The sequence below is a fragment of the Prionailurus bengalensis genome, chromosome E1, assembly GCF_016509475.1.
Source record: "Prionailurus bengalensis isolate Pbe53 chromosome E1, Fcat_Pben_1.1_paternal_pri, whole genome shotgun sequence".
Lineage (NCBI taxonomy): Eukaryota > Metazoa > Chordata > Mammalia > Carnivora > Felidae > Prionailurus > Prionailurus bengalensis.
Window position 1 is genome coordinate 2477888 of NC_057347.1, and position 273625 is coordinate 2751512.

The following is a 273625-nucleotide window of genomic DNA, read 5'->3' on the forward strand; positions in this document are numbered from 1 at the left end:
CCTCCCGCGTGGATGGAGCCGACAGCCCCATCGCTGGCTATCAGCCTCAGGGACTTGGCAACCGTCACCATGGCAACCCAGAGCCCAGCAACAGGGCCCAGTGTGAAAGGGAGGGGTCCCAGACCGGGGCAGGGCTGTGTGTGTGAGGGGGGCAAGGGAGCCGAGGGAGGGCCCCCCCCCCGCACCACACACACATACACACGCGCGCACGCACACACACACACACACACACACACACATCTAGAGACACAGGTGGAGGAAAGAGAAGTGGGGATAAATACTCTGACGAACACCTCGCCCAAGCAGCCAAGACATCATAACGTGCTGAGAGACAGGAAGACACCTGGGGACAGATGCACAGCTGGGGAGAGGAGCAGCACGTTCAGCACCACCCCCTGAAGTACACCCCCTCGCCACTCTGGCATCCGCGGACTCCCCCCTGCACGCACGCCCGTTAACAACACGAGACCTGCCGCCTGCCCCACGCGTGGCGGCTTGTGCGTCTTCCGAGCGATTTGAAAGCACTGGTGACTTCCACACGGAACGACACATGCCGTCCTGTCCTCTTTCCGGGTACAAGTACGCAAACATGCTCCCCGGGCGATAACCACAATAAAGCCAGGAGAGGGGAGGGAAGACGTTCGTTTTCTGTTTTTTGGTTTTTTGTTTTTTTGTTTTTTTCATTCACTTATCCACTCAGCATCACGTAAAGTGTCTATTTGGTCCCAGGCACGGTCTCGGGCACTGAGACTATAGACTAAATAAAGTCCCTGCTTTCACAAAGTCCGCATCCTGGTGGGGAACAACATAGTAACATCTCCGGGCAGTGACAAGCGGTGTAAACAAAACGGAGTAACAGCATGAAGAGGATAGAGATTCGCAGGGAAGATGCTTTAGGAGGTCAGGAAGGTCCCTCTGAAGAGGTGACCTTTGAGTCAGACCTTGAGTGAGGTGGGGGAAGGGCACGCCCCGGCGGAGGGAACAGCAAATGCAAAGGGTAGAGGTGAACTTGGGACATGTTTGGGAACATCCACAGCCTTGTGGATGTTCCAGATGTGTCCTGTCCTTCCCCAGCCTCAGCCTGGCGGGGAGCAAGTCACGTAGGGTCTAGAATCCACATGCAGGAAGCTGGTCTAATTCGGTATGCCCCCCCTTTTGTTTCTTGGGCGTGCGGTGTGTTTTCCTCCAGTAGAGTTTAAGCACTGGGTGGGCAAGGATGATGCTCTGAGCTTTTGCGGGGGGTTGGGGGACCGCTGCTCGTAAAGGGTCCAGAGCAGGCAGGCAGGGAGGAACTAAAGGGACTGAGAGGCTGGAGACCATGGATTGTGAAGCTGTCCCCACCCCTGTCCCAAACAGCAGAGGCTGTCCTGGCTGGGGGCTCACACTCTGCAGTATGTAAATTAGGTTGAGGTGTGTGTGTGTGTGGTTTATGGTGGGGGTTTTCAGGAAAGAGCTGTGGTGGGAATTTCTGATGGGGAATGGTTGACATCGTAAGTGGGATATCAGTTAGAAAGAAAAATGGAGTTTCCTAAGGGGCTATATGGGGAATCAGGAACATAGGGCGCACCCCCCCCCCCCCCCCCCCCCCCCCCCGCCTCCCGGGAAAGTTTCAAGATCGGGCTGGGAGAAATGTGGCGGGCTGGGATACGCTCAGAGAGTGGGGCGGGGGGGGGGGGGAGTCTGAAGAGGAGCGAAAACCGGGCAGGAGGAGAGAGGTCAGAAAGGCGGCAGGGAAGGTGGGGTCCTGAAACGAGTTCTGAGGGCACCGGGTCTGAGGAACCCCCCGACTCCCGCGGTGGATTGAAGCATCTGGGGTCCTGGTTCCCCCTCTTCCCCCGGTTGCCCTCAGAAGCCCAGGCATCAGCTCCCTGCAGCCCCAGTGCTGGCGGTGAGACTGAGCAGCCTTGGGGGGCGGCAGCTGGTGAGTGGGGAGGAATCTGTGTGCTCAGCAAACAGCAACCTCCTTGGTGCCCTGGTGGCTGCCTCCTCCCTCATCAATCAGCCCCAGCCAAATGTCCTAGTATTCCCACCACCCCAAGGGGACTGGGGCTGGGCCAGGGTCCCCAGGGGAGTGAGATGGGGATGGGTGGGGGGACGTGGGGGTGGCGCCTGGCTCCCCATCTCTTGGCCTCTGTTCTCTCCTCTTCTGGAAGCTCTCAGCCCTTCGTGTCCCGGAACGACTCTCTCCTGGCCCCTACCATTGTGAGGGCATCAGCTACAAATCACCTGTGGGGGTCTGCTGGGGGACAAGGGGGGAAGAGGGACGAGTCAGGGCTGGAGAGAAATCTACTCTGGTTCTCACGGGACCGGCCCAGGGCACAGTCAGCAGGAGGCTGCTGGCACAGAGGCCCGGTCCCCCCACGCTGGCCTCTCCATCCCTGACGGATGCTCCGGACAACAGGCCGGGACCCTGACTCCCCGAATGTCCTTGCTTCCCACCTTCTCCCAGCCCCCATTTCCTACTTCCCGCCAAGATCCAGAGGTCCGGCCCCCAGCTCACCCCAAATCTGCTGCTCCCCACTGGGGACTGAGGCCTCTAGACCTTAGCCTGTGGCTCTCTCCCCCTCCTCAGCCCTTGCTCCCCTCGGGGACCCAGGCGTCCTGCCCGCTCTTTTCACCATAACAACCATTCTTTTGGAGTTGCTTAAGACTTTAATATCATTTCATTAAGTCAGCTAGAGAAGGTTGGGGGCACAAAGAGACCGGGGTGGCCAAAGGACGGCCAAGGTAGGGGGGAAGCAAGGGAAGAGTCCCCCTCTCTCCGTGGAGATGGCTCTGAGACATCAAATATTGACAGTGAGAGAACAGAACTTATTAAATCTGGGACAGGGGTGTGTGTAGCTGTGGGAATGGCCGGATGCCTGGGTTCTGAGGGTAATGAAGGTCTGGGCGGGGGAGGGGAAGGCCTGGCTGAGGCTGGGGGGTGCGGCAAGAGTAAGGGGCTTGTGGGCACAACCCTCCAGTCCCTCTCCTTTGGGAGGTATTGAGTCTCGGTACCCTGGCCGTGTGTCTCAGCTGGCCCCTTCATTCCCCCAGGGACAAGACCCCCCCTCACAGCTGTGGTTGGCTCCCCTTCATCCCTCCCCCCTACCTCCACCTCTGTTGATGAGCTTTCGGCAGCGTTTAATCGGATTGAGCAGTAATTAGCAAAGCGAGATGTTTGATTACCTATTTAGCATAATGGAGGGGGCTGGGATCCCTAGGTACAGCCAAGGTTGGGGGGGGGGGCAGGCAGAAAAGAAACGGGGTCTACACTGCATTCTTTTCCCCAGGGAGCCAGGAGCCCTGCCTAGAAGACTCCCCACCCAATGCCTCCCCTCAAATCTTCACTCCTTGGGGACTTTTCCCTGGGGGATCTGGCCAATCATGCCACCTCTCTCTGCCACCCGCTGCCTCTTTGGTTAGGGGATCTATCACCCACTTAGCCCTACCCGCTGCGCCGCTGGCTAGGGGTGTGGCAGGACCCCTCACTACTTCAATCCTGGCTTTCAGCCGGGACTCCGGCCCAGGCAGGGGGCCAGCAGAGCCCAGGAACCTACCTCCAGGATAGCAGGGGTGGGGAGTGCCCAGGCCAGGGGCTACCAATGCTGGAGATTAGGATAGGTGGGGTGCAGACATTAGGATAGGTGTGGATTAACCCAAGGGCCCTTCAGGAGTCCCCGAGACGGCCCTGTAGCGGTGGACGGGCAGAACGAGATCTGTCAGGTGTGAACGGCAACCAGAAAAAGGGGGAACTGAGGTCCCAGCTTCTCCCCCCTCCGCATCCGGCAAAGAAAATGTCATCAATTTAGCTCCTCATGGAAATGTAATCAGTGGGCTCGCTGCTGGCTTTGTCTTAATTAGGCACTATTGATGGAAGCAGGGAGGGTGCCTACCCATTCCCCTGACTCAGCCTCCCCCCCTAGATCTCCGAGGACTCCTTCCAGCTTCTGGCGCCGCAGGTACGGCCCGGGCTTCCAGGCGCCCCCTCCGCGGCCCCGGCCCGCAGCGCCCCCTAGCACCGGCTGAGGTCTGCCCCCCCCCCCCCCCCCCATGGCACACCCCTCTCCTCTGGCTTCCCCAGGACTCAGCCTTTGTTCTCACGGAAAGCCGAGCCCCTCCCCGGCCCGGTCACCTTCCCCAGGGAGTCCCCGCCTCCCGTTCCCCCCAAAACGGGCGACGCTTCCCAGAGCCGATCCTCAGGTTCCAAAGACTCCAGTTCCGTTCTTCCCTCCCCTCCCCCGCCCCGCGCCGCCAGGCGCTCCGAGACCCCAGTCCGAGCTCAGACGAGGGAAACCAGCGGGAGGGCAGGGGTGCTCCAGCCCCGGTTTTTCCCCCGGACCCAGCTGCAGCCGCGGCTGCCTCGAAATCCTGGAGCGCCTTCTAGAGCGTCCACGAGCCCCGCAGGCGGGACGCCGGGCGCCACCTGCTGGACGCGCTCGGGAGCGCGCCCGCAGACCGGGGCGCGGGGTCGGTGCGGGGGCTCCGCCGGCGCTCTCGCCGTCCCGCGGGAGGGTGGCTCGTGGCCTCAGCCTCGGCCCTTCCAGACTGTCCTCGGGCCGAACCCCGCCTCCTCCGGCCTGCCGGCCACGGTGGCTCTCGCCGGCTCGCCGGGCCCTCTGGCCCCCGCTCCCCGCGGGGCGCACGCGGGCCGGGGCGGGCTGCCGAGCGGCGGAGCGGAGCTGCCCTGCGCCTGCGCCGAGGACGCCGGGCTCGCGGGCACGCGCCCGGGCCGCTCACCCGTCCCTGCCCGTGGTTGCCTTGGCGACGCGTGCAGGCGCGGGCGGGAGCGGGCCTCTCGGGGCAACTTCCCAGACGGAGCGGCCGGTCCGTCGGCCTAGGGAGGACGGGGTCGGCGTAGTGAGGTGTGTGTCGCGGGCGAAGAGGAGGAGGGGAGACGGGGGAAGCTTCGGGGAGAAGGGGCAGCTGTGGGGGAGGGGAGGGCGGCCGTGTCCGGGGAGAAGGGGGCAGGGGGGGTGGAGAAAGGGCAGTTGTGGGGGAGGGGAGAAGAAGGGGCGGTTGGGGTTGAGACGGAGCAGCGGGGGGGGGGGGGGGGGAGGCAGTTGTGACCGTGGGGTGAGGAAGCCCCTGCAAGGGCAGGTTTGTCGACGACAGGCAGCCACTTTGAGGACATGGCCGCTGGTCCCCTGAGTCCTTCCTGAGTGACGGCGAGAGCCCTCAGGCTGCTGGAGCGGCCCCTCCTGGGGTCCGCCCTGGCGGATCTGGGGGTGAGCCCCTGGGGAGGGTGCTCCCGGCCTCGCCCGAGGACGCCCCCACCTTCCCCCCGGGAGGCTCCAGCCGCAGGCCGCTTCTCTGGAGGCCCCTGGCTGGGCTGCGGTTGGTTTTATCGATGCGTTGGCCTAACAGAACGCTTCTCCTTGGAGCAAAGCACGCATCCTTCAAGTCTGGAACTCATAACCTGTGATCAATGCCTGTGGCAGCCACAGGTGGCTGTCGGGCTGGAGCCGGAAGGCCCGGCCAATCACACAGTGCCCCTGGGCCGCTGCAAGCCCGCCGCGAACGCCCCTGCTTCCGCCCGAGAGGCCTTCCTCCTGCCCCATTTTCTCCCCCCCCCCCCCCCCAATTGGAAATTCCGTGTCGGGTGACTTTTCTCCTTCCTTCTGCCAGTCTGTTCTCGGCCTTAGGAGTCAAATGAGGTTGGGCTTCACTGTGGCCTAGTTCAGGGTTCCTCAGTCAACTATGCGAAGAGATCTTTTCAGCACCCACAAAACGGAGTTCCTACACCCCCCCCCCCCCAGCAATGAAAACCTAAAGAGATGTGTTGCAAATACTGTTTCTCTTTTTCTTTATATGTTTTGAGAGACAGCACGTGAGCAAGGGAGGGGCAGAGAGAGCGAGGGAGACCGAGAATCTCAAGCAGGCTCCTTGCTGTCAGCACGTTCCCCCCCCCCCCCCCCTCCTTGCTGGGGGTATCTCAGGAGGAAAGGAGGGTTGGAGGAGAATCATCTTGGTTTGCTTCGGTGACTTGATATCATGACAAGGGATGGGGGGACGGCCTTCCCCTCCCGGGGCCTTCTCTCCACCCATGGCCCGGAGGGGTAAAGTGGCTGAAGGTGTGTGTGACCACGCCTGGGTGGTTGATGGAGCAGGGTGAGGTATCCCCAGATATGAATATGATATGGGGAGGGGGTCTCAGTTTGTGAATTCAAAAGGGACCGCGTGTACGGAGGGGGGGATGGGCTGGGAGGCGTGGATCCGGTTGCGGACCCCCAGCTGCCCGTGTGTCCGCAGGTGTTGCCCACGCCATGTCCGGCAAAGAAGAGAAGCAGAGACTGAGTGGCCAGGGAAGCGCCAGCCGTGGTGCCCGCCAAAGAGCCTCCGAGGCCACCGTGGCCTCGAAGCCTGGGGACGCCGCCCTGCCTCCCCAGCCGGAGTCCGATTCCTTCAAGGAGGAGCTTGGTGGGTATACGCTGGGGAGGAGCTCGGAGGCAGAATGTGTGTCTTCAAAGAGGGTCTGAGGGTTGTGGGGGGGTTGAGTGGAGTGTCAGGCCTGATGCTGGGCTCCTGTCTCTGTGTTTTCCTCCTGGCCAGCCTTGTCCTGTTCTTTCCCTCCTCACAGTAACCCCCCCCCCCCGCCAACCCTCAACCACCCAGTGACCCCGGAGCTCACTAGCCGGTCCTTTCTTTCTCCTAGCCTCTTCTTCCTCCTCACTTCCAGTGTTCCAGGTTGCTCCGACCACACCGCCGAGGGTTTGGTCTCTTCCTTTTTCCCCGTCTTCACCCTGGGTGGCAAAACAAATAATGTTTTTCTTCCATTAAGCCCATCACCATGGAGACTCAGCCTGCTTCGCCGCCCTTTGAATCCTCAGTCTGAGCGCTGCTTTCTCCCATCTGTTCAAGGCTCTTGCGTCTCTGCCTTCATTTTGGCGGAGCCTTGGTAGACTCAGGAGGGTCAGGTTCAGGGCCACACACACAAAAAGAAGCCCCATGTCTAGATTGAGGGAGCAGAGAGTTTAAAGAGGCTGCCTCCTGCGGCTTTGATCTCAGGGATGCCTCTCCTGTGGGTTGGAAGGTTTTTTTTGGTAGCAGTTGCTGTCGCTGGGCCGTGCCTTGGAGCTCTGGCCGGTGTAGATAGGACTGTGAACTAAGTATAGCCCCCACATTTTCCCACTGCAAGCAGCCTCTCAAGAAGGACAGAAATAGAATCCTCTTTTCATATGAACAGTGGTTAAGCATGGGTGTGGGAGAGAGGTCCAGGGTCCACAGGATACCTAGGATCCAGAGGTTAGAGACCAGCAAAATGTTTTGTTCTGAGTTCTCCCAGAAGCATTAAAAATGGACCCAGCTCCTGGAGGCTGGGCGCCTGGACCAGGGATGCGGCGGGAGCAGGAGGCGCAGCGAGGTTCAACCTGGAGACTCCTCCAGTGTGAGAAGGGAAGGAGATTCTCAGTGAAAGCCTTGACCATCCAATACAAAGAATCTATGACTCCCTTAGCTCTAAGGCTTTTTGTCGTTTGGTGGGGAGCTTTCCAGCTGACCCAGCAGAGGTTCAGAGGAGATGGGGACCTCCACAGCATCCCTGACACCCACAGTGATCCCTGTACTCTTGGGAGCTGGGGAGGGGATTGAGGTCTGTCCCTGCTGGAGACAGAGGGGCCGGCCATGGTCTGAATGTTTTGTCCCCCTCCCTCCCCCAATTCATACGTTGAAATCTTAACGCCTGATGTGATGTGATTAGCGGGTAGGGGCTTTGGGAGGTGCTCTGATCAGATCAGGAGGGTGGGACCATCATGGAGGGTGGGACCATCATGGATGGGATAAGTGCCTTGGGAAGGTGGTTCCAGAGAGATCTCTTCCCTCAGTCCTCCATATGAGGACACGGTGAGAAGTCTGTGACCCAGAGGAAGGGTCTCGGTGACCATGCTGCATCCTGGTTTAGGACTTGCAGCCTTCAGAAATGGGAGAGAGAAGTTGCTGCTGTTTAGAAGCCACCCAGTCTGTGCTGTTTTTTTTTTTTTTTTAATGTTTATTTTTGACACAGAGACAGAGCATGAACGGGGGAGGGTCAGAGAGAGAGGGAGACACAGAATCTGAAACAGGCTCCAGGCTCTGAGCTGTCAGCACAGAGCTGGACGTGGGGCTCGAACTCACGGACCGCGAAATCATCACCTGAGCTGAAGTCGGATGCCTAACCGACTGAGCCACCCAAGCGCCCCCCGTGCTGTTTTGTTATGGCAGATTGCAGGGGTAAAGGGCCTAAAACACACATTGGTAAAAGTGGGTAAGTGGGCAAACACCTTTTGGAGGTCTCTGTTGACAACCTTTGCTTCCTTAGGCGTTCCTCAATTCCCATTAAGAGGACAGGTTTATAATCCCATATTTATAGTTTTATTTGTTTGTTCATTTGTTTATTTTGAGAGAGCAGTTGTGCGTGTGTGTGCAACCAAGGAAGGGGCAGAGAGGGAGAGAGAGAATCCCAAGCAGGCTCCGAGCCGAGCAAGTACTCGATTGGGACTCCTCCGGACGCGGGACTCCATCCCGCATCTGAGATCGAGATCCGAGCCGAAATCAAGAGTTGGGTGCTTAACCGACTGAGCCACCCAGCTGCCCCCATATTGTAATTTTAATTATGTATGTATGTGTGTGTTTAATTTTTTTACGTTAAGAAATTTTTTTAATGTTTCTTTTTATTTTTGAGAGAGACAGAGCATGAGCGGGGGAGTAGCGGAGAGATAGGGAGACACAGAATCCGACACAGAATCCGAAGCAGGCTCCAGGCTCTGAGCTGTCAGTACAGAGCCCGACAAGGGGCTCAAACCTGGGAACAGTGAGATCATGACCTGGGCTGAAATTGGACGCTTAACCGACTGAGCGACCCGAGCTCCCCCATATTTGTAATTAAAAAAAAAAAAAAAAAAAAAAAGAAAAAGAAAAACTTTAAGGGCTAACCAGTTTTTTTCCCACAGAGTTTGGCATCCAAACTTATTTGGTGGTAATATATAAACCAGACTGGAACAAGAGTACTTACAGTCAATGTAAGCACTTAGTGTGTATTTTCGAATGTTTTCCTGCGGTGCTACTGACTTTAAGAGTTAGATTGTGGCGTGTTGGTCGAGAGTCTGCCGGAGGCGGTGGGGGGGGGGGGGGGATCGTGTGTCATACTCCGTTGACAATTGTACATTCTGAAGTCTACGCGACCCCAAGGTTTTGGATAAGAGACTATAGACCTGTATTTCAGGCAAGTCAGGAAAAGTATAGGGAATAACAGAATGGACCCCCATGTACCCATCACCCAATGACGACCACATTGTGGCAGTGAGTCCTTCCATTTGCCACATCTCCCCCAGCCCCTCTCTCTTTCTCCAGATGCCACCATTATCCTGAGTTGGTGTTTATCATCCTCAAGCTTGCTTTTTTTTTTTTTTAACGTTTATTTATTTTTGAGACAGAGAGAGACAGAGCATGAACAGGGGAGGGGCAGAGAGAGAGGGAGACCCAGAATCGGAAGCAGGCTCCAGGCTCCGAGCTGTCAGCACAGAGCCCGACGCGGGGCTCGAGCTCCCGGTCCGCCAGATCATGACCTGAACGGAAGTCAGCCACTTAACTGACCGAGCCACCCAGGCGCCCCCTCAAGCTTGCTAGTTACATTTTTACTGCACGTAGCCATGAACATCATATACCGGTATCATATCTCATGACTTGGATTTTATATATATAAATTGTGTTGTAGGAGACAAAACCGATATACTCTTTAAGCAATGTTTTTTTTTTTTTTCTTTTTTGAGTTTATTCCTCCACTTGGAGAGTGCATGCGTGCAATCATGAGCGGGTGAGAGGCAGAGAGAGAATCCCAAGCAGGCTCCTTGCTGTCAGCACAGAGCTCTATGCGGGGCTCCATCCTACAAACCCGTGAGATCACGACCTGAGCCGAAATCAAGAGCCGGATGCTTAACTGACTGAGCCACCAGGAGCCCCCCCACCCCCCACTTACCCTTGAGGTTGCCTCAGTCTTCCTCCCCTTGGCCTTGGTTCCATCTGGCATCTTGAATGCCTTCAGTTTTCTCAAAGGGCATTAGATTTCTTGGTTACCCGTCTCACCACCGCCAAGCTCCTGGAACCGTCTGTCCCATCTTTTTCATGATTTTCTTTCTTGGCTTCTGTGCCTCAGTCTCCCCTCTTGGGATTCCTTTCTGAAGTTGGAGTGTCCTGTTCCCCAAAGTCTTTTGGCTCCGTCTCATTTGCTGCTTCTTCCTTTCGGCCCACGGCAGGTGGGAAACTCACCGGCTTTACCCGTCTCTTGTGTGAGCAGCAGATCAGGAGGTAGAAACACACCCTCCTGGGTATTCTCGGCGTCCAGAGTGGGTGCGGCAGAAACGAATGCGCCGACTGAGCGGGGCCGGTTTCCGTGGGCCCCAGCTTCTGCATGTGGGAAGAGCAATGGAAGGCCAGAAGCTGAAGGCCTAGAACAATCTTAGTACTGCTTGGCCTTCATTCCCCTGCCTCCCTCCACTCGTCTACTCCTGCCCTTGTCAGCTTTTTCTTTCTTTATTAATTAAAAAAGATTTTTTTTAACATTTATTATTGAGAGACAGAGACACAGAGCATGAGCAAGGAGGGAAGGGGCAGAGAGAGAGGGAGACACAGAATTCAAAGCAGGCTCCAGGCTCTGAGCTGTCAGCACAAAGCCCGACACAGGACTCAAACCCACGAGCTATGAGATTATGCCTGAGCCAAAGTCGGATGCTTAAGCGACTGAGCCACCCAGGTGCTCCTAATTTTTTTTAATGTCTTGTTATTTACTTTTGAGAGAGAGACAGAGCACGAGTGGGGGAGAGCAGAGAGAGACAGAGACGGAATCCGAAGCAATTTACAGGCTCTGAGGTGTCAGCACAGAGCCCAGCGTGGGGCTTGAACGCATAAGCCATGAGATCATGACCCGAGCCGAAGTTAGACCCTTAACCTACTGAGCCACCCAGGTGCCCCAAAGTTCATCCCTTTGAGGCGCAATTCAGTGATTTTGGGTATATTCACAAAACTGTTCCAGCCATCACCACTATCTAATTTTAGAGCATTTGCATCCTGTTCCCCTCCCCGCTGCCCCGAGAAAGCTACTTGAAGCACCTTGAAAGATTGGCATCAGCTCACCCTATATCTTTACTTCTAATTGCATCAGATCCTGGTTTTTTATTTTTAATTAAAAATTTTTTTTGAAGTGTATTTATTTTGAGAGACAGAGTGAGCGGGGAGGGGCAGGGAGAGAGGGAGAGAGAGAATCCCAAGCAGGCTCCGCAGTGTCAGTGTGGAACCCGGTGCGGGGCTTGAACTCACAGACTGTGAGACCTGAGCCGAAACCAAGAGTCGGACACTTAACTACCCGTGCTACCCAGGCGCCCCCAGACCCCAGTCTTTTGGCAGCCGCTCCCCCTTCCCCTTGCCCCACAGATCCTGATAACCGCTAATCCACTTTCTGTCTGTATGGATTTGCCTGCTGTCCACATTTCACGTAAATGGATCCATACAGTAGATGGTCTTTTGTGACCGGCGTCTTACACCCAACATCGTGTTTCTGAGCTTTGTCCCTGATGTAGCGTGGTACCTGACCTCCGTTCCCTTTTTTTTTTTAATGTTTGTTTATTTTTGAGAGAGCGCGTGCGTGCACTCATGTGCTCATGTGAGTGGGGGAAGGCAGAGAGGGAGAGAGAGAGAATCCCAAGCAGGCTCCATACTGTAAGTGCAGAGCCTGATGGGGGGCTCGATCTCATGAACCATGAGATCATGACCTGAGCCAAGAGCAAGAGTTGGACAGACGCTCAACAGACCGAGCTGCCCCGGCACCCCACCTCTGATTTTTAATGTTTGTTTATTTTTGAGAGAGAGAGAGACAGAGCGTGCATAGGGGAGGGATAGGGGAGGGACAGAGAGAGAGGGAGACACAGAATCCGAAGCAGGTTCCGGGCTCTGAGCTGTCAGCACAGAGCCTGACGTGGGGCTCAAACCCACGACCTGTGAGATCATGAGCTGAGCCGAAGTTGGACGCTTAACCGACCGAGCCGCCCAGGCGCCCCACCTCCCTGATCCTTTTTTATGGCCGAACAATATTCCACCGCAATTTTGTTTATCTGGCCACTCGTTGATGGGCACTTGAGTTGTTTCCACCTTTTGGCTGTCGTGAGTAGTGTTGCCGTGACCGTGGGTGTGCGGGCATCTGTTCGAGTCCCCGCTTCGTTCTCTTGGGGATATTCCCGGGGATGGAAGTGCTGGGCGGCGTGGTGACTGTGTTTAAGGAACGCCCTCATTTTTGAAAAATTTTTTTTTTAACGTTTATTTTTGAGACAGAGAGAGACAGAGCACGAACGGGAGAGGGTCAGAGAGAGGGAGACACAGAATCCGAAACAGGCTCCAGGCTCTGAGCGGTCAGCCCAGAGCCCGACGCGGGGCTCGAACTCACGGATGTGAGATCATGACCTGAGCTGCAGTCGGCCGCTTAACCGACTGAGCCACCCAGGCGCCCCATGGAACGCCCTCATTTTTGAATTTTTGTTCTTCCCAGAGCCAACATCGGAGGAGCCCGAGGCACAGAAAGAATTGCCAGAGCCTGAGGCGGACGTGGTAAGTTAGGGATTTCCCTGAGCCAACTCTTCCTCCCCGGGAGCCAGTCAGTCCGAGGGTTAGCTGTAAAATGGAGGACGAGGAGTTCTCTCCAGTCTGTCGCTGGCGTCTACTCCCTCTCCACTGGGAGCCTGCTTGCCAGAGATCCAGCTCGCTGAGTCACGAGAAAGTTCTCCGTGCCCCGCACCCCTCCAGAGGGACAGGGCTTTGCGCGAGGGACAGGGCTCTTCACTTTCCCTTCCTTGTGTCCCCGCCTTTTTTTGTTTGTTGATTTTTCAAATGTCTTTAATTTTTATTTTTCAGTGTTTGTTTATCAGAGAGAGAGGGACAGAGGGTGGGAGAGAGCGAGGGAGACACAGGTTCCGAAGCAGGCTTCAGGCTCCGAGCTGTCAGCACAGAGCCCGACGCGGGGCTTGAACTCGTGAACTATGAGATCGTGACCTGAGCTGACGTCAGATGCTCAACCGACTGAGCCACCCAGGCGCCCCGCCCCTTGTCTCCCCCGCCTTGAATCAAACCGGGACAGGCTCACCGTGTAAGGCCCAGCTGTGCTCGCTGTGGCTTCATGCCAAGAACGAGAACTCTCCGGGCCCGGGTGTTAGCAGCCGAGCACTGTGTGCTATATCCGTGCTATTTTTATTTGTACTTCTTTGATTTCAAGTGACACTGAACGGTTTTTTCATATTTTCAGTTTCTCTTTTTGCGACACGACACGTCCATTTGCGTCCGTTTATTTCCTGGGGTGGTTGCGTTTTCCTCGTTGGTCCACCCTTGGCTCTACGTGGGAGACATTTTAGAGCATGAAGTTTTCTCGACTTGGAAACTTCAGGTGAAGGAGATTCCTTCTCATCTTCCAGGAGCACTGGGAGAAGGACAGGGTGACTCCTCGCGTTTGTGCTCATGTCTTCCGGTTCCTTTAATTATTTAGAGGAGCCCTCCAGACTTTTTTTTTTTTTGTCTAGTCACCACTTACAATTTTTTTGCCGTCTAACTCGTGCGTTCTTTGGTGTTTCCCAGTCTTGTCTCTTCCCCTTCGTTCTCCCTCTCTGCTAATGCTAGTTTGCTTTTTTTTTTTTTAAGTTTATTTACTTTGAAAGAGAGAGAGAGAGAGAGACAGAGAATGCACCCACAGGAGGGGCAGAGAACAAGGGAGAGACAGAGACAGGGTGGAGCCTGACTTGGGGCTCGAACCCACAAACCATAAGACGATGAACTGAGCCGAAATCAAGAGTCAGACACTTAACCGACCGAGCTGCCCAGGCGCCCCTGCCCGTTGGCTTTACCTTGACGTCTCCCGTTCAGTGTCCCGGGCAGGCTGCACCCTTCTCCTTTTCCCAGCTCATCATCTTGGAGCCTGATGGCCTGCTTTAGGCTCATATCCTACAGGGTCCCTTGATTGAGTTTTACTCCGAGGTCGAGGATTGCTGGGCGAGGTGTCTTTGCAACCACAGGCATAAAGGAGATACCTTGGGAAGATCGTGTCCCCCATTTTCCTCTGTGGTCCGTTGTGCTTCACTCGTTGAAGCAAGGGAATCTCACTGTCTGCTTTCTTCAGAAGCTTGAAACCCGTCATTCAGCTTATCTGCAGCCTTCCCTTCACCATCCTGGACCCGTCAGGCTTCTCGCCTCATGTCCTATGTCCCCACGTGCGCTTGTGAATGGGGAAAGGACGCCTCCTGACGGCTGTACCTGCTTCGGCCCTCCGCTCCCCTCCCGTAGAAGCCCCTTTTCCTGTCCCGAGCCGTGCTGACAGGACTGGCGGGTGCGGAATGGACAGCGGAGCACGATGCCGGCCTGGAACACTTTGCCCGGGACCCTTCGGAACCCATCCTCACCATCTTCATCGACCCCTGTGTGGGGCTGACGCTGGAGCTGGGCATGCCTGTACAGGTGGGTGCTCGGCTCTCCCGGACCCCGAGGTGGTCGGCCGTGGAGCTGAGGGTTGGCGTCCCTCCATCATCTGAGTCTTACCTCCTGTGCCCAAGGTGTGTTGAGCCTCGTGGTGGGTCCGCTTGACGGTGGAATACAGAGGCATGAGGCAGGGTTTTGCTTTCGGTGATCTCGTGGTCTGGTGGGGGAGACAGACGTATAGAAACGATTCACAATGTGTTGGGATGCACGGGCAGAGCTTAATAGGAACTTTATGGGGACAGTACAGCCAGTGGGATGCTGGCAAGGCCTGGTGACAGAGGTGACATTCGAGCTGGAAAAGAAAGGTAAGTCAGATTTCATCGCGTCTGGGTGAGAGCTGTGTCGGCAGAGAACGCTTTATGGGCAAAGAAAAGAGCTGTGGGAGGCGATCCTGAAAAGGCGGGCTGGGGTCACTTCGCGGAGGGGCCTCGTGTTTATGCTGGAGAATTTGGCCTCCCTCCTGGAGGGAACTAGCACAGCCTTTCGTGGATTAGAGAGAGAACACTTCCAACCGTGTGGAAGACCCACGGGCGAGGGGTAAGCCACGGGTAGGGAGACGGTTAAAAGACGGGTAGAGAGAACGTTAGTGGTGGCATCTGGTCGTTGTTGTAAACCTCTTGTAACTTTTCTATATGTTCGAAGCCTTTGAAATAAAGTGTTGGAAAAGAGAAAGGCCTTTGCTTTGCTTTTATTGGCAGCACGTACACAAAACGATAACGATAATGGAGGTGAACATGGCCGTGCGCAGTGACACAATTTGGGAAATGTTCCAGATCAAACAAGAGCGAAAATAGCTTGCGGCTTTTTCCTGTACGTTGGCGTCAGGCAGCTACAAAACATCATGGAAAAAAAAAAAAAAAAAAAAAAAAGATCTCATTCGTAAAAGGAAGAAGACTTTGCCAAAAATGTGTAGGATTTATATGAAAGAAAGCAAGTCTGTTGCAGGCCATGAAACCTTGAGAGAAGATTTGACTGAATAGCCATATCCTGTTTCTGGGTGGGAATCTTAATATTATAAAGATCCTTTATCTAAAAAGAAATGTACCATTTTAATGCAACTCCCATCACAGTGCCAAAGTCCCTAAATCCCTTACGTGAAGATCTAAAAATACATCCAGTCGGGACGCCTGGGTGGCTCAGTCGGTTGGGCATCCGACTTCAGCTCAGGTCATGCTCTCCTGGATCACGAGCTCGAGCCCCGCGTTGGGCTCTGTGCTGGCAGCTCGGAGCCTGGAGCCTGCTTCGGATTCTGTGTCTCCCTCTCTCTGCCCCTTCCCCCGCTCACGTTCTGTCTGTCTCTCAAAAATAAACATTAAAAAATATATATCCAGAAATATGCATGAAGAAGGAAAGTAATGTAGGGGAGTTGTGAATACGAAAATCTCTTCTAATTAAACTGAAGTAATTACAACAGAGCTGTACTGGGACAGGAATATACATTGATATGCAACATTAAAGACACCAAGTACAGACGCATATAGGTAAGCATTTTCTCTAAAAGGTGCATTTAAAATCTGTGGGGAAGAACAGACCCTTCGGTGAATAGAATTGGGAAATATAGAAAAATTTTCCATTAAAAATCTAACCAGCTGGGGAGAGCAGGGGGAAACAGGCAGATGTTGGTCAGGGGGCCCAAGGAGATCAAAAGCAGAGGCCACAAAGCAAAAAGACACACACGGGACTACATCACATCCAAAAGCTTCTGCACAGCAAAGCTTCTTCCATCAACAAAATGAAAAGGCAAACCTAAGGATTGGGAGAAAATACGTGTAAATCGTCTATCTGATAAAAGGTTAATATCCAAAGTATATAAAGAACGCCTACAATCCGATAGCAAAAAGAACAGCCTGATCAAAAAATGAGCAGAGGGATTGAAGAGACATTTTTCCAAAGAGGACCCACAAATGGCCAACGCGTGTTTGAAAAGGTGCCTCCATATCATCAATGGGAGAAATGCAAGTGAAAAGCGCAGCGAGGTATCAGATACCACCTGACACTCGTCAGAATGGCCATCGTCAAGTAGACTCCCAAGAGGCAACAAACGTTGGTGAAGACGTGCAGGAGAGGGAACCCTCGTGCACTGTTAGTGGGAATGTAGGTTGGTGCAGTCGCTCTGGAGAATGGGATGGACGTTCCTCAGAAAATTAAAAACAGAACTACCCGATGAAATCTGGCAATCCAGTTGTGGGTATCCATCCAAAGGAAACGAAGTCGCTGTCTCAAAAAGATACCTGTACCCCACGTTCGTTGCAGCATGATTTACAATAGCCAAGCTTTGGGAGCAGCCTAAGTGTCCACCGATGGATGAATGGATAAAGAAAGTTCCACGTACACACGATGGAACAGTATTCAGCAGTGAGAAAGAAAAGAAGCCCGGAGCGCCTGGGTGGCTCAGTTGGTCAAGCAGCGGGCTCTTGATTTAGGCTCAGGTCATGATCTTGTGGTTCACGGCACTGAGCCCCGCATCAGGCTCCACACCGACAGTGCGTGGAGATGGTCTCTGATTCTCAGTTTTTTTCTCCTAAAAAAGTGAAAAACAGAAAGAAAGAAAAGAGAATCTTGCTACTTGCAATATCCTGGATGGAACTTGAGGGCATTATGCTGAAATAAGTCAGAGGAACATAAATACTGTATGATCTCACTCATGTGTGGAATCTAGGGGGGAAAAACCCCAAACTCACAGAAACAGGACAGATTGGCGGTTGCTAGAGTGAGGGGGTGGGCAGGTAGGGGACATGGTTGAAGGTGGTCAAAAGATACAAACCTCCAGTTTTAAGAGAAATCAGTTCTGGTGATATAATGTACAACACGGTGACTATAGTTAGCAATAGCATGTATTTGAAAGTTGCTAAGGGAGTAGATCTTAAAAAGTTCTCAAGATGAGACGGAAAAAATTGTAAGTGCGTGAGGTGATGGATGTTAACTAAACTTACCGTGATCATCACTTTACATATATCAAATCATGTTGTACACATTAAACTAACAGTGTTATCGGTCAGTTATATCTCAGTACAACTGGAGGGAAAGGGTACAGTTTCATTTATGCAAGGTGAATGGTTCTGGAGATCTATTAGCATGGTAACCACAGTTACCATGTGTGTGCACCTGCAGTTTGCTAAGAGGGTACGTCTTCAGTGTTCTCACTGCACACACACATGCACACGAGAAGAAAAAGAAAAAAATGGTACCTAATGAGATAGTGGATGTATTCATTCGGTTGATTATGGTGATGATTTCACAGTGTATACATGTATCAAAGCATCAGGTTGTATACCCTAAGTCTATACATTTTTATTTGTCAATTATGCCTCAAGAAAGAGAAAATTTATTTGGTATGCTGAAATACATTCTAAACGAGATTACAGCCTTACTTGTATGCTTCTGGGTCAACATGGCCAATTGAACTTCCTTAAAGAATTATTACTCTTGGGGTGCCTGGGTGGCTCAGTTGCTGAAGCGTCCGACTTTGACTCAGGTCATGATCTCACAAGTTTGTGAGTTCAAGCCCTGTGTCGGGCTCTGTGCTGACAGCTCAGAGCCTGGAGCCTGGTTCGGATTCTGTGTCTCCCCCCTCTCATGCTCTGTCTCTCTCTTTCAAAAATAAATAAACATTAAAAAATTTTTTTAAAGAATTATTACTCTTGATAAAAGGAGCAAAAGATAAAACCAGAAAAAAAAAATAAACAACACCCAAGAGTAAAGAAGGAAAGAAGCATAATCTAATCTAAGAAACTTGATGAAGTGGGGACCAATGAAAGGTCTGTGCTCTGAGTGACAGAAATGTTCTTCCCAGGGGAATGGTGGACCCCCAGCAAGATGGGACCCTCAGGGCATGTAACAAAACCTGAAAAGGAAGAAAGCGCCCAGGTATTTCCTCAGAGATTTTACGTTCTTTTGAAATTAGCCTGGACCACCCGCCCATCCCCTCATGTTATCCTCTTAGGCTGGCGAAGAGGGAATAAAACATAAAATACGCCATCCTTTCACTTGGAGGGGGAAAAGAAACACGGCTCTCCCAGCAGGACATCAAGGAGTCACCCACAGTCTGTTAGAGCAGAAAAGACGGGGTCACAGAAACTGCTCACGCATGTGGAAGGTGGAGAGGAATTGCGTGGCAACCGCAGGCATGTCACATCCAGGGGACACAAATGGAACAAAGCAGACACAGGAGGAAAAGAGCCAAGCAGAAGGAAATTCCTCACAACAGAATTTGTGCTAGGAACAAACCTAACAAGAGCGTGAATTCAATTTTTAAAAAGCTGGGAGGTGAAATGATGCAACATGGGAAATACATAAAACGGAGATTGCAAATTTTAGGAAATGAACACAGCAGCATGTGACAAAACCCAGTGGGTTAGAAACAGCGAGGGACTGACGAGCGATCGCTGCAGACCCGAGTTGCCAGGGAAGAGAGGCTCGAGATCATCATAGTACACGAGGAAGAGAAAGCCAATGACGACACGATTAAAGGAAAGTTAATAAGACAGGTGATCTAATATAGAGTGCCAACGAATGAGACAATAGCAATTTAAAGATAAAGCACAAAAGAATTTCCTTGACCTGCAGAAGGAACTGAATCTGGGAATTGGCAGAGCATACTTTTCTTCCACAAAATGTGTTACACGATGTTTAATGTCAACACACATCTTAGGTAAGCTACTGAACTCCAAGGGAATTAATTCTTTGGGAACATCGCCTATGAAGTATTCCTGCCAAGAAGATTTAACCTGCATCTAATACTGAGGAAACAATCAGATAAATCCAAATTAAGGGACATTTTGGAAAACAACTGGCCTGGACTGTTAGAAAGATCAATGCCATGGAAGAAAGAAAAAGACAGGGGTGGGGGGGGGCGGCTGGGTGGCTCAGGTCGGCTCAGATCATGGTCTCACGGTTCGTGAGTTTGAGCCCCACGTTGGGCTCTGCGCTGGTGGCACGGAGCCTGCTTGGTATTCTCTCCCTCCCTCCCTCTCTCTCTCTCTCTGCCCCTTCCCCATCTGCACTCTCTCTCAAAATAAGTAAATAAACTAAAAAGAAAAAGAAAAAAAAGGAAAAGACCGGAGAACCGTGTGGAATGCAAGGAAACTGAGGAGACACGGCCGTGTGTGATCCTGGATTGGATCCTGGGTGGCAAAGAACAGCCGTATGTGACGTTATTTGGACCACTGGGGAAAATTGAATATGGATTGTGTATTATATCAAGTATTGTATGAAGTTCAGTCTTCTGAGTGTGTGATAATTATGGTGTTGGATGTGTTGGAGAATATCCTTTTTCAGAGCTATATGCCAAAGTATTTAAGGGCGCCCTATCACGATGTCTACTGCTAACTCTCAAATGGCTCAGCTGGGAGAGGGAGCGAGCAAGAGGGTTCCCTCAAGCACAGATGTTGACAATAATGAATCTAGATGGAGGGTGTGCTGTTCATTGGATTTTTCTTGCAATTTCTCTATGAGCTGGAATTATTTAAAACACAAAAATTTGGGAAAAAATGACTTAGCCCTCGCCAAAAAACAAATAGTCTGCCACGAGGAAACATTAGGCTGGTTGCCCACTTCTCTGATCACCAGGAAGAACACACTCAGAGTTCTCTCGGAAGGACAGTGTGCTCCAAGTGTATTATACCCAGCCGAGATGGTCAAATACCATGGCAACAAAGAGGTGGTCATTTTCAATCTTGAAAGAACCCTACTTAAAAAATATATATATTTATCATCAGTGGAAATCTATTCCATTAAGAAATGAACCAAATAGGGGCTCCTGGCTGGCTCACTCAGTGGAGCATGAGACTCTTGATCTGGGGTCATGAGTTTGAGCCCCACGTTGGGTGTAGAGATTACTCAAAAATAAAATCCTAAAAAAAAAAAAAAAAGAAAAGAAAGAAATGAACCAAATAAAGAACTCAGGAATAAAGAATCTAGGAACGTTCAATTCATTTAAATAAAAATTAATACTAGGGGTGCCTGGGTGGCTTAGTTGGTTAAGGATCCAACTCTTGACATTCAACTGACAGCCACCCAGGTGCCAACATATTTTATGTCTTTATTTATTTAATTTTTATCTATTTATTTTGAGGGGGGCGAGGGAGGGGCAGAGAGAGAGAGAGGGAGAGAGAGAGACTCCCAAGCACGTTCAGCACTGTCAATGCAGAGCCCAATGCAGGGCTCGATCCCATGAACCTTGAGATCATCACCTGAACCAAAATCAAGAGCCAGACGCTTAACTGACCAAGCCACCCAGGTGCCTCAAAGATATTTTATTTTATTTTATTTTATTTTATTTTATTTTATTTTATTTTATTTTATTTTATTTTATTAAAAAAAAATTTAATGTTTATTTGTGAGAGAGACAGAGTGTGAGCAGGGGAGGGGCAGAGAGAGAGAGACACATAATTGGAAACAGGCTTCAGGCTCCCAGCTGTCAGCACAGAGCCCGACGTGGGGCTCGAACTCACAAACTGCGAGATCATGACCCGAGCAGAAGTCGGACGCTCAACTGACTGAGCCACCCAGGCACCCCAAAGATATTTTTAAGTGATCTCTATGCCCCAGATGGAGCTCAAACTCACAACCCCAGGTCCAAGAGTCACATGCTCTATTGACTGAGCCAGCCAGGGGCTCCTCCCCCGCCTTTTAAAAAGTTTTTATTTTAATCGCCCTGTGCTCAGCATGGCAAGTGCTCTCCTTAATTCCTGTCACCTCTTACACCCATCTTCCTGCCCACCTCCCCTCTGGAAAGTATCAGTTTCTTCCTATAGTTTCTTCCCTATAGTTTAAAGTCTGTTTCTTTTCTCTCTCTCTTTTTTAAGTTTATTTATTTATTCTAGTACTCTCTACATCCAACGTGGGGCTCGAACTCACAACCCCAAGATCAAGAGTTGCATGCACTCTCACTCACGCATACCACACTTACACCACACACACAGGCAAACCACACATATCCTAGAATCACGCCAACGCGCACCGCACACGTACTGCACGATATACCACACACACTCACTAATCTTAACACGTACACACCAGTAATACAGCACACAAAAGCCAGCTGAGCCAGCCAGGCACCCCAAGAGTCTGGTTCTTGGTTTGCTCCTCTTTCTCCTTTCCCCCTTTGCTCGTTTTATTTCTGGAATACTACACAGGAGGGAAATCATATGGTATTACATATATATATCATTTTAAGAAAAATAATAGTGTTAAGCTTTAAAAAAAAAAAAAAAAGACCCCAAAATGCCAAAATTTAATTCTGGGCAGTGGGAAGATGGATGGTTATTAATTTCTTCTTTGTGCTTCATTTTCAGTTTTTGGAATGAACTAAATTGTAAAGAGTAGTCAAATGCACACCCACACAAAAGGCAGATCCGATCTTCGGGAGGAATGGCCTTTCTGAGCATGTAGGGAAGTCAGGAACTTGAAAATTGTAAAGCTTTAACTGCACGAAAGCAGTACATTTCTGGATGTGGGCAACGACAACAGCCACACAAACTCACCATTAACCAGGTTGAGGGGGTAAATGGAAAATTGGGGGAGAAGTTTATGCAACTGAAATGGAAACACCCAAGTCAATTGCCTGTTAATTCCATTCCTCTCCTTCCCGCTTTCCCTAACCCTACAAGTGCTTCCCCCATTCTATCCCTTTCATTCTATCCATCTGTCCAACATTTATGGAGCATCTAATGTGTCCCAGTCAACCGTACTAGGTTCCGGGGCCAAGTTGGGCAGAATACACCGTCCCTCCCTCCCTTCGAGACATGCTCTCTGCATTTCCTCCCTGTGGTTCTGGGTGTGGACTCTGTTATGTCCCCTGAAAGACACAGGAAGCACACCGTGACACGTTTGGAGATGAGTCAGGATGCCCTAAGGGAACGTGGCCGAGACCTCAGCCAGGCCTTCGTGATCGGCGCCTCAGATCCTGTTGGGTACCATGCTGGGGTCTGGACGCTGATCTCTGGCCTCCTGTCTTCCATGCAGACGCAGAACCAGATTGTCTACTTCATACGCCAAGCGCCGGTTCCCATCACTCCAGAGAACTTCGAGGCCACGGTGCAGTTTGGGACGGTGCGAGGTGCCTACATCCCGGCCCTGCTTCGGCTGCTCAGTGGCGTCTTTGCCCCTCAGATCTTTGCAAACGCAACCTGGCCTGAGAGTATTCGAAATCATTTTGCTTCTCATTTGCACAGATTCTTGGCCTGCCTGACAGGTGAGCAGAAAACCCCCCCGTGCCTGGTTCCTGTCTGGTGCCCCACCGACGGGAGGGGCGAGCGAGGCGGGTGGGAGATTCCTCCCGAGTACCTGTGCGGCCCGGCGCGGAGTCGGTGCCTGTGTGTGTTTGCTGAACGCGTGGGTCGGGGTGCAGAATTTGCCTCCCGGTACAGGTGCGGTTTTCTGCCGTCGACGCTTGACCAGATCCGCTCAAACGTAGAGTTGGGTATTTCATGAGTACACGTGGGGTCAGGGGAAACGCGGGCGGTATGGGGCTCCTGGGGGGAGCGCACGCATCGTAGAAGAGAATGTTGAAGACGCGGTCCAGATCTTTGACCTTATTTTATGATAATCTCTTACTTTACCTCAACGAGGTTTCCCTCTTGCCTTCTGTCATTTTCCCTCTTGAGGTCAAAAAATTAGGAGTCGTAGTTTCTTTTGCCCGTTCTCCTGAAATCCCCCATACTTCCTGGGCCCCGGAATACCAACCACTGTTGGAACTGGGGTAGCATAAACTCAGCCCCGTCTGTGAACTTCCACGGTCCTTTCCTTTCCTTAGACACTCGCTACAAACTGGAGGGGCACACGGTTCTCTACATTCCCGCAGAGGCCATGAACATGGAGCCCGAGGTGGTAGTTAAGGACAAGGAGCTGGTGCAGCGGCTGGAGAGTGAGTGGCTGGCATTGCCAGTGTGCCGCGGGGCCGAGGGGACAGCGGAGGGGCAGCCCGGAGGCCGAGGAAGGAGCTGGGTTGGGAGGGCCGCGCGGGCGGCGGCGGGAAGGACACACGGGGGAGCAGTTTAAAGATGCGCGAGAGGTTTTGTGCTCTCCCCGGCAGCCTCCATGATCCACTGGACCCGGCAGATAAAGGAGGTGCTCAGTGCCCAGGAGTCTGTGGAGATAGGGGAAAATTTAGGTCCTTTGGAGGAGGTTGAGTTCTGGCGCAACCGGTGCATGGACCTGTCTGGCATCAGTAAACAGCTGGTGAAGGAGGGAGTGAAGCACATCGAGTCCATCCTGCACCTTGCCAAGTCGTCCTACTTGGCACCCTTCATGAAACTGGCCCAGCAGATCCAGGTTGGTGAGCGGGCCAGAGGATGGAGGCTTAAGGGGCGCCCGGGTGGGGGCTCAGTCGGCGAAGTGTCCGGCTTCGGCTTGGGCCATGATCTCGCCATTCGTGAGTTCAAGCCCCGCATCGGGCTCTGTGCTGACGGCTCGGAGCCCGGAGCCAGCTTCGGGTTCTGCGTCTCCCTCTCTCTCCGCCCCGCCCCTGCTCACATTCTCGATCTCTCTCTCTCACTCTCTCAAAAAAAAAAAAAAAAAAAAAAGATAGAGGCTTAGCAGAAAGTGGACAGTGGTTGGGACAATATCCGGTGCTAAGGAGAAGGAGCCAGAGTAAGCACCAACAGCAAAGATAGATCCACCCAGTGTTTGGACTTGCACTTGTGTGTGGGGGGAGTACACAAGGAGGAAAACACAAGGTCCCAAGGAGCTTATGGTTTAGTTAGGGAGACTGCAGTCAGTCAACAAATAAACAATGAGTACCTTCTATGAGCCCCACCCCTATAATCTGTCTCCATGAACCCCACCCCTACAGTCCAGCTCAGAAAATAAGGCTTCCACAAAACAGAATCACTAGATGGCATGGGGTCAAAGAGGAACCCATAGGATTCAGCCAAGAGAATTGCAAGATAAACACTTAAAAAATAAATTTAAGGGGTGCCTGGGTGGCTCAGTTGGTTAGGCGTCCGACTTCAGCTCAGGTCACGATCTCGCAGTCCGTGAGTTCGAGCCCCGTGTCGGGCTCTGAGCTGATGGCTCAGAGCCTGGAGCCTGCTTCCGATTCTGTGTCTCCCTCTCTCTCTGCCCCTTCCCCGTTCATGCTCTGTCTGTCTCTGTCTCAAAAATAAATAAACGTTAAAAAAAAAATTAAAAAAAATTCAATAAACTATGACGAGATGATTCTGTTAGCTTTGGGGACACGCAGAAGGGCAGAGTGATCTGTGGAATACAGGCAGAGAAGGCGGAGGCCTTCTCTTCCCGGGCAGGATTTTGAGCTAGGTCTTAAGGGAACTGAGCCACAGCTACGTGGAAAAGTTTAGAACCCTGCTCGAGACCAGGGCGGTGAGGGATACTGGGCGAAACCGTGAGGGTGTTCGGTCAGTTGATCAACAGTTATTGAGTGGTGTGGGGTTCTGAATTCAGCCGGAGACGCTGGGGGAGTGGACACAAACCCTGAGCGTAGGGAATCCCAGTCTGGCGGGAGAGATGGGACTCCCCACGGGAAAAGACACCAAGGCCCCGCGGTGGGAAATACGAACGAAAGCGGACAGGTATGAACTCCGCTCTCGAGGGCCCACGGAGACCTGAGATGCCTGGCTAGGCTCTGAGAGAGGCAGGCCAGGGCGGGGTCCCAGGTGGGCAAACGGTGCTGGCTCCCTGCCGCTTCTTTCCAACGGACGGTACTCACTCCTGGTTGGTCTTCCCTGCCAGGATGGCTTCCAACAAGCCCAGTCAAACCTGACGTTTCTGTCGATCCTGAAGGAGCCCTACCAGGAGCTGGCCTACATGCAGCCTAAGGACATCCCCAGTAAGCTCCCCAAGTTGATCAGCCTCATCCGCATCATCTGGGTCAACTCTCCCCACTACAACACCCGGGAGAGACTGACCTCCCTCTTCCGAAAGGTGCGTGTTCCGCAGGGGTGGGGCGGAGGGCTTTAGGAGAGGGGCCCGATTCGCTGAGGAAGGGGCATCCACAGTTCCAGGCAGTGGGGAGCGGCCCGGGGGTGGGGGTGGGGGGTTCGGACAGAGACCCGTGGCTTCTTCAGCTCCAGCGGGCTCCGGGTGGGGGTGGGGGCCTGGGCTGGACAGCCTGCTTCCGCGGTGGGGGAGGCAGGCAGCACAGACCCCCAGGCTGATGTTTTCTCATCTCCAAAGCCGGGCACGGCAGTGGGCGAGAGGCAGGTTTGGGAAGGGACGCCGGCTTTTGAGGAGCGGGACCCACATTCCATCTGGGCTGACCGAGACAGGGCGCTGAGCCGGGAAGTGAGCTGGGCTGCAGCAGGGAGCAGCGGGGAAGGGGCGGGTGCCACTCGGGCCACCCATCCGCCCGTCCGCCCGTCCGCAGATGAGCAACGAGATCATCCGCCTGTGCTGTCACGCCATCTCCCTGGACCACATCTTCGAGGGCTACGTCACTTCCAGCAAGGAGGACCTCCAGGGCTGCATCTCGTGCTGCCAGGCCTGGAAAGACCACTACCTACAGGCTGTGCAGATGCATACCCAGTACGCCGTGCGTCCCCCACGGTCCCGTCCGTCACCCCTGCCACTCCCGCTGAGCGCAGATGTTTAAAGCCTACGGATTCCGGTTCCGAGACCCGGTCCCAGTTCTCTCCGGATGCAGATACTCTAGTGCCTACCCCCGGCTCCTCCTCTCCCTCGTCCCGGGAATACTTCCTGGCTCACTCCTCCTTTCTTGGCTCTCTTGGCCCGAAAGTCTGAAGTTCTAACACTTCTAGAACGGAGATGCTTTGCCTCCTGTCTGCTTCTCCCTATCTTGCGTCTCCTCCCTTCAGGGCTCAGGAAAACTGCCTCTTGGGGTCCCCTTTTCTAAGGCCCCCAAACCCAGGACTCCCAGTTGGAGCTTCGCGCAGGCCGTTTCCTACGTTTTCATCCGGTCCACCTTTCTCTGGATGTAGGTTCTCCAACCGGGGCTGGGTCCTGGACCAGACCAGCATATTCGCTCAGGTGGATGCCTTTGTGCAGCGCTGCAAGGACCTCATTGAGGTGGGCACACTGTCAGGGAGGGAGGGGCGGGCGCAGTGGACCCCAGAGCCCGGCCGGGGGCCGAGGAGACAGGGCACAGGCTGAGCCGGGAGCTTACTGCTTGGACTCTGCGTAACTGTGTGCCCCACCTCTGTCCCGTCCTTTTAGACTCTTGCCTGTTATCACTGCCCGGGTGTCTTCCAGTTCATTCTGCAGCCCCAATTCATCCCAGTAGCTCCTTGTGTCTGGTGGGTCCTCCCTGGTGTTTAGACATCTTGAGCCAAACCGGAGAGCTCAGGGCCTACGAGGTCAGAAACAAGAGCAGGGAGGCCTGACGCTCGCTGACTTCGTTGTAGGTCTGTGACTGCCAGTACCATTTTGCCCGCTGGGAAGACGGCAAGCAGGGTCCCCTTCCCTGCTTCTTTGGGGCCCAGGGGCCCCAGATTACACGGAACTTGCTGGAGATCGAGGACATCTTTCACAAAAACCTCCATATGCTGCGGGCTGTCCGCGGGGGCATCCTGGACGTCAAGAACACGTCCTGGCACGAAGACTATAACAGGTGAGAGTGCCCCCCCCCCCCCCCCCCCCGCCCCACATCCCGCCCCTGCCCCGGGCTGGGGAGGAGGGGGGTGGGGCGGGGCATAGGGGGCGGGGCTGGAGGAGGGGCCGCAGTAGGTGATGCTGGGCACACCCCGTTAACCAGTGAGAGCCTGTTTCCTCCACTAAAACAGAGGGCCTAGTGGTAGAACCCAACCTCACTGTATCGCTTTGCGGAACGGACCGAGTGGGGCACGTGACACCCTTCGCGCCTGGCACCGGGGAGGCCCTCGGTATCAGCCCGGGGTGGGGGGAGTCTCCCTCGGGGCGTGGCCTTGAGGCAGGTGAGGGCGCCTGCCAGTCACGGGTCATCACGCTCATCACGCTTCTCTAACGGCGCAGGTTTCGTTCTGGAGTCAAGGACCTGGAGGTGATGACTCAGAACTTGATCACCTCCGCCTTCGAGTTAGTCCGAGATGTGGAGCAGGGAGTGTTACTGCTGGACACCTTCCACCGGCTCGCGTCGCGGGAGGTGCCGCCCCCCACCCACCCCCCGCCCCGCCCCACCTGGCCTCTCCTCTGCCTCCTTCAGTTCTTCCTGATCCTTCCCGACTCTGTGCCACCTCCAGTCGTGCCCTCCCACGTCCCCCCTGTCCTCCACCGCCAGAGCCTCTTCTTCCGTCTGCTCCCCGAGTTTCCAGATGGCCCCGGGAGAAGGTGTCCTCCAGCTTGAGTCCCGGGGGGGGGGGGACCCTGGATCCGCCGGGGCGCGGGTTCAGGCTCTCTCCCTTCTTCCTTAGGCCATCAAGCGCACCTACGACAAGAAGGCGGTGGACCTGTACATGCTGTTCAATAGCGAGCTGGCCCTCGTGAACCGGGAGCTGAACAAGAAATGGCCGTACCTGGAGCCCTACGTGGCCCAGTTCTCTGGACAGGCGCACTGGATGCGGATCCTGCGGCGGCGCATCGACAGAGTCATGAACGTGAGCGCCTGGCCTCTCCCCAGACTCGTTCTCGTGAGGCGGTGGAGGTTGGGGGCTGTGCCCCGTGCTGGCCGGGGACCCGCCCCGGGAGTTTCCCCAGAGCGTCTCCACGGTGGGAGACTGGCAGGTGCGGGGCCTGGACAGGACGAGGCCGGAGCTTGGGATTCACAGCGACGGCGGGCGTGGTGGGTGGAACGTGAGTCCCGCCGGGATTTTCCTGTCAAGCTGGAGAGGAGGAGCCGGCCCAGCATCTGGGAAGCTGGGCCGTCAGAGGAGGAATACGACCTTGGGCAGCTGTGGCCCTTGAAGGGCCGGGTCTAGAACAGCAGGCATGAAGAACCAGAAAAAACCCAACAACCTCTAAAGGGCAGTTTTGGGCGCGTAGGTCTAACGCTCTTGAGGTATCTGCCATCATGTGATTGGTTCTGGTGAGAACCAGGCGGCCTGCGGACAGCAGAGGCCGCTTCACGGTCGCTGAGCTGGGACTTGGGGAGGAAGGGCCCGTACTGGTTTTCAACGTCGTACCTCTTCCGTCCTCACCTCCCGTGATTTACTTTTTTTGCCAACTTCTCCTGACCTGAGTTTCCGTGCTTCCCCTGCGCGCTGCTGACTCCCTGGCCGCCTCCTGTCACCTGTGCGTGTGGCCCACCTCCCTCCTCCCCCCCTGGGTGGTCGGGGCCGGCCTCCGCCGCAGGCCGCACCCCGTGTGGGCCCGCGGGCGGGGAGACGGTGCCTCGGAGGACGGTGGCCAGCGGGCTCCAGCCACCCGTTGTCCCCACCCCCCCTTAGTGTCTCTCCAGTGCCCACTTCCTGCCCCACATCGGGACCGGAGAGGAGAGTGTGCACGCCTACCAGCAGATGGTCCAGGCCATCGATGAATTGGTTCGAAAGACTTTCCAAGACTGGACGTCAACGCTGGACAAGGACTGTATTCGGCGGCTGGACACACCGCTGTTACGGGTCAGCCAGGAGAAGGCGGGCATGCTGGATGTCAACTTTGACAAGTACGGGACCCAGTCCCACCCCTTTCCCCGTGCTCGGCCGTCTCCCGCGCCGCTCCCTGCGCCCCGCTCTCCCGAGGCCTTAAGGCCCTGCCCTAGGTTCCTCGCGCCATTCCCGCTTCGAAGTCTCTCTTATGCTGTGGTATGCGTGCTGTCACTTCCTAACTTCAGTTCTGCGCTTTATCTCCAAAGCGCAGCCCCCAGTAACCCCCTGGGCCGGCGATGTAGGCGTTCGGCCACTAGATGGCCACGACGGCTCAGCTAAGTCATCCGACCGCGAGCCGAGGTGCGGGCTTTCCTGGGAATCCGTCAGGCCCTCCCCTACGGCTTTTACAATGATGACGTTTTTGGGTTCCGGTGATTTAAAATGTAGTTAATTCATGTAATCGCCACTCAGAAAGATACACCCAGGGCCCTCTGTGTGCTGGGAACCGAGTTAGGCACTGGAACCGTGTCCGATGGCGAAGCCCGTGCCCTCTGCCACTCTGGAAGGGAACTGGGGCCGTACTGCCTTCCGTTCCGTAGAAGATGCAGACGGGAAAAATAAAGAAGGAGCTATGCAAGACATCTGTCTGCAGAGATTGCAAGCCTTCTGGTGACAGTTTTTTCTTATTTGGAAGGAAATAACTTTCCACTTGATTGGTTTGGCTCCCTCTTGTCATCAGCCAGGCCCTGTGATTAAGAGCTGCTTCCTGGGCTTCTAAGGCTGTTGCCACGGGCACTGGCTTTACCTCCCAGAATGTCCTTATTTGTTGGGCACGCGTGGCAGGGGCTCTGCTAGAGAAGGCCTACGTGGAGATGGAGTCCGGGTGGGGGGGTGCGGACGGAACTAACCAGGGGGAGAGGTCACGTCGTGGTCGAGGAAGGAAGGGGAGACCCAGGCAGTCGTTGAGAAGGGCAGAGACGCTCGAGGCCGGACCTGAGTGTTGGGCTGGGGAGGGGCGTCAGACAACGGCTTTGCTCAGGCTCGTGAGGTTTGGAGGTGTAACCAAGCAGGATCCTAGAAAAATGGCTTCATACAGCAACACCCCGCTTTGGACGAGACAGAGGGCGAGGCCGGGCTTACCCCGGCCGTGACATTTGCAGGCGCGTAACGGGGCTGGATCTGCAGGGCGCATTGTCCCGTCAGGCTGGGTGCTCCCGAAGGCGCCGTGTTGCGAGAGGCGCCCAGACGCACCTGGCCTTGCAATGACACGAATACTTAACCCGCACGGCCCGATGGTTGTCCTTTCCCCCGGAGTTCAAGGCCTGCCTTCACGTGACGGAATTTTATAAAGTCCCAACGATCCGTATGTACGTTTTGAGCGTGAGAGAGGCCGTAGGTAAGCATGGGCTGGTGGCTCTGCCTCCGCCCCATCCTCAGGGCCAGACACAGCAGGGTCTCACCGCGGGAGGCCACCGGTCTGCCGCGTGACCTCAGGCAGGCCGCCAACCTCCTCTGGGCCTGCGGTTCCTTATCTACCCGAAAAATCCACTTGCGAGACTGTCATGAGGAGAGCTGGCTTGTGTAGCAGCCCTCCCAAAGAACAAGCAATAAACGTTGTTTTCCTTTCAGGAGAATTGCCCGTAAAACTCAGTGAACACAGTGTATTCGAAGCAAATTTAGCAAGGTGGTAGAATACGTAATTTTATTATTTTTTTAATAATAGTTTTGATTTTTAAAACAGTCAAGCCTTTTACAAGGGGTGATGTGAGGTACACGTTACAAAATTGACAAGTTGCACTAGGGTAGAGAATGGAGAATCTCGCTCCACGGCTGCCCCCCTCCCCCGGCTTGACTCAGTTTCTCTTTAAAGAGTCAGTGTTACCAGTTTCTTGTGTAACATTCCAGAGATAAGAGTCTATATGGACATAAATAGCTTTTTTAATGTAAATAGTAGCATGCTATCTACGCTGTTTTGTATATCCAAAGTGTTTTCAAAATGATTTTTTTTTCCCATTATAAAATCAATAATTGTAGAAAGTTTGCAAAATGCAGGGAAGTAGAAGAGAGGAAAAACATTTCCCCAAAGACAACCCCTCTTAACAGTTCGGTATGTTTTTTTCCACTTTTTTTTTTTTTTTAAAGATTCATTTATTTTTTGAGAGACAGAGACAGAGTGTGAGCAGGGGAGGGGCAGAGAGAGAGAGAGAGACACAGAATCCGAAGCAGGCTCCGGGCTCTGAGCTGTCAGCACAGAGCCCAACGCAGGGCTCGAACCCACGAACTGAGAGATGGTGACCTGAGCCAAAGTCAGTCGCTCAACAGACTGGGCCACCCACTCACCTTTTTCCACTCTTTTTTTTTAACCCCCTACTTAATGTATTTGTGTGTGTGTGTGTGTGTGTGTGTGTGTGTGTGTGTGTGTGTTTTATTTTTAAAATCTTTAGTGGGTATTTTAAAATTATAAAAATAGTGCATGCTCACTGTAAAAAAAAAAAAAAAAAACTTGACGTAGAGGTATATACAGGAAACTGAAAAATCCAGCCCCCAGCTCCCTAGAAGTAATCCTGATTACCATGTAATTAAAAATAAACACCGCACACAAAATAGGATCACCCTGTAAACAGGACTTTTGTAACCTGCTGCTTTTTAAGGGTTAACAAGGTGCACGGGGGGTTTTCATTCTGTATGCGGAGAAGTATGTTTTCCATGGTTTATAGCATCCCATAGTTTGGCTTATAAGTTGTTGCACAGCTTCTGTAAGGTTTGTGAATAGTTTGCCACCCCTCCACAGCGTGTGTTTGCCTGATGTCCGCGACCCTGTCCGTTGGGGAGAAAACTTTCCTCTGTGCTGTGATCACCTCCCGTCAAGGAGCATGTTCGATACTCATCTAAACTGCCATTTGCATAATCTTTATAGCAGAGCTTTACAAGGCAGCTTCGGGCCAAATATTTATGGCCTAGGTTTAACCGAAACCCAAATAATGGCCAGACGCTTCTTCCAGAGAAAAGTGATTCCTCTGGAGTTGTTTTCCAGAGGGATCTGTTAGAAGCTGCTTTACATTTTTGTGGTTTTAAGATAAAACTGCCTCAGTAAATAACGTATGGGGCAAAAACAAAAACAAAAACAAAAAGAACAACAACAACAACAACAAAAAACCCAAAAAACCAAACCCGTGATCGTAGAGAAGGACTTTGAAGAGTCTGGGCTCATCAAGCCAGCAGAGAAATCCAAGGTGGTTTCAGCTCTTCTGAAGCATTAGTGCTCCCCGGACGGAGGTGCAGATGACTGCGTATCAGGCTCACTCTGCTGTGCTCACGGTCTAGATAAGATCTCGAAATAAGCATGCTTCTCAGATGGCCTGACTGTTGCGCAGAATTTCCTGCCTCTGCCTTAGTTCTGGGAGCCTTCCAGTCCCTAATGGCACCTGTTTTATTTCACCGGGGGCTTTGTTACCCCGCCTTATATCCCAAATATTTGAACTCCGGAGTCCGAATTGGCTTTGGCCGACGTTTTATGGCCGGACCAGCCTTGCAGACTGCACTTAACTCAAACATATCCCAGATGCCGCCTGTCCCCTGGCTGAAGACAGCTGTGTTATCACAGTATACACAGCAGACGCCTCTGTGCAGCTCGGTGTCCCCAGAGCGGGACAGGGGCCACGGACGTCTGTCAGTGTTCCGGGTGTAGGGCTTTGACTTCCTCCTTTCCTCCCAGCCACGCGGGGCCTTCTCTCCGGGGTCAGTTCATTCTGGGCTGTCAGCACTAGCCTCGGCTGGCCTCGCTTTCCTGCCTCTACTGCCTGACCGCTGCTCTGAGGATGAATTATGAAATATTATACAGAAATAATTTCCCAGACTAGTTTTTTTTTTTTTTTTAAGAAATTTTCTTTGTCAGGGACTCCTGGGTGGTTCAGTTGGTTAAGCGTCTGACTCTTGATTTCAGTTCAGATTATGATCTCGTGGTGAGTGGGTTTGAGCCCCGAGTCGGCCTCTGTGCTGACAGCTCGGAGCCTGGAGCCTGTTTCAGATTCTGTGTTTCCCTCTCTCTCTGCCCACCCCCCTTTCTCTCTCTCAAAAATAAATACAGGTTAAAATTTTTTGAAAAAAATCTTGTCAAGATGAGGAAATGAAACATTTTGATGCGCTGGTGGGTGGTACGTGCTCAAGCGGGCTGGCTGTGATGTTTAGGGAGACAAATTCAGGGCCTCCAGCTTGAAAAACAGAGGAAGATATGCTTATGCAGCTCGAAATGTTCCCACATGTTTGTAGCCCTCTATCCTAACCTCTAACCCATCTACAATTTTTTTAATGTTTATTCATTTTTGGGAGAGAGAGAGAAAGACAGAGACAGAGACAGAGCGTGAGCAGGGGAGGGGCAGAGAGAGAGGGGGACACAGAGTCCGAAGCAGGCTCCAGGCTCCGAGCCGCCAGCACAGAGCCCGACGCGGGGCTCGAGCCCACAAACCGCGAGATCATGATCTGAGCCGAAGTCGAATGCTCAACTGACTGAGCCCACCCCCCACCCCAGGCGCCCCCTCTCCTACAATTTTTGACTAAGTCAGTATCTAGTGTTTATCTTAACATGACTCTGTTCGTATCGTTGACCACCACCGAGCCGAGGAATTTTCTGTTACAGTTCTTTCCTCGCTTGCCTGATGTGTCACTCTTCTTGGAGTTAATAATTACCTTGCTATTTTTGTTAGCACACCGTCCACTACCGTGACTTCTCCGGGACCAGCCATATTTTTCCTTCCTCCCTGACTATAAGGTGGGTTGTGGGCAGCATGTTTTTCTTGGGAGTTTCTCTTGCTGGACCTCCCTTTCCTCCTGCTGTAGGACGACTCTTTGGTTTCGAAGGCCTGCTATGCAGGGGTCAGCCTGGAGCTTCCCCTCTGCCCCCCCCCCCCCCCCCCGCCCCCGGCCTCTTTTGTTGGATTTCCTATTTCCTTGTCTTCCTCTCTCTTGGTTTGTACCCTTGTTTTGCTGGAGCACACTCTTTAGTAGCTTTCTGAGAAATGGTGCATGGGAAGCAAATGTTTTGAGTTCTTACGTGAGTGACCACGGTGGTTTCCTGCCCTCTACCTGTCGGGCGTTCGGCTGGACTTGGAGTGCCGGATTAAAAGTAATTTTCCTTTTGTTTTCACCTCCTTTACTTTGGAGGCTGTCCTTAGCTGCCTGGTAAGCCACTGTTCATTCACATTTGAGACACTCTCCTTCGCTTGAAAATAATTTCCCTCGCCAGAAGTTTGCTCTCCCGTAGAGGTGAAAATATAATCCTTTGCAAAACTTCAAATGTGATATTATTTTCTTATACTGTCATTTCAGTGCTTGCCTGTAGAACAGACACAAAACATTCTGGAATTTTCACCTCAATATTCTTCCAAGCAACATTTCAGTAATATTCAGAACGTAGAGTTTTGTGAGAGCATCTTCAGATTGTGGGGCTTTTTGTTGTCTGTGATTAAAAAGTGCAATTTAAAGGAAGGAAGGAAGGAAGGAGAAAGGAAGAAAGAAAGAAAAAGAAACCACGCGGATTTTAAAAATCAGGTCATTTTTATTCAAGGTTTTTTATTTTGAAAATAGTCTGTGTTTCCTTCTGGTATTTTATCCTTTACACTTAGATGTTTGATCCATTTGAAATTTATTTTGATGGAGGGAGACAAGTTCAGGGGCAACTTGGGTGGTTGTTTTTTGTTCAGTCCCCAGGTGGCTGGCCAGGTGACCTGATCTCATTTACATCATAAAACAAATTCCCGAATAGAATTGTGTGTCTATTTTGGGATTCACCATTCTGTTCTGGTCTCTCTGTCTGTCTGTCTGTCTGTCCATAGGAAGGAACCAAACTGCTTACTTACTGACCTCATTGCTCTCCCTTTTCAGAATTTTCCGGGTTATTTTTAGTATTTATTTCCCGTAAGAACTTGAGAATCAATCTGTGTAATTCCACAAATAGTTCTGTGCCTATTTTTACAGGAACAAGGATTGGGTTGAATTTATAGGTTAATTTAAGAAGAATGAACATCTTTAAGATTTGAGTCTTTCTACCCAAGAATAGCATTTTTTCTTTCAATGTATTTGAATCCATATAAAATGTCTATAAATCGTTTTTTTCCCAAATAACCAGTTAACAAGAAATGTCATAATATATATAAAAATTTGTTTCCATACAAATGTTATATATAAATATTTCTTGTTAATTCGTTAATTATTTTATTTATCTTATTTTATTTTTTTAACGTTTATTTAAAAAAAATTTTTTTTCAACGTTTATTTTTTTGGGGACAGAGAGAGACAGAGCATGAACGGGGGAGGGGCAGAGAGAGAGGGAGACACAGAATCGGAAAAAGGCTCCAGGCTCTGAGCCATCAGCCCAGAGCCCGACGCGGGGCTCGAACTCACGGACCGCGAGATCGTGACCTGGCTGAAGTCGGACGCTTAACTGACTGTGCCACCCAGGCTCCCCTTAACGTTTATTTTTGAGAGAGAGAGAGAGACACACACACAGAGCGAGTGGGGGAGGGGCAGAGAGAGAGAGAGACAGAGAATCCGAACCAGCCTCCAGGCTCTGAACTGTCAGCACAGAACCCTACGCAGGAGCTGGAACCCACAAGTGATGAGACCATGACCTGAGCCAAAGTCGGACGCTCAACCGACTGAGTCACCTGGGCGCCCTGTACTTTATTTTTCTTGCTTTAATTGTCCTGGGTCTCTTTTCCTCCACGATAATGTCCAACTGGTTACAGTTTTTCTATTGGAAGACTGCGATTTTAATAAGCTAATTTTGTACCCAGCCACTTTTACAAATAATCTCATGGTTTAAAATAGTTTTCCCCTCCAAATAGCATTTCTTGTTGTGAGGTGTATCATGCACACAGACAAGTACTTAAAACTTATGCTACCACTTTAACAAACGGGCACGAAATAAATGCCCTGGCAGCGATGGCCCAGCTCACGGAGAGCACGTTGCCGGCAGTTCAGAAGCCTCCCATCTGTAATTATTTCTCAGTTGAATTAGTCGTCAGCGCTTAAAATGCAGGCGATCTGATATAAAAACTGGCTTTCTGGCCTCTCTTGAAGAGTCAGACCCTGCACTCAGGCTGGGCTGGGCCCCTCCTTCCCACCTGGCGGCCCGTGCCTGGAGCTTTGACCTTTTAGATGACCTTGCGCTGTTGAATGCAACTTTAGGCCGATGTCAGCTGCCACGGAGCGTCGCGCTTGGGGGGACATGTGCCTTGGGGACAGCGGAAGTTCCGAACTTTGCTTTGACCGTAAAACCCGACCAAGTTGGTGGTTGGTTGGATGCTGGAAAGTGAGGCTCTGGTTCAGGCAGCAGGACGGCGCTGTTCCCCGAGACAGGGGCTCCCCCTCCCGACCCCAAGTGCAGAGCGCATGATGAGCTTGTTTCTGGACGTGTGCAAGGCACTTGGGGCAAGGTGGGGAGACATCGAGGAGGCCGTTGGGCGTACGAGCCTAGAGCTCACGTTAGCTCTATAGATTTGGGGGCCAGCAGCTTCTAGAAGGCAGCTGAAGCCTTGGGCATGGACAGGATCATCCCAGGGAGAGCGCTGGATGTGCAGGACTTCCAGGAGCCTTCGCTCCTGAAGACAGTGTGGAGTGTCCAGTGTCTAGCTGAGTGGTATTTCCAGGGGACACTAGAAAGAGAAGGACACTTCTACAGACAGGCGGGGCAGCCACAAGGACAGCTGTGGCCCAGGAGCAAGACATGAGCATGTCCAAGGACGGCAAGGCAGGGAGGAGTCCAGCATGAGGTTCAGGCCTGCAGAGAGAGGAGGTAGGGCCAGGCCTGAGGAGGCCGGCAGGGTTTGGTGACAAGATGTCTGGGGGAGACTCGATGCGGGCAGGTGTGGAGGTGAGGGGACCGAGGAGTTTGCGAGGACAGTTCTGTGTGGAAGGTGTGTGGTAAAGGGGCGGTAATGGGGTGCAGGGCGCGGTACCCGCGGGAGGAGGTGGAGTCCGGGCCAGGTGGGGAGAGGAGGGTGGGTGTGCATGTGTTGGTTTTGTTTCAGTTTTTCCAAGATTGTAGGAACTTGGCCTTCCCTGACTGTTGATGGACAGAGCTGGCAGGTCGAGGAAGCAGGAGGACCCCGGGTTAGGATGCGGAGCCCAGGAGGAGGGTCAGCCTTGGGTGGGAGGCGGGCTTCTTCTGTCAGAAACGGGAGGAACCCTGTGTGTGATGCGAGTACTCAGGCGCGTAGGTTTCGTAGCAGGAGGGACACCAAGTGCTCGCCTCCTGGCTCCTGGATCTCTGTGCTGCAGGAGGTGAGGCTTTCCACAGAGACGGGGGCAGGGGGGTAGATCTGAGAGAGTGGGGAGGCTCTGGTGTGACAGCAGGAGGGAGGGCAGACCGGGGAGACCTCCAGGATGCAGGGTAGAGGGCCCTCGGTGCGCCCATCTGTGTGGTCCCGCCTCGCTCGGCCGCCGTCCGGGTGCGCAGCGGGGATGACAACAGATTTAGCCAGGGTGGGGGTTCCGCCAGGTGGCTTACACTGATGAGCCAGCCAAGCCAGTGAGGATGGCAGGAGGGCGGTGGAAGTGACAGATGGCAGGGTCTGTGGTGGAGGAGGCAGTGATGGGAGGGGACACATAGCTGGGAAGAGAGCCCAGAGTCAGTGGTCTGAAGGTGTCTGTGAGGTCAAAGAGCAGGTCCTTTGGGAGGGCTTGAGGGCTAGTCCCTGGACAGGGCTGTTGGGGGTGGGGGGCAGCTGGGCTCCGGCAGAGCCAAGTCTGAGTGGCTGGTCCCTGAGGTGGAGGACACAGGACCTGGGAATGATGGCTGGCTGGAAGGGAAGGGGTTGAGGCTCACTGGGTAGGAGGGCCACAAATGCAGTTAAAATTTCTCTGGCATTTGGGGTGCCTGGGTGGCTTAGTCAGTTGAGCGTCCAACTTCAGCTCAGGTCATGATTTCACGGTTTGTGGGATGAAGCCCCGCATCGGGCTCTGTGCTGACAGTTCGGAGCCTGGAGTCTGCTTCGGACTCTGTGTCTCCTCCTCTCTCTGCCCCTCCCATGCTCATGCTCTGTCTCTCTCTGTCTCTCAGTAACAAAGAAACGTTAAAAAAAAATTGCTTTTTAGATTTCTCTGGCATTGCGTTTAACAAAGGAACAAGAAACAATTGAAATCAAAGTTTTAAAAAGTTTACTTGTTTATTTTGAGAGAGATAGAGCACAAGTTGGGGAGGGGCAGAGAGAGAGAGAGGGGAGAAAATCCTAACCTGGCTCCGCTCTGTTAGTGCAGAGCCTTTTGTGGGGCTCGAACTCACAAAACTGTGAGATCATGACCTGAGCCAAAACCAAGAGTTGGACACTTAACAAGCTGAGCCCCCCAGGTGCCCCTGAAGTCAATTTTAATACTCAGGCCAATATTCCCCAAGTATTATCATTCCAGCGTGTAATATAAAACTTACTAATGGTGAGTTTTCTATGCTTTTTTTTCCCCCTTGCAAAGTCCTCTCTGTCTTCCATCTCTGTGTCTTTTTCTTTGCTTTCCAAGAAATTTCTGTCAATTTTATTGTTAATGGGCTTGTTTTCGGCTATCATCTTTAACTTCCAAGAACCATTTAGGTGTTCCCTTCTAAAGCATCTTGGTTTTGTTTCACAGATATTCTTTTGTGTCTTTTATCTCTCTCAGGGTGTTAGTGACAGTTGCGTTTAGTTTTCTTACTTGGTGTGGACAGTCTTCTTTCTGTGGCCTCTGTCCCCTCTTGTTTCCTTCTCGTTGCCTTTTGTTTTTTCCTTCCTCTGTTTGTTTGTTTTGGTCCCTGCCTCTTTTTTTTTTTTATTTTTTTTTTTAAATTTTTTTTTTCAACGTTTATTTATTTTTGGGACAGAGAGAGACAGAGCATGAACAGGGGAGGGGCAGAGAGAGAGAGGGAGACACAGAATCGGAAACAGGCTCCAGGCTCTGAGCCATCAGCCCAGAGCCCGACGCGGGGCTCGAACCCACGGACCACGAGATCGTGACCTGGCTGAAGTCGGACGCTCAACCGACTGCGCCACCCAGGCGCCCCTGTTTTGGTCCCTGCCTCTTGTGCCAGGAAGGACAGAGACTAATGTTTTGTGATCCTTGGTTGTCCATATTTAAGGACAGGGAGCTGGAAAGCAGATTGGATGCTCGGCTGAGCAGGTGAGCAGGTAGTGGGGCTAATCAACAGTGAGCCTCAGGTTTATCTGGTGAGCTGTTTTCAGGGGACTCCTGAGATCACTGTCCTTGGGACTTGCCCTCTCAGGCTGGCCAGAGGTCACAGAAAACAGTCTGAGTGGCTCAGTCGGTTGAGTGTCTGACTTTGGCTCAGGTCATGATCTCACTGTTTTGTGTGTGTGAGCCCCGCATCAGGCTCTGCATCGACAGCGTGGAGCCTGCTTGGTTCTCTCTCTGCCCCTCCCCCGCACATGTGCGAGTACGTGTTCTCTCTCTCTCTCTCTCAAAATAAATACATAAACATTAAAAAAAAAACAGGAAAAAAAAGAAAGAAAATAGTCTTTCAAACTTGGTTCTGGAGGGTGCTGATCCAGTGGCCTGAGAGCCGGTTGCTGGGTGGGGAAAAGAAAGCAGGGGGGGTCTTAACATTCGTTGTGCATATGGGCCCTTAATGTCCCCTTCTGTCAGTATGTTACCCTCTCTTTCAGCTGGGCCTGGGGTCCCCAGTCTAGGTCAGGCACTGGAGCTGCTTTGCTTTACTTCCCCCCACCCTTGCCCCCAGATCCCTGCTGATTCTCTTTGTGGAGATCGACTACTGGGAAAGGCTGCTCTTTGAGACCCCCCATTACGTGGTGAGTGTCGCTGAGCGAGCAGAGGACCTGCGCATTCTTCGGGAAAACCTGCTCCTGGTGGCTCGAGACTACAATCGGTAAGGCGGCCTCCCGCATGCACTCTGTGCCCCCTCTGTGTCTTATCTGCCCCATGATGTCATCTAGCTCCTACACTATCTGTCCTTTACCTTTTACTGGCTCAAAAAAAAAAACAAACAAAACAAAAAGCGTTCTCCTATTCTCTGGTATGGCCCCGTGATTGCTCCTGGCCCTTGCTTTTATCTTCTAGCTTCAGAGCAGAGGGCAAAAACAACTGGGTCCCCTGCAACCCCACAGGGCACTTGGACCACGCATATCGCGGGCCTAGGTCACTTTTCCAGGAATGAAACTGGGGGCATTAGGATTATGAGCACAGTGTCATATCAGATGTGTTGAACCAAGGCCACGCTGGCACCCCTTTTCTTGATACCCTTGGTACTTGTCTCTGGAGTGAGGCTTTGTCCTGGGCCGGGGACCTTCCTGGGCCCGGTTAAAGCCCAAGTGGGTGGAACCACAGTTCAAGTGTCTGTCTAGAACCGCGCCGTCCAGTATAGTGGCCACCGGTCGCACGTGGCTCTATTTTTTTTAAACAAAAAAATTTTTTTAATGTTTATTTATTTTTGGGAGAGAGAAAAAGACAGAGTGCAAGCAGGGGAGGGGCAGACACAGAATCGGAAGCAGGCTCCAGGCTCCGAGCCGTCGGCACAGAGCCCGACGCGGGGCTCGAGCCCGCAAACCGTGAGATCATGACCTGAGCTGATGTTGGACGCTTAACCGACCGAGCCACCCAGGCTCCCCTCTTTCTATTTTAATTAATTAGTTGGAATTGAGTAAGAATTTTAAATGAGCTATTCACTCGCACAGGCCACATGTCAAGTGCCCCACCGCCACATGTCGTTAGTGGTGACCCTGCTGGACAGCACAAACTGTAGAAGGGTTTCCATTATCGCCAAGAGTTTTATTGGAAAACACAGCCCAGCTCGCGAACTTTCAGATTTCTCCACCGAGTGTCCCGGTGTGGGGGAGGGGTCTGCAGCGTGTGTCCGGCCGGCTGCCAGCCTTCCCTCGCACACAGGATCATCGCCGTGCTGTCCCCAGATGAGCAGGCCCTCTTCAAAGAACGTATCCGATTTCTGGATAAGAAGATCCGCCCTGGACTCAAGAAACTGCATTGGGCCTTGAAGGGGGCCAGCGCCTTCTTCATCACGGAGTGCCGTATCCACGCCAGCAAGGTGGGTCATGGTCCTGAGACTCGGAGGGTCTGCGAGGCTGACCCAGAGGCCGCTGCGTGAATCATCAGGGCCCGAGTCTCGGGTGGTGGCGGAGAGACAGAGAGAGGTGTGTGTGCTTAGAGGCAAAGCGTGCTTAGGGAAGGACCTGTCCTTTGTTCTTGTTTTTGTCTTTCACATCAGCCACTCTAGCCAGAGGACAGGCGGGGGGGCTCGGGCTAAGCGGGGAGGGGTCTCTCCCCACGCTGAAGCCGTGGGTCTCTCCCCCACGGGTGTGGCCTGCCCACAGGTGCAGACCATCGTGAATGACTTCAAGGCCTCCACTCTGACCATCGGCTGGCGAGCCCAAGAAATATCTGAGACGCTGCTGGTGCGCATCAGCGGCAAACGGGTGTACAGGGACCTGGAGTTCGAGGAGGACCAGAGGGAGCACCGGGTGGCCGTGCAGCAGAAACTGATGGGCCTGTACCAGGACGTGGTGGCCATCATGACCAACTCCTACGAAGTCTTCAAGAACGACGGCCCTGAGGTGGGGGTCCTCTGGCCAGGGCTTTGCGGCTCAGCGAGCCCCCCCCCCCCGCCCCGGGGCCACCGGACCTGTCTCGTGGTTTCTGCCTCCTACCCTTAGTGGGTGCTTCTCAGATGTCCCGTTCCAGTCTTGGTTCCGCCCAACCTTCCACCTTTCCAACCTTCTTCCTTCGGGACTCCACAGCCTACGGGCTCGTTTCCTTCCCCGCTGGCCGGTTCTCTCTCCCGGGACCTGCCCCGTGTGTCCTGAGGGTTTCCCTGTCCCCCCCGCCCCCACCCCACGCTCCCCGCCAGATCCAGCAGCAATGGATACGGTACACGATTCGCTTGGACCGCATGATGGAGGATGCCCTGCGCCTCAATGTGAAGTGGTCGCTGTTGGAACTGTCCAAGGCCATCAACGGGGATGGAAAGGCCATGCCGAACCCGCTCTTCCGAGTGCTGGTCATCCTCCAGAACGACCTACAGGGAGGTGTGGCGCAGGTGGGGGCCGCTACCCCTACCGCTCCACAACTCCAAACTTTATTTTCCGTTTCCCTCAATCCTGAAACTTGGCCCTCGGCCTCGACTTTATCCTGAGCGCCTCGGGGGCCGTGCTGAGGTGTTTTTCCATCTTGCCAGTCCTGGGGCTGGTCTCCTCCACGGCCTGTGCTGAGGCCGCCTCCGCTGTGCTCTCCCCCCTGGCCCCGCAGGTGGAATTCTCACCCTCTCTGCAGACCCTGGCGGGCGTGGTCAACGACATTGGCAGCCACCTCTTCTCCACCATCTCGGTCTTCCGCCACCTCCCTGAAATTCTCATCAGCCGCAAGTTTCAGCGCGACCCCATCCACGTCATCGTGGGTGAGTGGGCGGTGGGGAGGGCGCCGGGCGCAGGGGCGTCGGGGGCTCGGAGGGCAGGGTTGGGCGGGGCCGGCAGGAGAGGCCAGGGCCGCTTCCGGACACGTGGGGCCGGGAAACCCCGGGTGGGGGTCACACTGGGGAAGGTGGCGAGGGCGGAGGGCGGGCCACGGCCCGCGGAAGTTGGGGGACTAACGCCCGGGGGCTCCGGGACCGGGGCGGAGGTGAGTGCGGCGCGCCTTGCTGGCTCTTGAAGAGCGAGACGAGGACATCAGGAAGATCCAGGCCCAGATAAGCGGCGGCATGGCCAGCAACGCGAGCCTGCTGCAGACCTACCTCAAGACCTGGGACTTGTACCGGGAGATCTGGGAGATCAACAAGGACTCTTTCATCCGCCGCTACCAGCGCCTCAACCCCCCCGTGTCTTCCTTTGATGCCGACATCGCCCGGTGAGGAGCCGAGGTGTCCGGGAGGCGCAGAGCCCCGGGCACGGGGCTGGGCTGGGGAGTGCCGCCCAAGCGCGTGCCCTCCACTCCGGGTGAAGACCGCCAACCGGCAGGCGGCCCGTGCCCCCTGGGCCCCCAGGGTCCTGGGAAGCAGGTGTGACCCTTTCCTACCTGCCAAGGTTGCGAGGTCATCGAGAATACGAGAAAGCGCCTCGCGGGCCCCGAAGCCCCGTGCGGAGGTGCTCGTTACCCAGGCTTCAGGGGGTGAAGGCCGTGGCTCAGGCATACGGGGCGCCGGGGCGGTGGGGTGGAAGGAGAGGGAGTCCAGCCGGACGTCAGGAGAGGCTTCGCGAAGGGGGTGACGGGAGGCTGGGCTCGCCCGAGTGGGCAGGGTTTCCACAGGCAGACGTGGGCAGCGGGGAGGGCATTCCGGGCGGAGACAACAGCGCCCAAAAGGCATAAAGACGGGAACACGTGAGTGCGTTCAGCAGGGAGCGAGCCGTCTCGGACACAGGTACGGGAGCGGAGGTGTGCAGGGGGCTTTATACCGAGCAGACAGTGTCACCCTCCCAAGAGCAGTAGGGGTTCTGTTCACATCGCCGTGTGATCGGCGGGAAATCGGGGCTCAGGACAGTGTAAATAACCTGCCTGAGGTCACCGAGCCCGGGAGCAGCGGTGGGCGCTCAACTCCGATTCGTGCGACTTTAAAGCCTCGAATGCCAGACTGAGGAGTCTGACTGGCGGCCCCCGGGGCAGCGGTTGGGAAAATGACGTGATCCCAGCCGTAAGGCTGGGCTGCACTGGCGTGGGAGCAGGGGGATGCCTCAGAGCTGCCACACGGGTCTGGGGGTGGGGGGTGGGGGGTAAGAGACCGGAACCGGAACTGGCCGCGGGGGCCGTGGGCTCGTCCGCCGCTGGCCCGGCCCGAACGAGCGGGAACGTGGGTCCTCGCAGCTACGCCGAGGTGGCTAACAACGTGCAGAAGGAGGAGACGGTCCTCAGCATCCAGTTTGTGCTGCTGGACTGCTCACACCTCAAGTTCTCGCTGGTGCAACACTGCAACGAGTGGCAGGGCAAGTTCACGGCCCTGCTCAAGGAGATGGCGGCCCGGCGCCTCCTGGAGCTTCACACCTACCTGAGGGAGAACACAGAGAAGTAGGCGCCCAGGCCCCGGGGCGGCAGGGGTGGGGGGAGGGCGGGCTCGGCCCCTTCCACTCGCAGGCTCTCTCCCCGCCTGCCTCCAGAATCAGCCACCCTCCCCAGACGCTGGAGGAACTGGGGGTCAGTCTGCAACTCCTGGAGACCCTGCAGCACGACCTGCCCGGCATGGAGGCCCAGATCCCCCCCATCCACGAGCAGTTTGCCATCCTCGAGAAGTACGAGGTGCCCGTCCAGGACAGCGTGAGTTCCTGTGTGCGGTCCAGCCGGGGCGGGCCCGCACCAGCGGTGGGCGTGCAGGACGTGGGCCCCCAGGGGCTGGGCCCCGTGCGGTCCCGGGGGACCGCCGAAGAGCCAGCCGGGCAGCAGGTGCGAGGTTCCAGGGCCCCTGAGAGCCAAAGCCAGCTCCGTGATACTCTGGGTCAGCTTCTGGATTTCTCTGAGGCCCGGCAGCTCGTGGCTTCGTTTCTTTGGGCCTCGCAGCAAGTGGAACTTGGCCACAGACTCTGGTCCGGAGGATCAGAACGGAGGCCTTGAAAGCATTGGTGAGAAGGGCAAGACCCCCTGCTCGTGGGCCATGGTCCCCTCGTCGACGTCCCCAGGTCCTGGAGATGCTGGACAGCCTCAACGGGGAGTGGGTCATCTTCCAACAAACGCTGCTCGACAGTGAGCAGATGCTAAAGAGACACAAGGAGAAGTTCAAAACGGGCCTCATCCACTCGGCTGATGATTTCAAGAAGAAAGCCCACAATCTTCTGGAAGACTTTGAATCCAAAGGTACACCTTTCTCGACCCTTCTCCCCTCACCTCTGTTGTGACCCAGCCTTTCTAAGCCCAGGTCCCCAGGGAGGCAGGAACAAGGATGAGCCGAGGGAGGACGGTGCTGCGGAGGGGAAGGAGCCCTGGCACCTGCCTTTGGTGCCGCACCTGCCGTGGGGGCCGCGCCTGCCATCACCGACTGTTGGTTGGAGCGCACCCGAATTTCTGGTTTTCTCACGCCTTCCCGCGGCCTGCTCGTTTCTGCTTCTCAAGCCACGTCTGAGAGTTTTTGCTAAGATTGACCGTCTTGCTTTCCCTCTTGTTTTCCTTCCCCTCCTCGTGTGAGGAGAGGGAGATGTGCCCACAGAGAGGTAGGAGAGCCATGACGGGCCTTCCAGGGGACGACGGCCTCGAGCAGGGGATCTGAGCCTCACCCTGGTCTCCCACAGGCCCCTTCACCAGTAATGTGGGACACCAGTCCGCCCTAGAGCAGATTGCCCAAATGCGGGCCATGCTGAATGCCATGCGGGACGAAGAACAGAGTCTGCGCTCCAACCTGGGCATCTTCAAGATCGAACAGCCAGTCTCCAAGGACCTGCAGAACCTGGAGAAGGTGGTGTGCCGGGCCGGGCCCTTGTGGTGACCAAAGGATGGGGCAGGGGAAGGAGCTTGCGGCCTAAGGGCCGGACCAGTGCCCACCGGCAACGTAGTACGAGGCTTCCGTTTCTCCGCGGCCTCGCGGACACATCGTCACCCCACGCCCTTTCTTGGGGCCAGCCGTCCCGCCGGGCCTGGACATTGAGGATCTTTTCCTGGGCTTGTCACTTGGCGAGCCCCTAAGGCAAGGCGGCGGAGAAAGGGACGTGACCCGATGAGGCAGCCCTATGACGCGGAGTGAACGAGGGGGGCAGAGGACCCGCGTGTCTGTCAGGGAGGACGAGGGGGGGAGTCCTGCCACCTGACGCATCTTCTGCCCTTGGCCGTGAAGGAACTAGATGCCCTGCAGCAAGTCTGGGAGATCACGCGGGACTGGGAGGAGAACTGGAACCAGTGGAAGATGGGCCGGTTCCTGACCCTGAAGACAGAGGCCATGGAGACCACGGCCCACGGGCTGTTCCGCCGCCTCACCAGACTAGCCAAAGAGTACAAGGCGCGTGGGGGACGGAGTGAGGGCCGGGGGACGGGCCCGTGCGGGGAAGGCGGTCAGGGCTTCTGACGTCTTCCGTTGTTTTGCCCAGGACCGCAACTGGGAAGTGATCGAAACCACTCGCTGGAAAATAGAGCAGTTCAAGAGGACCATGCCTCTCATCTCGGACCTGCGAAACCCGGCCCTTAGAGAGAGGTGAGGCCGCTCCTGGCCTGTGCCGTCACCTGGTCCTCTCAGTGTCCCCTCCCCGTGTGCGTGGCTCTCCCCGCCCCCGCACACAAGCACCCTTCTTGAAGCCTTCGCGAGAGCCTGCCGCGTCCTCTGTCTCTCCGCTATCGCTGTCCCTGCTCCTCTGGCCTTCCAGCTCCTTCTCTTTCCTTCCTGCTGTGTCTGCCCTCATTTCATGTTCTGTCACAGCTCAGTGACAGACACCTTGCTTGACACCTTCTGTCATGCAAACGGTTGTATTCTTTTTTTTTAATTTTTAAAAAACGTTTATTTATTTTTGAGAGAGAGAGAGAGAGAGAGAGAGAGAGAGAGACAGAGCACAAGCAGGGGAGGGGCAGAGAGAGAGAGGGAGACAGACTCTGAAGCAGGCTCCAGGCTCTGAGCTGTCAGCACAGAGCCTGATGTGACCCTCAAACCCACGAACCGCGAGATCGTGACCTGAGCTGAAGTCGGACGCTTAACTGACTGAGCCACCCAGGTGCCCCATTCTTTTTTTTTTTTTTTAAAGTTTATTTATTTATTTTGAGAGAGGGAGAGCGGGCGGGCATGTGCAAGTGTGCACGCGAGCGGGGTAGGGCCAGAGAGAATCCCCAGCAGGCTCCACGCTGTCAGGGAGGCTGGAACTCACAAACTTCTAGATCACGACCTGAGCCGAAATCTACAGTCTGACGCTTAACCGACTGAGCCACCCAGGCGCCCCCGAAAGGTTTTATTCTGATGTAGTCAAAGGTATCACTTTCTTCCTTCATAGTTTTTGGTTTTGGACCTTGTTTAAGAAGACCTCCCTTTGGGGTGCTTGGGTGGCTCAGCTGGTTAAGTGTCAGACTCTTGATTTCGGCTCAGGTCATGATCTCACAGTTTGTGAGTTTGAGCCCCGCGTTGGGCTCTGTGCTGACAGCATGAAGCCTGCTTGAGATTCTCCCTCTCTCTCCGCCCCTCTCCAACTCGTACTCTCTGTGCCTCTCTCAAAATAAATAAATAAACTTAAAAAAAAAAAAAACAACACACCTCCCCTGCCTAGAGTGACACGTGCATTTTCTCCATACTTTATTCTAATACTTTATAATTTTATTTTGCGAGTTTTTACTCTTTGTATGCATCCAGAACCCATTGCATGATAGAAGAAGGCTTTGCAGCCGTTGAGGATGGAATAAACGGTTTTTTTTTTTTTCAACGTTTATTTATTTTTGGGACAGAGAGAGACAGAGCATGAACGGGGGAGGGGCAGAGAGAGAGGGAGACACAGAATCGGAAACAGGCTCCAGGCTCCGAGCCATCAGCCCAGAGCCCGACGCGGGGCTCGAACTCACGGACCGCGAGATCGTGACCTGGCTGAAGTCGGGCGCTTAACCGACTGCGCCACCCAGGCGCCCCTGGAATAAACGGTTTTATAAGAGGCATTTTCACAATCATCTACTCCTCTAGAAGGAAGTAATCGTATTTCTTTTGCATTGTGTCCATTGTAGTGTTTCTGGGCCATGCTTCACTGTCCAGTATTCTGTGGTTAAGCACAACTTGACCGCTTCACTTGCTTAACGCCCCCTGGCCTCAGTTTCCTCACGTACAGATGGAAGAGCTAAAAGTCCGCGTGTATATGGGTCGAGAGCATTAAATGAGCTGTTTCACGCAAAATGCCTAGCCCTGCCTGTTGTCGACGGCAAACCCGCCATTGTCAGTCTCAACTGTCTCTCCAGAGAGTCACCAGCTCCGCCTCTGTATTTCCCCACCGTGCCTAAGATTGCGTTTAGGGCCCGTTTAGTAAATATCTGTTGAATCGCGAATCAATTCATGTACAGAATCGTACTGTCCCAGTGGGAGCAAGGAAGCCTGTGGGCTGATGCTGACGCTTTTCAGTAGGCCCTCGCGGCCGGCCTCGTGGTCTGACCTCCTGTCCCCGGCTGCAGGCACTGGGACCAGGTCAGGGAAGAGGTCCAGAGGGAGTTCGATCAGGAATCTGAGAGCTTCACCCTGGAGCAGATTGTGGAGCTCGGGATGGACCAGCACGTGGAGAAAATTGGGGAGATCTCCGCCTCAGCGACCAAAGAGCTGGCTATAGAGTCGGTATGACAGAGCCCGCTTCCATACCACCCCCCACCCCCCACCCCCGCTCCCAGGACACCCCCCACCGTGCCAAGCTTTCCACGATCTGATGGCCCCTCCGCGTTCCTGTTCCCTTTGGGGACTAACTACCAGATCACTCTGTCCCCCAATTTCTTTCCGCAGGCCTTAGAGAACATCACCAAGACCTGGGATGGGATTCAGCTAGACATAGCGCCCTACAAGGACAAGGGTCATCACCGGCTCAGGTAGACAGGGCCTCGGCGCACCGGGTGAGGGCAGGGCCGTGTGTGTGGCCTGGGCTGCAGACCGGGCCCGAGGGCTGGCAGGTGGGAGCGGACTACGATTTGGATGCCTCCCCGCTGCCCCCTCCGACCCACAGAGGCACGGAGGAGGTGTTCCAGGCACTGGAGGACAACCAGGTGGCCCTGTCCAGCATGAAGGCTTCCCGTTTCGTCAAGGCCTTTGAGAGGGAAGTGGACCACTGGGAGCGCTGCCTCTCCCTCATTTTGGAGGCCGTCGAGATGGTGCTCATGGTGCAGCGGCAGTGGATGTACCTGGAGGTCAGGACTCACTGCCCGAGCGGCCCCCGCAAACCCTTTCCTCCTCTCTCTCTCTCTCTCTCTCTCTCTCTCTCTCTCTCTCTCTCTGCAGGTCTGACGCATTTGCCCTGTTACCAGCCTCATTTCCTCACTCTGAAGTCATTCCTTTTTTTTTCTTCTTAATTTATTTCGAGAGAGAGAGAGAAACAGCACACATAAGCAGGAGAGGGGCAGAGACAGAGACAGAGACAGAGAGAGAGAGAGAGGGAGAGAGAGAGAGAGGGAGAGAGAGAGAGAGGGAGAGAGAGAGAGAGAGAGAGAGAGAGAGAGAGAGAGAGAAAGAATTCCAAGAAGACTCTGTACTGTCAGCTCGATCCCACAAACCCACGAGATCATGACTTGAGCCGAAATCAAGAGCTTGACACAGGGTGCCTGGGTGGCTCAGTCGGTTAAGTGTCCGACGTCAGCTCAGGTCGTGATCTCGCGGTTGGTGAGTGTGAGCCCCGCGTCGGGCTCTGTGCTGACGGCTCAGAGCCTGGAGCCTGCTTCCGATTCTGTGTCTCTCTCTCTCTCTCTCTGCCCCTCCCCTGCTTGTGCTCTGTCTCTCTGTTTCAAAAATAAAGACAAAACTATTAAAAAATTTTTTTAAAAAAAGAGTTGGACACTTACCCGACTTAGACACCCAGGTGCCATATCTTTTTTTAAAGGTTTATTTATTTATTCTAAAGTCATTCTTCCGTCTCGGCCCTGAGCATCTGACTCTCGGTGATTGCCTTTTGCCTTCAGTTCCCTCCTTGAAAAGCCTTTGCTGTCTTTTGGTTTTTCTTCTTGGACCAAGCATCTGGCCTCCCAACCCCAACTTGCCTTCCACAACTTAGGGCGTCTTGCCCTTTGGCTCCTTCTCTTCCTCCCACTGTCACTCCTGGTCTGGGAGCAGGGAGTGTGGGAGACACAGCCTTTCACCGCAGTCCTTGGCCCCTCAGAATATCTTCCTCGGAGAGGACATCCGTAAGCAGCTGCCCAGTGAATCAGCCCTGTTTGACCAGATCAACAGCACCTGGAAATCCATCATGGACCGCATGAACAAGGACAGCAATGCTCTCCGGGCCACCCACCACCCAGGTCTGTCGAGCTCCACGGCCTCTGGTCTCGACCGAGCCCGTGCGGGGGCCCGCTGTGCGTGGAAGCCGGGGCCACATGCTTCAGCGGTCAGAGGACTGACAGTCGTACCTGGCCTCCGTCCCGTGATCATTGCCTCTTCCAAGCTTTAGAATAACAGTTCAGCAAAACAGACGAACTCATCTCATATTTGGGTGGAGTGTACTATATGCTTATAGAGAGCGGGATACAGAGTCAGAGTTGAGTTCAAAATCGGCCTCCTGCCTTCCAGCCAGTGTGGTTTTGGGGGGCTTCCTCCACACCACGGTCTCCTCCCTGCAGCAGGGGCGGGGGCTCGCGGCAGCTCTTAGCCTTCCTGCGAGGCTCGTGGAGGCGTATGTAATACTCAATACGGGGTCTGGCGTGTGCTCAGTTGCTAGCACTGTGCCTCAGGAACCTTCGCTGAGCTGGTTCACTCAACGGGACGATACAGGTAAATGAGGTAACGCAAATTGAGCGCTTACCACATCAGGGGCGCAGGGTAAGCCCTTGGTGACTATTAGCTGTTGTCATCGTTACCTTGACTTTCATTGGTTTATCAGGTTAACTGGTCTTGACTGTAGATCCTTTGGTAAGCGTGGGGATGGGGTGAGGGCGTGGGGGAGAGACGCACACACAGAAGGGCCTGGTTGATTGTGGTAGGCTGGGGTAAAGAATCAGCGAGTGAGGTTTGGCGATGGGCACCGAGAACGGGTATCCTGGGAAGAGTTGTGTCAGGGGCTGTGGAGAACTTCTTTATTTTGCTTGGGGCCAATTTCACAAAATTTTTAAAAAGTGTTTATTCATTTTTGGGATTCAGAGAGACAGAGCATGAGTGGGGCAGGGGCACAGAGAGAGAGGGAGACAGAGTCCGAAGCAGGCTCCAGGCTCTGAGCCATCAGCACAGAGCCCGACGTGGGGCTCGAACCCACGAGCTCTGAAATCGTGAGCCAAAGTTGGATGCTTAACTCACTGAGCCACTCAGGTGCCCCAACAATTTTTCATTTTCCCAAGAACCTTGAGTGTACGTATTGAAAAAACCATAGTTTTAATTATTCTGGTAAAACACAAGTATTAGGCTGTGCAAAGTTGAACAACAACATGCATTTGTTAGAGATAGTATTCGAGGTCATTGGCAAAATTACATTTTGGAACAATTTGTAAACAAAGCCATAGAAACAAGTATCCCTGGGCTGAAGACGAAAACCACACTCCTCTCGGCCATGGCCACGGAGTCTCCTGTGGTCTCTGCGGGCCACTTGGACGCCCAGCAGCCCACAGACTCTCTTCTTGGAGGTGTGAGGATCCCCTCAGGGTTCAGATTCCAGGGCACTCATACTTTCTTCAGAAAGCTAGAAATTGGGCAAACAAGGAGACCTAAGGTTAGGAGGAAGCTAGGATTGCTGAGAACCTGCCAACGTGAATCCTTTTTTTTAAAGTTTATTTATTTTGGGGGGGCGGAGAGAGAGAGAGAGATTGAGAATCCCAATAGGCTCCACGCTGTCCGCGCAGAGCCCGACGTGGGGCTCGGACTCATGAACCGTAAGATAATGACCCGAGCCGAAATCAAGAGTCTGACTCTCAACCCACCGAGCCACCCGGGTGCCCCCTTGAATCCATTTTGTTTAGTGCCTTGAATTGTCCTTTGAGGTGGGTGTTGTGATTGTTTTATGGACAAAGAGGTAAAAGCTCAGTGAGGTGAACCGACAGGCTAATTAGTGGAAGAGCAGCCGTTTGAATGGCCGCCGTCTGTCCCTCGGTCTAGCGCCCCTGTCCCTACGCCTCTAGGGACACTGGCATCCCGGTGGTCGCAGACCTCTGTCACTGCGTGCGCCTGATCTACCTTTACCTCTCACGATTTAACCTGCTGGACTGTGTGCATGCAGAACAGTCTCTTAATTTTCAGAAGCTTTTGGGGTGACCTCAGAGCCCCGAATTCCTTGCAGGAACCGGACCGTTGTTCTAAGACCGTAGGGAGATGGGATGTCGTGATGTTCACAGAATCACATACACCGCGTAACTAATGCTTGGCGTACGAACGCATCATAGCGTGTGATAAACACTGGTAACGAATTAACGAAGAGCATGGGATAAGTGTGATAGAGTGATTCGGAGACACTTCTCGGCTTCCGGAAACCCTTATGGCAATATGTCCCCCAACATTCGAGCGCTGGCAAAGTGCATATGGGGGGACGCCCCAACTCTACTCTGGGCGATGGTGAAGGGCCAGCAAATGTCACTCACTGCTCTTCCCCCAGGCCTCCTGGACACGCTGATCAAAATGAACACGATTCTGGAAGACATTCAGAAGTCTCTGGATATGTATCTGGAGACCAAGCGCCATATTTTCCCCCGCTTCTACTTCCTGTCCAACGATGACCTCCTGGAGATTCTGGGCCAGTCCCGCAACCCGGAGGCCGTGCAGCCACACCTCAAAAATGCTTTGACAACATCAAATTGCTGAGAATGCAGAAGGTCGGGGGAGCTGGCCGGGATGGGGTGGAGGGCAGGGGACAGATGCCGATGTCACCGTAGTCAAGGCCTTGGAGGGGACCGTGCCCTCCACACAGGAGGGGGATAGTCATGATTCTGGATCATCTGGGATGACCCAGTACTTGTCAGAACTGGTAATTTTGGGGGGTGGGGAGAGGAGCAGAGACCACCCCCACAGGGCCCACGTACCTTCCAGGGGATGTCAGGAGTGGGCAGGCCAGGCCGTTAGCGCTTCCTGTTTTCGCAGGTTGGGGGCCCCAGCAGCAGATGGGAGGCTGTGGGGATGTTCTCGGGTGACGGCGAGTATGTGGACTTCCTGCACTCGGTACTCTTAGAAGGGCCCGTGGAGGTGAGTTGTGGTGAGGGTCAAAGCGTCAGGCCGATTCCTTTTCCCCTCGGAGAGTTCGCTCGGCTCCATGAGGTGGGAACGTCCCTGGGAAGGGACATCAGTCATTCTCCGCCTCCTGAAAACTCTAACCTCTGCCCTGAACCTGAAAACCACACAGGCCGCCCCCCTCGCCTCTGCTTCCCTCAGGGGCCCGGCCAGCGGCTGCCTGATCCTGCTTGTCCCCCCGGGCCCAGAGTTCCAGAGTCCTGTTTCCTGAGCCCCTGCCCTCTGGGGACGCTTGTCCCCAGCCCCGAGGCCCAGCCACTCTGCCCTCTCGCCTCCCCCAGTCCTGGCTTGGCGACGTGGAGCGGACCATGAGGGTGACCCTGCGGGACCTTCTCCGGAACTGCCGTGTGGCCCTCAAGAAGTTTCTCAACAAGAGGGACAAGTGGGTGAAGGAGTGGGCTGGCCAGGTGAGCTGGGGGGGCCAGGGCAGGTGGGGGGACGAGAAAGACGGAGCCGCACGGGAGCAGCAGATAGAAAAAGGCAGAACCTTGTGTCTTGTTCCCCCCACCCCCTTGTGGGCTCGGGCCTGGCTTCCCTGCGCGCCGGCCCCTTAGCTCCTGCCCTTGGACGCGTGCCCGTGCCTCGGGGCAGATATTGAGACAGGAGTAGCGCCGGGTCCTGGAAGGGGCCGGGGGCGGGGGGCAGAGGTGTGGACACCGCCTCTGTGCACCCCAGATGGTGATCACTGCCAGTCAGATCCAGTGGACGGCTGATGTCTCCAAGTGCTTGCTGACGGCCAAGGAGCGGGGAGACAAGAAGATCCTCAAGGTCATGAAGAAGAAGCAGGTGGGGGGCCTACAAGTATGGGGTGGGCCTGCTGGGGGTTGGAGGGGTTAACGCCGGAGTCAGAGGTCAAGGTCAGAACGAGGGTGCTTGGTGGCGGAAGTCCAGCCAAGAAGGTCCGGCGGACGCTGGGGATCAGGCGTTTCGGGAGCTGAAAGTCGTGTGAGGCTGGGATGAGGCGTGTGGGGGTTTGGTTGAGTTGCCCCCCCCCCACTCTGCCCCCTAACCCCCCGACAGGTGTCAGTGCTGAATAAGTATTCAGAGGCCATCCGGGGGAACTTGACCAAAATCACGCGGCTTAAGATCGTGGCCCTGGTGACGATAGAAATTCATGCCCGGGATGTGCTGGAGAAGCTTTATAAGAGCGGCCTCACGGACATCAGCTCCTTCGACTGGCTCAGCCAGCTGCGCTTCTACTGGGAGAAGGTGCGGGGGGCCCCGTGCTTCCGCTCAGTCCACGGTCCCCGCCGCGCCGGCACCCCAACGCTCCGTCCCGCCTCAGTTCCCTCAGCCGGCTCAACTCTGTTGCCTCCCGAATCAGGACTGACCGACGCTACAGTCGGTGCTCACTGGGGCCCTCGCTTGACCGGGATCCTGAGAGGCTGCGGCCGGCCGTTGCCGTGGGTCGGGGCGTTCGTGCGGCGTGAAGCCCCCACCCCTGTTTTCCACCTGGGCCGTAAACCCTTCCCTCCAAACTCTGAACCGAACCCCTCATCTCCTAACCGCCGCCTCCCCACCTCCTCGGTCGTTGTCTCTGTCCGGCTGCAAGCCCACCTCTCTCTTCCTCTGCCCCGTTTCCCCAGGATCTCGACGACTGTGTGATCCGCCAGACCAACACGCAATTCCAGTATGGCTACGAGTACTTGGGGAACTCCGGCCGGCTTGTCATCACCCCCCTGACAGACAGGTCGGCTGGGCGCGGCGGCCACCAGGGGGCTGGGGCGGGGGCAGCACCTGCTGAGGGCGGGCTCCCGGGAGTCAGATAGGCCCTGTCCTCCATCCTCAGGTGTTACATGACGCTGACCACGGCCCTGCACCTGCATCGGGGGGGCTCCCCCAAAGGTCCGGCGGGCACGGGGAAGACCGAGACTGTCAAGGATCTGGGCAAGGCCCTCGGCACATACGTCATCGTGGTCAACTGCTCCGAGGGCCTGGACTATAAGTCCATGGGGAGGATGTACTCGGGCCTGGCCCAGGTCAGTGCCCTGCCGCCCTGCCCCAGAGGCCCCGGGGTTCTCGTTTAGCCCCAGAGAGTGAACTGAAAGCCGGTCTGGTTCACTACTTTGTGGCTGACGACACCGTATCGCCTCTCGCCTCGGGTGGCTCTTCCAGTCGGGGATGTCCCTGCACCTCCCTCAGCTTCCCTCGGGGCTGAGTCTTGCTTATTTGAAAAATGGAAAGATCCTGTGTTAAGTGAGGTGATGTACGTCAACTGGGGCGTGGCTAGGCACTCGGTGCTCACAAGATCCCCTGCCCCAGTCCCTTTGCAACCCACACCTTTTGTGGCCCTCCCCGACACTGTCCCCGTCTGCTGGAATGTTCTGGAATGTGGCCAGAAACCACAACAGGGCTACGCTGCCCCCAGCTCACCCCAATAGCACACACGTTTTGGAGGCCGCCCCACCTATCAGAGCGTTCCGGGCAGGGCGTGCTAGTTTCTAGCGTCTCCCCGTGTGCGGAGGGGGGGTACGTCTCTCGCTCCCAGCGACTCTGCCCCCACCCCGCCCACAGACCGGCGCCTGGGGCTGCTTTGATGAGTTTAACCGAATCAACGTGGAGGTGCTGTCGGTGGTGGCCCAGCAGATCCTGTCCATCCTGTCGGCCCTGGCCGCCAGCCTCCTCCGCTTCTACTTTGAAGGCTTTGAAATAAACCTGGTGTGGTCCTGTGGGATCTTCATCACCATGAATCCCGGTATGGGGTGTGGGCCACGGAGCCGCTGAGGCTCTGGGCGGGGGGAGCACTGGGTGTCTGCCCCCACCCCCTTCCAGGCCGGTGTGTTTAGCCAAGGGAGAGGTGGCTAAAGACAACACAGTGTGAGACAAGGGTAAACACACGACTTTCTGGGAGAAAGGGAGGCAATGTTACGTCCTCCCTAAATGGGTTGACGGCCGCTTGCGTGTGTATGTATGTCCCTGGTCCTCTGAGATGCTTCTCTGTCTTCTCCCAGTGGGCGAGCTCCCCGAGTTCTGGCCTTCCTGCCATCCCTTTCCCAGAAGTAGGGAATCTCTCCCAACATGCAGACCCTCGTTCCCTGGGAACAGCTCCGGGGGAAGGGTCCGCGGGGAAAACAGGGAAGGGTTTAGGTACCGAAAGAGTCTGAGAAACAGAGGTGATTTTCCATCAGGACTGTCGTGAGTCACACACGGAGCTTGGACAGATGGGAAATTGTCAGCTCGTGATTGGAGTTTGAAACAGGGCCACGCGGAAAGGAGGGAAGGGGCCAGAGTTAGGAGAGCAGGGCCAGGGCCGAGGTGGGGGGCGGGGAGGGCATGTGCTCGGAGTCGGGGAGACTGTGGGGCGTGCCAGGGTTGGGGAGGGTGGGGCCGAGTGGGGAGTAGTTTGGGCTCTTAAGAAATGGCGCTGTGTTCCAGGCTACGCCGGGCGCACAGAACTGCCTGATAACCTTAAATCCATGTTCCGCCCGATCGCCATGGTGGTGCCGGACTCTACTCTCATCGCGGAGATCATTCTCTTCGGGGAGGGCTTCGGCAACTGCAAGGTAGGCCCGTGACGTCCTTTCAGAATTCTCTTCCTTCCCTTCTCGGGCTGTTCCCTGGACGGAGGAGCGCCCCAGCCTCCCAGTCAGCTTATCCTACGAGGAACGGAGGCTGTCGTCGGTAGGATGTGGGGGCGGGAGCGCTCGGAGGAGGGAGGTCTCCCCTCCGTGAAGCCCCTAACCCACGTCGGGACCGGTCCCGAGATCTTCCCTCTAGAATTGTCCACAGAGCGCATCCCGGCCGCCTCAGGTCCCAGGGCCGGGCTTCCTGTATCTGTAACCGTCCCGCGTGAAGGAGAAGGGTTTCTGGGGTGCTCGATGCTCCCCCCCCCCCGTTTCGGCTCCCCAGATCCTGGCCAAGAAGGTATACACGCTGTACTCGCTGGCCGTGCAGCAGCTGTCCAGACAGGACCATTACGACTTCGGCCTGCGCGCGCTCACCTCCCTCCTGCGCTATGCCGGCAAGAAGCGCCGTCTGCAGCCCGACCTGTCTGATGAAGAGGTGGGTCAGGGACATGGCCCCTGGGACGCAACCTCCGCCGTCACGGGGCCCGTGCGCCCTCACCGAAGCTTTCCAGGTCCTGTCCCCGGTTGGGATCCCCGCCCCCCGCCCCCCCCCACCGACTTCTGTCCCCCGCGTGACCTGTCATGCTGCTGAACGTGCGTCGTTCCTGCCCCTGAGCTTCGCCCCGGCGCCTCGCCCCCTGCGCCTCGCCCCTTTGGAGAGGAAGGGCCCGGTGAGAACCCAGGCCCTGGCCGCTCAGGCCCGAGGCTCCGTCTTTTCCCGCCCAGGTTTTGCTGCTCTCCATGCGAGACATGAACATTGCCAAGCTGACCTCGGCCGACGCGCCGCTCTTCAACGCCATTGTGCAAGATCTGTTCCCCAGCACGGAGCTGCCCGTCATCGACTACGGCAAGGTATCTGTCCCCCGGTCCTCCCCCACCCTCCCGTGTGAAGCGAATGTCTTTGTTCTGCCCTCCGCTGGCCGTGACCTCCTGTGGGACGGTTGACCTCTCCGGGCTTCCTCATCTCCGGGACCTCTCAGACACTCTGCTCTCTTGCTTCAGCCCCGCCCCCCCCCCCCCCCCCCCCCCCCCGACTCACTTCACAGAGCCCTCTGAGCCCTTCTATTCGCTCTGTGCCCAGCAGCGCCCCCTGCCTCGACTTCTCTCCTCACAGGGAGGTGGGGGGGCAGGGTGCTGAGAGGCGGCCAGGAGCTGCTGATGCGTGGAGCCATAGAATGGGAGGGGTGGGCCGGAGGGTTCTAGAAAGTACAGAGATCTCCTTCTCCTGCAACGATAGTTTAGATCCCCTGAGTGCTCCCTTCTACTGCAACCACGACCATGCTGGATAGAAATACGTCTTTGTCGATGCATCGCTAAGCTGGCAAGAAAGACCATTTCCGGGACGAGGAGGGGGAGTCAATGTAGGGAGATAGTGCAACAACCTTACAAGGAAAGCGTCCTCGTTATTCCCGTTTAACGGGTGAGGAAACTGAGGCTCAGAGGGGCAACTTTCTCGGGCTCACGTAGCTGAAGCTGCGGCCCCAGGCAGGCTGGCCCGGAGCCCGGTCCCTCCACTCCACACTGGGTCCGTCCACGGCCAGAGTGCAGGGGGCCCCGGTGCCATATCTGGGGTCTGAACGTGAGCCTCCAGGCACTGGGGACCCTGTGAGAGTCCCTTACAGGCCTCATCCTTTCTCCCTGCGTTTTTGGCTTCTCTCAGCTGCGGGAGACCATCGAGCAGGAGACCCGCGACATGGGCCTGCAGGCCACGCCGTTCACGCTCACCAAGGTGATCCAGCTGTACGAGACCAAGAACTCCCGCCACTCGGCCATGATCGTGGGCGGCACGGGCAGCGGCAAGACGGCCTCGTGGCGGATCCTACAGTCCTCCCTGTCCTCCCTGTGCCGCGCCGGGGACCCCAACTTCAATATCGTTCGGGTGCGGAGTTGGGACAGCAAAGCCCCCGGTGGACGGCCAGGGAGGGCGGGGGCAGGAATGCACAGGGTCGGTGGGGGGCGGGGGGGGGCGGTGCGGACCAGGAGGGCAGGGCTGGGGGAGATGAGAGAGAGCAGGGTGGGCACAGAGCCCTGGATATAAAGGGGGCGGGTGGAAATAAGACGACGTCTCGGGGTGGCGCCTGCCGGCACCTCGACACCTCCTGCTGTGTCGCTTCCAGGAGTTCCCCCTGAACCCTAAGGCCTTGTCCTTGGGGGAGCTGTATGGGGAGTACGACCTCAACACTAATGAGTGGACAGACGGCATCTTGTCCAGTGTCATGCGGGCGGCGTGTGCAGGTGCCCAGAGGGTCACGGGGTGGGGACGGCCGGTGCCGGAGTCGCCCGAGGGGTTGGGCGGGGGGTGGGGGCTGGAAGGCGCACGTTTGGGAGACGACCGCGCGGGGCATGCTGAGTACAAGGTGGCTCGCGCCTGCCTCTCCGGGGACGCGAGTGGGGAGGGAGGTCTGGGGAGAAAGTCCTGGCTTCCTGACCGTCCTCCTCCTACCAAGACGAGAAGCCCGATGAGAAGTGGATCCTTTTCGACGGCCCCGTGGACACGCTGTGGATCGAGAGCATGAACTCTGTCATGGACGATAACAAAGTCCTGACCCTCATCAACGGGGAGCGTATCGCGATGCCTGAACAGGTGCCGGCCCTGCGGAGCTGGGGACCCGGGGCAGGAGGCAGGGCTCGGTGGGGGGGAAGGGGCAGCTCTGAGGGACCAGGAAGGGGGAGGCTGCCTGGGTTCAGGGAGACCCGTCTCCCACGGACGGTGGGAACAGCTGATAGGAAAGAAGTCCGTGCCGCCTTCGCCGACTGCCCGGGGTTACGTGTTCACCGGCTGTAAAGCCCACCCTTCTCCACCCGCCCACCCACACAATGCAAGCGAGCCAGCGAGAGAGAGAGAGACAGAGACAGAGACAGAGAGGTTTTCCATAAGCTTAACCTTGAACGAGCTCTAAATTCTTTTAAAACGCAAGTCATTTGTAAGCTATAGGCCATCAGTCACCCTGCCCCGCTCGGCGCTCGGACAGAGACACTTGGGGGCATCGAGTCCTGAGTGATTTCTCCTGATGGGAGTGAGGTGGCCGAAGGATGAAGCTCTGACCCAGCGTGTCCTCAGGTGTCGCTGCTGTTCGAGGTGGAGAACTTGGCCGTGGCCTCTCCCGCCACCGTGTCTCGCTGCGGGATGGTCTACACTGACTACGCTGACCTGGGCTGGAAGCCGTATGTTCAGTCCTGGCTGGAGAGGAGACCGAAGGTGTGCAGGGTGGGTGAGGAGAGGGCGGGTGACCGGTGGGGCCTGCGGGACGTAGAGCGAGAGCCCTCTCTCGCGGACTCCAGGCTGAGGCCGAGCCCCTTCAGCGCATGTTCGAGAAGTTCATCGACAAGATGCTGACCTTCAAGAGGGATTATTGCAACGAGCTGGTGCCCCTCCCGGAATACAGTGGGATCATCTCCCTCTGCAAGCTGTACTCGGCCCTGGCCACGCCAGAGAATGGGGTGAGTGGGGGCGGCGGAGCGGGGCCCGGGCCGGGGGGCTCGTGACCTTGCGGGGCGCACTCCGGGGAACGGGGTGTCTGAGACACGGTTCGTACGCAGACCTGAGTGGAGCGGGGACCCCAGGGGGAGGCCTCACTGACCTCGCGCACATGCGTGGCCGTGTGTGCCTGTGCACACGTGGTCGAATGCCAGACTCAGGCCTCTGACGGCTGATGGTACACAGTGAAGTGTCACTAGAATTTCCTACCCGTATTGGGGAGCCGAGGAGAGTTTGTTTTGTTCCTCATTTCTCTGTCCTTTCAAAAAATAGATACTAAGTTTTGGTCTACGGGAGGCCCTGGGCTGCTGTTCCTGCGGGAAGGAGCTCCCAGCCTAATCTGATGAGGGGGCTTTGGAAATTTTCACGTTAATTGACATTTAAGAGCAATGTCGTCCAGTTCAGAATTCTGGAGTAAGGACCAAAGTGGGATATCTGTCTGTTGAGCTTAAATCACTGCCTAGAAGTGGTTTGTATCGTTTTTGAAGACATCACCACACAACCAAACCCTTGACGTGAGGTCGTAGCACAGTGAGGACCTCTGGCAGGGTATGTCATTCCTGGCACAGTTGATGCAAACTGAACCTGTGTGGAGGGACCGGCAAGGTGATGGATGGACGAAGGACGATTATACGGTGTCAGCCGCGCGGGCGCCGAGGAGGGCCGGCCAGGTGGCGGGACCCGGCGTCGCGTGCAGAGGCCTGGAGGGCGGGATGGTGGGACGCGTCGTGAGCTAGGATGAGCTGGACGGATAGGCCAAGGAGTCTGGACCGACTGTGATGGACGGCAGAGCTTCGGCATGGCTCCCCACCCACCTCTTGGCACTGAGGAGTGTTGGGTATTGCGGACGGGGTAGCATCTTCTGTGTCCCCTTATCTGTCATTCTCGGAGTCTTCATTCAGAACCATCCTCAAGAGCTTTTCACGCACGGCCTGAGGCTGTTTCCACGGAGCCCGTTAGAGACCGGGCGAACCGTGCCGAGTTAGCCCCGTGTGCGCCCCACGCCCGGCTCCAGAAACAGTACCTGCCACGAGCCCCCAGGGGTCCAAATGTGCTGTCTCTCGGGGCGCCTGGCTGACTCAGCCGGTGGAGCATGTGACCCTTGATCTTGGAGTCATGAACTCGGGGCCCACACTGGGCCTAGAACTTCCTTAAACAAAGCAAAACAAAACAAAGCAAAGCAAAACAAAACAAAACAAAACATAAGGGGCGCCTGGGTGGCTCAGTCGGTTAAGCGTCCGACTTTGGCTCAGGCCATGATCTCGTGTTTCTTGGGTTCAAGCCGCACGTCGGGCTCTGTGCTGACAGCTCGGAGCCTGGAGCCTGCAGCCTGCTTTGGATTCTGTGTTTCCCTCTCTCTCTGCCCCTCCCCTGCTCATGCTCGCTCTCTCTCTCTCTCTCTCTCTCTCTCACTCTCTCTCAAAAATAAACATTAAAAAAACCTTTTTTTAAAAACACAAAAAAATAAACATGCTGTTTCTGCTATGAACTTGGTACATTTTAAATTTTGATTTAAAAAAAAAAATTTTTTTTTAATTTATTTTTTTTCAACGTTTATTTATTTTTGGGACAGAGAGAGACAGAGCATGAACGGGGGAGGGGCAGAGAGAGAGGGAGACACAGAATCGGAAACAGGCTCCAGGCTCTGAGCCATCAGCCCAGAGCCCGACGCGGGGCTCGAACTCACGGACTGTGAGATCGTGACCTGAGCCGAAGTCGGACGCTCAACCGACTGAGCCACCCAGGCGCCCCTAAATTTTGATTTTTAATTACACAAGGAATAGTTAACTCTGGTTTACTTTCTAAAAATTAAAAATGTTCATATAGGGACGCCTGGGTGGCTCAGTCGGTTAAGCATCCGACCCTTGGTCTCGGCTCAAGTCATGATCTCGCGGTTTGTGGTTTCGAACCCCACGCCAAGCTCTGCTATGGGTAGCTCAGAGTCTGCCTGGGATTCTCTCTCTCTCCCTCTCCCTCTCTGCCCCTCCCCTACTCATGTGTGCTCTCTCTCAAGATAAAGAAACTTTTTTTAATGTTTATTTATTCTTGAGAGATAGAGACAGAGCATGAGCAGGGAGAGAGAGAGACACAGAACCTGAAGCAGGCTCCAGGCTCTGAACTGTCAGCACAGAGCCCAATGCAGGGCTCGAACACACGAACGGTGAGATCATGACCTAAGCCAAAGTCGGACACTTAACCGACTAAGCCACCCAGGCGCCGCAAGATAAATAAACTTAAAAAAAAATTTTTTTTTAATGTTTTATTTATTTTTGAGACAGAGAGAGACAGAGCACGAGCAGGGGAGGGGCAGAGAGAGAGGGAGACACAGAATCCGAAGCAGGCCCCAGGCTCTGAGCCGTCAGCACAGAGCCCGACACGGGGCTTGAGCTCACAAGCCGTGGGATCATGACCTGAGCCGAAGTCGGACGCTTAACCGACTGAGCCACCCAGGCGCCCCTTAAAAATAAAAAATAAAAATTGGGACGCCTGGGTGGCTCAGTTGGTTGAGCGTCCGACTTCAGCTCAGGTTGTGATCTCACAGCTCGTGAGTTTGAGCCCCGCATCAGGCTCTGAGCCGAGCCTGTTTCCGATTCTGTGTCTCCCTCTCCCTCTGCCCCTCCCCCGGCTCATACTCTATCTCTCTCAAAAATAAATAAGCATTAAAAAATTTTTTTAAATAAAAATAAAAATCTTCATATTAAGCTAGAGACCTTTTTGATCATCTCTGTCCTCGCAGTCCTGGTCTGCAACCCCCTCTAGGTGAGTAACTACTGTGGAATGTGTGCACATATCATTTCAGACCTTTCCGATACATATTGACATACAGGCCCGTAGGCAGTCGTAGAAAATGTGATATTTAAAAAACACATCAGGGGCACCTGGGTGGCTCAGTCGGTTAAGCATCTGACTTCGGCTCAGGTCATGATCTCACGGTTCGTGGGTTCGAGCCCCGCGTCGGGCTCTGGGCTGACAGCTCGGAGCCTGGAGCCCGCGCTTCAGATTCTGTGTCTCCCTCTCTCTCTCTGCCCCTCCCCCAGTTGTGCTCTGTCCCTCAAAAATAAATGAATGTAAAAAAAAAAATTTTTTTAATAAAAAATAAAAAACATATCATGTTATACACCTCATGTACACATACAGCAATATGGGTTTGAGTTCTGTATCAGCATCCGTAGATTGATTTTATTGCTTTTAAGCCTTGCCCGCTGTTCCACCGTAGAGCATGGCATTTTCTTTTTTCATCCCTCTACCGGTGGACATTTAGGTCATCTCGTTTTTTGCAACTTACAGACAAGTTGCCACGACGCCCCGGGCCCCGGGTCCTAGGGCACCTGTGGGCACTTCTTCAGGGCAGACGTGGTGTGGCCACGCCACTGCTGTGCCTTTTTGACACAGCAGCAAAGAGCGTCAGGGCAGCTGCCGACTTGCCAGAACTTTCAGGTCCATCTGAACGCTTTAGGTTTAGGTATACCTACAACCACACGGTGTCTCCAAATAAAACCAGGGAGGGAGGAAGACTCTAAGCTTTTGCCGCGATTTGCCACAATAGACCCCCCCCCCTTTTCTTACGGACGGAGACCGAGTCCCTTCTCCTGTTCCATCCAGGTGAACCCAGCCGACGGCGAAAACTACGTGACCATGGTAGAGCTGACCTTCGTGTTCAGCATGATCTGGTCCGTGTGCGCCTCCGTGGACGAGGAGGGACGCGAGAAGATCGACAGCTACCTCCGAGAGATTGAGGGCTCCTTTCCCAATAAGGCGAGGACGCTCAGACCCAGCCGTCCGACGTTTCCTGTTTTTCTAGCACCCACGAGGTTCCCTACGCCAGGCTCTGCTTGCGTTTCAGCCGTGCCAACCCGGCCCTCTTTCTCTCACCCAGCGGGCCGTGCAAACTCCCGGCCGGCCGGGGACAGCTGGAGAAGGCTCTGGTGGCCTCACACGTGTTCCCTCCTTAGGACACGGTGTACGAGTACTTTGTGGACCCCAAGATGCGAAGCTGGACGTCGTTTGAGGAAAAGCTCCCAAAGACTTGGCGTTACCCCCCAAAGTGAGAGCGGGGCCTGTGGGGGGTCGGGCTTGGGGCTGTGGTTGGTGGGAGATGTGGGCAGAGAGCCGGGGCTTCGAGGCAGATGTGCGCTGCAGAGGAGGGGGGCTGGCTCCCAGAGGAGGCGGCTCTGGAAGGCCGGAAGCAGGACGCCCGGCCTCCGGGCCCCTCAGGAGGCAGGGTCGGTGACGTCTGAGGGAGATAAACGTCAGGGGGCGGGAGGAAGCGGCCGTTTGAAAGGAGGTGGCCAGGCCCCTTGGACAGGGTTCGCTTTCCTCCCTAGTTCCCCCTTCTACAAGATCATGGTGCCCACGGTCGACACTGTTCGCTACAACTACCTGGTGAGCGCCTTGGTGGCCAACCAGAATCCCACCCTGCTGGTGGGTCCCGTGGGGACCGGAAAGACGTCCATCGCCCAGAGCGTCCTGCAGTCCTTGCCTTCCAGCCAGTGGTCTGTGCTCACCGTCAACATGTCCGCACAGGTGCGTCGTGGGGCCCAGGCCCTCCCTGCCCTCCGCGCCCTCCCTCGGGATCCAAGTGCCTGACCACACTCCTCCCGAACCCCGAGTTTCTCCCGGGAGACCCAAGCATTCACCCCGTACCCCTTCCACCAGACCACGTCCAACAACGTGCAGAGCATCATCGAGAGCAGGGTGGAGAAGCGAACCAAGGGGGTCTACGTGCCGCTTGGGGGCAAAAGCATGGTCACCTTTATGGATGACCTGAACATGCCGGCGAAGGACGTGTTTGGGTCCCAGCCCCCCCTGGAGCTGATCCGTCTCTGGCTTGACTACGGCTTCTGGTACGATCGCACGAAGCAGACCATCAAGTACATCCGAGTAAGCATCCGGGAGATGGGGAGACTCCTGTGATCCTATATTCCTCTCCACACGGGTGGGGCCGGCCGCCTCCGGTCCGAGACTCCCGGCTCCTCACTTATCAGTCCCTGTTGCGAACTCTCCTCGGTGACTCTGCCCTGTGCTTTGTGGCCAAAGCGTCCCGTCCTCCACCTCCACGCCTTCCCCACGCTCACGTGACTCCCCTGCTGCCATCCAGGGTGTCCCTGACTCGGGTCCCACCTCCCCACGTCCCCCTACGGGGCACCCCCAGGCAGTCTGCACCCACAGGATTCTGAGCATCTTGTTTCTTTTTTCCAAATCCTCGGGCAGCAGCCCTTCCATCCCTCCCACCGGGGCGGGGGGGGAGGGTCCGTCTGTCTGGCACTCAGGGTCAGAAGCTCTCCTGACGGCTAGTGTATTCTTGTGTTTCTGGGAAAGAACACGCATGCACACACACATACGCGCTGAAAAAAGAAGGGGGGGGGAAACAAAGTCTAGAAAACATAGTCAAACTTTTTAAAAAATCTTTTTTAATGTTTATTTTTGAGACAGAGAGAGACAGAACGTGAGCAGGGGAGGGGCAGAGAGAGAGGGAGACCCAGAATCCGAACCAGGCTCCAGGCTCTGAGCTGTCCGCACAGAGCCTGACGTGGGGCTCGAACCCACGAACCGTGAGATGGCGACCTGGGCCAAAGTCAGATGCTTAACTGACTAAGCCACTCAGGTGCCCCGTATTCAAACATTTTTTAAGTTACTTCCATTTTCTGTTTTTGGTACATGGATTATAATGAAATTAAAACAAATATGTCACTTTAATAATTCCAAACAAACTGTCCCTAATCCCTTCCTTCCCTTCACCTTCCCTGTTCCCTTTCTGCTGTCCTGGCCCCTCTCCTCTCCCCTTACTGCCCTCATCCGGCTCCTCTGAATCCTCCATATTCCTGTGCCCTGTGTCGCCCCTTTCCTGCCGGTCTCTGCTCTCCAGGACATGTTCCTGATGGCTGCCATGGGCCCTCCCGGGGGCGGACGGACCATCATCTCCCCCAGACTGCAAAGCCGCTTCAACGTCATCAACATGACCTTCCCCACAGTGAGGGCGCGATGGGGGCCCGGGGAGGGGGGGCCGTAAGAGGCAAGCCATCCGTGTCCCAGAGAACCAGGAGGCAGATCCAGGAGGGGTGGGGGGACCTCCGAGCAGAGGCGTGCACAGGGAGCAGTAACACGGTGGGGGGCTGCTGTTTGTGGGAGCCCTTGCTTCTCCTGAGCCAGAAGAGTGTGGCTGGCCATCTCTGGCCTGTGCAGCCTTGTGGTCCTGGGGGAGGCGGACTCAGGGGCCCCAAAGACGCTAAGGAACGCCAGGGTTCGGGGAGGTGAGTGAGGCCTCCGGGGCACCCCAGAAGCCTCAGTCATCAAGATACATAACATTCGAATGCAACATTAAAATAGTCAAAGCCAAAAATTCGTGGTGAACAAACACCACACCACAATGTTAAATAAATCCGAGACCGGTGGTTGCTGAGGGATCTCAGAGCCTGAGGCAAAAGGAAACTGCAGCAATCCTGACCCCATCTTTATTTAAAACGTGCGTATTTGTTCACCATGGATATTTTGCATTAATTTCAGTTTTTCTTTCTTAATTTTTAAATGTTTGTTTACTTTTGAGAGAGAGGGGGAGAGGGGGAGAAGAGAGAGGGAGAGGGAGACTCCCAAGCAGGCTGTGTGCTGACAGCACGGAGCCCGACGCCGGCCTCGATCCCACAAACCAGGAGATCGTGACCTGAGGCGAAACCAAGAGTCAGATGCTTAACCGACTGAGCCACCCGGGTGCCCCTGAATTTGACTTTTTTTTTTTTTAATTTTTTTTTTAACGTTTATTTATTTTTGAGACGGAGAAAGACAGAGCATGAACGGGGGAAGGTCAGAGAGAGGGAGACACAGAATCGGAAACAGGCTCCAGGCTCTGAGCCGTCAGCACAGAGCCTGACGGGGGCTTGAACTCACGGACCGCGAGATCGTGACCTGGCTGAAGTCAGCCGCTTAACCGACTGAGCCACCCAGGCGCCCCTGAATTTGATTTTTAAGTACTGCATTAAGATGTTATTTCTCTTGATTTTGTGGGTTTTGCGCCCCTTTATGTTCGGCCCCCCGGGATGAGTACTTAACTCCCCTCGCCGGGGTCCGGGCCCTGGCGGCCAGGCCGGCACCCTGCAGGAGTGAGCGTGAGGGCCTGTTCCCAGGAGTCCCAGATCATCCGGATATTCGGCACCATGATCAATCAGAAGCTTCAGGACTTCGAGGAAGAGGTGAAGCCCATCGGCAACGTGGTGACCGAGGCCACGCTGGACATGTACAACACGGTGGTACAGCGCTTCCTGCCCACGCCCGCCAAGATCCACTACCTCTTCAACCTGCGGGACATCTCCAAGGTGAAGCTCCCCCGCCGGGAACGGCTTTCTCGGATTTCCTCTCAACGCTTGGGACGGGGTCTCTTCCCTCCCGCCATCCCACCGCCCCGCCTCTTCCCCAGGTGTTCCAGGGCATGCTTCGGGCCAACAAGGACTTTCACGACACCAAGTCCAGCATCACACGGCTCTGGATCCATGAGTGTTTCAGGTGCGACGTCCGTGCCACCACCGGCCCAGGGGGCCCCTCCTCCTCCGTATGCCCCGCCCAGGGGGCCCCCCCTCCTCCGTATGCCCCGCCCCCACCCCACCCGCCCAGGCCCAGGGGGCCCCCTCCTCCGTGTGCCCCAGCCTCACCCCACTGCCTCCCGACAGAGTCTTCTCTGACCGGCTGGTGGATGCTGCAGACCTGGAGGCCTTCGTGGGCATCATCAGCGACAAACTTGGCTCCTTCTTTGACCTCACGTTGCATAATCTTTGTCCCAACAAACGTCCTCCCGTCTTTGGTGAGCTGGTGACCCCCCCCCCCCGCGGGCTGCGGGTGTTGGGAGGCCCCCCGGGGGGAGGGCTGGGGCATGGGGTCCCTGGGGGAGCCTGGCCACGACCGGGCCGTGGAGATCTGAGCCCGCTTCCCACGGCCCAGGGGACTTCATGCGGGAGCCCAAGGTGTACGAGGACCTGACAGACCTGGCTGCGCTGAAGGCGGCCATGGAGACGGCCCTCAGGGAGTACAACCTGTCCCCCGCCGTCGTCCCCATGCAGCTGGTACTCTTCCGGGAGGCTATCGAACACAGTGAGCACTTCCTCCGCCCGGCCCGGCCCACGCCCCAGCTCCCGGCGTGGGCTCTTCCCGAGCGAGTCCCGGAAGCTGCTTTCCTTTCTGGCCCCAGGTGGCCAGTGGCTACGGTGGGGCTCTTCCTCGACGACGAGGATGTGGTGTCGGGCAGACAGGGCTGTGCTCGCGGTGGACTCGCTGCCTCGGCCTCAGGCACCGACCGCTCCCCCCGCTTCGCGGTCCCTGTACTTCAGTTTCGGGCACCCCGGTCTCTAGGTCTCTAGCGTAGGGCCCGGTGGTCCCCCGGGGCGTCCCAGAGGCCTCACCGCCCTCGTCTCCCGCCCCCCAGTCACACGGATCGTGCGGGTCATCGGACAGCCTCGGGGCAACATGCTGTTGGTGGGCATTGGGGGCAGCGGGCGCCAGAGCCTGGCCCGCTTGGCCTCTTGCATCTGTGAGTACGCCACCTTCCAGATCGAGGTCAGCAAACATTACCGAAGGCAGGAGTTCCGAGAAGGTAGGCGTGAAAGATCCCCTGGTGACCGGGGAGCGGAGAGGTGGAAGCCGGTAGCCAGCCGTGCCAGGCGCGCGGGGGGGGGGGGGCGTGCTGGGCTCGGGTCGCAGGCTGGGGGCGGATTCCCACCTCTCAAAGGGGGCACAAGGGACGGGATGGTGAGTCTGAAGTCCGTCTGTCCCCCCTCCCTCCTGCCCTCTTCTGGCCCAGATATCAAACGTCTATACCGCCAGGCGGGGGTAGAGCTCAAGCCCACATCCTTCCTCTTCGTGGACACCCAGATTGCGGATGAGTCGTTCCTGGAGGACATCAACAACATCCTGAGCTCGGGCGAGGTCCCCAATCTCTACAAGACTGATGAATTTGAAGAGGTTCGAACGCTTCCCTACCCTCCACCAGCTTGAAGAAGCGCAGATCCCAGAATGTGCTCCCTCGGGGCCCTCTGTCCGTCCCTCCCCCGCGTCGGGGGCGAGAGCGGCTCCTCCTCCGTCACCCCCAAGTGGCTTTAAAAGCCGCACCCCGTCCCGTCCGCCCAGCCTCGGCCCCCACCCCTCCGACTCTGCCTCGGGAACCGTGGCTCCCCCAAGCGCAGTGGCTTCCATGCAGATCCAGACGCTCATCTCGGAGCAGGCCAAGGCCGAGCAGGTGCCCCAGTCCTCCGACAGCCTCTTCGCCTACCTCATTGAGCGCGTGCGCGACAACCTGCACATCGTTCTCTGCCTCAGCCCCGTGGGCAACTCCTTCAGGTGAGTCCGGGGACAGCCTCTCCCTGCCTGTGTGTCCTGCCCCCACCCCCCCCACCCCCGCCTTCCCCCGCACCCTCTGGGGTCCTGAATAGCCCGCTCTCCCACCCTACCCGCCCTAGACCTCGGCTCCTTTCAGGTTATTCCTGCTGCTACATGGGAGTTGTCTGCTCCCTTGTGCTGTGACTGCATTGTTTCGTTGTCACTTTGTTTTGTTTTGTTTTAACATTAAAGAAAAAAAATTTTTAATGTTTGTTTATTTTTGAGAGAGACAAAGACAGGGCCAGAGCGGGGGAGGGACAGAGAGCGAGGGAGACACAGAATCCAAAGCAGGCTCCAGGCTCTGAGCCGTCAGCACAGAGCCAGACGCGGGGCTTGAACCCACCAACCATTGAGATCATAACCTGAGCCAAAGTTGGACGCTCAACCGACTGAACCACCCAGGTGCCCCTGTTTTAAAATTTTTAATCATGATTTTAAAATGCAAAATTACATACAATTTGCCATCATCACTGGTTTTCGGGTGTAGGGCACAGTGTCATTAAGCATATTCACATCAGTGTGTGACAGATTTCTAGAACTTTCTCATCTTGCAAAATTGAAATTCTACACATGTTGAATAATCCCCCATTTCTCCACACACCACCCCTGCCCACTCCCCGCCCTGGCCTCTGACAACCACTGACCCCTTTCTGTTTCTGTGAGTGACTACTCTAGATACCTCCCGTAAGTGGAGTCATACAGTTTTTGTCTTTGTCTGTCTCGCTTGTTTCACTCAGCTCAGAGTTCTCAAGCTTCATCCATTCCTTCACCCAAGGAAGTCAGAACTTCCTTACTGTTTAAGGCTGAGTAATAGTCCGTTATGTGTATATGCCATGGTTTGCTTACCCATTACCCATTCTTGGCGTGACCGGGTTTTAAGGGCATCAGAGAGGAGGAGGGAGACAGAATTGTACGGAGAGGCCATTTGGGCCACCCTTTTGTTTGGTTTTATATTAATGGCATTACTGTGCCAGGCACTGCGCTAAGCATTTTACACGTGTCGCCTCCCTGAGTCAGCTAACAGCCCTGGTTGGTATTCCTGTTGTTCCCATTTTATTTATTTAAAAAAAAATTTTTAACGTTTATTTATTTCTGAGACGGGGAGAGACAGAGCATGAACAGGGGAGGGGCAGAGAGAGGGAGGCACAGAATCTGAAACAGGCTCCAGGCTCTGAGCTGTCAGCACAGAGCCCGACGCGGGGCTTGAACTCACGGACCGCGAGATCATGACCTGAGCCAAAGTCGGCCGCCCAACCGACCGAGCCACCCAGGCGCCCCGTTGTTCCCATTTTAGAGATGAGCAAAGTGATGTTCCCTTGCTCAAGATCCACAGCTGGGTGTGAACCAGGCCGTCTGTCCCTAAATGCTACACTGAGCCAGCTCTGAGGGGAGCCGGACCTGGACGGGTGGGGGTGGGGGGGGGGACACAGGAGCATGAGGAGGGGACACGTGGGTTTCTGGAAAGCGGCCCGACCCGTGAGGGAGCCAGGAGCTGGAGGCTGCCTCTCTGGAGGGGACTGACCTCTTCTCGAAACCCGTCACCAGGAACTGGATCCGCCAGTACCCGGCCCTGGTGAACTGCACCACCATCAACTGGTTCTCCGAGTGGCCCCACGAGGCCCTGCTGGAGGTGGCCGAGAAGTACCTCCAAGGAGTGGACCTGGGCACAGAGGAGAATGTGAGGCCCTCCCCACACGCCCAGCCCCGCCCTCCCTCCCATGTCCCTTCTCTATGTGCCTTCACTGTCCGTCTTGCATCCTTTTCCGTGGGCCTCAGATCCACAGGAAGGTGGCCAAGATCTTTGTCACCATGCACTGGTCCGTGGGGCAGTACTCCCAGAAGATGTTGCTGGAGCTGCGGAGATACAACTATGTCACACCCACCAACTACCTGGAGCTCGTGTCGGGATATAAGAAGTATGGAGAAGAGTGGGGGAGGGCGGGGAGGGCCAGGGAGCTTGGTAGCTTTTGAGGGCGATGGGCCGAATGATGTAATGGGAAAGATCCAGGAGCCAGCCCCCCCCCCCCCCCACCCCGGGGCTGGCTCCACGACCCAGGTGCTGACCCTGGAAGGCAGGGATGTGGGGTGGGGGTCTCCTCCTGTGCAGGGAGTTAACAAAAGAGAGACGGGGTTCCCTGGGTGCAGGGCCATTTCCAGAGCCCTCTGGCCTCGGCTCTTCCCTACACCCTCTCTGTCCTTATTTCTGGAACGATGTGTCTTTTTCCAACCTCAGTACAATGGGGACATCGCCGTATATACCAACGATATGTGTGTCAGCCCTGAATGTTTTCTAGACTTTCTACCCCCTCAAGAATTATATATTCATTTATTAAGTCATATTGAGTATCTTTTTATGTACCCAACGCAGTAATAGTTTGCCTTGAAAGATGTAAAAGAAATGTAAAAAAAAAGCCTCCCCTTATTTATTAGATTCAGTGTTTTGATCAAGGTGAAGGACAAGCCATTTGTGAAAAGAACGGTCATCCTCATTCATTCATTCATTCTTTCGTTCATTCCTTCCACACATATTTTTGAGCATCTGCCACGTGACACTCACTGTTCTAGGCACTTGCAGCGGTTGGCAAAGTCAAGTCCTGGCCTTCCCTTGGCGCCCAGGCTTCCAGCCTGTTTACTGTTTGCCCAGACATTATGCTAAGCCTTTGATGCACATTTCCTCGCTCAGTCCAGAAAATAATCCTGCACAGATGCTATTTTTTTTTTTTTTTGGTCTGTATAACGTTCAAAACTTTTTGAGTAAGCTGCTAACATTTAAAATGGGAGGCTTAGAAAAATCCGGATTTCCAGGTTTTCTTTAAAAATGAGACATTTCGGGGCACCTGGGTGGTTCCGTTGGTTGAGGGTGTGACTCTTGATTTCGGCTCAAGTCACGATCTCATGGTTCAAGAGATCGAGCCCTGAGTCGGGCTCTGTGCTGACAGCATGGAGCCTGCTTGGGATTCTCTCTCTCTCTCTCTCTCTCTCTCTCTCTCTCTCTCTCCCCCCCCCCCCCCCGTCCCCTGCTGGTACACGCGTGCTGTCTGTCTCTCTCAAAATAAATAAAAAAAAAAAATCACACACTGTGGCAATACGGAGCCCACATTCCTTCCCACGTGGGGAAACCAGGGTGGAGATGGGTGAGAGGTGGTCACCCCCTTGGGACAGGCTTGTGTCGTCTGGTTCACCGCAGCCCCCTGCTTGCTGCGCACGGGGTTGGGGGGGGCAGTGGGAGAGCCTCAAGTAGGGACACGGTGATGACAACAGTGTCTAACAAGCTGCTTTGACAGTGGTGCGTGGAATAAATCAGAGGGATGAGGGTCTGGAAGCAGGAAAGCCAGCTGGGAAGCTGTTAGCAGGGATTCAGGCAGGAAATGCTAAAAACCTGACTGTGGTGGCGGTGGTAACAGGCGGGAGGGGGAGGGCCCAGCCTCCCCAGGCACCTTACCCTACTTTGCGCCCCAGGTTGCTGGGAGAGAAGCGGCAGGAGCTGCTGGGCCAGGCCAACAAGCTGCGGACCGGATTGTTTAAGATCGATGAGACCAGGGAGAAGGTGGAGGTGATGTCCCTGGAGCTGGAGGAGGCCAAGAAGAAGGTGGCTGAGTTCCAGAAGCAGTGTGAGGAGTACCTGGTCATCATTGTGCAGCAGAAGCGGGAAGCAGATGAGCAGCAGAAGGTGGGGGGGGGGGGGGCGGTGTCCCTGTGCCCTGGTTCTGCCCCCCACGCACCCCACCACTAGTGACCAGGGGGCAGGGGCTGCCCCGGGCACCGTCAGCGACCGTGTCAGGGGATCCGGTGCCCCTCGCATCTTCTTTAAGCTTATCTCTGATCACTATCGCTCCCCTGACACTGGCCCCCTACTCTCGCCCAGGGCGAAGACAAAACCCTGCCCCCTGTGCCTCCCTAGGCCGTGACAGCCAATAGTGAGAAGATCGCAATCGAGGAAGTCAAGTGCCAGGCACTGGCCGACAATGCCCAGAAGGATCTAGAAGAGGCGTTGCCAGCCCTGGAAGAAGCCATGCGGGTACGAAGGCCCAGGGAAGGGAATGGAACCAGCCTTCTATGTCCTTGAAGTCCCTGGGGACGTGGGAGGAAGAGGGCGTCTCGGTGGGGTCTCGTCTCCCCCCGTCAAGCGCCTGTCCCGCCCCCTGAGTTGCACGGCCCTGCTCCCTGAGCGAGTCCCTTTGCCCAGGCTCTGGAGTCTCTGAACAAGAAGGACATAGGAGAGATCAAGTCTTACGGACGGCCCCCCGCCCAAGTGGAGATGGTCATGCAGGCAGTCATGATTCTTCGAGGCAACGAGCCCACCTGGGCGGAGGCCAAGAGGCAGCTAGGTAAGCTAGAGACCCAAGGCGCACTCAGCGCCGGTTCGCCCCGTGCCTCTTAATCGTCCGCCGTGCGCCAGGAGCTCGGAGAGGCGGAGACGAACGAGGCATCGTACCGACGGTCCAGGGCAGGGGGAGCCTCGTACGAAAGAGGAGACGTAAAGATCAGTCAAGATTCTTTGGCTGTAAGGAACAGAAAACAGCTCCCCTTCATTTAAGCAAAAAAAAAAAATAAAGAAAGAAAGAAAGAAAGAAATAATAATAAAATTGAAGATATGGGACCATATCCCAGAACCCAAAGAAAGGCAGGAATACCTCTGGGGCCTTCAAAAGCACGAGAGTCAGAAAATGCGAAACAAGGGTCTTTGTGTTTCGTTCTCGTGGTTTTCGCGGCTTTGAGCTCCCTTGGCGGAATAAAGTCTGCGGGCCGTAGTTCAGCGACCCCTGCCCTGACGAGAATGTGCGAAGAGGGGGAAGTAATGATGTGTGTGTGTTGGGGCAGGGACTTTGGCCCAGGGCGTCCGAGGTAGGTGGCTGGTGGGAGATGGGGCTGGGAAGACTGTAGGGTGTCCTGGGGGCTTGGAGGTTCTGGGGAGGGAGGTGAGGGCCGCGGGAGGAAGCGGGGATGCGGTCAGTGTTCTGGGCTGGGGAGCCGAGCCCGGGGATGGGGGTGGGGGTGGGGGTGGGGGCAGGAACCGCGCCCAAGCAGTGGAGGCGAGGCCTGGAGGAGGAGGGTCAGGCCCTCTGGCTGAGGCCCCCGGCTTCCATCCCACAGGGGAGCAGAACTTCATCAAGTCACTGATCCACTTTGATAAAGACAATATCTCAGACAAGGTTCTGAAGAAGATCGGGGCCTACTGCGCCCAGCCCGACTTCCAGCCCGACATCATCGGCCGGGTCTCGCTGGCGGCCAAGTCCCTGTGCATGTGGGTGCGGGCCATGGAGGTGAGCGGGGACGCAGGCGGGAAGAGGGGCGGGAGCCCCGGGCGGAGGAGGGGGCAGCGGCCACCGCAGCCGGACTGTCTCCCCGCAGCTGTACGGGCGGCTGTACCGCGTGGTGGAGCCCAAGCGGGTCAGGATGAACGTGGCCTTGGCCCAGCTTCAGGAGAAGCAAGCCGCGCTGGCTGAGGCCCAGGAGAAGCTGCGGGAGGTGAGCCGAGCCTCGCGCCCGTCTTTTCCGTGGCGGTCCCTCTCCCCGGTTCCCGGGATGCTCCGTCGCCATTGATTTCTCCCCTCCTCCCCTCTGCCTTCCAGTCCCGTCCGCCTCCCGCTCTGCGCCCTTCCAGACGGGCTGCCTCTGGCTCAGAAGCTGAGCCCCCCACCCCCACCCCCCCACACCCCCCCGCGGAGGGTTACGAAGGCACGGCTGGAGCCCTTCCCTTCCCAACTCGACTCGGAGCTGGCGGGCTCTCTCGTGGGCTTTGGGGCCGGGCCCGGAGATGGGTTAAGTGCTGAAATCCGGGTGGCAAATCGGTGTTTGCCAGGGCAGGGGGACAGGGCAAGAGTGTGACGCGGGGGGGCCACAGGCCGGGAAGACTGTGTTTGGCTGGGGGTGGGGCCGTGCTGGAGGGAGAGGGAGTTCCTCACTGGGAGCGGGCTGGACACCCGCAAGGTGACTTCCTCCGAGACATGGGGACAAGTGGGGCGCCCGGGGGGCTCAGTCGGTTGAGCATCTGATTCTTGAGCTCGGCTCAGCTGTCCGTCAGCGGGCCCTGAGTTCAAGCCCCACGTCGAGCTCCACGCTGGGCGTAAACCCTACTTAAGAAGGACGTGCGGGTGAACAGCTCCCGCAGGCAGGGTGCAGAGTGCTATTATCAGGAGTCTGAGAGTCTCCTCGCGTATCCGGTACGTTTTCCATCCCTGCTTCGATAGGATTTCATATCCACGCGGGGCGAAATTCAGAGGGTAGAAAGAGCAGCCGGCGAGATGCCTCCCTCTCACCCCCTCTGCCCTTCCTTGGAAACAGCCTCTCTCACAACTTCTCGTGTGTCCGCCCAGGGGCGTCCACGCTCAGATAAGGAAGTGATTTTCATTTCTGTACCTGAGCTCGTTCCGTTCTGGTACCTCGTGAGCTTGTGCTGCCCTTGGACCCTGCGCGGGGTTCCGGCGGGCGGTGCGCCCTGGCTTGCGTGGCCGTTCCCCTTTCTGACGGGCAGATGCGTCGTTTCCAAGCTCCAGATCTGATGCGATCTTTGGCCGTATGGAGGCCTTTGAGTTTTCCTACAGCCAAAGCCGGTCACACCGTTTCCGGACGTTTCACCCGCCCCCACGTATGGACAGCACGCAGGTCTGATGTCCTCAGATCAGATGAGGACCCTGAGGTTTAGCGAGATGAAGGGACTTTCGAGGTGCCGGCGGAGCTGGGCTGGAGCCCACGCTGCCTGACCCCAAGCCCCGCTCGCCCCCGTCTTTACTGTCGAGCGCAGCGGCCCTCGGGGCCTCTTCCGACCCCTTCTGTGCAGAAGCAGCCAGGCCGGGCGAGGGGGCTTCTGTCCTCACGCCCTCCTTCCCTGCCCCGTCCCTGCGGCCGCCGTTAACCCCCCCCCCCCCGCCCCCAGCCTCTCTCGGGCCGGTCACCCTTTCACTGTCTCTTTCGAGAGTGAACAATCCAGGGCTGGCGATTGGTTTGGGAAGGTTTCTCACCCCTGGATGGTTCCTATCCTGGGACAAATAATTACGTGTGACAAGTGGGGCCGTGGGGTCGGCTGCCGACAGCATCATTCACCGGAGAGTGGTTGTAGAGCACCCCACGTTAGGTCTCTTGAGAGCCCCTAGCCGGTAAGAGGAAGCAGACGGGGACCCCAGCTTTGCCCTCTGCCTCTGAAAAGGCTGTGGAGTGTCAGAGGGAAACGTACCTTTCGACAGGCCGGGCCTGCCTCCCCGCCCACTTGCAGGTGGCCCCGAGCCGATGCGGGGCTCCCCCACAGACCGGCCGGTACGCATCTCTGGCAGAGCCTGAGCATTTTGAAAGCATCTTGAAAACTTCCAAGTCGGAGCCAGCCGGGGGTGGGAGAGCCTGTACTCAGTGCCAGGGCCCAGCGGTTTGGAAAGAGGCCCCGAGCTCAACTACATCGCTTATCAACTCAAATCTGGAGTAAATAGTTACTCGCTCGCTGGGGACCCTGAAAATATATTTTCCCGATTCTGACAGGCAGCAAGGGTTACAAACCACTGGCTTAGAAATTGTCTCGGGCACCTGGGTGGCTCAGTCAGTGAAGCATCTGACTCTTGACTTCAGCTCAGGCCACGATCTCCTCGTTCGTGAGATTGAGCCACCCGTCGGGCTCTGTGCTGACAACGCAGAGCCTGCTTGGGATTCTATTCTCTCTCTGCCTCTCCCTCTGTCCTTCCCCTGTACATGCCTGCTCTCTCTCTCTCTCTCTCTCTCCATCTCCCCCTCCCCCTCCCCCACTCGTGCTCCCTTTCTGTCTCTAAATAAATAAACTTAAAAAAAAAAAAAAGAAATTGCCCCAGAAGGCCCTGAAATGGGCCAAAACAGAAGCCTAATCTACTGAACATTCACCTTCTTTCTCTCTCGCGTCCCAGTCCTGGTCATCACATCATCCCATATAGCGTATCGCAGGCCGTGTGCCGAGACCGTGGGATGGCAGCCAAATGCTACAGAGTAATGACACACACAGATTCCACACATCTGACTACGACCCTGAGGGAGGGTGTTAAGTTTCAAAGGTTAAGTCCCTGAGTAAACTAAAGTCCAAGTAAATTAAAATCTGAAAGCAAATCAGCCTGCTTTTTCAGAGTTAAAAATCAAGAAGCCAACATTCTCAAGTCAAAGTCCCCAAACCATCCAGTCTCTTATTCTGCTCGGTCTCAGCTGTGCCCTCAGTATCTGGGGAGAATCTGTTTCCTTAAGCTGCGGCCAGGACGGGCCGTCAGTCCCTGGAAACGGATGTCATTCCTGTGGGACCTCAGAGCCTGCAGCTGCTCCGAATCCTGTCTCTTGTGAGCATCATTTGAAATTCTAAAAAGATTCAAGGGGCGCCTGTGTGGCTTAGTAGGTTAAGCATCCGACTCGATTTCAGCTCAGGTCATGATCTCAGGGTTTGTGAGTTCGGGCCCCACGTCGGGCTCTGTGTGCTGACGGTGCAGAGCCTGCTGGGGATTCTCTCTTTCCCTCTCTCTCTCTCTGCCCCTCCCCCGCTTGCACGCTTGTGCTCTTTCTCAAATAAACTTAAAAAAGAAAAAAAAGGGCCCAGGAGTTAACATACAGGATTTACAGACAAAATTACGCTCCCAGGAACCAACAATTCTTGTTGCTCCAGAGACCACGGTGAACACTCAGTGGTGTTTGCGGGAATGAGGATACGTGGAGAAAAGCTTGGTTTTTAGCTTCACCAGAATGGCGGTTATCTGGAAATCGTGACCTGTGAGTTTACGTCAAACTGCGGAGACACCCTCCCACGATAGAGTAATATGAGATACGATCCAACCAAAAAGCATTTACCGTGCCGGGGGCAGGTTGGAAGCCCACACGTGTGTATGTATTTCTTGGAGAGGGGCAGTTATTGTGGCTAAAATACACCTAAGTTTTGCCACTGTAAACCCACCGTCGCCCGTCGTGAAGTGTGGGATTAGGGAGCATTAAGATGTCCCCCATGTTGTGCAGCCACATGGAAACCCCAAACAGAAATCCCGGCTGTGTCCTTTCAAGTATCTGACTCTCCCCCCCACCCCCACCCCCGCCGTGAACACCACGTCCCCCGCTCTGTGTCGTGACCAGGCGCGGTCACCCCACGCCGCGGTGGCTCGTGGTGCCGGCTGTCTTTGTGGAATTGCCGAGGCCCTACAAGAACCGCCTCATGGGCAAGGTTTTCACCTCGCCCCGTGCTTTTCCTAACTGGAAAGTCACCTCCAGCACATTCCTGAACCGAAGCTGCCGTTGCTGCTGCTGAAGCTTGTGCCCCGGGGGACCTGGCCAGGCACAAGTCCTCTGCCGTCTGTGTCTCAAGACGCAGCTCTTCCCTCCGGAACCCCCAAGTTGTTCCGGCATGCTCCCTTAAGGCACAGATAATACTTGCACGCCACCTGCCCTAACTGTGTCACCGGGAATCTCAGAACGGAACCCCTCCCTTGTCCCAAGGCTGTGGATGAGCCACGATTGCCTCCTTAGCCCTGAATTTAAAAAAACAAAAAACAAAAAACTGAAAAAATGAGACAGCTGCTCTAGTGCCACGCAGGCTTGGCCAAAGCCATTGAAAGCTAGAACCCATTAGTACACGCGGAATGTACAGTCTTGCCGTTGAAAACCAGCAAATGTCGTCGTCCAGCCGTCAGTGCCCGGAAACTCCCCGACTTCAAGCTGGTCGGCGTGTTGGCCGCTTCTGTGCCGAGGCCACGGTGGACCTCATCCTGCGGCCACCCTCCGGCCCAAGCCCAGTGTCCACGAGGCTGCTCTGTTTCAAGCAGTCCTGCCTCTGCAGAAACGGCCACTCACCTGTGGACGAAGCCACGGTCATCTGTCAAGGTCAGAATATCACAGCGTCAGCTTAAAGCCTTTCACCCAGGCGACAGCCAGACCACCGTAAAAACTCGGTGTGCCCGGTGGGAGCCTGTGCAAACCCTCCAAGTCAAAGCACGCGTCCATACCCCAAAGTCTGCCCTTGAGACCCCCAAGGCCCGCCCAAAGTTTCTCAGTGCGTTTCCCGGTCTGCAAATGCACTCTGAAGGGACCTGCAAACTAGCAGCCTTCTGTGCCTGGGGGTTCTAAACACACTGAGACGTGAAACCAAAGGGGTTTGGCCAAAACATCACCTTCGGAGACCAGGTGGGAGGATGCGGCTGACCTTGTGGGCAGGTGGGCCCACGAGGAGCGACCCCGTCGTCAGACGGACGGACTCAGTCTTGGGCGTCGCTGCGGGGCAGAGTGGAAACGGCCTGAGCTCGGTGGAGCGTCCCAGCTTATTCTTTGCTGATTTCACCAGTCAGATGAGCCACGCACCTCCCTCCGGAGAAGGAGTATGTAAAGGCGTGGTGAAAGTCTTCCCACACACCAGGGAATGGCCAAGATAAAAAAAAAAAAAAAAATCATAACAAAACATGGCACCAGAAGACACAATAAACCCGGGGATGATTCATCCTACCGAGAAGCACTTAGAAAGCAGATCTGATGGAAAAATTGGTGTCACCAGAGGGTAAATAAGGAAGAGATGACACCCGGAGAGCAGAAAGAGGACGGCCAGAGAAAAATCGGGAAGAATTCTGGGAAAACGAGAAATGATCAAAGGATGGGCTGTTTGGTAGACGGTAGAGTCAAGGAATATACACAGCCACGCCAACAAGAAACCCAAACAACATACAAGAGAGATTGGAGACACGACCCAACCGATCAGAATTTCTGCAAGACAGAAGCACAGAATCCGGGGTGATAGGACGCTCTTTCGCAACCGGCTCAGTGTGCGCAGCGGCCCGTCGGCCGGCCCCCAGGCGCGCACGGCACCAGCCCGGCCATGGTCACGGAGGTGCGTGCTGTTGCACTGTTTGTGGCCTTTAGCTGTTACCGTCAACCTAGAGACGGAGCGCAGAAGGCTGTGACTTCTGAGCGGGAACGTTGTTGTCAGCCTTGACAACATAAAAATGAAAGTACAGGGGCGCCTGGGTGGCTCAGTCGGTTAACCGTCTGACCTCAGCTCAGGTCCCGATCTCACAGTTGGTGATTTCGAGCCCCGCATGGGGCTCTGTGCCAACGGCTCGGAGCCTGCAGCCTGCTTCGGATTCTGTGTCTCCCTCTCTCTCTCTGCCCCTCCCCCACTCGTGCTCTGTCTCTCTCTGTCTCTGTCTCTGTCTCCCTCAAAAATAAATGTTAAAAGTTTTTTTTTTTTTTAAATCTTAAAAGTACAGCTAAAAAAAAAAAAAGTGGGAGCTGGGTGTCGGTGGGGGTGGGGTAAAGATTGGGCGATGCTTTTGTAGGAGATAAAGCAGGGTTTTAAGATGGTGTTCGGCAATATGAAGGTAAGGAGTTGAAGCATTGTCAGGGGCAGGAACAGGGAGGAAGAAGTGTAGTCTGGAGGGGAGAGGGTCACCCCTGCGTCCACAGTAGCGTAGAGGCCATAGAAATAGTTTCAAACGGACGAACCAGGAAACGGCAGTATGGAATATACCCGAGCGTGTGCAAAACGCCTCTTGCGGAAGATTCAAGAAGCAGGTCGCGTTGGCTACCTCGAGGAGGGAGCAGGGTGGATGGGGGGGGGGGGGCGAGGCGGGGCAGAGAGACTTTTCATGCCCATAATTATCCCTTTTGAATTTTTAAGTCACTTATTCCCAAAGCAAACAAAATAAAAAAGAGGCAGCAGTGTACAAGGACGTTCATTCCAGCATTGTTAATAATAGAACATGCTGGAAAGACACACATGTCTATCAGAAGGAGACTTGTTATATAAATCACGGTTCAGTCATTCACAAGATTATTTTGCAGCTGTTAAAGAGAATGAGGCGGCTTGACGAGAACCGATTTGGAGACAAGAAAAAAAAATAAAGTACAGTAGTATGTTAGCATTTATCTTTATGAAAAAAATTCATCCAAAGAGATACTTCCCGAGCGCCGGGCACTCTTCTAAGTGCAGGGATTTGGTGGCGAGCAAGGGCCTGCCTTCACCGTGCCTGTATTTATTACCGGTGGACCCTACGCACGGACTGTGTCTGGAAAGCTATAGGAGAAACGGGCTGGGGCAGGGGCTGGGGCAGGGCTGCGGCAGGAGTGGGAGGAAGCCAGATCCTTCACCATGTGTGTTTTTTTCCCTTCTGATGTGGATTCACTCTTTACAAAAAGACATAAAAGAGGAAAATTATGCTTTAAAAAAAGACAAAAGTGGCGGTGAGGTGTGATGACGGTGTTACGATCGTGGGGGAGATGTCCTTGTTTTGTTCTAGATCTGCACCAGGACGTCTTGAGGCTTGGCGCTTCATGAGTCTGTAACTTCCTCTAAGACACTTTGGCAAAGAACAGTAGATGAAATAAGACTGGCGGAATGTTAAGAACTGTTGAATATATGTGGCGGGCGTAGAGGTATTCATTATGTGATTCTTTGTCCTAGGTTTGCAACTTTCCATAATTTTTGAGTTAAAAAGATAAAAACCGCAACCAGATTAATGCATGTATAAATATGCATGTATGTGTTTTAAAAATAGTAGCCTAAGCATAATATTCAGAGATAGGGAGGCAGCTGCCAGAAGAAATAAAAAGAGAAATGGTTCAAAATAATTTGCTACTGAAGAACGGGACCAGGAGTGGAAGAGGTTTTGTTATAACTCCTTTTTATCGTATTATTTAGGTCTTTAACCTTATGCATACATTTCTTGTATAAAAAATAGAAACAGTGAGGACAACACCACATGCAAAATAAGTAATGAAATCCAGAACGATCGTGGGCTGGCTGCTTCCCCACAGACACAGCTCCGCGGGAAGCCCAATTATAATCAGTGTTGCTGACGAGCCTGGACTGCGCGGGCGGGGGGGGGGGGGGGGGCGGGGAGGCAGTCACGTGAACCTGGCGACAGGTGGCACGCAGGGAAGACCGCCGGACAGCATGGCCTCCAGCGGGTTTAAGCCCACCTGTGCCAGTGCAAGGGCGCCCCTCTCTTTCTAGACCCCCGGCCGGTGTTTCGTCCCTGAGTGGCCCGGCTGACTCACCCCTTCGGAGTGACCCCTTCTTTCCCTGGATGTTAAATACCTTCTAACATCACTACCCAGGCTTGACCTGGAAGGCGTGCTGTCACCCGAAGGTGACATTTGGGACCTCCACTTTGCCTTTTTTTTTTTTTTTTAACGTTTATTTATTGTTAAGAAAGAGAGCGTGAGCAGGGGAGGGCCAGAGAGCAAGGGAGACACAGAATCCGAAGCAGGTTCCAGGCTCTGAGCCATCAGCACAGAGCCTGACATGGGGCTCGAACCCCTGAACCGTGAGATCATGACCTGAGCTGAACCCGGATGCTTAACCGACTGAGCCACGCAGCAGCCCTGGGTGCTTTTGCTTTAAAGACAGTCTCTTGGGGAGTTAATCTGTTGCGTTTCCAGGGTCTTTTGGAGGTCAACCTCAGTGGTTGGGCCCATGTCCTGCGCCCTGTGCCCTCCTTCCCACAGCCCAGATGAGGCCCCAGCTGGCCTGGTGCCCCTGGGCCAGCACGTAAACTCTGCACAGTTGGATCCCCATCCCTGTGTGGGTCCCTGCACCTGGGCCTTTGCCCCGAATGGAGTCCCTCTTCCTCTCTCCAACAGTTTCTAGATTTTTCTTTCTCTCTCGAGGTCCTGCCTTCGGGCCATGCCACGCTGGCGTGGGGGTGGCAGTCGTTTCTGTGCCCTCTGATCCTCTCTTGCCAGTGGGACCCATGTGGCTTACTATGCTCCAAGGGGACTGTCTTCCTACCCGGCCTTGAGTTTCATGACAAGAAGTTTCCTGGCCCAAGAAAAGAGTGGCGGAGGGGAAGGGAAAGAAGACCTCACGTCGCCACACATATTTTGTCTTGTTTTCTGTCTGCGACAGCCCTACGGGGTCGGGGTCAGCATCGTCACGTGGCACACCGGGCCACGGAGGCCCCAAGGCCTAGAAACGGCGGATGGGCCACCGGAACCCCGAGCAGCGCGGCCACAAGCGTGGCGTTTGAGCCGTTCGCTCTGGTCCCTCCCAGGTGGCCGAGAAGCTAGAGATGCTTAAGAAGCAGTATGACGAGAAGCTGGCCCAGAAGGAGGAGCTCCGCAAGAAGTCCGAGGACATGGAAATGAAGCTGGAGCGAGCGGGCTTGCTGGTGTCAGGGCTGGCCAGCGAGAAGGCGCGCTGGGAGGAGACGGTCAAGGTGAGCTCTGGGGGCCCCGCCCGGCTCTCCTCCCTGCCCGCCAGGCCCCAGAGCTCCACCCCCTGCCGGCCGAGGGACACTGGGGGGGGGGGGGGGCATGGGGACCCCCGGGTGCAGGGACATCCAGGAACGGGGGACGGGAGTTCTGCCCCCTCCCATACGGTGAGAGCAGCGGAAAGCGAGTCTGTGCCATTGGGAGGCGGCGGCTCCCGTGTTTGCACAGGCCTGGGGAGCCAGCGCCGGGGCCTTTGCTGTAGCCCACGGACTTGACGACTTTACAGAAACGGTTCCCCCCCCCCCCCCCCCCCCCCCCCCCCCCCCCCCCCCCCCCCCCCCCCCCCCCCCGCATCCTGTCTCCGCCTTTATGGAGCCCCTGGCTTCAGGAAAGGGTTAGGCCTTATCACCAGAATGTAAACAGGATCACTGTGAAAGACGGCAACTCTGAAGGGATTAGAACCAGGTTGGACTGACTCCTCAGGGCCGAAGGTTTAGGACAAAGTGCCTCTTTGATGGAGCCAGTGTCCGGGGGGGGGGGGGGGGGAGCCAGCGCTCCCCAGTGCCCGGGGCCCTCCTTACACCCCCTGCCCGCCCCCCGCCCCCCCACCCAGGGCCTGGAGGAGGATCTGGGCTACCTGGTAGGTGACTGTCTCCTGGCCGCCGCCTTCCTGTCCTACATGGGCCCCTTCCTGACCAACTACCGGGATGAGATCGTCACCCAGATATGGATCAGGAAGGTGAGGCAGGGCTCAGGTCCTCGTGAGCTCTTGGGCTCCGAGACCAGGGCTGCGGGGAGGACAGGGAGACACCCGGCAGGGGCCGGGGACGGGGGCAGGGGCCCCGGGGCAGGGAGCGGGGAGCGGGGCTCGGGGCTCGGGCCTCCAGGCTGACGTCCGGGGCTCTTCCCCGCCCAGATCTGGGAGCTGGAGGTGCCGTGCTCACCGCGCTTCACCTTCGATAACTTCCTGTCCAATCCTACCAAAGTTCGAGACTGGAACATCCAAGGGTTGCCCTCGGATGCCTTTTCCACAGAGAATGGCATCATCGTCACCCGAGGCAACAGGTAAGGAGGCTGCCGGGAGCGGGGGCGGGGCAAGGGCGGAGCCTGTCTTCTGACTGACCGCCCTCCTTCAGGTGGGCACTGATGATTGACCCTCAGGCCCAGGCCCTGAAGTGGATCAAGAACATGGAAGGAAACCAGGTAAAGGCTGGCGAGAGGGGCAGGGCGGGGGCTGCTCTTGGGCCCCTGGCGTCTCTTCCCAAGCCTGCCTCTTCCTGAGGCCCGACCCGGAGTCAGATTTTACTTTGGGCCCCTCAGCGTGTCTCCCGTCTCTTTCCCTTGCTCTCTAGGGCCTCCAGATTATCGACCTGCAGATGAGCAATTACCTTCAAATTCTAGAAAAGGCCATCCAGTTTGGATATCCAGTGCTGCTCCAGAATGTTCAGGAGTATCTGGACCCCACGCTTAACCCTGTGCTCAACAAATCTGTAGCTCGAATCGGTGAGGGTCCAGGCTTCCTGTGGGGTTGGGCTGGGGGACAAATCCTAGAGACCAGCCAGCTGGGCCACGAGGTGAGGGGTTGGGGGGGAGGGCCGGCCCTCAGACTGTGGCCCTCCGCTCCCACAGCCCCGGACTGGGCCCATTAGAGCAGCTGGATGCGGGCTGGGGGCTGGGCCAGCCCACACCTGGTCACCAGGGCTCCTTTGCCTTTGCCCTTGACCCTGGCCCGGCTGCAGGCGGCCGGCTGCTGATGCGCATTGCAGACAAGGAGGTGGAGTACAACAGCAATTTCCGTTTCTACATCACCACCAAGCTCTCCAACCCCCACTACAGCCCTGAGACCTCGGCCAAGACCACCATCGTCAACTTTGCTGTCAAGGAACAGGTGGGGGCGGGGGCTGCAGCCTGGACCCAGCTAGCGAGGAGCAGGAAGCACCCGGAGAGTCCGAGAGTCGGAGAGTAGAGTCGGCGGGGTGGAGACAAAGGCCCCCTGCGCTGGGCGGCAGGGGATGAGGTGGGGGGAGGCGTGACCGGGTGTCAGGGGTGTGCCGTCACCAGAGCGCGAGTCCCACCGCGCGTCCCCGTGATCCCAGGGCCTGGAGGCTCAGCTGCTGGGCATCGTGGTCCGGAAGGAGCGGCCGGAGCTGGAGGAACAGAAGGACTCACTGGTCATCAACATCGCTGCCGGCAAGAGGAAGCTCAAGGAGCTGGAGGACGAGATCCTTCGGTGAGAGTGCACCCGCCGCTGCCACCCAACGCCCAGTCCAGCCAGAATCCCGGGTGTGGGCGGGCTGGGGCGGGAGGACTCCCCACCTCCCCACCCGCCTACCTGCGCTTCCCTTCAGGCTGCTGAATGAGGCCACGGGCTCCCTGCTCGACGACGTGCAGCTGGTGAACACCCTTCGTACCTCCAAGATGACCGCCACCGAGGTGACCGAGCAGCTGGAGACCAGCGAGACCACAGAGATCAACATCGACTTGGCCCGCGAGGTGAGCCTCGCCCATCGCTCCATGCCCAGCCCCGTGGCCACCACCCCCCCCCACAATTCCACTCCCCCCAGCACCATGGCCGCTTCCCCCCTACCCCTCCCCTGACTCTGTCCCCACCCAGCACCGTGGCCGCTCCCCACCACCCCTGCCCTGACCCTGTCCCGCACCCACCCCCCCAGCCCCGTGGCCGCTCCCCCTGCAGCCCCTGCCCTGACACTGTCCCCTGCCCACCCCCCCAGCCCCTTGGCCGCTTCCCCCCCTACCCCTGCCCTGACCCTGTCCCCCATCCACCCCCCCAGACCCGTGGCTGCTCCCCCCCAGCCCCTGCCCTGACCCTGTCCCCTGCCCAGACCCCAGCCCCGTGGTCGCTCCCCCGCCACCCTGCCCTGACTCTGCCCCTCCATAGGCTTACCGCCCGTGTGCCCAGAGGGCGTCGGTTCTGTTCTTCGTGCTCAACGACATGGGCCGCATCGACCCCATGTACCAGTTCTCGCTGGACGCCTACATCAACCTCTTCGTCCTCAGCATCGACAAGAGCCACCGCAGCAACAAGCTGGAGGACCGCATCGACTACCTGAACGAGTACCACACCTACGCCGTGTACAGGTGTGCGCCCCGCGCCTCCGGAGCCCCCCACCTCCCCCGCATCTGCCAGGACGCTCCCGCGCCACTGCTGCCCGGCGCCACGGCCACTGGCCTGTCCCCTGCTCCCCGTGGGGACAGAGCACGAGCTCCTTGAGCCGTGCTCGTATCTGCTAGGGTCCACGCTGCCGGTGCATCTCCAGTGGCCACGTGCCCCGCAAGCACTGGGAATCTCGGTGAAATCCAGATCCACATCCAGCAGGCTGGGGCGGGGCCTGGTCCCGGGTAGGGGGCGGGTGGGGGACCACACTCTTTGTCCTCCTGCTTCCTTCAGGGTCCTCGCCCCTGACCAGCACCCACAGCCTCCTCCCGGCCACCCAGGCCTTGAGCCCCGCGGGTTCACTTGTGAATCTTTCTGCAGACCGTCCCTGCTCGCCTCCCCACGGCTGCTCCAAGGCCCGTTAGCTTATGCTCCAGCTCTCCCGGGAGTCCTCCCTGCTCCTCCTCTTCCACGCCTGCACCGGGCGGCTCCTCTCAGAAACTGTCCAGTGGGGGCCCCCTGCCCTGCCATCCCTCAGAGGTCCGGCCACCCCGTACAGGACCCATCACATCACCGCTTAATCGATGGGCTCTCTGTCTGTCCTCCCTCTTCAGCTGACTTCCTCCAGGACAGAGGCTGGGGCTCAGAGATGACTCTGCCTTTAGGACCTGCACAGAGTAGGGGTCAAATCGATGCTGTGTGTTGTTTAACGGAAATGAATGACTGGTTTCACCAGTGAGCTCTCTAGGTCCCTGAGGGCTTGGCCGTTGACAAAAGGTTTGGGCTAGATGCCGATTCAGGCCCTTCTTGTGCGTGAGGCTCCGCGATTGTAGGACCCGCACTCAGTAACCATTCACGTTGTGCTTCCTGTCCCCTCCGCCCTCCGGGTGCCCGTCTCTCAGGTACACCTGCCGCACCCTTTTTGAGCGCCACAAGCTACTATTCAGCTTCCAGATGTGTGCCAAAATCCTGGAGACCTCTGGCAAGCTCAACATGGACGAGTACAACTTCTTTCTCCGCGGGGGTGTGGTGAGTCGGTCAGAGGCGTCAAGGTTGGGGACGGGGACATGTATGACCGGGACTCCGGGCCGGACCATCAGGCCCAAGGCTCCAGCGAGCGAACCAAGGAAAAGTGCCAGGAGCAGGTGTGTCCGGCTCCCTGGGGATGCGGGGGGGGGGGGGGGGGCTCTCACATCACAGGTGAGGATTTGGGGCCCCTCTTACCTGTGACCCACTGACAGGTGTGGTCTCTTGCCTCTTTCACTGCTGCTCAAGCCCCTCCTTTCCCGGCCTGGGTTCCCTGGTCACTGTTACATGCTCCCCCCGCCCCGCAGGCACCCTCAGCGCCCAGTCCCGTATTGCTTTTGCTTGGCGAAACCACCACTCTGGCTGGATCTTACTCTCCTGTTCCTGTGTGGCCCAGGAGCCTGGGCCTAGCCGGAGAAAAACACTCCCACACCGAATGGACTCCCTTTAAATCCATTAGGCCCTTAAAACTGCCAGACAGGGGCGCCTGGGTGGCTCAGTCAGTTAAGCGTCCGATTTCGGCTCAGGTCACGATCTCGCGGTCCGTGGGTTCGAGCCCCGCATCGGGCTCTGTGCTGACAGCTCGGAGCCCGGAGCCTGCTTCAGATTCTGGGTCTCCCTCTCTCTCTGCCCCTCCTCTGCTCATTCTCTCTCTCTCTCTCTCTCTCTCTCAAAAATGAATAAACTTTAAAAACAAATTTAAAAACACCTGCCAGACGGTGCCACCACGTTTCCTGGGCTGGCCTCTCTCCACCCTCCTGGACAAGGCCGGGCACTTCTCCTCTCATCCGGGTTACCAATAACTAAGAGCCTCCCAATGCTCCCCACCCCCAGTCTGTCAGCATGCCCACCTCCCTGGTGTCACCTCCCATGGCCTGCCCTGCCCCCCCCCCCCCAGGGCTCCTGCATTCGCTGTCCCTTCTGCCACAGGTGCGCCCGCAGCTCCCACTCACCGACTTTAACGCCGGACTCAGATCGCGCCTCCCCGAGACCTCCTTGACTTTCCTATTGAATGCTTCAAACTACCCCCGGAACTCCCAATCTTTTGTATGCTCTTCGGCTCATTCTACTCTGGTGCGCCCTTGCCATCTTTACCTAGCACTGGATAACTCAATTGTTTATGTCTTTGGCTCATCGTCTGCCCTCCCGTGTTGGAAAATAAGCCCCTCAGGGCCAGAGATATGTGCCCTTTATGTTCAGCGCCGCATCCCAGTGCTCAGAACACACGGTGGGTGAGCAGTGAGTATTTGCTGAAGAGGGTGAAGAAGGCAAGGGGCCTTTCTGCAGGGCGAGGTCATTAGGGCGAGAGACAGTGTCCCCAGGAAGCCAGCAGAGGGCGCCAGCGCCCCAAATTTGCACCGTGAGGTGTCCGCCTGGTGCCGGGGAGACCCTGCCCCGTCCCCCCCACCCCCCCTCCGACTGACTTCCCCGGTCCAGGCGGAGCCCAGTGCCTCTGGGACTCCCACAGTCCTTTCCTCGTGGTGCCCGATGCAGGGTCTCGGCCGCCTCATCGTTAAATGCTTTGGAGGGGTTCCGGTCAGTCCCCTTCCTCCTCTCTCCTTGCCCAGGTCCTGGATCGCGAGGGCCAGATGGATAACCCGTGTACGAGCTGGCTCGCCGACGCCTACTGGGACAACATCACAGAGCTGGACAAACTGACCAACTTCCACGGGCTCATGAACTCCTTCGAGCAATACCCTCGTGACTGGCACCTGTGGTATACCAGCGCCACCCCGGAGAAGGCCATGCTGCCAGGTGCCCCCTCCCCGCCGGGCCCTTCCCCTCGTTCCCTGTCCCTGTCCCCGGCCCCTCCGAGCGTCTCGTCCGCTTCCCGGCCCTCTCCGTCCCCAGGCGAGTGGGAAAACGCCTGCAATGAGATGCAGCGGATGCTGATCGTGCGCTCCCTGCGCCAGGACCGGGTGGCCTTCTGTGTCGCCTCGTTCATCGTCTCCAACCTCGGCTCCCGCTTCGTGGAGCCCCCCGTGCTCAACATGAAGCTGGTCAGTGGCTTGCTTTCCTCCTTGCCCCCCCCCCCCCGCACCCCCGGTCCTTCCTGCCTCGCCCTGCGGTGCCCCCAACCTCTGCTCTTGGGCAGTCCCCGCTCCCCCGACCCCGCCCCGCCTCACGTGGCCTTCTCACACCCCGCGCTTCTGGCAGGTTCTGGAGGATTCCACCCCACGCACCCCGCTGGTGTTCATCCTGTCTCCCGGTGTGGACCCCTCCGGCGCCCTGCTCCAGCTGGCGGAGCACATGGGCATGGCCCAGCGTTTCCACGCCCTGTCCCTGGGCCAGGGCCAGGCCCCCATTGCCGCCCGGCTCCTGCGAGAGGGGGTCCTTCAGGGTCAGTGTCCCGTCCTGCTCCCCCACCCCCGTCCCTGGTGCGCGCCTTACTCCCCGGAAGCCCCGGCCTCCCTCAGCCCCCACTTCTCCAGAGGGCCCCCGGGACCCCCCCCGACACGCGCGGACTCGGGGGCGACGCGTGGGGACACGTGGGGCTCGGGGAAGGGCTCCCACTGAATCCAGTGCCCCCTTGCAGGACACTGGGTGTTCCTAGCTAACTGCCACCTGTCGCTGTCTTGGATGCCCAACCTGGACAAGCTGGTAGAGCGGCTGCAGGTGGAAGAACCTCACCCTTCCTTCCGCCTCTGGCTCAGCTCCAGCCCCCACCCGGACTTCCCCATCTCCGTCCTGCAGGCCGGCATCAAGATGACCACGGAACCGCCAAAGGTACGGCGCCGGCCGCGCTGCCTGGCCCGGCTCTCTTGCGGCCTGCGCCAGCGGGAGGCCCAGCCTTAACAGCCGCCTGGCCTTCGGGCTCTGCTCCCCTCTCGAGAGACCCCCCCCTCGCCTCTTCCCTCCGCGCGCCAGGCTCTTAGCACAGAGCGGTAATCTCTAACACCGCTAGCCGCTTACCCCTGCCCGGCATCGTCCCTTTACCAAATTCGTTTAGAACACACACACCCTATCAGGTAGGTACCGTCGCCCCCATTTTCCAGAGAGGAAACTGAGGCACAGAAGAGTAAACAGCTAGTCCACAGGACCTTCCTGCCTCCCGGCATTTCCTTCCACCTCTCCCCAGTGGCCCCGGGCTTCCGGCCCTTCTCCCTCCAGCTCTGCTGAAATGCTTTTCTCCAGCCCCGAGGTCACCACTGAATGCAGCCACACCGATCACGTTCCTGTGTCGTCCCCCCCCCCCCCCTTCACCTCTGCTTACGCCACTCGAGTAGCTTTTCGGTGCTTTTAGTCAAGACGGAAACCCTTGCTGACCCGGCCTGTGAGCCCCCCTCCCCCGCCCCTGTGCCTCTGGGCCCCACCTACCCCTTCTCCCTTCCCTCTCTCCGCTCCACCCTCAATTCTTAAAATATCTTGTTCCTCTTCCTCCAGACTCTGCACCGTCCTGCCCCAAGGCTTCCGCACAAGCTGCCGGGCACCCCCTCCCCCACCCCGCCGCCCCCTCCTCCGCCCCTTCAGGCCTCGGCCCTCCTCGTTGAGCTCAGCATCCCAGTGAAACACTCTCATAGAACCTTCCTGCTGGTCCTTTTACCGTGTGAGTTTGGTTCTGACGAATGCCTGCTGTCTTCTCTGGACTGGAAACTCCGCGAGGCCAGAGGACACATCTTTTGTGTCTCTCTCTCTCTCTCTCTCTCTCTCTCTCTCTCTCTCTGTCTTGCTCACCTTGTGACTAGCACCTGTACGTAAGAGGTACTCAACCAGTAAGTCTGGACACACGTCTTTCATCATGTAAATCCTCCTCGCCTGCCTTGGGGCAGTTGACACAGTGAACTGTCCCCCCACCCTTTCCCTGACACGCGCTTGGGGTTCTCCCTCTGTCTCCCGCCACATCACTTATCACGCCTGTGTTTCCTTTTCCTCTTGGCCTCTGATCGTATCTCCAGGCTTGGTCCTTGACCTCCAACTTGGCTCATTCTCCGTTTCCCCCTTTCACAACTCGATGGAGAAGTTGTCCTCTTCCTGATCCTGCCCGGTCCTTGTCTCTGGCCCCGGGAAGCAAACGCACTCCCGGGTCTGAATTCCATCTGGCAACGAGGCGTTTCCTCCTGGCACGCCAGAACCATAAATCCCGTACTCTCGGAGCAAGTGGCCAGCCCGCCACCGCAGATGATCTCCTCGGCCCAGTTCTGTTAGCCGCGCCTCCGTTTTTCGAAGAACCTCCTTTTGCGTTCCAAGAAAGGTGTATGCCTTGGTGGCTAGAGGGCCCCCTGTTGGCCGAGCGCCCCGCGAGGGGCACAGGTGTGTCAGAGCCGAGGCAGGTGCTACCTCTGGCCGCATAAGAAGGTGGAGGCCACCTGGAATCTGGGGGCGGCCTGGGAGGAGGGGGGATGGTCTGCGGGGGAGGGGAGGCTCGCCCTGGCTCCACCCAGGGGAGATTTGTCCTTACCACCCGGGGTCTGCAGAACCTCTGGGCGTGAGCCAGACCTTCAGGGAAGGCCGAACATTCACGGCATACTTGTTTGCAACAGGATTTCTCTCCGTAGGGAAGAGGGCACTAGTTTTAAATGTTTTACTTGGAAATCACTGGAAACTTACGCAAGAGTTGTAAGAACAAGACTACTCTAGGGTTCCTGGCTGGCTCCGTTGGCAGAGAGTGTGACCCTTGATCTTAGGGTGTTGAGTTCGAGCCCCACATTGGGCCTGGAGCCTACTTAAAACAAACAAACAAACAAACAAACAAAAACAGAAGAAGAAGAACACAAACACTATGTCCTCACAGCCTCACACCCGTGACTCGTTACCCAGACTCTTCCGTTATTAACATTTTGCCTCACCGGCCTTATCATTTGATCTCTCTCTGCGTCTCCACACACACATGCTTTCTCCGAACGAACGGCGAGAGTAAACTGGGAAAGACATCATGGTCTTTTCCCACTAATACTTCAGTGTATTTTGGCATAAAGGGCTCAATCCTGAGAAGGATTTTTATTTTTTTTCAATACACACTACAGCACAGCTGCCCAACCTCAATAAACGGATAGAGCGTTTGAACCCAATCCATTATATATTCCAATTGTGGTAAAGGACCCAGTCATGTCCTTTTTAAAATTCTCCCCCAGCACAGGATCTGTTCTAGGTCAGGTATTGCAATTTTGTTGTCCTGTGAAAGAGGCCAGTGTTTGCATCGGGATACACGAAAGCAGTCCCAATAGTCAAGGGGACGGTAGCTCATTCGAGTCTTACAAGTAAGAAGGTCCCCATGACCACAGCCCCCAGTCGCCGGTTTGGGTGCGATTCTGGAGTGGTATTCTTGGTTGGATCACAGCCTGCCTTCTAGTCCTTTCCTTTTCATTAAATATTAAGCAGATACAAAAGAATATAAAATACAAGAGGGGGTGCCTGGGTGGCTCGGTGCGTTGAGCGTCCGACTCTTGATTTCAGCTCCGATCACGATCCCAGAGTCAAGGGATCAAGCCCCGCATCAGGCTCCGCGCTGAGTGTAGGGCCTGCTTGGGATTCTCTCTCTCCCTCCCACCCTCCCTCCCTCCCTCCACCCCTCTCCCCTAGACCTGTTTGCACCCTCTCTCTCAAAAAAAAAATTCTAAAATATATGCAAAGATACAAAGGATCCCCATTCATTTTTAAAAACATTTGAAACATCTTTATTTAGTTTTGAGAGACAGAGCATGAGCGGGGGAGGGGCAGAGAGAAGAGAGAGAGGGAGACACAGGATCTGAAGCAGGCTCCGAGCTGTCAGCACAGAGCCCGACAGAGCCCCACGTGGGGCTTGAACCCAGCAACTATGAGATCCTGACCTGAGCCGAAGTCGGATGCTCAACCGACTGAGCCACCCAGGCGCCCCCATGGATCCCAACTCAATACACACCTGTGTGCCCATCTTCCTGTGTAAGAAAGATGATTCCCATTCCCACCGCCCTCCCCACTCGGCTGCAGCCACTTTTCTCAAGGTGCGTCTGGCTAACACACACATTCATCTGCGCCTTGCTTCTTTCATTCAGCGCTGGGTACTTGACATTGATTCACGCTGCTTATGTTTCACGGTTCCTCATATGCTCCACAACCTAATCCTTTCGTCCGCTTTGTGTTTTGCGGGTTGTCTCCCCCCCCACCTTGTTAACTATTATTATTGGTGAATAGAGATCCTTAATTTGTATGAGATAGAATTTAGCTCTTCTTTTTTTTTTTTTTTTTTTTTAAATTTTTTTTTTTTTTTTTTCAATGTTTATTTATTTTTGGGACAGAGAGAGACAGAGCATGAACGGGGGAGGGGCAGAGAGAGAGGGAGACACAGAATCGGAAACAGGCTCCAGGCTCTGAGCCATCAGCCCAGAGCCCGACGCGGGGCTCGAACTCCCGGACTGCGAGATCGTGACCTGGCTGAAGTCGGACGCTCAACCGACTGCGCCACCCAGGCGCCCCTGAATTTAGCTCTTCTTTATGGCTTGTGCTCCTAGGTCTCATTCAAGAAATCTTTGCTCACTGTGAGGTTGTAAAGGCACTCCCTTGTCTTCAAAACCGTTTTATAGGGGCACCTGGGCGGCTCCGTCGTCGGTTAAGCGTCCGACCTCGGCTCAGGTCATGACCTCACGGTTTGTGAGTTCGAGCCCCACATCGGGCTCTGTGCCGAGAGCTCAGAGCCCGGAGCCTGCTTCGGATTCTGTGTCTCCCTCTCTCTCTGTCCTTCCCCTGCTCGCTCACTCTCTCTTCCTCTCTCTATGAAGATTTGTACATTTTTACTGGACTTATTCCTAGACACGTTACGTATTTTGATGTTATAAACGACAGTACTCTTGCTTACGTATTTCCCCGACTCCATTCTGTCCCTCATAGACGGGGCTTCTTAAAGCACCGTTTCAACCCGTTGCGGTAGTACTCGAGACAGAAAGTGGCCCCGCGACTCCTGGTGAACCACGGCCCTTCTGACCCCACCTGAGTCCTCGAGCTTGACTTCAGTTCGACCCATCTCCTTACTTATTCTCCCCTTTGTGCCTTTATTCCCTCAATTCTTTCCATCTCCAGGAGACCGATGCCCTCCTCTCAGCCTGGTGACCTCCTTCCCGTTTGTGAGACTTAGTCCAAATCCCGACCTGTTCTCGAACCTTAATCAATCTATCACGTGGCATGCCCCTCCTCGATGATACACTACGGCTCCTCTAACCTACACCGAACCTCTGTACCTAATGGTGTACGTTTTTGTCCGTTAATAGTTGCACGGATAGGTCCTCGTGTTTTCTGGTATTCCCAAATCGAGCCGGCCTGCCCGCCGTCGAGACCATCACGGCTGAGAGGATCAAAAGTGGGGGGACAAGGAGGCAGAGCTCCCAGTAGCCCACGCGGTGCCCGCGTGCAAGTTAGAGAAAGGCACCCACCCAGTCCTGTGAATCAGTGCACATCCTGGCGCGCGGGTCAAGGGCTGCGCTGCAGCCCTCACTGACCTCTTCGGCCAGTGCCCTTGTGCAGTAAGCAGCCTCCACACACAACTGTGGCGGTGCTACTGGCAGGGCTTGGCACGATGCACGGCACCCCACCTCCGCGCCGCACTGTCCCCAGGGCCTAAAGGCCAACATGACGCGCCTCTACCAGCTGATGACCGAATCGCAGTTTTCCCGCTGCTCCAAACCTGCCAAGTATAAGAAGCTTCTGTTTGCCCTCTGCTTCTTCCATTCCGTGTTGCTGGAGCGCAAAAAGTTCCTGCAGCTCGGCTGGAACATCGTCTACGGCTTCAATGACTCTGACTTTGAGGTTTGTGCTAGCAGGGGGCCGGCATCCCAGCGCCCCCTCTCCTTACGCTTCCCGCCTGGCGGCCCCTCCCCCTCCCCCCCGCCCCGCCCCCTGCCACCGAGGGAAGTTCCTCCCCTAACTGTGTGGGGGGGTGGGGGTGGGGGCTGGGACCACGCACAGGTGTCGGAGAACTTGCTGAGTCTCTACCTGGAGGAGTACCAGGAGACCCCCTGGGATGCCCTCAAGTACCTCATCGCCGGCGTCAACTACGGCGGGCACGTCACCGATGACTGGGACCGGCGGCTGCTCACCACCTACATCAACGACTATTTCTGTGACCAGACTCTCTCAACCCCCTTCTACCGGTGAGGGGGAGGTGGCGCCGAACAGGGGGCCAGAGGACACCCGGCAGACCAGGTGGCAGGACTGGGGTTGCGGGGAGCGTTGGAGGGGAGGCCAGGAGGCGGGGGGCGGGGTTTGGGGGGCCGGGAGGGGAGCAGGTGCAGGGAGCTGGATGCAGGGGGCACACGCGCCTGCAGAGGGGGCCAGCGTCTTGGCCTGGCGCCGAGGCCCCAGAGTGTGGCCCACAGCGTGGTGAGAATCACGCTGTGGGTCGCCAGGTTGTCAGCACTGGAGACTTACTTCATCCCCAAAGATGGGAGTCTGGCCTCTTACAAGGAGTACATCAGCATGTTGCCCACCATGGACCCCCCTGAGGCCTTTGGCCAGCACCCCAACGCGGATGTGGCCTCCCAGATCACTGAGGCGCGGACTCTCTTTGAGACTCTGCTGTCCCTGCAACCCCAGATTACACCCACCAGGGCGGGAGGCCAGAGCCGAGAAGAGAAGGTAGGCAGGGGTGGATGCCGGGTTCGGGGGGCGGGGGGGGGGAGTGGGGGTGCGGGGAGGAGAGGGGCCCCCCACTCAGAGCCCCTGCCGGGTCAGGTCCTCGAGCTGGCTGCAGATGTGAAACAGAAAATCCCTGAAATGATCGACTATGAGGGGACCCGGAAACTCCTGGCCATGGACCCCTCCCCCCTCAACGTGGTCCTTCTGCAGGAAATCCAGAGATACAACAAGCTTATGGAGACCATCCTGTAAGATGGAGAGGGGCTCGGTGGGGAGGGGGTGGGAGGAAAGGCGCCCCCCAGCCCCCCACCTGAGATGGCTCTGCCAGGCCCTTCTGTAAGCTCCCACCTCACCCCGCCCAGGTTTTCCCTGACAGATCTAGAAAAAGGCATCCAGGGCCTCATCGTCATGTCTACAAGCCTGGAAGAGATTTTCAACTGCATCTTCGACGCCCATGTCCCGCCGCTCTGGGGGAAGGCAAGATGACCTAGCTGTCGATCCTCCTGCAACAATGAGCTGACCTCTGGCCCCGGTGCCCCCAGCCTCCCGGTTGTAGGAGCAAAACCAGGGAGCCTGGGTTTTGGAGCCAGACCGATTCAAATCTGAAAGCTGGCTCTGCCGTTCACAGACTGGCTTTGCGGTCATTAACTCAGGGACTTAGGGCGAGTCACTAACCTGTCTGAAGACGCGTCAGGGATTCCTAGTGCTGTGTGCAACTCTCAGTAGGTGCTTCGTTAACGGTAACTGGACAGCACTGTTGCTGGCGTGGTTAACTAGCGCTCGCTTTATGCTTCTTTCCCGGGAGGGGGCTTTTGGAGACAGCTTTGCCAGCCGTAACGGGGGACCCGGCCGACACCACATCTCCTCCTATCTGCCCCGAGCGCACCAAGTAAAGATTTGCACGCGTGAACGAATGAACGCGTACACACGCACCGCCTCCCCCTCCCCCAGGCGTATCCCTCACAAAAGCCACTGGCCTCGTGGACACGGGACTTGGCCACACGGGTGGAGCAGTTTGAGCTGTGGGCCAGCCGGGCCCGGCCTCCCGTGCTCTTCTGGCTGTCCGGCTTCACCTTCCCCACCGGCTTCCTCACCGCCGTGCTGCAGGCCTCAGCTCGCCAAAATAACGTGAGCCACATGCTAAGTGTGACGGGGGGGGGGGGGGGGGGGGTGCTGGCCACCTGGGCTCGCTCCTCTCTGGGGGTCCTCCCTTATTCTCGCCTTCCATCCCCAGATTTCGGTGGACAGCCTCTCCTGGGAGTTTATTGTTTCCACCGTGGATGACAGCAACCTCGTGTACCCACCCAAGGTGGGAGCCAGATGTGCTCGGACTGGGAGCAGAGGCGGGTCTGGTGGAGGAGGGCGCTGGGAGCAAAGGGGGGAAACAGCTGGTTGGCAAGGGAGAAGGGAGGCCAGAGGCCAGGGGTGCTGGCAGCCTCGGGTCCAGACTTCTCCCCGTGTCTTCCCAGGACGGCGTGTGGGTCCGGGGCCTGTACCTGGAGGGCGCCGGCTGGGACTGGAAGAACTCCTGCCTGGTGGAGGCGGACCCCATGCAGCTGGTCTGCCTCATGCCCACCATCCACTTCAGGCCGGCAGAAAGCCGAAAGAAGAGCGCCAAGGGTGGGATGGCGCCCCGAGTTTGGATCCCAACCCCTCCTCTGCCCCGCCCCTCCCCCCACACCTGTGCCTGCTCTCCCAGAGGCCCCGGCGCTCTGACTCCCATCCCCTCTCCTTTCCCTCAGGCATGTACTCCTGTCCCTGCTATTACTATCCCAACCGGGCAGGCAGCTCAGACCGAGCCTCCTTCGTCATTGGCATCGACCTCCGGTCCGGGACCATGACATCTGATCACTGGATCAAGAGGGGCACCGCTCTACTCATGAGCCTGGACAACTGAGGAGGCCTCCTCTTCCTCCCCGCTTGAGGGAGGGTCGGGGACTCTAGGGGCCAAGACTGATAATGCACTTCGGACCAGGGCTGGACTTAACTCTGGCCTTGGCCGTGGTTGAATGCGCCGCGGGATGGGGCCCTGGAGATGGCTAGCCTTTAATAAAGGTGGAAGGATTGTCTTGGAGCTCAGAGCAGGAAAACACCCGCAACCACAAGCCTTAAGCCTCTCAATGGGGTGGTGGGGGTTTGGGGAGGGAGGAAGCCCGGATCTCACAGAGGAAGCGAGCTACTGCTTTTGGTCTGGGAAAGGAGCTTGGGAAGAGGGAGGTGTGGCCTTGAACGAGGGGGCAGGGCTGTGGGGCCTAAACCGGGTGTGGCTAAATCTCGGGGCTGGACTTGAGCGGGCGGGGCGGGGCTTATTTTGGGAAACGCGCGTGATCCGAATGGAATAGGGGTTCGTCCGGCAGGGATCGGGGCCGGACCCAGTAGGTTGCACCCAGCACCCGGCACCGGGTATCCTGTTCGGCACGTGCGCGGAGGCGAGCGGCACAGGAGGAGAAGGGGCGGGGCCCGAGAGGGGGGGACTTCGGCGCGAGGGGAGGCGGGACCAAGGGAAGGGGGCGGGGCTGGGGCGCAGGGGGGGCGGTGTTTGTGTTGGAAAATCCAACTGCGCCACGGGGCGGAGCGGCCCCCCCAGCCCCGGCCTGGGAGAGGGGGGGGCCGCTCGACCCCCTGGGAGACCTTGGGGAGCCTGAGCACCTGGGACACCCCGGAACCAGGTAACGAGGGGCCGCGGGGGCGTCTGGAAAGAGGGAAACCATCTCCGCGCAGGGGGGCGGGACGCCTGAGTCTCAGACTTGTAGAGCTGGGGGTGGACGTTTCGGTCCCTGCAAAGGCACTGCAAAGAAGATCGGGGCGCAGGACGCCAGGGTTCCCCAGAATGCAGGGCGGTGTGGGGGAAGAGCGGGCGGGCAGAAGCCTTGGGTTCGGATGTCAAGAGGGGCCTGAGAGGACTCGCAGTTCCCCTGGGGCCGGGATTTCCCCTCCGCAACACTAGGTCGGGGCGGGGCGCGACGGTGCCTAACAGAAGGGCAGGACTGAAGGTCAGAGTCTGCAGATAGGCCAGGGTGATGGCCCTCTGAGGTCGGGTGTGGTCGGGCAGGGGTGCGTCTCCGGTCCCGGGGCCACTTCGGGTCTCCCTCCGGTCCCTCCCACGGTGAGGTGTGTCGCCTCAGCTTTGACCCTCGCGCCAGGAGCGCCGGGAGCCAGCCTCCCCGCGGGAGTCTTCGTGTCCACGCACCCCGCCGCCCCTCCATCCGTGGTCCTGCGACCCCACTCTGATGCTCCTCGCCCTCGTCCGGCTCGGGCCCTGCTCCGTGCGGACCTTCCCAGCGCAGCCACGAGATGGCGAGGGCGAGACGCGCAGCCCGAGCCGCGGGAGCAAGGGGGGGGGGGGGGGGAATGTGGCCGGCGGAGGGGCTGAAGCCCCCCGCCCGGCCAGAGAGAAAGGTGGGCCGAGGTGGGCGTCTGACTTCCTGTCATCTCGGCCCCTCACAGGAAATTGTGGGCGGGAGGGCGAAGGGCAGAGGCTGGGGAGGGGGCTGGACTCCCGTCTCCGCCTCCCTGCGCTGGAGTAAATAGTGGGGAGGGGGCACGCGGCTCGGTTACCAAGCAACGCAGATTCGCTTCCTGTCTGCTGTGGCTTGTGGCTGTGACCTGGGGGCGGGGCGACTGCGGGGAAGGTCGGGGGCAGGACGCCTAGTTCTCGGGACGGTACGAGCCCGGGAAGGACGGAGGGGAGGCCGCGAGCTGCGCTGCCGCCGAAGGGGGCTCGGCGGTCGTCCGGAGGGAGGCGGGACCCGGGCGCCACAAGGAGCGCCGCTCCGCCGACCTCCCGGGGGTTGCTTGCCCCGTTGCCGGAGTAACCGGAGAGCCAGACTCGGGAGCCGGATTCCCGAACTCTCGTGTCGGGCCAATCGGCTCCCGCGGAGGCCCCTGACGTCAGGGCCCTGGCGGCCAATGTGGAGGAGGCTTTATAGAGCGACAGGAAAAGGGAGAGGGGAGGGGGAGAGGTGGAGGAAGGGAGGGGGAAGCTGCTCGGGACCCGCACGTGCACTCCCACACGCTCGCGCCCACCCCCCTCCCTCCTCCGCACGCGCCCTAGTAGCCCCCTGCGCCTGCGCGGCGAGTCGCAGCCTGCAGCACTACCGCCGCACCCCCCCCCACCCCCCGCCTCCCCGCATTTGAATGTGTGTTTGCAAACTAGTCCTGGGCTGCGCTCCTCAGCCCCTCGGGATCCAGGCGTCTGGATCCGCCTGTCCCCTCTCGCTGGGTCTCCAACCACCACTGCCCAGCCTTGCGTGGGAGGGGTCGGCTACCTGTTTCCCACCGACCCCCAGCTGGCGCCCCACTCTCCCAGGTGGGCTGGGCGGAGCTGCGGTTTCCGGCCGCTTCTGCTCCGCCGGCGCCTTCCCGGGCTCTGGCTTAGGTTGCCTCCCCAGGGGGAACGGAACGGGTATCTGCGCCCCTTTGCGAGGCTTCAGTCGCTTGGGCTCAGCTGCTGTTGGCAGCGCGGGAGGGCGCTGCGGGGAAGTCCCGGCCGGCCCAGGTGACTCCCGCCGGGCCACCACGCCCCTTTTTCGCGTGGATGCCTCCTCTTTGATGCACCCCCAACCCTTCCCATCCCTAGCGTGTCTTCCCCACTCCTCCTCGTGCTCATGCACTTCCCCGGGCTCCTCTCGGGCTGTCTGTCCCGGGCTCCACTCGTCCTTCTCGGCTTCTCCCGGTTATATAACTCTTCCTCTCGCCGTGTCCTGGTTTCAACTCCACAGACTCCGCCCTGGAACGGCGCGGGGAGGGGCAGGAGAGTTGGGGACCCAGACAGGTTCCGGCTGGCGGCCGGCTGGGCCACGGGGGATCCCGCAGATGGGAGACGGAGCCCCGCGGGACCCGGTGCCCCCGCCCCCCACCTGCTGCCCCCCACCCGAGATCTCGCCCGGGAGAGAGAAGGCACAGTATCTGCGAGAGGCGTGTCGGGACTCCGTCAGAAATGTGGGTTGGGAGGTCAGGGCTGGAGGCGGGGAGGAGGAGCCGAGAAGCCCGAGTCCCTGGGGCTGGAGTGGTACTGGGAGTAAAAGAGATAAAGGCAAGCCGCCTGGGTTCCTTCTTCTTCTCCTTTTTGGGTTCCCAGAATTCCTAAGGCTATTTCCCAGGAAGCTTAGCCAAAGGCCCCTTTCCGCCCCTAGGGGTCAAAGGTCTGTGTTAGAGGTGGCCTGGGATGATGTCACCAGTGCACGTGCCCTGGGACGGTTGCCAGGCCGGAGGCCTCCTCCCCTTTCCATTCCGCCTCCCCCTCTCCCCCCCCACCTCTGCCCCGAGTCCGATTCCAACCCCGTGCCATCTTTTCCCCCTCTCCCTTCCCTTGGCCTTAGCAGCCTGCAGGTGGGAAACCCTGGCCTGGAGTTTTGTGAGGGGGAGGGGCACGGGTGTGGTGTGGCCCAAAGACTTTGCCCCTTTGCTGGGCTACGGGAACCCGGGGTCACTTTTCCCCAGGTGGGTATGAGAACTTTCCTTCCCAGCCCCCTCCGCCCCGTGAAGGAGCCTCCCAGCAGTCTTGCCGCTTTCCCACCTGCTGCATTGCTAAGTGTCCTATTGCCCCCCTCCCCATTTTGAGTTGAAGTGGGAGTGGTCGCAAGATAGCTACTCCCAGGAGAAGAGCTGTGTGTGTGGTTTGTGGCGTTCTGTAGACAGCAGCTCATCTCTGATCGTAATTAGTGACACCCCAACAGTGACGAAAAGGGTCAGGAAGCAGTGTTAGACTGAAGAGTACAGGTCTTTATTCTGTGTAGGTGGGTGGGTCACTTTCCTGAGGGAGGGGGACTGGGTTGATAGTTATGACCGCCCTTCCCTATGGAGTTAAGTTCCCGGGTTTGGTTATGATCTTAGAAAAAATTGGTTTTTCTTTTAAAGTGTTTCGGAGCTTGGGCTGTCAGGTCAGACCCGGATTCTGTTCCCAGCTCTGCCACTTAGTGGCCATAGGGACTTGGAAAGGTCACCACCTCCCAGAGCCTCACATTCTTCATCTGGAAAATTTAAATATCAATACATACCTTCTTGGCTGTTGGGGAGGTGGGGGGGGGGGGGATGAGATAATTTATGCAAAGCACTTCGCAAGGTGGCGGGTGCAGAATAAATACTGAATGAAGGCTTGTTATAAAATGCTTATTATTGTGGTTAAATCGTGATAGTTATGATTTTTGTGACTGTAGTTGTTAGGCCTGGTTCCAGCCGGCCAGGACCTTAGGAGTTGGTTCTGGAGGAGTGGAGAGTCGGTCTTAATTTGGCGGGTGGGAGGGAGGGGGCTGGGGATTAGCTCCCGCTGCTTTGTGCACTTTATTTGATGAGGGCTTTAGTCAGATTTGTATTGCTTTCTTTAGGATTATTTTTCCCCCCCTCCTGGAGAAGAAACAGCTAAGACTATTCCACTGGCCGTGAAAATAAATAATTGTATTGTGGTTCTTGATTTTTAAGCAAGACCCCAGTCCCCTCCCATGTTCTCTGGAGCCTTTCAATTTTGCAAAGGGACTCTACAGCGGGGACGGGGCTTGGCTGAGGGGTGTGTAAAAAGGTTGGGGTGGGTGGGTGGAGAGAGACTAGTGCTGGGGGCTGGGGGGGGGCGGGTAGTTAAAGGAAGAGACCGGAAGGGAGGAGGAGGGAGCCTGCTGGTGGGGAGGGAGGGAGGGGAGGAGGAGGTGGTGGAGGAGGAGGAGGAGGAGGAGGAGGAGGAGGAGGAGGAGGGAGGGGGTTGGGGAGAGCCTGCTACAGTTCTTTGTTTGACTCCGGGACTCAGGGACGGGGAGGAGGAGGGAGGGAGGCAGAGGCTGCGAGCGCCGGGGCAGGCCCAGGAGGCAGAGGAGGGACCGTCTCCCCCGCCCCCCCAGCCCCCACTCCCCCCCCTGCTGCTCCCCCCCTCCCTACCCGGACTCCGGGGGCACCGCCGGGGGACAGACACCCAGCAGGTAACCCCGGCCTGGCTCGCCCTCCCTCCTCGGATTTTCCTCCACACCCTCCCGGATGACCCCTTTCCCCGATTCTGTCTCCCCGTTTTCCTCCGGCCTTGCCCCTTTTCCCTGGCCCTCCCTGTTCCATCTCCCCCACTTGGGCTTGTCGCCCGCTGGCCGCGCCGCCGTCTCGTGCAGCCCGACTCCCTTCCCCTCGCCCGACAGCCTGTGCGCCCCAGGTCTGCCCGCGGCACCTTTCGGGGCTCTGTCTCGCCGCTTCTCCTGGCTTTGCTTTCCTTCCGACCTGTCCCCTGGGGCTCTGAGTAAGGAGGCAGCCCCTGTCTTTTCCTCGCTCCCCCAGCTCCCCGCCCCCCCCCCAACTCTGGCCCCCTTTCTCCTTCTAGCAGTCTCTAGGGGTGGGGAGAGAACCGGAATTTGGGGGGCCCTCCAGAGGGGCAAGGGGCTGTGTGTCGCTGGGGAAAGGGGCTGTGAGTGTGTGTGTGTGGGGTGGGGGTGGGGGCGGCTAGAGACCTGGCTGTCTCTCCGTTGTCCCTTTAAATGGCCCTCACATTTCTGGGGACTCATGGGGGGGAGGTGGCAAGCCGCCTGCCTGGGGGGCAGGGCCCTCGGTTTGTCCACACAATCAGGGGTGGTAATGATTTAAAGGGACAGCCTCGGTGTGGCCGCTGCCACCCTGCGCCGGCGGGAGGGGGAGCCGGCAGGCCGTGTCTGGGGAGGCTTGGCTGGTGAGCAGGGCATTTGAGGCTGAATCTGTCGAGGGGCCTGCCAGGTCTGGGACGGTGCTGCGGCTGGGACCTACGAGGAGGGGTGACAGCTCGCGGGGGCAGGGTTGGGGGCACTCAGCCTGGGCCTTCTCCCAGGCCCCACCTTTGGGTTCTCGGACTCCTCGGCCAAGAGTCCTTGAGTCCATACTACGGAGTCTGTTGGCCATCAGGTGGAGACCACCGGCCGGTGTACAGGTCAGCTGCCCGGCTTGGGCACATTGGAGCTGGCCCTTCGGCTTCCCTTTTGTTGTTTGGCTCTGTGCACAAGAAAGCCCCAGCCCCTCCCCCAGCTCCCCCTTCCCGTCCACATGCCCCCCCCCCCAACACACACACACCCACCCCAGCTGTTGGACAGATGAATTACAGCCTCCGGCTTGGGGCCAGGGCTGGTGAGGGATTAAAGCTCTGGGGCTGGCCCTTTAAATGGCTGTGGGCCCCTCCCCCACTCTGGTGTCCAGACACCCCATACACACCCTGGTGACCCCCTTGGCTTCCCCTCACTCCTTCTTTGGTCTGTCCTGAGGCCTGCCTCTCCCACCTCTCTAGGCTAGACCCTTCCCAGCACATCCCCTTCCCCTACAACACAGCCACATACACAAACACTACAGACCGCACGCGTGTGCCCGCACGCGCGCGCACACACACACACACACACACACACACACACAGAGGCAAGCACACGCACACCCTCTGGTCCCACGTTCTCAACATCCCTGTCCCGGAAGGTTCCAGCCTCAAGCTTCCTTTCTGTAGCACAAGAACTTTGCCTGCCCGGCCTCCCTGGCCTGCAGCTGGCCACTACCTGGCCTATGGGGGGCGGGGGGGGGGGGGGCCCTGCCTGGGTCAGGAGTGGCTCCTCCCTGGGGGCAGTGTCATCAGCAGCCCAGGCAGCTTGCAGCACATTGCGTCATGGAGGCTGGGGGCTGGAGGCCTGAGTCTCTGGGGCAGGGGGAAGGATGCGGGCTGGCCGGCCGGGGAATGGGGGGACTAGACTGGGAACCCCAATGTCTGGGGCCTCAAGGGCAGGCAACTGTGACTAAGGAAGCAGAAACCATAGGTCTCCGAGGAGTGAGTCTGAGATAAGGGCCAGACTTAGGTCTGACCCTAGATGGACACCTGATTCTTGACCCTGGACTTAGAAGACTTAGCTTTTTGTTTCGGAGGGGAGGGAAGGGACTGGGCCTCTGTCACCTTCTGGGGCCACAGAGAGGAAGGAGGTGATGGGGAAACAGGATATGGCCTTGAGGGGTGGGATGCAAGGGAGGCTTGCGGCAGAGGCCACTTTCAGACCCAGGCCCAGAGTCGGTCGTTGTGGAGGAAGGCTCCTCCCTGCCGGGCCCGTTCATCTAGTCTGGCCACCTGTGCTGCTCGCCAAGACCTGCCTGCACCCGCCTGGGGGAAGAGGAGGGGGCAGAGTCCAGAGGGTGGGGTTGACTGGTGTCTTGATAAGGTTAGGGGTAGGGAGGAGGCTGAGCTGGAGGCAGAAGATTGCAGGCCTGGGGCCAGGATTGAGGGCGACTTGGGTGCCGACGTCAGGGGCAATCGGGGCTACTCTGGGCCCAGGGACTGTCAGCAGGAGAGTTCGGTCCGAAGGGGACTCATGGATTGGGTGTCCGCTGTGGACGTTCACAGATGCCGTAGCACGCTCCCCTTACCCTCTGGTCCAAGGCTGCTTCCTAAAGGGGAAGGCTGGAGGACCACCTTGGGGATGGCTTTTTCTGGTTGCCATGGAAACGGGTTCTCTCATCCCATCTGACCACCAGCACCAGGCTTCTCCTCAATAAGAAGACAGGGAGCACAGGGAAATTCTCCAGCCTGGGAGACCCCACTTCTAACTGGCTTTTTTCTTTCAGGTTCCCCCAGGCACCATGCCAGCCCCGTAGTACCGCCCCCCCCACCCACCGTGGTCTGCTGCACCCCACCACTGGGGCACTGGTTCCAATGAGACAGGGCACATCAAATTCCATCTGGTAAGTTCTGCTCCTGAGCAACAACCCCCACCCCCACCCCCACCCGTCCAGCTCTGGACCACATGCTTGAAGAAGAGCGGTATGATCTGGATCGTGCCCACTCCTCAGAATGGTCCAGTCCAGCTCTGAGCATCCCCCCACCATGTGGTGCTGGAGTGGTTCAGCCTTCCTGGTTTATGGAGCGCCCCTCTGTTGCCCCTGAATGGTTCAGCCCTGTATTTCACCAGCCTCTCCACTACCACCAAAAAATCTCCCCCCAGTGCTACAACTCAGTTACTTCTGGAGTTGAATTAAACTAGAGTTTGCAAGGCTGGAAGGTAGAGGTGAGATAACCTGGGGGGATTTTTCTTGGGGTGAGGGTGCCCTATAAGAGTTGGTGAACAGTGTGGTTCGTGCGTGGTGATTGGAAATTGATTTGGAGATACCGGAGGCCATGGCCACAACAGCCTGCTGCTGTTGCCATGGCAATCGTGGCATCTCACCTTGCCTTCCAGCTCTCTTTCTGTTCCATTCTGTCCCCACTGTGCTACAGCATTTGCCTCCTCCCCCCCCCCCCCAAGTCTTACTTCTCTTCTGCTTCCCTCTCTCTTTGGGCCAGTTCTCTGCCTGAGGCTCTGTAGGAGAGGAGAGTATACCTAAGCCAGGGACTTAAGTTCTCTGAGTGTGTGTCGCACTGAATTTTTGAGTGGGACTGTTTTCTTCTGTGTATCTGGATTTGGCAAGATGGTTTGCACATTGGGGTGCCTCAGTGGAATTGTGTTGAATGAATGTGTTAACTGAATGAGCTTCACTGCCAAGAAAGCAATGGCTTCTGAGATCTGCTACAAGTGTCCTACCCACACCTGCTGTCGAGGACAGGGGACATTTGCGATGCTGGAGTTGCTGGGGGTAGAACGGGGTGGGGGCGCAGGCAGGCTGACCCAGGAGATGGCCTGTGACGATAAAACCAAGGGAGGGAGAACAGGACAGAGGCAGATAGAAGAGTGGAAAGAATGAGGCCCTGGGAAGAAGCCCAGTTCTTCCACTCTCTTGCAGAGTGAACTTGACCAAGTTACCTAACCTCTCTGAGCCTCAATTTCCTCATCTGTAAAATGGGTTAAAAAAAAAAAAAAGTACTTCCTAACTCAGATTTGCGGTGGGGGCAGTTTTAAAAAGGTATGTAAAGTGTTTAAGACGGTGCCTGGTGCCTACTAGTAAGTATTCACTAAATGCTAGCAATTATCATCATAATGGGAGCTGCAGGGAGCCTTGAGGATCAGCAAGGACGTTGAGGAATAGGACGGAACTTGATTGAAGGCAGACAGACGCCCAAATATCTGACTCAAACAGAAGGATCACTGATCCGGCAACAAGACGTCAGGATTCGGGAGGGGGGGTGGTGGAGTGAGGCGAGGAGTCTGCGGGGTCAGCCTGCTCCAGTGTTTCCCAGACTCTGTTCGGGAACATGAAGGCAAACACAGAAGGGCATGTGCAGAGACACACGTGATCACGCAAGTGATGCAGAGGCAGACCCAGACAAAAGACCGAGACAGGAGCCAGGCAGACACACAGACAGAGACAGCCCCTCAGAGTCATGTAGACAGGCATAATGACAGGAACGCGTCAGACACAGGCACTGAAGGAGACGAGATGAGCAGATATGCAGGTGCACACAGAGACAGACACCGGGACGACCCACACACAGCCGACCTTGTCAGACACACTGGTGAACACAGCGGTCCAGTCAGAGGCAGACACAAGGCTCGCAGTGACACATAGCGGGCCGGGGCCGGCACTGTCACTCCTCGGTGGGGGGCGGGGAGGGGCCAGCAGCGGGGGAAGGCTGGGGAAGGGAATCCCGAGCGGGCGGCCTGCCCGGGTGGCTGAGTCACAGCGGCGCCCCAGCCGGCGGCCCTCCCCTCCGCCTCCCCCCTCCCCCAGGTAAGAAGCGAGCCTGTAACCCCTCGCTTCCACCGGGCGGAACGAGGCCTGGCGGGGAGCGGGATGCGGCGGGTGCCGGCCCCGGCCCCGCCTCGGCGCGTCCGCGGACTGCGGGGGGGGGGGGGGGAGGGGGGGAAAGACCGTGTGTGCGGGGTCTTGTCTCTGGCCGGCATGTGAGTCTGCGTGCGCACGTCTGGCCCCTTCCCCCGCGTCCCGCGCGGCCGCAGCGGTGCGCGCCGGGGGCTCCTCAGGCCTGGAGCCGGGAGAGGGTTAAGTGGGTGTGATTGATGGAGTGGGTCTCTCTCGGGGCTCCGGGGGAGGGGGTCGGTTAAAGTCCCCGAGTCCAGAGCCCGGATGGAAGGGGCGGAGCTGGGCTTAACCGGGAGTGCCCGGATGGAGAGGGCGTGGCCTCAGCAGGAGAAGGATTAACCCTTTCTGGGCGGCCGGCCCCGGGGACTGTGGGTCGGGCGGGAGAGGCTGGGAAGGAATGTCTGCCCCAGAAGTATACCGTCCTCCCAGCCTGGCTGTGGCCGCGTGCGTCTTCCTCTCGCCTGCCTTCGGGGAGTCTGTGGGTGTCTGTCTTTGTGACTGCTGCCCGTGGCCGTCCCCTCCCCTTGGTTAGTACGGACACCGGGAGTCGGGGAGGGCTATTCCTGCCCCAAAGCGAGAGTGGAGGTGAGAGTGGACCGCGAGCCGGCGCCGGGGAACAGGTGTGAGCGCCGCGTCGAGGCTGGCGGACGCGGGGAGGGGCCGTCGTGGGGGAAGACGAGAGGGGAAATTCCGCGGGACCGGTGGTGAGCGGTGTGTGGGCTGAGTTGTGTCTGCCTCTGACTGTGTGTCTGTGTGCGTTCAGGGAGGCGAGGGCTGAGTCAGTGGGAATAGGGGAAGGTTTTGTGGGTGACTCACGCTCTCCCACCCCAAGCCTGAATCAGACCCCGAGGGAGGGCTTTGTACGGGGGGCGGATGAGGAGTCAGGCGCCCGGGTCCCGGTGAATCCGAGGTGGTTGGCGAGAGTGAATGTGTATTTAGTGCACAGGAAGTTTTTGTTCTTCGGTGAGGGCTGCTGTACTCTGAGTACCGGCGTGGGGGGTTGTGGACAAAGGTGGAAAGGGGCTGGAGGGACGGGACTCAGTGCTTTAGGGAAAGCTGAGTCAGTTCCCCGTGGGAAAGGGGAAGTGGTGGAGGGGAAGTGTCATCATCGCAGAAGGGGAAGCTGCATTTCCTGGTAGCTGGCAGCGCCCTCGGCACCGCTTCGCAAACCGGGATCTGATCCTGCGGTGCCTGAACCCCCGCCCCCACTCCCCCCCCCCCCCCGTTAGCCCATGCGTGGTCCCGGACTTGGGTGGGGGAATGTGGCCCGGGCTACCCTTAGACCGCAGCTAAGCGCTCTGCTCGTCCCAGGGCTTTGGCAACTGACCGAAAGTCAGTGTGGTGAGCAGAGAGAGTTCGGGCAGAAACTCCGCTAGAGCCGCGGACGCCGTCCGCAGAGCCCAAGCGTTCGCAGGGTTCGGCGGGGAGTGGCGCGCCGCGACCTGTAGGGTCCGGAGTTTAGCACGTAAACAGACCACCTTGTCCTGCGGAGAGAGGACTGTTTTCACCAGAAACCCGCCTGCCCTTGCGGGCTGGGTGGAAATTTCCCCACCGCGCAGACTTCTCTCGGCGAAGGCGAACTTTCCAGCCGCCCCCAGCCCCTCGTCGCGCGCGCTCCCCCGGCTTCCTGCCCGGCGCTCGCTCCAGCTGGAGCGCTGGCCCCGCCCCCGCCGCTTTGTACTCTACGCTCGCCTCTCGCAGCTCTTTGTACTCTAGACTCTCAATGGACCGATCCCGGGAGCGGAGCCGGCTCCCTACCTGCGGGGACGCCGGGTAGGCGAGGAAGAGGCGCGGGGACGGGGATCCTGGGCTCAGGCGACAAGGAAGAACTGGGGCCGAAGGGGAGGTGCCCAGAAGGGGGGCGCTGCGCCCGTCGTGGGTCGAGGCGGCACCGACGGGAAAGGGCGGGGGGGGGGGGGCCGCCGCGAAGGAGGAAGTGAAACGGGTTCTGGGTTCTTTAAGGGAGTGGGCGGTGAGAGTGGGACAAGGGTGATGTCACCGCCTGTTGGGCCCCGCCCTCCTCCCTCCCGAAGGACCCCCCCCCCTTACACTTACACACGCCGCTTCCGCTGCGCAAGTAGCCACGTCACGGGCAACCCCCGAAATCCCCCCTCCCTTGGGGGGCGGGGGCCACGTGGGCCGTGGGGAACCGCGTGGCCCCGACGGGGAAGGGCATAGAGGATACGGGAGCCACGCGAGAGGGGCCACTCGGGACCGCTGTGCGCGTCTTCTCAGAAGTTGGGGGATTAAAGGGAGATTTTGGTTTTGGGGGTCGGTTGGAACTGAAGACCTAGAGAGCCAGGGGAAGTGGAGGAGCTCCGGGAACTAGGTAGGCTGGGGGCCCCGACCGTAGTTTGGGATAGGGTCAGGCGTGGGGGGGGGGGGGGGATGGTGGAGCGCTCGGATCTCGGCGCGGGCGGGTTTGGGTACCGAAGTCGCCGTGACCGGCCAGCTCTCAGCAGTCACAGGGGGCACCCGGGGTGGGAGGTGAGGCACGGGGCGAGGTGAAGGGAGGAAAGGCAGCGACGCCTTTGTCTGCGTTGTGCCTCCGTTTGCCGTCGGCCGGTCTTAGGGCGCCGGGGCCGGGGGCGTTTCGGGCGGTCCTGCCGGGAGTACCGGCGACTCTATGGGTGCGTGGGACTCGCGGGTGGCGCCGTCCCCCAGGCCGGCCCGAGCGTGCGACGTGCCGCCTTCACCCGCAGGGGTCCCGGGCCCTGCCTGCGCCGCCGGCCCGGGTGTCAGGTCCGGGATGGAGACCCTAGGTGGGAGCCGCGGGGTCACCCCGGGGTCACCCCGGGGCGAGCCCGTCTGACCGGCTCCGCCGCCCCTCCTCCCCCGGCCGCGGCCGGGCTAACCTCGCTCTCATTGGTCCCGGCCAGGCTGTTACTGAGGCGGAGACACGGGTGATGATTGGCTTTCTGGCGAGAGAGGAAGTCCTGTGATTGGCCGGATCTCAGGAGCTCGCCGACGCCGTGCGAGGACGCTCCCACGGAGGCCGGGTAAGCCGCAGCGGCGCTGCCCCTCCGCCCCAGTGGCTCCCGGCAGCGAGCCGCCGCTGACCGGCCGTCCCGCTCCCTGCCGCTCGTCCCGGCGCCTCGCCGCTCTCCCGGGCCTCCGGGGGCTCCTTGGGCGGCGTGGCCCTCCCCTCGGGGAAAGCCAAGGCCCGACTCCCGGTGCAGATGACTGCCCGGCCGGGCCCCTGGGCCTCAGCTGTGCGCTGGCCGGCTCACGGCACTCCTTCTCCACCTCCCCTCCGCAGAATTGGCTGTGAAGGGCCCTGGGTGGCCGTCTGGGGGCAGTGGGCACTCCTGTCAGAGCGGCTGGAGCGGGACCGTCGCCCCAGAGAGCTGGGGCAGGGGGCCGTGCCCGATCTCCAGGGCTCCTGGGGCCACTGCTGACCTGGTAAGGGAAAGACCAGGGCTGGGTCGGCCGTGTGTATGCTGCTGGCTCAGGCTGTGCCCCCATGAAGATCTTGATCTCTCCTTGACTCAGGCTGGATGCATCGGGCAGTGGACCCTCCAGGGGCCCGCGCTGCACGGGAAGCCTTTGCCCTCGGGGGCTTGAGCTGTGCTGGGGCCTGGAGCTCCTGCCCGCCCCATCCCCCTCCTCGAAGCGCATGGCTGCCTGGAGGCAGGTGAGAACATGGGGCACCCCTCTCCCCGTCTCCACTCTTTGGTCACTCTCTGGGTTTCTGCTGATCCGTGGACCCCAGTGGGGTTCTCAGCTGCTTTCCCTTAGTCTCTCAGTCCCCTCATTTCTAAGTAGGGACGGGACCACTTCATCTTGCTGCACGTTAACAGACCCCTTCCGTCTCTAGGTGCTCTGCCAGCATCGGGCAGCCCCCACTCTCTGCTCCCCTACCCCCTTCACATGGCAGTAGCTCTGGACACCCCAACAAACCGTATTATGCTCCAGGGTGAGTACGGAATCAAAGGTGCTGTAGATGGGACGTAAGCCTGGGGCCTCAGAAGAGGTCCCCCAGGCCTGACCAGCCCCCACAACCCCTTCTGCCCGGTAGGACCCCCGCCCCGAGACCCCTCCACGGGAAGCTGGAATCCCTGCATGGCTGTGTGCAGGCACTGCTCCGAGAGCCGGCCCAGCCGGGGCTGTGGGAGCAGCTGGGGCAGCTATACGAGTCCGAGCACGACAGCGAGGAGGCCATTCGCTGCTATCACAGCGCCCTTCGATACGGAGGAAGCTTGGCTGAGTTGGGGCCCCGCATCGGCCGACTACAGCAGGTGGGACGAGGCAGGGCCCGGGGGGCTGGGCTTGTGCCTTCTGGCTAGGCGCCCTCATCCTAACGTGTGCTTCTGCCCCCAGGCCCAGTTCTGGAACTTTCACGCCGGCTCCTGCCAGCACCGAGCCAAGGTCCTGCCCCCCCTGGAGCAAGTGTGGAACTTGCTGCACCTTGAGGTGAGATGGGGGCCGGTGGGGTGGGGAGGAGGCCCCTGGCTGGATCTGCACATGTGTCATTCTCTCTCCTTTCTTTTTGTTTTCAGCACAAGCGGAACTATGGGGCCAAGCGGGGCGGTCCCCCCGTGAAGCGAGCCGCTGAGCCCCCAGTGGTGCAGCCCGTGCCTCCTGCGGCGCTCTCAGGCCCCTCGGGGGACGAGGGCCTCAGCCCCGGGGGCAAGCGCAGGAGAGGCTGCGGCTCTGAGCAGGTATGGCTCTGAGCAGGTATGGTCGCGTGTAGGCCACGGGCCGCCGTGGGCAGGACTGGGCCGGGGTGCCGTTCTCACGCTCTCTCTTCTTCCAGACTGGCCTTCCCCCGGGGCTGCCGCTGCCCCCGCCGCCACTGCCCCCACCGCCCCCGCCGCCCCCCCCGCCGCCGCCCCCACCCCTGCCTGGCCTCGGCACTAGCCCTCCGTTTCAGCTGAGCAAGCCAGGGCTGTGGAGCGCCCTGCATGGAGATGTCTGGGGCCCCGAGCGCAAGGGTTCAGCACCCCCGGAGCGCCAGGTGAGCCCCAATCGATTGCCCCTCGTCTCTTAACCACAAGTCCCCCGTCCCCCACGTGTCACTCGTGGCCCTTTGCCTCTCCCACAGGAGCAGCGGCACTCGCTGCCTCACCCGTATCCGTACCCGGCTCCGGCCTACGCCGCGCACCCCCCTGGCCACCGGCTGGTCCCGGCCGCACCCCCAGGCCCAGGCCCCCGCCCCCCAGGAGCAGAGAGCCATGGCTGCCCGCCTGCCACCCGTCCCCCCGGAAGTGACCTTAGAGAGAGCAGAGTTCAGAGGTCGCGGATGGACTCCAGCGTTTCACCAGCAGCAACCACCGCCTGCGTGCCTTACGCCCCTTCCCGGCCCCCTGGCCTCCCCGGCCCCACCAGCAGCAGCAGTAGCAGCAGCAGCAACAACACCGGTCTCCGGGCCGCGGAGCCGAGCCCAGGCATTGTGAGTTCCGGACCGCGGGTGGACTGCGGGTGGAGCGGGCGGTGCCACCCCCCCGGCAGCCGCCGACCGCCTGTCCCCTGCTTGCAGCCCGGCGCTGATCATTACCAAACTCCCGCGCTGGACGTCTCCTCTCACCAAGGCCGCCTGGGGCCCTCGGCACACAGCAGTCGGAAACCGTTCCTGGCGGCTCCCGCTGCCACTCCTCACCTGTCCCTGCCGCCCGGCCCCCCCTCGCCGCCTCCGCCGCCCTGTCCCCGCCTCTTACGCCCTCCGCCCCCCCCTGCCTGGCTGAAGGGCCCGGCCTGCCGGGCAGCCCGCGAGGATGGGGAGATCTTCGAGGAGCTCTTCTTTGGGTCTGAGGGACGCCCCCGCCCTCCCCCACCACCCCTCCCCCACCGCGAGGGCTTCTTGGGGCCTCCGGCTCCCCGCTTTTCTGTGGGCACTCAGGATTCGCACACCCCTCCGACTCCCCCAGCCACCAGCAGCAGCAACCATGGCAGCCACAGCAGCAGCCCCACAGGGCCCGTGTCCTTCCCCCCGCCTCCCTACCTGGCCAGAAGTTTGGACCCCCTTCCCCGGCCCCCCAGCCCCAATCTGAGCCCCCAGGACCCACCTCTTGCGCCCTTGACTCTCGCCCTGCCTCCAGCTCCTCCCTCCTCCTGCCACCAAAATACCTCAGGAAGCTTCAGGCGCCCGGAGAGCCCTCGGCCCAGGGTCTCCTTCCCAAAGACCCCCGAGGTGGGGCCGGGCCCCCCCCCAGGCCCCTTGAATAAAGCCCCCCAGCCTGTGCCGCCCAGGGTCGGGGAGCTGCCTGCCCGAGGCCCGCGGCTCTTCGACTTTCCCCCTACCCCGCTGGAGGACCAGTTTGAGGAGCCGGCTGAGTTCAAGATCCTCCCCGATGGGCTGGCCAACATCATGAAGATGCTGGACGAATCCATTCGCAAGGAGGAGGAACAGCAACAGGAGGCGGGCGCAGCCCCCCCGCCCCCGCTGAAGGAGCCCTTTTCGTCTCTGCAGCCTCCGTTCCCTAGTGACACAACCCCGGCCGCCACTGCCACCGCCGCCCAGGAAGAGGAGAAGAAGCCACCACCAGCCCTGCCGCCACCGCCGCCTCTAGCCAAGTTTCCTCCGCCGCCCCCGCTCCCCCCACCGGCCGGCCCGGCCAGCCTGCTCAAGTCCTTGGCCTCCGTGCTGGAGGGACAGAAGTACTGTTACCGGGGGACTGGAGCCGCCCTCGCCACCCGGCCCGGGCCCTTGCCCGCCACTCAGTATTCGCCAGGCCCCCCATCAGGTGCTACCGCCCCGCCGCCCGCCTCGGCGGCCCCTAGCGCCCAGGGCTCCCCGCAGCCCTCCGCTCCCTCGGCATCTCACTTCTCTACCTCAGGCGGGCCCTGGGCCCGGGAGCGCGGGGCGGGCGAAGAGCCGGCCCCGGGCCCCATGACCCCCGCCCCGCCGCCCCCACCCCTGCCTCTGCCCCCTGCTCGGTCTGAGTCTGAGGTGCTAGAAGAGATCAGTCGGGCTTGTGAGACCCTTGTGGAGCGGGTGGGCCGGAGCGCCACGGACCCGGCAGGCCCGGTGGACACGGCGGGCCCGGTGGACACGGCGGGCCCAGTGGACAGCGGGACCGAGCGGCTGCTGCCTCCCGCCCAGGCCCGCGAGGAGAGTGGCGGGGTGGCGGCGGCGGCGGCAGGACCAGGCAGCAGCAGCAAGCGGCGGCAGAAAGAGCACCAGAAGGAGCACCAGAAGGAACACCGGCGGCACAGGCGGGCCTGTAAGGACAGCGTGGGTCGGCGGCCCCGAGAGGGCAGGGCAAAGACCAAGGCCAAGGCCCCCAAAGAAAAGAGCCGCCGGGTGCTGGGCAACCTGGACCTGCAGAGCGAGGAGATCCAGGGTCGCGAGAAGGCCCGGCCCGATCTTGGCGGGGCCTCCAAGGCCAAGCCACCCACGGCTCCTGCCCCTCCACCGGCCCCCGCGCCCCCTGCCCAGCCCACAGCGCCCTCGGCTCCCGTTCCCGGGAAGAAGGCTCGCGAGGAAGCACCAGGGCCACCAGGTGTCAGCCGGGCTGACATGTTAAAGCTGCGCTCACTCAGCGAAGGGCCCCCCAAGGAGCTGAAGATCCGCCTCATCAAGGTGGAGAGTGGGGACAAGGAGACCTTCATCGCCTCCGAGGTGGAGGAGCGGAGGCTGCGCATGGCGGACCTCACCATCAGCCACTGCGCTGCTGACGTCGTGCGTGCCAGCAAGTAAGTTCCGGGAGGTGCCCCCCCCCCCCCCAGGCTGCTGGCCCGGCCCAGTGGGGGGCTCCCTTCCCCATCACCCTGATATTCCTGCCCTCATGTCCCTATCTTCCCCACAGGAATGCCAAGGTGAAAGGGAAGTTTCGAGAGTCCTACCTTTCCCCTGCCCAGTCTGTGAAACCGAAGATCAACACTGAGGAGAAGCTGCCCCGGGAAAAACTCAACCCGCCCACACCCAGCATCTATGTACGTATGACCCCCCCTGCCATGGGTTCTGAGACTGTGTCTGGGCCGTCAGGGGCAGTGGGGGAGGGGGCTCAGAGCCCGGGGCAGGGCTCTCACCCTGGCCCTGTCTCCTTGTCATCTCTCAGCTGGAGAGCAAACGGGATGCCTTCTCACCTGTGCTGCTGCAGTTCTGCACAGACCCTCGGAATCCCATCACCGTGATCCGGGGCCTGGCGGGCTCCCTGCGGCTCAGTGAGTATGGAAGGGCAGGAGGGTGAGGGGAGGCCTCGGAGGGCCCCCATGCTTGCAGACCCCGGACCGCAGCTCTCACGAGCTATCCTCAGTCCTCCCCAGGCCGTACTTGAGGCCTTGGGCTTTCTTCCCATCACTGTGTCCCCAGCACTGGATAGAGGGGCAGGGGATGGAACCCAGGACCTGGTTAGGGTCACTTTTGGTTTTCTTGATCGATTAGGATGAGAATACAGAGTATACAAAACCCCTGCCGGCCCATGGTTTGGGGATTTTTTTTTTTTTTAAGTTTATTTATTTTGAGAGGGAGAGAGAGCGGGAAGGGGCAGAGAGAGGAGGGAGGAGAGAGTGAGAGTGGGGAAGGGCAGAGAGGGAGAGAGAGAATCCCAAGCAGGCTCCACACTCAGCACACAGTCTAATGAGGGGCTCGATCCTACGACTGTGAGATCATGACTCAAGCTGAAATCAAGAGTCCCAAAGCTGGTTACTTAACCCATCGAGCCACCCAGGTGTCCAGGGCTCTCTTTTTCCGCGCTTTATCGTGCAAAAAAATTTTTATCGGGCAGAATTCCAAACAAAGGTACTTACGTACAAACGGAAACCACACAGAAACATAAAACGCAGTCGTCTTTCCTCTATGTCCGTAGCGTTCTCTATACCCGTATATCCTTCCTTCCCACCACTGTTAGCGTGAAGCGTGTTCTAGGCTTGTACTTAACTAAATATCTGGTTGGATCCAGCGATAACTTAAGGAAACTGCCATTCATTGAGCACCTATTAAGTGCCAGGTGCAGTGCACCTGTGGCCTCACGCACACCTGAGGACTCTCCTGGAGGTGCCTCGACTCAGAGCAGCAGCAGGAGAAAGGGGGGTCGCCCTGGGAGGGCCAACCTTCCCAGCTGCGTGTGGGGCTGGGCTGGGCTGGGCTGAGCTTCGTGAAGCTGGGGGGTGGGGGGGAGAGGCTTGGGGCGGAAGAAGGCCCTCGCTCCCTGCCCTCCGCCCTTGCCCCGACGCCCTGCTCGGTCCTGCCTTGCAGACTTGGGCCTCTTCTCCACCAAGACGCTGGTGGAGGCGAGCGGCGAGCACACGGTGGAGGTGCGCACCCAGGTACAGCAGCCTTCGGACGAGAACTGGGACCTGACGGGCACGCGGCAGATCTGGCCGTGTGAGAGCTCCCGCTCGCACACCACCATCGCCAAGTACGCGCAGTACCAGGCCTCGTCCTTCCAGGAGTCCCTGCAGGTGCGAGGGGCTGCCGGGGCTGGGGGTGCGGGTGGGGGGGTTGGGTTCCCGGGGGCGGCACTGACCCCAGCCCGCCTCCCCGCTGTGACCCAGCAGGAGGAGAAGGAAAGCGAGGATGAGGAGGCAGAGGAGCCCGACAGCACCACGGGGACCCCTCCTAGGTAGGTCCCGGTCGTCCGCCGCCTTCGTGTCCTTCCCCTTCCCTTGGCCGGCGGGTCCCCGTCAACCCGTGCTCTTTGCCCCGGCAGCAGCGCGCCAGACCCGAAGAACCATCACATCATTAAGTTCGGCACCAACATCGACCTGTCTGATGCCAAGCGGTTAGTGCGGCTGGGGGCAGGGGCGCTGCCGGACCGGCAGGGGTCGGGGGCGGCCTCTCACTTCTGTGGCACCTTCGCCACCGCAGGTGGAAACCCCAGCTACAGGAGCTGCTGAAGCTGCCCGCCTTCATGCGGGTCACCTCCACGGGCAACATGCTGAGCCACGTGGGCCACACCATCCTGGGCATGAACACCGTGCAGCTGTACATGAAGGTTCCCGGCAGCCGAACGCCAGGTGCGCTCCTCACCCGGGCGCGCGCGAGGGGGCGGGGCTGCCGCTCCGCCAGCCAATGGGGGCCCGGGGGCGGACCGGGCGCGGAGCGCAGGCCGGGCTGCCGCCTGCCATGCCGTTCTCTGTCGCCCCCTGCAGGCCACCAGGAGAACAACAACTTCTGCTCCGTCAACATCAACATCGGCCCTGGCGACTGCGAGTGGTTTGCGGTGCACGAGCACTACTGGGAGACTATCAGCGCCTTCTGCGACCGGTGCGCGCCACCCTGGCCCCGCCAGATACACCTCCTCCCACCCCCCCCCACCCCAGTCCCGCCCCGTCCCTGTGGCTTCCGTCTGACCCTGTGGCCACCGCGCAGGCACGGCGTGGACTACCTGACTGGTTCCTGGTGGCCAATCCTGGATGACCTCTATGCTTCCAATATCCCCGTGTACCGCTTCGTGCAGCGCCCCGGAGACCTGGTGTGGATTAACGCGGGCACCGTGCACTGGGTGCAGGCCACCGGCTGGTGCAACAACATTGCCTGGAACGTGGGGCCCCTCACCGGTGAGAGGGTGGGGCCCGTGGGGGGTGAGCCCCGTGGGGGGTGAGCCCTGTGGGTGGCCAAGCTGGACGGCAGCCGGCTGCCAGGGAAGGGAGGGCCTGGGGGCCAGCGTGGCCGCGGCTGCTTGAGATGCCTCCGTTTCCCCCTCTGGCCCCGCAGCCTATCAGTACCAGCTGGCCCTGGAACGATACGAGTGGAACGAGGTGAAGAACGTCAAGTCCATCGTGCCCATGATTCACGTGTCCTGGAACGTGGCTCGCACGGTCAAAATCAGCGACCCGGACCTGTTCAAGATGATCAAGTGAGCGCCCCACTTGGGAAGAAGCCCATCTCCACCCAACTTGGCCCCGCTCTTGTCCTTTCTGTCGGATTCCGCCCCGTCTTCCTTCTTCTCTGCCCCAGTCCACGTGCCCTGCACTGTACCCGCCCCCGCCCCGATGAGCTTTATTTTCCTGCGGCCCAAATAGACAAGAGCCACATGTCCACTGTGAGCGATGCCCAGGCCAGGGGCCGTGACCCCAGCCTGGAGCCGGGAGGCCCCGCCCCGCCCCGCTCCGTCGGCCTCACGGCCCCCCTCGCCTCCCCTCCCTGCACGCGCGCAGGTTCTGCCTCCTGCAGTCCATGAAGCACTGCCAGGTGCAGCGCGAGAGCCTGGTGCGGGCCGGGAAGAAGATAGCCTACCAGGGCCGGGTCAAGGACGAGCCCGCCTACTACTGCAACGAGTGCGACGTGAGTGGGCCCGCCGCGCCCTGGAGGGAGGTGCCCCCGCCGCCCCCGCCGCCCCCGCTCCCCGTGACCGCCCCCTCCCCTGCGCCCCGTCCCAGGTGGAGGTGTTCAACATCCTGTTCGTGACCAGCGAGAACGGCAGCCGCAACACGTACCTGGTGCACTGCGAGGCGTGCGCGCGGCGGCGCAGCGCGGGCCTGCAGGGCGTGGTGGTGCTGGAGCAGTACCGCACCGAGGAGCTGGCGCAGGCCTACGACGCCTTCACGCTGGTGAGGGCCCGGCGGGCGCGCCCGGGGCCGGGGCCCGGGGCCCGGGGGGCGGGGGGGGGCGCGGGGGGCGGGGCGCGGGCGGAGCACGGCGCCCGCCCCCGCGCCTGAGCCCGCCGCCGCCGGTTTTCTCCCCGCAGGCCCCCGCCAGCGCGTCGCGATGAGGCCGGACGCCCCGCCCGCCCGCCTGCAGGGCGCCGCGGGGCCACCAGCACACGCCTGGGCTGGACCTAGGTCCCGCCTCTGGCCGGGAAGGGGGTGTCGGGCCCGGCCCTTCCGCCCCATTGGCAGCTCCCCCTCACTTAATTTATTAAGAAAAAAAGTTTTTTTTAACAAATAAGAGGAAAAAAGGAAAAAAAATGGGAGGCGGGGGAGGGGGCTGGCAGCCCCTCGCCCGCCAGCGCCTCCCCTCACCGACTTTGGCCTTTCTAGCAACAGACACAAGGACCAGGCTCCGGCGGCGGCGGGGGTCACATACGGGTTCCCTCACGCCTGCCGCCCGCCCGCCCGCCCGCCCGGCGCAGACGCTCGCGGCTCGTGTTTGTACATAGACGTTACGGCAGCCGAGGTTTTTAATGAGATTCTTTCTATGGGCTTTACCCCTCCCCCAGAACCTCCTTTTTTACTTCCAATGCTAGCTGTGACCCCCCTGTACATGTCTCTGTTTATTCACTTGGTTATGATTTTTGTATTTTCTGGGTTTTTTTTTTTTTCTTTTTTTGTTTGTTCGTTCTTGGTTGTTTTTGGTTTTTCTTTTTTTGTTCGTTTTGTTTTTTAATTTATAACAGTCCCACTCACCTCTATTTATTCATTTTTGGGAAAACCCGACCTCCCGCACCCCCCAAGCCATCCCGCCTGCCCCTCCAGGGACTGCCCGCCGCCGGGCTCTCCCCGCGCCCCAGTGTGTGTCCGGGCCCGGCCCGTCCGTCTCCGCCCGTCCGCCCGCGGCTCCAGCCGGGTTCTCATGGTGCTCAAACCCGCTCCCCTCCCCGACGTCCTGCACTTTCTCGGACCAGGCCCCCACTCCCGACCCGACCCCGACCCCGCCTGAGGGTGAGCGACTCCTGTACTGTAGGGGAAGAAGTGGGAACTGAAATGGTATTTTGTAAAAAAAAAATAATAATAATAAATAAATAAAAAAATTTAAAGTTTTAAAGAAAGAACTATGAGGAAAAGGAACCCCGTCCTTCCCAGCCCCGGCCAACTTTAAAAACGTGGACCTTCCCCTCACGCCCCTCCCTCCCCCACTTTTCTTTTTAAGCGTGAACCAGCCCAGGGCCAGGGCCTCACTGGGGCAGGGACACCCCGGGATGAGTTTCTCTGGGGCTTTATTTTCGTTCCGTCGGTGGTTTTTTTCTCCCACGCTGGGGCTGCGGAGGGGTGGGGGGTTTACAGTCCCGCCCCCTCGCACTGCACTGTCTCTCTGCCCCAGGGGCAGAGGGGTCTTCCCAACCCTCCCCCTATTTTCGGTGATTTTTGTGTGAGAATATTAATATTAAAAATAAAATCCGAGAAAAACATCCGGTTTGGATACGGTGCTGGGGCTAGCGGGGCGCGCACTTGGGGGGAGGGCTGCCCGGCCGGGCCTCCCGCGCAGACCCCGGCGGGGCGAGCCCCTCCCCGAGGCGCCTGTGGAATGTCCAGCGCGCCGGTCCGCTCCTCGGTCTGGGGTTGGGGGGGGGTGCCCGATCCCGGAGCCGCATTCCAGGATAAGGGGGGGTGGGGAGAGGCCGGGCCGGGGGAGGGGCAGGAAAGAGGGCTATAAGGGCCGCGGCCCAGGCGGGCGGGAGCCAGGCCGACCATGGCGGATGTCCCCGGGGCGCAGCGAGCGGCTCCGGGCGGCGGCCCGGAGCCCCGGGACCCCCTGGACTGCTGGGCCTGCGCCGTGCTGGTCACGGCCCAGAATCTGCTGGTAGCGGCCTTCAACCTCCTCCTGCTGGCGCTCGTGCTGGGGACCATCCTGCTGCCCGCTGTCACCATGCTGGGCTTCGGCTTCCTCTGCCACTCCCAGGTGAGCGTGCGCCCCGAGGTGCGCGGGTGACCGCGGGCCCCGGTGCTGGAGGCGGCGGTGGGGTCCGTGGGCCCGGGCCGCTCGGCTCGGGCCCGACGCCGGTTCTGCTCCCACAGTTCCTGCGCTCCCAGGCGCCGCCTTGCACGGCGCACCTGCGGGACCCGGGCTTCACGGCCCTGCTGGTCACCGGATTCCTGCTCCTCGTGCCGCTGCTCGTGCTCGCCCTGGCCAGCTACCGCCGCCTTTGCCTGCGCCTCCGCCTGGCCGACTGCCTCGTGCCCTACAGCCGAGCCCTTTACCGGCGCCGGCGCGCCCCGCAGCCGCGGCCAACCCGGGCCTCACCAGGGTCCCAGGCCGGCTCCACATCAGGGAAGGTCTGGGTTTGAGGACCCTCGAGTCGGGAAGTATCTTCACGACCGCACCCGCTTCCAGTCGCCCCAAGGACTTGAAGCCCGGGGGTCTCCCGATCTTCCCTGTCCCCACCCCTGCCCCAGCCGGGTCCCAGCATCCCCTTGGGGGAACCGGAGCATCTGTGGACCCAAAGCTGGCGGAAATCCGCCACGCCCCGGAGAACCCACTTTCTTACTACCTACATCTGAATCCTGGACATCTGGGCTGGACCCTGTGCACATCACCACTCCACCCCCAGCCCTCCCCGCCTCCCACCATTCGGACGAACCTCGCCTCCTTCTTTCCCGGTGCAGCTCCTCTAGTATTTACGGGCTGGGGGGCGAGGTTCGAGGGGTAAGGAGTGACCCCACATCAATAAAGAATTGATGAACTGAATGCGTTGCTTGGGATCCTGGGAACAGTGAGATGGCACAGATTCCATCACCCCCGCGCGATGCCCAGGAGCAGGAAACATGGGGCGGGGGGGTGGGGGCTCAACAGCGCATCCTTCAGCCTCCCGGCCTTCCCTTATCGCATTAGCCCGTTCTTCCTGGCCAGACCCCAGAGCTCTCTCTGTCCCTGACCCTGAAGTCACCTCTCCATCAATAGAGAGGAGAGGGCCCAGCCTCTGTCGCCTGCCCTGCTCCCCTTGGGGACCCGAGCCCGTTCTCTGACCCCAGCTTGGAGGAACTCGGTGTTGCCAGGCCGGGGAGGGAAACAATGGGCCTTCCGGAGCAGGATGACACCCCCTCCAGTCACAATTCTGGAGCAGCAGCGTGGGAGGGAAGATGGAGGGGCCCACCCTGGGGCCTGTTAGTCCTTAGCTCATCCCCACCCCCCGAACCCCGGGGAACCTTTGGCACCCCCGGACGCCCAGGCTGGGTGAAGGAGGGCTGAGAGCGCTCCCGACGTCCCAGCTACACTCGGACACGAGCCACTTCGTTTACAGCTTTAATGGTCTGAAAAGCCTGCGCGATCGTGGTCAGAGATAGGGAGGCCCTGCCAGGCTCTCTCTTTGCACCTCAATAGAAACGATGTGGTGGCCGGGTACCATGGCCAGGCCCAGCACACGGGGTTCTCCCGCAGAGAAGGAATCTGGAAAGAAGGGTCAGACCATCAGGGAGGCAGGCCAGCGTCGGTCCCGCCCCTTCTAGTCCCAGAAAACTGGGGTGCAGCGGAGGGGGGGAGGGGTGCCTCGCGGTGAGGGCTCCGCCGCATTCCCCGGGGACTGACCCGACGGTTTGAGGAACTCCTGCGCCGAGCCCAGGATGACATTGCAGTCGCGGTCGGTGCACAAGAAGCAGCCGACCAGGGTCCGTCCATCTGTCATGCGAATGCGCATAGTCTTGTTGAGCAGCGCCTCCAGCTGCTGCCGGGCCCGCGCAGCCGGCGAGTCCTCGCGCTCCCCGTCTGAGTCCTGCGCGGGGCGGGACACGCGCTGAGACTGCGCCGCCCACCCACGGAACCACAGCTCCCGACAGCCCGCGGGGCGCTCACACCAAGCCCAGAGGCTGCCGGGAGCTGCAGTTCCCCCTTCCGTCCCCCCATCTTGCTCCCCGGCTGCCCCTCAATCCCAGCACTCGAGCCCGCGCTAACCCCGGCGCTGGAGCTGCTTTGACGCCGGCTGCAACAACCGTTCTCCTCGCGTAGCAGCATGGTTGGTCCGGCTCCGGCCATTTGCCCCCGGGCCGCCTGAGGGCCCTTCAACTTCTTAGGAACCTTTCGGGTCCGGTGGTCTGAGATCTCGCGAGTGCTCCCGACCTCTTTTCTTTCGCGAGATCACCGCTCCTCCTCTTAGTCTCCTGGGCAACTGCAGAGATCTCGCGAGCTTCTCTTCTCCGACGCTGAGGCTCGCTGAGGTCTATGGCGCCGGATGTCTTAACATATCGCGAGAAGTTTTGCCTCTTTAGTTTTGGACCTAGCCGTTAGGGACCCTGGAATTAGCGAGAATACCTTTTTTCGTAATCGCACTCCACCCCACCCTCCCTTGCTTTTGCTGCCTCGCGAGACAGTCAGTCCTAAATATCCCTTTGTAGCCCAGACCACTCTGAAAACGGAAGGTGTTCGCTTTCGCCCGGAACCCTTGAGCACGCAGCCCGATCCCTTGAAAGCCAGATTCGGACTACGTTTCCCGTGAGCACGCGCAGCCCACGCTCCGCCTCCTTACCCGCGCAGTGTTTGATCTCGGTGGCCGGTGGCCGGAGAGGGACAATGGTTTCCATGTCAGCAGATAAACGCGCTCGCGAGGGGGAAGAGATGCAGTGAGTGAGAGCGTGCCGAGAGCGACGAAGCAACGGGAGATGGTGGCCTATAGTGCAAGAGCCATGCCGCGCCGAGGCCTAGTGGCCGGGCCAGACTTTGAGTTTTTCCTGCGTCGGTATTTCACGCCGGCCGAGGTGGCCCAACACAACCGGCCGGAAGACCTTTGGGTATCTTACCTGGGATCCGTGTACGACCTGACACCGTTGGCTCAGGAGTATAAGGGTAGGGGCCGCGCTCTGGGCCAAGGCCAGGGCTTACGTTCGGGGGGTGGGGGGGGGCGGTCCCCCGTTCTTGGGTGGCTAGCATTGACTGCGGCTGCTCCTTCCCAGGAGACCTGCTGCTAAAACCCATCATAGAAGTCGCAGGCCAGGACATCAGCCACTGGTTCGATCCGAAGACCAGAGACGTGAGTTCTGCTGGAACCCGGGGTTGGGGAGGGGGGGGGCGGGTAGGGACACCGGAGAGCGGGGTGGGGAGGAGAAGCCGGGGCGGGCCGGGGTCGGCGATGGTGACTGCTCCGAGGCCCCTCCCCGAACCCCGCTTTAAAGATCCGCAAGCACATAGACCCGCTGACCGGCACCCTGAGATACCGCACCCCCTGGGGCCGCTTTCTGCACGTCCCGCCGCAGCTGCCCCGTTCCGACTGGGCCAATGATTTCGGGAAGCCCTGGTGGCAGGGGTCGCGTTACGAGGTGGGGCGGCTGTCCGCCAAGACTCGGAACATCCGCATCATTAACACGCTCACATCGCAGGAGCACATGCTGGAGGTGAGAACTGGTGCCTGAGGGCAGGTCGGAGGGGACCGGGGAACCCCAGCAAATCGCCAAGGAGATCTTCAGGCCCTTAGATCTCCATGACCAGTGGGAGCCGCGTTTTCTCCCCCTCCAGGGGCAGATGGGGAGAGCAGACCACCTAGGTCTCCGGGGTGGGGAATCGGAGGCGTGGCCCGATCACGGGGTACATAAGCCCGGGGCACAGTTCAGGCACCTCAGTGACGAAGGTCCTGAGAAGCTCTTACGGTGCTGTGTTTGGGATAGTGACTGTAAGCAGACTCTCTTATTAGTGTACTCGATTGTAGGGGTGAGGGGAGGCAGCAGTGGCTGTGACCCTTTCAGGCTGTTTGTTAGAAGTGGCTGCCATAAGGACCGTAACGCTTGGGGGCCATTCACTGCATGCTTCCTCTTGGGGACCGTGAAGTGCCTAAAAATACTGTCTACCAAGGGAGGCTCTGTGATCCCAGCTCTATCTTTTGGGCTCCTGGCCTTTGTTTGGGGGCGTGTGCGTTCATTCCAGAATTCCGGGGGTGGGGGTGCTTTCATGTTCTGCAGGTGGGGGCCCTGGAGTCGATGTGGGAAATCCTACACCGCTATCTCCCCTATAACGCACACGCTGCCAGCTATACGTGGAAATATGAAGGGAAGAACCTGAACATGGATTATACCCTGGAACAGAACGGGATCCGGGATGAGGACGAAGAATTTGACTATCTCAGGATGGACAGTGCGCCTTATACACCCGCGATACTGCTGTACTTCAACGATGACCTCACAGAACTCTAGGAAGGGAGATATATGCTCATGTAGACTTAAGATATATTTTGAGTTTGGCTGCTTCTGTGTCCTGCAGGAAAAGAGGTGTGTGGGGCGGTGCTGGAGCCAGACCCCCTTTCTGTTCCGGCCGCTGGCCTGTGGTTCCCCATGTGTCTCTGAGGTGTACAAGTCCTGTTTCCCAGGCCCACTAGACTTCGCTCTGAGAAAGTCGGAGAGCATGCGAGAAGTGCATGAATTGATTCCCAGGAACGATCCAGAAGGTGCGGGATCTCGGATTAGGGAGACGTAGAAGGGGTCAGTGAGAGCTCAGGCAGGACTGTCCGACGGTCAGAGAGAGAGAGGTCCCCCACGGGGATGAGCGACGGAAGAACCTCGCGGCAGCGATGGAGACGGGCCGGGCCGCAGGGAGACAGGACCTTCCCCAGGCGGGAGCAGGAAGCGTCGGTCACTGGCCAAACAAAACTGCCTTATTTCCCTTCTGAAGAGCAGTTGGCAGTCGCAACCCAAAGGGAAGAAAGGAAGCGAGCGGTTAGCAGGTAACTCAGGCTAGATCTTACGCTACGGGCTTCGTTTGCCCTGCTTAATACGACGACCCCGTAAGAGGGACACCATCACCGTAAGGCTTTGGAAGCTTAGAAAGACTTTCTGTCCCCGTTCGGCTTTGTTAAGCGATGGATGAACCTGGCGGCATCCCAGCTAGCGAGTGGAGGGGAGCTCCCTAGGCTCGGCAAGGTTTAGTGGCACGAAGGCACACTACTTAGTGGCTGGGGGACAAAGTCGAGAGAGCATCTCACCGTCCGAGGCTTGCCGGAGGGACAGGACGCCGGAGCCCTATGGTGTGGTTTGGTTGGTTTCTGCAGTTACGGTCTTTGGAAGGGAGTCAGCAGAGTTCTGCAGTGGCCGAGCGGGGGCAGGGGGGAGGCGGGGAGGGCTGCCAGCTGAGCAGGAGCTGTTGAGGCTGCTTCCTGGTTGACCCCACGGCAAAATTTTCTTCTTTTTTAGAGGAGAAGAGGTAGATGCGGACCGGCCGCAGGGAAAACGAGTGGAGGAAGGGCCTTTAGACGGGGGACAAAAAGCAGGCAATCATATGACGGGCCTGGGCCCCTCAGGGAAGGAAAGAATGTCTGCCTTGCAAGATGGCGAGTCTTACAGCAGTAATCTAGAGACGAGCTAACGAGGTCAGGAAACTCATGTGACCAAGGGACAGCCAGCGTGGCGGGGGAGCAGTGGCCAGATGTGTCCCCTTCAACCTCAGCAGGGGCGGGGAACGAGAATGACAGACCGGTGGGCTTCCTGATGGTCACAGGCCCAAAAGAACTGGGGAGAGGTGCGTGCACCTGCTGGCCAGGGGTGCCGGGGCCCGAGCAGGGGCCCGTGAGGCGCTGGGCGGGCCGCCGAGGTGCTTTCTGAGGGGCCGGCCGGGAAAGGCATGGACGCAGGTGGAGACAGGTGCTGGCCTCGGCCCCTTCTGAGCTCCCCGTGAGACCGAGGGCTTCCGCTCAGTCCCGTGTAATGCGAGAGGGGCCGTGAAGTATCTGGATCTTTCCGATGTTTGGTCCGCTCTGGGGTTGTTTCACACGCGTCCAGTTAAACCGGCGCCTCAAGAACCCGAGCCACGCGGCTGCCCTGGGGCCTGTGCCTCCGGGAGGGGCCCACACCTGCCCCCCTTCCAGAGTCTCCTACCTCGGTGTCTCGTGCCAGAAGCACACGCCTCTCCTCGCACCCTGGTCACTCTCCGAGTCATTCCCAGCTCCTAAATGTCCCTGGAATCCATCCTCTTTCCGCTTCTGCCCCCACCCACCACAGTGTGAGTGAGCTCTGGAAACCAGACCGAGGCCTCTGGCTCTCCCCCTTCAGATTCTTCGGCGGCTTCTGGTTGCTTTGGGAATAAAGCCCTCGAAGTCCAAAGATGCTGTGTAAACCGGCTTCCGCCCACCTTGCAAGTCTCACCTTTGTTCTGTGTGTTCCAGCTGCACGGCTGTCTCGCAGCCCATGAAATGTGTGCCTGCCCCAGAACCTTCACGCGTGCTGTTCCCTCTGCTTGCACACCCTTCCATCTCCCACCTAGCTGAATCCTCAATGGTTCTTCCTCAGGAGAGCTTCTGGGGTTTCTTGGTGTTGAAAGCAAGACTCTCTGCTAGATCATTTCTTAGCGCCACGCACATTTCAGAGTACTTCCTACAGTTTAAACTTTAAGATTATGGATGTAGCTGGCTGGCTGGCAGCTAGAGAGTAGGGACCATGTATGTCCACCCTGTTCACCGCTGTGTTCCCGGTGCTGGGCACACAGTTGCTGCTCAATAAATTTTGATGGTGTGACCTCAAATGTTGAGTGAATTCATCCGTCTGGAATAACTAGTGGATGGGGTGTTGTGTCCTGGGAGGCAAGTGAGGCCACCTCCAGCCACAGGCTTCCGTCCTGGCTCCCTTGGAACCAAGCCCAAGCCCTAGGGGCCGCCTTCTCACCAGATTTGGGGGGAAACCTGTCATTCCCGCGGACGGCCACCAGGTGGCCGTACTCGCCTACGGAGTCGGCGGCGGGGGCGGGGCGGCTAAGGGAGGGAAAACCCTCGCAAGTTCTAAAAAGGTTACAATGAAAGGCGGCCCCGCCGGAATTTATAGGCGGGAGGGAAGGATCCGAAAAGAAGTTAAAACCACATGGCTACTATTTTATTAGCTTTGGGTTTACTCCTGTTCTAGATTTTTTCCACAAGCTCATGCCAGGAAAGGAGCGCAGTCTGAGAAGTAAAACCCGCGGGACGGCCCAAGGTGGGGGTCTGATTACAGGGGTGGGTGTGCTCGGTAGATCGCAGAGCTGCGGAAGGGATCGACACCCCACGTTTCAGAGAGAACACAGCACACGGGTTTATTAACACGTATGGGCTTTAGCGCGGACGCGAGTAAAGTTTTTCACGAGGCACCACTTGGTTCTCTAAATACCCAAGGCTGGGTGTTTGCGGGAAGAGTATGTAAATAACGCCTGGGCCTAAAATCTAGCAAGTAAATAGCACTGAGTGTAGGGTCCAAGTCCTCTCCTGGCGACCTCTGGTTGTGGAGGGAGGCGGGGGGGGGGGGGCGGAATACCGAAAGGAAAGCTGCCTCTCCTCAGGAAACCACAACAGACTCAAAGGACTCAATGGGCAAGTTTCCCCTGAGCCCTGCTCCCTAAGCGCATAGCACCAAGGATAATAAAGACCCGGGTGTCCCCGCAGGGAGCCTGCCCGCTCAGTGGGAAAAAAGACACACACACACACACACACACGGAAAGATAAATGAAAACAGTACATGATAAAGGACCAAATCATGGCATAGAAAAAGTTTTCCACCCACCTGGCAAATCGGAAGTGGATTCTTAACCTGGATCTCCAGAAGGGCAGAGGTAGTTTCTAAACATGGTGGGGTGTGTGTGCGTGTGCGTGCGTGTGTTTGCACGTGCGTGCAAGCTCAGATACGTATTATTTTGGAGAAGGGTGGGTGCTATAACTTCCATCGGTCTCAAAACGGCCCGACCCCCTGCCCCTGAAATAGTAGACACCCCCCCCCCCCCACCCCCACCAATTGAAAGACCTCCGGAAGCGAAATATCAGAGGCGGCGATAACCACGTGGTCCCGGGATTCCGGCCACCTGTCTCCATGCTCATCTGTTACACCTGTGTTGCCACGGCAGCCAAGCCCAACGCCGTAAGCCCTCGGGGCTAAGTTCATGGCCAGTCCGAAACATTCTCCTACCGTCCCGAATTCTGATCTGGACGTACCTCGGAGCTTAGTGGGGGGGATCTACCCTTCAGGCTTGAGCCTAACGCCCAGTCATGACGTCAGGACGAATTCAATGCTCCCAGCCCGCCCAGCGAGTTTAGGTCAACCACACGGAGGTGTTGATACTGGGAGAACGGCCACTTGCTGACGGAGCAGCGAGCGCAGGTGGAGGGGTTGCTGGTAGAGAAGCAGAGAGAGTTTGAAGCCTGAACGATCCTGAAAGTCGAAGGTTAGGCATTCCAAATACGAACAGGTACGCCGCCCGAGGACCGGGTCCTCTAGGCATAAGGGAAACACTCAAAACAACAACCGTAAAGCTGTGAGTATGTGAAGGGAGGTCGCCTAAGAGGGGTCAGGGGTAAAGAAGGCCGAGATGAGGAGCAAGGCGGTGGAGAGACTGCTAGAGTGAAGTCCCCCTCTCACTGGGAGTGGCTCAGTGGCCGCCTTTTGGAAGCTTGCGGTTTAGTGGGAACTCGGGTGTCCAGCGTCCGTCTGACCTAATCACCCCTGTCTGTATCCGCAACGGCCACGTCGTGCCTGGCACAGAGGGGTAATGCCTACCTGCTCCAGGAATTAACCGTACACGTGATCCCTGCTGACACGTGTGAACCCAGGACCCGAACAGACCCACATGATGTGATGTCCCCTGCCACTTGCCGGCTCCGTGTGGGGGGAGCCTGCGAGCCGTGGACAGTAACACTGTGCTCATCAATGGCGCCCGCCCTCCTGTAGAGCAGTAAGGAGGCTGACATATCCCCCTTCGCCTTTATCTATGTCTTTTTAGGTTTTATTTTGTCTTTGAGAGAGAGAGAGAGCAAGCAAGCAAGCAGGGGAGGGACAGAGAGACGGAGACAGAATCCCAAGCAGGCCCCAGGCTCTGAGCTGTCAGCACAGAGCCCCACGTGAGGTTAGAACCCGTGAGCAGTGAGGTCATGACCCGAGCCGAAGTCAGTAGCTTAACCCTCTGAGCCACCCAGGCGCCGCATCCCCTTGACCTTAGAGGACAGCCTGGAGAGACCGTATTTGGCTGCGGGTCACAGGAGGTCGGCTGCCGGGGCCTAACTACAAAGAGTGAGTTTCTCTCAAGCGCGGAGTCTGTGGTGTAGCAATTCTGCGGGCCGGGTCGTCGGGGTCTCCGGGAGCTCTTCTGTCGCCCTCGGGGTCATCACCTTCCTGCTGCTCTGCCGCTGGCCTGCACGGTGGGCAGAGGGAGGAGAAGGGAGGGAAGATCGCGTCTCTGTCGCAGCGAACATCTGACCTTTGGCCACAGCTCACGGGTGGGAAGCGCGCTCCACAGGGGGCCCTTGGCTGCAAGGGAGCTGGGACCCCGTGTTTTCTACTGGCGTCCACGACACGGGCGGGGAGCACCACCCTGGACGGAGGGTATGGATACCGGGTAGGAACCGGTGATCCTCCGGCAGCCACGCTCAGGCGCCGTATTCATCGCCAAAAACCAGTGTGGTCGTGCCAGGTACTGTCTGGGGTCTTGGGGACACAGAAGGGAACGAGGCAGGCGAGGCTCCTGCTTCCCTGGGACTTAACGATCGGGCGGGATAAACGGTGAACAAACGGCCAGACCGTCTCAGGTGGTACTAAGGGCTATATGCTAGGTACGCCTGTGCTCGCACACGCACAAACACATATAAATACACACACGCACACATGTGCTACAAGAACGGAGACGCCAGGGGCAGCTGGGGGGCTCAGTCGGTTCAGCGTCCGACTTCGGCTCAGGTCACGATCTCAAGGATCGTGGGTTCGGGCCCCGCGTCGGGCTCTGTGCTGACCGCTCAGAGCCCGGAGCCTTTCTCAGATTCTGTCTCCCTCTCCCTCTGCCCCTCCCCTGCTGATGTTCTGTCTCTCTCGAAAAAAAATAAACATTAAAAAAAAAATTGAAAGCCCTCGCCTCAAATCCAAGGGCAGGGCACGGGCCTCACTCCTCAGAGGGAAGAGGGGCAAAGTTACATGGCAGTAAAAGCACGTTGGATGTGGGACATTACAGTGGCCATTTTGGGGGAAACCCTTACCCTTGTCCGGGAGGCCCCGCAGGCCCAGGCTCTTGTGTCCCCAGTTGGCCTTTCACTTTCGGGCCCCCCCACCCCCACGCAAGCTCTCTCCTGTCAGGGCCTCCATGTTTGTTGTCCTCAGCATGGAACATTCCACCCACCGCTCGATGTCTGGCTAGCTCCCGCCCCTCAGAGTCTCTGCCTAAGTGTCACTTTCTCAGGGAAGTCTTTCCCGATCCCTTCAAATATGGCAAATATTTCATCGCACCGTCTCGGGTTGCCTCGCAGTGAAAGTACTCAGCGTTTCATTCACAGTTTAACGTCCGTTCCCCCTCCCTTCTTAGACTCTAAGCTCCGGGAGGGCAGGCATCCCGTCTCTTCTCTGCCGCTAAACACGCAGCTCCTCGCTCAGTGCTCAGCCCAGGGCAGTTACTCAAAGTTCAGAAAATGAACAAATGGGTGAAAAATGCTACACGCGGGCTAACTATGAAATGCCTCGGGGGACGTCGCAGCCCAGTCTGGGGAGGTCAGTGGAGGCTTTCTGGATCCGGCCGAGACCTGGAGGACCAGGACGAGGGAGCCGAGGGAGGAGGCAGGGGAGGGTAAGGAGAGTGGGGAGGACAGGCTTCCCGTGAGGAATAAATAGCACAAACACTGCAGAGTTGGGGGTGGGGGGTGCAGAGAGCTCAGGAACAGAAGGCAAAGCTAAGAGACAGGAGGCGGGGGAGGGTGGGCGACGAGGGGTGTCGAGGCCAGACCAGGTCGAGGGAGGCTTTGTGCACCTGGCTGTTGTTTGTGTGCTGAGATACAGTTCACACACGATAGAGTTGCACGCCTTTCCGAGCGTGCAAGTCAGGGTTCAGGGTTTTCCAGGGAGAATGGCACGATCAGACTTGCATTTTAAAGACGTGACTTGCCTACAACGTCCAGAGAATGGACTGGACGGGAAAGAGGGAGGGGAGAAGAGGGGAGACGGGAGCCCACGCCACTGCCGCGGTCCAGGAGGGACATGGGGGTGGCTGGGACGGAGTGGCGCAGGAGGTCGGAGAAGATGGACTGAAGACAGAATTGTGCGGCTCAATAATTTCCCGGGAGCACGTCTGGGGCAGAGGGAGGAGACAGGGGAGGATGATGAGTGTGCGGGTGGACAAGGGGCTCCGACTGGGGAAGAAGGGGGTGTGTGGTGAGCCGGTGTCGGGGGGTAACCCTGGGGCGCAGATGCAGATGTCCCGATCTTCCTGGCTGCGTGGCTCTGGGCTAGACTCCTCGGTGTGGGGACTGTCAGCTGAGTCACTGTTGCCAGATTCGGGGGTGAAGTCACCTTGAGGAATGACGGCGAGGGGCCGGGGGCGGGGGAGGAAGAGACTCAGAAGGAAGAGCCAGAGCGGCGAGAGTGACCGGGGAAAATGGCGCCATGGAAGCCAAAGAGAGTATCTGATGGGGGGTTGGGGTAAACAGTGTGAAACGTTCCACGGAGATCAAGGCGAGGACTTGATTGTCCGTGGACGGAACAAGCAGCAAAATAGGAGTCCGGCTACGGTTGGATGAGGCGTGAACGGCCCAGGGGCAGAAGGAAGCTGACCACGGAAGGCTCTGTGACCATGCACAAGATGCGTTCCTGTCTTGAGATTACGTTTCTTTAACTGTAAACTATGAACAGTAGAAATAAGGTTTCGCTAAGGATAACAGGCATGCGCCAGGGCGCGGTCCCTCCGAGCGGGAGATCAGAGAAGGTAACGAAAGGCCCTTCGAACAGGCACCCCAAAATGTGAGTTGTCTCTTCCTTTCCTTGTGCCAGCCGCTATATATTTAGTAGCACACGCTTCCTGGGGGATTTCCTGAGACTCGGCATTATTCAGCATCCAGGTGACCTCTGTCAAGTTCAGGGAGTGGGTCGACCGTATCTGCGACTCACATTTGGTTGCCAGCCCAACAAAAGTGCGCCTCCGTTAGGAGAACTGGGTCCAATGACCCGTGGATTGTCTCCTATGGTTCCCGAGCGGGGCTTATGTCTGGGAAGCGGGACAGAGCCCGGATCGGATCGGGGCCAGCTGTCGGGAGCAAGAGAACTAGAACCAGCCCTTTGCTCCCTCAGTTTAAGGTGCCGTTCATACCTCAGGTCGCCGACGCTGTCACCTTCAGTCACCTCCAGTGAACCTCTTGGAAGTGAGAAATGGCCAACAATGTGACTGTTTAGAATACTAGCTCCCAACTATCGAGTGTCTTCGAGTCAGCACTTTCTTAAGTGAGCTCACTGAATCCTCACCACGACCAGGTGAGGGAGGCAGGGGTACCCTGCCTCACAGATGCGGGGCTGAGACCTGAGGGCTAAGGAGTTTGCCCGAGGTCACGTAGCAAATGGAAGAACTCGGGACACCAGGTGCTACCTGACCCCAAAGCTCAAATTCTAACGGGGTTAGGGGTGGACAACTTCATTCCTTGGCTCTGGAATACATTTTTGGAGTTACACAGTTTGGGGATGTAGAATCTTAAAAAAAAAAACCAAAAAAACAAAAAAAAACCCAAGTGATTTTAAGTTGCCAATCGTATCTAATTTAGTCTAAAAATGACCCTCATTCAGAGAGCTAGATGGCGAGAAGGCCCACGAACGGGCCAAGGGGCAGGAAAAAGCCGGCTTGGGGTCAGCACATACCATGGCAAATCTAGAATCTGAGGGACAGTCAGCCAGGAAAGGTGTCAGGGCAATTCTGCTCCAACAGCCAGGGCTTGACATTACATGGCATTTGCAGCCGGCCAGCCAAGGCACAAGCGTTAAGAAATTGTTAAAAGGGAAGCGTCAAAAGGGAAGAAAGGTTTGGTTTTTGTCGTTTCATACAGGACCATTCCGTTTCCATCACGGTGGTCAACCAAAGCAGGTCTAAAGGAAGCAGAGAAGAGAAAGACAATGATCTGTGGGAAAGACAAAGAGCAAGGGAGAGGATTTAGCTAAAAAGCCAGCAATTGGGGCGCCTGCGTGTCTCAGTCGGTTGGGCGTCCGGCTTCGGCTTGGGTCATGATCTCGCGGTTCGTGGGTTCGAGGCCCGCCTCGGGCTCTGTGCTGACACCTCGGAGCCTGGAGGCTGCTTCGGATTCTGTGTCTCCCTCTCTCTCTGATGCTCCCCTGCTCACACACTCTCTCTCTCTCAAAAATAAACATTAAAGAAAAATTGTTTTTAAAAAAGCCAGCAATCGAAGTAGAGGCAGATGTGAGATCACAGAAGGCAAGCAAAGACCATTTCCAGAAGGGCGTAGCAAGTTAAGAACTCAGAAACAGCCTCTCTGTCGGCAACCAGGAGGCTGTGGATAGTCTGGTGGCAGTGGCTTCAGAGGACCTGGAAAGCGAGAGTGGTCCAGTAGGACGAAGAGGATGCAGCGAAATACACAGGCTTCGTGCCCATGTCTCCGGGGAGCTCTCTCTGATGTTCTGTCTCCTGGAGAGAGCTGACAAGGTCTCCTGCCGGAGTGGAAGGTGGAGGAGGTGTGGCAAATGTGAGGAAGCTTTGGAAAAGTGGCCACGGAGACCTGAAAGAAAGCGGACTAGGGAAAAGGATTTCTGAGCCGGGACGCCGGTGGGCACGGTCATGGTGTTCTCTTCAGCAGCACTCTGCACGCTGGGTGTGAGGGTCACAGTTAGAGGTGCGCGGGCAGAGGCTCAGGAGAGGACATGACACTGGCTGAGATGACAGACCACAGACTCTACGCTGGACAGGGAAGGAGGTGAGGACCCGGTAGAGCCCGATGAGGGAGGGACTAGAGTGTCTTATGGGTTCAAGAACAACAGAGAAATGAGCTAGAGGGACAGAAAGTTGTGGGCAATGCGGGGGGGCTTGAGCCCAGTTATTTCGGAAGATGTAAGTCCTGAGCCACCTCCACCGGTGTGGAATGGACAGAAAGGCCTCTGGTCAGGGAGTCAGGGGCAGGACTGAGCCCGTGTGAGTCTGTAGTGAGTGAGGGGAAGGATGAGGGCAAGCAGATGCAGCCTGAGAGTGAAGTGCAGGGCTGTACAGCCCATAGGAACCTTGGACAGGGGCCTGTCACCTGACGTGGGGGAACCTGGGATCCACCGCTGGTTGTAAAGAAATAGATTCCTTTACGTGTGTGGTTTCCAGACTTATCTGCCACGTTACCGAACTTTGTAACCAAATGTTTGATCCATTCTCCTATCTTCTCTCTTTCCATATACTTTTAATTTTTTTTTAAGCATAGTTTTCTTTTTCATTGCAGAACATGCGTTCTTTACAGAAAATTCCAGGTAGGCAAGCATAAAGATGTCAAAACAAAAGCACTCTTATTCCTATCACTCAGCAGAAACCAGTGTGAACATCTCAACCACTTCCTCCTGGTACTTTCCTATCTGGCGGCGATTACACTACATGTATGACTTTATATTGCTTTATGCAACTGACGTTAGATGTTAAGTTGTTCAAAAGGAATCAGGATAGAAGAACGGTGGTTTTCTCTAGAAGGGGCACAGACTGGGAAGACGCTGGTAACTTCTACGGTGGTAGACATATATATTAAAATTTTTTTTAATGTTTGTTTTTGAGAGAGAGAGAGAGAGAGAGAGAGAGACAGAGCACGAGTGGGGGAGGGGCCGAGAGAGAGGGAGACACAGAATCGGAAGCAGGCTCCAGGCTCCGAGCTGTCAGCACAGAGCCTGATGTGGGGCTCGAACTCACAAACCATGAGATCATGACCTGAGCTGAAGTTGGACACTTAACCGACTGGTGCTGGTGTTTGACGTATTTTCTATCTTTACCTGGCTGGTGTTCATACAAGACTACGCGTATGTAAAAACTCAAAATGTACACCTGAAAAAAAACCCAACCAAACAAAAAACAAAAAGAAATTAGATCATAAGCATTTGCTCGTGCCATTTTGTCAATGTGGAAAAAGCTTAACAATCACTAAATCTAGAAGAGTATACAGGTATCAACAACACAAGAAATGACGGGTGTTGGCAAGGGTCTGGAAAAAGGGGAACCCTCATGCACTGTTGGTGGGTGCGCACACTGATTCAGCCACTCTGGAAAACAGTATGAAGGTTCCTCAGAAAGTTAAAAATAGAACTACCCTACCATCCAGCAATTGCGCTGCTAGGTATTTACCCGAAGAATACAAAAATGCTAATTCAAAGGAATCCAATACCCCGAAGTTTAGAGCAGCATTATCTACAATAGCCAAACTATGGAAGCAACCCAAGTGTCCATCGATTGATGAATGGGTAAAGAAGATGTGGTACAGGGGCGCCTGGGTGGCTCAGTCGGTTAAGCGTCCGACTTCAGCTCAGGTCACGATCTCGCGGTCCGTGAGTTCGAGCCCCGGGTCAGGCTCTGTGCTGACAGCTCAGAGCCTGGAGCCCGTTTCAGATTCTGTGTCTCCCTCTCTCTGACCCTTCCCCGTTCATGCTCTGTCTCTCTCTGTCTCAAAAATAAATAAACGTTAAAAAAAATTTAAAAAGAAGATGTGGTACATTGTAGATACAATGGAATATTACTCAGCCATAAAAAAAGAAGGAAGTCTTCCCACTGGCAATGAAATGGATGGGGCTAGAAAGTATTATGCTAAGCAAAATAAGTCAGTCAGAGAAAGACAAATACCGTATGGTTTCACTACTATGTGGAATTAAAAAACAAAAACAAATGAGCAAAGGGGAAAAAGAGAGGCAAACCGGGAAACACACGCTCAACTATAGAGAACACACTGGTGGCTCCCACCGGGGAGGGGGAGGGGTGTGTGTGTGAAAGGGGTGATGGGGGTTCAGGAATGCAATTGTGACGAGCACAGGGTGATGTACGGAAGTGTTGAACGACTGTACCGCACACCTGAAGTTAATATCACGCTATCCTGGAATTTAAATTAAAACTTAAAAAACAAAAAAGAGGGGCGCCTGGGTGGCGCAGTCGGTTAAGCGTCCGACTTCAGCCAGGTCACGATCTCGCGGTCCGTGAGTTCATGATCTCGCGAGATCTCGAGTGATCTCGCGTGAGTTCGAGCCCCCCGTCGGCTCTAGGCTGATGGCTCGGAGCCTGCAGCCTGTTTCCGATTCTGTGTCTCCCTCTCTCTCTCTGCCCCTCCCCCGTTCATGCTCTGTCTCTCTCTGTCCCAAAAATAAAATAAAACAACAACAACAACAACAAAAACAAAAAAGAGTACACGGGGGTCCACAGCACTCTTTCAACTTTTCTGTTGGTTTCCTTCTCACCTCGACTCACCCGGTATCCTGCATTTCATGTCATTATTTCCTTGCTTTTTCTTTGCGATTAGTTCCCTTCCACCTAATTGGAAAAATTGGAAAATTTTCAAACCTACAGAAAAGTTGAAGGAGGGCTGTGGACACCTGCATACTCTCTTCGTTCGTTTCGTAAGTTCAAAAGGTTGATGTAACATAACATCAACCACGAAGAATATTACAATGAACACGTGTGTCCATCATCTGGGTTAGTAAATATAACAATAGTCATATTTTTTAAAGCCTTGTCTGATCTTCTTTTGAACTTGTGAAATAGTTCTCAATAATAGGTAAAAATTTTAAAAACCTCCATAACATTTTAATGGTTGCTAAAAATTCACCCATAAAATTCATGATTCCTTTTGCAAAACATGTTTTAATGTTTTTGAGAGACAGAGACAGAATCCGAAGCAGGCCCCCCAGGCTCTGAACTGTCAGCACAGAGCTCGATGTGGGGCTCGAACTCACGAACTGTGACGTCGTGACCTGAGCTGAAGTCGGACACTGAACCACCTGAGCCACCCAGGCACCCCTAAAATTCATGATTTCAAAGTGTACAGGTCAGAAGCTTTCAGTATAAGGTTTACAAGATTGCGTGGTTGTCACCACTACCTAATTCCAGAACATTTTCATCATGTCCAAAAAGAAATCTCATACCCGCCGGCAGTCATTTCCCCATTTCTTCTCCCCTCAAATTCTGGTCAATCACTAACCTGTTTCCTGTCTCTGTGAATTGATCTATTCTGGGCATTTCATGTAAGTAGAATCGTACAATATGTGGCCTTCCGTATCTAGTTTCTTGCACTCAGCATGATGTCGGCTAAGTTCTTCCATGTTGTCGTGTTTATCCCTACCTCACTCCTTTTTATGGCTGAATAATATTCTACCGTATGGATATACTGCCCTCTGCTTATCCATTCATCGGCTGATGGGCATCTGGGTTGTTTCCACTTTGGGGTTATGATGAATAATGCTCCCACGAAGATTCGCATACAAGTTGTGGTGGGGACACACATTTCAATTCTCCTGGGTGTACACCTAAGGTTGAAATTGCTGGGTCGCACGGTAACTCTGTAGTTCATGTTTTGAGGATCGGTCGGCGATCTTCTTGCCCTCCAGGAAGCACCTGGCGATACTGGTCATGCTTCCTTCCAGAAGCTGTCTCCTTGTTCCACGATAACACTCTCTGGTGCACCTACCACTCTAACAACTTCTGTTTCTTCCTTTGGCTTCTCTTCTCCCCTGCCCATTCTTCAAAGTACCCCCAAGTTCTGGCCTCTACTCTTCACTTGATGTGTTAACCATTCTTACTGTTTAAAGAGGTACCAACACCTACTAGAACTTTCTACCATGAACTTACCCCCCCCCCCATCCCCAGCCTGATGGGGTCAACATACTACTTGCTAAGTACTTTCTCAATCAACATAGACCGCCCTTCTTCCCTCTGTCTGCTCCAAATTTTAGTGATCTTTTGGGGCCTACTTCAAATACAACTACACGAAAGTTCTCCAGTGATCCCCCTCTCCCTACCGAAATCTTTCTTCTCTGAATTCTCAGATTTTATAGCCCATAGCAATTATCACGACCGCATATTGTTGATTAGTGTTTCTGATCTCAAAGGTCTCTCCTCCCTCCACTTCGCTGATCCTTTGGCCACTAAAAAATTTCCAGGCTGCTTTAAAAGATGTACAGTGAAAAAATAAGCTTTCTAGTGTAACTACTACAGTTTCTTGTATATTCTTCCAGGAATATTCCCCAGATATTTACATATTTTTTTCTTTCATCAATGCTATCATTATAAATATGTTCTTCTATACCTTTCCTTTCTTCTCTTTGTACCCCAATTAGTTTTTTCTTAATTTTTTAATGTTTGTTTAGTTTTGAGAGAGAGAGAGAGAGCATGAAGAGGGGAGGGGCAGGGAGAGAGGGAGACATAGAATCTAAAGCAGGCTCCAGGCTCACCTGTCAGCACACAGCCCGATGCGGGGCTCGAATTCACGGACCATGAGACCATGACCTGAGCCGAAGTCGGACGCTTAACTGACTGAGCCCCCCAGGTGCCTCTACCTCAGTTAGTTTTTAAACTAGAACTGCACTAATGTTTTCAAAAGTTTAATTTCCATTACATCCGCTGATTATACTTTGCTTATGTATTTTTCTCCTCAAAAAACTAGATTAATGAAGAATAATTACTTTACAGAAATCATACTACTTTTTAAGCCATTTGGTTTCATTTGCTAAGGTGATCACGAGGCTACTTAAATTTGTTTACACAAACAATAAATATTTTCTCATTGTAAAAGTTCAGAATTCTTTTTTTTTTTAACGTTTGTTTTTCTTACTCTTTTTTTTTAAGTTATTTTTTTTCTTTTTTTCAGCGTTTATTTTTATTTTTGGGACAGAGAGAGACAGAGCATGAACGGGGGGGGGGGGCAGAGAGAGAGGGAGACACAGAATCGGAAACAGGCTCCAGGCTCTGAGCCATCAGCGCAGAGCCCGACGCGGGGCTCGAACTCACGGACCGCGAGATTGTGACCTGGCTGAAGTCGGACGCCTAACCGACTGCGCCACCCAGGCGCCCCCAGAATTCTTTTTAAAATTTTTTTTTTCTTAAACATTTATTTATTATTGAGAGACGGAGAGACACAGAGCATGAGCAGGGGAGGGTCAGAGAGAGGGGGAGACACAGAATCTGAAGTAGGCTCCAGGCTCTGAGCTGTCAGCACAGAGCCCAATGCAGGGCTCGAACTCATGAACTGTGAGATCATGACCTGAGCCTAAGTCAGTCACTCAACCAACTGAGCCACCCAGGTGCCCCTAAAAATTCAGAATTCTAAATAGAGGTAAATATTCCCCTTGACTACTCCTCCCAAAAGTGGCCACTACTCCCTATTTGATACGTCCAGAATTAAAAAAAATTTTTTTTTAACATTTATTTTTGAGAGACAGAGTGCAAGCAGGGGAGAGTCAGAGAGAGAGGGAGACACAGAATCTGAAGCGGGCTCCAGACTCTGAGCCGTCAGCACAGAGCCCGACGCGGAGCTCGAACCCACAAACGGTGAGATCATGCCCTGAGCCGAAGTCAGATGTTCAACTGAATGAGCCACCCAGGTGCCCCTGTCCAGAATTTTTAAAGGCATTTATAGATAGGTTAGATAGATGACAGATAGATAGAAACATATCTGTAGAAACATACAGCATTTTGTTTCTTTGAACATAAACTAAATGATATGATAATGTATATATAGTTCTGCAGCTTGCTTTTTGCCATTTAGTAGTAAAGAATCTTACCACATAGATGTAAATCGTTTTAATTTCTTTTTTTTTTAAATTTTTTTACATTTATTTATTTTTGATAGAGACAGAGCACAAGTGGGGGAGGGGCAGAGAGAGAAGGAGACAGAATCCGAAGCAGGCTGTCAGCACAGAGTCCGACGCGGGGCTTGAACTCACAAACTGCGAGATCATGATCTGAGCCGAAGTCGGACGCTTAACCGACTGAGCCACCCGGACGCCCCGTTTTCTTAATTTCTTAATTGCCGTTTTCTCATATTTCTTAATTGACTTAGCTGGTCCTCACTGTTGGAGATCTGGGGCATCTCCAATGTTTTGCTATTCTAAGCAACGCTGTAATGAATATGTCTGCATGTTTGACCTTATATACACCCAAGTGCGAGGACTGTTTCTCAGGGTAGATGGTAGGAGGTGGAATTCTGTGTCAGAAAACATGTAACTTTGCAAGTGTCCTAGAGGGGCAGCTGGCTGGCTCAGTCGGGAGTCAGCGTCATGAGTTTGAGCCCCGCGTTGGGCAGACACATTATGAAGGAGGAGGAGGAGGAGGAAGAGGGGGAGGGGAAGGAGGGGGAGGGGGAGGGGGAGGGGGAGGGGGAGGGGGAGGGGGAGGAGGTGGGGGAAAGTAGCGGTGGCAGCAGCACAAAAGTGTACTAGATACAACTGAATGGACTATTGCCAGTTCTGGTACAGTTGTAACAGGTAGTAAGTCATATACGTGGCCATCACTTTCACGTATTAGCTCCTTTAAAACCCAAGGGCATCTCATTGGCCTTGACGCCGTCTCGTCTCGTATATAGTAGAAAGAACACCAGACTAGAAATTGGAAGATAGGCTCAAGTCCTGGTTCCGTCCCTACCAACCAACTTGATCCTAGGCACTCCTTTCAACATCTGGGCCCCCGTTTCTGCACCTACAAAATTAGATGGAAGCGCTGTTTCCTAAAATATGGTACCTACACCATCGGTAGCGGGCAAGATGCTGTTATTTTCACTGATTTTTGTTTCAATAATGACTTGTATTTTAAACTAAGTTAGGAAGTGATTACCCCATCAAATCAAGGATTTTATAGATATTATTTCTCAGTAATATGAAATTTATTTATTTTTTTTAACGTTTATTTATTTTTGAGACAGAGAGACAGAGCATGAACAGGGAGGGGCAGAGAGAGAGGGAGACACAGAATCTGAAACAGGATCCAGGCTCTGAGCTGTCAGCACAGAGCCCGACGCGGGGCTCGAACTCACGGACCGTGAGATCATGATCTGAGCCGAAGTTGGAGGCTTAACCGACCGAACCACCCAGGCACCCCTGAAATTTACTTTTTAAAGGGTATTTATTTGGGGCGCCTGGCTGGCTTGGTTGGAAAAGCACATGACTTGTGATCTCGGGGTTGTGAGTTGGGAGCCCCACGTTGGGTACAGAGATTACTAAAAATAATAATAATAATAAATAATAGAAAAAATTTAAAGGACATCTGTTTAACTTAAAAGTGAACTGGCTTGAAGGAAAATAGCCCGCATCTAACAGTGTAGGTGGTCGGCAAGTAGGGCACATCATGAATAGGATACATTAAGAACTGAAGTTTCGGGGCGCCTGGGTGGCGCAGTCGGTTAAGCAACCGACTTCAGCCAGGTCACGATCTCGCGGGATCCGTGAGTTCGAGCCCCGCGTCGGGCTCTGGGCTGATGGCTCAGAGCCTGGAGCCTGCTTCCGATTCTGTGTCTCCCTCTCTCTCTGACCCTCTCCCGTTCATGCTCTGTCTCTCTCTGTCCCAAAAATAAATAAAAACGTTGAAAAAAAAATTTAAAAAAAAAAAAAAAAGAACTGAAGTTTCTTTCTTTGCCAAATCAAGAGGTTAGATTAAAGCTGTAGGTCCCAGGGGCGCCTGGGTGGCTCAGTCGGCTGAGCATCAACTTCGGCTCAGGTCACCATCTCGTGGTTCGTGGGTTTGAGCCCCACATCGGGCTCTGCACTGACAGCTCGGGGCCTGGAGCCTGCTTTGGATTCTGTGTCTCCTTCTCTCTCCGCCCCTCCCCAACTTGCGCGTGCGCTCTCTCTCCAAAAATAAATAAATGTTAAAAAAAAAATTTTAAGCTATAGATCCCAGACTTTTGGATTTCAATAACCAGAAAAAATGTAAAAAGAAAACAAAAAAGTTAGTGATCAACATGGAGTTGCTGACTTTTTATCGTCCTAAACACATCAATGACAACAACAAATATATGCCCATCACCATTATTTAAGACAGATATTTAAAATGTTTTGGATTATAAAACAGGTACATGTTGAAAAATTCTCCAGTTGTACAGAAGTATGAAAAGTCATTCCCTTTCTCTGCCTTCATAAAATCTATTATGGACCTCCTTCCATTAGAAAGGACATTTTTAACAGATTTATAATTAAATACATAAGCATGCATATATGTAACATATTAATACATATGTTAGTATATGTATTAATAGTATATTATATAGTATATTATATATATAATGTATATAAAATTATATATATATGTATATATATGTATATATGTGTGTGTGTGTATATATATATATATATACATACATACATATATATATATATATATATATATATATATGAAATGTATTATCTCAGGGCACCTGGGTGGTTCAGTCAATTGAATGTCCGACTCTTAGTTTCAGCTCAGGTCGTGATCTCACAGTTTGTGGGATCCAGCCCCGTATTGGGCTCCCTGCTGATGGTGTGGAGCCTACTTGGGATTCTCTCCCTGCCTCCCTCTCTGTCCCTCCCCCAGTCGTGTTCTGTCTCTCTCAAAATATATAAATAAACTTAAAAAAAATGTATAATCTCAAAACAAAGGACAGATCTTCTCAGCAAAGGGCAGGTGGCAACCTTACTTAGCCATTTGGAAGCCACTGGTTTAGATGATCTTCTCTCTAAAATTCCATGATTAAGTCTAGGATATCCTCAGTACTTCCATGACTTCCATTATTATCACCAATCTATATATTTCAAAAGACAATTAGGACCCTCTTTAACATTTCCTTGAGTGGGAAATCACAGACGGCAAAGCGCTTTTTCAGTCCTTTGACCTGCCTGTTCCACGAGCGCACGTCTGTGCTCTACCAATCACTGTCACTGGTTCCCTACGTCAGAGTTGTAACCTGGGGTCCACAGATCTCAGGGTGTTCGTAACACTGTGAAAACATATGTGGTATTTTGCATACACCAGCTGATCCTGGAGCATGAAGGTCAGGGGCGCTGACCCTTCGTGCTGTAGGAAATCCGCGTACGACTTTTGCCTCCCCGTAACGTAACTACCAATAGCCTACGGTTGACCAGAAGCCTTGCTGCTACCATTAACGGCTGATTAGCCATGTTTTGTCTGTGTGTTATATACTGTGTTCTTACTATAAGGCGGTGAGAAAATACAATGGTATTAAGAAAATCATAAGGAAAATACGTTTACAGTCGCGTACTGCCTTGATCAGTACCGTAAGTTTACGTCGCCTGTTTACAAGATGAATCATCTGTCAGTCCCTGCGTCAATGCACGGGACTAATACTGGGCGTCAAATATGAAAACGTGACATATGGTCTCTAAGTGTTTTTGTGCATAAGTTTGAACTTTCAAAAATAGATTTGTGTAATATTTTAAGGTAGGAGATGATAAAATACACTAGTAGCTACGTGTATTTTGTGCATTCATCTAATGCCCTTTTCTTAATTTTGTCGATGTTTCTAGGCCATGCAGTGCATCCCCAAGTTTTCTCAAATGATCCCACATCTCCAAAATATCTTCGATATACTTATTGAAAAAATCCAGGGGCGCCTGGGTGGCTCAGTCAGTTAAGCGTCCGACTTCCACTCAGGTCATGATCTCATAGTTCGTGGGTTTAAGCCCGCATCCAGCTCTGTGCTCACAGCGCAGACCCTGGAGCCTGCTTCGGAGTCTCTGTCTCCCTCTTTCTGACCCTCCCCCACTCGCCCTCTGTCTGTCTGTCTGTCTCTCTCTCTCAAAAATAAATATTAAAAAAAATAATTAAAAAAATGTACATATAAGTGGACCCGCACAGTTCAAACCCACGTTGCTCAAGGGTCAGCTGTATACTGTTTTTCTGGGGGAAGGGCTGATAGCTTTCTATGAACCAGAAAAAGAAAACAGAAAACAAAAAACAAAACTAGAAACACTTGCATTGGGTACGTTTCTTGCTTTGGCTTTAAAGAAATAATCTTCTTATGGCTTAGGAGTCCCTTACAATTTTCTTCTAGTTCTTTCTCGGGGAGGGGGCCCTCCAATTCTGGTTTGCTTCGGACAGGCCGCGTGCCTAAGGTCCTTTTTCTCACCTCAATGGTCTTCTCATTAAAAACAGGGACCTTCTCCTCTGCCAATTAGTCAGTCATACGGCACCTTAACTTTGTATTTGGTTTTTATTTTTTGAAGCACAGAAAGATAGAAAAAGGCAGGGAAGTGGTGTCCACTTTGAAAGCGACTAGCAGCCCAGAGACAGTGAGACATACAGGCACAGAGCCTACAGACAGACAGAACAGACAGGTACGGACGGACAGAACAGACAGATAAGAGAAAGAGAGGAGCCTGAAAACGCAGGAGAGACACGAGAGTGTTGTAGACAGACGATGGCAGACAGACAGGCTGGCAAGGACAGAAAGGAGAATGAGTGACAGAGAGGCGGGAGAGAGCACCAGGCAGGCCGGCAGGCGTGGAAAGAGAGGGAGAAGGCCGAGCAAGAAAGGAAGAAAACAATAAGGAAAGCGGGAGGACGACGTGGGAACGCGTTCCATGCCACACCGGGCTCTGTGGCTGAGAAAGTGCGGTCACATACATTACTGCAGGCAGACAGGGAGAACCCAGCAGACAGATGGGGTGATGGAGGGACGCAGGCCAATCAGACAGAAGAGAGGGAAGGTGGCCAATCAGAAGGAGGCTAGAAGGCAGCCCAAGACAGACACTTAGGAGGAAAGACAGAACCGAGAAAAGAGAGGTGAGAGATGGAGGGAGGGGAAGAGGGGAGAGACGTGGACACGGAGGCCGAAAGAGTTAAAATCAGGAGTCCAGGCAGTGAAAAAGCAGACGGGGAAGAATAGTGCATTCTCAGTAAAAGTTTCACCACGGTCTTTCCGAAGGGGCCTGGACGGAGCCTGTGCCTTTGTTTCCCCCCACCTCCCCCCCCCTTTCCCAGGAGTTAGCGTCACCATCTCGGAGGTGGCGGGGGAGAGGAGCCCAAGGAAGGAACAAGAGGGAGAAAAGTTTTTGTGAGAAGCAATTTCTCAGACTAGAGGAAGACAGACTCCTTGGACGGGCCGAAGTCAACAGCCTGCGGGTGCTGCTGGGCCTAGAAGGATCTAGAGTCACATGCCTGTAAAGACTTGGGGGGAAGGCAGAGCAGGCCCCCATGCACAGGAGCCTGTGCTGACTAAGTGGACCTGTGCGCGCACCTGTGGGCGCTTCCCCGTTTTTTTCTCGCTTAATCCATGGTCGGTGATGAAGGGCCGGGGAGCTGTGCCCTCTCCCAGATAGCCTGGCGTGCAGACGAGGGCCCTTGGGGGGAGCGGGCCCTTCCAGAGCGCGCCGCACTGGCAGGAAAGGCGTGCTTCTAGCGACCGATCAAAAAGACAGGTGCCCGAGAGCAGACTCAAAAAGATAAGGAACAAGAGGTGGCAAGCCAGGTGAGGCAGGAAGGCCTATGGACAGACCGACAGAGAAAGAAGCCTCCAGCAGAACCGGGAGAGGAGGAGGAAGGAATGCGGCCCAAAGCGAGGAGACTTGTAGACGTGTAGCCCCTTCTCTGGAACAACGTCCAAGAAATGAAGAGTAGTGAAGCCGGCCTCAGGGAGAGGAGCAGGGCCCGGGGGAGAGGGACAGGAGGGAGGCTTCCTCTCCACAGGGCACTTCTAGCCCTCGAAAAATTCTGTACGTGTGTGTGCGTGCACGTGTGTACCATCTACTCAAAAGTGGGGGCGCCCGGGTGGCTCAGGTGGTTAAGTCTCCGACTCCCGATTTCAGCTCCGGTCACGATCTCCCCGTTCGTGGGTTCGAGCCCCGCGCCGGGCTCTGCGCTGACAGCGCGGAGCCTGCTTGGGATTCTCTCCCTCCCTGTGTCTCTGCTCCTCCCCTGCTCACTTAACTCTCTCAAAAGAAATAAATACACCTTCAAAATCAATAAAAATTTAAAAAGTTGAGTGACGAGAGAAGACGAGAAAAGAGAAAGTGAGCGGAGATGTGGACAGCCAAGAGGCAGGCAGGCAGACAGCCGGGCCAAAAGGCAGGCAGACGCTCTGAGGGACCAGAAATACACGAAGGGCAAGGGATGGCCGGCAGGAGGGCGAGAAGCGAGAAAAGGTAGGGTTGGGGTGGGGGGGGGGTATGGCAAGAAGGCGGGTAAGGCTTTGGGGCCTGGGGGTCACCGACAGGTGCGGGGAAGAGCGACCACCGCCATTGACGGGACGCTGGTACTGCTGGTATTGAGGAAGCCAAGGGGGAGGAAGCCGACGTGCAGTCAGACTGAAAAGATACAAGCATTAACCAGTGGGATGGCAGCAGGCGAGCGGGGTAGACAGGCAAACAGACAGACATAAAGGGCGGCAAGGAAAAATCATGAACTTAACAGGCATAAATAAGACGGGAGCAAGTAGGAGATAAGAGGCAAACCGAGATAGGGAGCCACGGCAGGGCCTGGAAGGTAGACAAACCAAGAGACGAGGGCTAAAAAAGTGACAGAGACAGGCAGGCGGGGAGACAGATGGCTAGAGAGAGAGAGAGAGAGAGAGAGAGGGGTGGGCAAACAGCCAGAGAAGCAGACAGACAACCAGAGAGAGGAAGAGGCTGCCAGCCAGTCGGGGAGGAGCAGACAGGCGGGCAGGCAGACACCAGAACAGGAGCAAGCAGGTAGAGGGGCAGGCGGAAGCAAGGAGAGCAGAGGGGAAACGGAGAGGTCGGCAGGAGAGGAAAGAGAACAGGGGAGGCGGGCAGGCAGAGGGGACACGGACAAGAGCGAGAATGGAGTGAATGAACAGATCTGTCTGCAAAGCACATGAGAGGGTGACGGACGTGTGGCCAGAGATCCACACCTGCAGCTCGTGGGCACACGAGGGCAGGCGGAGGCGCTCGGCGCAGGGGGAGAGGGCACCGAGGCTGGGGGACTGTGGCGCACATGATGTGCAGGGCTGTCCACATACACGTGGGGACACTCTTCACACACACACACATGCGCGCGCGCGCGCACACACACACACGGACCAGAAAGAGGAGGGAGGCAGGCACACGCGGGGAAGAGAGAAGTAAACAGAAACAAGACAGGGCTGGAAAGTCACTTCGAGGAGCGGCCAAAGGGACGAGAGAATCAGTCTTGGAGAGAAAACACAGACACACACAGAGAGGCCCACACACAGAAAGAGGGGGACACCCACGCGGACTCGCACAAAGACACCGAGGGAAGGGAGGGAACAAAATGGAACAGAAGAGGGACAGTAGTCAGACCCGGGCGCGGGGATGATACGAGAGCGGAGACGAGAGGGTTCCAAAGGCCGGGTTCAGAGAAGGCTGGAAATCGATGCTCAGTCTAGCGCATTAGTGTGTGTGTCCGGGGAGGGGGTGTCTGTCAACAGAGAATGTTTCAGCCTCCCAGGCAAAAACTGGCAGGGTATTCCCTGTCCTGAATCCTGTCCCACCCCTCCCTTGTCAGGTGCTCCTGAACACTGTGGGGGGCTGCTGGGTGGCTCCAGGGGGAGAGAAATGACCCAGGAGAGAAACTATCCCTCCGTGCCGGGGGCATGGGGTGGGCCTCGAGGAAGGGGCAGAGTGAAAGAACGGGAGGGAGGTGGAGTTCGGAAAGGCGACCAGAAGAAACAAACAAAAAAAGGGCAGGACGGAACCACTGTGCCTCCCTCCGCTAGCACTGCTCAACGGGCAAGTCCCAGGACTTCTGCGATCCAGTCTCTGGATGAGGCAGCTGCTTTGGGGGACTCCTTTTCAGGCTCCCACCTGATCCCCCGAAAGCCACTGGGGTACAGTGGGAAATCCTGGGCCAACCGAGTCAGGGGGGGACGTGAGGGTAACCCCTACCTCTTTCTCTTGCTCAGTCCCAGTACTTTTCTGTGGCAGGGTACCTGAGTTCCTTCCACTTTACCAGTGTCGGAGATCACGGAGGAAGGGAGGTACACTGCAACGCGAGAAAAAGAGAGAACAATTTCACAATTCTCAGACTTGACTCTTTCCCCCCTTATTCTAAAAATCTGTTCTACCAACCCCTAAATTAATTTCCCAAGTCAGATGAATTTGAAGAGTCGAGCAGTTGGGGGAGGGGGAGGGGGAGGTAAAGCAGCAAAGAGTGAAGATAAAATTTACAACAATTATAAATCCCCGAAAAGGCTGGGCAAAGGGGAGAATCAAACATGGACTCCTTTGGAAAAAAAAAAAAAAAAAAAAACTCAATCATCGGATCTATTCATATCTCTTCCCCCCCCCCCCAAAGTCACTGGGATTTCTATCACTTTTTTTAAAAGAAAGGGGGAAAAAATCCAGTACCGCTCCTCACTTGAAAGATACGTACACAATTAAATGCGTTTTGACTTCAGTGAGGTATGGAGAAACACAGTTATATATAAACATATATTTCATCTTTTCCTTTTCAATGCCTGAAGGGGAAAAAAAAAAAAAAAAACCCTTCACATCAAACCACTCCCTTCTGAAGTATTCAGAAAAAAAAAAAAAAGCTTTTCTTTAAGAGAAGGGAGGTGGGGAGGAAGAGACTAGTAAAGAAAAGAAAAATATTTAAATCTAGTTGGACTAGTATCTAACTAGTTAACCTTTAACAATTTATGCTGATGTCAGACTGAGCATGAGTACTGATTAATGCCCCCCCTCAAATATTTTTTATAGGGGGGGGAGTTAGAAAGAGCAGCCATTTTTGTTTTATGCAGAAATCCTTCATGCCCCCCCCAACGCGCACACACACACACACACACACACACAGACACACACACGCGCGCGCGCGCGCACGCACACACACACACACACTCTCACACACACAGTACACAAGGAAAATATCTCTATTAATCTGTGCACTAATCAGTTATGAAAAAAGGGAGAAATTTGTGGGTTTCTGGGTAAGGGCTTGGAGATGGGGGTGTAACAGGCAGGAGAATGGGGGGGCGAAAAATGAAATATTAAGCCAGCCATTTTGTTTTAAAAGGGGATTTTACCCCCCTCTCCCTTTCTTCATGGAGGGGGTGGCGGTGCTGGGGGGGGGGTTGTTTTAAAAATAATTTCAAGGCGGCCATCTTAGTGCCTCAGCTCTGAGAAATATTTCTGAGCGCCCCCCTCAGAATTTAAATATATTTAAAGCAACGGAGAGGGGGGCCGAGAGAAGTCGAAAACTTTTATATATATATATATATTTTTTTAATCCCCCTTTCTTGTTCTCTTGGGAGGAAGGGGAGGGGGAGGGAAAGTCTCTCAATTTTTTCCAAGACAATTTTTGGGGGTGGTTCGGCCCCCCTCGTGAGCCGGCGGCCCCGAGGGGGGGTCTGGAGGGGGGTGGCCCGGGGGTTTGGGGGGCTGGGGGAGGCGGTGGGGAGGAGGAGGAGGACGCCGCCGCCGAGGAGGAGGAGGAGGAGGAGGAGGAGGAGGAGGAGGAGGTGGTGGTGGTAGCGGTGGGGGAGGCGGGCGGGCGGTGGGTGGGGGGGTGGTGGGGGGGCCAGAGCCACAGGATGGCTTCCCCTCTGAGGGACGAGGAGGAGGAGGAGGAGGAGATGGTGGTGTCGGAGGAGGAAGAAGAGGAGGAAGAAGAGGGCGACGAGGAGGAGGAGGAGGTGGAGGCGGCCGACGAGGACTACGAGGAGGACGACGACGAGGGAGTGCTCGGGCGCGGGCCGGGCCACGACCGGGGCCGCGACCGCCACAGCCCCCCCGGCTGCCACCTCTTCCCGCCGCCGCCGCCGCCGCCGCCGCTGCCCCCGCCGCCGCCGCCGCCGCCCCCGCCGCCAGGTAAGCGGCCGCCCCGACTCCCGCCTCCCCCCCCACCCGCCCCCCAGCCCGAGCGGGAGCCGCGGGCGCGCGAGGCCGGGCGGGGGCGAGGCACCCACCGCGCGGCCGAGCCGAGGCGAATCCGGGGCGCCGTGTCGGGCCCGTGGCCCCGCGGCGGGCCGGGCGGGCCGGGGCGGCGGCGGCGGCGGCGGCGGGCGGCGGCGGGCGGCCGCGGGGCCAGGCCTCTTCCCCTCCCCCGCCGCACCCCTCCCCCGCCGCCGCCGCCGCCGCCGCCGCCGCCCGCCGCCGCCGCCGCCGTCTCCGCCGCCGCCCCGGCTGGAGAGCGCTGGGCGCGAGCTGCGCGCGCGGACCGGGCCACTCGGTCGCGGCTTTCGGGGGAGGAGGAGGAGGAGATTTTTTTTTTTTTTACCCTCGGCGGGGAGGGGGTAGGCAGGAAACGGCCGCGGCGAAGCCAGGGCCCCCTCCCTGGCCGAGCGAGGGACCGCGGAGACCCTGGCGGCCGGACGGCGGCGTGGAGGAGGGGCGCGTGGGGGAGGGGCGGCCGCGCGGGCGCCCCCCGAGCTCCGGCCGGAGTGGGGTGGCACTGAGGTAACTGGGGCTCTCCGCGTGTTGTGGAGCGGACCGTGGTGCCACCCCCCCCCAGGAGTTGGGGAGACGGGGATGGGGGGGGTCGGTGTCCGTCGGACCCCCACCTGCGGGGACCTCAGCGCCCGCCAACTCCGGGGCGTGCGGTGGCACGTGGGGGAGGGGTCGTGTGAATGTTTGTGGGCGGCTGGCGACCAGGGGCAGGTGGTGGCCACACTCCAGGCAGACCACTTCCTGGAGTCAGACCTGAGCCTACCGCCTCTCCCGCCCCCCCCCCCCCCCCCCAGCTCGCCGTAGGGAGAGCACTCCTTTAAGATTGGGGAGCGAGGGGAGAGTGCCTGAGAAACCAGATGCCCCCAACTCCACCCCCTCTATCTCCAGTCTGCTCCGGGCTCTTTTGTGTCAAGTGCGGGGGGTGGGGGGGGGGTGCCCAGCGTGACCCCGGCAGTCTGGGGTGGCCGAGCTGCCCAGCTGTGACTCTCACGTGGCTGCCATTCACTGTCACTCACTCTCTCGCGGAAACCACCCGCACCTTGATCACGCTGGGGGGCGTGAACTGCCCACCCAGCTGTTCTGCAGCTTGACCGTCACTCAGCACCCCTCCCCCGGGATAAGTCCCCCGGCTCGCTCTGGGCATTTCCACCGGTGGTGGAAGGGACAGACTGCCGCGTCGCATGGGGGGGGGGGGGGAGACAGCAGTGGCCCCCCTCAGACCACCCTCCTAGTGGACTGATTTTTAATCTTCTTGTGGATAGGGGAGCATCCTCAGGGTGTTCACGTTTTCTGCTTGGGGCTGAAAGGGGACATCCACACCCCCAGGCCCCTGGGTGACATGAAGCACAAATGCACCAAACTTCAAGACGTCTCACATCACGCTCTTTGTAAAACTGTCATATGGATCTGCGTGGTTTAGGTAGCAAATGTTCCCCTTGAGCTGAGACAAGCTTTGAGGGAGGGTGGGGTGCCTTCTTGGGGGGGGGGGCGCTCAGGAGACTGCGTGTCTGATGGAAACAGGACCCTCCCCCACCCCAGGCTTGTCTGAAAAAGGGAAAAGTTTTTAGAAAGTTATCCCAGAGAACCCAGGGATTTGCAAGAGGGGAAAGGAATAAAGAATCATGGGGAGGGGGGCGCCTGGGACACAGCAGACGAGCTAAGAAGAGGGAAAGGAAGGATGTCAGGTTGTGTTAGGGCACTGGCGGCTCTCACCTATTTGCACTGCGAACTTGGAATGTGGCATTCGGGTGTCTTTGATCCCGGATCTGGGTACGGGAGACAGAGGAGCATGAAAGAATCTGAGGTCGAGGTGGGTCTTTGTGTCAGTTCTCCCTCCCCCTTTCCCCCCCTGCTCTCCGAATAGCCGAGGAGAAACGTCAAAAAAAAAAAATTTTTTTTTTTTAATTTGTATTTGCAGTGAAAACCCACCTCCCCGCTCTCCCAGGGCTGGCTTACCCTCCCCCTCCCAGCCCTCCGAGTCAAAGGAGTGACCCAGATGCACCCCCCAGATGACTTTCTGAGGCAAAACTTTGGGGAAAATATTTTTAGTTCGCTCGTTATTTCTGTCTGCCTGAAGTGTGGGCAAAAGAAGCCTCCTCGAAGGAAATTTGTGCGGGCCGCCCCCCCTCAGCCTTCTCCAGAATATGACTTTGGACGTATCCGAGGTCTATTGTTTTTCATTCTGCTTTGATTCTCACCATTTTGTTTTACATTCTTACCCAAGACCAGTTTGATCCCTTCCCCCCTCTCAGCTCCTTACATTGTTAAACGTCTAAAATAATAGCGCTCGTGTTGGTGGGGGAAGGGAGCAGGAAGCCCAAAAACTCATTTCTTCTCCCTCCCCCTTCTGGCAAGTCTCGAGAAATAATATAACATAATATATAGATGTGATTCCGTGGGGGTGGGGGTGGGGAATGATTGTGGGTGGTGCGGAAAATTCTGGTAGTTTCTTTGCAAAAGGTCTGAAAATACAAACCCACCCCCTGCGTGCAGTACGCATGTGCAACAGACCTATTATGGTGGTGCGTTGTGGGGGAGGGAGGGGAATTTGAGAAAAAAATAAATATATGTGTGAGAGATTGATGGCGAGATTAGGAGGGGAGCGGGGCGGGCGGGAGGCGCGGCCCGGGGCCTGGCTCCTCCCGCCTCCCCCCTCCCGCCTCCCTGGCGCGCCTGGCCCCGCCCCCGCCGCGCGCCGCCCTCCGCCCCCGCCCGCTCCGGGCTCGGAGCCGGGGTGTGGGAGAGTCTGGGCGCCGGGCCAGCATTGAGTGGCTGCTGAGACCGAGGTTGGGACTTGGATTTGCTTTATTGCCCTCCCTTTCCTTTCCTCGCCGTTGCTCCCCGCCTCTCCCCGCCGCCGCCGTCCTCCCCCCCCCCCCCGACCCCGAGTCCGGGAGCCTCCTGCCGGGGCGGGGAGTGCGGTGAACTGGCGGCGAGGTCCCGGGGCAGGTGCCCCCATCCCCGGCGGGGCGGGTGGCGGCCCGGGGCCTCTTCCCTGATGCGGAGCCAGTTGGCCTGCCCTCGCCACCGCCCCGGCGGCCTCCCGTTTCCATGTTCACATTAACCCACGTCTGGGGGGGGGGGGTTAGGGCGAGCTGGCCACGGGGCAGGGCGGCTCGGTGACTTCCTACTCCAGCCCGCAAGCGGACTTCACGGCCCCCCGGGGCCCTTTACGGGCTCCCCCCGCCCCCAGCCCCGTCCTAGAATGCCTCCCTGCACCAGGGGGACACGGGATGTTTTGAGGACAAGTGACATTGAGGAAGGAGGTGCTGGGATCCTGAGGCAGTGGAAGCCCTGTTAATTGTGGCTAATTTCCCCTTGGCCCTTGTGCCACGAAGGATTGTGTGTCCTAGAGCAAGGGGCTGGGCCAGGCCCAGACCCAGGCCCAGGCCCAGGCTTTCCTCCTGCATGGCTGCCTCGGCCCAGCTGGGACAGGTCTGGCTGGTTAGGCTGGTGCTTGCTGGAGGGGGGAGGGAGGCCATCAGTGTCTTCCCCAGACTGGCAGGGGTCATGGAGAAGGGGGGGAGCATCAGGGAAGCACCCCCCCCCCCCCCCCCCGCCCCTGCCTGGGGAGAAAGCCAGGGACCTAGCCCTTTGCAGGTACAGGCTGTCCTCTGGATTTGCGCTCACCAGTACATTCGAGTGCTGGTGCCTTGGAGGACGCACGTGCAGGGTGTGTCTTTGTCTCGTATCTTTGTTTGGGTCTCCCTCACGGCTTCTGTGTGAATGGGACTAAATTTGGAGACTAGGGGTGAGACCAGGGGACAAAGGGTGGGGCCCCTGAGTTCTCTAAGAGAGCAGGGGTGTGGAAATAGATCTGAGGGAGGGTTCCAGGCTACTTGGGAAGAGGAGGAATGTTCAGGGAGTTGTGGAGACTTTCGTAGGGTTAGGGTGTGACGAAGGAGCCAGACACTGCGGTCCTGTGGGCAAGACGTGAAAATGACTGGCGAGGACTGCTTTTCCTCCAAGGCTGTGTTGGGGTGACAGGAGGCTTGGCGATCGTCTGCGGAAACATAAATAGAGGCCTCCCTCGTGGCAAAAAGGATGTGAGGGCCCCGGGGTGTTAGTGTGAGAACCCAGGTGTCCACCTTTGGCTCTCCCCTCTCAGCATCTGGCTTAGGGAGCTGCCAGCTTGTGTCTCCCCACTCCAAGTGCTGGGGTCAGGCCAGGCCAGCAGCTGGGCATGGCTTCCCCGGTTCCCGGGCAGGATGCCAGCTGGCTGAGCGAGGGGGAACGCAGGAGGGGCCCTGGCGGCGTCTGAAAGGACCTGCCACAGTCAGAGCCCATGGCCTAGAGCCTGCTCCCTTGTTAGTAGGAGGGGAGAGGAGGGAGTGGTTTGGCTGCTCTTCCCTCCTGACCCCTGACCTCCCATTCAGAACCCAAGCGCCCCAGAGTACTCGAAGCACTCTCTGTGCGCATGCAGCGAAGGGAGGCAAGGTTTGGAGGAGTTCATGGCCGAGTTCCTGGAGAGTTGGGAACAGAAGAGGTGAGGGAGGGTGAGGTCTAGGGGCCGCCGAGACTGGAGGCTCAGGGTTTCTGGTGCTCTCCGCTCCAAAGATAAGGACGACCTTCGGCTGCTGCCTTCGGCCTTGGGCGTGAAGAAGAGAAAACGAGGACCCAAGAAGCAGAAGGAGAACAAGCCAGGGAAGCCCCGAAAACGCAAGAAGCTCGTAAGTGTCGAGGACGCCCGTCTCCACAGCGAGGCTCGGCAGACCTGTTCTCGGAGACCCACGTTACCTCTGGTCCCCATTATGGAGGGTGGGGGGGATCCTGAACTCAGGGAGGTCTGACGCCCCTCCCCGCTCTTGCTGGCCTGGAGCTCCTGGATGGCGGGGACGGGGCGGCGGGGGTGGGGGGGCTGACTAGCCTCACTCCCTACAACCCAGTAAGAGCCCAGCTGCCCCCGGGACTTGCCTTAGCAGCAGGGAGTAGCAGTTGAGAGCAGAGGCTGCGGAGGCCAACGGGAGCCTGGTAGTTCTGTGTCTTCTTGGCGGCTTGTTTAGTTGTCCGTGCCTCAGTTTCCTCATCTGCCAAAAAAAAAAAAAAAAAAAAAGCGGATAAAAATAGACGAGTTACTATCTCCAGGGATCTGTCGGGAAGACGAAAAGAGACACGGTGCACGTTGTGTGCTAAGAACAGTTCCTGGCACGTGGTGGGACTGGAGAAATGTTATTTTTACTTCCCCTCCCTTAGGACAGTGAGGAGGAATTTGGCTCTGAGCGAGATGAGTACCGGGAGAAGTCAGAGAGCGGAGGCAGTGAATATGGAACTGGACCAGGTCGGAAACGGAGACGGAAGCACAGAGAAAAAAAGGAGAAGAAGACAAAGCGGCGGAAAAAGGGGGAGGGCGACGGGGGGCAAAAGGTGAGTGGGACTCGGGAGCGAGGGGGACAGGCCCGGGGAGCGAGGGAGGGCCACAAGGAGGGGTGCGCAGTGGAGAGGCTGTACGGGGATGGGCTGGAGGGCCGGTGGGTGGGTGGGATGGTGGGGGCGGGGGAGGGGGGCCAGCGTGGGGGCTGGGGAAGCACCTGCCTCCCAGAAGCTTCGTGTCTCCCAGCAGGTAGAACAGAAGTCGTCAGCGACTCTGCTGCTGACCTGGGGCCTGGAGGATGTGGAGCACGTGTTCTCCGAGGAGGATTACCACACGCTCACCAACTACAAAGCCTTCAGCCAGTTCATGAGGTGCGGGAGGGCTGGCGAGTCCTGGTGACCAGACGCGTTCACTTAGGGAGGCCCTGAACCCCTCTAGAGTCAGATAAAGGCTAAGAAACTGCTCCCCAGAGAAATGCACGGCGCAGACACACAAAACTGCGCACAGAACTCCGGAGATGTCCCAGACTCCTACAGACCCAGGGACCGCAGGCAGGACCCCTGCACGGGGTGGGGCAGGTGTCATTCCTGCGCTAGGTGAGAAAACTCTCTAGCGACAGAGCACAGCGAGGGCCGACAGACCCGGTTTTCCCGAGTCACTTCTCTCTAGACTGAGGCTCAGAGAGAATATCAGTGTGGCCCGATTGCCTGGTGATCCAGGCCCCCGGCCCTTCCTCAGGACCCCGTGAGCATGGAGAACGCGTCGCTGGCTGGGGAAGCTGAGCTTCAGTGACTCCCCAAGTAGAACAGGCCAGAGCGGACAGGCCTTCCAGGGAGCAGGCGCTTTAAATAGTGGAGTCCTCTGCGGGTACAGGTCCTGGCTCCGTCTGGGGCCCAGTTTCTTCTTTAATGTTCAGTTTCTGAGCTGTAAAATCAGCACCGGCACACCATGTCCCTCATAGGGGGTCTTGCAGGGAGTTGCTGGGGTAAAGAAAGCCCAGGGCACTCTCAGGGTCTTCCCCACCCCCGCCGGCCCCGGCCCCTCCGGGGCGTGTGCCATACTGGGTAGCTCTCCTCGGTACTGTGTCTCCCCTGCCTCACTGCTTAGGACAGTGCTTTTGTGATCACCGAGGTCACCTGTGTCCTCATGAGACTTTAACACCCCACCACAGAGCTCCACCTGCCACCCTTTGGGCTCCACCTGCTGGCACCCATTCATCAGGGCCCCTGGAGCTTACTAGAGAAATGCAGAGGATCTTGGCAACATGCAGTATTCATTAAAAAATAGTTTTTTCTTAACGTTTATTTGCTTTTGAGAGAGAGTGTGAGCTGGGGAAGGGCCGAGAGAGAGGGAGACCCAGAATCAGGCTCCAGGCTCTGAGCTGTCAGCACAGAGCCCAAGGCAGGGCTCGAACTCACAAGTTGTGAGATCATGACCTGAGCCGAGGTCAGACACTTAACCGACTGAGCCACCCAGGTGCCCCCACATGCAATGCAGTATTATCTTGAGTATGAAAGGCATGATGCATGAGAAAGTGTTTTATGAACTGTCAGATAGTCTAAGTATCTTTACTGACATCTTTTTTTGTTTGTTTCATCCTTTGTTATTTTCCGCGAATTTGTTTTCTTTTTCCCTTTTTTTATATTTGTTTATTTTTTTTTCTTTCAAGCTTCTTATTTATTTACTTTTAAAGTGACCTCATTCCTGGGGCACCTGGGTGGCTCAGTCGGGTGGCTGAGTGTCAGACTTCGGCTCAGGTCATGATCTCACGGTTCGTGGGTTCGAGTCCCGCATCAGGCTCTGTACCGAACACTTGCTCAGAGCCCGGAGCCTGCTTCGGATTCTGTGTCTCCTTCTCTCTCTGCTCCTCCTCCGCTTGTGCTCCGTTTCACTCTGTCTCTCAAAAATAAGTAAATGTAAAAAGAAAAACAAAAAACTTAAAAGTGACCTCATTCCTAACAGGCCGTATTTTCACCACCCAGGAACTCTAGCTCGTTCGCAGACTTGGTTGCTGAGGGGAAATGGCATTGTTCCCGGACCATCTGGGAAGGTTCCGAGTCTTCTGCTTCTATGTTTCCAGGCCCCTGATTGCGAAGAAGAATCCTAAGATCCCGATGTCTAAGATGATGACCATCCTTGGGGCCAAGTGGAGAGAGTTCAGTGCCAACAACCCCTTCAAGGGGTCGGCAGCTGCCGTGGCGGCGGCCGCGGCGGCGGCGGCCGCAGCTGTGGCTGAGCAGGTGTCAGCTGCCGTCTCATCGACCGCCCCCGTAGCACCTTCCGGACCCCCCACCCTTCCAGCACCTCCTTCTGCTGATACCCAGCCCCCACCCATCCGAAGAGCCAAAACCAAAGAGGGCAAAGGTGAGGAACTCTTCGCTCAGAACAGCGGTCACCCCGCTGTCCCGACTGCGCAGCCTCGGATTAGAGCGTACGATTGTCTTGTCTCCTTGGCCCTGACTGTCACCGCAGAGACGCTTTCCAGGAAGAGGCTGCAGGGAGACCAGAGGCCCCCGTGACCTCCGTTATTCCAGGGTGTCGTGACCTCTGCTCTTTCTCCCTCACCCCACTCCTCGTTCAGGTCCAGGCCATAAAAGGCGGAGTAAGAGCCCCCGAGTGCCCGACGGACGCAAGAAGCTTCGGGGAAAGAAGATGGCGCCACTCAAAATCAAACTAGGGCTGCTGGGTGGCAAGCGGAAGAAGGGAGGCTCGGTGAGCGGCCCCTGAAGTCCGCTGAGCACTGGGGAGGAGGGGGTGTGTGTCCAGGGCTGGGGGTCCGGACGCAGGGGTCCACGAGGGAAGCCGGAACAGGAGCCAGAGGCCTGGGGCGGGCAGCGGCGTGAAGCCGGCCTCCCTGACCACCACGGGGCTATGGGCAGTATGTCTTTCAGAGCGACGAGGGCCCCGAACCCGAGGCTGAGGAGTCAGACCTGGACAGCGGCAGCGTCCACAGCGCCTCGGGCCGGCCTGATGGCCCTGTCCGCACCAAGAAGCTAAAGAGAGGCCGGCCGGGGAGGAAGAAGAAGAAGGGTGAGGGGTGCTCGCCGTGTGTGTGGTTTTGACAGCCTGCCTTCCTGCCGTTCGTCCGTGATCTTCATTTTTCCACGCTGTCTCCTTTATTCAACCCTTCTCTCTCCCCGTCCTCCCTCTCTCCTTCTCTCTCCGTGCCCCGTGCCTCCCCTGGTGTGCGCAGCAGTCCTGGGCTGTCCCGCGGTGGCCGGGGAGGACGAGGTTGACGGCTACGAGACGGACCACCAGGATTACTGTGAGGTGTGCCAGCAGGGCGGGGAAATCATTCTGTGCGACACCTGCCCTCGTGCCTACCACCTCGTCTGCCTTGATCCTGAGCTTGACCGGGCTCCTGAGGGCAAATGGAGCTGCCCCCACTGCGTGAGTACGCGGTGCCCTCGGGGACCCCAGCCCCACCCCCCATCTTCTTCCTGCCCGCGCCCCCCCCCCCCCCCCATGCTTGGGTTGTTCGGTGCCAGATGTGTGAGGTCCCGGGATCCTGCTTCCTCGCCCCCTCCGCCTCCGCCACCCGAATCCACGGCCTCGGAAACTGAGGTGTCCCGCCCCTTCGTTCGCACCCACCTCCTCTGCGCCTCTAGGGTTCAGGTGGCCCGTCTTGGCCTCTGGCTTCCGGTCTCGCCGCTCACGTCCTTCCTTCCTTCCGCCTGTCTCTGTCTGTCCCTGGCCTCCCAGGAGAAGGAGGGGGTCCAGTGGGAGGCCAAGGAGGAGGAGGAGGAGTACGAGGAGGAGGGAGAGGAGGAAGGGGAGAAGGAGGAGGAGGACGACCACATGGAGTACTGTCGCGTGTGCAAGGATGGCGGCGAGCTCCTGTGCTGTGACGCTTGTATTTCTTCCTACCACATCCACTGTCTGAACCCGCCCCTGCCTGACATCCCCAACGGTGAATGGCTGTGTCCCCGATGCACAGTGAGTGCGCCCGCCCCACAGCGTCTACTGGCGGCCTGACTCCTCTCCCCGCTCTGGGACCCAGACATCCGGCGCTCTCCGCTCCCCTCCCCTCCCCCCCCTTGCCCTTTGACTCCCCTGTGGGACCCCTGTTCTCCCGCTCTAACGGTGGGCCGTGTTTGCCTCTGTGTCTCCTCCTCGCGCGTGTCTCCCCCCAAGTGCCCCGTGCTGAAAGGCCGCGTGCAGAAGATCCTGCATTGGCGGTGGGGGGAGCCACCCGTGTCAGTGCCGGCGCCCCAACAGGCGGATGGGAACCCGGATGCCCCACCCCCCCGCCCCCTTCAAGGCCGATCCGAGCGAGAGTTCTTTGTCAAGTGGGTGGGACTGTCCTACTGGCACTGCTCCTGGGCCAAGGAGCTTCAGGTACGAGGCCCCTCCTCTCCCCCTCCTGTCACCCCCTTGGCCGCTGCTGTCACTCGCTCGCCCCTCGGGCGCCGCCGCGGTCCCACACGCCTCGCGCGCCCTCACGCTAGGCCTCTGGCCCTCCTCTTGCCGTTGTCTCCACGTGTGGTTCTCTGGCTCTCCGATCCTGTCCACGTCGGCCTCCCTTAGCTCTCCTCCTTCGAGAAAACCTAGCCTTCCTTAGCTCACTCTCCTTCTGTGTCTGTAAGCACGTGTTACCAGCACCCTCAATCTTGCTGACCTCTTCCCTGCCTCCTTTTGCTCGTTAGGCCCTCGCCAGGCCCTGCCCGTCCTGCCTCGCGCACTGTCCGTTCTCCCGCTTTGGCTTTCCGCGTGTCTCGCCCCCTCTTTCACAGTCCCTTCCCCGGGCCGCTCCCCCCCACCCCGGGGCCCTTCCCTGACCCCCCACCCCCCCACTTTGTCCTCTTCGGATGCCGGGACCGTCTCTCCCCCGTCCTCTGCGTCCCATCAGTTGGAAATCTTCCACTTGGTGATGTACCGGAACTACCAGCGGAAGAACGACATGGACGAGCCCCCGCCGCTGGACTATGGCTCCGGCGAGGACGACGGGAAGAGTGACAAGCGCAAGGTGAAGGACCCGCACTACGCGGAGATGGAGGAAAAGTACTACCGCTTTGGTATCAAGCCGGAGTGGATGACCGTCCACCGCATCATCAACCACAGGTGAGCCTGTGGCCCGTGGGCAGGCCTGCCGGGCTGGGCCGCTCGTGGTGGCGGCCGTGGCCCCGCGTTCGTATTTGTCCGGGAACCAAACGCCTGCTCCCGCTGGATGACTCCCTCTGGGCCTGTGTCCTCAATGGGACAGACCAGGAGGAGAGTCCGGGCGGGCGCGACTCTTCTGTCGTCGCCTCTAATCTGATGACACGCGAGTCTGGGTGTCGTGGCATGAAAGCAAACGTGGAAAACGTGGTTTAGCCAGGCCACTGTTTGTAGTAGCAGTCCTTTCTTGCCGGGACTTGTTACCGCCCGGCGTTATTCTAGGTGTTCACCCATTTCGTTGCTGCCTTCCACGGCAGAATGTGAGCTCCGTGAGAACAGGGTCACTTGTCTGTTTTGTTCACTGCTGGATCACCCCTGCCCGGAACGGTGCCTCACCCCTCATAGGCGTTCAGTCGATACCGATGAGACGAACAAACGATATAGAAGCCCAGGGATGTTTTCTGATAGTTGATTTTTAAATTTTTTTTGAAGTCTTTATTTTGAAAGCGAGCACGAATGGGGAGGGGCAGAGAGAGAGAGAGAGAGAGAGAGGGACAGAGAGAATCCCAAGCAGGCTCCGCGCTGTGTCAGCAGAGCCCAGCGTGGGGTCTGAACTCACAAACCACGAGATCATGACCCGAGCCGCGACCAAGCGTCAGGCATTTAACCGACCGAGCCACCCAGACGGCCCTGATAGTTGATCGTTAAGAAGCCATCCGGAAAGAGTTAGGGCGGTCTTCGGCCATCCTGAGTTCCCCTGCAGTGTCCCGCCGTTGAGGATTAGGTAACAGATGCTACGTGTTTGCTGCTGACCGCGTTGGTTAACGATTTCCGTCTATTTGGTCCGTGTTCTTTTTCTCCTCCTGCTCCCCCTCTTGGCCTCCTGCCCCACAGTGTGGATAAAAAGGGGAATTACCACTATCTGGTGAAATGGAGAGACCTGCCCTACGACCAGTCCACGTGGGAGGAAGATGAAATGAACATCCCTGAATACGAGGAGCACAAGCAGAGCTACTGGCGACACCGGTGAGGGAGGCAGGTCGTGGGCTAGAGGGAGTCTGAGGCCGGGGCGTGAACGCTAACCCTCAGGCTGAGCGGAGGTACAGTAGGGACGGGCCCCCACCTGGCGTGAGGGCAGGGGGAGCCCGCGCGGGGTTGTCCGGGGTGGGGCCGGTAAAGAGGCGGCGTGAGGAACAGAGGGAAGATCCCGAGTGATGGGGAAGAGGGTGCTGGGGCCGGGGGAGGGTTGGCTCCGGAGGTGAAATCTAAGGGGGGATGGTGAGGAGCCTGGGGGAAAGGAAACGTGAGGAAGTCAGGTTGAGGGGAAGCGGGATGTAGGTCTGGAGGGGTGCAGAAGAGGGCGAACACTCGAGGAGCGGGCCTCGCTCAGACCCGCTCTGTCCCCAGAGAACTAATCATGGGGGAGGACCCGGCCCAGCCCCGCAAGTACAAGAAGAAGAAGAAGGAGCTGCAGGGCGACGGGCCTCCCAGCTCTCCTACGAATGACGTGAGTCCTCCCACTTGGCCCGTCTCCCGTTTCTAGAACCACGCCGATGGACAGTTTCCCAGGGGCTGTGGACAGGACTGCCCAGTTTCTGCGAGCTCTCTGAGCGGTAGCCCCTCCCTGCGGTGTCCAGCCTTGTCCCGGGAGTGGCTGGGAATTCTGGCAGTTTGCGAGGAAGCCGCTGGAAGCAGCAGCACGCAGGGCTCTCCCGCCGCCAGCCACCTCTGTCGTGCTGCCGGGGCTGGCTTTCAGGAACGAGGGGGAGGTCCTGGAGACTAGAACGTTCACAGGCTCAGGCCTAGTGGAGGGAGTCGTCGTCCACCTCCACGTCGGTGCCAGGGCGAGGGCGGAGGAGACCAAGGACCCGAGGGGCCCCGACCGTCCCCTTGAGTGTCCGGACTCCTTGCCTCCGCAGCCCACGGTGAAATACGAGACTCAGCCACGGTTTATCACGGCCACGGGAGGCACGCTGCACATGTATCAGCTGGAGGGCTTGAACTGGCTGCGCTTCTCGTGGGCTCAGGGCACCGACACCATCCTGGCTGATGAGATGGGGCTGGGCAAGACCATACAGACCATTGTCTTCCTCTACTCGCTCTATAAGGAGGTGCTGGATGCTGGGGCCCCCGAGGGGAAGAGCGGGGAGTGGAGGGCCCTCGAGGGCAGAGGATGGCAGGGAGGAGCGTGGCAGCCAGAGGACTGGGGTCACGTCCGGACTAATGGTCCCCCCTACCCTCGACCCCCAGGGCCACACGAAGGGTCCCTTCTTGGTGAGCGCCCCACTCTCCACCATCATTAACTGGGAGCGGGAGTTCCAGATGTGGGCACCCAAGTTCTATGTGGTGACCTACACGGGGGACAAGGACAGCCGGGCCATCATTCGGGAGAACGAGTTTTCCTTCGAAGACAACGCCATCAAAGGTGGCAAGAAAGCTTTTAAGATGAAGGTAGGCCCCTCGACCTTGTCTTCTCTACGAGCCTCAGCTCTGTTATTTCTCTGCCCCAACCCCAATTTTAGTTTCTCGGCGCTCTCCCTCCTTTCCTCCACTTACTCTCACGCTTCTGCTCTCCTATCCTGGAGACGTAGGGCGTCCATTCTGTCCTCACTGGCCATGTGTTGGTGGTTCGGGGGCCACGTTCAGTAATCCCTGCGTGGAGTCAAAGTTGGAGGGCAGGCCGTCTGGCTCCTCTTTGGCAATCACGGCCAGGATGGGGTGTCTGGTAAAGAACAGGGGTGGAGGTCTAGGCGCCTGGGTGTCGGGTGGCAGCCGAACGGACAATGGCTGTGTTGGCAGAGGGAGGCCCAGGTGAAGTTCCACGTGCTCCTGACATCGTACGAGCTGATCACCATTGATCAGGCAGCACTCGGTTCCATCCGCTGGGCCTGCCTTGTGGTGGATGAAGCCCATCGGCTCAAGAATAACCAGTCCAAGGTGAGCGAGATACCCAGAGCTCAGAGTTTTGCTCTACTTCTAAAAAGGAAAGTTCTGGACTTTCTGTGGCCCGGAAGGCAAGATGCCTGGGGACCTCCGGTGGGGAGAGAGGGACAGACTAGGGATTCGGGGCCTCTCATCCTAAAGGGAACCGGAAAAGTGGATACCGTGGTCCAACCACTTGCCACTAACGGGCCCGTTCTCCTGCCTTTCCTTGCCCCACTTTCTAGTTTTTTCAGGGTCCTCAATGGCTACAAGATAGATCATAAGTTGCTGCTGACAGGGACTCCATTGCAGAATAATCTGGAGGAGCTTTTCCATCTGCTTAACTTCCTCACCCCCGAGAGGTTTAAGTAAGTGACTCAGCAGGGCGGTCTGCAGAGATGAGAAGCGGAGGGACGGGGAACCTGAGTGGGCAGAGGATTCATCCAAGTGAAGAATGGAGCCTGAGGTCAGGGGCAAAGAACCTGATGGGCTTTTCAGTTCCTTATCTTCTTCTGGCTGCTAGCAATCTGGAAGGCTTCTTGGAGGAGTTTGCTGACATATCCAAAGAAGACCAGATTAAGAAACTGCATGATTTGCTTGGGCCGCACATGCTGCGGAGGCTCAAGGCCGATGTCTTTAAGAACATGCCAGCCAAGACAGAGCTCATCGTTCGGGTGGAGCTGAGCCCCATGCAGAAGTGAGTGGAGAGCCGGGTGACCTGGACCCGGGGCTGGGGTTTGGTGGCAGCTTTCCAGGACGTGGCGACCCAGGGCGCCCTCATCACTGCCTCCTTTATTGTGTGTCTTCCGCGCCCTGGTCTTTAGGAAATACTACAAGTACATCCTGACTCGGAACTTTGAGGCCTTGAATTCACGAGGTGGTGGGAACCAGGTGTCGCTGCTCAACATCATGATGGACCTTAAGAAGTGCTGCAACCATCCCTACCTCTTTCCTGTGGCTGCTATGGTGACGCACGCACTGGGGGCTGATGGCGCGCTAGCTCTCTGAAAACGGGGCGGCGGGGGGAGTGGAGGCGGGGCGGGGGGCGTGGCACGGACTTTCTGGGAGGAGTGGGAATGTGCAAGGCGTGGACGCTGGATTTGGGCTTTGGGCATTCTGGGCACAGTCAGAACACGGGGACGGGTTTCCTGATCTTCCCCTCCCTTTGCAGGAGTCCCCCAAACTGCCCAGTGGGGCTTATGAGGGTGGGGCACTTATTAAGGCATCTGGGAAGCTTATGCTGCTGCAGAAGATGCTGCGAAAGCTGAAGGAGCAAGGACACCGAGTGCTCATCTTCTCGCAGGTGAGCCGGTCTGTAGCTGTGCTGACCTCGGGCCGGTCCCTTGCCTCGGTCCTGTGGCCACCACGGTATGAGAGGCTAGGAGATCACACCCTGGAGGGCGTCTGGTCTGGCTGCATTCATCTGGGCCTCTGATCCCTGTTCTTAACTAAGGTTGTGGAAAGTCGTCGGCCGGCTTCTTTTAAGCCAAATGGGGAAAGGCGGAGGGTGGGTCATCTGTCTGCTCGGGGTCGTCCCTGGGACCGGAACTGTTTCTTAGCCAGGAGCGGGACAGGAGCGCCCAGAGCTCTTACAAATCCGATGAAAGCGATAGGTCCGCTCTCTGGAAATCTGCACGGACAGACAGTTATGTACAGATTTTCTGGGCATTCGTAGGTTTCCCCGAACCCTTTTGGTGGGTCTCAGAGGAGAATCTCTGCCTCAGGAGACACAATCCTGAGCCCAGCAAGTATGACCAGAACGTGGGGCTTGAAGAACACGAAGAGGGACTGGGCGGGGAGGCAGCACCAGTGGAGCACGGGACGGGGCTGGTGGAAAGTGGAGGGATCGTGGTTGGGGTAAAGACGGGGCCCATCCTGCTGCTCCGTCATTCCAGACTGCGTCCTCTTCTCTTGGCATAGATGACCAAGATGTTGGACCTGCTAGAGGACTTCTTAGACTACGAAGGCTACAAGTACGAGCGCATCGACGGCGGCATCACTGGGGCCCTGAGGCAGGAGGCCATCGATCGGTTCAATGGTGAGCGGGAGAGGCCTAGGCCCCACTTTGCGGGCGAGGCCCATGCCTCCTGTGCCTAGGTTCCCGGCATGGCGGGCATTTATTTACCACCCCGCTTCCGAGCTGGGGGTGCGGTTGTCTGCGGTCAAGGAGTGTCTAGTTAGCAGGTGCCTAACCTCTTTCTCTGCCCCCAGCTCCTGGCGCCCAGCAGTTCTGCTTCCTACTGTCCACCCGGGCCGGGGGCCTGGGCATCAATCTGGCCACTGCCGACACTGTCATCATCTTCGATTCCGACTGGAACCCTCATAACGACATCCAGGTGGGAACTTGCCTCCTGGAGCCTCTGCCCCAGTTAGCAGGGAAATGTGGGCTCTGGGCAGAGAGTGTTGTGTCCTGGGGTCAGAAAGGAAGCTCTCGGGAATAGATGAGCCTCCATTCCCAGGCACGTGAGCTGCGTCGCAGGCCCTGCCACCCCCCGACCCCAGTTCATCCCCACTGTCTCCTTGCCCCTGCAGGCCTTCAGCCGTGCTCACCGGATCGGCCAGGCCAACAAAGTGATGATTTACCGGTTTGTGACTCGAGCGTCCGTGGAGGAGCGCATCACACAGGTGGCCAAGAGGAAGATGATGCTCACCCACCTGGTGGTGCGGCCTGGGCTGGGCTCCAAGGCGGGCTCCATGTCCAAGCAGGAGCTGGACGACATCCTCAAGTTCGGCACCGAGGAGCTGTTCAAGGATGAGAACGAGGGTGAGAACCTTTTCCTGTGGTCTCTGGAAAGCAGCCCCTTGCCCTCACGGGAGCACTTGTCTTCTGAAACCCTTCCAGAAACGCTCCCCTGTGCAGCCTGGGGAGGAAGGTTTGGCCTCTCTTCTTACACGGAGGGTTGAAGACAACCACAAATGTCTAGACTCCCAGGGAAAGGGTCTTCTCCCCTTTGAGCTCCTGGGAAAAGGAAGCAGATTGGAGGGCTTTTCCCTGACCCTTTGCTAAAGTTCTGCCCGAGGTTCTGGTTGGAAGTCAGGGTCCCCTCTCGTTCCCGGTCTCCACCAGGGGAGAACAAGGAGGAGGACAGCAGCGTGATTCACTACGACAATGAGGCCATCGCGCGGCTGTTGGACCGGAACCAGGATGCGACCGAGGACACCGACGTGCAGAACATGAACGAGTATCTGAGCTCCTTCAAGGTGGCGCAGTACGTGGTGCGGGAGGAGGACAAGGTGAGAGGCTTGGGGTCACAACGCTGTGTAGCCCGGGCCACCTCTGAAGGGTAGAGTCCCTCATTGCCCCTCGAAGTAGGAGGCTCCCCTTCCGCTCTTGTCTTTTATGTGCTCTCTTCCCGTTGCACCCAGCAAAGGGCAGTAGCGGACCTCAGACAGGTTGTTTCCCTAACGGGCGAGAGCAGACTTTGCGGAAGACTTAGGCGAAGAAAGTACCGATAAACACAGAAGGCGGTGCCGCGGTGGCTGTGGGTGAGAGCGAGAGGGACGCAGAGGGCGCTGGAGGAGAGGTTTAGGAGACAGGCAGGTGGGAGCACAGGAGAAGCACGTCGCCGGTAAGAAGGAAGGAAGGTGTGCGATGCCCGGGACATTCACGCAGAGTCCAGGAAACCGGGCGGCAGGGGAGCAGGGGCTTTGTCGCGGGGCAAGCACCGGGCGGGCGAAGAGGGAGGCTGCCAGCATTCGTTCTGCTGCCCTTCAGATTGAGGAGATCGAACGAGAGATCATCAAGCAGGAGGAGAACGTGGACCCCGACTACTGGGAGAAGCTGCTGAGGCACCACTACGAGCAACAGCAGGAAGACCTGGCCCGGAATCTCGGCAAGGGCAAGCGGGTTCGCAAGCAGGTCAACTACAACGACGCCGCTCAGGAGGACCAAGGTGAGGACCGCCCCCGACGGAGGAGCTGGAGAGGGCCGAGGAGGAGTCTGGAGGCCGGGGTGCGTTTAGAGGGCCGTGGAGGGGCAAGAGTCTGGGAAGGGCCCGCGGGACCTGCCAGGAGGCCAGGCGGCTTCGTGGGCGGCCTCAGCCAGCTGGTGGCTGCAGAGGCCCCGTGTGGGCACCCGGGGTCCTCGCCTAGTGCAGGACCTGCGGGAGTCGGAGGTGAGCAGGGACGAGGCGAGCGGCGAGCGGACACGACGCTGTTCGGGACGTGGCCCCCGAGTCAGACTGCGGCAGTCACCTGGCGTCACCAGGGGGCCCGGCGCCAGAGAAGGGGAGGCCTCCAGGCAGAAGGGGCTTATCCCGGGAGCCGTCGCCAACCACTGTGCTGCCTCCCCACAGACAACCAGTCCGAATACTCCGTGGGATCGGAGGAGGAAGATGAAGACTTTGATGAGCGTCCAGAAGGTGGCACCTGTTTTCCTGATTTTCCACCTTAACCCTTCCTGTTTCCTTCCCGGAGCCCTTAAGTCCCCTGCTTTTGTGCAAACAAGTGCTTTTCTGGAGACGCGCTAAAAGGACGAGATAGCCACGATCTCTCCACTGTTAAAATTTGGAGTATGTGATCACACGGGCTTAGGTGGCTAGATGAAAAATCGAGGAAGCTTTACATTCCCACGGGTAACCTGGCTCGCCTCGAGTGTCTGTTGCCAGGGTGTTAACGTGCCTGGCTTCTTCCAGGCCTGCTGGGTTGGTAGGGCTGAAAGTGCCACGTGACCCAGGCCTTGCCTGGGTTCTGCGTCTTGTGGGCCTGGGGTGCTGAGAAGGACTGAGGGGTGGAGGAGGTGGGGGCCCCACTAACCAGGTCACCCTCCCCCTCCACACACACACACCCAGGGCGTCGACAGTCCAAGAGGCAGCTCCGGAACGAAAAGGACAAGCCGCTGCCTCCCCTGCTGGCCCGAGTTGGGGGCAACATCGAGGTGAGAGCCGGGCCCAGGCCCCCGCGTGTTCCTTAAGGAGAGGATGAAGCCGGGAGTGGGGGACCGAGGCCGAGTCGCTGAGGGGAAGGACCAAGAAGCGAGATGCCGGGACGCTCACGGCCCGCCGCCCGCTCGCCCCGACCCTCAGGTGCTGGGATTCAACACCCGGCAGCGGAAGGCCTTCCTCAATGCCGTGATGCGCTGGGGGATGCCACCACAGGACGCCTTCACCACGCAGTGGCTGGTGCGGGACCTCAGGGGCAAGACCGAGAAGGAGTTCAAGTGAGTGCGGGCACCCGGGGTGGAGCTGCACGCGAGGGTACGAGCCGTGCGTGCCCGCTCCTTCCTCTTGGCCGCCACGTGATGTGACCTTACTCAACTGATTCATCACGCTCCCCTGCCACGCGGCGTTTTCTGGCTTGGTTTCCTGGGGCGTGGACTCAGCCTGCCCACCTCCCCTCAGCCGAGCCTAGAGCAGAGAGGCCTGGCTTCCTCCCCCACAGGGCAGGTGGTTAAGACAGGAACCTGGCCCCGGGCTGGCCTCGCCTCACATTTACTTGGTAGGGGAGCTGGTGGACAGGACGAAGAGCTGACTGATGGGGCCTAGGAAGGACGCACCAAGGCCACGGAGACTGTGGAGACACAAGGGGAGGGGCGGAGGCGGGAGATGGGGTTTGGAGGGCTGGTTGCGGTGCGATTGAGCGGCCCTGGGAGGACCCCTGGGGGCACCCTGGAGGCACCGTGGGAGCTTAGGGTTCAGGGGATGAGGGTGACATCCTCGCTGGCTGCTCGGGTCCCTCCTGAAGCTCTCCTAACCTGCGTCCCTCCCCACGCTCCCCAGGGCCTATGTGTCTCTGTTCATGCGCCATCTGTGTGAGCCCGGGGCAGACGGTTCTGAAACCTTTGCTGACGGGGTCCCTCGGGAGGGCCTGAGTCGCCAGCAAGTGTTGACCCGAATTGGAGTCATGTCTCTCGTCAAGAAGAAGGTACTCGTCTCCTTGGCCAGAGTCAAGCTGGCCACCTAGGCCCCACGCCCCCCTCTGCCTGGCGACCCCGAGTTCTGGATTCAGGCTGGCGGGAGAGGAGACCCGGACGGGGCTGAGCTTCCTGTGTGTCCAGCGCCCGCAGCTGACCCCTGTCCCCCACGGTCCCGGTGCCCCTCTCAGGTGCAGGAGTTTGAGCACATCAACGGGCGCTGGTCGATGCCCGAGCTGATGCCCGACCCCAGTGCTGACTCTAAGCGCTCCTCCAGGGCCTCCTCTCCTACCAAAACGTCTCCCACCACCCCGGAGGCTTCTGCCACAAACAGCCCTTGCACTTCTAAACCTGGTAACGGGGGTCGGGACGCAGGAGGGGTGGGCAGGGAGCCAGCGCCCCGCGGACAGAGGAGTGGGAGACAGCCTGGGGTCTCTGCCTCCCCCCCGCAGCTACTCCGGCTCCAAGTGAGAAGGGAGATGGCGTCAGGACACCTCTTGAAAAGGATGAAGCGGAAAACCAGGAGGAGAAGCCCGAGAGGAAGATCGAGAAGATGGAAACAGAGGTGTGTGGCTGCCTGGCTCCCCCAGAGAAGGAGACAGTCGAGGTGTCCGGAATCTCTGCTTCATCCTGACCCCATGGTCGTCTTCTAGGCCGACGCCCCTAGCCCAGCCCCGTCGCTTGGGGAGCGGCTGGAGCCAAGGAAGATTCCTCTAGAGGAAGAGGTGTCTGGAATAGCAGGAGAAATGGAGCCTGAACCTGGGTACCGGGGGGACAGAGAGAAGTCAGGTGGGTTCATGGGCTTAGGGCTGATGAGGGGCTTCGAATGTGGGAGTTCCCTCTTCCGGGGTCAGGGGATGAGGGTGACATCCTCCCTTCGTGTCCCCTTCCCCCTCCCACAGCCACAGAGTCAACGCCAGGAGAGAGGGGGGAGGAGAAGCCATTGGATGGACAGGAACACAGGGAGAGGCCGGAGGGGGAGACAGGGGATTTGGGCAAGAGAGGTAATGGGCGGAAGCACTGGACACCTGCGTCCCTGGGGAATCGGGCGGTGGAGTCTGGGGGCCAAATGCCTGGGTCCTGGGGGCGGGGGTACCGTTCCAGGGCCTGTCTGGTGCAGGGCAGGGTCTTCCGGGCTGGGAGGAGCCCCTGCCGAGGTGTGAGCTCTGCCCCGTCTGCCCCAGCAGAGGATGTGAAGGGGGACCGGGAGCTTCGACCGGGGCCTCCTCGGGACGAGCCACGGTCCAACGGGCGGCGCGAGGAGAAGGCGGAGAAGCCTCGGTTCATGTTCAACATCGCAGACGGCGGCTTCACAGGTGGGGGGCTGTCCCTGCCGCCTGCTCCTCACTGGGATGCGCTCATCCTCATGGGCACTGTCCCCTCCCGCTGTCCACACCCCTCCCCTCCGCCCGGCTGCCGTTCCCCGAGGCCTGACGCCCCGTCTCTGTCTTCTGCCCGCTTCTCAGAGCTTCACACGCTGTGGCAGAATGAGGAACGGGCAGCTATTTCCTCGGGGAGACTCAACGAGATCTGGCACCGAAGACACGACTACTGGCTGCTGGCTGGGATTGTCCTGTATCCTTTGATATGAACGCAAGAAAAAAAACAGTTCTCCCAGCCCGGAGAGGGGAGTTACAGAGAAAGAAGAGTCCGCACCCAGGGAAGGGGGGCCGTGCCACACTTTGGGGGAGATCAGGTCAAAGGGAAGGAGTGTTTTTTGGTCTTTAAAAAATTTTCTTAATGTTTGCTTAAATTTTTGAGAGGGAGAGAGACAGAGCACGAGTGGGGGAGGGGCAGAGAGAGAGAGGGAGATACAGAATCGGAAGCAGGCTCCAGGCTCTGAGCTGTCAGCACAGAGCCCAACACGGGGCTCGAACTCCCAGACCGCGAGATCATGACCTGAGCCAAAGTCAGACGCTTAACCGACTGAGCCACCCAGGCATCTCAAAAGAAGTGTTCGTAGCGCAGCCCATCCCTGTTAAATTCCTTGACGGCCCCTCCCTCGTCGCAGCCATGGCTACGCTCGGTGGCAGGACATCCAGAATGATGCTCAGTTTGCCATTATCAATGAGCCGTTTAAAACCGAAGCCAATAAGGGGAACTTCCTGGAGATGAAAAATAAGTTCCTGGCCCGGAGGTTCAAGGTGGGGATCAGAGAGAGAAGGAACAGCGTTGAGGACGGGGTTGGGTCAGAGGTGGGCCCAGGTGTGTGGGGAAGGTTGACGCCGTGAGGGTGGCAGCGATGCCGGGGGCCCAGAGCGGAGCGTGACCTCGTGGCCGTGCTGGGTTGTCACGGTCCATCCCGGTGTGAGGCTGGGGTGCTCTGGGCCGGCAGCGAGGGCAGCGTGGGGCCGCAGCGCTGCCCCCACACCGTCCCACGCTCACCCTCCCGCCGGGCCCCCAGCTCCTGGAGCAGGCGCTGGTGATCGAGGAGCAGCTTCGGCGGGCGGCCTACCTGAACCTATCGCAGGAGCCGGCGCACCCCGCCATGGCCCTCCACGCCCGCTTCGCCGAGGCCGAGTGCCTGGCCGAGAGCCACCAGCACCTCTCCAAGGAGTCGCTGGCGGGGAACAAGCCGGCCAACGCCGTCCTGCACAAGGGTAAGGGCCGCGGCGGCCCCGCGCGGGGGAGGGCCCACAACGCTGCGTAAGTCTTCACCCCGCACCCCTCAAAATCTTCCCACCCCTCTGACCCCTTTCCCCTCTGAACCCCCCCCCTCTGACCTCTAACCCCACCCTGACCCACCCGGCCACCCCGTGGTTCTAGCCTCTAGGGTTTGTGCGAGCCAGCCCTCGTCCGCGCCCACTAGCGGTCACGCCAGTGCCCAGTGGAGGGACCCTCCCCCCTTCCCCAAACTCCGTGAGACTGTGCCGCGTCCCCTCCACAGGGCGGAACTTCTTCGTTGACCCACACGCCTGCCATACCGCTAATAGCACCCTCTCCGGGGCCTTGGCCTGTGTGTAGCCCCCAAAAATCCTTCCCGCCCCCGGTCCCAGAAATCACGTTCCTCACGTCTCGCTCGCCCCACAAGAGAGAAACTGCCACCGTCCCACCCTCTGACCCTGCCCCACGAAGCTTCCCGTTGACCTTCACCCCTTTCTCCCCAACCCTCTCACCCTACTGATAATAGATTAAGTTCCAGAGCCCTCTAACCATCTAATCCTGTCTGACGTAGTGACTGACTCCTGGCCCCCTTGATTCCTGTTCTAATTCCTTGAATCTGTAATGCTGATCCTCTAACCTCCCTCCCCCTTACATATTAAAACCCTGATTCCTCGAATCTTCGACACCACTTACCACCTCCCACACCTCCTGACTATTTCCTCCCCGTCCTCCCCACCCCCAAAACCTCACTCTTGCAGTATGGGATGTTCTGACAACTCCCCGCCCCGTGTCTTCCAATGTCTGCCCCCCCCCCCCCCATCTCCCTTTTCTCCGTATTCCCGTTTCCTTTCCTCTCTCTCCATCTGTGTTCTGGTCTCTCTGATTCTTCACCTGATGCCTTTTCTCCCCCCCCCCGCCGAGTCACTCTTTCTGTCTACTCTGTCATTTTCTTGACCTCTGGTTCTTTGGTATTTCTGACCTCCTCCTCTCTCTGTCTTTCTGACTGTGTCTGTCCATCTGACTCCTCGTCTTTTCCTGGCTCCACCTCTCCCTTTCCCTGTCTTTCTCTTGCCCCTCTTTCTCCGTGGCCCGGGCCCCAGTTCTGAACCAGCTGGAGGAGTTGCTGAGCGACATGAAGGCGGACGTGACCCGCCTGCCCGCCACGCTGTCCCGAATACCCCCCATCGCAGCCCGCCTTCAGATGTCCGAGCGCAGCATCCTCAGCCGGCTGGCCAGCAAGGGCACGGAGCCTCACCCCACACCGGTAACCCTCGTTGTCCCAACTCCGCTTTTCCCCGTGGGCACTCTCCTGCCCACGTTCCCATCGACTCTAGACCGTGCGGAAAACCTCCTTGCTCCAACACGCTCCCCACCCTCGAGGCTCCCTGCGTCTATGCCACGCGCTCAGTAGTTCTGGAGTTGACCCGTGTTCACCCTACGGCGTCTTTTCTCTCTCAGGCTTTGGCGCCTCTAACGTGGGCTTGCTCTCTCTTGCAGGCCTTCCCCCCGGGTCCGTACGCTACACCTCCGGGGTACGGGGCGGCCTTCAGCGCCGCACCCGTAGGGGCCCTGGCCGCCGCAGGCGCCAATTACAGCCAGATGCCTGCAGGGTCCTTCATCACAGGTCAGCCGGGGACTCCTCCCCGCTCTTCCCAGTTCTCCTCTCCGAGCTTCAGCCCCGCTCAGCTGCCCGTTTACTGCTCCGGCCCATCCCGCTTGCGGGCACGTGTCCACTGTTCTGCGGAGTGGAGTCGTGCTGGGCTCTGGCCTTCCCACCCTTTAATTTCCCTTCCAATCCCGTTGCCAAAAACCTAAGGCTTTCAGTGGTTCTGTGGCTTGGTCCTGCTTACCCGAGCCTCCCCCGTCTGGGTTACTTCTGGGGAAGAGAAGGTGAAGTCAGGAGGGTGGGTAATGGAGTTGGAACATGAGAGGGGTTCGCCCTCGTCTTCCCACCCCTGCTACCCTGGAAGATCAGAAGGGGCACGAGGTAACCTAGCAGTGAAGTGCTCTGGGCGGGAAGCCATGTCTGGGAGCGGAGTCAGGATTGACCCTTCCTCACCCCCTTCCCACACAGCCGCCACCAACGGCCCTCCGGTGCTGGTGAAGAAGGAGAAGGAAATGGTGGGGGCACTGGTGTCAGACGGGCTGGATCGGAAGGAGCCCCGAGCCGGGGAGGTGATCTGTATAGACGACTGACCGGACCCCAGGCCTGCCCATCAGCCAGGCCTCGTGCCCGGGGCCGCCCCCCAGCTCAGGCTCTGGGACCTGCGGCCAATTCTCCACCTTCCCCACCCCTGGGGCCACCTCTGGGCTAGGAGCCCCCCCACCCCTCTCTACGACTCCTCTCTTCAAGAAGGGCCCCTTGCCTCTCCCTCCTCCCGTGCACCTTTCCCACCACGCTTTGAAGGCCATGCTGGTGCGAAGAGGTCTGGGTGGGAGGCGGTTAGCAGGGTCTTCTGAGTCCCTTTCTCCCCCCCCCCCCCCCCGCCCACCCAACACACGGCTTCTGGATATGTGGTTGTGGGGAGGCAAGAGGTGGAGCCTCCCCAGTCTTTACTCCTGCAGTACGAGCTCCATCCCCTGCGGAGGTGGGGGTTAGCCTTGCCTGGCCTTTAGGAACTTTGTGGGGGGCGGGGGGGGGGACAGCTCTGAAGAGAGGAGGGGGACTTGAGAGAGGGAGGAAGGGAAGAGGAGGGGTGGCTGCATGTTTCCTTCCCTACCTCCCCCCCCCCCCCACCATGCGGAGGGCGAGCAGTTAAAGGGAGGGAGCCCACTCCCGGTCAGCCTCGGAATAAAGCCTCAGAATCACTGGCTGTTACCTCCTGCGCACCGGCATCTTGTGTTGGGAATCTGCCCCTCTCCCTAGGGACCAAGGACCACACACCCCCCCCCCCCCCCCCCCCCCCCCACAGAGAGAGTAATGGTTGGGCGATACTCCCTCAAGCCAAAGAGGAGCTCCCCAATCTGTTCTAGGGATCCGGGTAACCTAGAAAGGGTGGGAGAAAATACTACAGGCCAGACATGGGGGAGCCCCCGGCTCTTGGGTTCAGGTTCTCGGAGGACTTCTGCCCTCCCTCCTGAAGGCCTGAACACGGACTACATTTGAGTGGGTCAGGCAGGGGGCCTCGTCAGGGGGACGACCTTGCCTTTGGGACCAGAACGAAACAGCGGGGGGCAGGCTGGGGAGACACGGGCATACCCTCCCCCCCAGGAGGGGCCGGGGAGGGGGGCAGTTTGCATGGCGAACCCCTACTTCCTCTTCGCTGCCCCTCACTTTCTTGCTGCCCCCTTCCCAGTCTCTTCACTCCCCACTCCTGGGCTGTCCCCATCCCCTCTTCTGTATCAGGTGTATTGGTTGTACATATAAATTATACTTTCCTTTCTGTGTGCTCTGTTATTTTTGAGTGGGGGACTTCTTTGGTGGCGGGGAGGAATAAGGAAAGAAAGGGTACTGCTTTCTGCCATTTCGTGTTACCCATCTTTCTTTTCCTTTCTTTTTTTTTAATCTCCTGACTTCCTGTTTCTTATTTTTTCCTTGGATCACCAACTAAAACTCCGAGGCTCTTTCTCCCACCCCAACCCTGGTGTGAACTCAGTGTAGAGATGGAGGGTGAGGGAGCAGCAGGCTACCACGCAGCCCTCAGGCTGAGATCAGAGACCAGGTAGGGCTTCCTGGGCAGGGGCGAAGTGGGGGGAGGGGACTGGGCACGATTCTGAACTGCCTCCTGTCCGTCCTTTTCATCACGCTGTCCACCTTCAAGCTGCTGAGTTCCTGCAGGAGTCAGTAGAGGTCAGTCCAGCCCCGCAGGCTCAGTTCCAAGTGGGGGGCAGAGCACCGTTTTTTTTAAAAGGAGTTGGAGGGGTCATACTTGCCAAAGATCTGAACTGCTAGATCTTTCCTTGACACGTACTGTTCATGACCAGCGCCGCTCAGAGGTTGAGACCAGACACTTAGGTTTTGAGGCTAATGTGTTAAAAAATAAAAGATCTGCCCAACAAGCATTTATTGAGCACATACTATACATTAAACACTGCTTTTCGCCCTGGGGGATACAAGTCACAAGTCAGCCATTGCTCTCCTGGAGCTCACACCCACGAAAGGCACACACTATCTGAAAACAAAATAAGTTGTGCAACAGAGCACCTGTGAAGGAAGGGACCGCATTAGGTGGATGAGAAAGGCCTCCCCAAACAGGGAACATTCAGGCTAAGACAAGGACAGGAAGATGCTAAGATACGGTTATAAAAACTGAGGTTTGATATTTCATAAATTCACATTTTTAACTCAGGAAAAGTGCAACATAATAAGTGCGCACGTGAAAAGATTTCTTCAGCAACAGAAAGTCCCTTTACGACCTCCAATAAAATGCAGATCGCTTATCCCAACTGTTTTCAATACTCCACCGCAGATGGTGATAGCCTCGCAAGTCTAGGATGTGGACCGCCGTTCTTAAATGTTTCTATGCGTACAGATCACCTAGGATTCTTGTTAAAACTCAAGAGTCTTGGGGCACCTGGGTGGCTCAGTCAGTTGAGCGTCTGACTTTGGCTCAGGTCATGATCTCTCGGTCCGTGAGTTCAAGCCCCGCGTTGGGCTCTGTGCTGACAGCTCAGAGCCTGGAACCTGTTTCGGATTCTGTGTCTCCCTCTCTCTCTGACCCTCCCCCATTCATGCTCTGTCTCTCTCTGTCTCAAAAATAAATAAATGTTAAAAAAGAAAAAAAAAAACAAACACAACTCAAGAGTCTGAAGTGGGGATCCTGAGATTTTGTAATGCCACTGATACTGCTGTTTCTAAACTATAATTATACTCTCCTAACGTAACTTACAGGATTTTAAAATAGAATCCCGACATAGGATAGAAGCTGTCCAATTATGGGGCACTAGTTTAAAATTCTGTGATGAGCATCTTTTTTATTTTTTCAGTAGCGACCGTGTTTTCCCTGTGACTGTGACAATGACAGATAATATCACAAGATTAAAATGTGATGCCTTCACCAAATGGCTCTCCTACCCTTGATAGGCCCTAATTAGGTGCCTCAGATAAAAAACGCCCTCTGGACCTTCTGATAACCTGCCCTAACTGGTTGAAGGCAGATTGTGAAATGAAGCAAGGCAGACAGGCATCTCAATAATTTTACCAACACACCACTGGGAATGGGGAGACAGGCATACCAGCTCTGGGGGGGGGGGGAGGGGAGAACCAATACGTCTTATTTTTCTCAGCTTTCTAAGGTGCCAGAGAAGCGGGATTATTAACAGCACACAAAAACCGGCCTCCCCTCTTCCATTATGTCTTAAAAAAATTTTTTTTTCAACCCCGTGGGGCACCTGGGTGGCTCGGGCAGTTAAGTGACCAACTTCAGGTTGAGTGCCTCCAACTGCGGCTCAGGCCGGTTCTTGGGTTGGAACCCAGCGTCGGGCTCTGTGATGACAGCTCAGAGCCTGGAGCCTGCTTCGGATGCTGTGCCTCCCTATTTCTCTGCCTCTCTCCTGCTCATGCTGTGTCTGTGTGTCTCTCTCTCAAAAATAAATAATAAACATTAAAAAACATTTTTTTTCAACCACTGGACACAGAATCGCTAAAATAGGACCTACTGTGCCTCCACGCTTCCCTGGACAAAAGCCAAAGTCACAGCTAAGGAAACAATGTCTCCTTCCCCCGGGGATGTAGATTTTGTTTCCACCTTCCCCGGAGCGAGGCGGGCGCAGTCCGCAGAGAGAGGGGCGATTTGCTACAAGCCTCCCAGCTCGGCGTCCACACGCCTCGATGCGGTCCCTCCTGCGCTGGGCTCAGCCCCGGGAAGGGGGACGGGGGTAGCCTTGGCATCCCCCCATCCCCGCTCTAGAGCGTGTCCCGAGAATGCAGCTCCCACCTTTCTTCTGCCGCAGCTTCCAGGCTCCGCCGCTACAGCGTGCAGCGGGTCATGCGGGCCAGGTCCTTAATCTCCGGGCAGTACAGCACTAGGGGGGACAGACGGAGGGTCAGTGGTGGCAGGGGGACGCGGCCGAGGCTCTACGAACCCGGGCGCAACCCCCTCCCCGCAGCCAACCCCCCCCCACACTCAGGCGGCCCCTCACCGTTGCTAGGCAGCGGACGCCGCCAGCGGCGCGCGGGCGCCAGCACCCGATGCCACAGCCGCCGGAGCGCGCGCCAGCCCGCGCTCCTGGGTCCCGTCCCCTCCTCGCTCTCCTCCTCGTCGTCGGCGTCGCCGCCTCCCCGCACCGGCCCGCCCGCCTCGTCCGGCTTGCGCTCGGCCCGTGCCCTTTCCTCCAGCCGCGACCACAAGTCGGGGTCCACCGCGACCTCCGCGGCCCCGCCGCGCGGCAGCGGCGTGGGCGCGCGGCAGAAGGGGCACGTGACGACGCGGCGCAGGCGCACCACGCCGCCGTCGCCGCGCGCCGCCAGCTCGCGCAGGCACGCGGTGCAGAGCGTGTGGCCGCAGCGGGCGCGCGCCGTGCCGGGCAGGCGGCGGGGCGCGCGGCCCGCGAGGTTGAAGGGCCGGTAGCAGATGCTGCAGTCCAGCTCGCCCCGCTCCGGAAGGGACGGCACCCTCGCCAGGAGCTGCATGGTGTCCGCCGCGGACTCGAGGGCTTCGCAGGCTCGGCCGGCTCCGTGGGCTGGACGAACAGGCCCTCCTAGTGGCCTGGGTCGACTCCTGGGGCGGGCGCCGCGGCCTCTCGCCGGTTTTAATAGCGACACCCCGCCCCTCGAGGCGTCACCCCGGTGGTTGGGTCGCTCCCCGCTGCGGCACGCGTGGGGGCGGTGGAGGCCGGAAGCCGGGAATGCAGGTGACGGCCGAGCGGGGTAGGTAGGTGACGCCCCGGGTGGCGCGGGGACTGGGCCGGCGGGAGGCACACCAGCCCGCTCTCCCCGTGCCTTCCTTCGTCCCCCAACACTAAGCCAGCGCCCCCTCAATTCTGTGTGCAGATCTCTAGGCCCCTTGCGGCGCTGGCCCCCAGCCGCTGGCCCAGGGCGCTGCCCCGGTCTCTGCTGCCCGCTGGGCCTGTTGGTTCAGTTGCTCAGGCTCGTTCACAACCCCACCCGGGCTTCCTGCCTAAGTCCATGACACTGCCCATTCTGCCCAGTCTTTAGGGGGCTCCTGGGCAATCTGCACGGATGCCGCCCTCAACTCACTTTATTATGCACGTCCTGCCTGCGTTCTTGTAAGGCTAGCCTCCCAAACTCATTCTCTTCAAACTGCTCACCTCTCAGCTGACATCTCAACTTAAGGAGGCACCTAGATGCCGGGACCATGGATGGCCTTCCTCCTAGGAATGCTGGGAATCCTTTCCTTCCTGAGGAGCCAGGCCTGGACACCCACACACGGTGATGGTTTCAGCAAAGCAGCCCAGCATGAGTTCTGACTCAGGGGTCTGACTTCCCCCCACAGGTAAACAAGACATAACACAGCCCACATTCCCTCCTGGGACCACACCCACCCCAGCTGCCTCCTGGCCCTACCGTTCAGGTTTTGCTTGGAAGGTAATAGCACAGACGCTAAGGCCAGCTGGCTTGAGTTCAGATCCTACCTTGCAGCACTTAGGAGTTGTGACACTTTGAACAAGTTACTTAACGTCTCTGGGCTGATTGCTCTCCTCGTCTGTAAGATGTGGATAATAATAGTGATGAATTTGTATATGTAAGGTGCTTAGAACCCGGCCTGGCCCACAGGAAACACCATGTGTTAGCTATTTTTATCCCGTGTCCCCAGCCTATGTTGTGTTGGCTTCTCAATACCCAACATCGTCAACATCCATCTCTTTTGGTCAATACAGGTGTTGGGGGTGGGGGGGGCTGCTATACTCCCATGACATTTGCTAGTTTTGACAGGCAATGTAGAGCTGCTTTTTTTTTAAATTTTTTTAATGTTTTATATTTGAGAGAGAGAGAGACAGGGCATGAGCAGGGGAAGGGCAGAGAGAGAGGGAGACAAAGAATCCGAAGCAGGCTCCGGGCTCCAAGCTGTCCGCACAGAGCCCAACACGGGGCTTCAACCCACGAGCAGTGAGATCATGACGTGACCATTTCGGGCAGATGTGATTATATAAATGATTCCGAAGTGTTTGATAGCCAAAGCCTTAGACTCTAAGCTCCCAGACCTTTCCTTTCTCATTTGTCTTCAAAAACCCAAAGTGGTGCTTTCCTTGTCCAAATCAGCACGTCTTCCAGTGTTTCCCACCTCTTTCTTTACCCAGCTCCAGGAACCCAGGTGTCTTCCTTGACCCCACCCACTTCCTTTCACCTTCCTTTGGCAACTTCTCAGCAAGCCCTATAGCCCTGTTAGTCTTGCCTCCTAAATGTCTCCCTGACCCACCTACTTTTTCCCCGCCTATAGAACACCGCAGCAGTCCCAGCTGCCCTCGTCTCTTGCTCAGACCCTGGGAGGAGCCTCTTGGCCAGTCTGTCCACAGCCATTCTGGCCTTCTCCAGGCTTCTCCCTACATGGCTTACAGTGACCTTCCCAGATCTCAAGCCCAACCAGGTCCTAACCACGCACCACTTCCATTCCTTCTCAAAACCTTTTAATGTCGTGATAACTTAGTGGCCTCACGTTCCTAAGTCACGTGACTCTGCTGCTTCTCCCGGCAGGAACGGGAGTCTGTTCCCCTAGCCCTTGAATCTGGGCTCACCTTGTGACTCACTTTGACCGACAGAACATGGCAGAAGTGATGTCGTGGTCCTTCAGAGGCCTTGAGCCTCTGCCTTCATCCCCTCGCGCTGCCCTGAGTCTGTTACGTAAGGGAATTTACCAGCAGAGGAGGCCGCGTGGAGAACCGAGGAGTTCCAGCCAATAGCCATCTGATCTCCCCACTCAGCGGACCTGCCAGCTGGATCCAGCCACGTGAGTGAGCCCAGGTGAAAACAGCAGAGAAAACAGCCAAGCTAATTTTGGGGGTGAATTGTGTGTGTCAGTGGATAACTGATAGGGTTTCCTATTGCCCTTTGGATGAAAAGAATATTCCAAAGTGCCCTATAAGGTCCTGTATGCCCTGAACCCACCCATGTCTCTCAGCTGGCTTCCATTCTCTTTAGACCCTCTAGCTTTGACCTTTGGCATGCATGTTCCTTTCTGCCGGAAAGCTTCTATTCCCCTAACCCTCTTACTTTCATGTGAGTAACCCGCACTCCTCCTCCAGCGCCCCGTAAAGCCTCCTCACCTCGTCAAATACCACTGTAGCCTCAGGTAACACCACATGCTTGCCTCTGGACTTTGACCAACAGAAATTTGTGTTTTTGGAGGGGGGTGCCTGGTTCGCCTCTCCCATCTGTAAACTCCATGCAGGCTGCTCAGGCTGCTCAGGGTCTGATTTTGTTTACCGCTGTATCCCTGTGCCATACCATGGTGGGACTCGATAAATAAATACTTGTTAAATTAGTGAACAAGGTGCGTGATGAATACAGTAAATGAGGTGTGACTACAAAGGAGGATTTCTTATGACCGCTTTACAGACAGCCTCTGGAGGGAATTCCTAACAGGGTTTTTTTTTGTTTTTTTTTTTTTAACGTTTTGACCAAGGGTTGGGGGAGACATTATTAAAGTAAATGGATAATCCTCCGAGGTAACCATTTAAAGAGAATACTATTTTGAATTTAGAAATCCTTGCGTGTTTGTTACAGAATAAATAATCATCACGGTTTAGTCATACGGTTTACCTCCTTGTTTCCGTCAGCCTTCCAAAATGAGTGGGAGATGTTAGGCGTGGATGTAAGTATTCATTAGTGGATCCGGTTGGTTGCTAGCCAGCAAAGGGGAGGCTGCTGACTCTTCTCTTTTTGGAAATGGGTTTTACTCTGCTCCCTCCGCTTCAGGATCAGGAAGGGGCGAGGATGGGTAGAGAGGAGATGGTGAGGTTGTATTTTAAGGCAGGCAAAGCTCATCCTCCTCCCCTGTCTTGTGATCTGCGGAACTTTCCGCCCACTTTGTGTCCCAGGGAAATCAGAGTCCTGGGGGCGGGGGGGGGGGGGGGGGAGATTAAGGGGTAGTGTCTGACATAATCCCATCTGAGTCTTTGCTTTTCTGCCACCCTCTTTCACTGATCTTTCACCGGTTTTCTCTTTTCCTTTATGATGCCTCCTTCCCTCCCTTTCTCAGCATCATCTCAACCATAGACCGGTTTCCACTGCACCGTTTCTTCACCAAATCCCACACCTTCAACCTCAGAGGAGCCCCTGCCGTTCAGCCACAAGAAAACCACCCAGGTAGTTCCTTGGCACACGTGTGCGTATCAGGAAAAGGGAAATGAGATATACAAGAGGTGTGGCTAATGTTAGCTTTAAACACAAAGGCATGGGTGTCAGAGGGAGCGGCGACCGAACGATGAAGCCAGAAGGCTGGGTGGGTTCTGAGGCATGCAGAGACTGAAGGAAGGAAGGAAACTGGGGCCTGGGGTGTCGGGGCCTGGGTCCCCGGTGAGGGCAGTGACTGGAAGTGACTAGCAACGTGACGTCTCGGTCAGTGGAGAGAAAGCTAATATTGGAGTTTCTAAAGGCAGGGAGCTAGGTGAAGGCCTGATATCTGAGACTGAGACCCCTTGCAATTTCAGACACCGTGAGCGGGGATCAAGCTGAGATTTTATTTACAAGTTCCCTGGGAAGTCTTACAGATGAGGGGCCATCATTATTGCTTTAAGATTATTGCCAGAGGAGGACTGCAGGCCTCCACTGCCGGGTAGGAAATCCTGCTCAAGGCTCAAAAGTCTACCCCCAGACATTTTTATGTCAGCCCCACGTCTTTGCGTGACCTAAAGGCTGTCACTATGTCCCCCTCGCCCCGCAAAGCACAGCCCAACTTTTCGGAGAGGCCCCCCCAACCACTTTCGCCAGCACATGCTATATGTATACATCTGCCATCGAATTTCCTTTGATCTGCGTCAGTGCTATGTCACAGTATTTCCCACCAGACCCCCTCTCGGCAAGAGCAAAGTACTGACACTGGTGCTAATTTTGAGCCTCCCCCCACCCCCACCCCCAATCTTCTGCTGGGAGGCAGCGTCCTCAAAGATGATCATTTCCTTCCCGCCAGGACCAGCCTGGCTGCCTTTGTACCAGATACGGTCACAGCCCCATTTCCTTTGTCCAAGATGACATCACAACTCACTTCTTATTAGGTTATTACCCCTTGATGACATATGAAGGGCCACATTTGAGGTAATTTGCATCTCTCCGGGATCTGCCCTGTTTTTGTGTCTCCCCCTCCCCCGGGCCTCGGCGGCGACTAGGAGAAGAGAGAAGGGAGCGAGACCAAGTGGCAGAGAGGGGATGGCTCGGTAACTCATGCCCGGGGTCAGCAGGAAGGCCTAGAAGGACGCAGCGGGCGGCGGCGCACTACTTGCCCTGGCGAGCCCCGCCGCGGAAGGATATGGCTTTGTTCATGCGCAGCGCTACACGAAGCCGGGACTCGTTAGTGGGCGGGCCTCATTAGTGGGCGGGGCCTCCCGGTTCCGGCCGGCCGCGGCGTGGAGGGATCCGGGGCGGGAGGGGGGCGGCTGCGGGGAGGCGCTCGTCGGCGGGGGCGGCGGCCCCGCGGTGGGTGCCTGCGTCCCTCGACGGACTATTTCTTGGAATGCGGTTTGTTCCCCAGAAGCCCGTCGATCTCCGTCACCGTCTGCGGCGTCAGCTGGCTCAGCACCTGTAGGGAGGCAGTGGTGGAGAGGGCGCTGAAGGGCGAACGGTTCGGTTCGAGGGCCAGAGGAGCAGCACAGCGGGGCCAGGTGGCGAGAAGAGAGTCTCAGCCGCGCCCCTGCCTCGCCCTGTGTCCCTCTGGGGCCTCTCCTCTGCAAAGTGGGGCCTCTGTAGTGGTTGAGCTCCCAGGCCCATAACGGGTTGGACAGCGAGGCCCTCCCTGACTGTTGGGGAAGGGGACAGAGATGGGCTCCGCCTCTGAGTCTCCGGCTCACCTGTACGGCTCCCAGGTGTTCTATCAGCTGCTCTGCACTTGACACCCCCAGCAAGACCGAGCTGACACCCTCGCTGCGGAGACACCACGCTGGGGCCAGAGGAGATAAGAAAGAGAACTGATGGAGAACAGCGGGCGTACACACCTCAGAAGTGTCTCTGGGGAAGAGGGTCCTCCTTAGGGACAAACCAGTCTTGGGTTTGGGGGTTTCCCGGCAGGAGGTGAGGCCCGGCGGGGTCCAGGGCTGGCAGTGTCTCACCGATAGCAAGCTGTGCCACAGTGCAGCCCAGCTGGTGGGCGATGGGAAGAAGGTCCATGACTTTGGCTTGTTGCTTCTTGCCGTCCTCACTCTGCGCTTTATCCTTGAGCCACTGGTAGCCCTGGGGGCCAGGGACAATGGGCAAAAGGCCACTCCCCCACCACCCAGAGCGGCCCAGATAGCCCAGTCCTGCCGTCCTGAGCCCCCAGATCTCACCTTGATGGCCCTGCAGGTGTCTGGGACTCGCCCATCATACTTGCTCGTGATGAGGCCACAGGCCAAAGGGGACAGGGTGACTGAGCCAACACCTAGGAGGAAGACGACTGGATGTGGGGAAAGGGATCTAGGTGACGGTTAGGCCAAGGGACAGGCAGGGATGGGGGGCTGCGAACCGATCTTGTGGTAGAGCTCTGGCAGTTGCACCTGCACCTTCTCTCTCTGAAACAGACGGTGCTCCGCTTGCTCACACACTGGAGGGATCAGATTGAACTGTCTGGCCATGGAGTAGGCCTCCTGGGTTGAGGTGGGGAAGAGATGGAGATCAGAGCACTCTTTTCCCTGGGTTTCCACTCCCCCTCCCCCGGTGGAGTGGGGTTTGGAGCAGCCGCGTGAAAGGTGGGAACCAGTCGTGGGACGGGGGGAGGGGGTAAGCGGGGCGGCACGCTCACCATGATTTCTGCAGCTCCCCATCGGGATGTCCCCCAGTACAGGGCAAGGCCCTGGTCAATGACATAGGTCATGGCCCGCACGATCTCTAGGCACACGGGAGAGAGGGCATCTCACTGTCAGACCCCTGGCATCCAGGACTCCATATCTGTAGCCCTCTGCCTACCCCACCGAGACCCCAGGCGTCTCTGTGTAATCAGAGAGGTTGGTAACTGCACTTCACCTCCCTCCCCATCTAAGACCTAGGGTCTGAGCCTCCACTGTGCAGATTGGGAGGCCTCCTGAGCAGGGGCTGGCTTCCTGCTGAGAGTTTGAGGAAGTGCTGCTTTGGGGGACCGTCAGGGCTGGGGTGCTGGTTTTACCCTCCATGGGACTATTGGGGTCTGAGCGGTTGGCAAAGACGATGTCCACGTATCCCAACTGGAGGCGCTCCAGGGATCCTTGCAGGCCTGGGGGAGGGGTGGGGAGAGGAAGGTAAGCACTTCAGCCTCAGTTTCCCCGAAGGAGTTAGACATCACCCCCTTGCCGTGGCCACCTAGCTCCCCACTCCCCTACTCAAAGCCTCCAACTCAGAGTCTCGGAAGACGTTCCCAACTCCTCTGGCTTCTGTACCCAGCCCGGGCAGATCCCCAGCCCCTAACTCTCACCCTCAATGATGTGTTTGCGGCTCAGGCCTCGCTCGGTCTCTGCCCTGCAGAAAAAGATAAGTCAAAGATGAGGTGTGACAAAGATAGGGGACCGGGGCTGGCCTGGTGCCATGAGAAACTGGGACGGCGTGGGTCCTCACGGGCAGGACGCAGACCTGGGGTGGCAGCCCTACCCACACCTCTCCCATGCACCTGCACGCATTCTCTGTAGATCTCCCCACATAGAGTGTGGTGGCCACTTACTGTCCTCCCCAAAAAATCTTGGTGGTGACGACATAGCTTGATCTCCTGGAAAAAGCGAAAGAGAGAAGCCAGAGAAGGGATGTTGGATGATCATTTCCCCAGCGACCCCTCAAAACACGGTCTCACCTCCATCCTTTGCTCTTGAGGATGTTGCCTAGGGTTCTTTCAGCCCTAGAAGAGAGACAATGCAGAAGCACTGATCCCGCCAGCGTGGGTCAGTTCCTTCCCCTCCTCCCGACCTTTCCCTTCAATGGATTTCCTCTCTCGTAAAGTGGACCATAAGCCAGGAGCCCATTAGGCTGTCAGACCATCCTGGACAAAATAAGAGGGGCTCCCAGAAGGAGGGGTATAGTCCTTTAGGTTTCATTCACACCACAAATATCAGTTGTACATCAACTGTGTACCAAGTTCTGTTCCAAAGGGATAGAATAAGATGATGAGAGAACAGAGTAGTAACGTGGGGGGCGGGCGGAGACACCGCATCATCTGGTCTGGTTCCAATCATCTGCATTGCCCTCTCCCTTCTTCGATCCTCTGCAAAATCCCCCACAGCGTCCAAGGCTCAGCTTGGATTCCGCTTCCTTTTATTGAAAGTGTTCTCTGATTGCCACACTCTACGGTCGGCCCTTCTTGTCACTTTCCATAACTTTTATTGACCCAATTGTTTGGCACTTAATTAGGAGCTAACCAACACGTGACAAGTCTTAAACGGTCTCGGCGGACTATTACTTTAGTTTTCCTGTTATTTAACCTTGCGTATCTCCCTGTGTCTTGGGTTTAACCATTTCAACCGTGAGCCTTAGGAGGGTGTGTTGTCATCCCACAAGCAGTGACTGCTCTGTGCTAGGCTCTGCGTACCTACGGAGGTGACATGAGGAAGAGGAAGACAAATTTCACGGAAGGAGGAGCCTCCCAGTTGGGCAGCAAATATGGCTACATAAACCAGTAATTGACAGATTGTGCATCAGAGGGCAGTATAAAGGGCTTTGGGACCTGAGGTGAGTGGTGACCAGTTTGGGGAGCTGGACAATGGCTTCTCAGAGGAGCTAACATTTGGGCCAAGTCTTGAAGATAAGCTGAAGAGTTAGCCACATGGAGAAGAGGCCAAGGGGATGGGGGGGGGGGGGTTGGTGAGGGAGCTCATCTAGGGTTTAGCTACTCCCAGCGTGAAGCCATGGGTATGTGACGCGTGGCCTGGCATGTTTGAAAATTCAGCTTTGTAATCCTCAAATCGTTGCATATAACGGATGCCCAGGATATAGGTGTTGGTTTTATTTCAGTTTTATTGCACAGGACACCCTTCGCCCTCTAAGCTGAAGATGAACTTGTTGGGACTACAATTCCCATAGTGCTTTGGGGGCCCCTTGGCTGAAAGGTTGGAAGTTCGCGGTTACAGAATTCCCAAGGTCCCCCAGAGGGAAAACAAGAAGCCCCGAGGTTCTCTTAGCCTTTCAAGGGTAACTTGGCTTTTTCACCCCAGTCCTTACTTTCCCGCTGCGTACACTTCAGCCGTGTCAAACAGGTTTACACCATGCTCATAGGCTACTGTCAGCACGTCCTCTGCTGTCTAGGGAGGTGAGAGAAAGAGATGAAGACCAACCACTGGCCCTCAGGGACCCCCCCTCACTGCACTCCCGCCCACGGCAGCTCAGCCCTGGCCTCCACATCCTCCCCCGTCCCCAGCCTCAGGTCCACCATTCTCCCTGTTTGTTGTCCAGACTGCTCTCCACGTCCACATCCCTCTTTTCTGGCTCCCTCACAGCCCCTGGCCCTGCTTCCAGGTCCCATCACTGATACCTCATCCGAGATTTGAGAACCAAATGTGACCCAGGTGCCTGCAAGAGAGAAGTCAGGTGGGAGGCAAGCCACGAAGGCCCCCTCCCTTCATTCCTCTTCTTTCGAACTCACCTAGGCCAAGACAGGATACTCGAAGACCAGACTTTCCCAGGTTCCTGCAGGATACAGAAGTGGCAGGAAGGGGTGGAGCCTCCATTAAGGGCATATATTCTCAGCCCCCAGCTCCTCTCCTTCCAGAATCAGAAGCCCTCAGGGTATCTCAGTCCAAAGGAACTAGATCCAGTGGGCCTACCGCAATGGGCAGTGCTATGCCCAAAGCCTAAGTGAACAAATAAATGACCCTGGAGCCGATGTCCAGTGCCCCTGTCCCTCCTAGCACATGGGAGGTGTGCTGCCCGGTTTGTATTTCTTCTGCTGGGGTCTTGTCTGCGTTCCAGGCATCTCTGGGATGTGTGGAGTTCAAGGCTGGGAGGAATGTGACAGGCTGATTGTGGTCAGTTGGTGAAATCAGACCCTTAGATAGAGGGTGCTATACCACAGGGCAGACACTGAGGTGGAAGGGGGTAAACCAAGTCAAGTTCAGGCACTCAGGCAGGCAAGGGTCCTTGGACAGGCTAGGCTGATGGGCCCCCAAAACGCAGCTGGGACCACCTGAGTGGACTATGACAGGAAAGGCCAGCTCTGTCTCTTCCTCCCTCCACTGCTGTTGGCTTGTGGAGTCTTGTCTCTGAACCAGAGAGCCCCCTCCTCCCAAGGCCTCCTCACTCAAAGCCAACACATGGAGGAGATCAGATTGCTCAAGTGACAAAGGTCAGATCAGTGACCTCTGCTCACTCCCAGGCGGGAGCCCCTCCCTTCTGCCCTAATGCAAGTTCTGAGAGCCCAGTGGGACTCCGAGAAAGTCGGTTATGATTCAGTCCACCTTCTCCACCAAGCCCCTGTCCCTCAGCAAGGGGTTGAGAGATGTGCCCCATGCTTCCAAGAGCCCCACTCCCCTCCCCACCAAGGAAGGTGGCAGGAGACCCAGCCCTTGGGGCAGGGAAGGGGGGTAGTATCTGGGTCAGGCATCCTGAGCAGGCCAGAGTGAGAAGCCGTTTCCTTCCCCCCTCTTCCCAGGACACGGACCCAAGGACACTCCATCCCAGAGGGGGCCCAGCCTGGAGATCCGTGCATCCCTGGACTTCCTGGGGGTATGGAGGGGAGTTCAGGGGCATCCCTTGGCTCTGACAGGACCGGTCAGCCTTGGTAAAGTTGGTTTTCTCCTACTCAGGGGATCGACGAAGACAGAGAGGGACCGAGTAAGGGAGAGCCCCGGTGAAGGGAAGAAGAGGTGGAGTGAACTGGGATCTTCTTAGCGAAGATTGACGGGTCCTGGAGGCATCCCAGGAAACCTCAGGGGTCCGGAAAGGGGAGCAGATGGGGTGGGCTGCTCGGCCACCCCCATACCTGTATTTCATGCCAGTGCCTCGGCCGGTGCTCTCTCGGAGGGCCCCCGCGGGCGCTGGGGGTCGGGGCACCAGTGCGGCCCGGGCCTTAGGGACCGACCCTCCTCCCCCTGGAGGATTCCCATGCCCCCCGCCGACCGGCCCGCCGTTACCGCCCCGGGGCCCGGCCGGGGTCCACACAGACGGTCCTCACTGCTCCGGCTGCGAAGGTTCTGCTCGGTACAAGCGATAGACACCTGCATGTCTGCTGGCCCAGGCGGGGGAGGGGGCTCCGAGGGGGCGGGAGGAGGAGGGAACAGGGAAGCCCGCGCGCGGACGGCCGGGGGGTGTAGTGGCGCGAGCCCTGGGAGAGCGGGAAGGCGGAGGAGGCTGCGGCGGGAGCCGCGGGGCGGGATCGGGCCCACGGGGGCGGGCTGCTGGAGGTCGCGGGGTTTGCGGCGGGAGGGGAGAGACGCGGGGGCGGCACGAGTGCAGATACTCAGATACGGGGGCCCTGGTGCGGGGAGGAGGGGGAAATGGGTGAGGGTAAAGGTCGAGGGCGGTCCTCGGAGGATGGGGACCTAGGGACGAGGGGTGGCGGTGTAAGAGAGATGCCACCCCAGCCCAAACCGCAGCGGGACCGCTAGGCTCCCAGTAGCGCCGGCAGCGGGCCCAGATAATCAACATGCAGGCACCGCCCCCTCATCTGCATAAAGCCGCCCGCCTCCCAGCAAAGCCCGCCGCTCATCTGCATAAGCCCCTCCTCCGGAGGCTCCGCAGCTTGAATATTCTGTGTGCTTAGCGAAGCCGGGAGGAGGGTGGAAGCCGGGAGGAGGGAGGCTGGTTATCGGAGCCCCTGGGACCCGCAGCAGGTCGGCCTCCCTCGGCACAGTGGGTCTCAGTCGGGGGCGATTTTACCCCTAGGGGTCGTGTGGCAAGGTCTGGAGACAGTTTTGACTGTCACCCCTGGGGCTGGGGGGTGGGGATGTGCTATCAGCAGCTAGTGAGTGGCGGCCAGGACAAAACGCAGGACAGCCCCTTTGCCCCTAACAAGGGTTTATCCAATCCAAAATGTCAACGCATATGGTCCCCACTTCTGGTTTGACTTACATTTTTTTAAATTTATGATGGTGCAAAAGCAATAGGCATTCAGTAGAAGTCATACTCTGAATTTTGATCTTTCTGGGCTAGTAATATACTGTATGATACCTCTCTCCTGATGCAGGGCTGTGGCAGGAAGCCTCAGCTCCCAGTCAGCCACTGGATCACAAGGGTAAACCACTGATACACTTACATCGTGCTGTTTTTTACTTTCAGTATAGTATTCAGAAAATCACATGAGAGGCACCTGGGTGGTTCAGTCTGTTGAGCGGCAGTCCAACTCTCGAGGGTCATGGTCCCAGGGTCATGGGATTGAGCTCTGTGCCAAGCTCCACGCTCTGCGTGGAGGCTGCTTAAGAGTCTCTCTTTCTCTCCCTCTGCCCCCTCTCCCCTACACTCTCTCTCTAAAATAAAAACATAAATAAAAAAATAAAATAAAAAACATAAATAAATCACATGACCTACTCGACACTATTATAAAATAGGCTTTGTGTTAGATAATTTTGCCCAACCATAGACTAATGTAAGTGTTCTGAGCACATGTGAGGTAGGCTAGGCTATGTTATGATGTTTGGTAGGTGTATTACATGCATTTTCGACTTACGACATTTTAAACTTACAACGGGTTTATCTGGACATAACCCATGACAAAGCCTCTTTACAGGCTCAGGGGATGTGGCCACCCTGGTTAATGCCTTCGTGAGTGGGGCAGGACCCCAATCAACCACTCAAACTGACACGCTTAGGCTGCAAAGGGTTACCAAAAGTTTATTCTGTACTTTTGCAGCATCAGGTAGGAGATAAAACTGGAGAGGGCCTGGTTCGGAGGTGTGAGGATTCCTGCGGGCTTCCTGCCTGGGCCGGGAGGGCACCAGGGAGGGCTTTAGGCTGTTGTCCTGGGAGGGCTGCTGGGGAGCTTGAGGGGGTAGAGGGGCATGCAGTGGGAGCCCTCACGTCAAACAGTTAGGCAGCGCCCCAGACAGACAGCGATTCTCCTGGCGGGTGAGGTAGAGTGCTTCCTTCAGCCAGCCCGGGCAGAGAAGAAAGGCAGAGAGCGGACGTAGGAGTCCAGTCGGGAGCGGAAGAGCTCACTTTGCACAGTTTGGCCCAGCGGGCACAGGGGATTCTTCACCACCAGCTCCACATACAGCTATGGAGGGGAAGGGTGTTAGAGCCAGGCTTTGTAACTTATTTTCAACCCCAAACCTAGTATATAACCTCAGGGGTGTGTGAATGCAAAAGGATTAAGGGCTGGGAGTCAAGCCCTTCCTGAGGAGAAAGCAGTGGTGTTTAAGGACATAAAGAGTCCCCAGGAAACTCCTGACTTCAACAGAGCTATGATACAGTGAGATTAGGGCAGGGAAGCGGAAGGAGTCTTGAGGCTCTAAGTGGCCCTGGCTGTTGAGGAGCTTTAGGGGAAGGAAGGGTCCCGGGGGCTGGCACTGACCGCACTGTAGATGTGATGCAGTACATCTCGGATGGGTCCGACGCCCAAGTCAGTATTCATGACAACCTTGATCCCAGTGGGGGTCTCGTAGTAATGAAGTTTGTAACGGCTAGTTTGGAAGGCCAGGAAGCCGTCCTTCCTGCAGAGATGATGAGGACGTTAAGGAATGGGAGCATAATCCCTCCCAAAGAGATACTTTAGATCCCGTCTCGGTGAACTCTCTAAACACCTCATTTGTAGGAGCCTCATTTGGTAAAGACACCTCCCATTTCACCCCTCAATTCGGCCCCCGCATGCAACCTCTCTACCTTCAGATCATCCCCCCCACCCCCCACCCCCGTTCTGGCCAGCCCTAGCACTCTCGCTCCAGACTCAGCCCCTCTCTCTCTGTCTCCTTCCCCTCTCTTGGGGTCCAATGTCTCTTCCAGTCCACAAAGTCTCTCGCACTCCCAAATTTCCAAGACTGGCCGTCCTTCCCTCAACATCCCTTTTGACTCAGCGTACATGTCTAGCGGGGACATCTTGCTGACAAAGGAGCGGATAGAGAAGAGCATGCCGTACATCAGCTTGTACTCCTAGGGGAGAGGGACAGAGTTAGTTAGCTCTCGGTTGTTGAAGGAGACGGCGTAGGGGTGGGAACCAGCCGGGGTTTGGAGAGGAAGGGCTGGGCTGGGACTGTGTGCGTTTGGAGATGCGAGGTCACCCGGATTGCGCGGGGCCCTCTCGTCACCTCCTCTTTGGGGATCCCCGCTTGCTTCTTGCGGTGCCACTCGCTGTAGTGCAGACACACTCCATTCCGGTCAAACAGGTACAGGTTGTGAACAGTCATCTGCAGGGCAGGGAATGTAAGCCTCGCTCCGAGACCGCCCACAGCCCCGGTGCTCCAGCTTTCGGCCCCTGACTCCCCCAGCTGGCGGGAACCCCTCCCCCGGACTCACCGGAACTGCTCCCAGTGCCCCTCACTAGATACTTCCGGTTTTTTGCGGCGCCCCGCCCAACCCGCTCCGCCACAGCAGTGGCGGGGCGCTAACTCCGCCCCATACTTCCCCCAGCCAATCCGTGCCGCGGGAGCCGCGCACGCGCGTCTTGGGCTCCCGGGCTCCAGAAGCCGTTCAAGCCGCTGCGAGGAAGAGCTCTGGGCTGGTGACGTCATCAAGCCGTGCGAGGCGGGGCTGCGGACGGTGGGCGGGAGGCTGCCAACGGTTTTGAGCGCAGGGAGGGCGGTGAGGGTGGGTGTGGAGGCGTCCTTGGTCTCCCGGACCGGGGCTCAGGGGAGGGGGACAGCCCCTTGTCGACACCGTGGCACACTGAGGGGGCTGAGGTCCGGCGGTGTGGCGAGGAGTCGCGAGGGGTGGTCGGGGTAGAGGATCGCAGGCTAGGCTTGAGGGCGGCGTACCTTTTAGAGACGTCTGAGGAGGTGACCGAGTGTTTACGAAGTTTCTCTCGGGAGGGCGAGGAGGGAGGGAGGCTAGGGAAACTTACTATGGTTTTCTTGCCAGAAGGGGTCGCAGGGGATATACAAGAGGGTTGACCGTGGGTGGAACAGGTGCATGGCGGAGGGGTGTGAGCCGGTGGGGAGCCTGAGGTTCCTGCCTCTCTGAGACCGGGACCAGGTGAGGGGCACATAAGGCGGCTGGAGGGAAGTTAGGCCCTTACTGGGTTTGCGCCCATTTCAGTTTGCACGTTGAGTTCAGTTGACCGGTGATGGCCGGTGCCAGAAGTTGATCTACAGCTTTCAGCCCTCCAGGGAACTGCAGGGGTGCTGTCGCTCCTCCGTCTTCTGTCCCCACCCACTCCTTGCTGCACCCTCCTTTTCCACCGTTCCCAGGAGCTGTGGAAGGAAATGCTTTTGCCCTCTCCCATGGCCTCTGAAACCGCCAGAAACCTTTCCTCTAACCAGAAAGCCTCCATACCGTTAGTCACCAAGGATCCTTGGCTTGGAGCCTTCCTCCTTTCTCCCAAATCTTCTTCTTCCGTGTACTTTCCCCCCTGGCCTGTCCTACAGCAGGACCAGAAGTTCCCAGCTGTACTGTCTGCAGTTTTCTCTTCCTTGTACCCATGGCGACATCAGCTACGGTTCCCAGTTCACCCCTCCGGGCTGAGGATCTCCTGAGTGATTCATCAGAAGCCCCTGGGCTGAACCAAATGTCCTCTGAGGTGACCTCCCAGCTCTATGCTTCTTTGCACCTCAGTCGCCAGGCAGAGGCCACAGCCCGAGCCCAGCTGTATCTGCCCTCCTCCTCCCCACCTCCTCATGAGATGTTAGATGGCTTGGCCCAAGAGCTGAGTCGCAGCTTGTCAGTTGGATTGGAGAACAACTTGAAGAAAAAGGTGAGAGAGGTGTGTCTTGGGGACCTCCAGGGTCTTGGAATTGGAGGTGGTTAAAAAAAAATGGCTTTGCTGAGATTTGAACCCCTCTTGTTGGATTTCACATTGCTTTTTTTTTTTTCAACATTTATTTTTTTGGGGACAGAGAGAGACAGAGCATGAACGGGGGAGGGGCAGAGAGAGAGGGAGACACAGAATCGGAAACAGGCTCCAGGCTCTGAGCCGTCAACCCAGAGCCCGACGCGGGGCTCGAACCCACGGACCGTGAGATCGTGACCTGGCCGAAGTCGGACGCTTAACCGACTGCGCCACCCAGGCGCCCCTCACATTGCTTTTAACTAGAGTCCTTTATGCTCGTTCCTGGGAGCAAATGTTTATGAGGCAGAGAGTGGCCCAGGGACACCATACTTGGGGAAATTATGAAACTTAACTAGTGTTTTTTGGTCAGAGACACCTGCACTGTGCTTTGATTGGCACCCGGGCACTAAGAGTGAGGATAAGGACAGCAAAACGTGCTAAGCTCCTCCCAGCTCAAAGCTATTTTGATTGTATGGTGTAAAGTTTGGCATCTAAATCATTAAAACACAGCCTGATCAATCACACGTGCTACAGAAAGGGTAGTTACGCGTGTTGGCTAGAAAAAGTGTCGTAAACAATTTGCAGACCAGGTGGGTCTCTCGCCACGGGCTGTACGGTCTTCGGAGAAGAGGTTTGCTCTCTAGCTGACAAGCGTCCTCACCAGTCTTGTCTTAATGTGCCTAGTTAATTCATTCCCACTACCTGTCTGGCTTCTGCAGACGTTTGAGTTGAGTCAGTTCTGTTTTTCTTAGGTCTCCCAGGTGCCGTAGTAAAAATTCTTGGGTTGGCAGGGCAGGGGGGCGGGGGGTACCGGATGCCACCTGCCCTGGCGGTAGGTCGAACATAGGTTTTTCAGTGTGCATCTGATTTTCATGTTGCCTTTTTTTTTTTTTTTTCCCCTAGGATGGTTCGAAGCATATCTTTGAGATGGAAAGTGTTCGGGGTCAACTTCAGAGCCTGCTCCAGACCTCCCGTGATACAGCCCATCGTGAGTAAACCCCTTGACCATGAAGAAGTGCACAGACGTAAGGGGCGGGAGAAGGTGGAGAAAGGAAGACTCAGGTTTCAGGAGAGGCTCCGGTTCTTTGGGAGAGGGGCCAGAGGGGTGGGTGCAGTAGAAAGGAAGGCCCTCTCCTCTCTTCTCCTTCAAGTGGTCCCTGTTCCAAAGTCTTACCTGACCCTGGCTCTGGGGTCCCTCTGGCTGCCTGCAGGGGACCCCCTCACTCCAGGTGCTGGCTCAGAGAGACGAGAAGAGGACTCCTTTGACAGTGACAGCACAGCCACCTTGCTGAAGTGAGTCCCCCTTGGGTTCTGCTCACTTGCTTGCCTGGAAAGCCAAGTGTTCCGTTCCATAATTCTCTCCTTCCTGCTTCTGAACCTCTTAAGGCCCTAAGATGCTTGTCCCTTACCTTTCAGTTTTCATCCTTTCTCTCCTGGCTTCTAACTCCCTTACTTCAGGAACGTGGGCATCTCCTGCCTGGTACCTGGCTTTCTCCCAGGTATCTTCTTCCCCCGGAAGAGTTGGCTTGTTTCTGCTAAGACTGTTACTGCGGGGAGCGTGGTGTGCAGGAAGGAGCTCTAGAGAGTGAATCACAGGACCTAAGTGCTGTTGAGGGCCCTGTCACTGTCTAGCTCCGTGACTTTGGGCAAGTCTCTGGCGCTTTCTGAGTTCCAGTTTCCACATTTGTAAAACGTCACAGTTGGACTAGGGGATCTCAAAAGCTTTCCCCACCCTGACATTCTCTACCCGGTTTGCTCAGCACCCGGCCCCTGCAAGACTTATCTCCGTCCAGCTCGGCCCAAGCCCTGGAGGAGCTGTTTCCCCGCTATGCCAGTCTTCGGCCAGGACCCCCGCTCAATCCCCCGGATTTCCAGGGCCTGAGGGATGCCCTGGATTCAGAGCATACCCGTCGCAAGGTGAGTTACCGAGGCTTCCTTTTGAAAGCAGCAACGATTAGAAATAGGCCGGGTGCTGAACAGGGCTGAGGGTTAAGGGCCTGCAAGCCGAGACTTTGCTCAAATGGCCCTTCAGGGTGGTCGTCTTTGACCATCTGACCTAAAATGGCACATTCCTCCTCCCGGCGTTCAGTCGGGTTGCTCTGTTCTTTCCTTCATATAGCTGCTTACCACAGCCCGATATATCTCATTTCTCCCCTCTGAAATCTAAGCTCCACGAGGGCCATACCTTATCTCGTTCCGCCCTGTCTTCCTAAGGTCTAGAACATGCCTGACGCAAAGCAAAGCAATGTCCCGTAAGTGCGTGGTGAACGAACAAGCCTCGCTAGCTTGTGCGAAGGCTTTGCAGTTATCGGTGACCTAGCAAGCTTTATCTCCAGTCTCTCTGAGGTGGGCAGAGAGAGGGACTAGGCAGAGGAAGCGTCAGAATCACTGGTTGTGTTGTCTCTTCCTTGATCTTAAGTCACCTGGGCATGGATGAAAGGCTTTCTCCTGTCTTTGCCGTGTTTCATCACTGTGCCCGATGAACTTCTTGAGGCAGGAGTGACCTCCCACTCCTTGCCGTGTGGGCTGTCACGCTGCTACCAGAGGGTTCATGGGATTTCTTCTCGGGAGAGCCAGGAAAGGGAAGAGCCTGGAAGCTAAGCCCCTGTCTCCTGAGATGGTAGGGGAAGGCGTTGGAGGCTTCAAGTTTCCTGCTCCAGAATTCCTGATTCTTCTTCTCCAAACCTCCTCTGTTCTGGGGACCCAAGCTCCCTGTGTCCAGCCCGTTTTCACCGAGAAGACCTGGGAAGTTTGATGCTTTGGTCAGCTTAGGGACGGTCACCCCCACTTGTCACCCTTCTTCCCAGCATTGCGAGCGCCATATTCAGAGCCTCCAGACCCGAGTGCTGGAGCTTCAGCAACAGTTAGCTGTGGCTGTGACTGCCGACCGCAAGAAAGATGTTATGATCGAGCAGTTGGACAAGGTGCCAGGGGAGCAGGATGCGGGCGGGGCTCTCCACGGGGGGAAGAGTAAACGGGGTGGCCGGCTGGCATTTCTGTGCTCACTCTGGGAGCTGGGGCCCGGTGTGGATTTCCCGATCCTGGGAGAAGGTGGCTGTTGACCCCGCTCCTGCGGGCAGAAAGAGGGCAAAACAATGATTTTGAAATGCCATCTGACTCTCCTCTCCTGAGACCCTGGCCCGCGTGGTGGAGGGCTGGAACCGGCACGAAGCCGAGCGGGCAGAGGTCCTTCGGGGGCTCCAGGAGGAACGCCAGGCAGCCGAACTCACCAGAAGCAAGCAGCAGGAGGTGGGCAACCTGGATCAGATGGCATTAGAACCGGGGTCACAGATTGGCAGGTGGAAGGGGGTTGAAGTATCTCCGAAGCAGGGTTCCTGACCGATTGAGCCAGGGTTGCAGAAACCGACCTGCTCTCTTTTCACCATTTTTACTGTCAGAATTGCCTCATCTGTGTCTTCCCGGCTTTCCCCACACCCTGTGGTCTTCTCTTTGGCCCCCAAGTCATTTAGTTAGGTCTTCTTTTTCTTTTTTTTATTAAAAAATTTTTTTTAATGTTTATTCATTTTTTGAAAGAGAGAGAGAGCATGCGCAAGTGGGGGGAGGGGCAGAGAGAGAGGGAGACACAGAATCTGAAGCAGGCTCCAGGCTCTGAGCTGTCAGCACAGAGCCCGACACAGGGCTCGAACCCATGAACCGCGAGATCGTGACCCAAGCCGAAGTCCGATGCCCAACCGACTGGGCCACCCAGGTGCCCCAGGTCTTACTTTTAAAGTCTATCTCATTGACGCTTTTTGAACTATGAGTTCGTCAGTTCCCCTGTCTTGTGTCCCCCTGTCCCTGAAAGACAGTAACCCACCTGGAGCAAAGCCTTTCTGAGGCCATGGAGGCCCTGAGTCGTGAGCAGGAAGGCGCCAGACTGCAGCAACGGGAAAGAGAGACGCTGGTGAGAACGCTGGACTGGGTTGATTCCGGTGGGAGCCGCTAATTACTTCTGGAGGGGTGCTTGCCGTTGGCGGGTTGTGGGAGCTGCACTGGGGGAGTGTTTCCCAAAGACTGATCTTAGAACACTTGTTCTGCAAACAGGGCTCTGCCACCAAGTCAGCTTAAGAGACTCGGCAAATTATTTCCTCATTAGAATTACCTGGGGGATTACTTTAAAATGTAGATTTCTAGGGGCGCCTGGGTGGCGCAGTCGGTTAAGCGTCCGACTTCAGCCAGGTCACGATCTCGCGGCCCGTGAGTTCGAGCCCCGCGTCAGGCTCTGGGCTGATGGCTCGGAGCCTGGAGCCTGTTTCCGATTCTGTGTCTCCCTCTCTCTCTGCCCCTCCCCCGTTCATGCTCTGTCTCTCTCTGTCCCAAAAATAAATAAAATGTAGATTTCTGGGACCCACTGCCAGGGGTTTTGATTCAGTAGGCATACGGTGGGGCTGGGAGCCTAAATGTTTTCAGCAGTTTCCTAGCTGATTTTGTTCAGCCACGCTTGGGAACTGTAGGGTAGGGCATGGCGAAGCCGGGTGTGAGACAAGACTCCGTCAGGTTTCTTACTGCTGAAGGGACAAGAGGATTACCCACGTGAACGAGCAGCCGGGTTTGGAACTCACCGTGTGCACGACATGTGCCTGCTGCGTGCAGGCTGGTACTTGTCATCTTTTAGTTTTTTTATTACTTTTTTTAATGTTTTATTTGTGAGAGAGACAGAGAGAACATGAGTGGGGGAGGGACAGAGAGAGAGGGAGACAAAGAATCCAAAACAGGCTCCAGGCTCTGAGCTCCCAGCTGTCAGCCCAGAGCCCGACGCGGGCTCGAACTCTTGGAATGCGAGATCATGACCTGAGCCGAAGTCGGCTGCTTAACCGACCGAGCCACCCAGGCGCCCTTGGTACTTCTCATCTTAACAGGCTTTGTCCGACAGTATGGGTGATGGGTGCTGGTTGGCTAGGACGTGACTTTGCGGGCTGGATTTTCTGGTCTCCGTGGAACTTCTCTTGATGATGATAGTGATGGCTGTTGTGTACGGAGTGCTCACCGTGTGCCGGGCCCCCGTGCTAATTACTTCCTGTGCGCTTTGCACCGTAATCCTCGCGAGGTAGACCCTGGAATGATGCCGTTTTGCAGATTGAGACGCGTGCCTCAGAACGCATAGGAAGGGACAGATTTGAACCCAGATGTACCTAATTCCGGAACAGAAGCTCTTATTTACTATATCCTAATCCCGTGGGCTGGCCAACTGCTGTGTTTCTCGTGGACGTAATTCTCAGGGCGCTGGTCCTCTGTGTGGGGCGAGGGGACAGATTGCTGGCGTCGGACGGGCTCGTAAGGAGCTTGGTTTCCCCTGGGGCCATAGGAGGAGGAGAGGCAGGCTCTGACCCTGAGCTTGGAGCTGGAACAGCAGCGGTGCCGGGCTCTGCAGGAAGAGCGGGACGAGGCCCGGGCCGGGCAGCTCAGTGAGCACCGGCAGCTGGAGACACTGAAGGTGGCCCTGGAAGGGGAACGGCAGGCGTGGGCCGAGCAGGAGCGCCAGCTGGAGGAGCGCCACCGGGCGCTGCGGGACGACGTGCAGGCCCAGCTGGAGCAGGAGAAGGTAAGAGTGGCAGGCGGGGAAGAGGGAGCAGGTGCGGGGCAAGATAGCGGAATGAGACGTGATGTCGGAACGTGGCGTGTAGGGGACTGGCACGGAGAGCGCAGGGCTGTCGCCGCGGGACAAGGCTGAGGGTGTTAGGCCAGCACGAAGGGCTGGGGGGCGGCCACCACGCGGAAGGCAGAAGAGTGAGCTGGACCAGATGAGGAAGTAGTCACATGTGAAAGGGAGAGAAGCAGCTTGGGTTTTAGGGTGGGGGAGGCTGACGCGGGGCCAGGGGTAACGGGGCGCAGGGACACGCGGCGCGTCCTTTAGGTTTGATGTCTTCCCGCAGGGGAACACACAGAGGGAGGCCCAGGCAGCGCGGGAGGCCCAGCAGCAGCTGGCGCTGGCGCAGTCCGAGGTGCGGCGCTTGGAGGGCGAGCTGGACACGGCCCGGAGGGAGAGGGACGCGCTGCAGCTGGAGATGAGCCTGGTACAGGTCAGGGGGCGGGGCGTCTGGGGCGGGTTTCCTGCTTAGGGGAGGAGGATCTGAGGCACAGGGACTCACGACTCCCAAGAGGAGTCCTGGCGAACGCTCCTCCCGGTTTTAACTAGAATTTTGGCCTCGGCTTCTGCTTTTACAGCAGCTCCCCCCACCCCCAATCACAGGATGCAGTGCCTGGAACCCCAGGTGGTACTAAAGCCCGCGTGTGCCCCGGGTTTCTTGCCCACACGCACCTGCGACGGGGGTTCCTTTACAGAGTAGTCACAGTAAGAGACGAACAACAGTAACTCATTATAAAGTTGAATGCTCATGGGGCACCCGGGCAGCTCAGTCGGGTGAGCGTCTGACTCTCGATTTTGGCTCAGGTCAGGATCTCGGGGTTCGGGGAGTTCGAGCCCTGACTCGGGATCTGGCTGACAGTGTGGAGCCTGCTTGGGATTCTCTCTCTCTGCCCCTCCAAAATAAAAAAAATTTTTTTTAATTGAACACTTCTAAGTACGTACTGTAATAAAGTCATGTGAATGTCATCTCTCACTTTCTCAAAGTATCTTAATGTCCTACACTCACCCTTCTCCTTTTTTTTTTTTTTTTAAATTTTTTAAAAAAGTTTGTTTACCTTTGAGAGAGCATAAGCAGGGGAGGGTCAGAGAGAGAGGGAGACACAGAATCCAAAACAGGCTCCAGGCTCTGAGCTGTCAGCACAGAGCCCGACGCGGGGCTCGAACCCGTGAACTGCAAGATCGTGACCTGAGCCAAAGTTGGTGCTTACCCAACTGAGCCACGCAGGCGCCCCTCACCCTTCTTGTGAGGATGGGGGAATGACAAAATGCCCCGGGATGGGGTGAAGGAGGTGGATGGCACAGGCATTGTGACACAGCGTGAGGCCTCTGTTGACCTGACGATACTGTCCGAAGGGGGATCACCTGCTTCCCGACCGCGGGTGACTGAAACCGCCGAAAGGGAAACCATGGATGAGAGGAGACCACTGTGTGTGTAAAATGTGTGTTAGGGGAAGATTAATGAGGATCTGAGACCAGGTCAGTCTGCAGGGTTTTCCTTATTAACAGTTGACCTAAGGGGATACACCCGGTTCCTCGGTCAGCGAGACCTGTGTTTGGAAAAACAAACTCCTTTCACTTTGCACCCAGCCGCTTGAGTTGGCGGACTGACCGCATGGAAACCAATGTCATGAACGACCAAGGGTGTTAGTTCCGCTCTGTAGCTGTTTGTAAGCTGCTGTCACCTTTCTGACCTGGCGGGTGTGTGTTCACTGAGCCTGCCGAACGGCCCCTGCGCAAGCTCCGTGCTGGGAGCTGGGAGCAGTCCGGGCCCATGGGAGCTCGCCAGCTAGAGCGGGAGTCTGTCGGGCACACAATTCTCGAAGTAGCATGCTAAGTGATAGTTGAGGGACAGGAGAACTACTCGTCACACGGATGTCGTCTCGTTAGTGAGGTCTTCCCCAACCACGCTGAGTGAAACGTGCAACCTCTCACCGTCCTGTTCCCCTTCCCTGCTTGATCTTTCTTCTGATACACTACATACTGTACTTTAAAATCTTGTGTATTTTTTGAAGGCAAGGGTTTTTGTGTCTTTGTTGTTGAATCCCAGAATAGTGCCTGGCTCTAGTACTATTCAAGCCCTTGATTTCATATTCTTCTATCCATTTTTTTTTAGGTTTATTTATTTGTTTTGAGAGAGAGAGAGAGAGACAGAGAGAGGGAGAGACAGAATCCCAAGCAGGCTCCACGCAGAGCCTGGTGTGGGGCTCAATACCACAAACCATGAGATCATGACCTGAGCCAAAATCAAGAGTTGGATTCTTTTTTTTTTTTTTTTTATGTTTATTTATTTATTTTTGTGTGAGAGAGATCGAGCAAGCGCAAGCAGGGGAGGGGCAGAGAGAGAGAGGGAGGGAGACACAGAATCCGAAGCAGGCTCTGGGCTCCGAGCCACCAGTGCAGAGCTTGGTGTGGGGCTCGAACGCACAGACCGCGAGATCGTGACCTGAGCCGAAGTTGGACACTTAACCAACTGAGCCACCCAGGAGCCCCGAGAGTTGGATTCTTAATTGACTAAGCCACCCACGTGCCTCTGTTCTACCCATTATTGAAAGGGAGGTGTTGACGTTTCTAGCTATTAATGTAGAACTGTCCGTGTTTTCCATCAAGTCTGTCAATTTTTTCTTTATATAATTTGGGGTTCTGTTAAGTGCATATATGTTTATATGGTTATGTCTTCTTTTTTTTTCAACATTTATTTTTTTGGGGACAGAGAGAGACAGAGCATGAACGGGGGAGGGGCAGAGAGAGAGGGAGACACAGAATCGGAAACAGGCTCCAGGCTCCGAGCCATCAGCCCAGAGCCTGACGCGGGGCTCGAACTCACGGACCGCGAGATCGTGACCTGGCTGAAGTCGGACGCTTAACCGACTGCGCCACCCAGGCGCCCCTATGGTTATGTCTTCTTGATGTAACTGTTTTTTTGGCTTAAATTTTTGTCTAATGATAACATAGCCCCACCCTAGCTCGCTTGGTTGCTATTTGCATGGACTATCTTTTCTCTTCTTTTTATTTACAACCTCTTTGTGTCTTTGTATCTAAAGTGAGTTTGTAATCCAGACAACATATGGGTGGATTACGTTTTGTTTTTTAATCCATTCTGCCAGTTTCTGCCTTTTCATTGGAAAGTTTAATCCATTTCCATTTGAAGTAATTACTGGAAAAGAACCACTTATATCTGCCATTTAACTATTTGTTTTCTGTATGTCCTGCTTGGTTTTTGTTTTTTGTTTTTTCAATTCCTCCATTACTGCCTTTCTAAGGTACATTGATATTTTGTGTACCGTTTTGATTCTCTTCACTTTTCCTTTTCTGTACATTTTAGAAGTTTTCTTAATGATTACCTTGGGATTACAATTACCATCTTAACAGTAACCCAGTTTGAATAATACTAGCTTTAGTTTCCAGAGTCAGTGATCACTGTTGCTACACATCTGTGTCCCTCTGCTTTCGTGGTGTTATTGACACAGATTTATAATTACTGTTTTATCCATCCGCCTTTTATATCACATAGGGGAAAAAAGTTCCAAACTGAAAGTACAGTAATACACGGGGCGCCTGGATGGCTCAGTCGGTTAAGTGTCCGACTTTGGCTCAGGTCATGATCTCACCGTTCATGGTTCTGTGCTGACAGCTCAGAGCCTAGAGCCTGCTTCGGATTCTGTGTCTCCCCCCTTCTCTCTGCCCCTCCCCCGCTCTCAAAAATAAACATTAAAAAACCATTTTTTTTTCAAAGAAAGTACAGTAATACAGACTTTTGCATTTACCTACGTAGTAACCTTTACCACTTTTCTTTATTTATTCATGTGGCTTCAAGTTACTGTTGAATTTCATTTCATTTTAGTCTACGGGACTCCCTTCAGCATGTTTCTATAGGTCAGGTTTGCTAGTAATGAGTGCTCTTAGCTTTTGTTTATCTGAGAATGCCTTAATTTCTCCTTCATTCTTGAAGGATTTTTTAAAATGTTTACTTAGGAGAGAGAGGGAGAGAGAGCATGTGAGCGAGCAGGGATAAGGGGGCAGAGGGAGGGAGAGAGAGAGAGAGAGAGAGAGAGAGAGAGAATCCCAAGCAGGCTCCACACTCAGCGTGGAGCCTGACACCGGGCTTGATCCCACAACCCTGGGATCGTGACCTGAGCCGATAGCAAGAGTCAAGATGCTCAACTGACTGAGCCCCCCAGGAGCCCCTTGAAGGATTTTTTTTAGTTGACGGTTGATGTGATTTTCTTTCAGCATTTTAAATATGTCATTCCACTACCTTCTGGGCTCTCTCACTTCTTACAAGACCTCAGCTGTGTTACTGAAGTGCTTTTGTAAGTGACAAGGTCCTTCCCGTGCTTGCTCCGTTTGACTCTTGACAGTATGACTGTGATGTGTGGTAGTGCAGATCTCTTTGAGTTCATTGTGCTTGGAGACTGTTGAGTTTCTGGAGTGGGTGGATTTATGTCTCTTATCAAATTTGGGAAGTTTTTGGCCATTTCTTCAAAAAAATGTTTTTCTGTTCCCTTTCCTCTCTCTCATCATTCTGGGACGTCGCTGTTGCAGATGTTGGTATGATGTCCCTCGGGTCCCTCGGGCTCTGTTCATTTTTCTCAGTTGTTTTTTTCTTTCTGCTCATTAGTTTGGGTAACTTCAACTGCTTATCCTCAAGTTCAGTGGCCCTTTCTCCTTCTTGTTGAAATCGGCCATTGAGCCCCTTCAGTGAATTTTTAATAGCTTTTATTTTTGAGAGCGTTTTTATGTTCCAGGCAATGTTGAGCAGAAGGCACAGAGACTTCCCACATCCCCCCTACCTCCGCAGGGACATAGCTGTGTCTGTACATGGTCAACATCCCCGCTAGAGTAGCGCGTTTGTTACAATCCATGAATCTACACTGACACGTCATTATCACACAGAGTCCATAGTTGACATTAGGGTTTTCTCTTGGTGTTGTGCATTTTATAGGTTTGGACAAATTTATAATGACACGTATCCACCTTTACAGTATCGTAGTTGGTAGTTTCACTGCCTTAAAAATCCTTTGCGCACTGCCTGTTCATCCCGTCTTCCGTCCGACCCCTGGCAACCACTGACCTATTTACTGTCTCCATAGTTTTGCCTTTCCCAAAATGCTATACAGTTGGAATCAAATGGCTTGTAGCCTTTTCAGACTGGCTTCACTTAGTGCTATGCATTGAGGTTTCCTCTGCGTCTCTTCAAGGCTTGAGAGCTCGTTCCTTTTTAGTGCTGGATAATATTCCGCTGTCTGGCTGGACCACAGCTCATTTATCCATGCACCTGCTGGAGGACATCTGACCGCAAATAAAGCTGCTGTAGGGGCGCCTGGGTGGCTCAGTCGGTTAAGCATCTGACTTCGGCTCGGGTCGTGATCTCACGGTTCGTGGGTTCGAGTCCCGCGTCGGGCTCTGTGCTGACCGTTCGGAGCCTGGAGCCTGCTTCGGATTCTGTGACTCTCTCTCTCTCTGCCCCTCCCCCTACTCGCACTCTGTCTCTGTCTCTCTCAAAAATAAATAAAATGTTAAAAAAAAAAAAAGAATAAAAAAAAAAATAAAGCTGCTGTAAACATCCATGTGCAGGTTTGGGCACGGGCCTAAGTTTTTAGCTCCTCTGGGTAAATCCCAAGGACCGTGGTTGGTACATCATACGCTAAGAGTATGTAAGAGACCACCGCACTGTCTCCGGAGGGGCGGTACCCTTTTGCCCTCGCGCTGAGTGAGCGTTCCTGTTGCTCCACACTCTCTCCAACATAGGTTGTGCTCAGTGGGTTTTGGTCATTTCAGTAAGCGTATGTAGTGGCATCTAAGGAAATTTTCGTATCATCAGTTGTACTTCGCAGCTCCCCGGTTTCTGTTTGGTTCTTTTTTATAACTTATGTCTTTTTAGCGAGGTTTTCTATTTGCTCCTGTATCATTCCGATTTCAGTTTGTTGTCCAAATAGTTCATGGAGCATATTTAAGACTGTTGACTTAATGTCTTTGATTAATAATTCCAGTGTCTGGGCTTCTCCAGGAAATGTTCCTGTCAGAGTCTTTTCTTCCTTTGTGTTTTATTTTTTTATTTAAAAAAAATTTTTTTTTCAATGTTTATTTATTTTTGGGACAGAGAGAGACAGAGCATAAACGGGGGAGGGGCACAGAGAGAGGGAGACACAGAATCGGAAACAGGCTCCCGGCTCCGAGCCATCAGCCCAGAGCCTGACGCGGGGCTCGAACTCACGGACCGCGAGACCGTGACCTGGCTGAAGTCGGACGCTTAACCGACTGCGCCACCCAGGCGCCCCTGTGTTTTATTTTTAAAATTTTTATTTTTAAGCAATCTCCACACCCAACATGGGGCTCAAACTCACAACCCTGAGATCAAGAGTCGCATGCTCAGGGTACCTTGGGTGGCTCAGTCGGTTAAGCGCCTGATTTTGGCTCGGGTCATGATCTCATTGTTCGTGGGGTTTGAGCCCTGCATTGGGCTCTGCACCGACAGCATGGAGCCTGCTTGAGATTCTCCCTCTCTCCCTCTCTCTCTCTCTCTCTCTCTGCCCTTGTCCCACCTGTGTGCACTCTCCCTCTCTCTCAAAATAAATAAAAAGAAAAAGTTACCTCCTCTACCAACTGAGCAGCCAGGTGCCTCTAATTCTTTTTTTCCTTTGAATGAGTCGTATTTTCCTGTTTCTTTCTACATCTTGTAATTTGTTGTTGAGAACTAGACTTTTTTTTTTTTAATGTTTTTATTTTTGAAGGAGAGAGAGAAACCGAGCATGAGTGGGGGAGGGGCAGAGAGAGAGGGAGACACAGAAGCTGAACCAGCCTCCAGGCTCTGAGCTGTCAGGACAGAGCCCAGTGTGGGGCTTGAACCCACTGACCGCGAGATCATGACCTGAGCCGTAGTCGGAGGCTCAACCGACTGAGCCACCCAGGCGCCCCAAGAACTAGACATTTTGAATATTATAATGTAATTATGGAAGTCATATTCTCTCTCTCCCTGGATTTCTTTTGATGGCTACAGCCGTTCATTTGTTTAGTGACTTTTTCAAATTATTTTTGCAAAGTCTGTATTTCTTGTTATGTGTGGTGACTGACAATTCTGTTCTGTTATCTGTGTGATTAGCCTGTGACTTGACAGATTTTCTTAAATGTCTGGATTCCTCTCCCAAATAAGTATATATGTCTCTTTAAATCTTTTTTTAAAAAAATTTTTAACGTTTATTTATTGGGGCGGGGAGGGGCAGAGAGGAGACACAGAATCTGAAGCAGGCTCCGGGCTCCAGCTGTCAGCACAGAGCCCGACTCGGAGCTTGAACTCATGAACTGTGAGATCACTGAGCCGAAGTTGGACGCTTAACTGACTGAGCCACCCAGGCGCCCCTCTTTGAGTCTTATAATTGATGCCACCAGGGAGGCCTCTGCAGCCCAAGGCACGCAAAAGAAAGGTGTTTGTTTGGTCTGGTTCCTCAGGGAGCCGTCAAACTGATCAAAACACACCACCCCACATTTTTGGAGGACAGGGTCCTTACTCCCCCCGCCCCCTGCGCTTCAGCCAGCCACTCTAGTTTCCCAGACTACAGTTTCCCTGGCTGCGGAGGGGCTGAGCGCTGGGGGATGGTAGCAGGTTGGCATATCAGCTCTGGTACCAGAGTTCAGCTGCCTCTGCTTTCGTCAAGCACTCTCCTGGTTGCTTAAGTGTCTGATCTGGTTCCAGAATTCCCAAATAGTGGATTTTGATCATTTTTTTTTTCTCAGCTTATTGAAGATGTTTCAGCGGAAGGACCGACCCCTGCATTTTCCTACCCTGCTGTTTTCTGGGACATCACTGTTTTTAAATTCTGTTTCAAGTAAAAAAAAAAAAAAAACACCATACAACATTATTAATGTTCTCTAAAGTCAACAGTCATTTAGAGGGGTTCGTGTTATTTACTATTTTCTTTGCTGTTCTAACTTTCTTTGAACTCGGACCTCCTATCTGGATCTTTTTCTTGGTGGAAAAAATCTCTCGTGTGTATGTGTATGTGTGTGTTTTCGGTTAGTTATTTTAGTTTGAAAACGTCTTTATTTCACATTCATTTTTGAAGGAATTCCTGGATGTAGAATTCTAGGTTGGTAGTTATTTCAACATATAGAAAATACCATCCTGACTTTCATTATTGCTGTTGAGAAGTCAGCTACCAGTTGACCACTGTTGCTTTTAAAATTTTCTCTTTGTAGTTTGTATGTTTTACCTGGGTGCATGCATATATATACATATATATATATATATATATATATATATATATGCGCATCTTTTTAGGGATTCATTTGGCTTCTTGAATCAGTATGGTGTCTTTCATCAGTTCTGGAAAATTCTCAGTCATTATCTTTGCATTGCCTCTGCTCCATTGTCTCTGTCATCTGTTTCTGGAACCTGATTAAACCTAATGTACCTTAGCTCTTCTTCTAGATCTTGTTGTTCGGTTTATATTTCCCATCTTTTGTGTTTCATGCTCACTCTGGATAATTTCCTATCTTCCAGTTCACTAATTCTCTGTTCAACCTTGTCTAATTTACTGACTGAGGTTTTAATTGTATGTATCGTACTTTTTCATTTTACAAGGTTCTCTTTTTATCTTCAAATTTTACTGTTTCATAGTTTCTTGGTTTCTGATATTTTCACATTTGTCTTTGATTACTTTAAATAGTTTTATTATCTGTAGATAATAATTTCAGTATCTGAAATGTTTGAGGATCCTTTTCTGTTGTTTCTTGTTCTTGCTGGTTCCCATGGAATTTCCTCGGGTCCTTTTTCTTTCCTTCCTTCCTTCCTTCCTTCCTTCCTTCCTTCCTTCCTTCCTTCCATTTTTAGTTTAATTTTAAGTAGGCTCCACCCCCAGTGTGGGGCTTGAACTCATGACCCTGAGATCAAGAGATGGACCCTCTACCGACTGAGCCATCCAGGTGCCCTGGGTTCTCTTTATTTCTGATCGTATGTTGGAACTTTGTATTTGAAAGATTGTGGGGATAAGTTGAGGCCTGCAGTGAAGATTTGCATTTGCTTCTACCTGAAAGACACTACAAAACCGGGATTTAAACCACATTTTAAAGGTTGGGATTGCTCTATGATTAAAGCTGAGCTTTACTTTCATATAGGCTGTTCCACTTCTGTTCACCTTCATCCTGAGGATGATACATACTGGAGTCTCAATTTATTGTGGGGAGGGTCTCCACTTAGATATCAACTTATATGGGCCTTGGCTTTTGATTTCTGTTCATGTGCTCTTGAAAGACAGTCCAGACCGGATAGGCAGATACCTTCAGGGCAAAAGTGACTGTCTACCCTGCTGGCTAACCTGGCTAGGCGCCCATTTCCCTTTGCTTTGGCCTAGTAATTCCATGCTGGTACATCTTTGGTGCTTTTTATATATACATACACACACATACATATATACATACACACACACACATATATGTACACACATGTATATGTATATATACAGATACATGTACCCATATACATATATATGTATACGTGTGAATATGTACATATATATGTATACATATGTATATGTATATCTGTGTGTGTGTGTGTGTGTGTGTGTGTGAGTATACATACATATACACACACACTCTCTTGAACAACTTCCCCTGCCAGTATTAGGAATGTGAAGATCTCGTGCCTGTCTTGTACTCTAAAGTAGCTTGTAAGGTTCGATTTCATATGTGTTTCTTTTCTTTTCTTCTTTTTTTTTAATGTTTATTTACTTTTGAGAGACCGACAGAGCGTGTTTGGGGGAGGGGCAGAGAGAGAGGGAGACATAGAATCCAAAGCATGTTCTAGGTTCTGAGCTGTCAGCACAGAGCCCCACATAGGGCTCGAATCCACGAACCCTGAGATCATGACCTGAGCTGAAGTTGGATGTTCAACTGACTGAGCCACCCAGGCGCCGCTGTTTGTAAATTCTTACACATTAAAAAAAAATTTTTTTTTAGTGCTCATTTTTGAGAGACAGAGACAGACAGAATGCAAGCAGGGGAGGGGCAGAGAGAGAGACACACAGAATCTGAAGCAGGCTCCAGGCTCTGAGCTGTCCATACAGAGCCCGACGTGGGGCTCGAACTCACAGACCGTGAGATCATGACCTGAGCTGAAGTCAGATGCCCAACCAACTGAGCCAGCCGGCTGCCCTCATATGTGTTTCCTGAATATTTGATATTTGACGGCCAATGTCGTTTCTTTAACGTTTATGGAAATATTTAGGCTTTCTGTTTCTTGAATTATTTTTGGCTTTCTCTTTCTGTATATCCACCTAGTCTAAACTTTCTAATTTATCGACTTAAAGTTGTACTTAATTTTATTTTTTTAACGTCCTTGGCATCTTTTCTACTCTTTCTTTCCTGATACTGCTCTCTTGTGTCATTTCTCTCATCCTTTCTTTTTAAAATCATCTTTGTTGTAGTTGAATTGGATGAGTTTTCAGAGAATTAACTTTTTTCTTTGGTTTTATTCTGTTGTTGTTTTAAAAATCTTGTTAAGATGGATGCTTGCTTATTCTTTTCCAGTCTTTTCTAAGTTTCTCTATGAGTATTCATTTAAGTGCATCCTACAACTTATCCTACATGGTATTTTCCTTACTGTTTGGTTCTGAATGATATTCAGATTTTTAAATATGATTGATTTTTGACCTCCTGGGTTATTTCCAAACATACAGGCTTTTTCTTTTTATATTTTATTGTTGATTTATAGCTTAACTTTGTGATTAGAGAGCATGGTCTTTTTAATAAATTACGTATGTGTATTCCACACGGCTTTTTGTTTTGGAATATTTCTGTCTCAACGAAATGTTGCGTGAATGGTATAACGAATGACACTTAGATTCACCCATTGACCTTTTACGATGTTTGTCTGTTGTCTGGTTCACTGTCCCTCTCTCTCCCTTCCTCCACCCCAGCACTGGAGAGTTTGTTGTAGACATGAGGGAATATGTTGGCACAGATAGATAGACACTGTGATTTTTAAGAGTTTTATAACGTCTCAATGAATGGGTGAATCACAGTTTTCTTAAGCATTTTCCTTTCTCCGAGAAGTCTACGTTGACTCTGGTTTTTTCACTATTTTTAAAAAAAAAAATTTTTTTTTCAACGTTTATTTTTATTTTTGGGACAGAGAGAGACAGAGCATGAACGGGGGAGGGGCAGAGAGAGAGGGAGACACAGAACGGGAAACAGGCTCCAGGCTCTGAGCCATCAGCCCAGAGCCGAAGGGGGGCTCGAACTCACGCGAGATCACTCGAGATCTCGCGAGATCGTGAACTCCCCGACGGCGAGATCGTGACCTGGCTGAAGTCGGACGCTTAACCGACTGCGCCACCCAGGCGCCCCTGGTTTTTTCACTATTAAGAGCAGCACTGCAGTGAACATTATTGCAAGTAGATGTTTGGCACCCCGTCTGGAGGATAGATTCCTTAAAGTGGAATCGTCGGCCCACAGGCAGTATATATCAAACTGTCCAATAGAAGAATTTAGGGGGGGCACCTGGGTGGCTCAGTCGGTTGGGCGTCCGACTCTTGATTTTGGCTCAGGTCACGGTCTCAGGGTTGTGGGATCGAGCCCTGAGCCAGGCTCCGCGCCGAGCGTGAAGCCTGCTCGAGATTCTGTCCCTCTCCCCTTCTTGCACTCGCTTTGTCTCTCTCTAAAACAAAAATAAAAATCAGCTCGTAAGAAGGTGAGTTGTATACGATGTGGGGCTTTCTTCCCCGCAATTTTTAAAAACCAAACACAGAAAAGAACGTGTGTTGTTGCGAAGGGCTGATGCGGAATTGGAAACTGCCTGGGAGAGGGGAGGTGGGTGGGCGGTAGGAAGACGCGAAGGGGCGTGTAAGCCATTTCAAGCAGCCAGAACTTTATTCTCCAGGCCGTGGGGGGCACTTGGACGGTGTCAAACAAGGAGATAAATGGAGCCCGTCTGTATTCTAGAATGTTCACTCAGGCACAAAGTGGGGGATCTGCTGGGGCCGACGTGACTGAGGGTGGAGGGTAGAATAGACGTGAGGAGATCAGCGAGACGTGAAATCCTACTGAATTACTGTAGTAGCGAGTGAGGAGTAAATTTGCTAGCGTTTAGGAAGTGGAACGGAACGAGCCGGTTGGAGGCGGAAAGAAGCAGGAAGGGGTCTGGGATGACTGTGGGTTGAGATGGCTTGGTTGTTTCGGTGGAGAGCCGTGCCGCGAACTAAGGCACGAAATACATCCCAGGAGGGAAAGGACCGAGAGTGGAAAACCAAGCGAGCTACACTTCGCATGTTTTATTTGGGGTGTATCCAAATACACATATTCAGTAGGCCTCTGTGTGAGTGGGCTTAAAGCCTGGAAGAAAGGCCCAAGACAGGTTAGGAAGTGTTCTAGGGTAGAAACAGTAGCAAAAAACGTGGCCTAGAGGCCACGTGTTTATTATTGACATGTGACCCGGAGCGGCAGCTGCTGTGTGGTCAGGAAGAAGACTGAGGACCTTTCTGGGCAGCTGGGGCCGAGGAGCAGTCAGAACGGGGTCACGGAGCCGTGGCGTCGGGAGCGTGGCTTCGGAAGGAAAGGTGGACGTGGGTGGTGGGTGTTCCGGAGATACCACCAGATGGGCTGAGACCCAACCTCTGTGGGACTTCGGAATTAGGTTCCTCGTCGTGAACAGCTGTGAGCGGAAACGAGGTTTCAGCGAGCGGGAGGAGGACTGTGAGGTGACAAACCAGAGAGCACGCCGCAGCCTGATTGTGCTTCAGGAGGAGGGGACGGTGCCTCCTGCAGGGCGCCCGCTGAGCGTCAGGCCCTGGGCCGCCTCAGACACACGAGAGGTCTCGCCATCCTGGCCGACCTTTCTTTTCGCTACGTGTAGATTTTTCTGCCCGCGGCCCTCTTGACTTGTGTGTGCCACGTGCGTGGTGTGGGAGGACCTCGTGGCCCCGGGAGGAAAGGGGTCCTCTTTGAGTCCTCGTGACACAAGTCTTGTTCTTTGGCCCTTAGGCATGTGAGGGGGGTGCCGGTCGGTGGGCTTTCTGTCGCCCGGCGCCCTCCGTCCCGGGAACCGAGCCCTTGCCTCACCCTCCTTCACCACCAGGCCCGGTACGAGAGCCAGCGGGTCCAGCTGGAGTCGGACCTGGCCGTGCGGCTGGAGCAGCGGGTGACGGAGCGGCTGGCTCAGGCCCAGGAGAGCAGCCTGCGGCAGGTGGCCTTGCTGCGGGAACATCACAGGTGCGCGGCCCTCACCGGGGCCCCTGGTGGGCGACGTCACACGTCCATGTCCCCTGCGGTCCCTCTGCTGGCTCCGAGCCTGCTGGCTGCCGTCGGGCCCGGACCGCGTGTGTCCGGGGCAGAGCTGCCGTCGGGTGTGCGGGGAGGGCGCGGGGGCCCATAACCGACGGGTGCGGCAGATCTCCAGCCCCCTGGCCTGGGTGGGGACAGTGCCGAGCTGTGACCTGTGCCGTCTCCAGAGCCGCCCCGAGGCCTCGAACCTCCTCTTGTGCCAGATCCCTTCTCCCCTCCTGGATTTTTCTGGAAATGCCTCTTCAGTGAATCACCGTCCCGTAAAAATCTCCGCCGCGGCGTCTGCTCCCGGGGTCCCTGTCCCAACACGCCAGCTCTGTCCTTCCCCCTTTCCCGAACCCACCATGCCTCGGCCGGGCCGGCCGGCTCTCGGCCTGTCACACGCACGCCTTCCGCCTTTTCTCCCTTGATGGCGTTCGTCTCCAGACTCAGTCCTCCTTCCTCCCCCTCGTCCCCCCAGGAAGCAGCTGCAGGACCTGAGTGGACAGCACGAGCAGGAGCTGTCCGCCCAGCTGGCTCAGTTCAAGGTGGAAATGGCAGAGCGCGAGGAGAGGCAGCAGCAGGTGGCGCAGGACTACGAGCTCAGGTACCGTCCCCGCCGGGTCCCTGCCAGCCCGGAGCCCGCTCCCCCCGCCCCGCCCCTGCAGGCCTGTGCGCGCCGCCACCGGACCCCCGCCGCCTGGCCTGCCGTCTCAGAGGCCGCGTGCCCCCCCCCCCCCGTCCCGTCTCTCGTCAGGCTGGCCCGGGAGCAGGCGCGGGTGCGGGAGCTGCAGAGCGGCCAGCGGCGGCTGGAGGAGCAGCGCGCTGAGCTGGTGGAGCGGCTCCAGGCCATGCTGCAGGCCCACTGGGCAGAGGCCAGCCAGCTGCTCGGCGCCACCACCCTGCCCCCGGACCTCCCGGTACGCACGGCCCGCCCTCCCGCTGCTAAGTTCTGTCCTAGGGCCTGCCTGGGGGGAGGGGGACCCGCCTGTGTACCTTCTCGAAGAGGAACTGCCTCCTCAGAGGTCTTTTTGCCGCGGTCACGGCTCGCCCCTACTGGCCCCTCGCCTTGGGCACGGCTGTCTCCCCCCAGCCCGGGGCAGGGGCGGGGGGGTGGTAAGTGGTACCTGCTACCAGTCCTGCCGGGTGGCCGCTGAGTTATGACGCGAAGGGCCGAGAATTGTCGCCCAGTCTTGCCCCAGAGTAGGGGAGGGGGGGGTCTCACCCCAGCCCTTCTTTCTTTTCTTTTTTTTTTCTTTTTAAAATTTTTTTTAATGTTTATTTATTTTTGAGAGAGAGAGTGTGAGCAGGGGAGGGGGGCAGAGAGAGGGAGAATCCGAAGCAGGCTCCAGGCTCCGAGCTGTCAGCACAGAGCCTGGCATGGGGCTCGAACTCACAAACCGTGAGATCATGACCTGAGCCGAAATCGAAATCGGACGCTTAACCGACGGAGCCACCCAGGCGCCCCTCACCCCAAGCCTTCTTATGTTGGCATCTCCTACTTCCTTCTCATAATTACGAGATTTTTATCTTTAAGCGAATATTTTTTGGAATAGACAATAATATGCACGTGGTAAAAACAGAAATCCAAACAGTTCAAGGAGGTGCACGGTGAAACGTAATCTCCATCCTGCCCTGCACCGCGGTCTCTGGGCACGCTCCGCTCTCCCCAGAAGCAGCCTCTGCTCCTGACTTGTGTGCACACCCCGCCCTCAGTGGGGGGCCTTCCCCACGTGGCTGTGCGACTTTTCATTTGACCACGTGTTTGTCGTGAACATCAAAGTCGTTTCCTGTATTCTGTTTCTACTCAGCAGTTCTCAAATACCGTTCATCCATGCCTTTGTGCAGGCATCTCTCTAAAGTCTCTAGAAATGGAAGTTTAAGGTCGAAAATACACATTTTTAACTTTGATAGAAATTTGATAGACATTACCAAACCTCCTCTTATTTGGAATCTTAAGTTTGTAATCAAAGCGTCTGGGCCACATCTTGTCTCCTTAAATGCACAGGGCGTTGATCCTTGTTCTGTGTCTGTCTTGTGCCCAGGTCCCCACCACCAGCCCCTCCAGCCCTGGGCCTCAGGAGCCAGAGAAGGGCGAGAGGAGGCTCTGGACTCGGCCTCCCGTGGCCGTGGCCCTGAAGCCCGTGTTGCAGCAGAGCCGGGAAGCTGGGGCAGAACAGCCACCGCGGGTTCTCCGCAGCCCCTCCCCAGACCTGAGCCCCCTGCTGGGCCCCCCTTTCCAGAGCCAGCATACCTTCCAGCCCCTGGAGCCAAAGCCGGGCCTCACTTCGTCTGTTACCTCTGGTAACGGGGGACAGAGTCACTGGGGTGCCCCCTGTACATGCACTGCCTGACTGGCTCCTCTGACCCAGCTCCCTGTCTGTCTGGGCGGGGCTTGAGTGCTTGGTTCCCCAGACGTCTCGGGGACCATAAGGTGCAAGGAGCCGAAATCCACTCAAGTTGGCTCAAATAAAGGGAGTGGGAACGCGCGGGGATCGGATGTCACTGGACTTCAGGAGAGCTGGTGTCGGGACCAGGGGCGTTCTCCAGGCTGATTTGGGGCCATCCGGGCCCTTGACTCTGCCTCTCCCCGCACATCTTCCGCTGGTAGACCAGCACTCTCTCTCAGGTCTTGCTCTCATGACGTTGGTTCGCATGTGGGTTTGACCAGCTGTGACACTCCAGCCGATACTCTAGACCATCTTTTTTTTTTTTTTTTTAATTTTTAAATGTTTATTTGGAGATAGAGTGTGTGCGTATGCGTGTGAGTGAGTGGGAGGGGGAGGTCAGAGAGAGCGAGAGAGAGAATCCGAAGCAGGCTCTGCACTGTCAGCACAGATCCTGACGTGGGGCTCGAACCCACACACTATGAGATCATGACCTGAGCCGATATCAAGAGTCAGGCACAACCAACTGAGCCACCCGTGGGGCCCTAGACAACCTTCTAGAGACCTCGGTGTCTCTGTTTCTTGGGTCCAGTTCAAGGAGAGGCGATCTGATGGGTTGGTGACCGCTTCTTGGACTGGCTGACCTTGAATGTGGCTCTCCCTGGCTCAGTCAGCTGCGACTTGGGTGGCTGGGGACGCTCTGCGTGGTGCAAACACGATCACCAGGTCGAGTGAAGAATGAGGGCTGAGTTACATCAGGATTTTAAATCCAAAAATTGTGTAACCATAATTAAAAAGAGTGCGGGCGTGTTCTGGTGAGGGGGACCAGAACATGTCTGTTAATCGTGAGCCATTCTGAGTATTGGTTTCTCTACTTCGAGGAGTTGATGGTGGGATTAATATATTTAGAGCCTGAGCCCCACACCTCTCTCCTGTGTCCACACCTTGTGGAACTCAGCTGTGCCACCTGCCAGTCGCCCCCCAACCTTCTCTCTCCAGCTGTTCTAAACGTTGGTTGTCCTCCCCCAGCTGTGGTGCCCTCTTACGTTACTGGGCCTCTTTCCTTGGGGGCATTTGGAGGGTTGATTTGTGGAGGAGTCCCCTCCCCACACAACACACGCTGGGCCGGTTCGCTTTCCAGCCGGGGCTTTCTCTACCGCTGGCGCCTTCCACCCTGATCACCGCCCAGAGCGGCCGTTCCCTGAGGAAGATCCTGGATCCGACGGGGACGGCTTCCCAAAGCCGGGGCTGCAGCCCCCTTCCCAGCTGGACGGCCTCAAACATTTTTTGCACCAGGTAAGCGAGGGCCCACCCATCCTACCTCGTTTCCTTCTCCCCTTCCTCATTCTCTCTCCCCTCCAGGAGTCCAGGACTGTGGCTGCAGCCGCCTTTCGGGACTGACAGCTTCTCTCGCGGTCTGTCTAGATTCCCATCGCCTGAGCTCTGGAAGGCGGCCATCCCTGGCCCTTTCTTCCCTCTGCCTCCCTCACATTCCCAGGGCTCTTTCTTCACTGGTCCTCAGGGAGCCTCACTGTCTTGTCCCCCCAGCTGCTGGAGATCGTACCGCAGAGCAGCGAGGCCCCCTCTGTTGAGCTGTTGCCCCCGAAGTCTGGTGAGTGGGGAAGGTGGGAGCCGCGGAGGTGCGAGAGCCTAACGGAGGCGAGGCGATAGGGCTTTCTCGGCTCCTGCTCTGTTTCCCGAGCCCTGCGCCTCTTGCCTTTCGCTAGGCCCCCTGACTGTCCCGTCTTGGGAGGAGGCCCCGCAGGTGCCACACCTCCCGCCCCCTGTTCATAAGACTAAAGTGCCCCTGGCCATGGCGTCCAGTCTCTTCCGGGCTCACGAGCTTCCCTCAAGCCATTCACAGAGCAGCGGCCTCCGGGCGGGCTCCCCAGAGCGCGATGAGCGGCCGGGAGGTGAGGAGGGAAGGTGCTGGCTGCGGGGCCTGGGGAGGCGGAGCGAGGGCCCTGGCGTGACGAGCGTCACCGTTGCGCCTCAGGTGGGGACGGGCTCGCACCCGCGCGGCAGCTGATGGACGTGTCGCAGCTGCTACGACTGTACCAAGCTCGGGGCTGGGGGGCTCTGCCCGCTGAGGACCTGCTGCTCTACCTGAAGAGGCAGGAACACGGCAGGTACCAGCCTGGAGGGAGGGGAGGAGGGTCAGACGGATGGAGCCTGGACCCGTGGGAGACGGCCCAGGCAGGGGAGGGAGGGTTGGGTGCTGTCCACCGAGAGGCATCTGTCCTCTTCCGGGCAGCCGGTGCGGGCAAGCGGAGGCCCAGCCGTCCCCTCTCTTCCTCTGCGACTTGCTGCTCCCGCCACTGTTTGTTCTTCTTCCCGAGAGACTGGGGAATAGCTTTCCCTCCGATGTCGGGGAGCCCCCGTCCTCACCCTCCATTTGTGTGGCAGGACGGACAGCCGAGGGGATAATGTCCCCAGAAGGAACGCGGACTCCCGCTTGGGTGAGATCCCCCGGAAAGAGGTGAGGGAAAGTGAGGCGGGGGCGAGGGGCGTGCAAGGGCCCTCACCGACTGGTTCCTCCCCGGCCGGCTCCTTGTCTGTTGCCTCACCTCTGTTTCCGTCTGTCTTCTGTAGTGTGTGGTCTCCCCTTGGCTGGCTGACTGTGGCCCTCTCCATGCACGGTGCCTTTCTGGGGTGGTGGGGAGGCTGACCCCCTTCTCTCCTCCCCCCCCTCCCAGATCCCCTCCCAGGCTCTCCCCCGCCGCCTGGCTGCTGCAGCCCCTAGGACGGACAAGCCTCCCGCACGCAGGAAGGGCGGGCACCCGGCCCCCAGCAGCACGAGGAGTCGGGGGGGCATCTGGAGATGAGCCCCTCGCCCTGTCTGCTCTTCTCCTGATAAATGTTCCAGAGTCTGTACTCGGGTCTCTGACTCCTCGGAATTTGACAAAACGGAGATTTTATAAGAAGCTACTTTGTAAAGAAACCTCATTCTATTTGAGTATGTTTTTTACATGTTACACGTTTGTTTTCTCTTCGGGGGAAAAGACACGAACGCTTCGAAGAAAGCCCGCCTCTGGCTGGCTTTGAGAACACTCAGTGAGCTTAGGCCCGGCGTGTCACGAGCGGAGCATACGGGGTGACTGGCTGTGGTTGGGAGTGGAATTATGGATGACTCTAATTTTCTTCTTCAGACATTTCTATATTTTCCACATTTTCTAAAGCAAGTTTGTATTAATAATCAGAACAGACAAACTTTTAATAAAAGAGTAAGTTAATTGTATGAAGAGTTTGAGTAAAAATTCGATTCGTGGGGAGGCTTTTGGCTTTGAGGAGCCGTGACCCTTGCGGACTGCGTTAGCAGGGTGCAGACTGACCGTGCGCTCCGGCTCCAGGAGGCGGGTTACAGACTAGACCGCGGGCCGGAAGGAAAAGCCACTCTTGCAAGACCTGCCGCCTCGCACTCCCCAAAGCGAGGAAAGAAACAATATTGAAGAGAAAAAAACGACAGGTACGTGCACCTGGGAGGCCCCGGCCTCACAGCACAAACCCTTAAGGGCACGGAGTAGAGTTGAGCTCAAACTGCAGGACGACACCCAGGGACCCGGCTGAGGGCAGCGAGGACAGCAGTTGCGGCCCCGCGGGGCTGGCCGTGCCCCCTGCGCGTGGAGGGCAGCGCTCACCAGGCCTGAGGGGCGCGAGGCCCTTCCCTCGGCCCCCGCGTCACTTGCTTGGCTGCAGAACCGACGTGAGCGCGCACGATTCACGGTGTCGGTCAACGTGTGGGTCTTGTCCCCGCCGCCACCACGAAGTCACCGTAGCCCCCAGGGGAGGGGAAAGGAAGACAGACAGTGGTCCTCGCCCCGCCCTTCCCAAGCCCCGTCTCTGCCCCCCCGGGGAATGTTCACTCCGCTGTTTTTTCACCCCAAGTGCATAAAACCAATTTGAACAAACTGTGATTTGTGGCACCGTCGCCACTGGGAGGAGGTGGTTCTGTGCCATCTTTCAAAGCTGGTGGAATGAATGCCGAGCCTCACCTCGTTATCTCCTGGGTTCTGACCTGCCGCCGTCAGTCAACGTGCCCCACGTTTTTCTTGACGTGAGGGACCGTGTGGAGAATGTTGCCCAACTCTCCGGAACCAAATTAAGCCAGCACAGTGCTGACATAACCATTTTGTGAGCTAAATCTAGGAAAGGCCACTTCCGTTTTTAAAAAGCTATGTCGGACCCACATTAAAAGCCTATCCCTTCACTGAAGGCCAGCAAGGAGGCCGGGGAGGAGAAGACCCACAGACAGGCAGCCCCCCACCTTTTCCTTCCATAATCATCTCGGGAATATTCCGAGACGCGGAAAATGAGAGACTCTGCAAGTTCTAGAAAAGCCCACGTGCAGGGGAGGCGGGTGCAGCCTCTCACTCGGGTTTCGCTTAGTGTGGACGGCGTGTGACGTGGGACTTTGTCTCCTGAGAACTCCCACGGCCCCGTGAGGGTGGGGCGGGGTTTCTGGTGGAACAGGCCGGGGTGAAGACTGAGCTACCCCAACAGACCCAGGGGTGCACTGGCTCTGGGGCAAAGCGTATCTGCCTGGTAACCGCCCGGAGCAGCGGGGTGGTCCTGCTCCTTGTGGTCACCCGGGGTCGCCGGTTCTTTGGTCTCCTCGCTCTCACCAGGTCAGCATCCACGTTTGTGTGCTTGAAGCCGCATCGTGGTCCCGTGGGACTCCCAGCTGCCGAGGAGGGCAGAGAGCCACGCCCGGTGTTTTAAGTCGCGTACTTGGAAATGCCACACATCAGTGTCGCTTCTAGGTCACTGGAAACAATTGCTGAGACAGCCGTGTCAGCCCTCGGCGCTGACCCCGCGCGCGGATCAGGAAACCACTCACCCCATGGGTAAATGACCAAGGAGCTCAAGCGTCGCGGGGGCCTTGGGACAACAGAAACTCCGCCCGCGCTCTGCCGGTGGAGGACCCAGGAGAGACTTGGCAGACCCCTCCGGGAGACAGTCTGGCACTACCTAGCAAAGGTGGGGACGTCCGCGCTCTAGGACACGGTGAATCTGTCCCCGGAGACGTGCCCGTACGCACCAGGAGAGCAGCACGAGCCTGTGGTGGCAGAAACCTGCCAACTGCCGGGTGTCCGGCCGCAGCGGTGGCCCCCACGGTGGGGGCCCCCACGCAGCAGCCCAAACGGACGAGCTACAGTCACGCGCATCGGCGTAGATGAATCTTGCAAACGTGGAGCGGGAAAAGCCGGTCGCGGAAGAAAGTGCACAGTACGCTGTTCACATCACGTTTGAAAGCAAGCGGTCCAATCCGGCGTGGGGGTGTTGGAGCCCACGGGGGTGAGTGGGGGCCCTGGCGGGGGGCGGGGGGCAGCCTGGCTCGGTGCTGGAGGTGAGGGGCCGGCAGGCGTGGGAGCGCGGCTGGGCGACGCAGGGCATCTGCCAGAGGGGATGTGCTGGCGGATCGTCACATACAGCAGGGGGACCAAGTCCGGGATTGCGCTGTGGACAGCGGGGGGCTGGGATTTTCACTACGGGAGAAAGGGTTTACAAACGCGGGAAGGGAGACAACTAGAATTCTGTGGTGTTGGATTGGGACTCAGTGCGTCGGTGTGGACTCCCGGCCTCACACGTGTACAGATGGTTCTGGAAATTCAGACAGGTAGATTGGTGTGTTATATACGCATTCACATATTCCCCAGCACACCCCACCCCTGCTTAGTTTCCCAAGAGTGTTCTAATTATCACAAAACCGTGGCATCACGGAATAGAAATTCGTTCTCACAGCTCTGGAGGCGTCGGCAGACGCTCGGGGAGGGTCCTTCCTCACCTCCTTCTGGTTTCCACTGCTGCTTGGGAGCGATCCTCGGCGTCCCTTGGCTTGTAGACACACGATGCCACTCTCTGTTGTCACGTAGGGTTCCCTGTCGCCCTGTGTCTTCACCTGGCCTTCTTATAAGGCCACCAGTCATTGGATTTAGGGCCCGCCCTAATCCCGTATGACTTCACCTTCACTGATCACATCCACCTTCTTGCCAAATAAGGTCACGTTCAGAGGTATTGGGGTTTAGGATGTAAACATATCTTTTGGGGGGATCCGATTCAACCCATAAAAAGCCCGTTAACCATGAGCACGCCTAGCATCCGGCCCTTGCCTTTTAAACGCCATTCTGTACTAAAAAGGAAGGGATCCTTGGGGAAATGACCGGCGCCAGGTCTGCATCAGGGAGAGGACGAGGTGAATCCGGACACTCTCTGTCCGGAGATACCGTCCGATCCCACAGGCTGAGGGCTCAGTCCCACATGACTGCCCCCCAGTTCAGAACCAATTGCGAGTAAGTGGGTGCCCAGGTTACCCGCAGTTGCCGTCTGATTTGGCTGTAAGTAGGAAGTGCCCATGACCCCCTCGTCGGGTTCCATTAATTTGCTAAGCTCCCAGTCGTTGCCTGGTCTTCCCGGTGAGTGGCCCCCACCGGGAGCCCACCCAGGGTCACCTCAACAGAACCCAATATCCCCCCCGCCACCCAGGAGCTTACAAGGGTTCCAGAGCCCTGTGTCAGGAACTAGGGGGCCGAGACCCACATATATTTGTCTCTGACTTCACAATAGTGCTCTTTGGCATTGGTTTTCTTTTGCTGTATCAGAAGCCTCAAAAAAAAAAAAAATTTTTTTTTTTTTTTAAAAGGAGGTGTCCTGGGTTTCTCCCTGTCTTCTGAGATGCTCCCCCTAGGAGAATTTTCACTCGGTACTGCTTTTTACCGTTTGAACTCCGTTTTTACCACGTACGTGGATTTTCTTTTAAAATTCGAATATAATATCTAATAGTTGAGCGTCAGGGAACAAAACGTCTCATTGTGTCTGCGCTGAAATGATTTAAGGCTGGCTCTGGGCTCTAAAGCCAGGATGACTAACCGCACGGTTTAACCACGCGGTGCGGACCCAGCGCTGGTGGCTGTGGCCGGGCCACGTCAGTGCAGGAGGTCGGTGCTGCCGACGTTGATAATCATTTATCACCCCTGCCTTTTGGGTTGACTGAGGAAGAAAGACCAACAGCCACAAATTAAGTGTTTGTGTGCAGCATAATATTAAGGCTCCTTTTGCACTGGGAGGTCTTTGGTGAGGGTTAAATATGGAACATGAATATTTATAGGTTGTATTAGCCCGGGTTCTCCAGAGAAATAGAACCCACAGGATGTGTGTGTGTATGTAACTAAATACGTGTGTACGTATATAAAGAGAGAGATTTATTTGAAGGAATTGGCTCATGCAGTGGCAGAGGCTTGGCAAGTCCCATTCTGCAGGGCAGGGCAGGGCAGGGCAGCAGGCTGGAGACAGGAGCCAGTCGCCATTCGAGAACAGAGGCTGCTGACCGACAAAGCTCCTCCTTGCCCGAGGAGGCAGCCTTTCTGTTCCGGCCTCCGTCTGATAGGATGAGCCCACCTACTGTATGGAAGGCCCTTTACTCAAAGCGTACAGACTTTAAATGTGTTATTTATTTATTTTGAGATAGAGAGAACAGCAGAGGCCAGAGAGAGAGAGGGAGAGAGAGAATCCCAAGCAGGCCCTGAGCAGAGCCCGACTCGGGGCTCGATCCCACCGACTGAACCGTGAGATCATGATGAAATCAAGAGTGGGATGCTTAACCAACTGAGCCACCCAGGCACCCCTCAAAGTCTACAGACTTTAATTTTTTTTTTTTTTTGTAACGTTTATTCATTTTTCAGAGACAGGGAGAGACAGAGCGTTAGCAGGGGAGGGGCAGAAAGAGAGGGAGACACAGAATCAGAAGCAGGCTCCAGGCTCCGAGCCATCAGCCCAGAGCCCGACGCGGGGCTCGAACCCACGGACCGCGAGATCGTGACCTGGCTGAAGTCGGACGCTTAACCGACTGCGCCACCCAGGCGCCCCATGAAACTCTACAGACTTTAAACGTTAATCTCAAAAATGCCTTCACCGCAACGTCTAGAATAACGTCTGACCCACTGTCTGGGTTCTGTGGCCTAGCCGTGTTGACACATCAAATTAACCTTCACGTAGATTCTGGACCCAAAAGATGGTTCTCATTCACGACCGTAGAAAATCTCCCAGCGTTTCAGGTTGTCCTATAGCAGTCATGCAGAGGCGTGTGTATATTCGAATAACCTATCACCTTTTGTTTAAAAAGGGTAGAAAATAGGGGCGCCTGGGTGGCGCAGTCGGCTAAGCGTCCGACTTCAGCCAGGTCACGATCTCGCAGTCTGTGAGTTCACGATCTCGCGAGATCTCGAGTGATCTCGCGTGAGTTCGAGCCCCCCGTCGGCTCTGGGCTGATGGCTCGGAGCCTGGAGCCTGTTTCCGATTCTGTGTCTCCCTCTCTCTCTACCCCTCCCCCGTTCATGCTCTGTCTCTCTCTGTCCCAAAAATAAATAAACATTGAAAAAAAAATTTTAAAAAGGGTAGAAAATAGAGAAGCACAGCTGTGGATCTTACCGAGGAGACAGTTGAGACCCGCGTGGAAAGCATTAAGTGGGCCCAAAGAAGCAAACGCGTTGCTTTACGTGGGCTCCCACCGGGCTGACGCGTAAGAGCGTGCGTCTGTGGGCACACAGTTCAGAACATAACGTTTTTTATGTCTGTTGCTTTCATTCAATCTGAAGCCACTTGAGAACAGAGCCTGTGTCCTTCAGCTTTGTAAAGATTTCCAGGCTTAGAGCACATGGCCCGGCAGAGAGTATTTATGTGCTCCGTTGAGGTTTGTTGACGGAAGTTTAAAAATTTTTATATTGAGCGTCTGGCTTCGGCTCAGGTCATGATCTCGCGGTTCGTGGGTTCGAGCCCCGGGTCGGGCTCTGTGCTGACGGCTCGGAGCCTGGAGCCTGCTTCGGATTCTGTGTCTCCCTCTCTCCCTGCCCCTCCCCTGCTTGCACTCTGTCTCTCTCTGTCTCTCCAAAATAAATAAACGTTAAAAATTTTTGTTTTCTCTTATAAAGCTTGCCCTTTGCAGAAGGGATACAAAACAAAATTATAAGAAAATACAAATTGCCTGAAAGTCTATCGCCCGGACAATCACATGTTCACAACATCTAGAATATAACGTTTGACATTTTCTTTCCATTTTTAACGCACATCCCAGAGGCTTCTTTGGAGCTGATGATTGTGGTGGGAATCTCCGCGTCCTTCTCTGGGGCCTGGGGATTCAGTCAGCTGCTCCTGGGGCCCTTTTGGCTGAGGGAAGCTGGGGGAGGGAGGGTCCTAAGACTTTTGTCTCTCTGTCACAGGCAAGGCCTCCGCCCCAGGTTCCGGGGCCTCAGCAAGTCATTCCACCGTTTCTGCTCTGGGTTTCTCCACCTTGGGCTCCACCCCAGGTGTCCCCCAGACTTCTCTGGGATTTCGGATTCTGACCCCCCCTCCACCTTGAGGTTGAGCCTGGTGTTGGGGTGAGGGCCGGGTGCATTCAGCACACACTCACCGCCTCTCTTTCTCCCCTCTGCCTTCCTGTCTTGGGAGAGAAGAGCTCAGCTGCACCCCATTTGCCAGAATCCTCCCTGATTCCCTGCAGGGCCCTGACTTTGGAAGGTTATGAGCCAGTAGACTTTTTCCCTTTCCGCGTTCACACAGTGCCACTCTTCCCTGAGGCAGTAAATGCAGATACTACACGGGAGAATGAATGAGGAAAGGGCTAGTGTTTAACAGGGAAGATGGGGAAAAGGTGGGTAATATTTCAAAATATTATCCTTCTATGCAAGAGAACGGGTCCAACTTATACCGCGGTGCCATAAAACTTATTTTGAGCCAAAGACATTTGAGAATTAACAGATGCGGGAAGGGGCTTCGTCTGAACCCTCCCTTATCTGACTAAAAGCAGACTATCTGGGAGGCGATGCTGTCATAAACCCCCTCTTTGGGGTGGCTTCCCTCCCGAGAAGGAGATCAAGTGTGAAACTATCATAAATCCCCTCTGGGGAGGAGTTGCATGGCTTTGGAGGAGATAAAGAAGACCACTGAACCTACATACACAAGCATTATCACAAACTATCTTATCTCCCGCTTTGTTTCCAGAGAACCCCATTTGTTCCTAAAGAAACCCATTTGTTCTTTGAATAGAAGCTTTTTCCTCCCTTCCCCCTACTAGGTATATAAACCCCTGTCTTCAGTTATTGAGCCAAATTACTTTCTGTGCAAACTCCTGCATGCATACGTGAATAAACTTGGTCTTTTCTCTTGCTGGTTTATCTTTCCTCAGATTAATTCACAGGCCCCCAACACTGAACCTAAGAGGGTAGAGGAAAGGTGTTTTTTTTTTTTCCCCTCCTCAACATGAGTAATGAGTTTAGGGTTTTAGGTAGAATTTGGACTCCAGCTCCCACAGAGGAATCCTAATCTTGGACAACCCACCACCGTAGAGCATTTTCTATCAAATCCCTTGAAAATTATGATGACGCTTGCTTAAAGCTGAGGGAGGAGAGTCACAAAGGAGGCCTGAGGTTTTGGGGAGCACTGAGGCCACCTCGGTGCAGATCTCAATTAATCCTAGAAAAAGAGGTCACTAGTGGGAAACATTTGCATGCAGGCCCTGTATTTCCAGGACCAAAGACAATGCGGTATTAGGTCTGCTTTTTCCAATTTTTTTCCTATGCTTATCTACTTTTGTTTTCTACATAATTGGACTCAGACTTGTGTGCAAACTGTTTTGCACTTTTAACTTATTTATTAGTTAAGTATAAGTTCACATTGTGAATGTGACCATTTTTTTTCAGACCATTAAACATTTTCGGGGCGCCTGGGTGGCGCAGTCGGTTAAGCGTCGGACTTCAGCCAGGTCACGATCTCGCGGTCCGTGAGTTCGAGCCCCGTGTCAGGCTCTGGGCTGATGGCTCAGAGCCTGGAGCCTGTTTCCGATTCTGTGTCTCCCTCTCTCTCTGCCCCTCCCCCGTTCATGCTCTGTCTCTCTCTGTCCCAAAAATAAATAAAAAACGTTGAAAAAAAATTAAAAAAACACAACATTCTCATACCTCCTAAATTCTGATGGCTACAGAATATTACATCACATGGCTGTCTCGTAACTGTGCGTAATAAGTCCCCTGGAGTTGGATAGTAAGGGTTTCTGGGAAGGTCTTGAAGTGATACATTGTTGTTGCATTGAACATCTCTGTACAGAAATCTTTGTGCTAGGATCCTAGGTTATTCTTTAAAAAAAATTTTTTTTATGTTTTATTTTATATTTGAGAGACAGAGCGAGCAGGGGAGGGGCAGAGAGAGAGGGAGACACAGAATCGGAAGCAGGCTCCAGGCTCCGAGCTGTCAGCACAGAGCCCGACGTGGGGCTCGAACCCACAAACCGCGAGATGATGACCTGAGCCGAAGTTGGACGCTCAACTGACCGAGCCACCCAGGCACCCAATCTTAGGTTCTTCCTTTAGGGTGATTTCCCAGAAGTAGGATTAAAGTAGGGTATACTTTTTCACTTAGCTTTTTATTGAGGTGTAACTTGCATAAAGTGTGTAAATGTCAAGCTTGACAAAATCTTACATACGGAAACACCCAGCACCCAGGTGGATGCTGTCCAGACCAAAATAGAGTGCTTCCGTGTCCATCCCTTAGCCCCCTCCCAGTCAACGCTCACCCACTCCCCAGCAGTGGCCACTGCGACCGGTCACCAGCGAATATTCGGGCCTCTCCTCGAACTTCGTTGAACTTCGTATAAAGAGAATCATCAACGCACTCTCTCGCGTCTGACTTCGTTGCCTCAACAATGTCTGTAAGATTCATCCGTGTTGTCGCACATATCAGTTTGCCATTCCGTCTTTTCTCCCCTGCAGTGGAGAATTCAGTTGTTGGAATCTACCAAACCCGTCCGTTGTCCTTCAACAGACATTTGGGGTGTTTTGGTTTGGGGATGTTACCAGTAAGACCGGTGAACGTTCTGGTACATGTTTTTAGTAGACGTGTGCCCTTATTTCTGTTGAGTATTTGCCTAGGAATGGAAATGCTGGCGGGTCTGTTTTAGTTGACAGCTGAGAGGTGGTTTTCCAAAGCAGCTGAACCAGCTTATACGCCTATTAGTAACGTGTGAGAGTCCCCATTACCCCCTCTCTCACTTGACATTGTCGATCTTTTTCATCGTAACCATTCGGGCCGATGTGTCGTGAAATCTCGCTGTGGTTTTCATTTCCGTATGCATATTTTTATTATTAGCATAGTTACATATATGTATTGGGGGTGCCTGACGGGCTCAGTCGGTAAGCGTGCATCTCTTTATTTATTTTTGAGAGAGAGAGAGAGAGAGAGAGAGAGAGCTGGGAAGGGGCAGAGAGAGAGGGAGAGAGAGAATCCCAAGCAGGCTCCACGCCACCAGTGCAGAGCCTGATGTGGGGCTTGAATTCATGAACTATGATCATGACCTGAGCCGAAGTCGGACGCTTAACCGACTGAGCCACCCAGGCGCCCCAACGACTGACTCTTGATCTCAGAGTTGTGAGTTCAAGTCCCACACTGGGTGTGGAGCCTACTTAAAAAAATAAAATAAATACATCTTTGTAGAAAATTTGGAAGGTACAAAAAAGAAACCAAAAATTGAAAATCATTCGTATCCGCGCCCCCCCCCCCCCCCATCTTCTTCCTTCACTGACTTTCCTGGGTTTGGGATGTGTTCATGCAATTTTAAGTCTGTCCTGATTCCTATTCCCGCCATCAATACATGAAAAGCACCTGGGTTTTTTTGTTTGTTTATTTGTTTTTTGTTTTTCCTCTGAACTGGGATTCTTTTTTAGATTGTCAATTTGTTGGGGCACCTGGGTGGCTCAGTCGGTTCAGTGTCCGACTTCGGCTCAGGTCATGATCTCACGGTCTGTGAGTTCGAGCCCTGTGTCGGGCTCTGTGCTGACAGCTTGGAGCCTGGAACCTGTTTCAGATTCTGTGTCTCCCTCTTTCTCTCTCCTCCCCCGCTCGTGCTCTGTCTCTCTCTTCTCAAAAATAAATAAACGTTAAAAAAATTTTTTTTAATTGTCAATTTGTTGTTTTGGTTCTATTTAACATTTCTTTTTTTCTTAATGAGGTTGGAGCTTTACAATTTTTTTATTGCTATTTATTGCACCTTTCTGTTTTATTCCCTTTGATGAAAGACATTTTTGATCATCACCCATATCTAAAGAATAACATCTAAAAAATAAAAAGCTTATGTGGTAATCTCATGAATTAACAGATATGCAAAAATTCTAGATAAAATTTTAACAATCAGAATATAGTATAATTTTAAAAGGAACATACACTTTAGCTATTTCTGTTCCCCCCCCTCCCCCCACTAAAGCTCAAGTCGTCAATATGATCAATAATGTTATTGGGAAAAAAATGGTAAAATCATATAATTATTTCTATAAACGCCAAAAGGGAATTCTTTATTGAAACTCTTCCTGAAAGCAATGAGAGGTTGTCTCTTTAACATCACAAAAGCTCTATTGAAAACCAGAAGTCAAAATTATACTTAATGGAGAAACATGAATTATTCCTCTTTGAAACAGGAACAAGACAGGGCACATTATCAGCACTATTTCACTTAGCTCTAAAAATTCTGACAAAGCTCTTTGAGAAGAGAATGAAAGATCTCCATAAAGAAGGGGAGGAAATGAAACCATCGCGTCTTGTAAATGAAATGAAAAGCCCCTCAGAATTACAAGAGCTAATAAATGAAGGGCATCAAAGAAACAAGATATAACACAAACGAATTCAGGAGAATCTCCATCTTTACAAATGCCCACCTCTTTGTTATTTCTTTCCATTTATCCATTTCTTTTTTCTTATTCTTTAAAAAGATTTTTTTAATGTTTTATTTATTTTTGAGAGAGAGAGAGAGAGAGAGAGAGAGAGAGAGAATGAGCAGGGGAGGGGCAGAGAGAGAGGGAGACACAGAATCGGAAGCAGGTTCCAGGCTCCGAGCTGTCAGCACAGAGCCCGACGTGGGGCTTGAACCCACAAACCACAAGATCATGACATGAGCCGAAGTCAGACGCTTAACTGGCTGGGCCGCTCAGGCGTCTGTAAAAAAATATTTTTAAGTTTTATTTATTTATTTTGAGAGAGAGCGAGAGAGAGCATGTGAGCAGGAGAGGGGCAGAGAGAGAGAGAGGGAGAGAGTCCCAAGCAGGCTCCACACTGTCACCGCAGAGCCCAATGTGGGGCTCGAACCCACGAACCGTGAGATCATGACCTGAGGCGAAATCAAGAGTTGGCCGCTTAACCGACTGAGCCACCCAGGTGTCCCAGCAACCAGATTTTTTTTGTTTGTTTGCTTTTGGAGAAGGGGGAGACTCTGCCTTAGGAAGATCCCCTGCTGGTGCTAACATCCCTTTCCTAACGGCCTTATTGAGTTATTCATATGCCTTATAATTTACCCATCTGAAGCGTACCATTCATGGGTTTTCATTCTATTTACAGAGTTGCACAAGAACAGACACAATCAATTTTAGGACATTTTTATCACCCCACAAAGAACCCTTGTACCCTTAGCCACCGCCCCCAACCTTCCCATCCCTCGCTGCTCTAAAAAACACTAATCTGCTTTCTGTCTCTATCTTTTTGCCTGTTCTGGATGCTTCGTACTAATGGAATATATACACCATGTGCTCTGTGACTGGCTTCTGTCCCTTAGCATAATGTTTTCAAGGTCCATTCCCGCTGAAGCTTGTATCATTGCTTTGTTCCCCCCCCCCCATTTTTTTTAAGTGCTCATTTATTTTTGAAAGAGACACAACATGAGCAGAGAGAGAGGGAGACACAGAATCCGAAGCAGGTTCGGGGCTCTGAACTGTCAGCCCAGAGCCCGATGCGGGGCTTGAACTCGGGAACCATGAGATCATGACCTGAGCCGAAGACAAAGATGGATGCCCAACTGACTGAGCCCCCCAGGCACCCCCAAGCAGTATTATTCAGAAAAGCCAAGCAACAGAAACCGCCCAAGTGTCCATCACTGGTGAGTGTGTAAACCAGATGAGGTATATCCATGCAGAGGAGTATTACTTGGCTATCAAAAGGAACAAAGCACAGGAGTACCTGGGTGGCTCAGTCGGTGAAGCGTCCGACTTTGGCTCTGCTCGTGATCTCACGGTTCACCAGTTTGAGCCCCGCGTCGGGCTCTGTGCTGACAGCTCGGAGCCTGGAGCCTGCTTCCGATTCTGTGCCTCCCTTTCTCTCTCTGCCCCTTCCCTGCTCTGTCTCTCAAAAATAAGTAAATGTAAAAAACAATTTTTTTTTACGAAAATACTGATTGGGTATTTGCGTGTACGTTTTTACATAGACCTGTGTTTTCATTTCTCAGGAGCACACCTAGGATTGAAACTGCTGGGTCATAGAGTAACTCTGTGGTTAACCTTTTGAGGGATGGCCAGACTGTGTCCAAAGCGGCTGCAACATTTACATCCCCATCCAAAGCAGATGAGGGCTCCCGTTTCTCAACAACCTCACCTACACCTCTCTCTCTCTCTCTCTCTCTGATTCTAGCCGTCCTGCTGGGTGTGAGGCGATGCCTCATTGTGGTTTTGACTTGCAGGTCCCTGGTGGCCAGTGATGTGTTCGACATCTTTCCACGTGCTTGCTGGTCATGTGTAGGCCCTTCTGTAGAGAAATGACTATTTGGATCCTTTCCCCCATCTTAAAAGGGGGTTATTTTTCTTTTTATCATGGAGTCCTGGCACGAAAATTTAGAAAGAACAAATTGCTAATTCCCCGAACTGCCCAGGAAATTAGGCTCACGCCTGACTCATTTCCCAACCTGCTTTTGAACCAGACCAGATTTTTTTTCCCTTGACACTTGCATATTAGCATTCGTGTGGAGAGAACGCACGCCAGGTTGAGAAGAGGTGTCCCCTGCTCTCGGCTGGCCGAGCCCTGGGGGAGGCAACGAAAGGTAACGTCCCATAGGATCATTTGAAGAAATAGTACTTAAAAGGTGTCAGCTGATTCTTGACTTTTAACACGGAGCTGTGTTGAGTCTTAGAGCGTCAGCCGAGAGAGCCCCAGGCACAGACAGGGACTAGACGAAGGGCCTGGAGAGTCGATCTTTGACTCAATTAGGCTGAATCAATCTTGCCATTGAGTTCCCAAGGAAATTCAATTACAGGTCAAGTGTAGGAAGCCCAGTAATTGTGGCTTAAGCAGCAGAAATGGCAGGTGATCAATAGTAGCCTGGGGATGAGTTTGACTTCAAAGCCCCTGAATCTCTAGTGGGCAGGAAAGGCGGGAGAGGGGAGAGAGGAGGAGGCTCCCAGAGTCCGAAGGCCAACCGTCCAGAGGTTTGCCCCAAGCCAAGGGGCCACAGGACAGACGGGGCGCTGAAAATGACACTGCCCCCCATGCCTGTCCGGCCAGCCGCTGACCCGAGTGTGTCACGGGCACAGGGGCCCTCGGTGGGAGCTGAGGGTGGTGGCAGGTGGCCAGAAACGATGCTCCCCAGGCTGGCTTCAGAGGCTGAGGCTGCCAAAGTGGGCTGTGCGGGGTGAGTGCGGTCGTGATGAGGGACTGGAGGCAGCTCCTGGGGAGGAGGGGCTCGCTAGGAGACCCTGTAGCCTGCTCACGGAAGTAGGAGGCCGGAAGTAGGAGGCCGGAAGTAGGAGGCCGGAAGTAGGAGACCGGAAGTAGGAGACCGGAAGTAGGAGACCGACGGAAGTGCCTGCTTCCTCTGGCCGTGACACAGATCTTATAAGAGGGGCTCTGTGGTTGCATCAAAATCCAGGAGCCGTCAGTAGATGGATAGATTCCACCACCTCAAGACACAAAGAAGGAAAAAAAACAAAACCCAGACTTTAGTGCGACCAAAAAAAAAAAAAAATCAGAAGTATATGGCACTGTAGTTTTGCCAGGTGTTACCATTTGGGGGAGACTGGGGTAAAGTGTACGGGAGATGGCGATCTGCTATTTTTTTTGCTACTGTATGTGAGTCTACACTGATCTCAACGTAGAAAGTGTAATTAAAACTCTGCGAGTAAAGTCAAAAGACACACCACAAGCGGTGGTTAATATGTGCAGCTCATGTCACAGACCGAGGGCTAACTCATATACAAAGAGTTTCCACAAATCAAGAAGAAAAAAACCACCACATCCAATGGAGGGGGGGGGGGAATGAGCAAAGCAAAGGATGCAAAGAGCTCACACACACACACACACACACACACACAGGATAAAATAAGTTTTTAAGTACATGAAAAGAAGCTCAAACTTGGTTCGAAGAGAAATTCGAGTTAAAGCTATAATAAGGGGGTGCCTGGGCGGCTCAGTTGGCTAAGCGTCTGACTCTCGATTCCCACTCAGGTCATGAGCTCAGGGGTGTGGGATTGAGCCCTGTATGGGCTCCCTGACAGCATTGAAACTGCTTGGGATTCCCTCTCTCTCTCTCCCCTCCCCGCCCCTCCCCAACTCGTGCCCTCTTTCTCCCTCCCTCCTCCCTCTCGCTCTCTCTCTCTCAAAAATAAATAAACATTAAAAAAAAAAAGAAATGAGATGAATGAAAAGGACCTCGGTGAGGTCCAAACAAAGGTCTTCGTGCAGCATTCTTGGGATTTTCCTGGATACGAGGTAACTTCTCTTCTGTTCCACCAGCATCACAAGATCCTAAACAAACCTGCTTTATTCGCCAGGGTGTGGAGAAACTTAAAAAGCTGGAAGACAAAGATGACTAAAGCCTCCCTGCAAACTGCCTGAGCCCATGCTCCCACAGTCTAATCGGATAAGGACCTTTTTTGGAAAGGGCCTGTGTCCCTGGGCCCCACTCCTGGCTGGGGAGTCAAGGCCATACGCTCACGAGTGGGTGAGACTCTCAGGGCACAGAGAGGAGACGTTTCTGGGATGCATGGGCATCAAAACCCCGGAGGCTATCGTTCCCAAACTGTGGTGAGTCCTCACGGGGGCCACAGTTAGCCCGAGAGGGTTCAGGATACAGATCATAGGACGAAAGTGGAAGCTTGGATGCAAATCGCAACGCCTGAACAGACGCTGTGTGCTGTGGTCTTGTCTCCTTCGCCTGAGCGTGTGACGGGGAAGGCCATCGTGTCTGACTGCAGTCTGCTTCCCCTGCCCGTGAGGGGGCAGGGGAACACGTCTCACGCAGTGAGACGGAACACGTGTACATCAGCACTCCTGCCCATACCGATTGGTCGCGCTCCGTGGGAACCCATAAAATTGCCGGAGCCCACACAGGTCGTCGGTTAGAAACAGAGTGGAAGGGCAGGCGGACAAGAGAAGATTACCTCTGCAAGGAGTGCCCTGTTTCTCGGGGCTCCTGAGTGGCTCAGTCGGTTGAGCGTCCGACTTCGGCTCAGGTCATGATGTCACGGTTCGTGGGTTCGAGCCCTGCATCGGGCTCTGTGCTGATGTCTCGGAGCCTGGAGCCTGCTTCGGATTCTGTGTCTCCCTCTGTCTCTGCCCCTCCCCTGTTCATGCTCTCTCTCTAGAAAAGAAATAAACATTAAAAAAAATAAACATTAAAAACAACCACCTTTGTGTCAGAATTTCTATACCGTCTTAACGTTGACGCTCGGCGAGAGGGAAAAACCACCTCAGCTTGACCACAGCCAGGCCTCCAGGACCCTGTGAGTCTTTGGCACAGAAAGATCCCTTTGGAACCTTCCCCTGGATTTTACCTCCCCACCCCCGCCCCCACCAGCTGCCAAGTACACAGTCGGTGTCTCTTCATGGTCCCTGAGCAGCTCTTCCTGCCCATGGGGTCCTGTCCCCAGGCTTTAATAAAAGCACCTTTCGGCACCAAAGACGTCTTCAAGAACTCTTTCTTGGCCGGCAGCCCCGAACCCCCCGTCACCCTGAAACCTCATCACCTCGATGCTTTGAGAGAAGCTCGGAGCAAGAGGTGATCCTGCCTCTTGGGGGCAGTTCCACGGGACGTCTGGACGCGCGAAGCCAGACGTCTCCGAGACCAGCCCTTCTCTGGAACCTAACCAAGTCAAACGGAAGCCCGCAGTCCTGACTGGCCTTGATCTGAGAGAAGGTTGGGCGGGGGGGCTCGACTGACTGCTGCTGACTAAGCTGGCCCTCGTGGGTGTGCCGATTATCTTTCGGCTCCGTTTTTTTCAGGTTATGTGTCCCTGACCCGATTGCCAGGACGCAAATACCTTATGCAGGCAGGTCTTATGATAACAGTGCTAACAAGACTCAAATGCATGGTGGGGGGGGGGGGCAGGAAATGACTGGTCTGGGGAAGAACTGGACTGAGCTAACCATCAGCTACGGTGCCAGCAGCCGAGGCCCCATGGAGGACAGAGGTCCTCGCCCGACAGCCCGGCTGAGCTACTGGACAGGTGCCTCGGCTGCCAGCCGTGCCTGTGAGCCATCTCGGGTGCCCAGCCAGCATCGCGGGGAGCAGGAGAGCTGCCCAGGGCAATCCACAGATTCCTAGAATTACCAATGGCTGTTTGTACTAACCAGACAAGCCGCTAAATATTGGGGTATTTTATTACCTAGCCATCAATAGAGAGAACACCTGTTCTTTCCAGTTCCTGAGGCTCCTAGGATTTTTTTTTAAGTTTATTTATTTATTTTGAGAGAGACACAGCACAAGTGGAGAGAGAGAGAGAAGGAGAGAGAGAGAATCCCAAGGAGGCTCCACGACGTCACTGCAGAGCCCAATACGGGGCTTGAACTGGCAAAACCTTGGGATCGTGACCTGGACGGAAACCAAGAACCAGATGCTTAACTCGCTGAGCCACCCAGCGCCCTTATGATCCTGCTTTCTTGAGGCGGGTCCCCACCAGCACTTGGGCTTAGCTCTGTCCTCTGCCGAATCAATCAGAGATCATCCACACTCTCCCCGGACTTAACCGACTGAGCCACCCAGGCGCCCCTCAACTTCGTTTTTTCACCCAGGGGCTCCTCTGCTCAGAGGGTGCCTCCAGCCTCCACATACCCCAGAGTCTGGGGATCAGTTGGGAGTTTGGGGATCGGAGCCTTCCTGACTCCCAGTGCTGTTTCAGCAAGCACATCATTTGTTCATCCCAGTCCCTGGTGACAAGGGACCAAACTCCAGCTGAGTCCTCTCCCTGGACCGCCCCCACCTCTGAGGTCATTGCCAGCACTGAGTGCTCATCGCAGGGGCCGGGGAATCTCTCCTCCGGCCTGGAGCAGATCCTGCAAGCGTCTGTCCCCATGTCTGCATGATGCCATTCCGTTTTCTGTGTCTGGGGACGGCCCAGCACCTGTTCACGCAGCTCCCAGAAGCACAGCCTGATTTTTGTCCCTAGACCCCTCCACCCTCACCCTCTGTCTGTGTCCTCCAGAAGGGCCTGGCTCCAACCTCAGCCCCGTGTGACCGAGTCCCTGCCGATCGTCACTGCGTGGACGACTGACCAAGGTCAGGCCAGTGGGAGTCAAGAGACTCAATTCTTGGACTTTGGTCGAAGCTGTCGGGTGAATGGGGTCCTTGCTTGCTGGATGGAGGGCCAGAGCCCGCGGCAGCCACTTTGCCACTAGCCCTTGGGACAATAAAGCCAATCACAGAGGACCGCAAAATCCGAGACGGGTCGTCTACACCTGCAGCTGGCTGTGCCTGGAGTGGGCCCCGTCCCTCAAGTTTTCAGTCATAAGACCCCATGGAAGCTTTCTGATGGAGCCTGTTTGGTCTCCAGGCCCTCCCTGCACCTACCAGGAGAATCCGGTCTAAAAGTATCAGAAAGACACAAAGAAACAATTCTTCTAAAAATCTTCAGACGTGGCCTACAGCTCCCCCTAGTGGAAAACATTGTGTTTTCAGCGTCTGGACCCAAGGCCTTCATTTCAAATCACCGCGTCCCCACAGTCTGTCTATATCTAGGTGACCTGGGAACATCTTTCCTAGTTCAAAAAGTACGTAATTTCTGCTGTTTCTAATCTGGATTTCGGACGTTTCCCGTAATACTTTGTAGCTGAGAACCGTAATCCTGAACAAAACATGTTCGTGGGGCTTTCCCAAAACCACAAAGTGGATTTAGAATGCGCTAGAGCCCTTAGGCTCTCAGCACCGAGGGCTGCTGCCCCCCGCCCAGCTCTGCTAAGCGAGGGGAGAGCGGCCCCCGATGGAAGAGGCAAAACCGGATGTGTGCAAATACCCAGGTGCTTTCACGGCCAAGCTGAAGTGTCATCAGACGTCAGAGAACCACCTTTCGAGTAAGGACGGTCCGCGTCCTGGAAAAGGTGGATGGGGAAGGACAGGCTGGAAAGATCGGTCCCCAGTGGAAAGGAGGAAATACAAATGTACCTAAAATAATCCAGTGAACACCTCAAACATGCTTGCAACAGAAAGCCACACTCGTAAAAGACCTACCTGGTTTGTTGTGTTCCCACACAGTGAGGTGTTATCCAGCCGTCAGAAGGAATACCATTTTGACTTGTGCTAGAACATGAATACACCCTGAAAATGTCACAGTGAATGAAATAAGCGGGATACACGAACATCATTTTTTTTAAATTTTTTTTATAAATTTTTTTTTCAACGTTTATTTTTGGGACAGAGAGAGACAGAGCATGAACGGGGGAGGGGCAGAGAGAGAGGGAGACACAGAATCGGAAACAGGCTCCAGGCTCCGAGCCATCAGCCCAGAGCCTGACTCGGGGCTCGAACTCACGGACCACGAGATCGTGACCTGGCTGAAGTCGGATGCTTAACCGACTGCGCCACCCAGGCGCCCCCATGGACATCATTGTAAAAACCTTGTGATTTATAAGGCCAGCCAAGGAACTCTCTTAGAACATTTTTGAGGACTTTTTTTTTTTAATTTATTTATTTATTGAGAGAGAGCGCACGCGCATGCAAGGGAGGAGCAGAGAGAGAAAGAGAGAGAGAGAGAGAGAGAGAGAGAGAGAGAATCCCAAGCAGGCTCCACACTGTCAGTGCAGAGCCCGATGCGGGGCTCGAACCCACGAACCGCGACATCGTGACCCGAGCCAAGATGGAGAGTCTGATGCTTAACCGACTGAACGACCCAGGCACCGCTTGAGGACTGTCTTTGGGTTTCTAACTATTTCCATCCTTAGTTAAGTCCTGTTTCCAGACAAGTCTGCGGTTCCACTATAAAAAAACTCAGGCCTACCAACGCAAAGGCGTAGTGCTCATTCGTTATACCGAATCTCTTGTACCTCACCGAGGCTTAGGGTCCCGAAGAGGAGGAAGGGGAAGGATGGGACAACCCACTGAGAGAGCGAGAGCTTAGCTTTTCCTCCTACGGAAGCAAAGCCTAAGTCTTCAGGCGCTGGAGGATAGGGAAGGGGGAGAAGGAAGGTGTGCAGAAAAGATCTCAGGCCGGAACGTTCTTCTTTTTCCTTCTTGGTTTGGAACTGGGGGGAGTCCTGGCGGGGCGGGGGAACCATCCAGATGGGTATGGGGGAGCCCGTGGACACGGACAGGGATATGTTTCAAACCAGGAGAAGCCCCCCCACGTCGCTGTTCCAACAGGGATCGGAGAAGGAGCACAGAAGAGGCAGAGGCAGGAGGGAACAGGGAAGAACTCTCAGGATGTGGCGTGAGACAGGGGATCCAGGGCTCCGGGCTTGACACTGAGGCGACGCCAGTCTGCGGAGAAGCCAGTTGAGGCCTGGGGTGGAAGAGGGGAGGCATCGATGGCCATGGGCATGGAGGGGCAGCAGTGGACGCCATGACCTGCCCCAGGCCATGTGGGACCTGTTGTCCCCAGCACACGCCAGCCCAGAGACCAGCCCAGCCTGGGTCAGGAAACAGCTGAGGACGGCACAGAGACAGCCACCGCTCTCCCACCGTGCCCAGATGCCGCCTTGGGAGAGGCGATGAGAAGGGGGGAAGGATAGCCTTGGGGAGAAGGCAAACTTGGAAATGACTGTGTACTTGCTCCAAAGAGAGCGTCTAATCTGGAGGAGACAGATTCCACTAAGCATCACGTTAACGGATTTTCTCCTGCTGCCAGCAGTGAGAAAGGAAGGAAGAAAGGCCAGGCAGACATAAAGTGCCTCCATCATACGCACATCTGAGCACGTGGAGATTTACAACCCGGCTTCATAAACACGGATCGGAATTGAGAACACGATAAACGCTAAAACACGATAAACCAGGAACAATGGTGGGAAAGGAAACCAGTGAAACATGTGGTTAAGTCTTAACTGCTGCTCCTTAAGCATTTGAGAAAATGCAATTGACTAGAAAGAATCACAAAGACAGAAAAGACTTAATATTAAGACGTAAAAGATATATATATTTTTTAATATATTATATATTTTATGTATTTATATATGAATGTAATATATAATATAATGTTTTTGTTATATAAATCGTATAATACTATATATTATACATAACATATTATATAATATATTACTACATGTTATACATAACATATTATATATTACTACATGTTATACATAACATATTATGTAATATATTACTATATGTTATACATAACATATTATATAATATATTACTATCTGTTACACATACATATTATATAATATATTACTACATGTTATACATAACATGTTATATAATATATTACTACATGTTACACATAACATATTATATAATATATTACTATATGTTACACATAACATATTATATAATACATTACTATATATTGTACATAACATTATTACACATATATAATTATGCATTATACATGTATACACACATATAATTATTACATTATATATTACACATAACATATTATATATCATATATAATATATACTATATATTATACATAACATATAATATACATATAACATACACATATATATGTAACATTATACATAACATATAATATACTATATATTATACATAACATATTATATAATATATTACTATATATTATACATAACATATTATATAATATATTACTATATATTGCACATAACATATTATATAATATATTACTATATATTATACATAACATATTATATAATATATTACTATATATTGCACATAACATATAATATATTACTATATATTATACATAACATATTATATAATATATTACTATATATTATATATGACATAAATATATAATATGTATAAATATAAATTATATAATATTTATAAGTAGATAAATACATATATTTTTAAATCCGGAACTAAAATTCTAGAATTTAGAGTCTGGTTGGGGGTGGGATGAGTGGCAAGGAGGAAAGAGAAGTGTCAAAAGCTACACCTGTTAGATGACTGCCATCAAAAAGACAAGAAGTGTTGGTAAAAATGTGGAGAAAGGGGGACCCTCGCACACTGCTGGTGGGAACGCAGACTGGTGCAGCCGCTGTGGAAAACGGTATGGAGGCTCCTGAGAAAATCAAAACTACCATATGATCCAATGTTCCCACTTCTGGGTATTTAGCTGAAGAAAATGAAATCGCTATCTTGAAGAGTTCTCTGCACCTCCGTGTTCATTGCAGCGTGATTTACAATAGCCCGGATGAATGGATCAAAATTCGATACACACACACACACACGCACACCCTGAAATATTACATAGCTATAAAACAGAATGCAATCTTGTCATTTGTGACAACATAGATGGACCTGGAGGGAATTATGCTAAGTGACATAAATCAGACAGAGGAAGGCAAACACTGCATGATCTTGCTCACTTGTGGAATCTGAAAAAACCCAAAGTTATAGGGGCTCCTGGGTGGCTCAGTCAGTTAAGAGTCCAAATTCGGCTCAGGTTACCATCTTGCAGTTCGTGAGTTCGAGGCTCGCGTCGGGCTCCGTGCTGACAGCTTGGAGCCCCGAGCCTGCTTCGGATTCTGTGTCTCCCTCTCTCTCTGCCCCTGCCCCACTCACACTCTGTCTGTCTGTCTCTCTCAAACATAAATAAACATTTAAAAAAACACACAAAGATGCAGATACAGAGAACAGGTTGGTTGTTGCTGGGGACGAGTGTGGGGGAAGGACAAAGGGGGTGAATATGAGCAAAGGATTCAATCTTCCCATTATAAGATAAATCAGTCCCAGGGATGTAAAGCAGACTGGTCACTACAGTTAACAATTCCGTGCCGTGTATTTGCAAGTTGCTAAGGAGTAGATCTTAAAGTTTCTCACCATAAGAAAAAACATTTTTGAAGTTTATTAAAAAAAAAAAATTTAGTAGTTTCTACACCCAACGTGGGGCTTGAACTCACGACCCCGAGATAAAGAGTCACATGCTCTTTGGACTGAGTCAGCCACGCGCCCCAGGAAAAGAAATTTTTACATTCTGTGTGGTGACGGACGTCACAATATCACCGACTGTGATAAGCATTTCAAAAGTGTACATGTACAAGACCATTATGCTTTACACCTAAAAGGAATACAACGTGAGATGTCAACTACATCTCAGTTACAACACACACACACACACACACACACACACACACACAAGCCAAACCAAACTAATATAGTGAAAGAAGCAAGTGGTTGCCCTGTGGCAGGAACTGGGACAGGACTGGTTGCAAATGGTCACCAGAGAACCTTCTGAGGTGACGAAAATGTCCTGTATCTTGGAATCTGAAACAGGCTCCAGGCTCCGAGCTGTCAGCACCGAGTCGGACGTGGGGCTCGAACCCACAGACCGTGAGATCACGCCCTGAGCCGAATTCAGATGCTTCACCGACGGAGCCCCCCAGGCGCCCCTCAACAGCTGTGGTTGAAAAGAAAAACCACAGGGGCGCCTGGGGGGCTCCGTCGGTGAAGCGTCCGACTCTGGACTTCTGCTCAGGTCACCACCTTCCCTACAGCGTGGTGGCCTGGGGACAACCAGACTGCTTACACGGTGGCTCTTACAACCTCACCTGAGCACCACCTCGGCCATAATCACAAGCCTGCCCAGAGCCGGAGGAAGGCAGATGGCACCTCTACCCGAAGAGCGCCTACGTCACCCTGTGGGGCCCGAGGGTGCTGGGGCCTGTCACAACAGCTCACAGCCCGCCTCCAGGCCAGCACATCCCCTTCCCCCTACAGACACCCCTTTCACAGACGGCACCAATCCAGCCTCTAGGGTTTTATCATTGAAATCAGGTCTGGATGCTGGATTCCATGGGGTGCCCCTCACCCATTTCCTGAAGCTCTGGGTGAGGGTGGGGGGGTAGGGGAGTGAGGGGGTGAGGGGGGGGGCGCTGGTCCCTGTACCTGTCCTGGATTTCAAAAGAGATCACCCTAAATATTTTCTCTTTCTCATGGTTTTCTTTCTTTTTTAATTTTTATTAATTTTTTTAAAGTTTATTTATTTTGAGAGAGACAGCATGAGTGGAAGAGGGGCAGAAGGAGAGAGAGAGAGAATCCCAAGCAGGCTCCTCACTGCCAGCACGGAGCCCCACGTGGGCCTCGAACTCGTGAAACCGTGAGATCATGACCTGAGCTGAAACCAAGAGCCATCGGATGCTTCACTGACTGAGCCACCCCAGCTCCCCAAGCTGCATCCCTGCTACTCCTTGGCTCATGACCCCTTCCTCTGTCTTCAAAGACAACAGAATACCATATTCCCAGTTGTCACATTGCTTCCTCGTATGGTACGTACATGTTATGTAATATGTTATATTCTATATATTGTGTATAATTGGATGCTTATAAGGACACCTGTGACGGCATTTAGGACCACCTGGATCATCTCCTATCCCAAGGTCATTCCCTTTGAATGTTCTATATACATTCAAACAGAGGAACTCTACTTAAGGAAATGAGGTAAATCTACATCCAAGAACATGGGAAAATGCCCAAGGCAAATCATAAAGAGAAAAATAGAAATTAGCAGCGGCGCCTGGGTGGCTCAGTCGGTTGAGTGTCCGACTTTGGCTCGGGTCATGGTCTCACAGTTTGTGAGTTCGAGCCCCGCATCGGGCTCTGTGCTGACAGCCGGGAGCCTGCTTCGGATTCTGTGTCCCCCTCTCTCTCCGCCCCACCCCTGCTCACACACTGTCTCTCTCTCTCTCTCTCTCTCTCTCAAAAATAAATAAAGATTTTAAAAAAATTAAAAAAAAAAGAAATTAACAGCAACAACCAGTCAGAAGATATAACGGGAAACTCTACAAGAGCAATTGAAAGACAAATACCTTCCAGAAAACTTAATAAGAAACGCATCGAATCTATTTAAAGAGGAGTTTAAAACTTTTCACAAAGGGACTCTCGAACAAATCAGCCTATATGCCATATTCTTGCATCGAGAGATTGAACATTATAAAATAGAAATCTTCCATAAATCCATTTTTAAATTTGATACAATAACAGTGAAAGTCGTCGTGCTTTGGAATAAAATCCTAGACGAATTGATTGTAAAGGTTATATTCAAAAATTAATGCGTAGGAATAGCCAGGAAATTTCTGGAAAAGAAAAGCAATGAGACAGGGGAAGGGGGTGGAGAGTAGCTCTATTACTTATTTTGAAATATTATTTCAGTAATGAAAACAGTATGTTACTGGTTCATATTAGACAGACTGACCAATGGAAGCGGAGAGAAAGTCCAGAAATCAATGCAGATAGATTCAGGAATGTCCTTTATGATGAATATGGGGGAGAATTAAATTACTCAGGAAATAAGAACGAGACAATTGGAGCCAGCAGAAGAAAATCACGCTAGATCCGTAACTGATGGCAGACAAATTCCAAGGGGTCAAAGATTTAAACATCAAAAGTGAAATATAAGTCCTTGAAGGAAACAGTGGGAGAATTTGTTTATAACCTTGGCCTGGCCAAGGCTTGTTAAATAATGACCCGAAATAAAAAAAAATATATTTAAAAAATCTTAAAAGACACACGTAAAAACATGCTTGTCGAAAACACACCCGTGTTAAAAGCAAACAAAAAACCCCCACACACGGGTAAAATAGTTTTACATGTTTTTCATGCTTATTTATTTTGAGAGAGAAAGAGAGAGAAAGGGAGAGAGAGAATCCCAAGCAGGCTCTGCGTTGGTATCACAGAGCCCGACATAGGGCTCGATCTCACAAATCGTGAGATCACAACCTGAGCCGACACCAAGAGTTGGTTGCCTAAGCAACTGAGCCACCCAGGCGCCCCAACACACTCTGGAAAATACTTTCGCAGATCATATCACAAATGTGTAATTCTCCTAACATTTAAAAAGCTCTAAAAAGGGGCGCCTGGGTGGCGCAGTCGGTTAAGCGTCCGACTTCAGCCAGGTCACGATCTCGCGGTCCGTGAGTTCGAGCCCCGCGTCAGGCTCTGGGCTGATGGCTCAGAGCCTGGAGCCTGTTTCCGATTCTGTGTCTCCCTCTCTCTGCCCCTCCCCCGTTCATGCTCTGTCTCTTTCTGTCCCCAAAATAAATAAACGTTGAAAAAAAAAATTAAAAAATAAATAAATAAATAAATAAATAAATAAAAAGCTCTAAAAAAAACTGTAAGAAAGATACCGATAACCCAATAGAAAAGTGGTAAATACACCGACAATTCTCAGAATATGATATACAAATGGCTTATAAACACGCAGGCGGGGCAATTTATTGGAGCAGAGCTAGTCATAGGCAAACAGGTAACTGGTCAACCAGATGATGTGGCCTCCGTTCAGTGGAATACCATGGAGCTGTAACCATCTCTTATGAAACAAGACAGGAAAAGACCTCCAAGATCTGTCATCAAAATCAAAGAGCAAAGTATAGACCCGTGTTACCTTTTATGTCAAAGGGAACTGTAAGAAAATATGTCTTATTGGCTTGTGTACCTCGAAGGATCCCCAGAGGATAAATAACAATCTAATGGTGACTGCCTACTCAAAGGGGCAAACTAAGAGGGCACAGGGAGGGGGGCTTTTCACAGTACTCTTTTTTAAATTTATTTTATTTATTTATTTTTATTTTTTTTTAAATTTTTTTTTTCAACGTTTATTTATTTTTGGGACAGAGAGAGACAGAGCATGAATGGGGGAGGGGGCAGAGAGAGGGAGACACAGAATCGGAAACAGGCTCCAGGCTCTGAGCCATCAGCCCAGAGCCTGACGCGGGGCTAGAACTCACGGACCGTGAGATCGTGACCTGGCTGAAGTCGGACGCTTAACCGACTGCGCCACCCAGGCGCCCCTAAATTTATTTTATTTTTAATCCTATAAAATGTTAAATGTGTTACCTTCTTACGCAACAAATACAAAATAAAATATTTTGGAGGAGAGAATTGAGAATTACATAAAATGATATATTTTCTTTCTTTTTTCTAATGTTTATTTTTGAGAGAGAAAGAGAGAGAGAGAGCAGCAGAGGGGCAGAGAGAGAGAGGGTGACACAGAATCCGAGGCAGGCTCCAGGCTCTGAGGTGGCAGCACAGAGCCTGACTCAGGGCTCAACCCCATGAATGGTGAGATCATGACCTGAGCTGATGTCAGATGCTTAACTGACTTAGCCACCCAGGTGCCCCTCTCAAAGATTTTTTTTTAAGTTTTATTTATTTAAGTAATCTATATGCCCAAAGTAGGATTTGAACCCACAACCTCAAGATCAAGAGTCACACGCTCTTCTGATTGGGCCACCCAGGAGTCCCCAAAAATGGTGGTTTAAAGTTCATTTTCTAATTGCATAGGGAAACACGATCTATTTCCATGTTCCCTCATCACTGTTCTTTATGACAAACTGCAGTGTAAGCCTGGCTTTTGCCTTCTATTTTAGATTCCGCGTCCTTTTCTAACTCAACTTGAATTGTTTTTTAAGAATCAGACTCCCCCAGGACTTGCCTGCTACTCTCAGATTCAAGCCAAATTGAATAAAAAGTCCTTTCGCCTCGTTTAAACTTTAAGGAAACATGGTTTTCCTCGTCTACTGCTGTAGCAGTGCCACAAACAGAAACTTCTCATTCCTTCTGTCAAGTCCAAATGTCATGACTTCATGGGGGGTGGGTGAGGGACGAAAAATCCCAGAAGAGGGACCTTTTCCCTTCTCTACAAGGAGAGAAGGAGAACAAGGAGAGAAACCAAGACCTTCCAGAGGGGGAGCATCACCTGTGGCTGAGGTTATTTATAGGACTTGGATTTAAATTTAATTCTGCCCTCTGGGAACTCCAGTGGCACCTGCTACTTTAAGAGCTGGCCCCACCCTCTACGTAAGAGAGCTGTTTAGCTGCAGTGCGTACAGATCAAACGCAAGTTGAGCAGGCAGGACGCGAGAAACATAAACAAGTTCTGCAATGGGTCCCTGGAAGAGGGGGGCCAGTGTGGTGGCTGGAGTCAGGCTGTGTCACCTGGGCACGAGGACCGGGATGGGTTTAAACTATTCTGCCCCTAGAATATAAAATGGGGCGGCCGCTCCGAAAAACATTGCACCTGTGGTCCAGCCATTTCCTCTTCTAGGCACAGACTCAAAAGAATTGAATGCAGGGACTTAAATGGGTATTTGAACAGCCACGTTCACAATAGCCTAAAGGTAGAAGCAAGACAAGAGTCCATGGACAGATGAATGACTAAACACGGTGTGGAATATGCACGCAGCCTTTAAAAAGTAGGCGATTGTGACACCTGCTCCAATACGGATGTACCTTGAGCACCTTACTCTGCGTGAAATAAGCAAGACATAAAAGGACAGATAAGATACGATCCCACCTCTACGAGGTACGTAGAGTGGTCAAAGTCATAGAGACTTTGAACGGTGGTTGCCGGGGCTGGGAGGAGGGGAGATGGGGAGTTATTGCTTACTGGGTATGGTGGTTCAGTTTGGGATGATGGAAAGTTTTAGGGCTGGATAGTGGTGACAGTGAATATATTTCATGCTGTTGGATTGCACACGCAAAAATAGCTAAAATAGTAAATTGTATATTATGCACCTTTTGCCACAATAAAAAAAAAAAGTTTAAAAAAAGTTGGACAGTTAACCGACTGAGCCACCCAGGCACCCCTCAACATGTGTTTTTTTTTAATTTTTTAATGTTTATTTATTTTTGAGAGAGAGAGCGAGACAGACAGAGTGTGAGTGGGGAGGGGCAGAGAGACAGGGAGACACAGAATCCAAAGCAGGCTCCAGGCTCTGAGCTGTTAGCACAGAGCCCGACGCAGGGCTTGAACCCACAAACCATGAGATCATGACCTGAGCCGAAGTCAGACGCTTAACCGACTGAGCCACCCAGGCGCCCCTCAAAATGTCTTATTTAAAACTTATTTAAGGGGCTCCTGGGTGGCTCAGTCGGGTAAGCATCAGACTCCTGATTTCGTCTCAGGTCGTGATTTCACAGTTTGTGAGCTCGAGCCCCACCAGAGTCAAGCTCTGCTCAGATAGCATGGAGCCTGCTTGGGATTCTCTCCCTCTCTCTCTCTCTCTCTTTCTCTCTCTCTGCCCCTCCACTGCTCTCTCTCGTTCTCTCTCTCTCTCTCAAAATAAATAAATAAACTTAAAAAAATAAGTAACACTTATTTAAAATCCCTGAATATAGTGATCAAGTGTTCACCTCCGTGAGGTCTTAAAACTCTTCATTCGCATTGTATCCCTAGAGCCTAAAACAGTGCCTGTCACAGTGGAAATTCATGAGTGTTTTTTGAATGAATGAATGATTCCTTATTCAAGTTGCTCAAGCACAAATAAATGTTTTTCCAAGGTCGTTCCTGCAAGTGGGGTTGCTTTGACTCTGCTAAGTGTTGCAAAAACAGTCCACCAATTTACATCTTCGTCACCAATATGAAGGGATTGCGTCTTCTATTTGTACCAACATTTGCTATTCTCACACCTTATTTTTTGCCATCTGGTAGATATTAAGGGTATTTCACTGTTTTATTGTGTACTTCCTTGAATATTAGTGAGGTTAAACATTTTTCCTTAGGCTTTTCTCGTGACTTGCCTGTTCATATCATTTGCCCGTTTTTGTAGTGCGTTGTTTATCTCTTTCATATCATGTATGTTTGGGTACTCATCCTTTGTTAATGTTTTGCAACTATCTTCCTGTCTTTGGCTTATGTTTTCTCTTTGTTATATGCTTTTCTGACCAGAAATTTTTAAATTTTAAAATATTTTTAATCAAGTGTGTGGTTTTTGTTTGGTTGGTTTTTGTTGTTGTTGTTGTTCTCTTTTGTTTTTTAGTAATCACTACACCCAACATGGGTCTTGAACTCATGATCATGAGATTGAGAGTTGCATGCTCCTCTAACTGAGCCAGCTGGGCGCCCCCAGAAATTTTAAATTTAATGTTTTCAAATGTGTCAGTCTTTCCCTTTATGGTTTGTACTTTATGCATCTTGTTTGAGAAATCTGTTCCTACTTTGAATTGATATAGATATTCTCTCTTCATCCACACGTTTTTTGTTAACTGTGTATTTGGAAATAATTTTAAACTTACAAAACGCTGCAAAGATAAAAAAGGTACGAAGAACACTCCTATACCCCTTATCTAGTTCACCTCATTTTGACATTTTACCCATTCGTTTATTATTTGATATATATAATATAAACAACATAGCAAATGTAATACATGTGATGTATAGTATATACATAGTATTTCTTACCTATTTGAAGGTAAGTTACGTACATTATGGTGCTTTACAGCCAAATGCTTTAGTGTGTATTTCCTATGAGTAGGGAGTCTCCTACATAACTATAGCACGGTTATCAACTTTATAAATTTACATTGATAAAATAACTTCATCAAGTCTCCCATTCATATCCCAATTTTGTCAGCGGACATATTTGATGCTGATGTCCCCTATGGCATTTTTATAACCCCATAAGCCATTTAACCCTATAAACCCTATAACCTTATAGCAGTTTTAAAAACCCTAGAGTGTAGGGTCCAAGCCAGGAGAAGGTATTGCATTTAATCGTCATGTCTTTTTTGCTTCCTGTAATCTGGAACAGTTCCTCAACTTTTCTTTATTTGTCTTTTAGAATACTGACGTTTTTGAAGAATACAGTCCCATCCCTGCCCCCCCCCCTTTTTAGTAAAATGTTCCTCATTTTGTGTCTGATGTTAGCTCGTGATTAGATTAGGCTTGATGAGAGCACTTTCAGCTGGACCTCTGCACAGCTGCAGTGATGTGCGATTTTGCATCCGCAATATTACGAAGATTGTGTCTTTCTCAGCGTATCACGTCTGGAGGCTGAATTTGTCTTAATTACCTTTGTCATCCAGACGTTATATTCTTTATCACAGGTAATTTTCATGACAACCTTCAGAGAGATTAAGCAACTTTACCAAGTTTACCAAGCCAGGAAGGAGGAATTTGAACCCAGGTCTGCCCAAGCCCAGAGGTCTTTGCATTATTTCCTGGGGTTCTGCCTTCCCATAGGCCCAAGGGACGGGTTTCTAGGCACAGAGAAGTGGAAATCGGAGAATCGAGGGTGGGCAGATGAGAGAAAAGGGTATCAGACTGGTTCGGGTTTGGGCTCCGGCGTTCAGACTTTGCCAGCCAAGGGATGGGGCTTGGCCTTGGCTGCCGAAAGTGGAACCAGGTGATTGGAGGGAATGAGACAGAGAACTCCCACCCTGAAACTGGTCACCCATAGGTGTCCAGGGGCACAACTCATCGCTTCCCAGGCTGAGAAGAGTAATGTGGCAGCAGCTTGAAAAGGCGAACCTGCAGGTGCTTTTGTTGGGGGGGGGGGGGGGGTAGAGGGGAGGGGAGGGGGGCTGTTGAGAGGCATGGAGGAGAATCTGCTGGCGGCCTGGAAGCCAGGACAGCCTCCTCTGTAGGGAGCCCCATCCTCCACCAACTCCTCCCTGCCTGATTAAGGGACCTTAATCAGCTTGAGGAGATTAAGGACTCTGGACAGCTGTTCCCACACCCCCGCCCCGGCCGGGCTGGCAAAGGAGACCTGTGGGAGGGCGCCAGAAGGGGGATCTGCCCCGTGACCCCTCACCCCGGGCCTGGGCCCGAGCCCTGGACTTTCCGGTGAGTGGCTAAGGCCCCTCCGCAGGCACGGATTCGGGTCCCTTCTGCCCCAGATGGATCCAAGGAGGGCGTGGGCATGTCTCCGCTGACCCCAGACGGCTCTGATGAGGGAGGAGGGGCGGGCAAGAGGGGAACAGGAAGCAGGAGAAACGGGGTGTGGGGGGTGCGGCCATGCCCTTGACTCCCGTAGAGTCGTCCAAGCCAGAGGAGGGGGCTGTGGAAGTGGGGACATGCCCCGGGGTTAGTTGGGCTTTGAGAAGCTGGAGGTTGCGGACAGAACCCTGAGAGAGTTGTGCCCCCCCCCACCGCCCCCCGGCCGCTCATCCGGCCCTGCTTATGCTCCCAGAAGCCGGCAATGACGGCGTGCGCCCTCCCCGCGGGTGGGTGTCCGGACCCCCGGCGCCGCGCCCCTGCGCGGCGGGTTCCATCCCCGCCCGGCGTCCCCCGGGCCCTGCCGCTGCTTCTGCTGCTCCTGCCGCCCTCCGCCCGGCCCGCCGTCTTCACAGTGGGGGTGCTGGGCCCCTGGGCCTGCGACCCCATCTTCGCGCGCGCCCGCCCGGACCTGGCCGCCCGCCTGGCCGCCGCCCGCCTGAACCACGACCCTGCCATGGCAGGGTCCCCCCGCTTCGAGGTCGCGCTGCTGCCCGAGCCGTGCCGGACGCCGGGCTCCCTGGGGGCGGTGTCGTCCGCGCTGGGCCGCGTCTCGGGCCTCGTGGGCCCGGTGAACCCCGCGGCCTGCCGGCCGGCCGAGCTCCTGGCCCAGGAGGCGGGGGTCACGCTGGTGCCCTGGGGCTGCCCCGGGACGCGGGCGGCGGGCACGACGGCCCCCGCGGTGACGCCCGCGGCGGACGCCCTCTACGCTCTCCTCCGCGCCTTCCGCTGGGCGCGCGTGGCCCTGGTCACCGCGCCCCAGGACCTGTGGGTGGAGGCGGGACGCGCCCTGTCCGCCGCGCTCAGGGCGCGGGGTCTGCCCGTTGCCCTGGTGACCACCATGGAGCCGTCGGACGTGTCCGGGGCCCGGGAGGCCCTGAGGAGGGTCCAGGACGGGCCCAGAGTCAGAGGTAGGCTCCGCCGCGGGGTGCGGGGGGCGGGGAGGGAGGGGCGCAGCGGCGCGGGCAGCGGGGCGCAGCAGTGAGCCCGGGGTCTCGGTCCCCAGCCGTGATCATGGTGATGCACTCGGTGCTGCTGGGCGGCCAGGAGCAGCGCTGCCTGCTGGAGGCCGCCGAAGAGCTGGGCCTGGCCGACGGCTCCCTGGTCTTCCTGCCCTTTGACACGCTCCACTACGCCCTGTCACCGGGCCCCGAGGCCTTGGCCGCCCTGGCCAACAGCTCCCGGCTTCGCAGGGCCCACGATGCGGTGCTCACCCTCACGCGGCACTGTCCCCCCGGGGGCAGCGTGATGGACAGCCTGCGCAGGGCCCAGGAGCGCCAGGAGCTGCCCTCGGACCTGGATCTGCTGCAGGTAGAGGCACCTGGGAGGAGGGAAGAGGGGAGGGGGGGAGAGGGGAGAGGGGAGAAGGGCATGGAGTCAACGGGAGACGGGAAGACGGAGGCAGTGGGGACAGACTGAGAGAGCAAGCTCTACCTGTTCTGACGTTTCCTGGGTAAACAGAGGCGCTGGGCTTGCTTGGGGCATCTTGGTGTATTGGGATTGCTTCCAGAGTGTAGGCCAGGGGACCCCCTCCCCCCCAAGCCCAGCTCCAAGCAGGAAACCCTAGTGAAAGCTACACTGTGATGTCTTGCGGTCAGCTTCAAAGTGAACCCGCTTCCAACACCACTGGGACAGGCAGTCTATAATACACTGCTGGTGTGTGTGTGTGTGTTTTTTTAATTTTTAAATGTTTATTTATGTTGGAGAAAGAGACAGAGTGTGAGCGGGGGAGGGGCAGAGAGCGAGGGAGACACAGAATCTGAAGCAGGCTCCGGGCTCCCAGCTGTCAGCACAGAGTTTGGGACTCGAACTCCCAAACCGCGAGATCATGACCTGAGCCGAAGTCCAAGTCGGGTGTTCAACCGACGGAGCCCCCCAGGCGCCCCTGCGCCGCTGGTGTTCTTAAGAGAACGGGAAAGGAAGACAAAGGCAGATGCGACCTCCACGCCCAGTTTAGAGGTGTTTCCTCTGGGGCTTCGTCAGGTGGTCGCAACTTTTGGAGAGCCTTGACAAGTCTTGCGAGAAGCAGAAAGGACCCTAGGTGGAGCCAGGGGCTTCCATAATTATTTAGATCCACGGCTTACTGCCAACAACCCCAACACCCAGGATTCCCTGAGAATCCAGAATCCTGGGTCACACCATCTAACTCGAGACCGGTCACAAAAAGGGGAGGGGCTAGGGGCACCTGGGTGCCTCAGTCGGTTAAGCTTCCGACTTTGGCTCAGGTCATGGTCTCCCGGTGCATGAGTTCGAGCTCCACGTGGGAGCCCGCTTCGGATTCCGTGTCTCCCTCTCTCTCTCTCTCTCTCTCTCTCAAAAATAAATAAGCATTAAAAAAATTTTTTTAAAGGGGGAGGGAGCTGGAAACCACTAAGACAGGTGGGAATTTAGATGGCAGTGGGCAGTAAACTAACCACCACAAAGACCTCCCTCAAAGGGTTGCACTTGAGAGAGGGCCGTGAATCAAGGGGATGGGGGTTGGAATATTCCCCACCAACGCCCCTAGTCTCCTCCAAGAGGACCTGGGGTAGCCAGTGGGAGAAAGGATGGGAATAGTGAGCGAGAAGAGGAGAGCGAGGCGGTTGGGGCAGCGGTGAGACCGGATGGGGGGCAGGTGGAGGAAGTGGTGACAAAAACCATCTTCCGTTCTCTGTAACTAGCACAGGTGAGACCCCGGGAGTTACCTTCGATTCCTCTTACCTCCCCCCTCCCACGCTAACCCTAACCCCCCCACCGACCACCCCCCCCCCCCATCCAGACATCACGTCCTGTCAGTTTTACTTTTTAAAAGTCACTTGAATCCATCCTTGTCACTGCCCCGGTTCAGGCCGCAGCACCTCCGATCTAAAGCCTGAAACAAAATCGCCCCCAAAGGTCTCTGCTTCAATGCTCACCTGCCCCGGCCTTTCTCCACCCAACAATCAGTTCAAGCTTCAGACACCTGACAAATCTGACTGTGTCACACCCCTGTCCCGAGCCTCCCAGGGGCTTCCCTCGCCCTGGATAGATGACGGTCTCTTCAGAGGGCTTATCACGTCTCTCATGCCTTCCCCTCTCTTCCATCGTCCTTGAACTTCAGCCAGACGGAGCTACTCTGGTCTCCCTAAAAATGCCCGTCTCTCTTGCCTCTGTGCTGCTGGGTGCGCTCTTCCCTCTCCCCTGTCCCTCCCCTCCCCTCCCCCCAGATAACTGACTCCCCCCCTCAAGGATGGTCACTTCTTCCGGAAGCCTTCTCCTCCTCCCTCAGCCTGGGTTGGGACCCTCCTTTCCTGTCTCTGCAGCTCCCTAATCACCCCTACCGTCACCCATGGCACTACGCTAACATCCCTGTCTCCCCAACTAGAAGAAAGGTTCCTTGGGACAGGGACTCTATCTCGTCAATATCTCGGTGTCACCTATTGCTTTACACACGCCTGGCACTGTGAGAGATGGGAACTGGGAAAAATAAGCTTGATCGCCCTGGGGAAAGAAAAGAAGGAAAAATAGAAAATATAGAAGCCAACCAAAAGATAGGAAAGGAGGCTTTTAGGTAAATGAGAAGTAATCATATTAAAAATATGAGCCAGGCAACCAACAGGAAGGGGAAGAGAGAAGCTGCAGGTGACGGAGAATAGGAATAACCAAGGTTGAGAAGAGCCTAAGAACCCCCGAAAAGAGGGAAGGTCAATGGGGAGGAGGGGAGAGAAGAGAGCCAATAGGGAGAGAGAGAGGAGGAGAGAGCCAATGGGGAGAGAGGAAGAGAGAGCCAATGGGGAGAGGGGAAGGGAGAGCCAATGGGGAGAGGGGAGGAGAGAGCCAATGGGGAGAGAGGAAGGGAGAGCCACTGGGGAGAGGGGAGGAGAGAGCCAATGGGGAGAGAGGAAGGGAGAGCCAATGGGGAGAGGGGAGGAGAGAGTCAATGGGGAGAGAGGAAGGGAGAGCCAATGGGGAGAGGGGAAGGGAGAGCCAATGGGGAGAGGGGAGGAGAGAGTCAATGGGGAGAGAGGAAGGGAGAGCCAATGGGGAGAGAGGAAGGGAGAGCCACTGGGGAGAGGGGAGGAGAGAGCCAATGGGGAGAGAGGAAGGGAGAGCCAATGGGGAGGGGGGAAGGGAGAGCCAATGGGGAGAGAGGAAGGGAGAGCCAATTGGGAGAGGGGAGGAGAGAGCCAATGGGGAGAGAGGAAGGGAGAGCCAATGGGGAGAGAGGAGGAGAGAGCGCTGAGCTGAGGGATTGGGGTGGGGGGGGAAGCACCAACCAGGTGTGAACGGTCTATGCACGAGAGGCCTGAGCACTGGAGAGAAGCAGTGCAAGGCTAGGTGGGCGAGCGGTGACCCCAACCCTGAGCCCCTACTGCCCTCCCCCAGGTGTCCCCACTCTTCGGCACCATCTACGACGCGGTCTTCCTGCTGGCGGGGGGCGTGGCGCGAGCTTGGGCGGCCGCAGGGGGCGGCTGGGTGTCCGCAGCAGCGGTGGCCCGCCACATCCAGGACGCCCAGGTCCCCGGCTTCTGCGGGGCCCTGGGAGGAGCCGAGGAGCCCCCGTTTGTGCTGCTGGACACGGACGCGGCGGGGGACCAGCTGTTCGCCACATACGTGCTGGACCCCACCCGGGGCGCCCTCCGCTCCGCTGGGACCCCGGTGCATTTCCCTAGAGGGGGAGGAGGACCCGGGCCTGACCCCTCGTGTTGGTTCGAGCCAGACGTCATCTGCAACGGAGGTGAGGGCGGGCACCCCAGCCCCCACTGGGACAGTCACCGTGGAGCCTCCACTAAGTGGTGAAAGAGAGTGAACTCTCGTCCTGGAACTCCTTCGAGGTCCTTCCTCAGACCCCTGGCTTGTGCGGAACTGTCTCTTGCCAAGCCCCCAAAGCCCTCTTGGAACCTTCCTAGCATTCCCAGATGCTCCCTTTTGCAGAACCCATGACCTTTCCCTAGATCTCGTTTTGGGCTCCCGTCCACCTTTCCTAGGGCCTCCAGGATTTGACATGACTCCATCCCCCCATAGAGAGGGTGCCTCCCCCTGGCCACGGTCCTCAGAGTCCCCCCTCTCACTGCCTCTCCAGGAGTGGAGCCCGGCCTCGTCTTTATCGGCTTCCTCCTGGTGGTTGGGATGGGGCTGACAGGGGCCTTCCTGGCCCATTATGTGAGGTGAGTATGGGAGTGGGGTAGGTAAGGGATGAGCCTGCCTGTCCACCTGCCAGAAATGCGTCTGGGCAGCAAAAACAGCAGGCTGGGACCACTCAAGAGTAGGGAAAAAAAAAAAAAAAAAAGGAAGATGGGGAACATGGGGTTGCCCTCAAGGGGGTGGCAGACCAGGGGCTGTCTGGTTTGGGGATGACTGCTCTCCCCTGAGCCAACATTATCCCTTGCTGGCCTCCTGTCCTGGACCTTGGTCCCTTTTGAGCAGATGACGTCCTTTCCCTACCAGGCATCGTCTAATTCACATCCAGATGGTCTCTGGCCCCAACAAGATCATCCTGACTCTGGACGATATCACTTTCCTCCACCCGCAAGGGGGCAGCTCTCGAAAGGTGGGAGAGGCAGGGAGGCAGGGGCTATCTGGCAGGGAGCCAGCTCCCCAAGTGTCCTCCACTGTATATCTGTTCCCCTGCCTGGGCCAGCCCTCACCCCAGCCCCGAGGAAAGCCTGGTTTCTGCCCTGGCTCCCTCTCAGGTCTGAGCTCTGGGGATCAGCACCCTTAGTGTGCAGTGAGAGCACCAGCCCTGTCCCGGCTGCTCTCCTGGGACAGCGAGACGCTCCAAACAAACCCGCTGGTTGGTTTTGTAAACCGTAAACCGCAGCGTAATTGGGAAGTATGATGTCAGTATCGTCTTCCCCTAATTAAGATTTCTTCCCTCTGTAATCCCTGGAACTCAGCCTGACCTCAACCCAGGACTCTGACCCCACAGTATATTCTGATCCCTTGCGTTGACCTCTACCCTCCAGGTGGTCCAGGGGAGCCGATCGAGTCTGGGTGCACACAGCGTGTCAGACGTTCGCAGCGTCCCCAGCCAGCCCGCGGACAGCGCCAACGTTGGCCTCTACGAGGTGAGCCTTACCCCGTCCAGGCCGAGCTCTATTCCTGGAGTTGCGTCATATCCCGCGGGCTCCAGAAAATGGTGATAGGAGCCCAGAATGGGCTCTAGGAAGAGGGCACGGGTTCCCCAAAGGGGAGCGTCCGAGAATCCTTCCTGCCCCAGGATTTTTCCCTAAGCCTTTATCCAGATGAGGGCTCCTCAAAGGCCAATCACAGTGGCTCAGAGGCCGGAGGCCTGCCTGCGGGGGGGGTGTTCCGGCACCAGCATGCAGCCCGGTGTGGCCACCGAAGCCATCCCCCTCCCCGTTGGGAGCCCCTGGCCCTGCCCCCTCCGTTGATCCAAGACTTCAGGCTACTGAAGGGCGTGGGCCTCCCTGGAAAGGTTGGGGCATCTGGGATGCGGCATCGTGGTCACAAAAAGGACATTTCCAGGACACGGGTTGTTCAGGATGGGGAGGTCCCAGACGGGGCTATCCTGACTCAGGACAGACAGACCCGCGTCCTGGTCCTACCCAGCGTTTCCACCCCATTCAGATCCGACTCAGGAACCGTGAGCTTACAGGGGATGGAAAGAGAAAGTCACGGAAGGGCATTAGGACCTTCACTATGGGTCAGCAAATCTGAATGCTGTAGGATGTGTGGGAATCAGGACAGACCCAGAGAGAGCTGAGGGAGCTCAGCCAATCAAGAGCGGGGTGGAGGCTTGGAGCTTCCAGATGTCAGGTCCCACAGAGCATGCAGAGGGTCCCAATATGTCACCTACAGGCCACCGCGGCCACTTGTCACTGGGGGAAGTTGTTGTTAATCATTTGAATGGGCCTACCCTGTGCCTCGAAGAACGTTTAGCGTCTCTTGTCCCACCCACAAAACACATCTCCCAGTTTTGGGGACAATTAAGAATGTCCCCTATGTATTTCCAAAGGCTCGTTAGGAGTCGACACCAGACCACCAGAATCTCCTGCCAGGGCGGCCAAACCCCTCACCCACGGACGAGGCCGGCTACAGAGATTGCAGGGTCTAAGGCAGAATGACACCGAAGGGCTCCCTGTTGGTTCAGGACGGTGGAGGAGACGGCTGAACCAAGCACAAGCCCTCGTGAGCGTGGGGCCCGATGGGACTGCGTTCCCATGGACCAGCCCTACCCACAGCTGAGGACAGTGAGGCTCCGAGCCTGGAGGGGAACTGCCTGTGCATCACAATCAGTCTATCATAAAAGCCTGATCCCCCCAGACTCCTGACTCCCAGCACAGTGCTCTCTCAGGGCAACAGATGGTGAGGAGGGCTGTGGCCTCAATGACATTTGTGGTGCTAACGGCTTGCTTACTAAGGCTGTGGGTGGGAGCGTCTGCGTTGGTGAGGACGGCCATGCGAGGGTGGCCCCCATCCCCACCAGCTGTGAAGTGGACTGACGGATGTCAAACGCTTTGCTTCTGAACCTCTGCGTCACAGGCAGGATGTGTCCTGAGGCAGTAGGCCTGTAGAAACGTGGGGGCTCTGTGGCTTTTCACCTCACAGGCTTTTAAGAAACTGAAAAAAAAAAAAAAAAGGGGGTGCCTGGGTGGCGCAGTCGGTTAAGCGTCCGACTTCAGCCAGGTCACGATCTCGCGGTCCGGGAGTTCGAGCCCCGCGTCAGGCTCTGGGCTGATGGCTCAGAGCCTGGAGCCTGTTTCCGATTCTGTGTCTCCCTCTCTCTCTGCCCCTCCCCCGTTCATGCTCTGTCTCTCTCTGTCCCAAAAATAAATAAACGTTAAAAAAAAATTAAAAAAAAAAAAAGAAACTGAGTTCACTGCTCCCATCTCTGGGGCGCCTGGGTGGCTCAGTCAGCGTCCAACTCTTGAGTTCAGTTCAGGTCACGATCCCAGAGTTGTGGGATCGAGCCCCACATTTGGCTCCTTGCTGAACGTGGAACCTGCTTAAGATTCTCTCTCTCCCTCTGGCCCTCTCCCTGGCTTGTGTGCATGCTCTCTCTCTCTCTCTCTCTCTCTCTCAAAACAACAAAAAACTACTCCCATCTCTGCTCCAGGGAGACTGGGTTTGGCTGAAGAAATTCCCAGGGGATCAGCACATAGCTATCCGCCCAGCAACCAGGACAGCCTTCTCCAAGGTGAGCGTTGAGCCGTGGTGGGGTGTGGGGTGTGGGGTGGCCGTCATTTCCTTCCCTCTTGACCTTCTCTTTGCAGCTGGGGACAGAGATAGACCCGAATCTAGGAGAGACCCACAGGTCTCAGTGGAAGTGCCCTCTCCCAAAGCAGGTGTCCCGTTATGCTCTCCCATTTTTTTCTTAACGTTTATTTATTTTTGAGAGAGAGAGAGAGAGAGAGAGAGCACATGGAGGGGGGTGCAGAGAGAGAGGGAGAAAATTCCACACAGGCTCCATCAGTGTAGAGCCCCATGCGGGGCTCGATCCCACGCACCCATGAGATCACGACCTGAGCCAAAACCAAGAGTCAGATAATGCCTACTGGGCGAAGCGGAAAGCTGGCAAGGAGGCGGTGGCCTGGCTTATTCTGATCGTCCCACCTCGAGGCCCCCCTTACATCGTGCGGCCTCCGCCTGACCTCCTCTGACGCCTCCACAGAAGCTCTCGGTCACAGCTGCCGAATGACTTAGGGTCCCCAGACTAAGTCACCACTTAACCTCAGGCATCTAGGATGAAGGGAAGCCCCTCATTGGACCAAAGGAAAGTTGGAAGGGCAGTAGTCACCCGCTGGCCCCCATTTCCCAGCATGCTCGGATTGTGAGGGCGCCTGTCCTGTGGCACGTGCTCCGCTAGGACCACAGTGTGACTGCTCAGTCCCTTCCTCCCTGCCTCGGGGATGTTGGGAGTCTCAGACATGAGCAAAGCAGGCCTGGGCCGTGGCCCGCACGGCCGTGTGTGGCCTCGGGGAGAACCTGCCTGGCTCCTGGTTACCAGTGCAAGGTAGTCTCTTCCCGTATGACTTTAAGCTAAACCATACTCAGCATCTCAACGGTGACCTTTGACCCACGTGTCTGTTCCGGAGAGAGAACTTACTCTTGGAAGAAAGCGCCCCCCACCCCGTGCCCCCATAGACCTTTCCAGTCACCCCTCTCATCCCACCTTCCGAGAGCGTGGACGCCCCAAACCAGACCTGGATACCCCCTCGGTATCCACGGTGCCTCCAGGGCACCCCCCAGGGTGCCTCCAGGGCAGAAAATGCCCCTTGGCTCTCTCCCTCTCAGCTCCAGGAGCTGCGGCATGAGAACGTGGTCCTCTACCTGGGGCTCTTCCTCGGCGGCGGAGCGGGTGGCACCATGGCCCCGGGGGAGCGCATGCTGGCCGTGGTCTCCGAGCACTGTACCCGGGGCTCCCTCCACGACCTCCTCGCCCAGAGAGACATAAAGCTGGACTGGATGTTCAAGTCCTCCCTCCTCCTGGACCTCATCAAGGTGGGGGGGGGGGGGTGCGGGGGTGGCAGGGAGGAGGGGGCAGGGGAGCCGCAGGGCTCAGGTCGCCTCGTATCCCACCCCTTCCAGGGAATGAGGTATCTGCACCACCGAGGCGTGGCCCACGGGCGCCTTAAGTCACGGAACTGCGTGGTGGACGGGAGGTTCGTGCTGAAAGTCACCGACCACGGTCAGGGGCGACTGCTGGAAGCGCAGAGGGTGTTGCCGGAGCCTCCAAGCGCAGAGGGTAGGATCCCCCCCCCCCCCCCCCCCCCCCCGCTGCCTCCCGCGCGGACGAGCATCCCCGGGACCCCCGTTTTCTCAGGGGCCCCTCCATCCATCCCTCCCTCCGCCTTCGCGTCCTCTCCATCCCACGCCCACTGCACGTGGCCCCGGCCTCGGTAATGGTCTCAGGTCTCGGGACCTCAGAGAGGAGAAGGGGACTGGACTGGGGAGGCGGGGGCTCGAAGGGGCGTGGCTTGTGCCCGAGGGGCGGGGTGTCCTCTGAGCCTCCCTTTGCATAAAGGGCGGGGCCTATTTGTGAGGACCGCGCTTTCTCGGAGACCCGCTTCGGGTTTCTGGTAGTTTCTCCCGGGGATAGCTGCGGGCAGCGGGGCCACACTCGGGCTGGGAGTTGGTGAGTGGGTGCGAGCCTGGGCTTTTTGGTTAGGACGGGGGTCTGTCCCCAGCGTCCCCAGGCCCTCCCACATGCCCACGCCCCCTCCCCCGACCCCAGACCAGCTGTGGACAGCCCCGGAGCTGCTTCGGGACCCGGCCCTGGAGCGCAGGGGAACGATGGCGGGTGACGTCTTCAGCCTGGGCATCATCATGCAGGAGGTCGTGTGTCGCAGCGCCCCCTACGCCATGCTGGAGCTGACCGCCGAGGGTACGCTCGCTCGCTCGCGTCTGGCTTCCAGCCTGCGGCCCGGCAGAGCCTCTTGCCAGACCCAGCCTCTCTGCCCTAAAGCCCGGAGCTGGGGCTTAATTATGTGGGCCTCCCTTATGTGGATCTCAAGGGTCAGGGCCGGGAAGAGCAAGCGTCAGGATGGGAGGGGGCGGCTCTTAGGCTCCCAGACATCAGTGGTTGTGTCTTTCCTCATCCTGGACCCAACCTGCTCCTCCGGCTGAGGGAGTGGGCTCTCCTCTGGTTCTTAGGGACGGCAGGGAGGCAGCAGTGTCGGGGGAAGGGGGCGAAGGCAGTGGAGTGGGATCTGGTTCAAATCCCTATGACTTACCATCCAGGAGTCAGCAAGCTACTGGGCCACCCCAACCCTCACTCTCAACTGCGACAAATGTTAGCTCTGCCTGTCACCTCTAACTGCCCCCTGCGCCCCCCACCCTCCCACCCCCAGGGTTCAGGATCCTCCCGTTCCTTCCAGCAACGCCCTCCCCTCCCTCCCCGCGCTTCCCGGCCTCCTTCCGGAAGCTCTGATCGCGGGCTTCAACAGTCAGGCCAGAGTCAGAGGTGGCCTCTGTTGGTCCCTTCATGCCTCCAGAAGTGGTGGAGAGGGTCCGAAGTCCCCCTCCACTGTGCCGGCCCTCCGTGTCCGTGGACCAGGCGCCCACGGAGTGCATCCAGCTGATGAAACAGTGCTGGGCGGAGCAGCCGGACCTCCGGCCCTCCATGGACCGCACCTTCGAGCAGGTCAGCGGCTGGCATTGGGCAAGGGCTGGGCTGGCCACTTGTCAGCAACCTGGGGAGGCTTCAGGAAGGCAGACTCGCGGGACCTCTGACCTCCAGGCCGTTTCCCAAGGGGCAGTCTGAGGACTGGGATTTAGGTGGGGACAGAGTTAGAACGGGGGCTGCGGGGCCCTTGAGAGCAGGAGATAGACCTCTGGGTGGGAGAAATATTTCACTCGGTTCGAATAACATTTGAATCGCTTGGCCCGGTGTGGCCACAAGACCCTCGGCCTGGGAGTCCAAACCCCAGTGTCTTGTCAGTTACCAGCTGAGAGCAGCTGACCTCTGGGACCCCCCCCCCCATTTCCCGTATGGCTCCTGGTGTGTGAAGGCACAGGGCCTGGCATGGGGGGGGGGGGGCCTGATGCCTAAACGATGCGTGGGGTGGGATGCCTGGGGGTGGGCGCAGGGGGCCAGGGTAAGAGGGCCCCACGCAGGGGTCATGGCAGCCCAGGTCCTCAACAGCCCCCGCACCCCCACCCCGGCTGCCTCCCCCTACCAGTTCAAAAGCATCAACAAGGGCCGGAAAACGAACATCATTGACTCCATGCTGAGGATGCTGGAACAGTACTCCAGCAACCTGGAGGACCTGATCCGGGAGCGCACGGAAGAGCTGGAGCTGGAGAAGCAGAAGACAGACCGGCTGCTGACGCAGATGCTGCCCCCGTGCGTGCCCGCGGGGAGGGGGGCGAGGGGGAGGGCCCGCGGGCGGCCGGAGGGCGTGGCCTCCACCTAACGCCCGCCCCCCTCTCCCCGACGTCCCTACCTAGTTCTGTGGCTGAGGCTCTGAAGACGGGGACACCTGTGGAGCCCGAGTATTTTGAGGAGGTGACTCTGTACTTCAGTGACATCGTGGGCTTCACCACCATCTCGGCCATGAGTGAGCCCATCGAGGTGGTGGACCTGCTCAACGACCTCTACACGCTCTTTGACGCCATCATCGGCTCCCACGACGTCTACAAGGTGGGGTGTGCCGGAGCGGGGGGGGGGGGGGGGGGAGGGGAGCAACCCTCCTTCAGCTCCGCCCGCCCCCGGTTCAGCCCCACTGCCCCCGCCCCCATTTGGAAGCCTCCCCAGGATCCCCGCGCTGCACCCCCTCCCCCCCAGCTTAGGCCGCCTGACAAAGGACAGTCGCTTGGCGGGAGAGAGGTGCTCAGTACCGGACTTGCACCACCCTTTCCGTCAGGTGGAGACAATTGGGGACGCCTACATGGTGGCCTCGGGGCTGCCCCAGCGGAACGGGCAGCGGCACGCGGCGGAGATCGCCAACATGGCTTTGGACATCCTCAGTGCCGTGGGCTCCTTCCGAATGCGCCACATGCCCGAGGTGCCCGTGCGCATCCGCATCGGCCTGCACTCGGGTACCTCCCGGGCTCCGGTGGCCCCCTCCCTCCCCGTCTAGGGCCGGTTCCACATTCCCTGGACATTCGTGCGGGGGGGGGGGGGACGGGGGCAGTGGGACTTGCTGTGAAGCCGCCTCGGCAGGCACCCTGTCGTGATTGAGAGGTACCCTTGGGGAGCTGGTGGAGACGATGGGGCGCTAGAGAGTCCCCCGAGGTGCCAGGTGCCACCCAGCCTCCAGCACGGGCCACCCACCCTGCGCATCTCCACAGGCCCGTGCGTGGCGGGCGTGGTGGGCCTCACCATGCCGCGGTACTGCCTGTTTGGGGACACGGTCAACACCGCCTCGCGCATGGAGTCCACGGGGCTGCGTGAGTGGGGCGGGGCGGGGTCCGGGGGTGGGGGGGCGATTCACGGAGCGAGGGGGAAGTGGCTCGGGGAGGGGGACGCGGGAGGGGAGTCCCGAAATCACCACGTCCCCCGTCCCCTGTCGCCCCAGCTTACCGCATCCACGTGAACATCAGCACCGTCCAGATTCTCCGCGCCCTGGACGAGGGCTTCCAGACGGAGGTGCGCGGCCGCACCGAGCTGAAGGTGAGACCGGGCCCCGCCCCCTCCTGGGCCGCAACCTCGGGGGTCTTGGGTGCCACTTAGACCTCGAGATACACCCGCCCTGGCCCCAGCCGCCTAACCCCCCAACCCCCGCCCCGTGTCTCTCCAGGGCAAGGGCGCCGAAGACACGTACTGGCTGGTGGGCAGACGCGGCTTCAACAAGCCCATCCCCAAACCGCCGGATCTGCAGCCGGGGTGAGGAACGAGCCTCCGGGGCCCCTTCTCCCGGCCTGACCCCGCCCTCCGCCTGCCCCTCCCTGAGGCCGCCGCCCCCCTCCCCGCAGGGCCAGCAACCACGGCATCAGCCTGCAGGAGATCCCCCTGGAGCGGCGCCTGAAGCTGGAGAAGGCGAGGCCGGGCCAGTTCTCCGGGAAGTGAGGCGCGCAGCGCAGCGGGAACAGGTGCCGCCCCCTTGCTCCCAAGCCCAGCTGCCCACCTCCCAGGGGCCTCCTCTCCAGCCTTAGGGCCTGGCCCTGCCCGCTGAACTTCCCACCCAAGCCAGGTGTCCCAATTCCTGTCTGAGTGAGCCCAGGCTCTTTCCTAAACCCAGGAATTTTCCCCTGGGAGGGGGGAGTTCTGGTTCTGTCGGTCTGGAATGGCCCAGGAATCCAGACTTGAGAACCCTTGTACTCATGACCTTCTGAGACCTCTCCTCTGACAACCCCTCGCCCCCACTGCGCTGCATTAACGGGGCCTCCCTGCCAGGCCCCACAGGCTGTGCACTGCACAAAAGACAGAACTTTCGGGAGCACCGTTCGCCAGAGGACAAGATGAATGTCGTCTCTAGCATTCTGTCAGGGCAGAAGCCCTGCCCTCTACCTTCCTTGAAGAAACTGTGATCCATGACCCTCCCCTTCTTAGGTGAACCCCCGTGACCCCTTTCTACGATTTCCCTCAGACACCCCTCTTTCTCTCAGGAGTATTCCGGAGGGTCCTTTTCCTGAAAGTTGCTGCTATGGGTGACCAACAGTCTGGCTGATACCAGTGGCTTCTGTCCGGCTCTGCCTCAAAGGATTCTGGGCCTTTACACCTGCTGTGTGACCTCGGGAAAGTCTCGTGCACTCTCTGGGCTTGGATTTCCCTCATGATGAAATAAGGAGTGGCCTAGGTGGTTTCTGCACTCCTAAGCTTCCGGATGGCCTGGGTGTATGGGCGCCGGCCCCAGTAACTCTGAGCCCATCAGGAGAGGTGGGGCTGGGGATTCTCCGCTTTCCAGGGCCTCCCTGGGCCCCAGGAAGGAAGGTCTGGGGTTGGAATCCCCAACCCCAGAGGAGGCAGAGACCTGCGGTTCCCCGGGAGCAGGGGTTTGTGGCCTGAGGATTGGCCTCTGCTTAGCCTCGATAGTCCTTCCCTTCTCCCGCCCCCCCCCCCCACCGCCAGTCAGAAACCTGCCCCTTCTGTGGGCATCGCCGTGTCTTGCCCAAGTGCAGAGAAAAGCTGGCTGCAAGGCTCTGGGGAGAGAGGAAGGCAAACAGGCCTCAGCACACCTTTACTCACCAGCACGGCCGAGGAACGGTAGGATTTTCTGTTGAACTGGACACTTGCCGAGCGCACAGAGAATCCTCTCTGCTTAGATCTCTCCAACAGGCGTCTGCAACCACTGCCCGTCCCCCCTCCCCCCCCCCACCGGTCCAACTGAACTTTCTTTTGTGGAAGAGCGACGTTCCAGAGCCCGGGCCTTGGCACTGTCGAGTTGGGGTGTCCTTCAGCGCCACTGGAGGCCGTGGCAGGAGTTAGTGGCAGCGGCAGCCGCCCAGAGCGTCCCTACAGGTGTAGTGAGTGTTCAGTCCCTCCCAGGTCAGCAAGCAGGCGTGGCCAGGGGTATAGCGTCCGAGAGAATTTCCAGGTGGAAAGGTGAATGCTCACCACGCACAGTGTGGTTCCCGGGCCAGGGGCAGGGACAGGACCTGAGAGCCTGTTAGAAACGCAGACTTGCGGGCCCAGACCTCTCCATTCAGAATCCGCATTTTTAACAAGTTCCCTCAGGGTGTTTCTGTGCACCTGAACGAGCGTTCACGAATCATGTCACTAAGTGAGCCCAAAAATCTCTAAGATTTCATAAAAACCAGGCTAGAAACTCGCCGAGACTGGTTTTGTTGGCCTATGGGGGAAGTTTTGTTCTAATTTTGAGCTAACGTTTAGCAATCAAGAGATTCACATTTTCTAAAAAACGTATACCAAACTTCCCTCTTCTCTGAAATCAAAAAGTTCCACTGCTGGCTTTTCTGCTGGAGCTGGAGAGCCACTGATCATTTTCCCTGGGGCTTTACTCTTTAGTTCTAATGGTCCCCACCCGCCAAGACCCAAGAGTTTCCGGATGTCCCTTACGTACCTGCCTGGCGCCCTTAGGCATTTAGCTCAGGGCCCTTGGGAGCTGCCGCTGGGACCGCAGGTGCTTCTGGAGGTTGTTTCTGCCCGACCTGTGAAATCCACGGCTTAGCAGCCTCCCCGTCCTTCCCAGAGGTAGAGAGAGGACATATAACAGACCTCAACTGTAGCACTTGTAGGTTCTGGTCACTTGAGGTGCTGCTGTAGGGTGAGTCAGTCAGTACAACTTATAAAACATTTTTCGCCGAGTTGGGAGACGATGAGTTAAAGATTTTTAAAAACCCTGCACGTTTCTTAAAAAGATTTTTAAAAACCCTGCCTGCACGCGCACACAATTTTCTAAATTCTGCACATTCTTAAAGCATCTCTCTTCAGATTTTCTCGGGACTTCGGTCCCCGGGATGGAGGGCAGACAGCCTCTTCCCAGGCAGCGGCCCCACCCTCCCTGCTAAGCCCCTCCCCATCCCCCACCCTGACTCTTTCTCTCGCCTTCCATCCCACCTGGGGGACGCCTGTGGTAGTTAACGGCCTGTGATTCAGGGGAGCCTCAGGGCAGCATTGACCTGGGAGGAGACTAGCGCGGACAGGCTGGGGCAGGACACTTCCCAGGGGAGGAGGAGCTGGGCCCCGAATCCAGTTTGGGGTAGAGGTGGAGGCCGCAGGGCTGAGCGCGTCCCTTCCCACCCTCCGTTCTGCCTGGTCCCAAGACCCGGGTCGCAGCTGGGCGGATGTGAGCCGGGAGGGGCCTGGTGGAGGTTGGAGAGCTGAGGCCCACCCCAGGGCTCACAGAGCTGGTGGGAGAAGGGCGGGGAAGGTCTAGCCGCAGTCTCCTCTCTGCTCCTCTGCCCCTGTCTCTCCCTCTCCCTCAGTCTCCCCCGCTCTGCCCACAGTTTTTCCCTACCTGTCCCCGCAGCCCCCCCATTTCTGCGCAACCTTCCTTCCTGGGTCCGGTCAGTCTCCTAGAGCCCCGGTACCCTCTGACCCAAGCCCTCTTCACCTGTTCGCTCCTGTTGCTCCAGGGTCCCGGGCACCTCCCAGCCCCAGAGAGCACCTGGCCTGGCCATCAGGCGCTCCCCACCTTCAGACGTGTTTACACTACCTCTGCCAGGTGGCCTGAGCCAGGAGCCCGCGCCTGGGGCTGTCCTCGCCTTTGGGATGGCTCCGTAGCTGGGACCAGTGACGGCCACGGCAGGGCCCTCCCGCGGCTGCTTCCACCCCGTAGCTGGGACTCCGCATCACGTCCCGGGGGCTCACTTGGCACTTTTTCTCTGCTGCTCTTCAGGGTCTGGGCCGTGCTCCCCCTCCCCACCTGCAGTGGACCCCAGGCACCCCTTTTGGGAGATCTGTGGCGCCGCATTGTGGGACCGTGTGCACTGGGATCTTCTGGGCTGTGCGCCGTGGATGCCAGGCCACGTGCCACGGTGTTGGGAGAGTGGCGGCTGAAATAAAGGTGTGCTTTCTTCCATCTCGTGGTGTGTGATCCTTTTGGCCTGGATGGTCTCTACACCCTCTTCCCTGCAGGACCCGCACCCGGCACTGCTAGGGAGGGCTTCAGAGAGGGGAAGAGCCCTAGAGATGCCCGAGGCAGGGGGCAGTGAGCTGCCATTGCGCTCAGGGGGTCTGCTCTGAGGGGACCGGGCAGGGAAGCCCCAGGCTTTTCAGGCTTCGAGAAAAGACCAGGGTCTCTGAGGCTCTGGAAGAGGGTGGTGTGGTCTCATCGTGTGATCGCCGGCAGGAGAGGGGAAGGGAGGTAAGAGCGGTTATTCTATGACCATGACCCATGGAAGCCAGAGTCCAAGACTGAAGGAGCAGGGCCTGTGAATGTAGAAGCCCACTGGTCATCCATGTTCTCTGAGCCCCACTGTCTCTGCCCCAAGCTTGATATTTCCAACATGCTGACTCATGAGGGGCATTGGTTGTGGTGCCCCCAGCCCCAGCCTCAGTCCCCATGGAACTGACCCCAGGCCCTATCCCACCCCCCACCTCCAATCATTCCATTCCTCTGCTGCTGGAATTGCTCCAAGGGCAGGCAGATGACCAGGGCCAGGCTTAGTGCTGAGACACCGCTGGAAGCTAGGTGAAGAAGTTGCCTGTTTCCTCTGGGGTCGCCGAGAGGGCAGGACACTGAGCAGAGATGACAGGGCAGAGCTGATAGATGGGCAGAGACCATGTCTCGCTGCCACTGCTGGAGTCTCCCCACCACTCTGGGCCTAAAGCCAGATCCAGTTGGAGCACCATGGGCTAGTTGTCGGCTTAATCCAGATTGAACTGGGTTTTGTTTTGTGCAGCCAGAAGTGTCCTGACACACTCCTCAGGGTTATGGTGGAGTGGGGATGGAACTGGTTTAACAAGCAAGAAGAGAAGAGAAGCCTGGCTTGGGAGGGAGATGGTGAGAGAAAGATGAGCAACCAAGAGGAGATAGTCTCCACGCCCTTACTCCATCAAGAGTCAGCCAGGGCCTTTCCCCTGTGGTATGACTGGTCCTGAAAACTGCAGTTGTGGAAAAGGCTAGGACCGGAAGGGGGAGAAAACGCAAACAGCCTTGTAGCCTTGTCTGGACCCTGGTGCTGGCCCAGCAGTTAGAAGGTGGAGGAACCTCCAAGTCCTGCCTCAGAGACAAGGCACATGAGAGCGTGGTGTGGTCTGAGCTCAGCACAGTGCTGGCCATCAACATCTTCCAGAGTTAAGTGGCTGGACCTTGACGGGCTGGTTGGGGTAGGACAGATGGCTTCCCTGCTCCCGACGTGGGGAAGGAAGTAGACAAATCGGGGGAGGAGCAGTTGTGTCATCTGGGACACATAGTCTCCTAGAACTTTTTTCTCAGTCTAGAGACTCACCCCTTCCAAAGCAAAGCCATTTGTCATCTCCGCCGGGGGTATTCGACCTCATCACCCATCCCTAAGCCTGTGTCTTTGGCCCTGGACCCAGAGACGGGCACGCTGTCCAAGCATTTCCACATTTTGCTCACAGGGGACGTCGATCCAGCCCTTCAAAAAGCATCTCCCCATGTTCTGTCTTTAATCCACAGATGACCCATTTGACACACATGAAACCCAAGGCCCCCAGTGGCAAAATGACTTGTCAAAGACCACATGTCTGGCAAATCTTGAGATCAGGCAGCAAACCCAGGAGTTCCGACTCTGGGCTTTGGGGTGCCTCTCAAGGGTGCTCTGGAGATGTCTACCTGACAGGCAGTCCTGCTCCTTGCCTCTTGATTCTTTTTTGCAAACACACGATTTAAACTCCGAATCAATGTCTTTGGAATCAGATTATTAAAGAGTCTTGGCTCAGAGGTGCCTGGGTGGCTCAGCGGGTTAAGTATCTGACTCTTGATTTCGGCTCGGGTCTCGATCTCACAGTTCATGAGATCCAAGCCCCACATCAAGGTCTACACTGACAGTGCGGAGCCTACTTGGGATTCTCTCTCTCCCTCAAAACAAATAAATTTAAACATCAAAAAAAAAAAAGAAAGAAAGTTTTGACTTGGTGGGATATGGACATGAACACATTTTACATTTCTCCAATCAGTGCCTTCAAAAGGCCAGTTGAGAACTCCAATCCCCTATCTGCTCCAAATGTGGGCTCACCACACGGGTCAAGGACTTGGGGGTGTGGGTGGGGTTGATAGCACATGTCTGCTCCTTCTCTACTCCCCCAACTCTGGCTCTTTGGTCAGGAGGGGAGGGTCATGGGGACATAATCGAATCCTAGAATCCTTACCCCCTCACTCTTCAAGTGAGGAACGCAGAGGAAGCTGAACTGGCCACCTGTTGGGGAGACTCCCCTGGTGTCACTTTGGCTCGGCTACTGCTGCCACCAGCTGGGGATACAGTCCCTGCCCACACGCACGCGGGCTCACCACAAAGCTAAGAAAGCTGAAGCTTTATGGTCCTTCACCTGCACAAGCCCCTTTCAAGCACCCTCCCCCACCAAGTTTTGTATTCGTTTTCTTAGAGGGGACCTTCAAAATTGGATCAGCTTGAAGCCACAACATTTGGATCTGTCCTGGATGTGGTCCCTTGGGGTTCGGGGATCAGCCTCGTCCAAGCCTTCCTCATCACTGAAGACCCATCAGAAAGCAGCACCGTGTTTTCCTTTAGCCCCACAGTGGGGGACAGCCCCACGACCTTGTCTGTGTACCAGAGCCCCTTGGGAGTCCCCTGGCTGCCTGGGAAGCCCGGACAGCCACCAGCTTTAGCTCACCCTGTGCCCTCTGTCCTCCACTATGAGGAGCTACAGGAAGTGTCTTCTTCCTCATGCTCTCAGGCCACAGGGGACAGGGCGAGGGGCTACCATTGCATGACTGCTCAGAAAGCCCTTGGGATGGGAAGGCCGGGGAGGGTAGCTGAGCCAGCTGTTGGCTTCTCTGTTTAGAATGTGGATTACATCGGGGGCACCTGGGTGGCTCAGTCGGTTGAGTGTCCGACTCTCGGTTTCAGTTCAGGTCATGATCTTATTATGGTTCCTGGGTTCGAGCCCCGCATTGGGCTCTACACTGGTAACGTGGAGCCTGCCTGGGATTCTCTGTCTCCCTTTTTCTCTGCGTCCCCCCCAACCCTGCTCGATCCCTCTCTCCTTCCCTCTCTCTCTCTTTCTCTTGAAATAAATAAACATTTAAAAAAAAAAGAATGTGGGGGCGCCTGGGTGGTGCAGTCGGTTGAGCGTCCGACTTCAGCCAGGTCACGATCTCGCGGTCCGTGAGTTCGAGCCCCGCGTCGGGCTCTGGGCTGATGGCTCAGAGCCTGGAGCCTGTTTCCGATTCTGTGTCTGCCTCTCTCTCTGCCCCTCCCCCGTTCATGCTCTGTCTCTCTCTGTCCCAAAAATAAAAATAAACGTTGAAAAAAAAAATTTAAAAAAAAAAGAATGTGGATCACTTTGTACTTCATGGTTTCAGCTGTGGCCACTAGTTCGAATTCCATGGTCACAGGAAAAGTTAACTCAACGTCCTATTGTGGCATGGGTCATATGATCAGCCTTATTGCCAAACTCCATTTTTTAATGCCGCACAAAATAAACTTCTGTTATATACCACAAAGCTCTTGTGATTCTTTCTTTTTTCCCTTAATGTTTGTTTTTGAGAGAGAGAGAGAGACAGAGAGAGAACAAGCGGGGGAGGGGTGGGGAGGGGCAGAGGCTAAGAAGCAGGCTCTGTGCTGACAGCACAGAGCCCGACGCGGGGCTGGAACTCATGAACCGTGAGATCATGACCCGAGCTGAAGTCCGACACTTAACCGACTAAGCCACGCAGGTGTCCCTCTCATGATTCTTTTCACCGTGACAAGATGTCGGTCCATTTGACCGAAGGGTGCTCCTGACTACAGGGGCTTCTCCTCCGACTCCACCCCATCAAGCCACCAAGCCAAGCAAAGGTTCACATGTTCAAATGTTCATAGCCACCTACCTTATGGCCTTGCCTCCCCCTCATTCTCCATTGTCACTGGCCGGTCAGTAGCACATCAGCCCCTCAGCCCTCTCGCTCAGTCCTGACCACCCATGCCCAAGCCGTGTGCCTCCTTCAGAGCTTCCTTGTTGCTACTATCAACAGACGGTCTGACTTGGGGTCACACGGGTTCTCCTCCGTGTCATTGGTAGGTCCTCTGCCTCAGTCCCTGAAGTCATCTCCTCCAGGGCTTAGCTATAATCCCAGAATGGAGGAACACCCAGAACCCTTGCCACACTCTTTGCCAGGACAGCTGGTGGCCCCAGTTGGAACAAGGCCTGAAGGATTGCGTCATGGCCTTCAAACACTGTCCACAAATCATGACTGCCCCCCACCCCCCGACCCGGTCTCCCATCTTGGTGGCTTCCCTGGCCCTGGTGCCCAAGCCCAGGGCAGGGGCCATATATGCTGAGGTGGTTGGACTGGACGATCATGAAACATCCCAAGACCAGAGCCAATCCCAGAAACTGGTCCTTCCAGGAGTCAATGCTTTCTGGAAAAAGCCCTGAGGACACACCCTATGATGATACAGCTGTATAAGACATTCCTTCAAGAACTAGAAAGGACACAGCGTCGATAGTCGATAGATGTGTTATGTTTCTCTTTTGAAAGGAGGGAGACGTTTTTGCCCATCAACAGCTGATGGGCAGGAGTGAGCAGAGAGACAGAGGCTGGAGGAGGTGACAAGGGAGCCAGGTTCCTGTGTCTGGCAGGGTAGATCCACAGGAGGAGGGATTCCCTTGGATGGGAGGAGGGGAGCTCCTTGTAAGATAATTAGAGCAAGGCAGGATGGGCCTGGGAGCAGGTACATTTGGGAAATAGGTAGCTCCTGGTTCTGGGAATCTCCACTGGAAGTTTCTGTTTTCCGAGTGAAGTAGGGGGTGAGGTCATCTTCGGAGCATGTAGGGGAAGAAGGAAAGCACTGATTTACTGAGTCCTTCCTATAGCCCAGCAAGTGTACTAAGCACTTTACTCACGAAAGTTCATTTAATATCCTCAACAACCTTATGAGTCAGATACTATTAAAACCCATTTCACAAACGCTAATGTTAAGGCTCAGAAAGGCACACGACCTGCCTAAGCCCACCTGGTTATTAAGTGATAGTCAGGATTCTAAGTTCCCCCGAGGTCCTAAACTCTTCATTAATAAAGAGGCAAACAGAGGTGCCTGAGGGGCTCAGTCGGTTAAGTGTCGATGCTTGATCTCAGATCAGGACTTGACCTCAAGGTCATGAGTTCAAGCCCGGCGTTGGGGCTCTGAGTCCCTGAGGAAACGGAGGAAAGTAGCTTTAGGGAGCAGTGAGCCTGCCTCTCCTCCACGTAGGAGAGCTGCAGTCCGAAAGTGTTTGCTGGGACAAACAGTCTGTCAAAGATCTTTCCTTCCTGTGTCCTGGGCGTGCTCACAGCAGTAGCAAGAGGAGTCAGGTGAAGATTTAAGGTGACTTTGGTGAGTGTGGAGCTCAGCGAAGGAGCTCAGGAGGAAGAGGGTCCCTCTGGGATGCCAGATCCTCTGTGACCCCGGCCCACCCGCCCAGGGCCCAGAATCCCTGCGTGTGGAGACCGTAAGTGAAGAGCCATCCTCTGGGGTTAGGGTCCTCACACCTTGAAGACCCAGCACGGAGCAAAAGCAGGGGGTTAACAGACCAAATAACACGTGGACAAGAGGGGTCATCCCAGGGCTGGGGGAGGGGAGGCGGGTGTGGGCGAGAGGTAGGCGTGGGCCAGAGGTCTGGGCCCTACGGGCAGCGCTGGGGCCAGTTCAGCCTCTGCTGGGGGCGAGGGCCACTTCATCCCCACACTAGCCAAAGCAGACTGGGATTCTGGATGACCTGGATGTACCAGTCTGGGAAATGTATAAAGGAACCCCCAGCCAGTTTAGAGCAAGCGGCCTTTCAGCCGGAGTCCCTACATGTGCGGAGACCCCACGATGCACGGCTGTTACTTGCTCTCGAGCAGCCCCACCGCAGGGGCCAGGAGGGGAATGGAGCCCCAACAGGGCATCTGGTACAAGGAGGGGTGGCAGGAGGGTCCAGGGTGTTGGGAAGACAGTGGTGACCCGCGTCAGACACCAGGAGGACGAGGAGCTGGCCCCGGCCTCCCTCACTCTCAGCCTCCTCTTCCACCGCCTGCGCACCCGCAGTGGCTGGCGGCCGACGTGGCGATCATCGCGCGCCAAGCCCACACCCAGGGGCCACCCCGGTGAGAAGTTCGGCCCGCAGCACCTGCTTTAGCGGGGTTCTCCCCGCTCTCCTCCACCAGCCACGCGTGTGGGGGCGTGGCCCTGCCCTCGGCCAGCCTCCGCTGATTGGATCAGGGGTTACCACCTGACTCAAGCCCAATCAGGCCATTGGTTGATGCGTGACCAATGACGCGCCCTGGTGCAAAAAAAGGCTCCCGCCGTTGGCCGGTGGATCGAATAAATGCGGTCGGTTTCTTGCCCTCCTCTCCGCCCCCCCCCCCCCCCCCCCCCCCAGCCAACGGCCCTGGTTCTCACCGTTCTGTCATTGTGTCTTGATCCTGTGACAGACTGCTCAGGGAGACTTTGGGAGATAAAAATAACATTGTTTGCACTCCTCCCACTGAAAGATACAGTCTAATTCTCCTCCCCTTGAATCCGCCCTGGCCTTAGTGACTTGGTTGACCAGTGGAATGTCAGAAGCAACATTCCGGGACTTCTGAGATCAGGCCAGATGATCGTAAGAAACTTCTCACCTCCTGTCGGAGCCTCTTGGACTGTCTGTGATCCTGAGCCTCATGTGTTAAAAAAAAAATTTTTTTTTTAATGTTTATTTATTTTTGAGAGAGGGAGAGACCATGAGCGGGGAAGGGGCAGAGAGACAGGGAGACACAGAATATGAAGCAGGCCCCAAGGGCTGAGCTGTCAGCACAGAGCCTGACACAGGGCCCGAACTCAGGAACCTTTGGGATCGTGACCTGAGCTGAACTCTGTCGCTTCACCAACTGAGCCACCCAGGCTCCCCCTAGCCTCATGGGTTAAGAAGTCACCATGCTGGAGAGGCCATGGGCGGCTGTACCTGTTAACTGACTCAGCTGAGTGCAGGATTCTGCACTGAGTGCCATCCACTTCCTGTTACCAGACATGTGAATAAAGTTGCCTTTAGCCTGTATTCCAGACCATCTGCCCTGAATATGACCCAGTATCTTTGTTAGTGCCAGGTGAAATGGAAGAATCACCCAGCAGAGCCCTGCCCACATTCCCATCCTGCAGATTCACAACACACCTCTCTGTTTGGGAAGACCTCTAAACCTTTGCTGAGAGCGTTGAAGGACCTCGGCTCAGCATCTCACCAACAGGTGGTTTCTGAGAGGGGACTCTGCCCAGAAAAGGCAGAGTAGACAGGTGTTGTTATTTGCCTACTTTTTCTGATAGCCACATTGGATTTTCCTTTGGGGATCTACCCATCTCTACCCTCAACCCATGTAGTTTGTGTGGAGCTAATTCCTGCCCCACCTCAGGATCTGTGACGAAGTCCCTTTTAATGAGGGTCAGCCCCTAGACCTTTGTTGGAAGTAATAAGAGGGAGGCTGGTCTTTGA

At 55.8% G+C, this 273625-nt stretch overlaps 11 protein-coding genes, 3 long non-coding RNA genes and 1 other non-coding gene across 51 annotated transcripts in view; 9 read left to right on the top strand and 6 right to left on the bottom strand.

The window, feature by feature from the left end:
- The first annotated feature begins 4701 nt into the window (after positions 1-4701).
- DNAH2 (dynein axonemal heavy chain 2) lies at positions 4702-97739 on the top strand. The gene is given in 89 exon segments (XM_043582981.1): positions 4702-4844; positions 6232-6399; positions 12491-12549; positions 14269-14439; positions 22426-22654; positions 23216-23326; positions 23495-23733; positions 25150-25341; positions 25784-25941; positions 26355-26442; positions 26778-26983; positions 27364-27493; positions 27762-27944; positions 28734-28948; positions 39592-39738; positions 40755-40911; positions 41198-41437; positions 41731-41919; positions 42129-42276; positions 42530-42722; positions 43674-43874; positions 43964-44120; positions 44480-44654; positions 45086-45249; positions 45625-45786; positions 45875-45978; positions 47916-48072; positions 48235-48317; positions 48452-48632; positions 49595-49733; positions 52007-52180; positions 52183-52223; positions 52489-52590; positions 52917-53042; positions 53311-53421; positions 53656-53844; positions 54222-54325; positions 54425-54614; positions 55150-55330; positions 56011-56138; positions 56485-56637; positions 56928-57053; positions 57862-58080; positions 58319-58436; positions 58649-58785; positions 59263-59400; positions 59484-59642; positions 63283-63435; positions 63633-63724; positions 64005-64203; positions 64336-64560; positions 65546-65650; positions 66798-66986; positions 67088-67173; positions 67338-67468; positions 67606-67755; positions 68087-68254; positions 68462-68622; positions 68858-68997; positions 70582-70714; positions 70813-70952; positions 72496-72706; positions 72938-73054; positions 73223-73364; positions 74131-74300; positions 74389-74505; positions 82998-83162; positions 83771-83896; positions 84074-84222; positions 84294-84360; positions 84510-84660; positions 84897-85045; positions 85254-85387; positions 85506-85650; positions 86057-86256; positions 87175-87301; positions 88867-89053; positions 89150-89298; positions 89456-89639; positions 89835-90025; positions 94823-95014; positions 95174-95358; positions 95614-95842; positions 95939-96090; positions 96205-96319; positions 96794-96970; positions 97077-97151; positions 97312-97462; positions 97585-97739. Coding segments are annotated over 88 exon segments (13512 nt in total). The 5' UTR covers positions 4702-4844; positions 6232-6245.
- Positions 97740-98380: 641 nt separating this feature from the next.
- Positions 98381-120450, top strand: KDM6B (lysine demethylase 6B). 5 transcript variants are annotated; one of them, XM_043583010.1, is made up of 24 exons: positions 98381-98511; positions 105371-105487; positions 110377-110496; positions 110757-110899; positions 110990-111131; positions 111315-111413; positions 111516-111735; positions 111818-111910; positions 111997-112158; positions 112254-112454; positions 112542-112889; positions 112977-115132; positions 115246-115372; positions 115498-115603; positions 116637-116842; positions 116939-117003; positions 117091-117162; positions 117249-117397; positions 117533-117647; positions 117753-117940; positions 118098-118239; positions 118541-118667; positions 118763-118933; positions 119071-120450. In XM_043583010.1, the coding sequence occupies exons 5-24, from the start codon at positions 110995-110997 to the stop codon at positions 119092-119094; spliced, it is 4908 nt and encodes a 1635-aa protein (XP_043438945.1). In that variant the 5' UTR covers positions 98381-98511; positions 105371-105487; positions 110377-110496; positions 110757-110899; positions 110990-110994; the 3' UTR covers positions 119095-120450. The 5 variants fall into 5 exon arrangements, with proteins under 5 accessions (XP_043438945.1, XP_043438949.1, XP_043438947.1 ...); XM_043583014.1 differs by having other exon boundaries at positions 117094-117162; XM_043583012.1 differs by lacking the exon at positions 98381-98511 and adding an exon at positions 102655-102750.
- Positions 120451-120668: 218 nt separating this feature from the next.
- TMEM88 (transmembrane protein 88) lies at positions 120669-121727 on the top strand. The gene is made up of 2 exons (XM_043583027.1): positions 120669-120941; positions 121058-121727. The coding sequence occupies exons 1-2, from the start codon at positions 120732-120734 to the stop codon at positions 121325-121327; spliced, it is 480 nt and encodes a 159-aa protein (XP_043438962.1). The 5' UTR covers positions 120669-120731; the 3' UTR covers positions 121328-121727.
- A 542-nt stretch (positions 121728-122269) lies between these two features.
- Positions 122270-123038, bottom strand: NAA38 (N-alpha-acetyltransferase 38, NatC auxiliary subunit). Its single transcript, XM_043583030.1, has 3 exons — positions 122928-123038; positions 122565-122748; positions 122270-122426 (listed from the first exon to the last, which is right to left on the bottom strand). The coding sequence occupies exons 1-3, from the start codon at positions 123006-123008 to the stop codon at positions 122314-122316; spliced, it is 378 nt and encodes a 125-aa protein (XP_043438965.1). The 5' UTR covers positions 123009-123038; the 3' UTR covers positions 122270-122313.
- A 439-nt stretch (positions 123039-123477) lies between these two features.
- Positions 123478-127469, top strand: LOC122484911 (cytochrome b5 domain-containing protein 1). Its single transcript, XM_043583025.1, has 4 exons — positions 123478-123815; positions 123923-123999; positions 124142-124360; positions 124922-127469. Exons 1-4 carry the CDS (start codon positions 123632-123634, stop codon positions 125150-125152), a joined length of 711 nt encoding a protein of 236 aa, XP_043438960.1. The 5' UTR covers positions 123478-123631; the 3' UTR covers positions 125153-127469.
- Positions 125169-150613, bottom strand: LOC122484916. Of its 3 annotated transcripts, none has more exons than XR_006297737.1 (3): positions 150517-150613; positions 148496-148592; positions 125169-125621 (listed from the first exon to the last, which is right to left on the bottom strand). It is a non-coding gene; the product is annotated as an uncharacterized LOC122484916 (long non-coding RNA). The 3 variants fall into 3 exon arrangements; XR_006297738.1 differs by lacking the exon at positions 125169-125621 and adding an exon at positions 135546-135716; XR_006297739.1 differs by lacking the exon at positions 125169-125621 and adding an exon at positions 141097-141341.
- On the top strand, positions 150127-175664 carry CHD3 (chromodomain helicase DNA binding protein 3). 22 transcript variants are annotated; one of them, XM_043582985.1, is made up of 40 exons: positions 150127-150418; positions 155054-155166; positions 155690-155860; positions 156036-156178; positions 157888-158171; positions 158389-158519; positions 158687-158837; positions 159001-159197; positions 159510-159743; positions 159942-160145; positions 160657-160868; positions 161799-161930; positions 162312-162411; positions 162824-163015; positions 163155-163355; positions 163704-163841; positions 164073-164194; positions 164350-164523; positions 164651-164792; positions 164998-165129; positions 165747-165864; positions 166038-166162; positions 166359-166590; positions 166894-167060; positions 167542-167719; positions 168122-168187; positions 168617-168702; positions 168851-168984; positions 169544-169688; positions 169869-170031; positions 170130-170242; positions 170331-170466; positions 170580-170681; positions 170862-170993; positions 171144-171252; positions 171689-171821; positions 172082-172323; positions 173382-173545; positions 173779-173905; positions 174356-175664. In XM_043582985.1, the coding sequence occupies exons 1-40, from the start codon at positions 150142-150144 to the stop codon at positions 174594-174596; spliced, it is 6363 nt and encodes a 2120-aa protein (XP_043438920.1). In that variant the 5' UTR covers positions 150127-150141; the 3' UTR covers positions 174597-175664. The 22 variants fall into 22 exon arrangements, with proteins under 22 accessions (XP_043438920.1, XP_043438933.1, XP_043438921.1 ...); XM_043582998.1 differs by having other exon boundaries at positions 172082-172277; XM_043582986.1 differs by having other exon boundaries at positions 170865-170993.
- LOC122486245 lies at positions 169118-169257 on the top strand. Its single transcript, XR_006298094.1, has one exon.
- Positions 175665-176272: 608 nt separating the features above from the next.
- On the bottom strand, positions 176273-178858 carry RNF227 (ring finger protein 227). Its single transcript, XM_043583026.1, has 2 exons — positions 178363-178858; positions 176273-178245 (listed from the first exon to the last, which is right to left on the bottom strand). The coding sequence occupies exons 1-2, from the start codon at positions 178850-178852 to the stop codon at positions 178190-178192; spliced, it is 546 nt and encodes a 181-aa protein (XP_043438961.1). The 5' UTR covers positions 178853-178858; the 3' UTR covers positions 176273-178189.
- Positions 178749-181666, top strand: LOC122484917. Its single transcript, XR_006297740.1, has 3 exons — positions 178749-179093; positions 179498-179675; positions 180875-181666. It is a non-coding gene; the product is annotated as an uncharacterized LOC122484917 (long non-coding RNA).
- Positions 181667-183360: 1694 nt separating this feature from the next.
- On the bottom strand, positions 183361-189913 carry KCNAB3 (potassium voltage-gated channel subfamily A regulatory beta subunit 3). Its single transcript, XM_043583024.1, is given in 15 exon segments — positions 183361-183914; positions 184183-184271; positions 184441-184561; positions 184657-184748; positions 184833-184953; positions 185109-185194; positions 185469-185555; positions 185754-185797; positions 185997-186041; positions 186123-186167; positions 187484-187563; positions 187794-187831; positions 187905-187948; positions 189240-189396; positions 189399-189913. Coding segments are annotated over 15 exon segments (1209 nt in total). The 5' UTR covers positions 189481-189913; the 3' UTR covers positions 183361-183836.
- Positions 189914-191066: 1153 nt separating this feature from the next.
- Positions 191067-192779, bottom strand: TRAPPC1 (trafficking protein particle complex subunit 1). The gene is made up of 5 exons (XM_043583029.1): positions 192704-192779; positions 192496-192594; positions 192270-192340; positions 191766-191904; positions 191067-191468 (listed from the first exon to the last, which is right to left on the bottom strand). The coding sequence occupies exons 2-5, from the start codon at positions 192592-192594 to the stop codon at positions 191340-191342; spliced, it is 438 nt and encodes a 145-aa protein (XP_043438964.1). The 5' UTR covers positions 192704-192779; the 3' UTR covers positions 191067-191339.
- Positions 192780-192819: 40 nt separating this feature from the next.
- On the top strand, positions 192820-218638 carry CNTROB (centrobin, centriole duplication and spindle assembly protein). Of its 9 annotated transcripts, none has more exons than XM_043583017.1 (19): positions 192820-194096; positions 195075-195159; positions 195383-195464; positions 195932-196088; positions 196979-197095; positions 197304-197420; positions 197977-198075; positions 199477-199713; positions 200045-200191; positions 212825-212958; positions 213491-213616; positions 213767-213929; positions 215055-215313; positions 216538-216692; positions 216945-217008; positions 217124-217309; positions 217393-217525; positions 217803-217875; positions 218093-218638. In XM_043583017.1, exons 1-19 carry the CDS (start codon positions 193824-193826, stop codon positions 218219-218221), a joined length of 2736 nt encoding a protein of 911 aa, XP_043438952.1. In that variant the 5' UTR covers positions 192820-193823; the 3' UTR covers positions 218222-218638. The 9 variants fall into 9 exon arrangements, 8 of the variants coding, with proteins under 8 accessions (XP_043438952.1, XP_043438954.1, XP_043438951.1 ...); XM_043583019.1 differs by having other exon boundaries at positions 193027-194105; positions 217803-217855; XM_043583016.1 differs by having other exon boundaries at positions 193027-194105; positions 200045-200185.
- Positions 218639-248838: 30200 nt separating this feature from the next.
- On the top strand, positions 248839-264914 carry GUCY2D (guanylate cyclase 2D, retinal). 2 transcript variants are annotated; one of them, XM_043583031.1, is made up of 20 exons: positions 248840-249096; positions 249443-250157; positions 250253-250557; positions 253591-253942; positions 254288-254372; positions 254653-254755; positions 255171-255272; positions 257285-257365; positions 258463-258669; positions 258757-258913; positions 259403-259552; positions 260163-260311; positions 260850-261013; positions 261118-261310; positions 261534-261708; positions 261961-262059; positions 262188-262282; positions 262410-262495; positions 262585-262701; positions 263218-264914. In XM_043583031.1, exons 2-19 carry the CDS (start codon positions 249452-249454, stop codon positions 262676-262678), a joined length of 3303 nt encoding a protein of 1100 aa, XP_043438966.1. In that variant the 5' UTR covers positions 248840-249096; positions 249443-249451; the 3' UTR covers positions 262679-262701; positions 263218-264914. The 2 variants fall into 2 exon arrangements, 1 of the variants encoding a protein (XP_043438966.1); XR_006297741.1 differs by lacking the exons at positions 262585-262701; positions 263218-264914 and having other exon boundaries at positions 248839-249096; positions 261534-261674.
- A 5729-nt stretch (positions 264915-270643) lies between these two features.
- LOC122484703 overlaps positions 270644-273625 on the bottom strand; it is a 5446-nt gene continuing 2464 nt past the window's right edge. Inside the window, exons 2-3 of the long non-coding RNA XR_006297683.1 lie at positions 272563-272608; positions 270644-270959 (exon numbers count right to left, since the gene is read on the bottom strand). This is a non-coding gene — a long non-coding RNA (uncharacterized LOC122484703). The remainder of the gene's footprint in view (positions 270960-272562; positions 272609-273625) is intronic.

Coding starts and splice junctions, on each gene's coding strand:
- KDM6B (XM_043583010.1), top strand. CDS start 110,995: ATGCATCGGGCAGTGGACCCTCCAGGGGCCCGCGCTGCACGGGAAGCC. Junction 111,911..111,996: donor GGAACTTGCTGCACCTTGAG/GTGAGATGGGGG, acceptor TTTTGTTTTCAG/CACAAGCGGAACTATGGGGC. Junction 117,163..117,248: donor GACCTGTCTGATGCCAAGCG/GTTAGTGCGGCT, acceptor TCGCCACCGCAG/GTGGAAACCCCAGCTACAGG.
- TMEM88 (XM_043583027.1), top strand. CDS start 120,732: ATGGCGGATGTCCCCGGGGCGCAGCGAGCGGCTCCGGGCGGCGGCCCG. Junction 120,942..121,057: donor GCTTCCTCTGCCACTCCCAG/GTGAGCGTGCGC, acceptor CTGCTCCCACAG/TTCCTGCGCTCCCAGGCGCC.
- NAA38 (XM_043583030.1), bottom strand. CDS start 123,008: ATGGCCGGAGCCGGACCAACCATGCTGCTACGCGAGGAGAACGGTTGT. Junction 122,749..122,927: donor AAAGCAGCTCCAGCGCCGGG/GTTAGCGCGGGC, acceptor CGCCCCGCGCAG/GACTCAGACGGGGAGCGCGA. Junction 122,427..122,564: donor GGAGTTCCTCAAACCGTCGG/GTCAGTCCCCGG, acceptor CCTTCTTTCCAG/ATTCCTTCTCTGCGGGAGAA.
- LOC122484911 (XM_043583025.1), top strand. CDS start 123,632: ATGGTGGCCTATAGTGCAAGAGCCATGCCGCGCCGAGGCCTAGTGGCC. Junction 124,000..124,141: donor TCGATCCGAAGACCAGAGAC/GTGAGTTCTGCT, acceptor CCCGCTTTAAAG/ATCCGCAAGCACATAGACCC. Junction 124,361..124,921: donor CGCAGGAGCACATGCTGGAG/GTGAGAACTGGT, acceptor CATGTTCTGCAG/GTGGGGGCCCTGGAGTCGAT.
- CHD3 (XM_043582985.1), top strand. CDS start 150,142: ATGGCTTCCCCTCTGAGGGACGAGGAGGAGGAGGAGGAGGAGATGGTG. Junction 163,016..163,154: donor TCTACTCGCTCTATAAGGAG/GTGCTGGATGCT, acceptor CTCGACCCCCAG/GGCCACACGAAGGGTCCCTT. Junction 173,906..174,355: donor TGCAGGGTCCTTCATCACAG/GTCAGCCGGGGA, acceptor CTTCCCACACAG/CCGCCACCAACGGCCCTCCG.
- RNF227 (XM_043583026.1), bottom strand. CDS start 178,852: ATGCAGCTCCTGGCGAGGGTGCCGTCCCTTCCGGAGCGGGGCGAGCTG. Junction 178,246..178,362: donor GCGTCCGCTGCCTAGCAACG/GTGAGGGGCCGC, acceptor TGTCCCCCCTAG/TGCTGTACTGCCCGGAGATT.
- TRAPPC1 (XM_043583029.1), bottom strand. CDS start 192,594: ATGACTGTTCACAACCTGTACCTGTTTGACCGGAATGGAGTGTGTCTG. Junction 192,341..192,495: donor CGGGGATCCCCAAAGAGGAG/GTGACGAGAGGG, acceptor CCTCTCCCCTAG/GAGTACAAGCTGATGTACGG. Junction 191,905..192,269: donor AAGATGTCCCCGCTAGACAT/GTACGCTGAGTC, acceptor TCATCTCTGCAG/GAAGGACGGCTTCCTGGCCT.
- CNTROB (XM_043583015.1), top strand. CDS start 193,824: ATGGCGACATCAGCTACGGTTCCCAGTTCACCCCTCCGGGCTGAGGAT. Junction 199,714..200,044: donor CCCAGCTGGAGCAGGAGAAG/GTAAGAGTGGCA, acceptor GTCTTCCCGCAG/GGGAACACACAGAGGGAGGC. Junction 217,876..218,092: donor GTGAGATCCCCCGGAAAGAG/GTGAGGGAAAGT, acceptor CCCCCCTCCCAG/ATCCCCTCCCAGGCTCTCCC.
- GUCY2D (XM_043583031.1), top strand. CDS start 249,452: ATGACGGCGTGCGCCCTCCCCGCGGGTGGGTGTCCGGACCCCCGGCGC. Junction 258,914..259,402: donor GGAGCCTCCAAGCGCAGAGG/GTAGGATCCCCC, acceptor CCCCGACCCCAG/ACCAGCTGTGGACAGCCCCG. Junction 262,060..262,187: donor CATGGAGTCCACGGGGCTGC/GTGAGTGGGGCG, acceptor CTGTCGCCCCAG/CTTACCGCATCCACGTGAAC.